At 47.0% G+C, this 288,358-nt stretch overlaps 3 protein-coding genes and 1 pseudogene across 8 annotated transcripts; 2 read left to right on the forward strand and 2 right to left on the reverse strand.

Moving 5' to 3' along the window:
* Positions 1 to 3,219: 3,219 nt before the first annotated feature.
* LOC142587370 (inactive pancreatic lipase-related protein 1-like) lies at positions 3,220 to 105,887 on the forward strand. 4 transcript variants are annotated; one of them, XM_075698322.1, is made up of 5 exons: positions 3,220 to 3,317; positions 23,571 to 23,861; positions 83,821 to 84,006; positions 84,678 to 84,901; positions 104,148 to 105,886. In XM_075698322.1, exons 1-4 carry the CDS (start codon positions 3,282 to 3,284, stop codon positions 84,753 to 84,755), a joined length of 591 nt encoding a protein of 196 aa, XP_075554437.1. In that variant the 5' UTR covers positions 3,220 to 3,281; the 3' UTR covers positions 84,756 to 84,901; positions 104,148 to 105,886. The 4 variants fall into 4 exon arrangements, 3 of the variants coding, with proteins under 3 accessions (XP_075554437.1, XP_075554435.1, XP_075554436.1); XM_075698320.1 differs by lacking the exon at positions 3,220 to 3,317 and adding an exon at positions 3,324 to 4,004 and having other exon boundaries at positions 23,466 to 23,861; positions 104,148 to 105,884; XM_075698321.1 differs by lacking the exons at positions 3,220 to 3,317; positions 104,148 to 105,886 and adding an exon at positions 3,324 to 4,004 and having other exon boundaries at positions 23,466 to 23,861; positions 84,678 to 85,301.
* LOC142587371 (uncharacterized) lies at positions 33,593 to 47,406 on the reverse strand. The gene is made up of 4 exons (XM_075698324.1): positions 47,317 to 47,406; positions 42,874 to 42,956; positions 35,735 to 35,905; positions 33,593 to 35,635 (listed from the first exon to the last, which is right to left on the reverse strand). The coding sequence occupies exons 2-4, from the start codon at positions 42,919 to 42,921 to the stop codon at positions 35,369 to 35,371; spliced, it is 486 nt and encodes a 161-aa protein (XP_075554439.1). The 5' UTR covers positions 42,922 to 42,956; positions 47,317 to 47,406; the 3' UTR covers positions 33,593 to 35,368.
* Positions 64,201 to 66,560, forward strand: LOC142588984 (uncharacterized; annotated as a pseudogene).
* LOC142587369 (lipase member I-like) lies at positions 87,331 to 238,530 on the reverse strand. 3 transcript variants are annotated; one of them, XR_012829502.1, is made up of 9 exons: positions 238,394 to 238,530; positions 237,439 to 237,495; positions 225,136 to 225,212; positions 124,113 to 124,365; positions 121,258 to 121,449; positions 113,909 to 114,156; positions 89,902 to 89,932; positions 89,161 to 89,195; positions 87,331 to 87,593 (listed from the first exon to the last, which is right to left on the reverse strand). XR_012829502.1 is itself a non-coding variant. In XM_075698319.1 (7 exons), the coding sequence occupies exons 2-6, from the start codon at positions 237,461 to 237,463 to the stop codon at positions 113,921 to 113,923; spliced, it is 783 nt and encodes a 260-aa protein (XP_075554434.1). In that variant the 5' UTR covers positions 237,464 to 237,495; positions 238,394 to 238,530; the 3' UTR covers positions 87,332 to 87,593; positions 113,909 to 113,920. The 3 variants fall into 3 exon arrangements, 2 of the variants coding, with proteins under 2 accessions (XP_075554434.1, XP_075554433.1); XM_075698319.1 differs by lacking the exons at positions 89,161 to 89,195; positions 89,902 to 89,932 and having other exon boundaries at positions 87,332 to 87,593; XM_075698318.1 differs by lacking the exons at positions 87,331 to 87,593; positions 89,161 to 89,195; positions 89,902 to 89,932 and having other exon boundaries at positions 113,851 to 114,156.
* Between the last annotated feature and the right edge of the window lie 49,828 nt (positions 238,531 to 288,358).

Here is a 288,358-nt window from a genome sequence, read left to right on the forward strand (position 1 = left end):
CGTACCAATCGGGTACCGATTTCGCTTGAAGACGGAAGTGACGCGTGCTATTTCCGCCCGAATCCGCGCCTCGGCGGCGGAGCAAGTGAGAGATCATGCGCGGAGCGAGTTGATCCGAAACGACCAGTGGAACGCGCGAATCCGCTCCAGATCGACCAGTGAAATTCGGATTCGTTGCCGCGGAGCAAGAAACCCTGCTCCGAATCGACCAGTGAAAAACGCCATAAGAAAGCATTGAGGGAGGTGGTGAGCAAAATGCTAGTGGATGGTAAAGTACCTGACGAATGGAGGCTAAGTAGGATGAGAATGATATATAAGGGAAAGGGGGACAAAGCTGACATAAATAACTACCGGCCTATAACAGTGACGTCAGTGGTTTACAGGGTGGTTATGCAGATTATAAAGGACAGACTGCAGGCATAGGTAGAGAACGAGGGGGTACTTGGAGAACTACAAAATGGGTTCCGGAAGCATAGGAGGATAGAAGACAATCTGTTCTCGCTAACAGAGTGCATTGAAATAGCTGAAAAGGAACACAGACCCCTATGGCTGGCTTTTTTGGACATCAAGGGAGCCTATGACAGTGTACTTCAAGAGGGCTTGTGGCGTATTCTGGAAACTTTAGGAGTGCAAGATGGAGTAACCAATTTCTTAAAAGATATCTATAAAGGTAACCGGGTGATTATACAATGGGAAAAGCAGGTTTCGGAGCCTGTGATGATTCGGCGGGGGCTTAGGCAGGGGTGCCCATTGTCACCTCTGATGTTTATGCTGTACCTACAAGGTCTAGAGGCCAAAATACAGCAAAGCGGACTCGGCTTCAACCTATCATTCCTCAAGCAAGGAAAATTGATTGAACAGTCATTACCAGGACTGATGTACGCGGATGATATTGTATTAATGGCTGACAATGCAGAAGATCTGCAGGAATTAATGGACATATGTGGTACAGAAGGAGACAGGTTAGGCTTGAAGTTTAGCAAAGAAAAATCAGCAGTCATGATTTTTAATGATAACAGTTGCGCGGCGAGCATAAGATACAGGAGGCCACGCTGGAGATAGTCGATAAATACAAGTACCTTGGGGTGTGGATAAATAATGGCATTGAGTATCTGACAGAGTACGAAAAATATCTAACGACTAAAGGTAACAGAAGTGCAGCGATTATGAAGAGTAGGGCACTGTGGAACTACAATAGGTACGAGGTAGTACGAGGGATATGGAAGGGGGTAATGGTACCAGGCCTGACTTTTGCCAATGCAGTTCTATGTATTAGAACAGAGACCCGGCAACAGTTGGAAATTAGGCAACGTGGTGTGGGTAGGCTCGCTCTGGGAGCACATGGCAAGACACCAAATCTTGGAGTGCAGGGGGATCTGGGATGGTCTTCTTTCGAGGGCAGAGAGGCTAGTAGCAAGATAGCATTTGAGGAGCGATTGAGAAAAATGGGGGAAATTCGGTGGGCTAGGAAGGTTTTCAGTTACTTATACACGAGGAATGTTGACACGAGGTGGAGGAAGCGAACTAGAAAATTGACAAGCAAATACCTGGGCAGTAGCGGGGGAACAAGTAAGGAATCATCTGTCAAGAAAAAGGTTAAGGAGGCAGAGAGGGGTATGTGGAGTACAGAGATGCAAACCAAATCGGCATTGGAGACATACAGGACGTTTAAGCAAGAAATAGCCAAAGAAAATATTTACGATAACTCTAAGGGAAGCTCATTGTTGTTCGAAGCCAGGACAGGTGCACTGAGGACTAAAACGTACCGAGCCAGATACTAGGAGATAGATTTGGTGTGCGAGGCGTGTAGAGAGGAGGAGGAAACGGCGGAACACGTGATACTTGCTTGTAAACAACTTCGCCCTGCAGTTGAATCTAACGGGGAACTATTCAAAGCCTTGGGTTTTGAAGACAGTGAAAGTAGAATAGACTTTGAACAGGTAGAAATAACTAAACGGAGGCTATCTGATTGGTGGACAATATCAACGCAAAAGTAAAGGAGTAAATACATAGGTATGCATGCATACAGAACCATTAAAGGCTACGTGGCGCGCGCCGCCGCCGCCCGATTCAAAGGGTTGAGCCACAATCATCCATCCATTCATCCATCGTCTGGAGGTCCAAGAATGACCACTAAGAGGTCCAAGAAGAAAACTACAAAGAAATTTAACACCAGGATCAGGTACATAAACGTGCAAGGCGGTAGAAAGAGAGCGAGGTGGTTAGAAATAGAACAACAGTTAAAGGACGAAGAAATAGGTGTATACGCGCTAAGCGAAACACATCTCAGGGATCTAGAAGACCCACCGTCGAAGGCTACGTGTGGGAAGGGAGCAATAGAACAACAACGGAGAGGAAGGGAGGAGGAGTAGGTATGCTCATACACCAAGGAACAAACTGGCAAATAATAAAGTTAACTTGCAAAGAACATGTCTGGGTGTCAGGTACAATTGTCGGTAAAAAGGCATGGCTGGGAGTGGCTTATTTAGGGACAGGGGACAAATGCAGGCAAGAGAACACAGATCTAGTGAAGTGTCTCGATGACGATATAAAGCAGTTTGGAGAAGGTGCCGATATTTGTCTGCTGGGTGACATGAATGGCCACCATAAAGTTTCTCACTACAACACCTAGAGGGTAATCTGGCGCCACCGTCTATGGGAGTTTCTTAACGGGGCACCGTGCCGTCATGGGCATATGGTCATGGGAATGACGGTATATGTGTCTGCGAGGCTCGTGGTGGCTGGTGTTGTAAGAGGCTTCGTCTAAAACGTGGATATGGCTACGCAAATAACGCGTTCTCAAAGTAAAATCTTCATAAAATGTTTCCGTTCACGCATATTACATCTTTACTCACCCACAATGCATGACCAAGCGAAGAAAACCAAGAACAGATGACCAATTGTTCCAAAGCGAGCACGAACCTTGTCGTCTGTCCTCCAACTTTAGCGGCCCGCTGATACTTTTTACGTAACATGTAGTCGTACAGACAATAACAAGTTCTCATAGTTAAACAAAACATGTTTACGCGTAATAATAAAGCTAAAACAGCTTCTCACGTGCTGTTCTAGTAGAAAATGAATCATTGTGACAGACGGAACAATACTGGCCAAGCGCGTCTTCAAGGTGTGAAAACTGCGCTCACCCGGTCGTACAAAAATCCCTCACGTGACCTGATCCTAGGTGCCTAGGGACAGAATTATTTAGAGATTTTTGAGAAAGCGCGATGGTGGCGCCGTGGCGTGTTCGTTCTTGCCGCGATCGCTAATTCTATGGCTCTGACATGAGCCCAGTGGCATTTGCCAGTGGTAAACGCAAGGTGGGTAAACGCGCGCTCTTCAACGTTGCTTGCGTTGTTTGTCGACGCCGTGGCCTGTTCGTTCTCGGCGTGATCGTTCTGCCATGGAGAAATTCGACCGCGCGTCGTTCAGCGTCGCTGGTGTGATTGTGCTTGCGTTGCTTGTGTGTAGAGTGTACTAGATAATGGTCGTACTCTAGTACGCTCTACTTCTGTGTTGGTTGTAGGTTCTGTCTTACTTGGTGGAAATCCGCGAGTAGTAGTGGCGGTGCGGCAGTGCGGCTTTGGCCTCGGGGAGCTCTGGCAGTACAGAATCTGCGTTGTGTGACCGTACTTCCTTGAGAACTCGACGGTGATGACAATTGTAATGTCGAAATGTCACCGAACTGCAATGTGGCGTCTCCGTACCCGCCTTTCTTTAACGGATGTCGAGGGATGTGCTACTCACTGCAAGTCACTTAAATGTGTCTGCGTCGACTACCCACTGTTCAGCACTCATGAAATCCGTGCTGTGTGGTCTGTATTACTGGAGGATCCGGCGGTACAGACGCTCTAAATATCCAAGTGGCGTCGGCGTCTCAGCAACGGCCAGTTCGCGGACCGGAGCCCTGCAGCGGCGCCTTTGTGTCCATAATATTCGCTAGCGTCGACTAATGCTTGACAGACGGCGGTGACGGAGGTGCTGCGATGCGCTGCTGACCATAACACGTAAGTGATATAATTCATATGCCGACACATCGCGCCAGTTTGTGCGTCAGTAGTTCTTATTTACCTGGCGAGAGGAAGCTTTGGCCTGTTTCTATTCAAGAGGGCCCGGAGCGTTATATACATCTGCGCTGTTATTTATTCGACTACTACGAATAGTTTCCTCTGGGGTGGGGTAAAAGGCAACTGTTCTCGAGTTGCAGTAGTGGTGCCACAATAAGTACGGCTTAATCTGTTCTCGTTCACGACTTAAAAGAAAAAAAAAAAAAGAAACTGTTTCCTTGGAACGGCTTCACAACGCAATAAGAACTCTCCAGTTCTGCACATGGGCAACACTTCTTTTTTTATTATTTCCAAGTGCGCCTGCGCTACAATTAATGCTGGCACGATAATGTAGATGTAAGTAATGTGCAGAAAATAGCCGAACAGGAATGAGACAGGAACAACTCCAGTGCATGGCAATATTATTTTCTGATTGCCTGTGCTTGCAATGTTTACACCTAAAGGGCTCCTGTCATACTCGCAACTCTCTTGTGCCTGTTCCTGCAGCAATCGCCTACGAAGCCTCGCATATGTCGAGGCTCTTTGTATATAAAAAAATTTGACAAATGTTGCAGGACGTTATAAGGGCCTATATACTATTGTTGTTCTCACAGAATCCCTTGATCGGTTCACAAACTCCCTTTGCAACTGTGATGTCGTTGCGGCGTGTTGCTTTAGTCAACCGAAGTCAACTTGGTTGGCACCATAGCACACAGGGGGTGGGTACCTTCTTGAACAACTTCTGGGTAAAGTGTGTGTTGCAGGTATATTAATGGATCTTTCAAATTTGTTTGATTTAGGAGCTGCTTACTGCATCCTGTTCACTGTAGGGAATAATGAATTTGTTACTATTGCAGCGCCAGCTGTATCTACTGGCAACATGGAGTGAGTCAGCAAGGCATTTAGAAATGTTCACGTCTTCCCTGTCATTTCTTACATCTGTTGGGTGCAATGCACAGTCTTGTTTAAAACAACATGCTAAGATACAGTTTTGATATAAGACAGCCATTTAAAACTGATTGTAGAAATTTAGGAATTTTAACAAGAAAAAACTGCCCGCTGATTGTCAAAACCAGTAATCAGTAACACCACCACCCTATTTCGTAGATGAAAGAAGTGCCGAGGTGCCACTAAGCTGTACTGTAGGACAGCTTAAATGGCTTTTATACCATAACTTACAAAGCTTATCAGACTGCACATCTAGTGTTTAGTGTGCTCTTAATCAGTATTTGTATTGAGCAGAGTTTTGTTAACACCTGTGTTGGCACATACAAAAAAAAAGAACTATGCTTGACAAGCATGCTTCTTTTTTATTACTTGCATGACTAAGCATGGGCCTGTTAACTCTTTACTATTAACATAATTAAGCAAAAGTTCAGCTTGCGCTAGAGTTGGATTGCAAGAATAGCTGAAATTACATGTGGGCTACATTCATGTTAAAAGATTTTCGATGTCATTCTAAAAAGACAAAAGAAATGTGAGCAGGACACTACCTCACACTGGAGGGTCAACAATATCTAATGATGAACATTGCTAGCAGCAAGAATAGCTGTAGACTAGATCGTGCAGCAAACTTGGCCAAATGCCGATGAACATGCAGTCCAGAGGCCAAAGGCTTCCTCGATGAGCCCGGACAACACTGGTTTTCACTCATTACAGTCAAGCATGCTTATGGAATGAACATTTCACAGGCCAGAGACTGCCTTTTTTTTTTCCTTTTTCTACCACATGTTGCAATAACATGACAGACAGCAAACCTCTTTGCAAGCAAACATGCTTTCTGTGTTGCCCAGGTATAGGATCACAGCAACACATCAATGCACAGCTGCTGCTGTCTCATCAGTTATGTTGCAACAGGGATCAAGGGTGCATGCAGATGGCGTGCATGGCACAGTGAACAAGCACACGCAAAGGTCCGTTAGCAAAGTAACTCAACTGTACCAGCAGAATTTGCACACAAATTATTCTGCATCCTGAAATCTATTTTCTTTGGGAAGCTACACACTACTGTGCATCTGTTTGCCTCTAGTCTTGGCAGCGCCATATTAAATGGTCCCATGTGCTTGCTCAAGTTGAATGTCACGGCTCGTTGTGTGCTGTGTATTATTTACGACTTTTTATCTTCAGTTTCAGGAAAGTGAGCTGAACTAATGAATGACGAGTAGAGCATTGTACAAAGACAGGAATGTCCTTTTTCTATCAAAACAACTGAAAAAATTGTGACAATGTGCATTGTTATGCTGCAGTGGACAGGCAGGTTGATCCATTTTGCAGAGTGCCCAGCGGATCACCATAAAAACACTGTGAAGATTCCGTTTCTGTCAAAAAGAAAGAACGTACACCAATATCAGGCTGCATAACTTGTCTAACAGACTCTGTATGTTTGCACTTTGACCTCTTTGTGTTAAGCTGATATTACAGGATTTTAATGGAATAAGGCCATTTCTGGCATTACCACGCAGACTATGCACAGACTTCTGTTCTTAGGGATAAAATATTTGTTTCAACCATGAAACGCAGTGCAGCACACCCTGTGCACTGCATTGAGGAAAAATTGCTTTTTCCCGCAGGCTTCACGGCAACGCTCGTGTAGTGCTGTGAAACTCGACTAAGGTCGAATGTCGTCGCACGGCTTGCCCTAATTTTGCACCTTCAGATGCGTGCTTTTGTGCGAAGCAGCAGCGCATGCTGTCACTCACGTTAAGTCTTAAGAGCGCCGTCTGCGCAGTCGTGCAATGTCTTGAAACCGTATTGGCTTCCCCAGCGGGCTTCACGGCAACGCTCGTGTACTGCTGTAAAGCGCGACTAAGTTGGAGTGACGTCGCACAGCGTGTCCCAATTTAGCGCATTCAGGCGCGTGCTTTCGTGCGAAGCAGCAGCGCATGCTTTCACTCACGTTAAGTCTTAAGAGCGCCGTCTGCGCACTCGTGCAATGTCTTGAAACCGTATTGACTTCCCCCGCGGGCTTCACGGCAACGCTCGTGTACTGCTGTAAAGCGCGACTAAGTTGGAATGGCGTCGCACAGCGTGTCCCAATTTCGCGCATTCAGGCGCGTGCTTTCGCGCGAAGCAGCAGCGCATGCTTTCACTCACGACGTTATTTATTGCTGTGTTGCCCACCCTACAGGCCGCATACTTGCTGGTAAACTTCCTAGTTCTTTTCCTCCACTGTGAATCAATGTTTTTCCCATACAGATGCCTCAACACTCTCCCAGGCCATTTACTTTCTCCTGTATTCCTCAGTCGTTCTTCATAATCGATTTTACTGTGAGCTGTCTTCACTTCAAAACTAGTCCAGTGCATATGACCCTGCACAGCTTCATTTGTAGTCTTCCTGTGAGCGCCCAATGCGAAGCGTTCCACTGACATTTGGTTCCCATTGAGTCCTGATTGTATCCCTGATTTATAGCAAACAACTGCATTTCCAAAAGTAAATCCTAGAACCATTACACCTTTCCACATACCCCAGAGCACTGCATACTTATTGTATCCCCATAGTGCTCTGTGCTTCATTATGGCTGCATTTCTCTTCCCCTTCACTGTTATTGTTTTTTCCTGTGTTTCCATATATCTATTGCCTTTGTTTATCCATATACCAAGGTATTTATATTCTCTTATCCGATGTATTTCCTGGCCCTGTATTGCCACAGTCTGTTCACTGTTTTCAATGAATACCATCACACCTGATTTTCTGTTACTAAATTTCAAAACTAACTTCTTGCCTTCCTGTCCACAGTTATTAGCCTGACGTTGCAAAACACTTTATTTGTTAGCTAGCAACATGTTGTTAGCATAAAATAAACCTGAAAGCTGCTGCTCTATTACTGTACCCGCCTGTTTGTATGAGAGATTAAACCCGATATTACTTCCTTTTAGCGCCCTCACCATGTACACCCGGGATCAAAATAAGCCAGGGGATGCAAGCAACGGCCGAAATCTGATAAAACTGCATCGCCGCGCCATCTGACGTTGAGCGTCTGGTGTTGAGACGTCACAATATGCGTGCGCATCCTTTTTCGCTCGCAGCCATGCCCTTTTACTCACCCGCCGACTACTAGCTGATCACATGTAGTGCTTGGCAGTAGGGTTCACTCTTTATATTCAAACCGTGACGTGCTCAGCCAGACGGGGCCTCTGTGAGGGTGAAGAGTATGCTGCTGGAGTTGCCCTGATTAAAGAGATAACATGTCTTGGCGACAAACTGTGCCACATACACCGTTAGTTTGCCTGTTTGTATTTTGTTTGTTTGAAACGCCCTGTGTGATCATGAAATACGAACGAGGGCACAAAAAACAGAGGCATTGAGCCAAGGAAATCAGTTTATTTAATTCAAATGAAACGAGATAGGCAGGTCACCAAAAAAATAGGCAAGTAGACGAGTCAAAAGTAACGCAAGCGGATATAGGCGCAGTCATAGGTTGGCCAAAATGAAAACTACTTAGCCTGAGGGCACGCAAAATATAGCATCGGGAAAATGTATTATCTGTGCCCCCGACATTGCTACACAAATTTAGTAGTGGGTGAAGTGACCGCCCGCGAAAATTATTTGACATCCGCCTTGGCATCGAACTGTAAAGCGAGACGACATATTCGCTGTCAGATCGAAGCAGGTATTCACGAATGGTGTTCCAGAGTGCGTCTGCCCTGGACAAGTTGCGTTTGGACAGAACCGACTTCGTGCGTGCCCACACATTTTCGATGGGGTTTAATCCGCGCCATTCAGAGGCCACAGCAACAAGCTCACGCCAAGGTTCTCTAGCACGTCAGTCACCTTACGAGCCATGTGCACAGGGCTTTTGTTGTGCTGGAAAAGAAAACAGCCGTCGGGGAAGGGTCCATCCAGCACATATGGGATCATGGTGTCTTGAAGCAGAAAACTGTAAGATGATGCCATGAATTTCCCATCAATGCAGACAAGAGGTCCTGGCCCATCTTGGCTCATGGCACCCCACACGGAGACTGCACACCGGCCACTTGAAAGAACGCTCTGAGTATAGCCAGGGTGATACCTGCAATTTTAAAAGAGCCAGAATAAAAGAAAATGTGCAGAAAAGTGATTTTGCAGTCGGTAAATGAAAGCTTACAATACAGGTTGTGCTACATACACCTTGAAACCACAGCATTGTACAAATAACTTGAAACACGTGTATTCGAGGTGCTGCTAACAGAAGTTATTTATGAGTATTTACGTTACTTGCCATGTATTTATTTCTCAATTGAGATTACCAGATAATTTCATTCATAGGGATAAATTGACGACTCCTCAGTATTATTACAGCCAAGGGAAATTTCTGCATGTGCGAAGGAGCAAAATATGTTAACACGGCGATAAAGTGAAGGCATTGGTTACCTAGAATTAAGGGCCGCCACACCCTCCTTTTTTTATCCCGAGTGCAGAAAATGAACTCGTCAGAAAAAACTACATTGTGCCACTCTTCCGCACTCCAGTGCTGGTGGTCCAGGCATTGTCGGCGTTGTCGCTCAGTCAGGATGGTTTTTGCGCCGCAGCACAATTTCAAATTCCAGCGGCTTTTAAACGACGGCGAACTGTCGAAGGAGAAATATCCAGTGACAGCTCATCGCCGATTTCTTTAGCACTGAGGAAAGGGTCCACGACAGATGCGGCCACAATCAGTATGTCATCCTCATGTGTTGTGGATCTTGGCCGGCCGGACCGCTTGGCATCCGCAAGTGTTCCTTCATCTCGAAAGGCACGGATAATTCTCCTCACCGATGTCTTCGACCTGCGAGTTCCTCGGCAAATCACTCTTTGCGGTGCACGCTCAACGAAAAATCTGGCGACGAGCTTCCGTTCTTCAACTGGTACAAATGGTGCCGTTACAGCAGACGCCGCACCTTTGATTGGTGCTCCGCATTTCTAAACCATTAAAAAGTATTGCTGGCCGGTGAGAAGCCAGAACACATCACGAGCGGGTAAAGATAAAGAAATGGCATGACAGCCGATTTCTAGTCAAACCACTGAACATCAGGTCATTCACTGTATAGATAAATCTTTATGCTCGCACGGTGCCCCTCTGGCTGGCTTTTTATATTTTTTATCAGCGCCATAAAACAGCCGGGCAGACTGACGTCACCTTCAGATTTTTAGTGCGACACATGTGCCAAATATTAGAAAACTAATGACTGCTGGGGTTTTACGTGCCAAAACCACGATATGATTATGAGGGACGCCGCAGTGCAGGGCTCTGGAAAGTTTTAACCCCTGGGGTTCTTTGTCGTGCACTGATAACGCGCAGTACACAGGCCTCTAGTAGTTTTGCCTACATCGAAAATGCGACCGCCGTGGTCAGAATCGAACCTGCGTCTTTCGAGTCAGCAGCCAAGCACCATAACCACTAGGCCGCCGCCACGGACACTAATAGACCACTCGTCCCATTTAATACTTGACGCTGCATTGAGTTGTCATTGAAAGCAGACAAACTGTTGCTTTGCGTGGTGAAACTAAAAAACTGATCTCCAAGCTTTCAGACAGGTCTAACGATGCAACTCTTCTTACTATGTTGTGTGATGGCATTCCTTCAGACAGTGATCATCATAGCAAGCATGGAAATCACGATGCATTCTGCGTGGTTACATAGATTAACAAAAACTCGTGCCAGCAGTGGTGAACAATAGCACGTTAAAAAAAAAAAGTCTGGCTGCTATGCATTATCTGTCTGGTCGGGGCAAAGCGAGCAGTGTAGGCTTCACACCCAGCGCTACGCCCCCAACGTGCCCCTGTTGAACTGAGTGTGCGACGAATTAAATAAAGACAGCAACCCCTACCGCCAAACGTTACGTGTAGTCAGCTAGTACGCGACGAACGAGTAAAAGGACATGGCTGCGAGCCTGAAAGGACGCGCACCGTGATGTCTCGACCCCAGGCACTGACTGTCAGATGGTGTGCTGATGCAGTTTTATCAGAAAATTTGGGTGTGGTAGTTCATAGTTTTTTTTTGTTTAACCTAGATAGGATGTTAGGCAGTATAATAGCAAGAGCTTGATGGCGCAACCTACCGCCCCGTTCCAAAAGGAACGCTCATAACATCCATCCGATTTCGACCGCCGCTCGTGTGCCACGGCTTATTTTGCTGCCGGGTGTACATCATAAACAGCAGTGGGAATAAAGGGCACCCCTGCCTCAGTCCCTTGCTGATATCAACTTTATCCTCGCACCTCATCCCTTCCCATTCAACGCAAACGGTATTTTCTTGGTAAATCTCTCTCAAAAGCTGTAGACAAGCGCCACCTAAGCCTTCCCTTTCCAGAATATCCCACAATATGTTGCGGTCTACGTTGTCGTAGGCTCCCGTAATATCTAAAAATGCCACATATAACGGTCTGCTTCCTACTCTTGATATTTCAATACACTGAGTAAGAACAAATAAGTTATCATCCAAACGCCTACCTATTCTGAAAAACACGGGGAATGCGGGAGATGGAAATTCAAGACTATGAGCAAAACGTGAACAAGGTGAATGCATAAGCCAACGTTTCGACAAGTGGACTTGTCTTCTTTAAGGCAACGTATGCTTTTCTCACCACAGTATATGTAGGTGGGGTTCTTCTAAAGGACAGAGGGTGTAAGGCGGGAGGGTTCGGCAACGAGGGAACGTGTGTTACCGTGTCGAATTGAGAGTAAGGGAACACTGTGCACAAGGCCAGGGCCACCCCACCCCCACCCCGGTCTGTCAACGCACGCATGTTAGCCGGCGTGTCAAGGGCGTCTGACACCCCATCTGAAAAAAATAAGAGAAAAGAAAAAAAGGGGAGGATACGCCAAGAAATCAAACGGTGTTGTGGCCTATAGCTTGAAATTTAGCATAGCGAATAGATTCTAAAGCTCCCTTTGAAACGTTTATGCCTATTGGTTGCAATGTCTTGAACTTATGGATAAGTTATGTTTCTCTGTATTTTCTTTCTCGTTCAGAACGGAAATTTGACTGTAAGATGTAGAGATTAAAGTCATTAAAGTTATGACCTGGTTGGTTGAAATGCTCGACGAAGGCTTTGGGAAGCTTTTTAGCTATGTCCGCGCGATGTCCGTTTAATCTGACATTCATTGATTGTGCTGTTTCACCGATATATTGCTTCTTACAGAAGGAACATTCAAGCATATTAATCACACTAATTGGAGACAGTGACTACAAGTACATGCATGAACACTTCCCACCAGGCCAACACTCACCACACATTAGCTTTGAGAGCGGCGCCACAACACACACCATCCGAGACCTCATTGCTGCAGCACCACAGCACATCACACATTTCGTCATTCACTGCGGGACTAATGACCTTAACCATGACACCGACGACAACACAGTTGAGGCCACGAAAACGCTCATAAACGACTTGCACACCAACAGACCAAACGCAGAAATCACCCTGACAACGGTACTTCCCAGGATCGCAAACAAACACAGGCCACTTATTCAACAATCAGGGACACTCCTAACTCACGCACTAGGGACACGTAAGCTCAATGATTTTCTTCTTGACATTGGAAACCAACACGAGAACGTCGATGTCATCCACCACGCTGAAATACACCAGGACCCTAACATTCTGCTCACCTGGGACGGACTACACCCCAATTTTTTTGGCGTCAAGGTAATGGCTAACAACATCAAGTACAGGCTCAGGAACTCTTTTAAATCGACGCAACCTACAACACCAATAAATTCTGCATCCCAGTTAGCTTCAACACAGAAACACACGCCTGAAATTTTCAACACCAGCTCGCACGCACGTTCCACCGAAGCAAGAACCCAAGAAGCATCTACACAAACGGTAGACGCGGAACCAACACCACCTTCACAACATCCGCTCATACGGAAGCCCACAACCAACCGCGAAGCCTTCACGCAAACGGCAACATACACTAATAAGCAAACCGATACGCAGACAGATACACATACAGACATCGGTGCAGGCCTTGACAGGAAAATTAAGCGTGAAAAGACACCACCTGAAGATTTTTCGCCCCGGAGGTCTGCCCGAACCAAACAGAAATGACTACCACGCACTAGGGATAGCACACGCAACAACAAATCTCGCCCTTTCCTCCAATCCCGCAAACTCGTCGCCAAACAAACAAATTACAGATTTCACCTAAACACTTACACTAGCTGCATTAAAAAGAGGAAAATCCCAAAAGGTCTCAGTATTAAGCTTAGATGCGCCCTTGGTTCTTTACCCTCCAGGCTATTATTGTTGCGACATTCTCGAAGAACACTGCAAGGAACAACTTATGATAATTGCTGATCAACTCGACAGCATAAAGTTATCTGAACCAGAAATAAGAGAACTTAAACAATTCGGCCAAGCTAAGGAGGAAAAATTACTAGATAAGTACCGGCGCAAAGATATTAGAGCTGCAGATCCACCCAAAGAAACTAATGTAACCCCTGCAGCACGTAGCTCCACCGACAGTCCTACAAGTGAGTATCCAGAGCACTGCAGCAATGTAGTAGACATATCCCAGAGTCTAAGCCCCGAAGAAGTTGCTCTCCTGAAACGTGGTCTAACGTTTTGTCCGACGAACAACGCAGTAAACGAATACGAACTCCACAAAGATATAACAGAGTTTTCACGAGGCATGCGCATCAAGGAGTTCTTTTTCGATAGACCAGATGTAGGAAAAGAAGATAGGGACTCTCTTAGACCACCTAGCACGTGGACACCGGAAACCGAACAGTGCCCAGACCTCGATTTATGCATAAAACTGATATCAAAGGAAATTCTAGAGTCAGCGCAGCATTGTCGGAAACACAAAAATTTGACCGCCGCTCAACACCAAATCCTTAAAGAACTTGCGGAAAGGAATGATATTGTAATAAAACCAGCAGACAAAGGCGGCAGTATCATAGTCTGGCCTATAGAAAAGTACAAGAATGAGGCCTCTCAACAACTGAGCAACCACACCCATTACAGAAAATTCGACTCTAACCCAACTTCAGATTACAGCAATAGTGTGATAAACACAATAGCGGAGCTCCTGTCCAGGGAACTAATCACGCAATCTATCGCTTCATGATGCCCAAGAACAAAAAAGCAGGCCGCTTTTACCTTCTTCCTAAAATACATAAAGTTCCGGTCGAAGAAATATTTACAGCAGAAATCCCAGGTCGGCCTATTGTGTCTAATAACACACCTACTGAGTCGCTATCTAAATTCTTAAATCACCACCTGTCAGACATACCCACCACCCTCCCATCTTTCGTTCAAGACGCGCCGCACTTCCTTCGAATTATCGACGGCATCAACACCAACCAAATCCTTTCCGACCGGGCTATTCCAGTCACTTTGGATGTTACTGCCCTTTACACCAACATTCCTATGAGTGAAGGAATGGAAGCTGTTTCTAGATCCTGCGCAATCAATCCCCAAGCGCACGCTCCTGAAGTTTACTTATCGCTCCTTAGGTTAGTTCTCACGTTCAAATATTTCGAATTCGATTCTATTCACTACCTGCAAACTTTCGGCTCTAGCATGGGTACGCCATTCGTTCCCACGTATGTGAACATTTTCATGGGACAGCTTGAAGCAGACCTGCTGAAATCCTACCCTTTAAAACCCCACACCTATCTTTGCTACATTGACGACATATTTATAATATGGGAACACGGCACAAGCGCCTTAACCGACCTAATTAGCCATTTCAATCGCGTTCACCCGAGTATTAAATTTACTGCTCACCACTCTCCTAGTCAGATCAACTTCCTGGACACGACGGTCTACATAGAAAACTGAGAACGACACTTTACCGGAAGCCTACAGATAGCCAGCAATATTTAGACTACAACAGTCATCACCTGCGATATTGCAAGCAAGGAATTTTTGTCAAACAAGCGAAACGTATAAGAAGAATCTGCAGCGAAGACCACGACTATATCCACCACCTAAATGACCTTAAAACAACGCTAGCAGAAAGGAACTATCCCCAAGTTGCTCTCGATAGAGCTTATGATGCCGCATCAAGATTGGAGAGACAGTCGGAATTGGTGAAGAAACAGCCCACACTAGAATCTGACAGACCGCCGGCCTTTATAACAAAATATTCTAATTCACTCCCAAACATAAACAACATCCTAAGAAAATACCACCAAATATTATCAAGTAACGAGCGTCTGCAAAAAGCGTTCCCGGATGTACCGAGGGTTACCTATCGCCGAAACAAGAACTTTAAAGACATATTAGTGCACGCAAAAGTCAGCCAACAGCATTCCCCTGTAATAAAAGCATGTTGTCGCCCTAGGTGCAAAACCTGCAGGCACCTTCAAAGTGACATTAAAATTAAAAGCACCATAAATAGTTATACACATGAAATAAAATCTAGCTTCACTTGTACAAATTCGGATGTGATTTATATGCTTGAATGTACCTTCTGTAAGAAACAATATATTGGTGAAACAGGACAATGAACGTCAGATTAAATGGACATCGCATGGACACAGCTAAAAAAAGCTTCCCAAAGCCGTCGCAGAGCATTTCAACCAACCAGGTCATAACTTTGATGAACTTAAACTCTACATCTTACAGTCAAATTTCCATTCTGAATGAGAAAGAAAATACACAGAATCATGCCTTATCCATAAGTTCAAGACATTGCAACCAATAGGCATAAACATTTCAAAGGGAGCTTTAGAATCTATTCACTATGCTAAATTTCAAGCTATAGGCAACAACACAGTTTGATTTCTTGGCGTATCCCCCCCCCCCTTTTCTCTTTCCTTTCCATTCCTTTTTTTTTCTTTTCTCTTTTTTTGTCAGCCAGCGTGTCAGACGCCCTTGACACGCCGGCTAACACACATGCGTTGACAGACCAGGGTGGGGGGGTGGCCTTGGCCTTGTGCACAGTGTTCCCTTACTCTCAATTCGACACGCTAACACACCTTCCCTCCTTGCCGCACCCTCCTGGCTTACACCCTCTCTCCTTTAGAAGAACCCCACCTATGTATACTGTGGCAAGGAAAGCATACGTCGCCTTGAAGAAGACAAGTCCGCTTGTCGGAAGGTTGGCTCCTGCATTCACCTTGTTCACGTTTTGCTCATTACCTATTCTGAAGCCATTCTGAAGTTCTCCCGAAATGCCATTATTCTCTGCCCATGCTTGCAGCTTTAATTTGATTGCCTGCATTGCTAGCCTGTATATTACTGATGTAATGGTCAACAGTCTATACGAGTGAATTCTATCTTTCTCCCCCTTACCTTTATAAATTAAATTAATTCTACTTTGTCACTAACTGTCTGGTATTCGTCTATCTTTTAAAGTTTTTTCCACTGTTTTCACCAGAGCTTCCTTACTTTTTTTGTCCTAGTTCATTAATCAGCCTAACAGGAACCTCGTCTAGCCCAGTGGCTGTGCCCTTAGGAATTTTCTCTTTGGCTTTCTTCCAGTTGAAATTTGTCAGTACCAGCTCCTTTTGCACCAGGTTCTCTTTCTTGCTCTTTCGTTTTCTTCAAATACAACCTCTTCATTGCCCTGGAAAAATTCAGCTGTTATTTTTCTGATGTAATTTATTGCCGCTTCCCCTTCCAGTTTGTTTCCATCTTTGTCTAGGATATGTTGTTGTATTGTTGACTTCTGGCCTAATAATTTTATGTGGTTCGAAAATATTCAAAGTGCAACCTTCTCTTTATCACGCGTTTCTGACAACCAACATTCAGTTTCACCTTTTATCTTTGCTTACACCAGTATTTGAACCATAAACTTTAAAGAAACGATATATTTCCCATTTACTGGCCACCTCATACTGCGGCAACTGCGCCTTCCTTGCCTGCATGTGCTCTCGGGATGCTTTCTGTTGTTCGGCGATCGCTTCTCGTATTTCCCTGTTCCACCAGCTTTTTGCTTTCCTTTTTTCCTTTCCAACGAACATGTTTCTCTTTCTGTATTTCTGTCGTTATTACACTTAGAAGCTCACTATATTGCCGCTCTATCCTTGGCCATTTGCCAAGTTCTTCCTCAACTCTAGTGACTAGGTTTGTTATTTGTTCAGCATTCAAATTTGAACTGGCCATCTTGCACTCCTTGCTCTCTTTCCCCAACTACATATCCCATCTTCAAAAATGATGCATTTATGCCCAGGTAGCACAAAAGAGATACATAACGTTTTCGTAGCGTTTATCCAAGACGATAAAAACGGGTTAAAGAAGACACGAATGAGAGAACTTCGGCGGGAAAACGTCGGATATCTCTGCTAATGTCCGGCTTAATTACTTTCTTGAGACGATCTAGAACAGGTCTGCAAGACGTATTCGAAAAGCTGGTCTAGAAATAGGATTGGGAAAGACACAAGTAATCCCTTTGCCAAAACTATTCGTAACCAATTTCTAAACGTTTTTAGGACGTTATCAAAAAGCTGGTCTAGAAGCGGTCTTGAAAGGTTTACGATCATCTGAAGCTAATTTTCGCGGGTGACGGGCGCGATGAGACATCGTTGTTCAAAACACGCGTTTAGTTTCGCCTCACGCGACTGGCCTATGCCACGCAGACGTCGTCAGCCGCACCCGTTGGCACGGCCTAGGCCAATCGCGTGAGGTGAAACTGATCGGGCGTTTCGAACAACGATCTCCAATCGCGCCCCAGATGAGTAGAAGCGTTGGTGTTGACTGTAAGAGCCATGGCGCAGTGCCAAGCACTGTTCCCCGCATGGCCGGCGCATCGTCTACCAAGTCGCACGAAAATGAGCCTGTTAGGAATAATAAATCCTTAATACCGCCTTTAGTAAGCTACGATGCTTACAACCACAATGGGAATGACATCCTGCAAAGAACAAATGGCCACGTCTTGGCAGGTGGCCAGACCAAGCCCTTCATGCCAAGAGTGCATGAAATGAGAACATTGTGACAAAGCAAGAACACTTTATTAAAATGTAATGCTTATGCAAGGTTCGAACAAACTGTGTGAGAAATGCAAATAGAAATAAAAGTACATCAACAATGACAAAAGTCGCAGAAAGGATTCGTAATGAACTCGAAAGTGAACATTCACTAGCACATAAACAAAATTCCAAGTACACATACAAAAATGAACAGAAAAACCTGGAGTGTACTAAAGTGTCTAATTTATCATAGTAAAGTGCGCGTGCTATTAGATGGACTAGAGTTATGCAGAAGTGACATCGGAGCGAATGGAAGAAGTAGACTGAAAAATGCAAGAGTATGAATTGGATGGTAACTGCCTCCAAGCAATGTTCCCAATCATCTAGAAGCTTGAAAACTGCACAAAAAGAAATACCACCGCATACCATCATAAAACAATCCTGTGACAGAAATAAAAAAAAATGGGAACAATGCAAAATTGGAAATATTGCCTTTAGGATATATCAAAGAAGGTAATGGCGAGAAAAAATAACCATACAACAAAAAAGCAATAAAGTGAAATTAGTACAGAATACTTAAACGGGGGATTCAGTGTAACAAGTGAACACTACTGTAGTACAGCGAACGATGAGACAGTAATGCTGCATCTTGCCACTCCAGAACGTGAGAAATGAATATGCAAGCCTCATATCAGAAACTTACATAAACATGGAAATAAACTGGAATGCACTGGAAGCTGCATTTGTGTAACAAAGGAAGCAATGGTCATAATAAATAGTAAGTGTTTTATCTAAAAAGCCCTTTACAAGAGGCAAAGTTGTACCTCTCTGGCAAAAATAAAGTTGCAACGAATAATTTGCAAACCAGCAAATACATTAATTAGCACACTGACATGTCACACTTTGCGCACATCTCCAGTCTCCTAAAGTAAAAAAAAAGCACTCTGAATGAGAAAAACGTTTAACACATGTAGCCCAGAGCAAATTCTTTGCCAGTTCACTCACACTTTCACATCCAAAAACATTTGCCACAAAGTCCAGGCACAGTTCCACTGATGTTTACCAATTCACCCCCACTTTCACGTCCAAAAATATTTGGCACACAGTCCAGGCAGAGCTTCATAGATAAACAGCTTGAGAGCACCCTACTGATTATTGTGCATACCCGCTGCTGGAAATAGAACTGCCGCACATGCTGGTAGTGGTTTCAGTGTAGACACACTTGCTGCCCTGGACATGTATGTTCAGATATCTGCACTGGTGCTCTATTTTGTCGAAGTAGACACATTGATGCACTACGCTGGTAAGTGAAATGTTTTGAATGCACAAGTATTGGCTTCACCAGAAAGACTTGCCCACATACCACCACTGGAATATATATGCACTTGCTCTTCACTCAGTAGCATTGAACGTAAAGTGTTCCCTATGTGGGAGCCATGTGTAAAACCGGTGTCACACGACCACTCTCGATCGCGATCAAGCCCGATCCGGATCGAAATTATCGATGCGACTGGCTCACTCTCGTAGCTTGCGCAGAGGAGCCATCACGACCGAGAAATTCGATTTGTAACGGACTGGATAGCGGCTAAAAGAGCCCCGTGTGAAACCGGTATCAAATAATGCACAGACGTACGCTAGGAAAATGTGTTGCACAAGGACAAAGAACTGCGGCATGCCCTGTTGTGCGAAGCGCGCGAACAGAACACATGTATATACATATAAAAAAAAAACTGCGAGAGCGCTTCGCGAACTCCATGCGCACACATGGCACCCGCACGAACTCGGCAGGCCGCCGTAAAGCGCGAAGGGCGCACAGCGTACATTCCGACACATGTCCCAAACTGCAAACAATCGTACTACCTAAAGCATACAAGTTATTTTATACCAAGGGCATACTCGACTCACGTATGCAGTATGCACAAGCGAGTTATGCAGCGTACATGCTGTATCCATTCGCCAAATAGTAAAATTGATAACAAGCACAAAGCTACAAGGGACTCAATACATTACTACCATTTGAGGCGTCAAATAAAATCGAATTTGGCCGTTTCATATATTGGACACAATATATGGACACATGTGGTACACGGTAATACCATGAAATACCCATCACGTGGGTAAAGGGGGCGAAAACACAATCGAGAACCTGAAGCGCAAACGATAAAAGCACGGTATGGTGCACGCAAAATTCTGTCAGTGCGCTGTAGCGCGAGGGAAGAAAATAGGGTGAGCACTTGACCTCACCTTTTGGGATACCGCACTAGTAGTGAATCATTAAAAAAAAAGCCTGTTTGAACCAGTTCCCTTGTCTGCAACACTCTTGCTAAACGGGAGACTAAAATACCACGATGATGGCTCTACTGCGGAGATCGGCAAGGTGCGCACAGACAGAAATTTTGCCGCCTTTCTTCGCATTCTGCAAAATGCTTTCTTGTTAGGATCACGCATAGCGGCCGACCCCGACGCTAGGGACACACAGGCACGATTTCGTCCCTCTAACTTTCGTCCTTATACTGCCCTTAACGCCTTAATTACAGCGTCAGTGAAAAGGAGCCTCACATAACATGACAATGAACTTGAAGAGGTGATTAGTGCCCTCCACTCCGCGCCCTCCAATTGAAAACACTACTGATTTCCAAATTAAACTACACAAACAGATCGCATAACCCAAACTAATCACAGAACGTCGTTTTCTTGACGGCAAAACCCTGCAACACTTGCATGACAAAGGGCAGCGGCAGCACATTCAGAACAGCCGCTATCATACCACAGCGCAATGCGAGTGCGATAACGTTTTTATGCCCGGCTCAAACAGATCGCACAACCCAAACTAATCACAGAATGTCGTTTTCTTGACAGCAAAGCACTGCAACACTTACATGACAAAGGGCAGCGGCAGCACATTCAGAACAGTCGCAAACAGACCATAGTGCCATGCGAGTGCGATAACGTAACTATGCCCGGCTTCACGAATAACGTGGCCGCCTTGATCACATAACAATTGAAAACACTACTGATTTCCAAATTAAAACCACACAAACATATCGCACAACCCAAACTGATCACAGAATATCGTTTTCTTGACAGCAAAACACTGCAACACTTACATAGCAAAGGGCAGCGGCAGCACGTTCAGAACAACCGCAAACACACCACAGCGCAATGCGAGTGCGGTGACGTGACGACGCCATGACGACGCGACTATGCCCCGGCTCGCCCGGCTGCCCGGCATCACGAATCACGTGGCCACCTTGGTCACATGATTTGACGACGGTATCGCCACCTTGCGCAAGGTTGGATCGCGTTGATGGGTTGTTGAATATTGTAGAAGCCGCTAAAGAGGCTGACGCGCCATGGCGTGGCGGTGGCGTTTCGAGTCGTTTGCAAAACGTATTCACACCTCGTTCTTAAGCTGTCTGGCTTCCAACGTTATCAAAACGTATTCACCCCTCGTTTTTAAGCTATCTTGTTTGGAACGTCTTTGATGCGTCGATTTTGGTCAAAAATCCGTTTCAGACGTTGAATCCCTTAATACGACGTTTTCAAGACTTTGTGTGCTACCTGGGTGGTCACTCCCTATGCTGCAATACCTTTCTTCATCAATGACCATTTCTCTCCACTTATCATGAATTCCTTCTGTCATCAGACGGTAATCAATTGTTGATTGCCAGTTTCCCACTTCCCACGTAATCTGCCCTTCACACTTAGGCACTGTAGTCACGATAGAGAGGTTATGTTGCTCGCAAAGGTCTAACATTGACTTCCCTTTGTCGGTATAGCCATCTAAATCCTGTATGTGGGCATTAATGTCACCTAATAGGATAATTTCAGCCTTATTCCCGAAACCCTTAATATCAGCACATGCATTCGACTAGCTCTTTATTCATCTCTGTGCTGTTATTTCCAGTCCACAAATACATAACGCCGAGCCAAGTTTTTTTCCCACTCATTGTACCTGATAACCAAAGATGCTCTTGATATTTTGAATTTACTCTTTTCCATTTGGCTACCTGATGGATGAGCATTCTGACTCCCCTAACCTTTCTTTCCGACTTAGTTCTCTTGCACCCGTTAAGTCTTAAGAGCGCTGTCTGCCCACTCGTGCAATTTCTTGAAACCGTATTGGCTTCCCCGGTGGGTTTCACAGCAGCGCTCGTGTACTGCTGTGAAGCTCGACTACGCAGCTATTAGCTGAAGATGGATTTTATTGAACTAAAGAAACAACTCGAAAAAATACATGGAGTAGGAGAATTACAGACAAATCGTCTAGAAACAGACATTTATTACGAGAAAATGCAAATGTGTGTACACCGCATGATGCCAAAAACAAAAAGGTTAGAAAATGTGTTAGATATATGAACAGTCCACTTCTGCACACCACCTGATTTTAACAGGGTGCACTTAGGCTTGTCGGCTTTGTGTTGCTATGAGAAAGGTAGTCGATAGTTGGCTGAGAAGCAAATGATTGCGCATTGTACTTTGCAGTGAAATATATACTCAAACAAATGGAAAACTATATTTACAGTAGGCTTCACTGAACTTGAAAGCCCATATTATTTGTCAGTTGTGTAGGCTCCCTTTGATAGAGAACTGTAAAGTAGGATTATGCAATAAAATGTATGACATGCATAGATGAAGACACTGTGAACCAAATTTCACTGTTGTACTTTCACGAAACTGTTCCTTTAAATCATGATCTGAAATTAATTATAGCTTCACTATGTTTAACATGTCAATGTTTGCTTGAGTTTAGTTTATAAACTCAAGCCACTGGCTTATTTGTTAACCACTTCATAGTAAGGATAACAATGAGCAAATTAAGATTGTGTAGACCTATTAAGTATAAGAGCATAATGGCGCGTTGGGGTAAGTGTAAATATGCAACATGCTTTTTATGTTTTTTACCATGTGGCAGAAGGGGGTATGTCTTGAATCTGTACATGAACTGATGGCAAAAATTTTACAGGTATATGTCTACTCCTGCAAGGAAGTAAAATAGTTCTGAGGCATATGAACCAGGATGCTGCAGTATGCAAGTGTTACCAGCTATAGACAGTTTTATCGGTGAGGAGGAACGTAGCCTCAAACTAACGTGCCGCGCTCCTCCTCGTACTGGTATATGTGGATCACCATTTCTTCCATTGGGAGCCTGGAACAGTAGCAAATTAGTGCGATTCTAAAGTGTTCTGTCTGTGCTTGCTGCGATGTCAGATGACTCAACGAATGTGAGCGAGCTACCATGGCGCTGTATTCAGCTGTAAAAATAACTTTCGGAAGTGAATGTGAAGTGCTTCTTCAGTTGCAGCGACTCTATAGACTCTGCCGGTGCAGTTGCAGACAAGCGTCCCCTTTGGATTGCCAGCATAAACAGAAAGGCCTTGACACCATCAGCTTCGTAACGTGTATATTTAAAAGATGTTTTCAGTGAGCATATGGCAACGAACTCGGTGCCCATGATCAAAAGGTGTGCAGTCGAGTCAGCCAACTATTGCGAATGGCCGAAGTCAACTATTTCTTTGTGCATGCACATTAAAGTCTACCTGTTTGAATGTCTTCTGAGATAAGGATGCCACACTTACCACCGTTGTTGTTACAGGCAGTGGTTACCCTGGCGATGTGCTATGGGTCGCTCAGTTCCAGCCAACTGTTTTTGGGTGACGCCTCTCCAGAATGGCCTTCCTCGGCGCGCCCATTGACGCAGGGTTCCTCCCGGATCCACTCCTGCGGCAACTTTCCGTCTTCGCCTGGTCCGCCTCATGTGGAGCCGTTTGGCTCATGCTGGCAGTTTTCCAGCGCCGCCTCTTGGGCTAAGTCAGCTACGGATTGCCTGGAGCCATTTCTTGAAGAAACTGTCTTTTTGGGCTGGCAACCTGAGCATGGCTTTGCCTCGCCTGGAACCGCCGGAGCATTACAAAAGCGCCAATCCGCAACGATCCACTTGGGGCTCGACACTTCAGCAAGGATGCCGCACTTACCACCATTGTTGCTACAGGTTAGTTACCTGGAAGCAGCACCTTGTATTAGGTCTAGTAATTACTGTTTTATTGCAGTGTTTTGTCCACCACCATTATTTGATTCATTAAATCGCTTATGCTCTTTCTTGTCTAATCTGCTGCTTATGCTTTCTGGCGATGTGGAAAGTAATCCAGGTCCTATGAGCAAGGCGGAAGCAGATGCCTTTTCCTCAGCCATGGAAAAAATTTGTAAACTTGAGGAGGGGCAGGCTATAATTTACTTGCCGAATTGACACTAAGCAAGGAGAGGTGTGCAGCCGCTGAGAATAAAATTAAGCTCCTAAATGCCAAAATTGCAGCTTTGGAAACATGCAGCATATCCGAACAGGCAACATCCGATGCTGTCATAACTACAACTAACTTGCGTAGTGTTACTGACCAGCTGTCTAACATTTCATCTAGGTGTGATAGTGCTGAAAATCGGATGCGACGCTCTAACCTTCTGTTGGAATTGATGACACCCCTAACGAAGATTGGGCTGCATCCGAACAAAAAATAATAAAGTTCTGCTCAGAGAAGCTTCAAGTTACTGCAAGAAATAACCAATTTGAAAGCGTTCATAGAATAGGCAGGCACAGTGACAATAAACGCAGGCCAATAATAGCAAAATTAGCCTTTTTCATGGACAAAGAAAACATTCTGATGTTAGCATGTAAACTAAAAGATCGTCATTCGCTATCAGTGAAGACTTTTCCCCAGCTACACGGCAGGCGAGATGACAGCTCATTGCATTCACGAAGACACAGAAAAAACAATTCAAACTAACAGTTGACAGGCTGCCCATAGACAATAAGACATACATATTTGATATCGCTACTAACTCTGTTATTCCTTTTACTAGATAGCTCAGGGGCAGCACGTGTCCAAAACACCATAATCAGTCTAACTCCTATCATGCCTTTCCTACTGTATCATTATCTTTCACTAACATTCCAAGCCTTGTGTGTAAATGCAAACAGCTTTCTTCCTTCCTTGAAGATAGCAAATCTGACATACTAGTATTAACTGAAACTTGGCTGTGTCAGGATATATCTGATAAAGAAATGTTTGAATGTGTTCACAACTACATTCACAGATATGACCAAAAAGATGGAAGAGGTGGCGGCGTCCTTCTAGGAATAAGAAAAACACTTCCATCTTATGTAATTAACTCATACTCTAACCTTTTAAATTATTTGGGCTGCATGCATGTTCTCGTCGTCGCAAGTACTTATAGGTGTATGTTACCGACCTTCAAATTCTACTAATTCATTTATTAGTGACTTGCGCAGCAACATAAAATCAGTGACGAAGCTTCACCCGTTTGATGCCATCTATCTACTAGGAGACTTCAATTTTCCTTTGATCGACTGGGTTAACTTATCTTCATCCTGTAATACTTTGACTGAACTCATCCATTTAACCTTCGATTTTAACCTGTTTCAGGTTGTTATGCAGCCTACATGGGGTAATAATATCTTAGATTTAATCCTCACAGCAGCACCTGAGACAGTTCATCACACTGTCTCGATAAATGGTTTTAGCGATCATTCCTTACTGCAAGTAACTCTCAACGTACCCTCATCTTTTACAGGTTTTGCTACTAAAAAATTATGCGATTAAACAAAGCCAATTACAACGTTATAAATTCGGAATTAGATATATTCTTTTCCCACATACTCTTACCTTCATTTCACTGTCGATCGGTGGAGAAGAATTGGATACTCTTCAGGAATAAGATTTCTGCCTTGGTTAACCAGTATGTCCCTCTCGTTAAGATAAGCAATGATGAATCTAACCCATGGTTCACCAGATCCCTACGCTGACTGAGAAACAGGAAGAAGCGTCATTACAAAAGTGCAAAGCGCTTGCGCACGCAAGCAGCTTGGGACACATACAAGGAAAGCTTGAAAATTTACTGTTCTGCCCTGTCTTCAATTAAAAATAAGTACTTCACTCATGACCTACCATCTCTTTTAAAATCTAATCCCAGAAAGTTCTGACACATTATAAGCCCAGATCAGGACCACACTAACATTTCTTTACATAACAATAACACTCCCATTCCAGATAATCAGTGTACCTCCACTTTAAATACTTGTTTTTCTTCTGTATTCACCACAGAAGGCTGATCTGCCTGATGCATTGGAGCTGAAGTACCAATACATATCACCAATAGAAATAACAATTGAAGGTGTCGCATGCCTGATAAATAACCTCAAGCTAATCACATCCTGTAGCATTGACGACATTAATTCTAAAATTCTGAAAAACACCACTGTCATCGCATCTAGTAAAATTCTGTCTCATATCTTCAGGCAGTCTTTAGAGACTGGACTGCAGCCTTCAGATTGGAAGATAGCAAAGGTCATACCCATATTTAAGTCATGTAATAAACGCACCGGAAAACTACCGTCCAATATCATTAACATCTATATGCTGTAAAATGCTAGAACATGTAATTGCATCAAACGTCTACAGTCACCTGGAAGCAAACAAATTTTTCTTTTCTAACCAACACGGATTTTGGAGGAACTTGTGAACCGCAATTACTAGAATTAACAACTGATTTGCATGCTAACATGGAAGAGGATCTCCAAACTGATTGTGCTTTTCTAGACTTCTCAAAAGCGTTTGATCTTGTAGCACATTGCCATTTGATTTTGAAATTATCTGTTCTTAAATTAGATTCTCTTACACTAACATGCATTCACAATTTCCTTTCCAATCGTCAGCAATTCACAGTAGCTAATAATTTTTCCTCTCCTCTCTCGCATGTTACATCAGGTGTACCACAAGGCAGCGTTCTTGGGCCATTACTATTTCTAATATACATTAATGACTTACCCAGTAACATTTCCTCACATGCGCGCATTTTTGCAGACTGCATTCTTTATCGTTCCATCAAATGTGCCGATGATCATGCAATCCTCCAAAAAGATCTTGAACTTATTTCTCTTTGGTGTAAGACTTGGCTAATGAAGCTTAACACTTCTAAATGTAAAATTATCTCTTTTAGCCGCAAGCATACTAATCTGTTTCCTTATCGCATAAATAACATCACTATTTTGCATGATACTCAATATAAATATCTTGGTGTTAACCTAACTTCGACTCTTTTGTGGTCAACGCACATTACATACATATGTGCCAATGCTTCAAGATCATTAGGGTACATCAGACGCAAGTTGCATAATTCTACTAAAGACATTCGTAAACTAGCTTATCTAACATTTGTTTGACCTCGGCTTGAATACGCTGCATCCGTCTGGTCTCCCCATCAGAAATACTTGATCGAAAAACTCAAATCTATCCAGAATAGGGCTGCGCGTTTTATTTCACGTTATGACTATAACAAAAGCATAACACAAATTAAACTCGACCTCTCACTAGAGCCCTTGCATGATCGTCATGATATAGACCTGCTATCATTATTTCATAAGTATCTCCCTAATACAGCACAATCAGTTCAATTTCATGTGCATCTACGGAAATTAATTTAACTACTCTGCTCTTCCAAGAGCCATTCCCCTTTGGAACAATCTTCCTAATGGCATCGCTTATGAGAGTGACCAGGAAAAATTCCGGCATTTTCTAGCAACACATTTTTTCAAATTCTACATAACCTAACGTGTTATTTTTTCTTGAGTGTCGATGCGCGAGGTCGCCTTGTTGAACAGTTCCTTTTTTCGTCCGGTGCGTGTCTGCTGAATAAGAAGACACCCACATATTATTCTCTCGCAAACAGAACATTTTCTTCAGTTGACCTCAGCCTAGTTTCCCCTTGTGTACTGTCTGAACTCGAATGGGAAGTTACCAAGAATCCTTACGGAAGCGACCACTTCCCCATACCGCTAAAAGCACATAAAGAAAAAGAATGTCTACCACAGGCTCCTAGGTGGAAGATCGATACAGCTGACTGGGAGAAGTTCCGAAACTTAACTAATATCTCACGGAATGACATGTCTTATTTAGGAATTGATGCTGCTGTGCAGTATCTCACAGCCTTCATTATAGATATTGCATCTAAATGCATATCAGAAGTAAATGGCTTGGCATGTAAACGGCGGGTCCCGTGGTGGAACGAAGATTGCAGGATCGCTCGTAAGAAACAAAACAAAGCGTGGGGGTTGCTACGCGCTTCTCCCACTGCAGAGAATCTAGTCAACTTTAAGCAAGTAAAATCCCAAGGCAGGAGAACCCGCCGACTGGCCAGAAGAGAAAGCTGGCAGAAGTATTTATCGAGCATTAACTCGTTTACAGACGAGGCCAAAGTCTGGAACAGGGTAAATAGAATTAGAGGGCGACAAACATATTCACTCCCCCTGGTAAATACACAGGGCGATACACTGCAAGATCAGGCAGACTCACTTGCGGAGCACTTTCAGAGCGTGTCAAGTTCAAACAATTATTCGCAATCTTTTCTCATATATAAACAAATAGAAGAACGTAAGCCATTAACAAGAAAAAGTCGAGAGAATGAGCCTTACAACCGTCCTTTCAGTATAGCCGAATTGAGAGCTGCCTTGAGCGCATGCAAGAGCTCCGCACCAGGATCTGATAGAATCATGTACGAAATGCTGAAAAACTTACACAATGACACGCAAGTGTCACTACTTACACTTTTCAACACTATCTGGGACGCAGGGTACCTTCCGACCGCATGGAAAGAAGCCAATGTGGTCCCTGTTTTAAAACAAGGCAAAGATCTTTCCTCAGTGGCAAGCTACCGCCCGATAGCCCTCACAAGTTGCATGTGTAAGGTATTTGAAAAAATGATAAATCGGCGACTGATCCATTTCCTTGAACAGAACAAAATGCTTGATCCCTATCAGTGTGGCTTCCGAGAAGGGCGCTCCACAACCGACCATCTTGTACGTATTGAAGGAAATATCCGGGACGCATTTATACATAAACAGTTCTTCCTCTCGATATTTCTCGATATGGAAAAGGCGTATGACACAACGTGGCGATACGGGATCTTGCGAGACTTATCGGAAATGGGCATTCGTGGTAATATGCTCAACCTAATAAAAAGCTACTTGTCCAATCATACCTTCCGGGTGAAAGTCGGGAATGTGCTGTCATGTCCTTTTACACAAGAAACTGGTGTACCCCAGGGAGGCGTGCTCAGTTGCACACTTTTTATTGTTAAGATGACAACGCTTCGTGCTTCCTTACCACCGGCCATTTCGTATTCCGTCTATGTGGACGACATTCAAATAGACTTCAAATCCTGTAACCTCGCAGTATGCGAGAGACAAGTACAGCATGGTTTGAACAAGGTGTCAGGGTGGGCAGAGAAAAATGGTTTCAAAATCAATCCTCAAAAGAGTTCTTGTGTGCTGTTTACAAGGAAGAGAGGTCTGGTTCCGGATCCTTGCTTGGAAATGTGTGGACATCAGATACGTGTAAACAAAGAGCACAAATTTCTAGGTGTTATACTCAACAATAAACTTACTTTCGTCCCACACATTAAACATCTTAAAGAAAAGTGTCTGAAAACAATGAACCTAATGAAACTTCTATCCCAGACTACGTGGGGTAGTGACAGGAAGTGCCTAATGGATCTCTATAAGAGCCTCGTCCGGTCACGATTAGATTATGGTGCCGTGGTATATAACTGCCGCCCCGAGCGCGCTAAAGATGCTAGACCCTGTTCACCATCTAGGCATCTGCTTAGCCACGGGCGCTTTCAGAACAAGCCCGATTGAAAGCTTATATGCCGAATCGAATGAATGGTCTCTCCACCTACAGAGATCATACATTAGCTTTACATATTTCCTTAAAGTACACTCCAATCCTGAACATCCATGTTTTCATACCGTTACCGATATGACGTGCGCTACACTTTTCAGCAATCACCCCTCCATAAGACAGCCTTTCTCGCTGCGTGTGAGGGAGCTTAGCGATGAAATGCATGTCCGACTCCTCGAGCATCGCTTAATGCACTTAACCAAGCTCTTACCTCTTTGGGAGTGGCAGGTGATACAATGTGACATATCCTTTATAAAAGTTACAAAGCGCGCTCCTGAGGCCGAAATCAGAATGCATTTCCTAGAACTGCAGTACAAACACTCCTGCACAGAGTTCTACACAGACGCTTCGAAGTCAAATGCCGGGGTATCCTATGCAGCCGTCGGCCCATCCTTCTCGGAATCCGATGTACTGCATCCGGAAACAAGCATCTTTACGGCCGAGGCCTACGCATTACTCTCTGCTGTGAAGCATATAAGAAGATCAAAACTTCCAAAAGCAGCGATCTATACAGACTCTCTAAGCGTCGTGAATGCCCTAATGTCACTCTACAAACATAAAAATCCCGTATTCAATGAACTGTATTCGGTATTGTGTAAAGCGTACTCATCTAACCAGAACATCATAATATGCTGGGTCCCTGGCCATAGGGGAATCGAAGGGAACATTCTCGTGGACGAGATGGCCACGTCAATCACATCGCAAGCTGTTAACCTTACCGCTGATGTGCCTGTCACAGATCTGAGGCCTTTCTTACGAAATAAACTGCGACATCACTGGCAGTGCACGTGGGACGCGCAAACAAATAACAAACTGCACGTTATAAAGCCCCAGATAGGTTTTTCGCCCTCCCCAACAAAATCTCGGCGAACAGATGTCCTATTCTGTCGCCTCAGAATAGGACACACGTTTGGCACCCATAGTTATCTGCTTACTGAAAGTGAACCTCCAACCTGTGGTAGATGCGGTGAGAGGCTTAGCGTCCTCCACGTGCTCCTGGAGTGCCGGGAAGCCGAAACGGAGAGAAAGAAACATTTTCCGCTTGCTTACCATTATAACATCCCTCTACACCCGGCTATGTTTCTCGGTAAGGAACCGCTTTTTGACACCAAGACAGTCCTCAACTTTTTAAATGATGTTGTGCTACATGTAATAAGACCATTAAACTTGTAGCGCATCCTCTTTCCAGAGGATGCCGCTGTGATAGTTGTTTTATATAGCACATGCCTACAGGCCCTTGTGTCGCAAGAGCTCTAACGAGGCCATGGTGCTCTAGTTAATTTTAGAAACTCATGCAATTTTTAATATCGTATCATTATTCTGAAATGCACCTCAATGCTCATAGTACGCGTCATTTGTCATCGCCATAATTTTATTACACATACATTTTACGCACTTTACAGCAACTATATTTTAGGCCCCTTTACAGCCACATCACATCAACTCCATAGAACCCATCACTCCACTGCGAAATCATTAACACTTGCATGGCGCTCTTTGGCCATACCTGGCCCTTGCGCCAAGAAAAACCACACATTCATTTCTTGAGTGTCATTATTGTGCTGCTACCCCTTAAATACTATTATTATAGCCAAATATTGTCCCGCTCACTCTGTAGTTCTATTAGTTATATTTTACTTTGTGAAAATTTCTTTTTCACTGACCTCTCGCATTCAAAAGCATTCGGTTTGTCTTTTGTACAATTTTTAACACCACATTACAGCATGTTAGCGCATTTCTTACACTGTATTTTTTGTATATGTATTCACATATGTATTCTACTTATTGTATAATCTTTGAGTGTACTCTTCCCCCCCCCCCCCCCTTACAAAATGCCTCTAGGGGCCTGTAACATATCTTTAAATAAATAAAAATAAATAAATAAGCATGCTTGCTGACTAACGTTCTGATGGAAGTTGACCTAGTATGTATCACGAAAACACTATGTGCCGACTAAGAAAATGAAGGTGTTCTTTTTCTTTCTCTAACATGTGCCGATTCTCGCCGGCAAGCTGTTTTGGAGACACCGCGCATCATGCGCTGTATTACTTCAGGAAATAAAGTTGCTGTTGCAAAGAGTAGCTGTTCGTTTTCAGCGCTCTCAAGTCGGCGAGGTGCCCTTGCCCAGGCACCACTTGACACCTACACCTAAGAGTGCACATATTCTTTCAACCCACTGTGTGCGTCTGGTTGATTCTGGCATATTCGCGGCCACTGTCATTAGGCTGTTTTATCCGTGTTGATGGCGCTTCTGGTCGAGTTGTTTTCCAGTTCCTTATTTTGTAAAGTCAGTCTAGGGTACCAGGTAAACAATGCTTACAAAATCATGCCGCGAAAATTTTCCGGGCACGAAGGCTAGCAAATCGTGTTTCCTGGGAGCTTCGCAGTTTCCAGGCTTGAGGTGCATGCTGGTGTGGCACACCGCATGGCATGCGGAGACAGCTGATTGTTGTGAGCTGAGTAATACCTTCATAGAGTTCAACGCTGCACATACAATAACAACACATTGCACGTACATTACGTATGGACAATGTTCACACTTGACTCGTCTTCTGACTTTGATCGCGGGCAGAGCTGTGATGTGTCCAGGCCTGTCGCCATTCGATACTGCGGCTATTTCTAAGCTAAAAGGCTTAGCAACGACACGCTAAGCAGTTTCCCAATCTCAAAAACTTGACACCTCTCAGGAAAATGTGAAACTTGGCACTCGTCGACAGCACTCTTGCGGTGGATTAGCGGTGGTGTTGGTGACGAACAGCGTTTAGTACAATGCGAGAGTGGTGAGTTGATGTTAAACATTACCTTGCGTGCACCACTGCTGTTTGTATGCTTAGTACACAGAACACACAGGGAGATGCCGTTCTGCGCCATATTTCATAACCTTTGAGAGGGTTGAGCATTGTCATTACTTCACACGGCACATTGCATCAGGGCAGAAGTATTAAACTTGGGTTATTAGGCACTCCATAGTGGCGGACTCCGGATTAATTTTGACACCGTGATGTTCTTTAACCTGTCCCAAAATCGAAGTGCACATGCGTTTTCTATTTCGCCCCCGTCAAAATGTGCCTGCTGCAGACAGGATCAAATCTGCAGCCTCTAGCAAAGCCTGCGCGGCAGTCACAGAAGTATTGATTTGACAGTCGATCACATACATAGTTTCGCCTGGACCCTGCAGTGTGCTTTAATGAGTGCGGTTCTGCTTCTGCACGCCCTGCGTAATTTGTCCGCTTGACATATCTGCTTGGTGTTTATTCTTCAGAAATAGCAGGAACGTGCTGTACCGTACCTTGGACCTCAAGCTTATCCAGTTTCCCCACAACCACTGTTGTATAGTATAGGCCTTCCTTGCCTTCTCACGTCACCTCCCCCCCTTGTATGGGAACTGCCTCTTCTCCTCCCTCCTTTCTACAGTTCTATCTACGTCCCCTTTGGACTTGCAGGTTAGTAGAAAGGGAAGCGCTGCAGTTCCCATGATATTTTTGAGGGGGGGTCCCGGATAATTGCAGCTATCAAGAGCAGGGCCTGATTAAGAAAAATGGGGGCCCTGGGCTAATGGGCATGCAGGCCCTCTTTCCCTATACTGACCCCGCCCCCTGTTGCCTGCTACACTACTGGAAATATGCTATGTTTCATTTTAATTCCAACAAATTAAAAAGAACGAGGTGCGATCAACGGGATTATTATTATTGTTATTATTATAAATAATACAACAAAACTTACTTGAAACACGTGCTGTTGTAAACACCAAACATATGTTCACTTTGTTATTAATCTGCATTCTGTTTTCAGCAAAAGCTAGGCTTTAAGGAAAAGTTTAGTGCAGTAAAGACGAACAAGAATGTAGAAAAGACAACACAGCTCAGATGTCGATCCTTCTGAAGCTAGGCTTTGTTTGCATCACTAAGTTTGATCCTGTGAGGAGAACGCATAGTTGTATACAAAACATTCTTTATTAAAATTCAAGCATCAGACTGCAGTAATTGTTATACTCATTACTCTATGAATATGCAATAGATATATACAATACTTAAGGCAATACAAACACCATAAAAATGCCCTAGAATACAGATGAAAATTACCAACTGTAATTGCAAAACATTATTTGAAAATATTTTCATTAAAGGTAAGACAAGCAAGGACAACACCAAATAAACGTGGCACTATCAAAAACAACAGAAATACAGTTCTTCATAAGCACGCTAAATATCAAGAACAAACAAGAGACGAACAACAAAGATTTGCATATCTTGAATTACACTGCTCAGAGTTTCATTGGCAACGTGTAGGCTGGGAGGCAACACAAGGAACTTGTTGGAACTATTCATGTATAGGGCAAACAGTCCTCTTTTAAAATGGCATCTTTCGCGCCTTCACTTTGGAAAGATCAGATATAGTCTGTTCGAAGGATAGATCGCGGAGAAGGTTGCTTTCAATGGACATGATAGCAAGTGAGTTCACCTTGTCAAGGAGGCTTGAATGAAGGCGATTTTTTGATCAGCGAGACAACTTGGAAAACGATCGTTCGGTCTCACGGTTTGCCACGGTTATGCTTAAGTACATTTGCAAAGCAATAGAAAGGCATACACTCCGAAAGCTGTCAGCAATAACGTCGGGCCACTTAGCAGGGTCACTTTGGAGAATCTCGAAACGTATCTCTTGCTCCGGGGGTGTCCGTACTTCTCTGTTGCCGCAACGAGAAGCCGTCTCATTCGTCCTCTCGAGGCACACTTTGTGGGTGGGAACATGATTATTTGAAGCCAAACTAACAGGAAGCAAGTGAGTCACTTCTTGGAGTGTTGTTTCCTGGTGCTCCTCAGAAGAAGGAGGCTCATTGGGGAGGTTTGGCACCTGTTGATCAGCAGTAGTAGAAATCGGGCGTGGCGGACCGGACACCTGAAGCTCTGTGGCAGGGGCCCGGCCGAGTAGCATAGACGTTGCTGACTCAGGAACAGGACAGGGATCAGTTAGTGTCGGTTGTTCACAAATATGGTCGACCCAGGTTGGCACGTTTTCACAGGATCCAGACAACCAAGATGAGTCAAACCTAGCTTCTTGCCAGGAAACCATGGTGATGGAGTTGGCAAGTCCTCCACAGAAGCGCAGTCAGTACTATTAGGAGTTTGACTCGAACTCTGGGTAGAGCAATCATACTGCTCCGTGGAAGCTGCATTCTTGGTAGCTTCTTTTCATGCTCTTCTCTTTCTAACTTCGCCTTTCATTTAGACAAACCACTTTGATGCTTCCGACCGAGCATTTTCGCATGAATGGATGCTAATTGTTCACCGGGCACTTTGTCAGTCCGACGCGACCACATGCGTCCAACGGTGGTCGTCCCGATGACTGGCACACGCTGCCTGGATGGTCTGTGGCTGGCCGAGAGTGGTGCGTCCCCCGGGAGCTCCTCAGCAGGAGGGCTTATGCAAGCTTAACCAGCGGCTCGGGGCTGAAGCGCAGCCCACGATCAACTTCCTTTTATAGACGCGTGCCGCATCTGTCTGTTACTAGTGCCAAAGCAGGCATTCACATACGCATAGAGTTCCTTGTACAAATTCCCTCCTTTTCCGTACAAACTCACTGTTTCTCCCGTTCCGGTCTCGTCTTCCTATTGGCTAGGAGCAATCATCTGTTCTAATACCAGTAAGGATGTTTTAAGAGGGCTACGGTCAGAGCGTGGCTGCTGTGACCCATCGGGAAACATTTTGGTTGCCCTAAAAAGGGCCGTTTTTGGCAGGTTGACGGCTACCTTTTACTGCCTCCTATTAGGACGAGGGCAGCAGTAGTGCTGACAGGCACCCGTGGTGTGGCCTTTTGCGAGGCAGGCCGAGCACTGGACCACTTTGTACTTGCCCTGGTGGTCATGGAAAGCAGAAAGCACACTTGGGCCATACTCCGCTTGAAGGGCCTTTCGGATAATTTTCGCCATTTGGTTTATGCCATGTGTTCTTGAAACGTGGTAGCCATCCAGCGCAAACAAGTGGCGTTTTGGCGACTTTGTGTAGTCCAAGAACAGGTGCTGAAAAAGATTAAAGAACAATGGCAGTTGTGGCAAACAAACTTTAAGGCTAGAACAATGGGAATAAAGACAGTAAAGCATGCCACACAGGCTCCTCACATCAGGATTGAGAATTCGCACACCAGGAATGCATTTCAATGCGGCCACCAGCTTCTTGTTCAGGCTGCGACGTCTCAGCACAGCATCCTTGTCCCCGTCACAGCATCTTGGGAGAAGCTTGAACACAAGCACAAGAGGTGCCACTTCTTCTTGAATTTTCTGCACAAGTTCCTGAATCACAAAAAGAAAATGTTTGGCTATATAGTCAAAGCACAGAAAGTGCTGGAGCTGTATGTTACCTTGATTAGAATTTTTTTAGAAGGGCAGTGCGACATATTTTGAATGCAGGAAATGCGGCCATGAACATGTGAACATGTCGCCCTTGCCTGTAGCTTTTGCAGCCCCCCCTCCCCCTGTATTGCCATCCCACGTAAGATATCCCCGACAGGCCATAGACATTAGCCATTGGGCAGTTGTATATGATCATAGGTTCGTACATACACCCCCATAAAATAATTTAGCAAACGGGGAAGCCATTGTCAGCACATTCTGCTTGTCTTGTCACCACCTTTTTGTTGCTCTATGACACCTTTGTTGAGCCGTGACCTTGAAGGTTTATCACAAGTGCACCACAGAAAGAAGAAAAAATAAGAAAGGAACAGGGCAGGACGCTGCTATTGGCACTTCTGCTGAGAAGAAAGTTGGCATTGTGGTTGAATGGGCAACGTAAACATTGCACTTCCTATATCTCTGCGATTGGTTGAAAAATTTCTGCGAGAATATACTCATTGAAAGGTATTGTACACATTTCTGTGTGTTCTCAGTTTTGAGGAAAAGGTGTTGTGGGAATAGTACCTTGATGTGGGCGAGTTGGTTCGTTTTGACAGTTTTCATAAAAAGATCCCTATAGATGAAGAAACACATACGACAGGAGAGCACCAGTCCTGTTGTATGTGTTCCTTTGTCTTCGTCTTTAGCGCTTTTGTATGAAAACTGTGTTCTGGGGCAACAGATTAACTTGAATATCTCATCGAGCTAAGAGTACAGCTATTCATATGTGTGCCAGCAGCAATGCAAGCTGAAGACATGTATTTCAAGAAACGATGGGAGGCAGCCATAAAGTGCTTCTGTAAATACTCAGTACGAGACAATAGTTCAAGAAACTGAAATGAGAGGGGCAGCACATTAAGTTAAAGAGCTGGAACGGCTTTTTAACAAATAGCTTGTGAAACATAGGTTGTCCACACTGCAGCGACAACACAGAGATTACCACCGAGCTACCTTTTTGTAGACAAACGTTGACACCTCTCTCATTGATTCAAGGGTGCACCAGCAATGGTTCGTTAATGGGTGCAAGAGCAATTTTATTGCAACAAGAGCACCAAACAGAACAGCACACATTTGACATCATAAAGGAAAGGATGTATGAAGGGCAAATGGTTGCAGGAACAAAAGCTGGCTTTAATTAATACCTGCATAACATTAAGAAGCACTTGCCTTTTTACAGTTGATTTCAAAAGAAGGTTCATTTCAGATAAACAATGCTACTGCAATACAGTAAGACCAGCTCCAGTGTAGCAGCAATCCATTCGCTGCCTTCAACTACTTTTGTCTCACTCTAAAAAGTAAAAGAAAAGATCTTATGCAATGAAGCTCGGTAAAGATGCTGAGTTTTCAAAGCATAGTTTATGTTCATGAGGTGCGTCACGGGCCAGCGTCGCACTGGCCACCGCTACTTGCCCAGCCCACTCACAGCAAGCCTTGGCAGTGGCTCTCCCCGCAGGGGCGTCTGCGTCAGCAGGCGTTTGGTGTGTTGCGACACCACGTACCCGATCACACGATGGTTGGACCCTCCCGCGTCTAACCGTGCACGGCTTAGCCGTGTCTGGGGAAAGGGGGATCCTGGGGGTTGAGCTGATGCTGGGTGTTTGGACCTTTAAGGCCGCCCGGCGGAGGCGACACACCCCTTTGGCCTCTGCTTCACATAGACGGCACTCCCGGACTGACCCACCCGGGGGAAATCGGCAGTCGCGCTTTCCTGTCCCCCTCTTCAATCTTTTTCTTTCCTATCTTCTTTCTTTTACTATCTTATCTTCTTCTCTCTTCCCTGACTTCCTCATTTTCTCAGGCGGCTAGGGTTAAACTTGTGTACGTGCCCCCCCTGGGGTATAATATATTAGGTTATAGTGGCAACGTACGGTTGACACCTGCAGCCTTACGCGTTAGGTGCTGCAGCGTCCCCAAGTTGGGCTCCGTGGTGGGAGGCCGCCATTGCCGCCGAAAAGAAACTGAAATACTATGGGAACACCCGCATTTCCCCGTCTACTTGATCGTCACCCTCAGAAGAGGGGACGCACAGAAGACTTGAGCACATGTTTCACCCGCACTAAAGAGGCCTACCCGAAATACCACGTTGTGTGCAGCGAGAACTCCGAAAAACAGGCCAGATTCATTTCCCCTTTCATAGTTGCAAAATCTTTAACCGTAGCCATAGGTTCAGGTTATAAAGTAACGAAAATGGCTAGCGGGGACCTTCTTCTTGAGATCCCTCAGAAACATCAGTACGAGAAGCTTGGCAGTCTTGTGACATTTGGTAGCATACCAATTTCTGTTACACAACACTGAACAATGAATAGCTCACGGGGAGTCGTGTCAGAGGCAGACCTCCAAGATTTGACAGAAGCTGAACTCCTGGAAGGGTGGAAAGACCAAAATGTCACTAATGTAAAACGTATTATACTTAGACGAGACAACAAGGAAATCGCCACTAAGCATCTTGTCCTAACTTTTGCATCCAGCGCACTGCCAGACACCATCGAAACAGGATACATCAGGTTAAATGTGAGACCATATATTTCAAACCCCAGACGTCGTTTCCAATGCCAAAGATTCGGCCATGGCTCGCAGAGCTGCCGTGGTTAAATAAATTGTGCAAAATGTGGAGTGCAGGGCCACCCCTCCGATAACTGCAGTGTCACGCCTCACTGCGTAAACTGCAGTGGTGAACATCCAGCCTACTCATGCTCCTGTCCGAACTGGAAGAAAGAAAAAGATAATGACACTTAAACTCAAGGAAAATATTTCGTTTAAGGAAACCCGTAAACGGTGCTCACCTTTCCACAGCACACCTTATGCTGATGCGGCGCGTCGGGGGCAGCGTCGCAGCGGCCATTGCCAAGTGCCCAGCCCGCGAGCAGCGAGCAGGTACCTTTGGCTCCTGCCCCCAGGGTGGAAGTAGGTAAGCCTACTCCATCCAACCAGCAAACAGGCCAGGCTACCCTTGGGTTGCTGGCCCCAAAAGAGTTATCTGCGGTAAACTGCGCTACACGCAGCGATGCCGCAGGACCGATAGCGGCCACGAAGGTAGGCGCAGCCGAGGACCTCAACCTCCCCGGCCTCTTCCAGCGCTAGAAACAGCCGGCGCAGCCAAATCCCACAGGGAGCCCCATCGACCTCCGGGCTGGTGGGCGCAGGGGTCTTGCCTTCTGAGGTGAGACTCTCTCGAAAAACTTCTCCCTCTCAAGAGCGAGTGTCCGGCCCCTCACAAGAGGCAATGGACACAACACCTATCCCCACGGCGCACCAAGCGCCTAAGGAGCGGCGAGGCTCCCTCGAACGGTCCAGAAAAGGCAAAACCCCGTTTACAGGGCCTCGCAAGAGCTCTGTAATCTAACGCATCACTTCTGTTTCCGTATACACAGCACCAACTTACTTTAAATATGGATACAGAAATCATACAATGGAACGTCAGAGGTCTTCTGAGAAAACTTGGTGATGTACAAGAACTCATCCACCAACACAGTCCAAAAGTGCTGTGTTTACAGGAAACACACCTAAAATCAAAACACACAAAATTTCTCTGACAGTATATAACTTTTCGCAAAGATCGCGATGATGGTGTCGCATCATCGGGCGGTGTTGCCATTGCTATCCATAAAAGCATTGCGTGTCGACTTTTACAGCTACAAACGCCTCTTGAAGCAGTGGCGGTTCAAGCTGTTCTCCTAAACAAACTCATCACTATTAGCTCTCTTTACATACCCCCACATTACAAATTAACGAAACATGAATTCCAATCCTTTATAGATCAATTGCCAGAACCTTCTGTTGTTCTGAGTGATTTCAATGCACACAGCAGCTTGTGGGGAGACTCTCGTATCGATGCGCAAGGTCGTCTCGTTGAACAATTCCTTTTTTCGTCCGGTGCATGTCTGCTGAATAAGAAGGAACCCACTTATTGCTGTCTCGCCAACAGAACCTTTTCTTCAATTGATCTTAGCCTAGTTTCCCCATCAATACTGTCTGAACTCGAATGGGAAGATAACAACAATCCTTACGGAAGCGACCACTTCCCTATACTGCTAAAAACACCTAAAGAAAAGGAATATCCACCACGGGCTCCTAGGTGGAAGATTGATACAGCCGACTGGGAGAAATTCCGAACTCTTACTAGTATTTCATAGTATGACTTGTTCTCGCTCGGAATTGATGCAGCTGTGGAGTATCTTACAGCCTTTATAATAAATGCCGCATCTATATGTATATCAGAAATAGATGGTTTGGCATGCAAACGGCGTGTCCCGTGGTGGAACGACGAATGTAGGATCGCTCGTAAAAAACAGGACAAAGCGTGGCGGTTGCTACACGCTTCTCCAACTGCGGAGAATCTTATTAACTTTAAGAAAGTAAAGTCTCAAGGAAGGAGAACGCGCCGACAGGCCAGACGAGACAGTTGGCAGAAGTTTTTATCGGGTATCAACTCATGTGCAGATGAGGCCAAAGTCTGGAATTAGGTTAATAGAATAAGAGGGCGACAAACATATTCACTCCCTTTGGTAAACACATGAGGCGATACCCTGCAAGACCAGGCAGACTCACTTGGGAAGCATCTTGTGAGCGTGTCAAGCTCAACAAATTCTTCACAATCCTCTCTCAAGTTCAAACAAATAGAAGAATCTAAGCCATTCATCAGAAAATCTCAACAGAAGGAACCATACAACCGCCCTTTTAGCATTGCCGAATTGAGAGCTGCCTTGAGTGCATGCAAAAGCTCTGCACCGGGATCTGACAGAATCATGTATGAAATGATCTAAAACTTGCACACTGACACCCACGTTACACTACTCGCTCTTTTCAACACCATTTGGGCTGTAGAGTACCTTCCAACTGCATGGAAAGAAGCCATTGTCGTCCCTGTTTTGACAAAAGGCAAAGACCCTTCTTCAGTGGAAAGTTACCGCCCGATAGCCCTCACAAGTTGCCTTTGTAAAGTATTTGAAAAAATGATTATTCGGCGACTCATTCATTTCCTTGAACAGAGAAAAATGCTTGATCCCTGTCAGTGTGGTTTCAAGGAAGGGCGCTCCACAACTGATCACCTTGTACATATTGAAGCAAACATCCGTGACGCGTTTTTACACAAACAGTTTTTCCTATCCATATTCCTCGATATGGAGAAGGCATACGACACAACGTGGCGCTACGGAATCTTGAGACACCTGTCAGAAATGGGATTCCATGGTAATACGCTAATCCTCATAGAAAACTATTTATCCACTCGTACCTTCCACGTAAAAGTCGGCAATGTACTCTCACGTCCTTTTACACAAGAAACTGGTGTACCTCAAGGAGGCGTGCTCAGCTGCACGCTCTTTATCGTGAAGATGAACACGCTTCGTGCTTCATTACCACCGGCCATTTTTTACTCTGTCTATGTGGACGACATTCAAATAGCTTTTAAATTCTGTAACCTCGCAGTGTGCGAGAGACAGGTACAGCATGGTTTGAACAAAGTGTCAAAATGGGCAGAGAAAAACGGATTTAAAATCAATCCCAAGAAAAGTTATTGTGTTCTTTTTACACGAAATAGAGGCCGGGTCCCGGATCCTTGGTTAGAACTGTGTGGACAACAAATTCCTGTCAACAAAGAGCACAAGTTCCTAGCTATTATACTTGACGACAGACTCACTTTCATTCCACACATCAAATATCTGAAAGAAAAATGTCTAAAAACAATGAACTTAATGAAACTTCTATCTAAGACTACGTGGGGCAGTGACAGAAAGTGTCTAATGAATCTCTACAAGAGCCTAATACGGTCACGATTGGATTATGGCGCAGTAGTGTATAACTCTGCCGCCCCGAGCGCGCTAAGGATGCTGGATCCTGTCCATCATCTAGGTATGCGCCTAGCCACTGGCGCTTTCAGAACAAGCCCGATCGAAAGCTTATATGCTGAATCGAATGAGTGGCCGCTCCATTTGCAGAGATCATACATCAGCTTTACATATTTCCTTAATGTGCACTCCAATCCTGAACACCCATGTTTTAATACCGTTACCGATATGACATGTGCTACAATTTTGCGCAATCGTCCATCTATAAGACAGCCTTTCTCGTTGCGTGTGAAGGAGCTTTGCGATGAAATGCATGTCCCACTCCTGGAGCATTGCTTAATCCACCTAACCAAGCTCTTACCTCCTTCGGAGTGGCAGGTGATACAATGGGATATATCCTTTACAAAAGTTACAAAGCACGCTCCTGAGGCCGAAATCCAAATGCATTTCCTTGAACTTCAGTACAAGCACTCCTGCGCAGAGTTCTACACAGACGCTTCGAAGTCAAATGCCGGGGTATCCTATTCAGCCGTCGGCCCATCTTTTTCGGAATCCGATGTACTGCAACCGAAAACATATCTTTACGGCCGAGGCCTACGCATTACTCTCTGCTGTGAAGCATATAATAATATCGAAACTTTTAAAAGCAGCTATCTATACAGACTCTCTAAGCGTAGTGAAGGCCTTAATGTCACTCAGCAAACATAAAAATCCCATATTTAATGAACTATATTCGGTCTTGTGTAAAGTGTACTCATCTAACCAGAATATCATAATATGCTGGGTCCCTGGCCATAGGGGAATCGAAGGTAACCTTCCGGCAGACCAGATGGCTACGTCAATTGCACCCCTTGCTGTTAATAATACTGCTTTGCTGCCTCTCACAGATCTGAAACCTTACATACGAAAAAAACTACGAAACCACTGGCAAAGCATGTGGGACGCAGAAATAAATAATAAACTGCACGTTATAAAGCCACAGTTAGGTTTCTGGCCCTCCCCAACAAAATCTCGGCGAACAGATGTCCTATTCTGTCGCCTCAGAATAGTACGCACATTTGGGACCCATCAACTTCTACTTACTGGAAGGGAACCTCCAACCTGTGGTAGATGCGGTGAGAGGCTGACCATCCTCCATGTCCTCTTGGAGTGTCGGAAAGCCGAACCTGAAAGAAACATTTTCCACTTGCATACTGTTATTGCATCCCTTTACACCCGGCTATGTTTCTTGGTAATGAACTGCTTTTTAACACCAAGGCAGTCCTCGACTTATTAAAGGATGTAGTTCTACACGTTATAAGCACATTAAATTCGTAGAGCATCCTCGCTCTAGGGGATGCCACTGCGATAAGTTTTGCGTAGCACATGCCTCCTGGCCCTTGTGTTTCAAGGGCTCTAAGGAGGCAGTAGTGCTCTAGCATATCTTATAACCTTATATATTTTTACATATCGTATCATTCTTTTTAAATGCATCTTAATGTTCATAGTACACGTCATAAGTCATCGCCATAATCTGATTATACAAATTTTACGCACTTTAGCGCGACCATTTTTAAGGCCCCTCTACAGCCACGTCACACCAACTTCATCGAACTCATGATTACACTGCGAAGTCATTACCACGGACATGGCGCTCTTTGGCCATACTTGGCCCTTGCGCCATAAAACATCAAACATTCATTCATTCATTGGCAGTGGCTCTGGCCTCTTGGTGGTAGTAACCAAGTCTACTCTACCTACTCAGCGACAGAGCTCTGTGACTCCTGGGCCATCGGGCGCCTCCCAGGAGGCGATGGACACAACTTTGGTGCCTTTGGTGCCGAAGGGCTGACGCGGTTCTCTTGACCACGGAAAATAAAAGAGGAACAAAATATCAAGGGCCGAGACAAGGATCACTGAACATGAACCTGGATTACTACCTGGGGCACAGAACACATTTCTATTATTAAGATGGCGAAACAGATAATGAATTGGAATGAAAGAGGATTCATTCACAACCTCGATGAAGTAGCTGAACTAGTAAAGAATCACTCACAGTAGGCCGACCTGGCACTGATTTCAGTGTGTCGACTGTTGGCGACAACGGTTTTTCACCTCTGTCACACTATACCGACACCGCGCTCTCACCGTACCGTCGGTATATTGTCGGCATCGGTACAGTGTAACAGAGGCGCTGAGACGAAAGAAACTCTAACCCTCGACAGCCTTATAACCCACGAAATGGGTGTACCAATTCTCTAACATTGCCTAAGGGCCTCAGCGAGGCTGCTACTACCATGACAATGGCAACTTGTAGAATGTGACACTTCCTTTGAAGAAGTCACAAAGCGCACCCATGAGTTACACATTTCCATGCATGTCCGGAAACTTCAGCCGGTGTACTCGTGTCCTGAATTTTATAATGATGAATAAAAATTGTACGCTGGCAATTCTCATGCTTCAGTCGGTGAAACCTTGTCGGAATGCGACGTTCTGCATCTGGAAACACGCATATTTACGTCTGAGGCCTATCCTACGTTGACAGCTGCAAAACAGATCAAGCATTTAAAACTACAAAATGCAGTTATGTTCACGGGTTCATCAAGCGTCGTTAAAGTTTTATTGTCTCGATAAAAAACTAAAGTCCCGTATTTACTGATCGCTATTCAATTTTGCGCGTTATGCATGCATCACATCAGCACACCATAATATGCTGGGTACCTGGCCACAGAGGCGTCGAGGGTAACATGCTAGCTGGCCAAATCACGCCTCAACACAGCAATACCTATTGATTATTCAATAGCTGCTCCTACCATAGATCTGAAGCATTGCATACGCAATAAAATGAGGGAATATTGGCAACGTGTGTGGACAATGAAACTCGTAATAGAGTGCACACATTTTGCCTGTCCACAACAAACACCCGACAAACCCATGTCCTATTCTGCCGATACAGAAAGGGCATAAATATGGTTCAGAGTATTTCGCTGACTGGTAGTGACCCTCCAACGTGTATTTGTGGTGAGATTCTCATGGTCCTTCATGTTTCGAGAGATTGCCAGCAAGCAGAACCTCAACGTAAAAAGAAATTTTCTTTAGCCTATAAACATCATACTCCCCTTCGCTCCGAAATGTGCCTTGGTAGTGACAGCCTTCTTCGACATTAAGTGAGCTTTCAGCACTTTACCTGATTTCAGCGCATAGTAGGTCATCAGCCCAGGAGATCGCAGCATGACCTTTCACTAGAGGCTGCTGCTGCGACAGTACTCCTTGATATAGCACGTGACTCCACGCCCTTGTGTATAAGGGTGGCCGTTAAACACTAGTGCTGTTGACGCTCACCTTTTGGGTTACCTTTCAAAGCTTACTTTTATTCTCATGGCACACCTGATATGTCATAGTTATATTTTTTATAAATGTAGCATATCTTACGCCATCTACAATGAATAGCTTTAGGACGTTATACAGTCCCGTCGCAAATACCGTTTTTGATTGATCGCAGCACCGACTACATCGCACTACTTCTTGCCGCTTTGGCCACCATTGGTCCTTGCGCCACAAAACTCCACACATCGTCAATGCGAAGGTTGCGGTTTCGTCTCCCACCGGCGGCAAGTTTTTGTCCTCCAAGTTCATTTCTTTTTATTTCTGACATTTTAATTAAAAAAGAGAAATATTTTTCCTGTGCGTTTCTTGGCTTCACTCTGTCGGTTTCCTATAGTTACACTTAACAAAAATCTGGCCTCTCCGTCCCACCCACCCCCTTCCTATAGTTTGCCTATGTCTTTTTGTGCCTGCAATGAGTGTTGTACTTGGAATTGTACATCCACCCTGCAAAGATACTTACGACGATATCTTAGTATTAATAAATAAATAAATAAATAAATAAATAAATATGCGCTATCTTCAACTAGGCTTTTTACACGGCCTAAAATTTTCTTGCCGTTGACTTTTAACATTTCCGAGTTATCGTAGTGTCTCCCGATTTTTTTAGCGCGAATAAGACTGAGCAAAAGACAACAACAGGACACACACGGTGCCGTGTGTTTCCTGTATGTCTTCTGTCCACATTTATTAGCCCTAAAAGAAATGCGGATCAAGATACGACATCAACAAGCCCACATTGCTGCTGTGGTCATAGTGCCGCGTTGCCAGTTTTCCTTCCAGTGCTGCGTTTTATTCAAGGATAAACTGACTGCAACACAAGGCAAACCATGGAGCTGCGTCCCTTTTCGGAGAGTAAGTACAGCTTCTCGAATCAGAAACTACATACCTATGATGTTGAGCTTCTAAGCCCGAGGTTGCGGTATCGTATCCTGGCCACAGCAACCGTGTTTCGATGTGGGCTAAATTCGAAAACACCCGTGTATCTAGATTTAAGTGGACGTTATAGAACTGCAAGTGGTCCAACTTATTCTGGAGTCCCCCACTGCGCTGTACCTCCTAATCAGATCGCGGTTTAGCATGTATAACTCCCTAATACTTCTAGGAACTACACACAAAAATAATACTAAATTACGAGTGACCATAGGAAGGATCATGGCAGACCCTTACCGCATCCGCGTTTCCTTAAATGCGCACTCCGCAGGGGCGTTTGTGCCAGCAGCCGTTTGGTCTGGCAGTGGAAGTTTGGTGCGCACACGAAAGTTGGACGTTCCCGCGTCTTTTTAGCCCTCTCCCTGTCCGCAGGAAACCGGGATCCTGGGCGTTAAGCCGATGCCGAGTTTTCGGACCTTTATGGCCCTTCGGTGGTGACAACACACCCCTTCGGCCTCCATTTCACGTGGACAGCAGCCTCAGACGAACGCATCCGGGGAAAATCAGTAGCTGCCTTTTCCTACTATTTTCTCCAGTCTTCGTCCTTATCCCTAACTTTCAACTTTTGCTGTCTTTTCTTTATTTCCTTTTACTTCCGTTTTCCTGGGCAGCAAGTATTAACCTTCTGTGGGTATAACAACTTGGGTGCCCCATATCTGGTTATACTGGTGTTGTGCAGCTGGCGTATGCAGGACCTGCTCTTTCATGATCTTGCAGGATCTCCTGGTACGGTTCCGCGGGGGATGACTGGCACCACTGCCGAAATATATTACGTGTATCTATGACAACTTCTTCCTCCCCCCTCCCTGATCGTCCTCATAAACGAAGACGCGCCTAAGAAATCTTTAAATTTTTTGGTGACCGAACGTAGAACTTTCTCCGCTTTCAAGTACTCGACTCTCATAAACCTAAAAAGACGGTGAGTGTGTTCTCACCCATCGTCATCCCAAAATTTCTAACTGAAGCGTTCGGTCCTGGTTATAAAGCATCGAAAATGGTAAGCGGCGGTCTGCTCCTCGAGCTTCGCAATCAGAAACATGAAAATTTGGATGATCTCGTGACCTTTGGAGATGTTACAGTAACAATCACCGCACACCCTACCATTAACCTTGTAGTTACTTCGGCTCAAGCGTTCTGCCTTAGTCCATTAATATTCAAAAAAGTATCGCACACAGCATGGGGTAGTCATCGGAAGTGTCTAACACGCGTTTACAAAAGTCTCATACTTACATGATTAGATTACGGCGCCATAGTGTTCCAGTCCACTACCTCAAGCGCGTTAGAGATTCTGGACATTGTTCACCACCCAGGCATCCAGCTGGCCACCGGCGCCTGCAGGAAAAGTCATGTGGCAAGTCTCTAAGTCGAGGCGAACGAATATTCGCTCCATTTGCAACGGTTGTACTTCAGTTTTACATATTTTCTGAAAGTGCGTGCGAATTCAGAACATCCGCCTTATTGAACCGTAAACTACATGACCCCTTTCGCACTATTTATTGCTCGACAGGCAGCGAGAGAATCCTTGTCACTGCGGGCAAGGAAAGTCAGCGAGGAAATGGTTGGCGCTTCACTCCTTGAACATCGCCTGATCTCAGCAACACCATTGTCGCCGTGGCAGTCGCAACCCTTAGAATGTGGTACATCGTTTGTAACGGTGACAAAATACAATCCAGTGGCACGTATTAGAATGTATATGCTAGAACTCCAGTCCACGTACTCGTGCACTGACTTTTACACTGACGGCTGTAAGTCACATGCCAGTGTGCATTATGCATCCGTCGGTCCATCCTTCTTGGAATCCTATGTACTGCCCCCGGAAACAAGTAGCTTTACGATTGAGGTCTGTGCATTTATTCTCGACTCTGAAGTATATAAACATATCAAACCTTCAAGAATCAATTATGTTTAGACTCCCTAAGCGTCACAAAAGCCTTGATGTCACTATGAGCTCTATTCTGCTCTATTGAGCTCTATTCCGTTCTGTGTGGAGCGTAGATATCTAACCAGCATGTAATTGTATGCCACAGGGACTTGAAGGGTGATGTGCTAGGTGACCAAGTGGCCACATCAATTGCATTGGAGGCTACTCCTACTACTGCTGTCTCTGCCACAGACCTGAAGCCTTTTTTTTAGGAAAGGAACTGCGAAGCCGCTGGCAACGCTTCTGGGACAATGAAACAAAGAATAAGTATCAGGTAATTAAGCCAAAGGTTCCTGGCTCTCCACAACGAAAATGCGACGAACTGATCTCCTATTCTATCGACTCGGGATAGAACACACATATTGCACCAATAACCTTCAGCTGACTCAATTACCTCAGGAAATTCTTATTACATGCTCTTGCCAGAGGATGCTACTGGGACAATGCTTATGAAGCACGTCCCATTTTTTTTTTTAGGGCAGTAGTGCTTCTTTGTCATAGTTAAGCAGACCATATCACCTTTCCGCAATGTCACTTTACGCACGTACATTTCATTAGTGATTGATACTGTTTAACAAGTGAACTTTATGCACTTTACGGCGACTGCTTTTTTAAAATCTCTTTGCAACCGCGTCCCATCTAACTCGCATAATTCATCTCCACCTTTTCAGCTCATTTACCATTATCACGGCACTGTTTGGCCATACATAACGATTGCACCAGGAAACATCACGTGTCATCAGGATCAAAACTAAATTTGATATTGATACTCGTACTTGTTTATCTTTCTCGGGTGACCGCTTTTTTACCAGCTAACAAAGTCTAAACGTTATTGTTCAATGCAGGATGCGCCTGCATGTATCGGAAGTTTCTCGAATGTTATCAACGGTTCTATTCGTTGTCTTGTCACAGCACCATGTGGTATCTGATCGTATTCACGACGAGAATTGTGTAGTACTTTCTGCAAGACACGCGGACAACAGCGATTATTCTAGAACCTTCGATGATTCAGGTATGAAAGCTGGCTTCTCCCGCAGGTAATTTTTCTATGATTGCCGACTGTGCTCGCCGTCATCGTTGTGCTTTGAGTGCAGCCTGTTCTCGTGGGCTTAGGTTCGCCCAATAAAGACACAGTTTCGTCATTCACAGTTATGCTACTCTGTTCTTCCCCGTCACTACTACGTGACACTACTACATGCTTGGTAAGCTCCTTTGAGTGCATTGGTGGTATTTCATGTGGGCATGCCTGACAACCTGTTGTAAGGTTTCTTTTTGACGTTCTCGAATCAACAAACATCAGTTGTAGGCGAGCGCTTGTCCTGCGTCCCCTATTGTCCCCGTCAAATTTTGTGCTCGTTCCTTAACTTTAAATTGCTTGTTGTTTGAACAGCGCAGGACCAGACGAAGGTCGGACACAAAAACGAAGACAAGCGCTGACTTAGAACTAACATTTACTTTCAAATAACACGAAATATATACACAATGGCACACGTGGACATACGTGCAACCCCGATAAGATGGGGGAAACACAAAAACTGATATTCAACGCCTTTAGAGACGTCATGACGTTAATTTTTACGGCGAATTACCCACAGGGAATCCCAGTTAGGACAGTTCTTTCTCGGACAGGGAAACTAAGGCGTTGCTTGCGCAATTGGCTTTTCGCGAAGGCGGCAGCTTCAATCTTCTATCATCACTACAACGCTTCACCAGAACCACGGTTCTTCTTTTTTATTTCAAGTTGCGGGGTAGGAAGTGTAGTTGTACACCCAACTTGTAAACATCATGGTTGGCACCAAGCGTCGAGATGATAAAACAAGAGTTATGATTGAAGCTGCTGCTATAGCGAAATTTAATGGCTGTAGCAAACGCTTAGTTAGTCTCAGTCCGAAACGAGCTGTCACATATGGAATGCGCTGTGGCTTATGCGCGGTGAAAATCAACGTAATCACGTCTCTAAAGGTGTTCATCACCCGCCGTGGTTGCTCAGTGGCTATGGTGTTGGGCTGCTGAGCACGAGGTCGCGGGATCGAATCCCGGCCACGGCGGCCGCATTTCGATGGGGGCGAAATTCGAAAACACCCGTGTGCTTAGATTTAGGTGCACGTTAAAGAACCCCGGGTGGTCAAAATTTCCGGAGTCCTCCACTACGGCGTGCCTCATAATCAGAAAGTGGTTTTGGCACGTAAAACCCCAAATATTATTATTATTAAGGTGTTCATTAGCAGTTTATATGTTTTTCCCGTCTTATCCGGGTTTCACGTATGTCCACGTGTGCCACTGTGTATGTACTTTGTGTTATTTGAAAATAAATTTTAGTTTTAACACGGCGCTTGTCTTCGCTTTGCTGTCCGTCCAGTGTCTGGCTCTGTGCTGTTCAAACATCACGGATCATCAAGTAGCCGTTCACACACTTTGTTTCTACATTGAAAACTAGATGAGCCGCAGAGTCTAGATTAAGTGAGTTTAAAATGTGACTCAAGAGAACATATTCCTTCTTTCTTGTCGCAGCTTCAGTACTGCTGGCAGCATCACTGTCACTAGTTATCATTTTGCCGCAACCTTTTCTGCAGATCGGGAGCGCTGGGGTAAGTTTTGTGCGCTTGTTTCTCTCACAGGAACTTACGTAAGCTAAATCGTTTATATATATGTGAACACATACTAACTGGGTTCTAGATTTTTGCACTTCACAACTGCTGATTCAATACCGTAGCAATACACTTGTTACGGTCGCTCACCTATTCTGCCATTCCATTCTTGACATTTTTGTACTTAAATATGTGCGCGTCCGCGAAGTGGGCTGTACATAGCCATCCTTTATATATCGGCTTTAAGGTGGAAAACCGCTAAAGACGCCCAACCCGATGTCGCTTTTCTCGGAGTAAGTGTTCAAGCGGCAAGCACGAGAGCACAGAGCGTTATCGCAGCACGGCAGTAAAATTGAGGGTAAACGGGTCGTGCAGAACTAATTAGACAAAGGCACTACAGAGCATACAGGCGATACGTATTTAGAAAAAAACACGTTGCATTACCCGAAGCGTCATTAAGACTGGAGGCGTTATGAACAAGCGATGTCCCTTCCTTATTTGTCAAAAAACTGATTAGGCAATGACAATTTCTTGGTTGTTTGGTTGTAATTTAGTTTTAAAGCGAAGCTTTCGTTGCAGCTTTATTGGACTTTCCCGCTGCTAATGTTGTCTTGACCACCGCGTCGGACGGTGGTTCAGAGCGTGTAAAATATCTACATTGGAAAAATACTGAAGGGTTGAGAGGGGAATGGAAATGCGATGGCATGCAGATAGTATGCATCGTTTGCGATTGCTCCAATAAAAGAATACAAATAAACAAAACAACGCTGGTTGTGCTAGCTTGTTGCAGCCTTACCTATACAGGTGCGCATACATAGAAACCGCGTGTATTCTTCGTGGCGCGCACAGGGTGACACAACATTTGGTGGCAGTTTCCTGAGCTCCAGCACAAATGCCACTACATGTTGTGGCACGATAAACGTAAATGTTTAGTGTTCTGCTTCACAATTATTCGTTTTCGCGCCCTCGCTCACCAGTCTACCTGCTCCGTAGTGTGAACATGAATCTATGCAAGTGGCTGTCTAGCCGTTTACCGGCTGCGCCGGTAAACGGCTGTTTTTTGAAGTGCATGTGTTTGTCTTTTGAAGTTTGTCTTTTGAAGTGCATCACCATGGTATATCTTAAATACCACTTTACCAATGTCTTCTTGCACCAAGCGCTGAACAACAATTTTTTACATTAATTTGCACAGTGAGTGTTTTTACAGCGGAGCTCTCTTTGCCTACACTTCCAAGTTTGGCACGGCTGCTTGCTTCTGCGCCTGTCAATATCTTGGCGGATACAGAAGTGCTACTTGCTGGACCAGTTGGTTTGTACTGACGCTTGAGAAAATCAGAGGAAAAATTGGCACGCAAACACGACAGAAAGATGCGTTGTAGTGTCTCTTCTTTCTGTTGTGTTTGCGTCTCAATTTATTCACTGGTTTTCTCAAGGGGCGGATACAGTTGTGGATACATGTGGATATACATACAGGACGTTTCAGCGAACAGTTTCGAAAACCTTTGAAGGTTGCCTGTCACATCACAATTTAGTCCATGCGCTGGTATACTCTAAGCGGAGGACGCTAATTGCGAAAAATATTTAAATGCAAAATTGAATAACTAAAGAAAATCACTAATTAGCGCTTAAACTAATTACCTTATGGCCCATATTGCAATTTACAAATTGCATCCGTGAAGTTAGCAAGGCGGATTCACCTTGAACGAATCTCAGGATGACGCCAGTTTCGAGATATTAATTCGCGCACTTAGCGCAGAAATGCATTGGTTATGTCGTCTGGCATAAGCTCATAATCCAATGTGCCAATACACTGGATGATCTTGTAGGGTCCAAAGAGCGTCGAAAAGCTGCTCACTAAGTCCTCATCAGCGTGTCGGAGTCCAAACCCAGGCACGGTAGCCGGGGTTGTATTCCACGTAGCGTCGTCGAATATTTCAGTGTCGGATGTGCATCCTCTCCAGGCGCTTAGCGCGCAAGTTGTGCTTTTTCGGTGCGCTGCAGATAGGCGGCGACATCGAGTTTTTCTTCGCTTGTAACATGTAGCGCCATGGCATTGGGAGTCATTGTTGGTTTCCTTGCCTAAGCCCCCGCAGGGGCGTCAGCGTCAGCAGGCGTTTGGTGTGTTGGGACACCACGTACCCGAGCCCACGATGTTTGGCCCCTCCCGTGTGTAGCCGTGCGCGGCTTAGCCGTGTCTGGCGAAAAGGGGATCCGGGGCTTTGAGCCGATGCTGGGTGTTTGGACCCTTTGGGCCCCCCGGCGGAAGCAACACACCCTCTGCTTCACACAGACGGGAACCCTGGACTTACCAACCAGGGGGAAATCGGCAGTCGCCTTTTTCTGTCCCCCTCTTCAATCTTTTTCTGTCTCTCTCACTTTCAATCTTTCCTGTCTTCTACACACTTATTCTTACTTCCGTGCTTCCGGGCGGCAAGCGTTAACCGTGTGTCATATATTAAACCTTGGGTATATACGTTAGGTTATAGTGACGGTGTATAGCTGGCGTCTGCAGGTTTCTTGGAACCTGCAGCGTCCCTTTGTTGGGCTCGGTGGTAGGTGGCTACCACCGCTGCCGAATTTTCACACTATCCAATGGCAGAAGCGTTCCCGCGACTTTTAGATCGGCCTCTAAAAAGAGCTCGTACCGAAGCAACTTTCCAGTTCTTTTTAAAACCAACCGAAAATTCATTTCCAAAATACCACGTTCTTCACAGTGAAGGCAACACAACTGTAAGAAAACTGTCACCATTCATAGTTTCGAAATGCCTAGCAAACACAATTGGAGCTGGTTACAAAGGCTAGAAGATGGCTAGCGGAGGCCTCCTCCTTGAACTGACCAAAAAAGATCAACTAGAACAACTCGCCGAACTCAGCACTATCGGTGACATCAAAGTGACAACCTCTCCACACCGCTCACTGAACACAAGCAGAGGTGTTACATCAGAAGAAGACTTCCTGAACCTCAGTGATGAAGAGCTCCTCGAAGGATTTCAAGAGCAAAACGTAATTAAGGCACAGAGAATAACACTAAGACGCAATGACCAACGGATTACGACGAAACATGTGATATTGGCATTTGGTAGCAGCACAGTCCCTAGTTCACTCGACGCAGGATATCTGAAAATCAACGTGAGGCCGTACATACTAAACCCGAGGCGGTGTTTCAAGTGCGAGAGGTTTGGGCATGGATCACAATCATGCAGAGGCAAAGAAACATGTGCGAAATGTGCCAATGACCATCCTTCTGATAACTGCAATGCTCCCTCACAATGTATAAATTGCAATGGCGATCATCCAGCTTACTCACGGAGTTGCCCTTGCTGGAAAAAAGAAAAAGAAGTGATTGCTCTAACAGTCAAATAAAAAATCTCGTTCTATGAAACCAGCAAGCGGCTATTGTACCTTCCGTGAAAAAGTTACGCTGATGTGACGCAGATGGGGGCAGCGTCACAGAGGTTTCAGGAGTCCTCCGAGCCCACGCGCAATGGTCCTGCAGTGACCCCTCCCGCTCCCGTAATGGAAGCAGCCGATGCTGCTCCATCCTCTTTGACCGCCCTGCAGACACCAGTCCCGCAGGGCCCTAAGATAAAGCGAACCCCAAGGCCCGAGACACGTGTCTGGGCGCCTAACTCTCGAGCCTCCAGCGCCTCAGAGAGAGCGATGGAGCTCGACGCAAAAATCTCGGTGTCATTGGCACCAGAGGACAAGCGCTCTCTCGAGCGCGGTAAGAGGGACAAGATCCCAATAACCACTCAGAATAAGAAAGCGATAACCTAAAGGTTATCGCTCATTTGTATAAGCCTGTTTAAATCCATGTCACCTAACATCCCAGCTCTTATTCTTTCCGTAGTGCCAATTCTTACCTTTTAATTTCAAGATGGCTTTTATTATCCATTGGAATTGTAGAGGTCTCATACAAAGCATAGGTGATATCAAAGACATCATCAACATCTCTTCAACAGTTGCTGTATGTCTTCAGGAAACAAATCTCGGTCCAAATAATAGTCAAATTCTCAAAGGTTTCACCGCTGTCCGAAGGGACCGCGAATGTTTCACCCGTTTGCCAGGCGGAGTGGCTATAGTCGTGCAGGGCGGCACTCCTATTCCAAATGTCCAATTGAATACATCTTTAGAAGCCGTAGCTGTCACCATTCTATCTTACAAAACCATCACCATTTGCTCACTGTATATTCCACCCCACACCCACTTCACTACTAAACAATTAGAACATTTAACAGATCCATTACCGGAACCATTTGTTTTAGTAGGGGATTTGAATGCTCATTGTACTCTTTGGGGCAGCATCAAAACTGACCAAAGAGGAAAGCTGGTTGAATATTTTATCTTATCCAATGATATCTGCCTTTTAAATTCAGGTGCCCCGACATACTTTTCACCAACTTCCCGCAGTTTTAGCTGTTTCGATTTAGCTTTTTGCTCACCGGCTTTTTTTAATGATCTTAAGGGGGCGGCCCTCGACACGTCATATGGTAGTGATCACTTGCCAGCAGTCATTAAACTCCTATCATCACCACCAACCTTAACCACTAGGCCACGACAATGGAAACTAAAGCTCGCTAACTGGCCGTTCTTTACGGAAATTTCGAAACTGGAAGATGTCTTTTCGCCTGACCTAAGCGTTCATGAACTTAACAAAAATTCACCGAGGTAATAATCTCAGCGGCAGAAAAGGCGATACCCCAGTCATCGGAAATTGTGAGCGAAAGGCTAAACCCCTGGTGGACGAAGGAGTGTACCAACGCTAAAAAAGAACAAAATAAGGCCTGGGGAATCCTACGGAGGCACCCCACCTATAGCAACCTCTTAAACATCAAACAAGCCAAAGCCAAAGCACGATTCAGTAGAAGACAGGCTAAAAATCATCGTGGCACAAATACATATCTTAAATCAACAGTACAGTAACATCAAAACGAATGTGGGACCAGGTCAGGAAATTTAGAGGAGAGTACTCATCGTACACAATTCCACTATTTACACGTCCAGGCACACATACAACAATACAAGAACAGGCAGATATACTTGGCGAACATTTCTGTGATGTATCTAATTCAGGGAATTAAACAAAGGAATTTTTACAATGCAAACAGTCTGCTGAAAAACAGAAGTTGCCGACTACTGACGCGTCAAATGAACCGTACAATTCCCCCCTAACACAAGAAGAAATTAAATTTTCCTTAAAATTTTCAACATAATCTAGGAGTCGGGTATAATGCCCGAAGAGTGGAAAAAAACAATAGTAGTTCAATTTCTAAAAGCCGGTAAATCCTCAACATCCGCAAGCAGCTACAGACCCGTTGCCCTCACAAGCTGTTTGGCAAAATCATATGAAGCATTATCAATATAAGACTCTCATTTATTTTAGATTCAAGAAACCTCATAGACCCGCACCAGTGTGGATATAAAAAGGGTTGTTCAACCACTGACTAAATCGTCCGTCTTGAACATGAAATTCGACAAGCATTTTTACACAAACAACACTGTGTTGCAGTTTTCTTCGATTTAGAAAAAGCCTATGATACCACATGAAGATATGGAATTGTAAGAGACCTGGCTGACCTCGGCATCTATGGTAAAATGGTGAATTGCCTAGCTGATTTTATGTCTAATAGAACATTTCAGGTACGTCTGGGTTCAGTATATTCTCATACATTCACGCAGGAAAATGGCGTTCCACAAGGCTGTGTTCTCCGCACGACACTGTATATTGTAGAAATGAACTCAGTTAATAAAATTATACCGTCGTCTCTTATGCACTCTGTTTACGTAAACGATCACCAAGTGGCTTGCCGCGCCTCAAATTAGCCAACCTGTGAAAGGCAGCTTCAAATGACAATAAATAAACTTAAACAATAGGCTAACAAAAATGGTTTCCGTTTCTCCACACAGAAGACAGTTGCTGTTTTGTTCTCACAGAAACGAGGGCTACACAGCAATCCATTCCTAATATTGAACGACACCATATTGCCGGTGAAACAAGATCATAAGTTTTTAGGAGTAACCTTTGACACCAAACATAACTTCCTTACTCACATAAAAGCACTAACGATTAAAGCAAATAAAGCTCTAAATATCCTTAATGTTTTGTCTCATAAGCACTGGGGTTCCAACCGAACGTGCCTGTTACGTGTTTACCGGTCTCTTGTACGTAGCCTTTTAGACTACGGCTCCGTGGTTTACGGCTCAGCCAGACAGTCCTACATCCAACGACTTGATCCAGTACATAACCTTGGGCTGCGACGATACGAAGCCACAGCGTTTGCCCCCGTGGTACGATTCTGAACCGCTATTTGACTGGACATTGACACATTTAAAGAAGACACCCCCCGCGAACACAGCACACAAGAATTCCGTACACTTCAGGACAAATATCAAAATAACATGCAATATGACACTGATGGCTCTAAAACGAAAGAGCACGTGGGTGTGGGGGTCGTAACGGAAAATTGGGAAAAAAGTATTCGATTGCCACAACACGCCTCTGTTTTCACGGCCGAAGTTTTTGCTATATGGGTAGTTGTAAAAAGATTATCGCTGATAAACACGAAAATGCAGTCATATACACAGATTCTTTAGGCACACTAAAGGCTCTACATCTTAAATATGATTGTGAACCCCTGATTGCAGACATTTTAAACATGGTGGCTTTTAACGAATACGAGAGGTCAATTCGTTTTTGCTAGGCCCCAAGCCATGTTGGGATACCGGGTAACGAAGCAGCTGATAGATATGCACTGGTGACAGCGCAAAGAAATCACAGACACAACACTCCCATATAATGATAGCATCTGTGCAATTAGAAAAGCCTTCACGGTAAAATGGCAGCACGAATGGGACCGTTGGGCCGACATTAAGCTACATCTCATGAAAGCCATAGTTGGCGAGCGGAAGTCATGCTATCATCAGGAGCGGTTCATCGAAGTAGTTTTATGGCGACTACGCATTGGGCACACACACCTCACACACAATTTCTTACGAAAGAAGACACACCAACATGCGAGAAATGTCAACAGCCAATAACAGTTATGCACATATTACTCACATATACGGAGACTGAAACACACAGACGAACACTTTTGCACAAATTATATCAACTACACATACCTTTACACCCTGCTCTAATTTTAGGTGATGGTCCACTAGTACCATTATGTGACGTCCGTAAATTTCTAGATGACACTGGCTTTTTGCATAAAATATAGATTAACAAAGCCTCTTCCTTCATAAACTGGATTTTAAAACACCTCGTGTTTGGCACAGCATAGCCTCAGCCGCTTTTGCGCCATTAAACCCCATTTAACGAACTGTTCAACCGATGATAATGCATGCAGAAACGCAGGGTTCTGTCCTTTTCTTTCAACAAGACTACAGGAGACGCCCGAGAGCTTTTTGAAAGCTAGATGATTTGTCGCATAGCATTTCATCGACTTTACTGGTAGACCGCACATCACAATTGTGTCCACCATGTCCAAGGTAGCAATACCGGCCGCTGGATCCTCGCTCGAATGGGCCTCAGAGCGTCCCCGACGGGGAGTGACCCCGCCATAATCCTACCACACATAAGGGCCATGTTCGTCATGAAACCGCTGCTCAAAAACACACTCGCTGGACACCACGACGGCAGAAGAAGGCCGACCGCCCAAGTCCTACTAAAGACGTATGGGACCAACAGCGAGGTGGCGTACATCGACGCAGCCCAGTACTCTGATCGACCCCATACCTACATCATTTGCGCCGTTGCAGGCGCAGTACTCAAGGCACAGACAGCTTCGAGCACTGCACGCGCTGCCACCCCCACTGAAGCAGAAGCCGCCCTTGTGTTGGCCTTGGCCTCAATAGACGCCTGTATAATTATGAGGGACTTCAAAACCACCATAGCAAACCACGCTCAGTAGAATTGGTATGTGTCCCGGCTCATGCGGGGAATCCAGGGAACGATGCGGCCCACCAAGGTGCTCGAGGATTCGTCCGCCGAGCGGAGTGCTTGCCGGAACCGGAAACTTCAAACGAAGTCCTGCACTTATATCACGACATACCTCAATATTACCTTCTTACACGACATGCTTGGCCCGCACCACACAATAAACTAAACAAGCGTCAGATCACCTGGCGCAGGTTACAAACACGCTCATACGCGAACTCCTACATATACTCGCACCTTTACCCGTACTATTACCTGTGCGGCGAGCTAGCTACGCTCAGTCACATCCTCTGGGACTGTGAGGAGGACTCCCGATCTCCTGGCCACTCCCTCACCTTTATCGCGAGAGGAAGTGCTCTTAGCTCCAGCCTGGACGTACAACTACGAGCCGTGGAGTGAGCCGACGAGGTCGCCGTCACGCATCGCCTGGCGGCCACCTGACCTTGCTGACGAGCTCATGAATGAGCTCCTCACTCTGACGAATAAAGTTGTCTCTCTCTGTCTTTTTATTGGTGGATTCTCGTTCCCGTGTCTAAACTCGGTCCGGGTACTGACAGGGGCCGTGCGCATTCTTCGGTTATTGTGCGATACTTAAAAACTGGTGTGGGACAAATACTTGTCACTGACGTCTGAAAGCACTCTTTCTATCGTCAGAGAAGATTTTTTAGCCGTTTCTGCTTATTCATGGGGAGACTTCCGTTGATGTCGTAGGCTGGTTCAGGAAGTACGGCCGTCGAAGTAAATGAGGAAATTGCTGAGAGCACAAAAGCTTGCTGCATTCTAGTGTCTTTGATGTATGCTATCATCGTGCACTTGCGCAGGTGTTTCTTTTCCTCGCTAAGATTTGTTAGCATTACATTCGCTTTTCCTCCATGCAGTCGATCGTTTCCTCTAGCGACGTGAATTTCGTGGTCCAGGAGTAGATGTCGGTCGCCCTCGACGACGCATTCTACGTCTCACCGTTTATTGTTGCCGACGGAAATGATGATACTGCGGAGAGACTCGACGCTCGCTTTCAAGCATACTGACGGCATGGTGACTTTGAGAGGTCTCCGGCGATATTATACAGCCTTCAGATAGGGTTATTGACTTGGTTTTCAGGTTGGTGATTGCGCCATACTGGCTTAGGAAGCCCATGCCGAGAGGTTGTTTTGGTCCGATAACGAAGAAAATCCTCGCCTAAATGCACTTGCAACAACGTCAGTGTTGCCTTCCAAATACTGGACGAGGCTTCTTAGCTCAGGGACCGCTCTTTGCTGCTCGGCAAAGTTGTTTGCCCTTATTGTTACTGAAAACGCATCCTTGTCGTGGTCTTCATTGGGCGGCGGGGACACGGGAGCGCGAGACAGGCATGCGGCATCAGAGTGTTTTCGCCCGGACTTGTAGGTTACAGTGATGTCATATTCTTGCAGTCTGAGGCTCCACCGTGCTAGGCGTCCTGAAGAGTCCTGTAATTTCGCTAGCCAAAACAATGCGTGATGGTCGCTGACGACATTGAACGGCCCGCCATACAGGTTAGGGCGGAATTTCGCTGTAGCCATTCCCAATGATGATTTGCCTGGCCTCATTAAGCCGGCAAACGAGGGCACGATTATTACGCAAGTGCGCCGTCTTGGGAATGCGCGCTGCGTATAAGTAAATTTCAAGGGGGATTGTATACCATCCCGCGGTAAAGTCGGACATTTTCGACATCCGGTTCGACCATCCATCCACAAGCCGCTTCAATGCCATCAGTGCTTCAGGATAGGACACGTCAAGGGCGTGTGTCCCAACTCGCTACTGTGTCTCCGTTGCGCTGAACCTCGTGCATAACAGACCTGTGGCGCCACAGTTCGGAAGTGCGCAAACTGTAGCGGCCCTCACGCAGCCTCGTCGAAAGACTGTCCGCACATCAAGAGGGGGCGCGCGGTTCTGAAGCAAATGGCCAGAGACAATTCGGCCCACAGGGAGGCAGCCGAAGTAGTCCGGCGTTGGCGTCTACGTCGGCACCATCGTACGTCTTCAAAGAAGGCGCATGCGCGAGGCGATAGTACCCGCTCCACTACGGCATCACTTAGTCGCGCCGCGAAAGGGCCCACCACTTCCACGGGGGAACCAGATAAGTCTCTTTCTTTAGAGGAATGGCCTACGCTACCGAGCCGCTCCCTTGCTAAGGAACCTCGGAAGGTCGCGGCCCCACTGGAGCCTTCTGCGGCCATAGATGATTTACCTAAAACAGATCGTCAAGTCATCTCGGTGCTACGTTCCCTCATGGAGGCCATACGAACAATATTAATGGACATGGGGACATCCTCTGCTCGAAGCGCACTTAAAGTGCTGGACGCCTTAAGCCTAGTGCTTGAATCCCTCTACTAGAATTATGGCTACCCATACCCCATCCTGCCGAAAAGAAGTCAAGGCAGCGTCCGTCATCCAGTGGAACGCCAGAGGGCTAAAATCACGAATTTCAAATTTCCGTCAGTATGTGTAGACCAATGTGTTTCCACTCATTGTCATTTGTGAGCCCAACTTGTCGAAACCAATCAGGCTGTCAGGGTACGAATGTATCATGTCATCAAGAAATGGTGCATGCAGCAAAATCATCGTTTTTGTTCGTCGTGAACTCACTTATGTTTTGCAACCAATTGCGCCCCACGATGACAATGTATATGCATCACAGTTAAAAAGAACAAACTCTTGTTTACTCTGATAGGCGTGTATATATCGCCTTCCAGCAATTCCGTTACTAAAGGATTAGCGGATATCTTGAGTGTTTGTCCCGCCCCATGGGTCATCATAGGATATTTCAATGCACACCATCCAGCATGGGGGAGTACAAAGACAAATGCAAGAGGACGAAGATTAGCAAGCACCGCCTACAACTATGGCCTAACTCTCTTGAACGATGGCAGCGCCACCTTTCTTCTAGGCGTTACATACGGCAGCTGCCTCGACCTTGCTTTCGTTTCCAACTCTCTCGCCAGATGTGTGAAGTGGTTTCCAGATATTGAGACACATGGGAGTGATCACATTCCCACCTATCTGAACATCAAAGGCTTGTCTATATCTGGCCCACGGAATACCATTCGGACGATTCAATGGGCCAACTTTAAATCTGATATGGAAGATGCCTGCCGCGAGGGCCTACCCTCTGGGTTAGAGCAAACATATAAAAATACGATGCAAAAAGCCACTCGCATGCGGACGATCTCACACGCGAAACGACTTCGACATAGAATTAGAGCGACTTCGATTACTTCGTCGCCGGGCGGAACGTCGATATCGGCGTACAAAATCAATCCATGACATTAGGGCAGCCAGGAGGATGCAAAAGAAAATTCAGCGTCTTATGGATAGATTAGCGTCGGAACGTTGGGCAACGTTTTGCCAGACACTCGACCCCCGCAAGCCACTGTCTCACATTTGGAAAACGGTGCAACGTCTGTGTTGCCTTCCGGAACAGCGTTTTTCATTCAAGGAGCTCGCGCTTTTCCAAGGGCGGCAGGACATCGGTGTTTCAGAAGATTTTTGTGCGCGGATGGCAGACCAAGCGACACGTCCAGATTCTCCAGCCCGAGATGACGTCTCCCATTCTCGTGACTGCGGCATGGACCTTCCTTTTACAATGGAGGAGCTCAAGGCGGCACTAGCCCTCTGCAGGCGCTCATCATCTCCGGGTGCAGATGGTATATCATACCGAGCCTTGTGCTATGTCGGAGAATCCGCACGGAGAGCATTCTTGAGTCCCTACAACACCTCATGTCAGGGGGGAAATGTTCCTGACGAATGGAAAGTGAGCCGCCTGGTGCCAATCTTGAAGTAGGGCAAATCCCCGCTAGAGCACACCTCTTACCGCCCAATAGCGTTGGCTGCCGTATCGCGTCATTGCAAGCCCGCCTATCGCATCACGAAGCGCTCATGCACCTACTGATTTGTAAAGAATGAAAGAAGCCGCGCTATCTTCAATAAACTATTCCACTGCTTGCGCCTACTGCGTCTGTTGTTACTCGCGCTACAGCAGTGGCGACGAGGGTGGGATTTCTTGTGAGCATGGTCAGCGACTGACAGGAACGAATGATGGCATCTCGCCCGCCGGTTTTCGACGAGACGTTGAGCATCTGGAGCAGGTACAGGATACGGCTCGAAGCTTATTTTCAGGGCGATGGAATTACCGACACGGCCAAACGCCGAGCTCTGCTGGTGTCTTCATTGAGCAATGATGTCGTGCGCATGTTGCAAGGACGCCTTCCAATCGTGCCGGTTAACATCCAGACTTACGATGAAGTCGTTGAATACCTTGAGGAACATTACAATCCCCAAGGTAATGAAATAGCGGCGAGTTTCTCGTTCTTCATGCGCAAGCAAAGGAACGGAGAGAGCGTTCGGGAATACATTGCCGACCTTCGGAGACTGGTGTAAAGTTGCAACTACGGCAACTCGCTGCACCGTATGCTGCGAGACCGCATAGTATGCGGAATCAGAGACGATGACGCACGACGCTGCCTATTAACGCGGAAGAAGCTAACTTTTGAGGAAGCAGAAGAACTTGCTATAGCTTTAGAGAAGGCGCTAGACGACGTTCGTGACATGCGAGAAGCAGACCCAGTGACTACGGGAACCAGCATCAGTGTTCTACAGTCGCAGCGAGGACGACGACCGTGGACGAAGGGGAACACTGCAAAGAACAACGATTCATGTGAGCGTTGCGGCGGCCCCCACGCAACACACATGTGCCGTCATCGAAAGAACAAGTGCCACCATTGCGGCAGGAAAGGTCATCTGGCGAAGGTTTGCAGCATGGCCGCCCTCGAGAACGCGGTGCCTTTGCCGTCGAGGAAATGGAAGATGAGAATGAAGAAGAAATGTTGCTTGCTCTTGCCGCTCACAGCTCCGCCGACAGAGCTACGTTGAAGCCTCTCGAGGAAGAGTTGACATGGCAGGGCCGGAAATTCCGAATGATTCTAGACACGGATTCTCCGGTCAGCGTCATACCGAAAAACATATTTAAGAAACATCGCAAATGGTGGGCGGCACTGGAAAAAAGTCGCTCCGCTTAACATGCTTCCTCGGGCCATTGCCAGTTGTCGGCGAGATAACCATGAGAGTTCAGTCTGGATCGACTGTTTTGAACAGCACGCCAATCGTGGTGGCATGTAACGGACCGCTGCTCTGCGGCCGGAACACGATAGAGGCCTTCTGTAAGGCGGCTGTGTCCTTCTGGGACACTAGAACCACCTCAAGTGTAAATTTTCTTCGTGATATCAAGATGACGCTTCTGCTCGATGAATTTTCGGATGTTTTCGACAACAAGCTTGGCTGTTTCAAGGGCCCCCCTTGCAACAGCCAAAGAAGGAGCCCGCCCACGTTTCTGTAAGGCACGTACAGTGCCTAATGCCATGCGCTCCAAGGTTTCGGCGGAGATCGACCGTCTTGTGCAAGACGGAGTGCTTTCGTCGATAAGCATTTCAGATTGGGCAACACCGGCGGTTCCGGTAGCAGAAAAGAACGGCGATATACGATTGTGCGGCGATTTCAAGTTAACAGTTAGCCCGGCGTCTCACTTGGAACAGTATCCCCTGCCCAAAGTTGAAGACATATTTGCGGCACTTTCGGGACTCGAAGTCTTCAGCACTCTGGACCTACGCAATGCGTACAATCAGCTGCCGCTGGACGACGAAGCTAGAAAGATGGCGGTACTCAACACACACCGGGGCCTTTACTGCTACAATCGCCTAGCATTTGGAATTGCTTCAGCCGCCGCCTTGTTCCAGCGACGCATGGGATCGATTTTGCAAGGTTTGCCGAATGTTCAAGTGTACCTCGACGACATCATTGTGGCGGAAAATGAAAACGACACATCGGTACTGCGGCAGGTGTACTGCGGTACTGCGGCAGGTGTGAACACTACCTGAAGTTGAACAAAGCCAAGTGCCGGTTTAGGGAAGCACAAGCGTCGTTTCTGGGGTACAGCATCGATGCCGAAGGTCTTCATCCTCTGCATGATAGCCTCGAGGCGGTACTGGCCGCGCCGAAGCCAACATCGGTAAGCCAGCTGAAATCGTTCTTGGGTTTGGTTACTTATTATGCTAAATTCTTGCCCAACTTGTCAACGACGCTGGCTCCCCTATATCGCTTGCTGGCAAAGGGGGTGTTGTGGCAATGGAGGCCGTCCCAGGACAGCGCATTTAGAGAAGCAAAGAGTGCCTTAGGCAAGGCTTGATTTCTGGTTCACTATGACCCGCGAAAACCCTTCCGACTGGAACGCGAAGCCTCATCGGTCGGCTTGGGCGCAGTCCTGTCCCACCGCATCAACGGCGAAGACTGTCCGATAGCTTTTCGCTCTAGAACCTTGACGCCGGCGGAGCGAAATTACTCGCAACTGGAAAAGGGAGCGCTCGCCCTAGTTTTCGGTGTGACAAGGTGCAGAGACTATCTTTTCGGTAATAAATTTTGTTTGATAACAGATCACAAGCCGTTGACAGGGCTGTTCCATCCCGAGAAACCGATTCCTCAGATGGCCGCCAGGATACAGCATTGGCGCTCCTTTTATCAGCGTATCAGTATGACATAGAATGCCGGAAAGGACCATTACACGCGAATGGCGATGCTTTGAGCCGTTTGCCGCTGCCGGAGCAAGGGCACCCTGGTGAATATGATCCCGTCGAATATGTGCTACATGCGCAAGCTTTGAGAGATTTTTCTCTTAGCGCAGAGCAGTTGGCAGACAGCACGAGCGAGGATATGCTTCTCCGACAGGTGAAGACGTGGATCCTTCGTGGTTGGCCAAACCAGCTGGGGCCGGAGCAACAGTGCCTTCAGCCGTACTTCACCCGAAGATACGAACTCACTGTGAGTAAAGGACTAATATACTGGGGTCATCGCGTAGTTTTGCTCGACACCTTGCGGGCACTTATTCCGAGAGAACTTCACGACACCCACCCAGGCATGACTGCAATGAAGCGCCCGGCCTGTACGATGTTTTGGTATCCCGGATTGGACCACGACATAGACAAGCTGGTACAAAGCTGCCAGCAATGCGTGCAATGTTGGCCCATGCCAGCGGTACAGGTCCCTTCAAGATGGCCGAAAGCCAACAAATGTTGGTCTCGCCTGCATATCGACTATGCAGTGCCAGTGGAAGATCACATGATCTTGGTGGTGGTAGATGCGGAAACGAAATGGATAGAGGCTGTACCCCTTGAAACAGCAAGTGCAGAAACTACAGTCGAAGTGCTGCGAGGGATCTTCGTGCTTTTGGTCTGCCCCATGCAGTCGTTTCCGACAATGGGCCACAATTTAGCCCTTCAGTGACTGATTTTTCAAAGATGAAAATGTGTATCATGTAACCTCCGCTCCATACTATCCGCAGTCAAATGGATTGGCGGAGCGTGCAGTGCGCACCATTAAGGAAGGTATCAAGAAAAATAATGATGGAAGTCTGCTCAGTCGTATTTCCAAGTTCTTGCTACGCTACAGGGCAACATAGACTCGAGATGGCAAGTCGCCCGCGGAGATGTTGCTGGGTTGTCAACCCAGGACCCGCCTAAACGCACATTTTCCAGAGGAAGAGGTGGCACGGGATTCCACGGTGAGCAGACCCCCGGCACCGTTGCCACAAGTATTTTCACCGGGAGCGCCTGTTTGGTCGCGGCAGTACAATCAGGCTTGCCAGAGATGGTTACCCGGCACGGTGACGTCAACAAAAGGTAGGCGTATGGTCACAGTGGAAACCACAGGAAGGGTGCAGCGCCGTCACGTGGACCAAGTACTGCCACGACTCGCAGCGGATGAAGTAAAGCAAAAATTCTACGCAACTCGACCCAGAGACAACCAAGTCACAGAGAGTAATAAACCCTCTGCAGTGGAAGACGCTGAACCATCGTCAGACGGACCACTTGGTACATCTCAGGCTGCCAGTGAAGCAACCTCAAGTGTACCGGCGGGCTTAGGACTTCCTGGGCGTTCTAGGCGTACAAGGACACCACCCGACAGGCTAGGCTTCTAAAGGGGAGGAAGTGCCGTATCGCGTCATTGCAAGCCCGTCTATCGCGCGCCATGCACCTACTGGTTTGTACAGAATAAAAGCAGCCACGCTATCTTCAATAAACCATTCCATTGCTTGCACCTACTGCGTCTGTTGTTGTTACTCGCGCTACAGCATTGGCAAGCTGTGTAGGAAAGATAATGGAACGGATGATCCTTGGCCGCCTGAAATGGTACCTTGAACACTAGAAGATTTATCCAAATTCCATGGCTGGTTTCCGACGTGACCGCTCTTCCATCGAAAATGTAGTTGATCTCGTTTAAAATGTCTAGCACGAAAGGTCCCGTAAACGTTTATCTGCAGCTTTATTCTTAGATGTGAAAGGGGCATACGATAACGTATTACATGAGGCTATTCTCGACGCATTTGTGATGGTTGGCCCAAGTGGTCGAGTATTTTAGTATTTTTGTGGATTCCAAGTTACCTATCTGCAAGATCATTCTATGTGTTAACTGACGATGGCCCAACTACGCGACGCTATACCAGCAGAGGCCTTCCTCAAGGCGGTGCTCTCAGCCCGACGCTATTCAACCTCGCTCTTATAGGGCTTGCTGACTACTTGTCAACTACAACCAAAATTTCGATATACGCAGACGACATCTGTATCTGGACTTCGGCAGTCACACGTCCTCAGATACGTGCACGGCTTCAAAGAGCGGCTACTTTGACAGCGAGCTAGCTACTTGTGTGAACAAGGTTTCAGCGTATCACCAGAAAAATGTGCACTAGTGGCATTTACTCGCAAACCAATGACGCCTTATGTCATCTCAATCAATGGGCGGACCATTTCCTATGTCAGCATCCACAGATTTCTTGGCGTAATTATCGACCAATACCTCTGTTGGAGCCCGCACGTGGCATAGATGAAACGGCGCCTGACAGCAACCTCCCAGTTGTTTAGATACTTGACAGGAATAACGTGGGGGATGTCAGTAGACGCAATACTGAAACTCTACAGAGCTCTCTTTCTCGGTTTTTAAGATATAGTCTACCTGTACTGAACAACACCTGCAAGGCAAATATTCGTGTTCTGCAGGCAGCACAATCTCAAGCACTCAGAGTTTGCCTTGGTTTGCCCAGATGCACGTTAACAGAGGCAACTATTGCGATTGCTCGGGACCATCCAATGCAAACTCGCATCACGGTAGAAGCCCTGAGAACGCACATCAGACATTTTGCACGTGCTCCCTATCACCACCTTGCAACACTACCTTCAGACAGGCACCAAGCATCCTTCTCTAAAACTCTCGTCAAGTACAATGATAAACTTCCCTCGGGCTTCACCGCGGCATCTAAACAATCGATACCCCCTTGGTGTCTTGTCAGCCCCACAGTCCATCTCAGCATACCAGGAATCGGGAAAAAGTCTCAGCTGTCGTCGCCTGTGCTGAAACAACTGTCTCTGCTTCTGCACGAGAGGTACGCGGACAGTGCACATAATTATACTGATGGTTCCACAAACATCCAGTGTTCGTCCGGTGCTGTGGTCGTCCCAGCAAGAGCTATTACCATCAGCTTTAGGACTGACCACCCAACGACATTGACATCTGCAGAACTAGCTGCTCTTCGCGCTGCACTTTGTTTCGTCAATCGGGAACCACTTCGACAATGGTCAATTTTGAGTGACTCAAAGGCAGCCCTACAATCTGTGCTATCAGCTCTGCATCGCGGGCCATTCGAACAGCTCGTGCTCTATATTGGATGCCTACTCCATACATCACATGAAAAAGGACATCACGTGACGTTTCAGTGGCTGCCATGTCACTGTGGCGTCATAGGAAAGGAAGACGCCGATAAAGCCGCTCGGGCAGCTCTTCAAAACACACAGGGCGAGGCCATACCACTTTCACGGTCCGACGCAGCCAGCAGACTTCGAGTACTTGCACGGGAGATCACGATCTCTCTCTATGGTGCACACCAAGCAGCCAGACCAACCGGAGCAATCGTCAATACGACCTGGCCGCTTTGATGCATCTCTGTGTGCCAACTGGGCTCCACCGAAGTGAGGCCACCCTGCTTTATCGCTTATGGCTAGGGGTGGCCTTCACGAAATCTTAATCGTTTCGCATTGGAATGGCCCACAACGCTCTCTGCAATCCCTGTCTTTGCGAGGAGACGCTGGAGCACATTCTATGCGACTGTCCTGAATGTAATGTTCAGAGACAGTCCCTATGCTCCGTTCTAGCGCACCTTGGCAATAGACCATTGTCAGTTGCAGCTATTTTCACATATCGCCGACAGAATACATCGCAGCTGAAGGCGACGAAGGGACTACTTCGGTTTATGAAGGAGACGGGCTTGGACAAGCGGCTGTGACAGTGATGTGACGTATCGCGCAAGAGTGACAGACTGTAACTAACGATGTGTGTGTCCTGTTATGTGCTCTCTATCTCTTCTCCCATCTTTCATCACCCCCCTCCCGCTCCCATGTGTAGGGTAGCAAGCCGGTTAAGCTAATCTGGTTAATCTCCGTGCCTTCCTTCTACAGTTTTTCGTTCCTTCCTTGCTGTAGCCCAAATGATGGCAAGGCATTCCTTTTCGGTCATACAATAATTAAATTTCGCTTTTGGCAACGACCAGCTAGCGTAAGCTACCACCCGTCCAAGTCCGTCATTCCTATGGACTAGGACGGCACCAAGGGCTACGCTACTGGCGTCAGTGTGAATTTCTGTATCGGCGTCCTCGTCGAAGTGAGCAAGTACCGGTGGCGTTTCGCACTTGAACACGACATCACATTTATATGTGTCAGCGGCTTCGCGATGCGTGAAAAGTCCTTGACAAAGCGCCTGGAGTAGGCACACATGACAAGGGATCTGCGCACTGCCTTCTTATCGATAGGCTGCTGGAACTTTGCGATGGCAGCTGTCTTCTGCAGGTCTGTGCATACTCCAGACTTGCTGATGACATGGCCCAGGAACAGCAACTCTTCGTGCGCAAAGTGACACTTTTCGTGTTTCAACGTCACTCCGGAAGATTTTCTTGTCTCGAATACTGTTTCAAGACGTCTCAAGTGCTCTTCTAAACTTGCTGAAATAGCGACAATGTATTCCGAGTAGATGAGGCAGGATTGTAGTGTCCCTTACGCACTGAAACATTGCGGGAGCCGAGCAAAGACCGAATGGCATGACCCTGAATTCATAGACGCGGTGCGGAGGGATAAAAGTGCTTTTCTCTTGATCTCTCTCGTCGACTTCAATTTGCCAGTAGCCCGCCTTGAGGTCCGACCGCACAAAAGTATTTGGCATTACACAGTCGGTTCAGTGTGCCGTCTATCCCTGGAAGGGGCTATACGTCTTTCTTCGTGAATTTGTTGTGGCGACGGTAATGGACGCAAGAATGCAGAGTTTCATCATTCTTTTTCGCCAAGAAAACATGAAATGCCCATGGGCTGTTCGATGATTGGATGATTTCTTCGTGCAGCATTTTGTCGACTTGTTTCTCCATGGCCTCTCGCTCTCTTGCAAAAACTCGGTACGTGCTTTGATAGCGTGGCCGGATGGATTGCCGGTTATGGGACGCTTAGCAAGGCTTTCTTGCCGTATCCTTGATGAGGACGAAAAGCAGTCCCTAAATTTCTGGATGAGACCCTCGAGATTTTCTTTGTTATGCCTGGTAAGATTCTGACTAATATCAAAAGCTGGTTCAGGAACACGTACCTTCGTTGTAGGTTCGGTAGAATCCGAGAGAACAAATGCATCGCTGGTGGCGGCAACTTCCTGTGTGTGTGTGTGTGTGTGTAGTGATTTTAGGATGAGAGGAAGAGAGAAGTGCAGTGCCGTAACTGTCTCTCAAAGGAGGACGCCTAAACAGCACTGCACAGGGTAAGGGCAGTGGGGAGAAAAAGATCGGAGAGAGAATGAAAGAGAGCTGGAAAAAAATGACAAGAAGGTTGAAGAAGAAGCAATGCGGGGCTTACAGCCGCGCTCTCAGCTGTGTTTCGCAACAAAAGTCAAGGAGGGCATCAAGCACTCTTTTGGCGATGGAGGCGTGGGCTGCGGGAAAGAGAAGAGCTCCCTCCGTGTCGCAAAGCAGTCCCACGCGACGATATGATGCACAAAGCGCAGTGCGCTCAACATCGAAGGATGGGGAACGCAGCAGGAGGTGCTCGAGTGTCTCTTCTTCGCCGCATTCCGCACATGTGGGGCTGCCTGTTCCGTGCAGTCTGTGCAATCTGGTGGCCGTGCTGTAGCAGCCGACGCGCAGCCGCAGGAGAAAGGAGCGGTCCCAGCGGGAGAGAAGGGCGCGGGAGAGGAGGCGAGGGGGCGTACCCAACACCTCCTAGAGAAGAAGGCCTGAGTGCTTGGCGAGTGACGTCATGGAGAAGAGGCCATCGGCACGCTCGGGGATACGGGTTGAATGAAGGGATCGCGGCTTGGTTCACCTAGCAGCCTTATGCTTTTACTGACCACTCCACACTTTTTCTTCAGTCTAAACTGCTGAATGAGCAGCAGGCACCTTACAAAGCATTTATTTAGAGGCACAGATACAAAACAGCTTTGTAAAGCATGTGCTGGTATTGATTCCAGCAGCTTTTTATAGCGTCGCGCTTTGTCGTCTTTGTAATGTACGTTGTTTGTGCATTATAATAATTATTAATATTTATTATACCCCACCCATTATACCTATTACTTCAAATAAATTGAATCCATAAAAAAATTTCTTTCCGTATTTCTGTATCTATGGTTTTTATGGCGCGGCAATGATGAACGTAACGCACTCCATTAGCTTCACAACTGCGTATGAACAATTTAATTGGGGACACATGTACTTATTGCAATCTAGATTATGCTTAAATGAATAATTTCGCTGTGGACGCACTAATTACCACAGTGCGCTAATTTACAACAACTCAAATAAGTATAGAAACGGAATATAAAACATTCGTGCAGCTATTTACAAGGAAACAGCTGCCTTATTGCGCAGAGTTCCAGCTTTTCTCTTCCTTGCATTAGCATTGCCATTCAATATTTTGTCATTCATCTTGCAGCAGTAGTTCTTCAATAAAATATTCGTGCTACACCGCAAAAGTTGCCTTAACACAAATTGACATTTATGTCCATCCTCGCAAGCGTTGAACTCTGAGGAATCATCACTGACGAGCAGTTCAAGCGTGAGGTCAGTGACTAAACGACGTTTGTTTGGCAGATTAGTAAATTCCTCTTCCTGAATGTAGACATTTTGCTTGTTATAAATTGCATCAGGTCTTCTAGGTTTGGAATATTATCTGCTTCCTTCTCCTCGCGGAAGGTTTCAGCAGACGCTTCACACGCTTTCTTTAAAGAAGCAGCTTCAAGACGCATGCGCTTGGAATCAGAATCCTCCCTCGAGGTGCTTGGCTTCGAAAGATAAGGTGGACATTGAGGAAACTCTGATGGGACTGCGCCTGGACGAAGACGCAGGCGTGAGAGTGGTGCAGTGACGGTGTGCCTTGTAAGGTCGTCGGCCTCAATGTCGTGAAGTTCAGAAACCTAGAAGGAAGTTAAAAGTTGTTCTAAATTTTATTCTAACATTCCTGATTTAAAGGAACCTTCTGTGATTGAGCAATTAGCCTTCCCGTATTTTTCAAAAGTAACTATTTAAAGAAGTGCTGAACTTCTTACGCTGGAGCGCGGCGATACAATGAAATCTGCACGTGGTATCGCCCTAATCCAGGCACTCTGGGCTTCTTCATCTTGCGGAAACTTGAAGACGTGATTTTTCTCCCCCGATTTGTAATTGCTCCGGCCATTGGGTACGCCGCACTTATTAGGCATATCTTGGCATGGCACTCCACATTCCGGGGCAACGAAGACTCGCGGTACACACAATCGCAAGCACAGCACAAGTGTTGAGACTGCATGCACTGGTCACGTCTAGAAAAAAAATGTGCGTTCGGAAGCATGCAGCTGCATGGCTGAGCATGCCGGGACTTGTTTATTCCCGAAGCTATTCCAGGAGCGGCAGGGCTCCTGGAACTAATCGAATTGCTGTCGCCGCCGTCGTCGCCTCGGTCTTCTTCGAATAGCCGGGGTTAACTATTGTATATCTTCCGCGCTTATTTTTAACACGTGCGCGCCGCTAGTAGCTTCGCAGTGCGCTGCACGGAACTTCTATGTTGGCCTCTTCTGCGTGACGTAGCTCAAGGGGAGAGGGTCAGCCAGAAGGCCTTAAGTTCTCTAGAGGGTGTTGGCGTACCTACCGCCACGAGCGGGTCCGCATGATGCGCGTGGAGGGTGCGCAGTATAGCCGTCTTGGCCACGTCGAAGCGGGTGACGAAGCTGGTGAGGGGGAAGCGAGCCGAGAGAGCTTGCTTTGCAAGGGCGTCGGCTGCTTCGTTTCCGTGCGCGGGGACCCACTGCAGTACCAAGTCGCAGCTCTGATTGACGAGATGGCGCAGTTTGGATCCCATGGGCTGCACAAGTGGAAGACCGGCATAGTCTTTCCGCAGCATGCACACAGCCGCGCGCGAGTCTGTCAGGATCGCAGCAGGCGAAACACCGGACTGGTGAAGAAAGTCAGCCGCAAGGTAGATGGCCGCGAGTTCGGCGACTGTCGATGAGGCAGGGAAACGGAGACGGCACTGTCGGGATGCAAAAATGTCCGATGCCGTGCACGCGGCAGCAGCGGAACCATCACTGGAAACGGAGCCGTCAGTGTAGACTAGGAGTCGGGCGCGTAGGTGTTCGTGGATCAATGCAGCCGTCTCCTGCTGCATGGCACATAGTGCTGTTCGGCGGTTGCTCTTGACGCCCGGGACGGTGATGTTAACGTCAAGCAGCGGGGAAGCGTGCGGCGATGGCGGCAGGGGGAGGAGTTGCGGCAGAGACGCGATGCGAGTGCTGAAATCGGTGGCATGCTGACCCATGCCCGAGCCCTCGAGGGTGTGGAGGCGGCACACGAGACGCTGACCCTGTGGCGACCGTTGCAGACGCTCGATGTGGTGAAGCGCCTGTTTCCTCGCACGAAGTGAGGTCGGACAGTTTCCCGCTTCGGCGAGAGTTGCCCCCACTTGCGAGAAGCGAGGAAGCGCGTACATCTGGCGAACTGCGGTGCGGTGTTAGACATTGACGGCCCTCCAGTTGGCTGCACTGGCGTTGGTGAGTGGGAGTGCGTAGAGCGCTCGCGAAGTTGCAATGGAGTTATAAACTCGGAGCGCAAGGTGCGGTGTGCAGCCACGGGCGAGCAGGGAGCGTGCGGCGCCTGGAAGTTTCCTCGAGTCCCTGCAGAGCTGTGTGGTGGCCGCATTAAAGTTCAGTCGGCAGTCTATGTGGAGGCCCAAGTAGCGAACTTTTCTCTGCCACGGGAGGGGGCTTCCGCGCAGCGAGAGAGTGGGCACTTCGAAGCGTGCACGGCCAGCACGGGGGTGGATCATTAGCGCCTCGGTTATTGACGCCGAGAGCTGAAGCCCCACGCAGGTGAGGTATTCGTCCACGGCGTTGATCGCCGACTGGAATGACGCACTTGGTAGCCGTAGTCCGTGGGCCCGCAAGCGAAAAGAGCGATATCGTCGGCGTAAATCGCCACACGGACTTCGACGGCTGTCAGCTTCGGGATGAAATCAGAGAGCCTTGCCAGCGCCAAGTTGAAGAGAAAGGACACTGCCTGAGGACTGAGGATGAGGACACTGCCCTGAGAAACACCAGAGGTCACGCTACGGGGGGGGGGGAGGGGCTGAGCGCGTCGCCAACACGCACTCTGAGTGTTCAGTCGCTAAGAAAGGCCGACACATAGTCCAGTAGGCGGCCGGTGATACGCAGATCGCGAAGGGCTTGGATGATGGTGCCGTGCGGGAGGCCGTCAAACGCGCGTTCCACATCGAGTAGCACCAGGTATGCGGCTTCGTGGCGGCTTGCAGCTTGCTCGAGAGTAGCGACAACGTCCGCGAGGGAATCAGCAGTCGGCGGAGGCAATCTATTCGGCGGAGTCGGCGGAGGCAATCCATTCAAGGCGGTACAACGCGATGGACTCCATTGTTTTGCCGGGTACTGAGGTTAACGATACAGGGCGGTAGGAGTTGATGTTCGAGGCTGGTTTCGAGGCTGAGAATGGGGACGACGATCGCATCTTTCCAGACGGCGGGAATGATGCCGCTGCGCCAGACGTAGTTGAAAACCTCGAGAAGTGAGGGAAGCTGAGCTGCGTCAATGTTCCTGAGCGCTTGATGAGTAACGCCGTCGTAACCGCGAGCGGAGCGGCGTTTGTGCCTATTCAAGACGATGCGCAACTCGCTGAGTGTGAACTCAGCAGAACACAGCACTTCTACATGCCCCAGAATTGCGCTCGTTGGGAAATAGCGCATAGGAGCGAGGCGTTCAAGAATGTTGTGCGGCGGAAGTTCGACGGCGGCTGTGACAGGGCACACAGACGGCGGAGCGAACGTATCCGCGAACAGCTCAGATAACTGCTCGGCACTCAAACCCTGAGCCACTGCGATGGAGAGTGCAGGGCGGCGGGGGATCTTGGGACTGAGAAGGGCGGAGAGGATGCGCCAGGGGCGAGCTTTGTCGTGAGTGTCCTCCAAGGAGAGGCAGAGACTCTGCCAGCTCTGGTTGCGGCGCTGCCTGGCATAACGACGGTACGCGGCGTCAAGGCGTTTGTAAAGAGTCCAGTGCTCCGCCTTGTCGCTTTTGATGGCGTGGCGTTCAGCGCGTCGACGTACCGCGCGTATCAACTTCCTCATTGCTTGCGATATTTGTGCCTTTGTTCAGGTGTTCATACTCCTGGCTGAAGTTTGTTGCCATGACCTCCGCTTGTGCTCTGCGCAACTGGACGATACCCCTCGCGGTGCCGACTTCATGGTCGAGTAGTAGGTGTTGGTCGTTCTCTATTTTGGCTTCCAAGACTTTGGCTATTTCTGCCCCGACGCAAATCGTAATGCTGGCGCGAGGCAGAATAACTTGGTCCTCAAGTACACTCAAGGCACTCTGATTGGAACTCGTCTCCAATGGCGTCACTTGGCCTAAGGACAGCGTTATTGACTTCGACCCTAAGTTGATTGCGTGTGCTTGGTTCAGGAAGTCCATGCCGAGATACCATGGTAGAGTATAGAAGTGCAACTGAACGAGGACGTAGAAAGAAACAGATACACAGACACAGCGCTTCACTTTCAACTATAGAAGTTATTTTCGCACGCATCGATAAATTTATGCCGTACCAGCGGAAACGAACGTGGTAGCAGAAAGAACATTCAGTGGTGCATTTCGATGAACCGTACACGTGTGCAAGGATTACGATGAACCCTTGCATGTGTGCAAGGGTTAATCAAGTCTACCACCGAACGTTCTTTATTGCTGTCACGTTTGTTTCCGCTCGTACGGCATATATTTATCGATGCGTGCGAAAATAAATTCTATTTATTTATTTATTTATTTATACAATACTGCAGGCCTCATTGAGGCCCAGGCAGGAGGGGCATACAAAATACAGAATAATTGCATTTGCAGACGTAAGAACAAAAGGACCAAATTAGTGTGCACAATAGCAATGGAGTCCACCAGCTGCGAGAACCAAATGGGTAAAAAGAACACTCGGTCTTGTAACCAAACAATTCCCAAAACAAAGTGAAGAGTAAATGTACAAATGAACCGTCAGTACAATTTTAAGCAATGAGAAGGAAAAAAAAAATGAAATCAGTAGTTCAAACGGTCAATGGAATCAGTACTGTTTAGTAGCGACTGAGGTAAATTATTCCAATCGGTTATAGTGCGTGGGAAAAAAGAATATTTAAAAATGTTAGTTCTGGCATTATAGGGAGTTAGAGAGTCAGCATGACGATGACGTGTTCGGCGTGCTGCCATTGGCGTTACATAAGGCTCAGGAGTGAGGGCGAGGAGATTATTTTTAAGAAGAAAAAGAAATTTCAGCCGTTGTATTTTTCTTCGTATTTCCAATGTCTGAATGCCATGTTGTCTCATTATTGCTGTCGGGGAATCAGTCATACGGTATTTCGAAAAAATAAATCTGATTGCTTTACGCTGTACTCTTTCTAGTGCACCAATGTTCGTTTTTGTGTAAGGGTCCCACACTATGCAGGCATACTCCAGTTTTGGCCTTATTATTGATGTGTAGGCTAAAAGTTTAGTTTCAGCGGGAGCTTGTTTTAGTTTATGACGTAGAAGACAGAGTTTACGAAAGGCTGAGTCACATACGTTAGAAATGTGAATGTTCCAGTGCAGGTTATGAGTTATTGTGACGCCAAGATATTTGTATTCCCTAAACTCGGTTAATGGTTCAGATCCGAGAGCGTAAGGAAAAGATAGGCTATTTATTTTTTTTTTATAGTTGAAAGTGAAGCGCTGCGTCTGTGTATCTGTTTCTAGATCCTCTTTCAGTCGCGCTTCTACGCTCTACCATGGATTCTAACCAATTAGCCCGCCAACGTGTTTCAACCATGACGAGAATTATGTCTCGGGAACATTGTTAGAGGACAACGAATGTCGCAAGGTAGGTCCAGTTATTCTTGCCGTGCAGATACCACTCAGCGTTACCAGGTGTCCGCCGGCTGACCAAATTTGAGGGCTGTCCCATACAGTCTTGACTTTCTGGAGCTTGGCGAATAGACGAATAGTAATCCACTGATGATGGTGTAGTTGGCTCCAGTGTCTACGAGAACGGTGCGTCCGTGGAGATTGAGAAGCAAGTCGAGGCCGGTGGTCCTTTTTCTTCCGTAACAATTACGTCGCGGCTTCGTATCACGGCTGCGTCCCATCGTACCGTTGTTGCGTCGTCAGGTCTTCTGCAGACGGCGTAGTCGCGGCTTCGTCTTGATGGCGGCTTGTCGTGGCTATGTTGTGGTGTAGGATGTTGAAGCGTCGTCGCCTGCGGCGAAGCCTCTTCGGCATTTCGGCCAACAGCAACCGGATCTCCGTTGGATCCTGCTTTTAGTTTCTCGGATATGGGCTTGTGGAATGCCGACATCCTGCTCCGGTCGGCCCTGCGGCGACAATTAGCGTCCTGGCGAAGGTGTCACGATCTCCACAGCGTTGCGGCGATGTCATGCGGTCGCTCGCCAAGCTGTTGACGCAGCTCGATAAAGGCGAACCTTCGCAGTCCCCATTTGCGGTGAAGGCATCGGGGATAGACAGCGGCCGCTTCTCCGTTGTGATAGCAGAGCGGGCGGGGGTCTGGAGCGCGCCATACGTCTATCTACCTTGGGTAGTTGCGCTGAGCGACAGGCGGGTGGGCGACTTGCCGGTGCCCTACGACGGAATTGCGGCGTTACGGGGCACTGCCATGGACACGGATGGAGACCTTGACGGCGCGCTACGCCGGCGTTAGTCATCGCTTGCGGCACTGGAGGTGGCGATTCGAGCTGCACTTCGGAAAGTCCCAGTGACCGTCGAAGTTCATCGTTGGCCATGTCAGTGACCGAGGTAATATCTTGCGCAGTTCTTCACGCATAATGGTCCTGGTGATCACTTAGAGAGCGCTGGAGCCCAGTGACGGATTTCACACTGCGGCGTGAGCACTTTGCGAGGATATGGCCTAGCGCGCAATTATATAATTTGCTGAATCGTCGTTGCCCCTGTGAAAAGCTTAGCAACGGTATTTGGCGGGTAGCTGATCAGTCCGGCGAAAAGTTATTGCTTTACGCCCCGCATCAGCAAGCGGACTTTTGTTTTTTCCGACATTTCAGGGTTGGCGTGACGGAAAAGACAGGTCACCTCTTACGGGAAAATGGCGATGGTCTCAGTGAGCAGTTGTCCTCGGGTTCCCAGTTGAGCTTGGGCTCGCGTTTTGCGCAGAACGATCGAGGTCTCTAGGAGGCCGCGCCGCAACAGGTTCTACGTTGTCAAGGTGGTTGCTTGATTCTCGAACCACGTCCTGGCTGCGTCTACTAATGAAAGGAATATATGGCGCGGCTTGTCGTCACTTTTCCAGTTAAATGTAGCAATCCTTTATACGTCTAGGGCCAGCTATCCGGGTCCTCAAATAATGATTCGCGGAATGCTGGTGAGTTCTGGGCTGCTGCAACACAATCGGCGAAAGTGGCACAGAGGCGGTAGTTGTTGATGCTGTCGTGGCCGTGCACTTCCCGGTCCTCTGGTGAAGATGTGCTTACCCTGGGACCTGGTTTCGTAGTCTGGGGCTAGCTCGGTGATCTGGAACGGCGTTGGTGTCTTCGCAGTTCGAACTTGTTTCACGGCTTTACAGGTGAGAGTCTGGTACATAAACGCGAGGGTACTTCCACAAACGTAGTAGTGGCGGTAAAGAACGCAGTAGCAAAACTGTGAATGACGAAACTGAGTCTTCATAGGGCGAACCTGCGCCCACTAGAACGGCGATAAACGGCGACAGCGGCGAACACAGTCGGTAATCGTCGAAAATCTGATCAACGGACTCAAGCACGTTAAGTTTTGTACATGAGTCATCAATGATACCATAATAATCGCTGGCCGCGTGTCTTCCAGAAATACTAGACAATTGGCGTCGCGCAAGAAGTCAGATTCCACAAAGTGCGGCGACAGCAGACAACAGATACCGATAAAAAATACCGATACATGCAGGAGAATCCTCCTTTGAACGAGAATGTAAAAAGAAATAATTGCAGGGCTTTACGTGCCAACACCATGACGTGATTATGAGGAGCACCGCAGTGGGAGGCTTAGGAAATCTGGACCACCTGCAGTCCTTTAACGTGAACCTAAATCTAAGTACACAGGTTTTTTCGCACTTCGCCCTCATTGAAATACGGCTGCCGTGGCCGGGATTCGATACCGCGACCTCGGGCTTAGCATCCCAACACTATAGCGACTAAGGAAGCACGGTGGGTCAGCGAAAGCGTTTCGCATTTGTTAACCGGTGAAAAGTGGTCTCCCGAAAAAGATAAACAAGTACACGTGCCTATATGGCCTCAAGGCAAAGTGTCTAGCACCCGTATGTTGACCGGTATGATGCGTGATCGCGCTGCACACGCTTGCAGGTGGGGTTCTAATGCGTGCATAGGCTCAATATCAGTTCTCTCAGCAGCCGGTACCGTCTAAGAGGCTGGTAGACAATGGCGTCGAGCGCCATCTCATGACGAAACTCACGCTTCCTTCGCATAGGATTTCTGTTGATGGCACGGGGAGCTAGGAAAGCAGCCCCTAAAAGAGAAATGCGAAAAGAAGCCGTGGCTACCGACACACCAAAATTATGACAGCAAACTTCACTGGGTAGCATCGGCAGGACCACGTTTCGCGACCTATCCCACTTTGACATCGTATTAGCGTTTAGCGCTTCTTGGCTTCTCCTCAGCTGGTCAAACATAATGACGCTTCGCACCAGGTCCAGAGTTTGATTTGCATGGTCAGGCGGTCGCATTCCGGCAGAGGCGAAATGCACAAAGTAGCATACACATCAATTTTGGCAACCTGTAATAAATCATAGCTTGGTAAATCCCTTCTGCGTAGCATCCACGGAGCACCGTAAGACTGTCGCCAGCGGAAGGGAAATTCCAGCGCTGAATTTAGAAACGCCGATGAAAGTTTGCTTAAGAGAGACGTGGAACAGATAGAACATTGCATTAGGCGACTGGAAGTTGTGAGTGACGTCATTTCGTCCAGGACTAGCGTTACTCAGGGGTTTAGAATAAGTATCTCCAGCTTCGAGGCTTCGAAAACTAATGTGCGAGCTCTGGCGGTCGCCAATCGTACAAAGTTGAATTGAGTGACGTAAACGCAGCTGCGCAAGCATTGCGGCTATAATTAACTGACAATTAGTGCAGTCACTAGTGTACTCTTTTTAGGGTTTGTCTCGAAAATTTCGAATAGCATATTCTTAAAGCCCCAGCAAACAAAGGTAAAATAATAATTCCGGCGCTCTTTCATTGACACTATCAGTGTGCGTGGGGAGGTTAGCATATTTTGAAGTAAACGCGACGGCTGCCACTTTTCAAGAACGTACGATGGCGCTAGGTTTGTAATGGGTTGATTCCAAAAGCTGGTACGCTAGATGGTGACAAAAGCTGGGGACGACCGTAGGTTTCGCTAGCGTTCTGCGTCACCGCGTAATATATTTTGCTCTTGAGCACAAATTTCTTTAATAAATAGCTTGTTTATTCAGAGTACGGCTACCACATCTTCATGCTTGATCTACATGCCGTTATTTGCACGTAAGAACGTGTGCGGGCAGGCGACGTCATATGCGTCCCACAGTTCATTGTCGACACAGGCCTACAAATATTCCAGCCATGTCATCAACCCCCACGCTCAACAAGTCGGGGCGTTTTCGTCCTGTTTTCCTGCTCGCGCATTCTCGTGTTATGCCTAGCGTGAGCCACAACTCCATGGATTTATCCTCGTATCGCGGCTCCCCTCAAACCTAAAAACGTAATAAACGTTGTCAATAAAGGTTTACCCGTTCGGTCCTGACTCGTTAAGCTGCGTCTTTATGAAGCGCTGATTCCTATTCCTGGTGCGATATTTTACGGATAGAAATTCCTCTGTATATTTCATTTTTTTTCAGTAAAGAAATCCAAACACCTAGCGTACTCGCGTACTCTGTTCATGCTTCTTGCAACTCATGTCCACAGAAAGAAGTGTTACCATTACGTGGGCTGCTTTAGGCACGAGCACAGCCTGCTGACACACTCCTCTTATTTCCAGGCTATAACTTTCAAGCTGTACTCACGCACCAATTGGCACAAACCAGTGGTTCTCGACCACCAAAAAAAGAACTACACGCTCAACATCATGCAGTTCGAACGTCGTAAGCCTTTAATATTTCTGGTGCATGGATGGGCGGACGACGGAGACGCTTTATGGGTCCTGGAACTTAAATACGCCCTCTTGAACGCGGTACGTAAACACGAATTGAGGAACCCATATTTTGTAATCTGGGTCACGTTCATTTGCTAAATACCACCGTTATCATGTGGCTTATCAGCGAGCAGGGTGCCTTATTTTAGAAAAAAGGAAGTGGATGACTAGTGGCGGTGCTTTTCATGGCCATTGGGCCAGGGCTCCTGATAACTGGTGTAGCGCAAATATGGAAAGAAATTGAGCCTTGAAGCAAATTCCTTCAAGTGCGCAATTCTCGTGAACTTGAAGGAATTTGCTTCAAAGTGACGGGCCCAATATACGTTCCGAAAGTCACTTATGGGGACGCTCTCGTGGAGGACTTCGGGCTCATTTCCACCACAAGGAGTTCTTTACTGTGCATCCACTGCATGTTAGACGAACGTTCTTGCACTCCCGCCCCATTTAAATGGGGCCGCTGCTGCCGTGTTTGAACCTGCGATGTTGTGCTGAGCAGCAAATGCCGTGACCACTGAGCTACCCTGGCGAGTGGCCTTTGTGGCATGGCTGCTGCAAATATCTTTTTGTGCTTGGCGGATCTAGTACGCAATAAGTACTTCAAAGAAGAACACTCCCCCCAAAGTAGTTATTTTCTGTGAGGTACACTGTGCTAAAGAACATGTATATCTGCTTGGGTTCGACCGTTTATATGAATGGACAACAAGATGAAGTGATATGGTAGGTTCACTGAGTTGTATTACCAGTACGAACCTCAAGAAAAGGTGCTTGCTGGCGAATTTTTCTTGTCGTTGTGTACACTGAACGAAATAATCAAATAGCGAGAAAGATGCATGTAACTGCTGTCATTGCAATGTGCGTTCAATACGCTTTCAACCGTATCCCGCTGGATACGGTTGAACGCTCGCAATGTTTTGAGGAAACTTCGCCATTCAAAGCTGCAATGGTATGCTTGCAGCGGGGTGAAGTGCAGGTAGTCCCTTGTCAGTGGCCGCGATCTCGAACTTGGAGTTAATCGAAATGCCACTGCGTATCCCTTCACTGTATTTCCTACAGCGTACTGTGTACTGATGTACTTGTCTTACAAAAGCGCCTGTGAAAGAGGATACTGCATTGCATTTAACCTTGGCCCCTGCTCAGGGCCATGACTTCAGTGTTCGATGAATGAAGACTATATCTACATGTAAAAGGAATCCCCACACTGAGTTTTTCAAACAAATGAAATTAGTCAGCAGTTCCCTTTTCTGTCGCCTCTCAAATCCAAGGTGTCTTCAAATGTAAAGACCCACTTTTTAATTTATTCTTGAAAACCGATAATTATGTCTTAGCACAGTAAGTGGTAAGAAGTGGCGTCGCCTTCAGCACGGAAACTGCGCATGTGCAGTCTCGTTCACATTAGGGTATTCGGCATCTAGAACTGTGCGGAATCCACTTCGGCGGCGTTGAATTCATACGTAAATACCCTCTCCGAGCCAATCGTTTCCAGGCCGACTTCCGCCGCTGCTGCCACTGGGACCTCTGGTTGCAGACAAATTAGAAAGAGAGCCGCCAAATGGGGCATTGCGGCACTCTGCAATGACGCTCGCTGCGTTCGAGGTCGCCATTTCGCAGTCGTCTCAAAAGCTTTTGTCGACCACGGCCAGAGGTCGCACATTAGCAGAGGCTGTGAGAAATTGGCTGTTTCTGTTCGGCAAGCGCCAAGTCGAGCATAATGAAACATCCCTTCTGTTAAACCCTCGTCTCTAACATCCTCGTCTGTTGCACCTGTGTCTGGCTGGAAAACTTTTAGCGCAAAGTTTTACCGTCAAAAGCTTAATTTTGTGAAAGACCAACTGACACAGGAAATGAAAGCGCGAACTCAAAGCGAGCCGAGAAATTTGAAGAAAACGGAAAGAAAGAAAAATGAAAATGAACAAAAGTGATGAAAAAAATGTATAGCAGAAAGAAAAACACTCGTGAGCACACACACACACACACACACACACACACACACACACACACACACACACACACACACACACACACACACACACACACACACACACACACACACACACACACACACACACACACACACACACACACACACACACACACACACACACACACACACACACACACACACACACACACACATACACGCACGCACGCACGTACCCCCCCCCCCCCACACACACACTGACACAAAAACGGGCATTCGCATACACAGGCAAGCATTGCGTGGGCGTTTAATAGGTGCATACTTGGCACATTGCACTAGTTGTAAAATACAACGCTATCTCCTTGTCTTCGCGGCTTATCGAGAGTTGGCACTTGGCAGCACCTCTGGCAGTGCGATGTGGTGAGCAATGTGAACGTAGGGTGCATTCCGCTACCGGCGATTCTGCGCCGTTCTGACGCTGTACGTCTCCGTCTTACCTAACCAGTAGTCTTGGCAAATGCAGCTGCTCCGCGCCAGTATGATGCTCTGCAACGGATAAAGTACGTGTTCTGCTATCGGAAACAAACGCTCGCTCAATCTAAAGCATACATGCTCGGCCTTAACACAGGAGGACTGCAATGTGATCATCGTGGATTGGCGTCGCGGAGCTCGAAGGATCTACCCAATTGCGGTAGTGAAGACGGCACTAGTCGGGTGCCAGGCATCTCGGCTGCTCCAACGGCTCGTGAAGCATTATCCCGACACCTTGGGGCCAGAGCTGGTGCACGTCGTGGGCTTCAGCCTCGGTGCTCAGGTCGCCGGTTTCTTCGCTCGCAACTACAGGCGGCGCACGAAACAAATAATATAGCGCATTACCGGCATGTACATGCATGCGACAGCATGCTCTGCAAAATGATTACTTACGACACACGTTGGACTGATTTCAGTGCAATTATAAATTATTGGGCATGTTACGAAGCATAACTTCCAGTGTCCGTTTCGCGCGCACCATGTCACTAGCGTGCTTTTTACCACAAATACGCAGTGCGTGTCATTTGTGCATCGCTGAATCATTTTAGCGCTATTCCTTCAAGTAACTCCTATGACGCGGGCACAGGATGGCAGGAAAATCATAAAGGTATTTGGAGGCCGAAACCATTGCATTTATTCAGCAGCGTCGCGCCCGCCTCCTGCTGCCCTTTTTGTCTTTCTCGAGGGTGCACGAAAGGAGGGCGAGGCCATTACGCTTTCGTGGCTCAAGTTTCTTCCGAATCCGTAGATCTTGGTTTTCTGTCGTTACATGAATGATAATCTAACCATATCTGCTTATAGTAAAATGGCTGTCATGATACCGCCATAACCGATTGCATCCTTGCATTTAAAGCCATTATAACGCGATGTGTCTGTGAATATGAAAACAGGTGCCCAAATGTTCATTTTGTATATGCATGCGTGTACTAAAATGGCTCCACTGACTGTACGCAGCACTGGACCCTGCGGCGCCTTCATTTGCTGGGAAGGCAGTATGTGTCCATCAGGGAGATGCCCGCTTTGTTGACGTGATTCATACAAGTGGTGGAGAAGAGACCATCAAGGGCCACTTGGGTGTCGACAGGCCCGTTGGCGATGTACCCTACCCTACCCTTCTACCCTAATGGTGGCAAGGACCAGCCAGGTTGCACTACTCTTAAAGAAAACCTTTGCGAAATGTTAGTAACTGCAATATTTCCTGATTTATTTTACGTTTTAGGTGATTTCGGCTGTTCATTGCTACGAGATACCGACAAGTAGTACTGACATCATGAACAGAGACGCGAGTTGTGACCTCTTAACTATAGGCTGGCTGTTTCACCGGCTCAGTATGACACTGTGACGAGGCTGTGTGGCTTCGGTTTAAAGTTATTTAGATAAATAAACATCATGATCAAAGTTATCGGTAATGCGGAAGCCTTCTGTAAGGCGCACAACAAAGAAGCTATACTTAAAATACACAGGGCAAGCAAACACAAAACACACACAAGAAAGCGAGCTGTTGTACAAGGGAGCGTCTCCTTCACCGTCTTTTCGCACGAAGTGCGCAATAGCTCCGTGCAAGGGGGGCCAACCTGTTCTCGCTCAAGTACATGCAATTTGCGCACTTGTTTCGTCGGCGCTGTCACACGCGTAACACAGCACCGAGTCTAAGCTAGCGTGGAATGTTCTATGTGTGATTGTTTGAAGTGCTCCTTCCTGTACTCAAAACAGCAGGGAACACCTAGGCACATTGTTCGATATGCGAAGTGGATCGATGGTGTTTTTCTGTGCGCGGTAAAGCTGGAAGCTGGCTCTACCCCTCGTCCCGCTATGCCACATTTCCTGCTCTTTCTAAGTCACACACCTTCACACCTCCTTCATGTACCGCACTACAGCCTCGGCCCACACGGGTTTCGTGAACGTTGGGAATTTCGGCTCCACGTGGTACACGCGATTTACCCAGCTTGTGAAAAGGCATATCGTTGCAATATAGTCATAAATTTGCCGTTTTCAGTGATCTTGCTGTACCATTTGCTGACGGCCCCGATACGTTAGCTCGCTGGACGCACCGCGGGCTTCGAAGCTGGACGAGGCCACGTCTCCTTCTTTTTCCTAATTCGCCACCCTTGTTGCGTACTCCGGGGTAGCGTATCGTACTGCTGCCGAGAAGTAGCGGCGCCTACCTATCGAAGCTCGACCGACGTTACTTATTGAGTAGCGTGGCGTTGTCGGTGGGCTGCAGGCATCCGGTAGACCATGGCGACCAAGCAAGGGCGAGAAGATTTTCTAGTGCGAAACTTCCACGGTTTATTCAAAGGGAGGTGAAAGAAAATGAGAAGAGCATGAAGTCTTTAAAAGTACAATTCCGATCCTCATAAATAGGCTCTGTACTATCGTGTCCGGGATCTTGCTTCCGTCAATGTCACGTGACCGGCACAGAAAGAGGGCCCCTCCTCCTCTGGTTATAGCGAGCCTGCTCAAAGGAAGAAGTCGTCCCGCCTCCTGGAACTGTAGACGCCTGTCCGCCTATTCTGCGCTATGCGGGTTCGTGGAAGTTCTCTTCTAGGTCCAATTCGAGGTAGGGGCCTCTCTAAACTCGCACACGCACACACACACACACACACACACACACACACACACACACACACACACACACACACACACACACACACACACACACACACACACACACACACACACACACACACACACACACACACACACACACACACACACACACACACACACACGCAAAAGCAAAAGAGGCCTGTACAATGCGGGGCTTTCGGCAGACAGGTAGACACTCGAAACGGTCATGGTGAATTAGGAAGAAACGCTTCATTTCGACGAGGCCTGGCGGAAGACGGTCGAGTGAGAGAAAGTTCTTTGTGCACGAGGTGCGGGACTCCAACCATTGCAGGAGAAGTCACGCCTCATTTCGACGAAGATGGTCGGATGAAATTCCTTTCGTCACGTGGTGTCAGACGCCAACCCTAACACCCTCCCGTGGCATGCAAGTGCCGGGCGGCCTACCTGTCACTGTCTCCTCCCCAACCAATCTCTAGTTACTGCTTGCATGCGGACGACGGCATCGTCGAGCGCCATCTATCAGCATTGCGGCAAGATTTTATCCACTACCTGAAGTATGGCTCGGCAAAGCGAAACCGCTCGCTGGGTTGCAAAGTAACATGCGTCCAAGGTAGGACACCGTCGTTGGACAAACCATGGCCCAGCACACCGGCCAAACATAACAGAAATATGGAATCTCTCTCGGAAGCGCTACGATGAGAGTACATTGGGCCTATATTGCCATTGTATGCCGGGCCATTCTTGGCCCGACGTTGGCTTCGCAAATGGGTTATAATAATTGGCAATGCCGTTGCAGCCATTGTCAGTTATCACGTGTATTCAGAATATTGGCGTGCCACCAATTAGAATGGCATACCATTATTTAGTTCCAACGTTTCCTTTCGCTGTGCCATTATTCCCAGCCTTTTCATTGGCAGTGCTGGAAATTACGTCCTAGTGTTTTTACACATGCATACAAAAGTCTTGCTTCCAAGTCCTGCGCCTCTAGCTAACATGCAATGATAGTCAGTAAAGAAAAGAAAATAGTAGCAGCAAAAGCTTTATTCCGCATATATAAGAATGCATACAAATACTATAACAGGACTTTTTTACAAGATGTTGTAAGGCCGCTAAAACAGTCGAAGCCCGAGAACGTCAGCCGATGTGTCGTGCACGCCGAGCTGGTATTGTCGAGCTGCTCGTTCCTTCTTCAGCGTCAACCGAATAATGTTTCTGATCCTCGTTACAGTCATACATAGCTTCCAGCTTCAAAAGGATTCTTGCACTTTGCTCTATTATCCGCTTGGTCGCAGATGACAACTGCATAGAAATGATATGACTGCAAATCAGAAAGTCCTTGCCTCTATTTTTATTATCCAAAATAAGGTACAATCAGGTAATTACAAATATACGTACTATTCTAAGTACCTTACTCTATTTTTTCCACACAGTCCCCGCACTGCTTCAGACATTGGTCCCATGGTAGCACAATCTTTAATATGCCCCTGTGGCAGAACTATCTGGCTAATTGTGGAACCACCATCATTGTCATACAAGTCTTCACGACTTTTTGCGAACTCACACTTCTCAATGCGAGACACCTTTCCCCACAAGTGGGCTGCATTTCTCTGTAGATTTCGATGGGCGTTCGTCCCTTACTCCATAGACAACGAATCGCACTCCGTTGCTCGTACGCCGTGAACGTATGAAGCACAACCCCCACCTTCAACAACTGACAGCAGCGACGTGCCGCGGAACCACAGGCAGATAAGGCCAGGCCGGTCGGTCCAAGAAAGGTCCACCACTGGAGATGGATATGTTGACTTCGCAGTTACAGCGGCAATTTGGCTAAAGAACACGGAAACGACTTTCTGATTCGCCCTAATACTAACGTTTTGACACCACACTTAAAGGTACGAAGCTCGAATAAGTCAGAAACCAGAAAAGGATGTCTCCTTATCGACAGTCATTTGAATTGTCACTTTACTGACATGCAGGGGGCATTGCCCAAATTATCGCTTGGCCGCCGCTAATTCCCAACTTTCGGTCCACAAGAATGATCAGCTCTTGCATTCGTGTTCAAAATGAAAATCGCAAGCAACTTCACAGGTAAAAGACACAATTCATCACATTCGATGCTTTTCTGATAATGTGAACTTTCATGTTAACAATGCCGTAGGACGCACTGTCAAAACACTATAGCATTCCGTTGAGTTGTTTCAACTATTCATGACATGATCACCCACTTATAAGTTATGCGTAGCTGATCGTCCTCTTTATATGAGTAGTAAACACAAACACGCCGAACGGAGGATCTAGTTTCCGAGAGCAACCTGATTGTTTAAAAGGGATGCTAACTGTTACTACGAGTACTGAACAGTCGCCTATTACGTCATCGGCAATACTATATATCTCTAGATTAGTGTATATTCAAGCACGTGAACAAGCCACTTACTGAAAAGTAAAATATGAAAGACAAACACTTAAGAACAAGAACAGAATGCGCATTAGAAAAAGTAGTCACGCTAGTGAGTTTTTGGCCGCTTCACAGGCCCTCTTAAATTCTTAGAGGCACCTCTGAATCAAGCTTTTGCAACCATGCATCTATTGTTGCAGAGAGACCTGCAACAAGTTCAGAATTATATCACATGTAGTGAAGAATATTGTCACTACTTGGAGAAGCAGAGTGCCCTGCTCATTTAAGAAGACGATGACGAGTGAGAAGCTCCAGGCTTGTACGCTGTTCTTAGCCAATGTCAGTTTGTTTACTACGACCGTGTCTGCTTATAAAAGAAGTACTGATTCCAAACGCCCCCATTACACACAATGTAGCAGTGCTATGTAGAGAACACTGCAAGTCAAATTGATGACGGTTGAGGTAACTTACCATCCTCGTAGCTTGAATACCATCCACACTCCAAACTAAAGAAATCCACAAGATAGCGATTATGTTTTGCAATAATGTGTTTTTATCTGTTCCCAATAGCAGAACCTACTAAAAACTTGATTTGCAGCTTTTAATGCCCTCACTGAGGATATAAGAATTCTGAAAGCGTCACGTTCATTTACTCGGCGTCCTCGCCTCCGGTGACTTTGAGTAAACGCACCCCGTTCCAATTACATGGTTCGCAATGGTTGCAAAGAGCAAACATTTCAGAGAATAAAGAAAACCACACAAGGAAGCACTGGTAATGGCTCCCTTTCAAATTTTGTTAGACTGATTTAAAATAACACATGCTATGCCACGATGATAGGTAAATATGCTTTGGCTGCTTTATGGCGATGCAGCGCATTAATTAATATCTGGGTGGCAGGATGTCTTAGCTGTGCCAACGTACTCGCAAGGTACCGTAAAAAGTTGCAAGCACTTGCACATAAAACAAACCAACTTGAAAACGAAATGCGGCAGGCATCACCCGCGCTCTAAAATTTCACGGAACGAAGAGAAGAGCTTGACGAGCTGAATATCTTTCAGAGCATTTGTGTCCCGAAATTTACTTCCGCGAAACACACTGGTGTGCAAAAATTATGTCGTTTATCTGCGGCTTTTTACTACACTAGATTTGTTCTCTATCAATGAACGAAAAGCGGAATCCGAGGATGAACAATACCAAACAAGTGTGCTTACCTCTATCATGTTCCACTCCTTTCAAGCGGACCTGTCAATGTAGTCGGTGGATGTCAGTGTGCGACGGTGACATATCTTGCGGCACTTTTCGACTTCCATAACGTTGTCTAACGCGGTAAAGGTGCCATGAATATCTCGCTGCAGCGTTTTTAATAGCACCGAGCACCGGCGAAAAGAAAGCGCTTCGTATCAAAGCCGCGCCCAGTGTGAAAACTTTCGACAACCCACAATGCCTGCCGGCGGTGGAGAAAGACACACCAGTCAACCCCTCTCCTCTGCAAACGGTTCTTTACATGCTCTTTGAAGAGAAATGAAAAGTGGCAGAGTGCGTAGCTTATCGGGCGCCCATCGTGTTCTGTGCTCGCCGTCGCGCCTGGTCTTGCTTTTCATTTTGCTTTTTCCTTCTTCTTTTCTTTTTCTCGGCACTGAGATCTGTTTTCACTCCTCCCCTCTCCAGTTGATACCGTAGATTGAAAAAAATATATGGCATTTTATGTGCCAAACCACGATCTCATTATGAGGCACGCCTTAGTGGAAGAGTCCAGAAATTAAGACCAACTGGCGCTCTTTAACGAGCACCTAAATCTAAGTACACGGGTATGTTCGCATTTCGTCCCAATCGAAAGGCGACCGCTATGGCCGGGATTCAATCCCGCGACCACGGTGTACCCGCGACCACGGTGTACCCGCGACCTCGTGCTTAGCAGGCCAACACTATAGCCACTAAGCAACCACGGCGGGTGACAGTGAATTAAAGACCACCCTCGTACCCATTCTCTGCTTACTGCCCGAACCGCGTGGACGCCTTCCTCTTGTGCATCGGCCACGCGCATGTGGCCGCAATTATTTCCCGTATGACCACTTATTTTTGCAAGCAAGACAAGTCAGCCATATTAAATTTCTCATATGTTCCGCTCATTCAATGCAGTAGGATTGTTGCAGCGCTGTAAATAAACGTATGCGTAGCACGCAGGGCCGGATTAAGAAAAATGGGGTCCCTGGGTTAATGCGAATGCAGGCCCCCTTTCCCCATACTGATCCCCCCCCTGCCGGCTGCTACGATACTGGAAATATGCCATGTTTCATTTTAATTTCACCAAATTAAAAAGAATGAAGTGCGATCAACGGGATTATTATTATTGTTTCTATTATAAGGAAAAGAACAAAACTTTCTTGAAACGCGTGCTGTTGTAAACACCAACACTTATGTTCACTTTGTGATTAATCTGCATTCTATTTTCAGCAAAAGCTAGGCTTTAAGGAAAAGTTCAGTGCACTCAAGACGAACAAGAACGTAGAAAAGACAACATAGCTCAGATGTCGATCCTTCTGAAGCTAGACTTTGTTTGCATCATTAAGTGTAATCCCGTGAGGAGACGCATAGTCTTATCCAAAACATTCTTTATTCAAGCATCAGACTGCAGTAATCCTTATACACGTTACTCTATAAATACGCAATAGATATATACAATACTTAAGGCAATACAAACACCATAAAAATGCACTGGAATGCAGATGAAAATTACCAACTGTAATTACAAAACATTATTTGAAAATAATTTCGTTAAAGGTAAGACAAGCAAGGAAGACACCAAATAAACGTGGCACTATCAAAAACAACAAAAATACACTTCTTCATAAGCACGCTAAATATCACAAGAAGAACAAACAAGAGACGAACAACGAAGATTTGCATATCTTGAATTACACTGCTTAGCGTTTCATTGGCAACGTGGAGGCTGGGAAGCGACACAACGAACTTATTGCAATTATTCATGTATAGCGCAAGCAGTCCTGTTTTAAAATGGCATCTTTCGCGCCTTCGCTTTGGCGAAATCAGATATAGTCTGTTCGAAGGATAGATAGCGGAGGTCACTTTCAATGGACATGATAGCAAGCGAGTTCACCTTGTCCTCAATTTTATTTATTGAGAACGAAGGTGATTTTTTATCAGCGACAACTTGGAAAACGGTCTTGCGGTCTCACAGTTTGCCACGGGTATGCTTAAGTACATTCGCAAAGCAATAGAAATGTTCGGAAACATATCAATAAGCTTTCTTTCGTGCAGCAACTTCAATATTCCCAGGGGACTCGTGTCCTGGCACACAGAGTTGCGCAGAAAGTTCGCAAACTGAACGATTTCAGCGGAAAATGCTGGCTTCAAATCATTTTTGTAGGTTTTCATCAACTTTTCAGCCTGCTGTGCCCAGCGAGGCCTCGCTCCCAACTTCTGTCAGCAATTTTAAGAATCCGAATCTTTCGCAAAGTTCAATGTAGGCAGCCTTTCGCACTCGCAAAGCAGAACCTAGATTGTCAAGTACAATATTATAGGTCTCTACAATAAACTTTTTTCTACCTTGTAGCGCACTATCGCTTTTTCCGTCCGGGTGCTTACTCAAAACGATGCGTTTGCCCTCATCCTGATAGCACTGATTGGTACTTAACGCGCGTGCTCTTTCTTCGAAGATATCGAATAGAGGTCGCACAGAATCAACAAAGGCTTCTAGAGAGCTCAGAAGGTCTACAGCAGTTGAAATGTCCAGGCATGGTTTCTGAAGTGCTGCGCTCATTTTGTCATAGCGCTCCACGATTTCGCTCCAGAAAATGGCCATGAATGCAGATTCTAGTTTTGTCATTTTCTTGAAGAGAGAGTGCGCTTCGTTCCTAGTGTTACTGTTTTCTTCCTCGTTCTTTGATATAGCTTCAAGGCAACACAAGACTGCACTGAAGTTTTTCAGAATGGCCTTACATGATACAGCGTGTCTTGACCACCGGGTCCCAGAGAGAGTTTTCAAAACAAGCTGTTGGCCAGTTCCGCCCATGCTGTCCAATAGATACCTCCATCGCTTAGGTGAGGCAGCAAAGAACACATACAGTCTCTGAATTACAGTGAAAATTTTGATTTCCTCAAGGCAACTGTCAACGCTACACGCGTCAACTAAGTTCATTGAATAACCAGCACACGGGACGTAGACTGCCAATTCGTTCAGGTGTTTGATTTGAGCTTGCAGTCCTTTGTATTTTCCTGACATATTACTCGCATTATCATAAGCTTGGCCCCTACAATCATTAATTGAGATGCCATTGGTCGTCAAGAGGGACATCACGGTATCTAAAATATACAAGCCGGTATGCGATTCAATTGGAACAAATCCAAGTAAGCGTTCGGACACTTCACCATTTAAATAGTACCGTAAAACAACTGACAGCTGATAAACGTGAATAAGGTCTGGAGTGGAATCAACAATTAAAGAGGAGTATTTGGCGCATTTCACTTCAACTAGACGTTCCTTGACAGCCTTTGCCATATGCTCGATAAATTCATCACAAATTGTTTTTGACAGATACAATGGGTGACCTTTTCCTTTGTTCCCGTAGCGTTTGATGTGCTCCTCTAGAAAGAGATCAAACATGGCAATGGCCTCAAGCACTCTGATATAATTGCCATTTCTCGGTGAACCAAAAATCTCTTCACTGCCCCTAAACGCTAGGTTGCGCTCAGCTAGAAGCCTAACTACAACATCTACGCCCTTCAACACCTCTGTCCAGTAAGCGCTCTCAGTGACAAGATGCTTAACCAGCTCCTTGTCAACTGTGCTGCTCTAGTTAGAGCGGGTGAGCCATGCTGCCACGTAGTTCTGGTGCTCTACGCTATTTTCATGTGCGCAAACCTTTTCTTCCGCTTTTTTCTGATCAGAAAAGCCGTGCGTGGTGAAATCACTTGGGGTGCTTGAAATCGAAAATAGTTTGCACATGAAACAGTGAAGGGAACCTTTGGCCTCCGACTACATTAACCAGTGTCGTTCGTACGCCTCCCCATTTACACCCTTTCGCACGAAAAGATGAGGTGAAATATAGCGTTTCTGAGTTTTGTATTGCATTTCGGAAAACGAAAAATTTTCTGCCCGAGTTTGAAAATACAATGGTCCTTTCTCAAGGCATACACTCCGAAAGCTGTCAGTGATATCGTACGGCCACTTAGCAGGCTCACTTTGGAGAATCTCGCAACGTACCTCATGCTGCGGGGGTGTCTATACTTCTGTGTTGCCGCAACGAGAAGCCGTCTCATTCGTCCTCTTGAGGCACACTTTATGGGTGGGAACATGATTATTTGAAGCCAAACTAACTGGAAACGGAAAAGTGAGTCGGTTCTTGGAGTGTTTTTTCCTGGCGCTCGTCAGTAGAAGGAGGCTCATGGGAAAGTTTGGCACCCGTTGATCAGCAGTAGTAGAAATCGGGCGCGGCGGACCGGAAAGCTAGAGCTCTGTGGCAGGGGCCCGGCAAAGTAGCATAGACATTGCTGACTCAGAAACAGGACAAGGCCCCGCAGGGGCGTCTGCGTCAGCAGGCGTTTGGTGTGTTGCGACACCACGTACCCGAGCACACGAGGGTTGGACCCTCCCGCGTGTAGCCGTGTGCGGCTTAGCCGTGTCTGGGGAAAAGGGGATCCTGGGGGTTGAGCTGATGCTGGGTGTTTGGACCTTTAAGGCCCCCGGCGGAGGCAACACACCTCTTCGGCCTCGGCTTCACATAGATGGCGCCTCCAGACTGACCCACCTGGAGGAAATCGGCAGTCGCCTCTTCCTGTCTCTTTCTCCTCGAATCTTCGTCTTTCTCTCTCACTTTCTGCCTTTCCTGTCTTCTTCTCCTTTCCTTTTACTTCCTTTCTCCAAGGCGGCAAGGGTTAACCTTGTGTGGCTATCCTACCTTGGGTACACCGTATTGGGTTATAGTGACGGCGTACGACTGGCGTCGTTCAGACTTGTACACAAGCTCTGCCGCGTCCCTTCGTTAAGCTCCGTGGTGGCCGGTCGGTGCTGTTGCCGAACATACACATTTTTCTCATGGCAGCGCAACCTCTATTCTCTATGATCGGCGTCTGAAAAGATGCCGCACCGAAGGAACGTTCCAGTTCTCTTTTCGGAGCAACGCTCCATCATTTCCCAAGTTCTATGTACTGCACAGCGAAAACAACGTACCAGTGAGAAAGCTCTCTCCATTCCTAGTGGCCAAGTGTCTAAAAGAAAAAATCGGACCTACATATAAAGCCTCAAAAATGCCTAACGGGGACCTCCTCCTAGAACTAAATGACAAAGATCAAACGCAAAAGCTCACAGAACTTACCAGTATTGGTAACGCAACAGTGACAATTTCACCGCTGAGAAAATTAAATACAAGCAGGGCGGTAATATCAGGGGAAGATTTTATTGGCTTAAGCGACGAAGAACTGCTGGAAGGTTTCCAGGAAAAAAATGTTACCAATGTCCAAAGAATTGTCATCCGCAGGAACGACCGATAAATCCCCACAAAACATGTAATACTCACCTTCGGAACAAGTGTAATGCCTACTTCCGTGGATGCAGGTTATGTAAAGCTAAGCGTTAGACCCTATTATCCGAACCCTAGACGATGTTTCAAATGCCAAAGGTTTGGACATACTTCGCATGCATGTCGAGGACGAACTACTTGTGCTAAATGCAGCTTGTGGGGATGCGTGACTCTCACGCCTCCCCTGAGATCTAGTTTTCCCGCATGGCGCGTCTCCTGTAATCCGGCTTCGGCGCGTGGCCTGCGTGATGCCCGCGGCGGTTGTGTGGTTGGGGCGCGGTGCGAGAGATGGCGCGAGCGTCGCGCCGCTGCGGGGTTACTCGGGCGTCGGGAGACAAGGCGCTCGGGCGGTTGGGTTCGGGACAGCATGCGGGACGGTCGTGCCGCACGTGCGGCGACCCTCTTCCCCGGCGGGTCGGCGCGCGGCGGGGACGTCTCCCGCGTGCGCGCCGACCCATGCTTCTGCGAGACCGCCTCGCGTGGCCGCCTTCGAACGCGCCACGATTCGCGTGACTGTACGCGCGAACGACCAGGCGTTGGGATCCAGCATGGGGCGAACATATTCGCTCGCTTCCGGTCGCGGTGAGTCAGACTTCTAGATTTGTCGCGCGCCCATCGGCATGTTTTGTGGATAGCAACTCGGCTAGCAGGCATTGACTATGAAAGGTGCAATAAATGCCCTTGTGATTGTTTGCGCTACTGTGTTGTCGTTCCTTTGTCCCAAGAGTACGGGTGTGAGAGACCCCACATCTGGCTGCCCAACGTGGGACTCTTGGGGCATCGGACGATAGTTTTAACAGTTTGCTTCGTTCGAGACCTTTGTTTGAACCGAAGCGTAGGCCTAGCGTGAATTTTGATCGCTAGCGTCGGCGGCGTGCTTTCTTGAGCGAGGTGATGGTGGCGGTAGTGTGTTTGAACATGTCAACATGCTAAGCCTTTTCGCAAGTGTTTTTTCTTAATGGCATTCGTCAGTACGAGAGCCACGTGGTCTGCATCCTGGGAGAGCGAGGCTGAGCGCCCGCAGAGCAGTGGCAAGCCTGAAGCGAGTGAGTACGGAAGCCTCGTGGGTGATCCGAATTTCTTATGTAAACAGCTTCTTCTATCTCTTTGACTCGGATGAAGTCGCGGCTCTGGGAGCCGGGTGGCCGCGGGCCACGGGTGCCACTACGGGCTGACTGGTATTGCGGCCTGGCACCGGGCGCTCCGACACCGTCTGGGACGGTGGGCGCCGTCAACTCGGATGCTTTGTGCACCGAGCGGAGTAGGACCACCTCACAGAGCTAACGTCTCCTCGCGGCTGCCTGTTTTGCGCCCATTTTGGGTGTTGTTTTTGGATGCCGGTTGTTGTCAGGGTAGCGACGATTTAGGCCTAAGGCTTTACGAAGCTGCCTGTCGCACGTGGAGGGACACAACCTGGTGGACCGTGGCGTTGAGGGGTTGCAATTCGCTTCCCTCATTCTATTTAGCCTCGCACGAATTGAAATTACTCGTTCGACTCAAGAAAGCGAGCTTCGTTCACGTGAACTTAGCATCTGAGTAGCTACCCGATCTTTTGCTAGCCGAGTTGAACATCGTACCACGTGGGCGATGCGCATGCATAATTCCTCTCCCTTGCACTACTTTAGTGTTTGCCGAGTGTGTTGAGTTTACGCAGCGTGATTGGAGTCACCCCTGGTTTGCTGTCACCTGCACATCGTCTGCGCTGCTGCCCCGGACTACGATCGAGCCACCCCGGGCGATGGTGATGCTGTGGCCAGTTCGGCGCAGCGACTTCGGCGGCCTCCTGCATCCAGTTCACAACCCTCGGCGGCGGACAAAAGAGCCGGCGGTCACCGACAGCTACGGCGGCTCTTCCCAGCAGGGCGCGTCGGCGCGAGCGACGCTTGCTCGTTCCGACTACTGCGTCGTCGTTTCCGGAGTCCTGGCCTGGAATCGTGCCGCCGAGTCTGCAAAGCTGCCGCTGTGACCGGCGGACGCCAGCGGTGCACCCAAGGACAATGTCGGCTCGCATGTTATGGACAGCGTGCGGACATTTCTTCGGCGCGACCACTGTTTAATGTTCTACCTTGTTTGCGAAGCACAGTTTGATGTTAGACCGTGTCACATGTCTCGCCGGAATATGTAGTGATTTAAGGTTGGGGGGATGTGGGGATGCGTGACTCTCACGCCTCCCCTGAGATATAGCTTTCCCGCATGGCGCGTCTCCTGTAATCCGGCTTCGGCGCGTGGCCTGCGTGATGCCCGCGGCGGTTGTGTGGTTGGGGCGCGGTGCGAGAGATGGCGCGAGCGTCGCGCCGCTGCGGGGTTACTCGGGCGTCGGGAGACAAGGCGCTCGGGCGGTTGGGTTCGGGACAGCATGCGGGACGGTCGTGCCGCACGTGCGGCGACCCTCTTCCCCGGCGGGTCGGCGCGCGGCGGGGACGTCTCCCGCGTGCGCGCCGACCCATGCTTCTGCGAGACCGCCTCGCGTGGCCGCCTTCGAACGCGCCACGATTCGCGTGACTGTACGCGCGAACGACCAGGCGTTGGGATCCAGCATGGGGCGAACATATTCGCTCGCTTCCGGTCGCGGTGAGTCAGACTTCTAGATTTGTCGCGCGCCCATCGGCATGTTTTGTGGATAGCAACTCGGCTAGCAGGCATTGACTATGAAAGGTGCAATAAATGCCCTTGTGATTGTTTGCGCTACTGTGTTGTCGTTCCTTTGTCCCAAGAGTACGGGTGTGAGAGACCCCACAAGCTCCAACGATCATTAAACTTACAACTTCACCTCTTCCCCACTTTGTGTTAACTGCAAGGGAGATCACCCAGATTACTCGCTGTCCTGCCCTTGCTGGTAAAAAGAAAAAGAAGTAATTGCTCTGTCAAAGAAAAAATCTCGTTCTATGAAGCCAGAAAGCGGCTATCGTACCTTCCGCGAAGAAGTTACGCCTATGTGACGCAGATGGGGGCAGCGTCACAGAGGTCTCAGGAGTCGTCCGAGACCACGCATAGTGGTCCCGGAGTGACCCCTCCCGCCCCCGTGGTGGAAGCAGCCGGCGCTGCCCCATCCTCTTCAAAGGCCCCGCAGACACCAGTCCCGCAGGGCCCTAAGATGAAGCGAACTCCAAGGCCCGAGACACGTGTCTCGGGGCCAAACTCTCGGCCCTCAAGCGCCTCAGAGGGAGCGATGGAGGTCGAAACAAAAACGCCGGTGTCCTCGACACCAAAGGACAAGCGCTCTCTCGAGCGCGGTAAGAGGGACACGATCCTAATAACCACGCAAAATAAGAAGGCTGTAACCTAAGGGTTATAGCTCCATTGTACCTGCCTTCCTCAGATCCATGTCACCTAACATATTTCTTATCTTCCATTCACTCGTTGATATCATTTCTTACCCTTCAATTTTATAATAGCTTTTATGATCCATTGGAATTGTAGAGGTGTCTTACATAACTTAGGTGACATAAAAGACCTGTTATTTAATTTCTCTCCCGTAGCATTATGCTTACAGGAAACAAACCTAGGTGAAAAGCACAAAAACATTTTAAAAGGCTTCACTGTTGTACGGCGCGACCGTACTCAGGCCAACCGGCTTTCAGGTAGTCTAGCTGTTGTTCTACAGAGAGGCATTGCAGCTAGAGAAGTTGTTATTAATACTCACTTAGAAGCAGTTGCTGTCACAGTTTAATCACACAAAACCATTACCATTTGTTCAATGTACATTCCACCACATGCATATTTTACTGTAAGAGATCTGGAGCTAAATATAAACCAGCTACCTAAACCTTTTTATTAGCGGGTGATTTTAACGCTCATGAAATATTATGGGGTAGTAAAACAACTGACACCTGGGGAGAAACACTTGAAAATTTTAACCTGACAAACGAAATACGCCTTTTAAACACTGCTGCGGCAACTTACTCCTCCCCAAGCACAGGAGTTATGAGCTGTCTTGATCTGGCGCTGTGCACTCCGTCTCTCTTGATCGATTTTAAATGGAGTGTTATTAACAATCCTTATGGCAGTGATTACATGCCCGGAAATATTAAAAGAACATCTCCTTTCCCTACATTACAATTAAGACCACCCCGTTGGAAACTTCATCTGGCAGACTGGCCTCTCTTCAGCGAGAAGGCCAGTCTTGATGACATATCAGATGAACAAATCATAGACGAAATGAATGAAAAGATTATTGCCTCCACACTTGCAGCAGAACAGACGATCCCGCAATCCTCCGGCTTCCTAAGGAAAAAAACTAAAACCCTGGTGGACGAGTGAATGTGAACAAAGCGTGGGGTGTCTTCGGCGTTACCCCCCCCCCCCCCCCAACACACGATAACTTCCTATATTTCAAAAAAGCAAAGGCGAAAACCAGGTACACGCGTAGGCAAGCCGAAAGACAGTCTTGGCAAACGTATGTATCCTCGATCAATAGCTCAACAACATACAAAAGAATGTGGGATCAGCTTCGTAAGTTTATAAGCGAGTACGCTCCTTATACGATCCCCATACTCTCACATCCAGGTACAGAAACGAATTTAAAAAAACAAGCAGATATATTAGGGCAGCATTTCCATAACATATCAAGCTCACTAAACTACTCCACTGAATTTCAAAAGTATAAACAATCAGTAGAAAAACAAAAACTTCCGACAACAGGAAGTTCCGAGAGACCATATAATGTCCCCTTAACGCTTCCGGAAATCAACAGAGTACTCACTACTGGAAAAAAAACAGCGCCAGGTCCGGACAGAGTACATTACACAATGCTCGCACACCTATCTCCAAGAGCAGTTACCACATTGCTCCGCTTTTTCAACGTATTCTGGGAAACAGGAAAATTGCCGATTGAGTGGAAAAAAGCCATTATAATTCCTTTCTTGAAAGCTGGAAAGCATCCTACGACACAGCTACCAGCTACCTTCCTATAGCACTCACAAGCTGTCTTGCCGAGTCCTATGAATCCATAATAAACATCACATTGGCATACGTCCTCGAAATTGAGAACCTGCTCGACAATCATCAGTGTGGGTACAAGAAAGGCTGCTCTACAACAGATCAGTTAGTTCGGCTAGAACACGAGATACGTGCGGCCTTTCTACACAAACAATACTGTCTCACTGTTTTCTTTGATCTAGAAAAGGCGTACGACACAATATGGAGGTATGGTATTTTAAGGGATTTAGCGGATTTGGGGATCCGCGGCAGAATGCTTATATGTCTAGCTGATTTCCTGTCCGATCGAACATTCCAAGTGCGTTTAAGAACGGTGCTGTCCGCGTATTTATTCAAGAAAATGGTGTGCCTCAGGGATGCGTAATAAGCACAACATTGTTTGTCCTAAAAATGAACTCGCTCAATAATGCAATTCCATCCTCCGTAATGCATTCCTTATATGTGGATGATCTACAAGTTGCGTGTCGTGCATCGAACATGGCAACCTGCGAACGACAAATTCAAATGACATTAAACAAACTAAAACAGTGGGCATCTGAAAACGGCTTTCGCTTCTCAAGTGAAAAAACTATTAGTGTTGTCTTTACACAAAAAACAGGCCTACAACCAGATCCCATCCTTAAACTACAGGATGCCACACTACCCGTGAAACAATAACACAAGTTTCTGGGTGTTCGGTTTGATAAAAAATTGAACTTTCGCGCACACATCAATAGTATTAAAATCAAAGCGAACAACGCACTTAACATTCTAAAAATCCTCTCCGGGAAATGGTGGGGCTCTGACCGTAAATGCCTGCTACACATCTATCGTACTTTGGTGCGTAGCATATTAGACTACCGTAGCACTACATATGGTTCAGCCAGACTATCTTAAGTCCGACGACTTGATCCAGTCCATAACCTAGGACTACGACTGGCATGCGGTGTTTACAGAACATCACCTATACAGAGCTTACATGTTGAATGTAATGAGCCTGCTTTACAGCATCGCAGAGCGCTACTAACTTTTTCCTACACACTCAGAATCCGATCCTCACCACAGCACATATGCTACAACATTGTCACACAGTGCCGCTCACGCTTAGATTATACAAGTAAACCAAACATGATTAGGCCGCTTATCTTGCCATAGGAGGAATACTGTCGGGATTATGACATCCCGCGCGAAGTCCTCCAGGTTGACAGAGAGCCAGAACGCTTGGCCCCGTGGTGTGATTTTATAGCGTTATGTGATTTAACACATTTAAAGAAAAGAGAAACACCACATCAACACATTATACAAGAATTCCGCGCTCTTCAAGACAAGTAAATAAACTGCATAGAATTTTATACTGATGGCTCTAAAACGGAAAAAAACACGTGTGTGTAGGGGCCGTAACAGAAGATTGGAAAACAAGTATGCGATTACATCAGCATGCCTCTGTCTACACAGCCGAAGTGTAGGCAATATGGACGGTAGTTCAAAAGATCATTGCTGACAAACTTGAAAATACTGTCATATCCACAGATTCATTAAGCGTACTGAAGGCTCTACACATGAAATCCTAAAGTGAACTCTTGTTAGGCGATATTTTGAATGCATTATCTTGAAACAAATATGGCAGATCAATTAAGTCTTGCTGGGTACCAAGCCATGTTGGAATATTGGGTAACGAAGCAGCGGATAGATGCGCATCAATGGCAGCGTACAAAAACATTCAAAATACAGCACTTCCATATAAAGAAAGTGTCAATGCGATTCGGAAGGCCTTGACGTCGAAATGGCAACGCGATTGGGACAATTGTTTAAGCAACAAGCTTCATCTAATTAAACCTGTAATTGGCGAGTGGAAATCATGCAGTCACTAGCAACGATTCTACGGGGTGATCTTGTGTCGAGTTCGAATTGGACACACACTTCTGACGCACAATTTCCTTCTCCGAAAAGAAAACCCGCCGACTTGCGAAAAATGCAATGAAGCTCTTACAGTCATGCACATCTTACTAACATGTCCACACATGGATACACTGAGACGGAGGTTTTTACACAGCCTGTATAATTTGCACATTCCATTACACCCTGCCCAATTACTAGCAGATGGCCCCCTAGTGCCATTTCCTAACCTCTTCGACATTTTAGAAAAAACTGGTTATTTACACCAACTATAATGTAATGCATGTTTACCTGCCCTAACGTTCCGTTTTACTTCGTCTTGTAACTGGCGCAGCATGGCTTTAGTTGCCTTTGTGCCATTAAACCCGAACTAAGTAAATAACAGGACAAGGCTCGATTAGCATCGGTTGCTATGAAATATGGACGACCAAGGTTGGCACCGTTCTCACAGGATCCAGACAACCATGATGAGTCAAACCTTGCTTCTTGCCAGGAAACCATGGTGATGGAGTTGGCAAGTCCTCCACAGAAGCACAGTTGGTACTATTGGTAGTTTGACACGAACTCTGGGTAAAGCGATCATACTGCTCCGCGGAAGCTGCATTCAGTAGGTACTTTGTCATCTTCGGTAGCTTCTTTTCATGCTCTTCTCTTTCTAACTTCGCTTTTCGTTTAGACGCACCACTTTGATACTTCCGACCGAGCAATTTCGCATGAATGGATGCTAATTGTTCACCGGGCACTTCGCCAGTCCGACGCGGCCGCAGGTGTCCAACGATGGCCGTCCCGGTGACTGGCGCACGCTGCCTGGATGGTCCGTGGCTGGCCGAGAGTGGTGCGTCCCCCGGGAGCTCCTCAGCGGGCGGGCTTATGCAAGCTTAACCGGTCGCTCGGGGCTGAATCGCAGCCCGCGATCAACTTCCTTTTACAGACGCGCACCGCGTCTTTCTGTTACTAGTGCCAAAGCAGGCGTTCACATACGCACAGAGTTCCTTGTACAAATTCCCTCCTTCTCCGTACAAACTCACTCCTTCTCCCGTTCCGGTCTCGTCTTCCTATTGGCTATGCATGCATGCATATGCATATGCATGTTCGTGTCCGTAGGGTCCGTTCACAGTCTTGAATACAGGTCCGTGTAAGAAGTAATCTGATGGCTTGGTTCGTCAACGGTATGTCCAGGTCCAGTTATGCGTCTTCGCTGAGCGGCCTCTTATTAAATGGCGCCAGCGAAGAAATCAGTGCTCGCTGTTCACGGTCATATTTGGCACAGGCAAAAAATATGTGTTCCAGTGTCTCAAGTACATCGCACGTATCGCTGTCTGGTGAGGCCGCGCGTCGGACTGGATGCAAATATTGTCGTGAGTTTGAGACGAGAACCTCTTGACTTGTTCGTAAATGCACCACTATCCGCTTTTGCTCCAATACAACATGCGTTCCTGCACCAGAGTTCATTATTTTAGCCCAGGACATTGAATTTCGCTGTGCGCGGCTTCTCTGACGGGCCGTGCACTCATTGGCTACAGTGCGGGCAACTGCTGGGATCAAGCATTTTTACCGCTGGGATTCACCTCTACCCGCGCGCTCCTCTGAGAGACGCCATAGTGGAGAGCAAACGGTTGATTCTGATAACGTGGTGTCCTTTACCGGCACTAAAGGCGTGGCACCCATCGTTTTTGTACCTTATTTGCGCATTAACAAAAAGGCGAAAGTCAGCCGCCTTAAGCACTCGGGAGCGTGCTCGTTAAGAACGAGCAAATAACTATCTGACGTCACACTACCAAAGAAAAATTTGGCTTTAATTTATTAGCAGGTCTGCAGCCTATAGATAGCGTTATTCCATGCAAGCATCCATGCTTCGAACTTTTAAGTCGTCTTTAAAGCACCTAGTTTTGCTAAACTTCGGGGGGAATCAGCACTTAGAGTATAGGCTGCTATTCGCGTCTTTTTTCTAGAAAATTCAATCCGTTGGTCGTGCTAGTGCTATGTGCATAGATCAATTTCGAACTCGCTGTATTTTTATTCTTGTTGCAATGCTTACCAACCATGGTCATTTGAAAGAAGTGTGGCTTACTAACCCAGACTTTCTCGTGACCGTCGTGTTGCAGTGTACCCGTGCCACCACATGCGAGCTCCACTACTCTTCCTGAAGTCCATCCACAATAAGATCTGTCGCTTCGTGTCCAAGCCTTGCGAGGGGGCTACCGGGCGCTGAGGGCAGGCTGGTGCAATTCTACCGGCGAGCCAGGACTCATGGGATTCTACAGCTACAGAGCCCATGGAAGAGACGTGCAAACACTCGACACGAACTCCAAGCCTGCCTACTGCAAAAAGCAGTCCCCTACGGTCATGCGGCTTCACCTTCCAAGCAGTTGGAGGACGGAGCCGAACCTTGCCATGAGAAAAGCGCCATAACCTATACGCTCGGGAGCGTAAGCAGGAGTTTCAATTGGCGCTTGCAGTTCTGACTAGATGCAATTCAGTGTGTACTGCATGAATGCTTCCGCGTCACACATAGGCAACCTCGCGAGTGCAGCTCCTTCCACATGCACCCTGGCGGTGGAGGACAAAGGCTGGAGTTGGGAGGTGCGAGCCGAGGAGGGGAGCGTGACGGCGGACATCGTTAAGTAGGGCTAAATCAGAAGTCACGATTCATGCGACGTAGCTATTTGCATTGTGTTTCTCGGCGAACGCTTTGCAGTTGCCTAAGCATTTTACTTGTCAACAGCTGCAGGTGAGCTGTGTCCTATTTAAAGGGCACCGATCGCGCTCCACCCGAGTACTCCTGACCGTTACAGGCTGCATGGTGAAGTTTCATAACTAATGAAGTGTTTACAGGAATCGTTACGTCATCAAAAAATTTTTTTTCCGTCACCATGCGGTCGACCCTCGCGCGATATTGTTTAAACATTGCCAGGGTGAACAGCCCAGAGCGATCAGCTTCAGAACTTCTGTTGCTATGTAATCGTCCTGACATACCCCTCTTCTCATTATATCATAAGTATGCCCACCAGACTAAGAAATGTTCCCTACACTTAGAAACGTCATCGCACACGTCGCACAGATTACACAATCATCTGAGATTCGCGTGCCTCTATGGTAAAACTGAAGCATTTAACTCGTCCGCATTTCCACGTACCATTCGTCTCTTGAACAGCCGGCCTCCCCGGTAACATAGTTAGGGAAACTGACCGCGAAAAATTCAGCCACTCACTCAATTCGCAACAGTTTTTAACCATTGCTATCATACTAACTGTAAGGTTATATTTTTGCTACTTTTTCTTTGCACTGTAATACGTTTTCTATAAACTTATCGAGTTGCTTTTTATTGCACTAATACACAGCTCTATGTTGCTATCACTCTCACATTTAGGCAGGGCACTTGGATGGTGCTGTTTATTTTCTCTACTTTCCTGCTGTCACGAGACTGTATGTGCTTACTTGATTATATGCGCCCTTTACTCAATACCCCATGTAGGGGACTTGCAAGATATTTTACAAATAAAATAAATAATTCATTATTTGCCTACCTGCTTTTGAATATTTGCGAATTTATAAACTCATTCGGTGCTAAACTTTTAATACAAATGCCGAAGTGAAAAATTATTTCTGAGTTGCGACATGTAATAAGAGAACCAATTTTGCTTACTGATCACATAACATATTTGTGCCGTTGCTATCCAAGGGCGTTATAACGTAAAGCTATTTTGAAGTTTTCTATTCTAATTCTGCAATCAGCCCTCCGCGATTGGTCGAAAACGTTTTTGCGCCACCCCCCCTTCGCCTGTCTGTCACACGACTTCACGAAAACCGTGATAGCCCCCCCACTGATATGACGTTAACACACTGATTATGCATGATTCAGCTGAATAAAAGGAAATAATTATTTCTGAGTCGACAGCTTTACGCCGTTAGCCTTCGGCTATTGGTCAAAAGTTTCCTGGCTGCACCCACTTCATCTTCCTGTCACGCGATGTCACAAAACCGCGAAAACTCACCGCGTCAAAGTGACGTGGGCGCGTTAAAGATGCATTAATATGCCAAACGAAACTGATATATTTCTGAATAGCCGTAGGCTGCCCCGTGTCGAAAGGAATAAAAGATGTTAGGATGGATAGTTGGGCGTGTTAGTTAAGCATGATCTGTAGTGAAGGCGCTAAAACGGTGGTGGACGATGAAAGAACACACACACACACTGCGCCTGTGTGTGTGTGTGTGTGTGTGTGTGTGTGTGTGTGTGTGTGTGTGTGTGTGTGTGTGTGTGTGTGTGTGTGTGTGTGTGTGTGTGTGTGTGTGTGTGTCTGTCTGTCTGTCTGTCTGTCTGTCTGTCTGTCTGTTCTTTCTTCGTCCACCTTCATTTTAGCACGTGCACTTCAGATCATGAATAAAAGATGGCTGCCGCCGATCGGTCAGGCACTGGCTACTCGCAGCTGCCGAAGAGCTTGGGTTTATTTGCGCATAATAGCACTTTTTTGCGCGACCGTGTAACGTTATAGAGCAGCTTCAGCGCGTTTACGACCTCACCCTGCCAAGTATTCTTTGCTAAGGATTCGTTTTAACCGCATTCTTAAACTTCCGTTGCACGCTGCGGCGGTTTCTGACCAGCCACCATAAGCTAAGTAAGGGAAAGCCGAACAATCGCAGAGGCCAACATCTTCATCCGGTCATCTATTTTCAGTGTGCTGGCTCGGCCCCATGAAATCCCTCTCTACTTGAGCGCGCTCCTCGCCTCCTGGCAGCCAATTACAAAACAAAAACAGCTCACCTTAGGCGATATTATTCCTTTTGAAAGCAAAGAAAAGTCACCTGCTGTAAACTAGGAGAGCGTTTGATTGCGCTGATCAGGATACGCTGCGGGTCACCGCGCGATGCTTGCATCAGCGGTTATGCGAATTTGACGTGAGGAGATTAGAATAAATGCATATTGCGATAGTTTTATGTTATACGGCGCCAAGTAGTATATTTTATTTTAATGTACTCCTGAGAGAACCTAATTAAAAGCTAATCTATTTTCAGTAACTTTCTTTCCGTCTCGCGGCAGGACACAATACCTGTGTTGCGCGTCTTTCTTCTACTGGTACGGCGCTGTTCAACCGTGCGAGCAGGTGCGTTGATAGGCTCTAAAGAACAGAAACGGACGGTAGGTGGGTCCACACTTGGGTCTTTCGCAACCGCTGAAATAAGTTCGCGAAGTTTTTAACTATTTAGCTCCCAATTACGGGTGACCCGGACTCGAACGAGACCTGCAACTGATCAACGGGGGGCATACAAGCCAGCAAATCTGCCCGTAGCACCTCTGAAACTGATTCTGAACCTTCCGCGAGTGCAATGGGAGCTGCAACTCACATCCTTAACCGCTTCTGACGTAGGAGGAGGGGGGCGGTGGGAACACGTGCCACTCTTCCCTCACTTTTGAAAGCGGGAACTTTCGGCTGCATGCTGGAAAGTCCAACAACACTACAGCTGAAGCTAAATCTTCTTTCCTAATAAAGTGGCCACGTAAGTGACGCTTTTCTTTTATACGTATCCCCTGTTTGGGCAATGAGGACTGGCTTTAGTGCTTTCTCGGGGCGCGCTGTATAGAACGACGCCCGGGATTCCCCATACATGTTCGCGTTGCTCAGAATACTTGGCGCTGGCCAGTTCCCACCCTAACAAATGTCAGCTTGCGCAACTGGCATTTTACCCAGTTTTTGGGAACTGCTATATCCGTATTTGAACATACGATCACATTGTTATATTTAACCTGCAGCCAAGTGGAAGGTCCGAATAAGGTATTATAATCAGCTGCGCCCACCGATTGCTGTTGTTTATGGCATGAAATCGTTGGATTATCAAACACTGGGTCTACTGAATCTCTGTCCAGAGATAGCATACGTAGCGTTGCAGTCTAACTATCTCATCCGTATCAAAAATTTAATCAAACCTGTTACACGTATACCTGTCGAATTTCATTGTGCAATCGTGACCTATCGTAGGTATCTTCGTGAAAGTGACCTTACTCGAACGTGTGGAGTCATTTCGATACCAATAGAACACTGACGAATTTTTTTCTAAAGGCATGTATCATGTCTGACTTTGTCGATTTCATATTGCCGCTGTTTCTACATAAGAGCTACACTGTTACTTGTTTCCCGGCAGGAGTGAACAACGTAGCTATTGCATATGTAGAAGAATTCAGGAGCATGTTATGGGGGGGGGGGGGAGACGTATCGAAAATTTGAACTTTGTAGGTAGTTTATGTGCTCTGAAAACCGCTACTAAATGCTCGCCTACTGCCAATTTTTATGCGTTGAACACGGCACTTAGTTATATTCCCCCGGCATCGTCGGAAAATTATGCGGGACATGGTATTTCGATTTATTCCATGTACGAAGTAATGTTCTGAGTGACGAACCGTAAATGTTTTTTCTGCGTAGGTTCGTTCTAGCCTCTGTACAAATGTACTGATTGAAGCGTTACAGGTTGTCATACTGCCGCTAATCGAAGTGTTTCTCAGACTCCTAAAACAACATGCTAATATGGACTTGAAATTCCGTGAAAATAGGGAGAACTTTAAGCGCAATCCCTAGCGAAACTTTCACTTGCCTGCTTTAAATGTAAGTGTTGTAGATGATTACTAACCCTTGTTTCTCCATGTGTTTTGTTCATCATGCGAGATTCGGAGTTTGTGCCTACGGTGTCATCGGCGAGCGAAACAAGGCTTCTTGCTTATATCTGGGAAAATTAGGGGCATGGTATGGGTAATGTCAATGCATTGTTCCAAATGAGTGCGGTAAAATACATTTTCTTGTAGAATAATTATACAAATGGTTCACAGGGTTATTAGTCTGTTTTACTATGGGTGTAAAACTCAGACGGCTGCGCTGGAATAATTACAACTACAACTGAGGTAAAACTTGGCGAACATACGGGGAAGAATGCGCCAAGCTTGTGTGCGAAGGGAAATAATTGTGCCGAAAACAGGAGTAAAAAATTGTAACCGAGCATTCGAAACTATGGCGCTGCTGTTCTTAGCTAGGTTTCCCAATGTACGAAGAGAGCTCTACGTTTCAGCTATTTTATACTTTGAAGGAATGGGCAGCCTATTAAGTGCAATGTGTTGCGTAGCTTTACCTTCTCTGGCTTATCTAGAAGCATTACGAACAATTATTGAACCCTCATTTTTAATTATTGAACCGTCCTACCTTTTCATGCGTTCAAGCTTAGCTTCGCCTGGTTTTCTCACTGAAGTAAAGGAGGCAGCTGCTTTAATATTATTGATCGTAAGGACCAGGTAATGGGTGATTCGTAGGTAAAGTTTAAAATAGATAGATAATGCATGATTTCGCTATATATATATATATATATATATATATATATATATATATATATATATATATATATATATATATATATATATATATATATATATATTACGGCGTCGTGAGCGTGCCTAACAAGTTGGGCAGAAGTGAGCCCTCTGCCCTGGCAGAACTATGAAAACCACCAATACCAAATTAAGCAAAACTTGGGGGTAGCCTATCAAACTTCCTGTGCGAAGTTAATTGTGGTGGGATCAAACAAAGCATTCGTCAAAAAACCCTATTCAAGTGTTAGAGCGTCTGATATGACTATATTCCCAGTGGGCGATCATAGCTGTAGGTTACAGCAGCTTTATATTTCGTGTAAGTGCGATCTGCGACAAAATATTTACGTTCTGATTTCAGTTAGAAGCGTTGCAAATAGTTACGAAATCCCATCTTATTCCCCCCTATCCTCACGCATCATACGGCGTTCGTACTTTGTTTGAGCGATGTCTTTGGTTTCTTTACATTAGGCCAAAATAAAGGGTGTGTCACGGGCAATATGTAGCGAAACATGAAGGACAGCGCACTAACTATCACATCTGCATTAAATTACGCATGCAAGGATGCGGGGGTTTATGAATGTGGGGGGGGGGGGGTTATGAACAAAGCAAAATTTAACCCGCTGCCCTGGGAGAACTGTGAACTGAACCGTTACCAAATGTAGCGAAAATTTCGGGAACGTAACATGTGTGTTCATGAATAACTAGCTGTCAAAATTCCGAACAACGACTGCTCCAAAGCAGCATATGCGGGCAAGGTTACAAACGGAACAGTTAATACAGGCAGCTTCTTATTGTATGCCGTTTAACTACAGGAAACTGAACTTTTACATGCACTGCACGAAAAATGCAGCTTCAGCGGAAATTGGTTTGTCAATTTTTTAAGTAGCACGCATCTCGTCATTTTCATGTGAATATTGCGAATCATTTATGTTGATTGTACTGCGTTGCGTATATCTCGATAATACTAATAACTAAACTAGAGATAACTGATACTGTAGATTTAAACATTGTACACCATGATCATCATCAACATCATCATCATCATCATCAGCCTGGTTACACCCACTGCAGGACAAAGGCCTCTCCCATACTTCTCCAACAACCCCGCTCATGTACTAATGGTGGCCATGTCGTCCCTGCAAGCTTCTTAATCTTATGCGCCCACCTAATTTTCTGCGGCCCCCTGCTACGCTTCCCTTGCCTTGGAATCCAGTCCGTAACTCCTAATGGCCATCGGTTATCTTCCCTCCTCATTTCATGTCCTGCGCATGCCCATTTCTTTTTCTTGATTTCAACTAAGATATCATTAACTCGCGTTTGTTCCCTCACTCAATCTGCCCTTTTCTTATGCCTTAACGTTACACCTATCATTCTTCGTTCCATAGCTCGTTGCGTCGTCCTCAATTTAAGTAGAACCCTTTTCGTAAGCCTCCAGGTTTCTGCCCCGTACGTGAGTACTGGTAAGACACAGCTGTTATAAACTTCTCTCTTGAGGGATAATGGCAATCTGCTGTTCATGATCTGAGAACGCCTGCCAAACGCACCCCAGCCCATTATGATTCTTCTGATTATTTCCGTCTCATGATCCGGATCCGCCGTCACTACCTGCCCTAAGTAGATGTATTCCCTTACCACTTCCAGTGCCTCGCTACCTATTGTGAATTGCTGTTCTCTTCCGAGACTGTTAAACATTACTTTAGTTTTCTGCAGACTAATTTTTAGACCCACTCTTCCGCTTTGCTTCTCCAGGCCAGTGAGCATGCATTGCAATTGGTCCCCTGAGTTACTAAGCAAGGCAATATCATCAGCAAATCGCAAGTTACTAAGGTATTCTCCATTAACTTTTACCCCCAATTCTTCCCAATCCAGGTCTCTGAATACCTCCTGTAAACACGCTGTGAATAGCATTGGAGAGATCGTATCTCCCTGCCTGACTCCTTTCTTTATTGGGATTTTGTTGCTTTCTTTATGGAGGCCCACGGTGGCTGTGGAACCGTTGTAGATATCTTCCAGTATTTTTACATACGGCTCGTCTACACCCTGATTCCGTAATGCCTGCATGACTGCTTAGGTTTCGACAGAATCAAACGCTTTCTCGTAATCAATGAAAGCTATATATAAGGGTTGGTTATATTCCGCACATTTCTCTATCACCTGATTGATAGTGTGAATATGGTCTATTGTTAAGTAGCCTTTACGGAATCCTGCCTGGTCCTTTGCTTGACAGAAGTCTAAGGTGTTCCTGATTCTACTTGCGATTACCTTAGTAAATAGTTTGTAGGCAACTGACAGTAAGCTGATCGGTCTTTAATTTTTCAAGTCTTTGTCGTCCCCTTTCTTATGAATTAGGATTATGTTAGCGTTCTTCCAAGATTCTGGTACGCCCGAGGTCATGAGACATTGCGTATACAGGGTGGCCAGTTTCTCTAGATCAATCTGCCCACCATCCTTCAACAAATCTGCTGTTACCTGATCCTCCCTAGCTGCCTTACCCCTTTGCATAGCTCCCAAGGCTCTCTTTGCTTCTTCCGGCGTTACTTGTGGGATTTCGAATTCCTCTAGACTATTTTCTCTTCCATTATCGTCGTGGGTGCCACTGGTACTGTATAATAGGGATTAGTAAGAGGCGATTGGAGGTTTGGCGGAAGAAAAGTAGGAAAACGACAAAAAACGGAGACGTACAAAACCACAGTTCACAATAGGGGGTTAGAAAATTTGGTTGTGGGTGTTCGTCGTGTTTTCTTTTTCTTTATTTCTTTTTTAACCTAGGTAGTACATTAGGCAGTATAATAGCAATAGCTTGATGGTGCAACCTACCACCCCGTTCCAAAGGATGCGCTCATATCATCCATCCATTCATAAGAGTAGGCTCATTACTTTTCAAAGCTAGATTATATTAGGATGCTTTACATCACGCAGGTATAAAGGCAGATATAACAAGGAAGGAAAAGCATGTGCTTGCTGCGATAAAGCTAGTGAGATGATTCAGCGCGTTTTATTAAAATGTGAAGGCATCTGCCCAGCGGTCGGTTTAGTCACCGCTGACCTCTTTAAAACTCTTGAATTCAGTGACAGAGGGGCAAGGTAAACCTCTCCGCAATAGAAATTAGTAAGAGGCGATTGTAAGATTGGTAAATCCAAAGTAGTGAAACGACAAACAACGGAGGCTTACAAAAGCAAAGTTCTCAATAGGGGTTCAGAAAGGTTAGTGATGAAAATTCTTCGTGGGTTTTTTTTTCTGTTCATATTTACCATAGGTAGGACATTATCCAATTTAATAACAAGCGCTAACAAGAAAGCACCAGGGGCAGCCACATTCCGCAGCTACGGTCAGCAAGAGCCGCGTGGAGGTGTCCGCAAAGAAAATTCGCCTCAAAATTACGAGCGCGACCAGTAAGGACGCCCTAACTATACCAACCAAACTCGCACTCCATGCCAATGGTGCTCGCTATTCCTGACGCCGCCGTAGCCCTAACAAAGATGACGGCAAAAACATAAGCTGCGTTCGCATATTACTGTTTCGTGCTCTGCCACATGGCTTCCCACGTTTCCCTTCTCAACTCACTATTCAGGTTGTGACCCGATTAGTGAGATTAGCGAGATTAGTGAGGAGATGTAACCACGGATTGAATCCTCGCCGTGGTCACATTTCTGTGACAGCGTCGATCCGTCATGCAGTTCATTTCTTTTTTTAGTCAGATTAAGATGGCGCAATTTGGGGGCTGTGTTTCTGCCACGGCTTGCGAATGAGGACGGTGTCGCATAATAAGCCATTAATTGCTCTCGTATTAAAATTTTCCTTACTCCCGGGAGGTAATCGAATATTGGACAAACACCTTTCCGAGACGTTGATAGCGACGTTCTTAGCTTAGATGGTTGAGTGAACGCAGCTGAATGGCGTTGTTTCCGGTTTGGATCACCGCAGCAGATTGATTATTTCTTCAACTGCGAAAAATTTTTTCTATAAAAGCTATGGGCTACTTTCGGGTGGATGAGAACTTTTTTGTTTCCAAAGTAAAAGACACAGTCTAGCGATAAAAAAGAAAGCAAATGCTAGGTTTTACGTGCTATAGATACGATATGAATATGAGGAAAGGGGGAATTTGATACATTTTGACTACATGTGCTTCTTAAAGGTGCACCTACTTCAAAGTATACTTACGCTTCTGCATTTCGCTGCCATAAAAATGCGGTCGCCGCAGTCGGAATCGAGCCCGCGACTTCGCTCTGCGTAGCAAAACGCTATAGCGACTCAGCTACCCTGGCGTGTCCACGCAGAAGAATGGACCCTTAGAGCGCAGGGACTGTTCTTGTTTTTTGTTCTGTTGAGCTGGCAAACTCTGGTAATGCAGACCCACCTAAACGATAGTGACCTTCGGTGGCAATTGCTGCCTGTAATGCTTTCAGGAAGTAACTTCCACGCAAGGGTAATAGAGTTGGCACATGAATGTCGGTTTGTTTCGAAGAATTTTATGTCACTTCAAGGAGGTCAGGAGAGCTAACTTTAACAAGGCATACCAGTCACGCGGTCTACTTGGCAGTCTTGCAGTAGTCTGGATGCGCATTGGTGGTGAGCGTCTGCACTCCTCTACCGGCTGCTGTGTAGCTGTAGTATCCCATGAGCCCCGATTCCGTGCCGCTCACGCACCGGCCTTTCGCCAGTGCCGGGAAGCCGTCCTTACATGCTGCAGACACGAATTGGCACTTCTTGTTACGAAGAGATTCGAGGAAATAAGCCGTCGCTCGCAGGTGATAGCAGGGGATGGCTGCAAAATGGTAACCAGGAGAAAGTCACTATTATTTCATTACATAATCAGTCATTTTAATCAGCAGAGAAATGTCCGCCCTATTCTGGAATTCAACAATGTGACGTGGACTTCTTAGCGTCGGAGCTGCGCTCAAATACACCTCTTTCGCACTTGGTGAGCCCATTAATAGACGATTTGTTGGTCATAAATACGGATGCCAGAAAAAAAAATTCGCGCATCGGTTACTATGTCAAACGTGTTGCATGATTTTGCAGGTGACTCTTTCCTCCCATCAAAGGCCATTATATCTTAAAGACTTATCGTTTAAACATCTCAGTAAGAAAATTAATGACAGTCACGAAATATTCTAGGCTGCTCATCCAATCAGCACTCGATGCTAGGCTCTTGCTATGTTCTTGCTACAATGCCCATATATAGCAATCGCACGTGGAATCAGCCTCACTTAATGACATAGAAGGAAGGTTTCTCGGTACACTTAGTCTGACACGCTTGCGGCTGTTTGCTGCATCAAACACGCAGTCTGTGCCATAATGAACTCTAAGCACGGTGCGTGCATGGAAAGGCGTAATGGTCTATGGATCATCCACTACCAATTCATTAATTTTTTGTAGGACTTCTTTCAATAAAACACACGCACATGAGAAATACGAAGCGATAAACTGAGCAATAACAAGGAAAACCTAGTACAACCAAGAATCGTAATTTATTTATTTGCTGAGTTACCCTAAACTCTGAGTTGGCCATTACATAAAGAGAGCGGGTAAAGCACAACAATAGCTGACAAGCAACAGTATCATGTTTACTTACAAATTTCCGGACACAGCAAAAGAGACTAAAAAGACAAATGCTAATACATACGTAAAATGTCAGCATCAACCACACAATGAATGCATTTTAAAAAATGAACCTTAACAATGTCAGAGATCATTCTCTCCGGGCTAAGAAACTTGAACAGTCAATAACTAACAAGTGGAAATATTTCGTTACGTTGCGTACATCGCGTAGAAATGTATTCAAAGCAATAACAACTCTGCAGATTCAAGAAAGACAAAACCACTCGTAAAATGAATCACGCAGCTTCCAAACTACGTTATCGTGAATATTTCGTTACGTTGCGTACATCGCGTAGAAATGTATTCAAAGCAATAACAACTCTGCAGATTCAAGAAAGACAAAACCACTCGTAAAATGAATCACGCAGCTTCCAAACTACGTTATCGTGACCAACTGCAGATATCGCATCTAAGGGCCAGGAATAGTTATAGCAAATTGCGTCCAGCAGTGAAGAGTATCAGAATAGTTAAGTATTAGGATATTATTCCTTAACATTGCTGGGTGGTTTTTCAACGGTTGGACATACCCTGGAATTTTAAACATCGCCCTTTCAAAAATTTGTTATCTGTCGCGACGACCCCTCTTGTCGCACCGTCGAATAGTGGCGAGGGAAATGACGACGGCGGCATCACTAAGACATCAGATGGCAACCGAACAGTGGAACGTCGACAGTTAGATGACTACGACGGCGTGACAAAGATGTAACGACGAGAAGTGGTGGAGATTGCATGAGAACGACGGGATCGCCCTAGTGTGGCGACCATGTCGAAGAACTGGTGACGGTGCCGTAACAGCTGTAGGAGAAAGGGAAGAATGTAAAATGGCAATAGACTTACGGAGGGGAGTCGACGATGACAGCGCGATGACAACAGTATGATGGCGGTGTGATGCGGCGTCACGACACCTTACCACCTGTCCGGTACGCTATGTAATGGCAAATATCAGCAAGGCCAGACACTTCCACCAAGAAAATTACGACACTTGTCGGAAAAAGGAATCGCTTTAATAAAGCTTTTTTAGAGCGTGATCATCATCATTATCAGTCTATTTTATGTCACCTCCAGGACGAAGGCCTCTCTAATTGCGATCTCCAATTACCCATGTCCTGCCCCAACCGATTCCGCTGAGCGCCTACGGACTTCCTAGTTTGATCGCCCCCTAGTCTTCTGCCGTTCTCGACTGAGCTTTCTTTCGCTTGGCACTCATTTTGTAATCCTAACGGTTCACTGGTTGTCTAACCCACACATTACATGACCTGCCCAGCTCCATTTTTTGTCTCTTAATGTCAATTAGAATATCTGATATCCCGGTGGCTCTCTGATCCATACCACTCTCTGCCTGTTCCCTAATATTCGCCGAATATTCTGCGTTACATCGCTCTTTGCGCGGTCCTTAACTTGTTCACTAGCTTCTTTATCATCTTCTAAGTTCCTGCCCCATGTGTTACCACCGGTAAAATGCACTGATTGTACACCTTCCTTTTCAAAGATAATGGTAAGCTTCCACTTTGGATCTAATAATGTTTGCCGTAGGCGCCCCCAACCCATTTTTATTCTTCTGTAAATTTCCTTCTCGTGATCAGGCTCCCCTGTGTGTAATTGACCTAGGTAAACGTGCTCCTTCACATACTTTAGAGGCTCACTGGCGATTCTGAACTCTTGTTCCCTTGCCCGGCTACTGGTCATTATCTTTGTCTTCTGCACATTAATCTTTAATCCCATTCTTATACTCTCTGTGTTAAGGTCATCAATCATTTGTTGTAACTCGTCCCCAGTCTTGCTGAAGAGGACAATTTCATCTGCAAACCGAAGGTTACTGATATATTCGCCACTGATCCTCACTCCTAAGCCTTCCCATTTTAATAGCTTGAATACTTCTTCCAAGCACGCAGTGAATAACATTAGAGAGATTGTGTCTCCTTGTTTGACCCCTTTCTTTATAGGTATCTTCCTACTTTTCTTGTGAAGAGTTAAGGTAGCTGTGGAATCTCGGTAGATATTTTCCAATATATTTACGTAAGCTTCCTGTACTCTTTGATTACGTAATGCCTCTATGGCTGCTGGTATCTCTACTGAATCAACTGCCTTTTCGCAATGTATGAAAGCCATATAGAGAAGCTTTTTTTTTCATTTATTGATACTGTCAGCTCAACTTTGGGCTATTACAGGAGTGGTAGGTCACAATACAAAAAAAAGTATTTACATGATAAAGAAAAATAAAGTACATTTTGGGGAATGCACTGATAGTAGCACCATGGCAAATACAGCACGTAATACAATACCCAGGTGTACAGTATAACCATTAGGCCAAGTTATGGTATGCGTACACATGGGCTTTTGACATTTTCAAGAAAATCGCGTAAAGATGACGTCCTTACTATTGAGTCTGATAAGAGATTCCATTGTTTTATTGCTCTCGGAAAGAAGCTGTATTTAAAACAATCATTGCGAATAATTGGAGGAGGGATATACATACTGTGGCGATGACGAAAATAGTTACTAGGAGAGAAGTGAAAATAGTCATCTTTATCAATTTTAACATGGCCATGAATAATAAGAAAAAGAAACTTCAAACCGTCATGCTCAGTTCTAGACTCTAGAGAAGGAAGTTCATCATGTTCACATTACTGGGTAGGAGAGTGGGAACGACGATATCTGTTAAAAATAAACCGTGCAGCAAGCCGCTGAATTTTATCCAGCTTAGACTGATTAAATGAAGTGTATGGGTCACACAATTTTTGCATACTCCATAACTGGTCGAATCAAAGTTTTGTATGCCAGGCATTTTACTTCAGGGGTAGCATTATACAGATTTCTTCTAAGCGACGACATGGCTTTCTGGGCCTTGGTAAAATACGTAATCAACGTATTCATTCCAACGCAAATCTGGGGTAAGTTTTAAACCTAAGTATTTAAATGTTGACACACTTTTTAACGCGACACCTTCAATGGAATAATTGTATTCAATAATACCTGGTTTTCTAGTGATAGACATGTAAACCGTTTTGTCAGAGTTCAGAACCATTTGCCAGCTGTCACACCAGTTTTTTATCTTTTGCAAATTTGAATTTAAATCCGTCTGATCGGCGGGTGATTCGATACGGTTATACAATACGCAATCATCTGCGAAGAGTCTGATGGGAACTGTAATATCGTGCGGCATGTCATTGATAAATAATAAAAATAACAGGGGGCCTAATACACTTCCTTGGGGTAATCCAGACTCTACAGGCTAAAAGGAAGACTGGTATCCCTCACATGCGACAAATTGGTCTCTATGGCTTAGGTAGGACGAAAACCATTCAGATAAGCGAGGGTTTTTGAATATAGCTTTAATTTTTAACAGCAACTTTGGGTGCGGCACCTTATCGAAAGCCTTGGCCAGATCTAAGAATATTATGTCTGTTTGGCCTCGGTTATTTATTGTATATGTGAGATCGTGAACACTCTCTATTAGTTGAGTCAGTGTAGAGAGTCTCTGACGGAACCCGTGTTGGCATTTGTTTAGGATATGGTAGTTGTCAAGGTAGACCAATAATTGCTTAGATATAATATGTTCAAGTAGTTTCGAACAAGTGCTAGTAAGGGTGATCGGCCCATAATTTTTAACGTCTGACTTGCTGCCACTTTTATGGATTGGGATAACTTTAGCACGCTTCCATGCCCTGGGAAAGGAACACTGGTTAATAGATGCCTGAAAAATTACAGTTGGAAATTTAGAAACCCACTCTGCATACATTTGTAAAAATTCATTAGGAATTCCGTCAGGCCCCGTACTTTTTTTAGTGTTCATGTGGAGTAAGAGGTTAAATACACCTTGTTCTCACTGTTAGAATTTGGTCCAAATTCTAACAATAAATTCTGATTCTGCTTCTGATTCTGATTGTACTCTGCGGATTTGTCGATTACCTGATTGATGACATGGATATGATCCATTTTGGAGTATCTCTTCCTTGACAGCCTGATCCCTTGATTGGCTAAAGTCCATTGTTGCCTTTATTCTATTGGAAATTATCTAGGTGAATATTTTGTATGATACTGGAAGTAAGCTAATGAGTCTCGGATCTTTCTATTCTTTAACGTCTCCCTTTTTGTGGATTAGTACGATGATGGTATTCTTCCAGGTCTCTGGGAGTATTGAAGTCGGCAGACAGCTCGTAGAATGGGCTGCCAGTTTTTCAAGCATTATCTCTGCTCCATCTTTCATTAGATCGACTGCTACTCCTTCTCTTGCGGCTTTTCTCCGTTTCATGTCTCGCAAGGCCTATCTAACTTCATCGCCAGTTATAGAAGGCACCGTTGTGAACTGCTCATTATTACTTCGAATTAAGATTTTGTGGCTGCTCTGGGTACTGTACAGGCCAGTATAGAATAATTAGACTGCTTTTACTATATCTTAGAGGTTGCTGATGACGTTGCCCTGCTTATCCTTCAATGCATAAATCTTGTTTTGTGGTATGCCAACGTCCGTTCTCACTGATTTCATGCTGCGTCCATTTTAACTGCTTCCTCAGTTTTTCTCACGTTATAGTTACTTACCAAATACCATACCAAGTTAATATTCCAGTTCATAATCTTCTACTAACGCCAATAAGCAGATTTCACTGAATCATGTGTTTCGTAATACCTGCATGCTAACTACTCACACTTACAAACCAGCGAATAGTGAACTAATAACTGAAAAAAGCTATGACTGACTTTATTACTACGCTTTTTTTTTTCGCCCAGTCCATTGAAAGCAAAAGGGATAAAAATTCAATGTTTTTTTCTGAATCTTCCCGAACAGATCAACTTCCTATATACTCTTAATTTCCTCAATGGTAAACACCTTGACTGTTTTTGCTGTTTTCTATAATCTTCAGTGCTGGCGAACTAACACAACAACACCGAGACAGACAAGTAGCGCGCTTGTCTTGTACGGAGCAAGGATGCGACATCCAGAAGCGAGCAGGGATCGCCCCTATACAGTTGACACCAATTAGTCAAAGCCCTCAGCTACCACGCAACATTGCATTTCCAAACACACCAAAAAATATGGCGTCACGCCTACATGACGGCCGACGTCAAGCGCAAGCAAAACATCACCAGATAGACAATATACACGGAAGCCACACGCTCTAACACGAAATCATACGCGTATGCAATGAATACACCTGGTCAGGCAGCACCAATCATTCAAATAGCTGGGCCATTTTCGAATCCTCCCAACATAGCCACTCTGGAAACTCACGCGATAATATATGCCATAAAAGAAGCCTCTCTGCTCACTAAGCACCAGTCCAGTAACATCAACCTTTATACCGACTGCAGCAAAGCCATTCGCAACATACAACTCACTGCTAGAAACTCACGACTGCTGGAAACACGCCTACATGACATCCTAGTAGAATCCTGTAAACGCAAACCGAACATTTCAGTCAGCCAGCGTTCGGTACCTGGTGATGCTGGGATTGAGGGAAATGAATTGGTTCACCAATGTGCCCGCGAAATTAACCTCCAGGCGCCCTCAATTCCCCGGCCAAATCCAACGACAGTGGAATACGCTGCCACATACAAAGAGCAAATAGCTGAACACTGCAAGAACATCAAGGAACACCGCCCAATTTTTCCCCAACCTCATCCTTCAATCAACAGGGAACAAGCATATCTACTTCGCAAAGTTCAAACCAACACTCTTCTGACCACACTAACGCTTTAAAACTTCGGTTGGTGTAGCACAGCTCACTGCGCCAACTGTCCGGAGATAAGGGCAGGTACAGAACACATTCTGTAGTCTTGTAACACTGCCATTAACTGTTCTTAATTTCCTTACCCTTAGCCCCCTTCCTGGAGTGCTTGGCTACACTCGGACTCAGCGGATCAACAACGGACCTCAGCGCAGCAAGCGCTCCTATACACCGGGCCTTAGTGTTTGCCTTAATGTTTTTTCCTCCTCCTCCTCAGTGCTGCTGCGCGTTTAGTCCTTTCGGCACAATTACTTGATGGGCTATAAGTCTTGAAGTTCAGGCCACTTATTTATCATTTGCACTGTTTTATACGTGGCAATGCTGAACAACTGGCCTATTGCACGGAGAGCTAGAAGAACCAACAAATGCGCTCGTTTTCTTTCGTCTAGCTCCCTCCTTGTGAATTGCGCTATTTTATACTTGATCTTCAGTGGCAGTGTCATTTGCTTCGTGTGCTTTGTCGCGTAGTTTTAGCGTTATTAATGTGTTCCATCATTCCAGCAACCAAATGGCCCAGCTGCCACCCTCACGGTACTCACGCGCTATGCATCCGGGTTGCTTCATGCCCCCATTTGGATAAAAGTCGACATCGCCAATGGGTGTGGCTACACCCATATGGCCCTTCAAGATGTCGTCACCGCCGCTGGTGTGGATGACGTCCACGAAACGGGCGTTCCCCTTGCTGACGCACATTCTCGTACCAGCAAACAGCGGGCCAGCAGGGTCCAATGCTGCGGGGAAAGAATCGCGTTGAAATGCAGCACTGGCACGGGGGCTGAAGTACTGCAACGTCATCGTATTGTCCCGTGAAACAATGCAAAGCAGAACCCACCCAGAGCTAGTCGTAGGCAGACCTTTCGTTAGAATAGACAGAGCTGATACTTCGTCCACCGTGGAGGGACTGCTGGCAGTGGACACCGCAGTCTTCCCGGTTCTCTAAAGCGCAGGCTGTAGCTCTAAGGTCACCGTCCACATGAAGCGCGAAATGTATATTCCTTTCATTGAACGCGGTATCAAAGCGGAAATCCTCAATCAAAAGTTAATGAATGTGAGTATCTATAGGATTCAAATAAATATCAGAAGAAACAAACGTGCTTTATGCGTGTTCATTACACCCAAACAAAATAAGACACTACTCGCTGCGGCACTGGCGACCGAACATGCGCATCTACAGCCGGGCTTGGCAGGGAGCAGTGCTCGTTAAACCCTGAGCGACTGCCTGAAAGGTTTGCTTGCCCAAGTTACGCACGCAATGCCGAAGTTCTGTGTTCAGGCAGTTGCCCAGTCGCACAAAGTCAGTGTCCCAATTTGTTTGCTAGGCCGGACAGCAGCTAGCATCAAGCTGGATATTGATTGGACTACTTACGCAGCGGCCAGTGTTGTCTGCTCATCAAGACAGCAGCCACTGAGCACAACTAGTGGCCCAAACTAGTAGACCACTTGGTTCACTGGGTGAAATAAGTTGCATCAGACAAACCGCCCCCACCCCCCCAAAGTGGGTATATTTCTCAAAGAATGCTAATCGCTGTAAAAGCCTTCGAGAGTGGCTTTGATTACTTCGGGGGAGCCATTGCGGGGGGGTGCGTTCACTTCGTCCCCAGTTGGTGTCTTCAGACGGCTGTACAGTTCAATGACGTTTAATAGCGCGAACTTAGACAAGGAATGGCTAAAGAGACAGACGTAGAGAAGCGATGATTTCCAACTAGTTTTTTATTAAAAAACAAGCATATATACGGGGTGCAGATGCGCTCATATCTATGATACAATAAATCGAAACATCAGTGCACGGAACGAGTCATTGTCGAAGAGCTGGCGCATCTCAAATGTGATAGGTCCTTGGTCGATTCGTTTGCTTACTGCCTTGCCATCTTCAATAGGCGCTGCTTCTATTATTAGTCTGGTTTGTTAATGTATGTGCTTAGCAATAACTGTAGTGTCATAGAAGAGAGGCTTACAACCAAATCCAGAACAATGTTGTGCCAAGAAGCCATCCGTGCCCGTCTGAGTTTTTTTTATAGTGCTCTTAAAGGCGCACGTTTAGACGTCTCCCGGTGTGCCCGACGTATGTCTACCAACATGAGAGAGGATTATTATACACCACGTTTCTTGTGCGTTTTTTTAACGAACGGGTTTCTATGCTTGATGTTACACTCTTGTTTTTCCTTACTTACAAGCACGTCAGTCTGCATAACTTGGACCATTTATTGGGAGCAGGAAGGACAACTGTGGCACCCGATCGCTGAGTAATCTGTAGTCTATGCGAAACGCTGTGAACGTACGGGATCACCGCGACTTTCCGTCTTTGTGATTCCTGTACTTGAGTGGTGGTTTCGCGAGTCCCCTGCACGAGCTCTATTTCCTTAAGCAAACTTTCCGCTACCGATATTAACAATTGTTTGGAGTACCCCGCGTCCTGAAGTCTGGACACTTTCGCATTAAAGCTGTGCTGAATTGTATGACTGCATGACTTGCTCAAGGTATTCCAAAAGCACGTATTCGCGATAGCCCTTTTGATCGCTTCACTATGGGATAATCAGGAAGGTAACAGCGGCTTTTCAGCTCGTGGTGCATAGCACCAGCGTACATGAGTGATTGAGAGAGTTAGCTTGAGATCTAGAAACTGAAAAGCACCTTCTTGTGGTAGCTCATGGGTAAAGGTGAAACGGCAGAGGCATTCGTTAAATATGGTTAAAGTCTCATGAATACGGGAATCAAGAATAATTCGTCAGTGTCTAAGAAAACTACGAAATCGTCGACATATCTAAAAACTCTCAATATTCGCGAACCAGGTAGCTTTGAAACAACAATCTTATCGAGTTGTGTCTGTCCCTTCCGCCGTCCTTTATCCAAATTCACGCTCTTAACCGTCATGTATCCGCACCAACTGGCCCGATCGCCTACCTTGTACAGTTCGAGTGTGACAAAAAAATAAAATGCGGATTTTATGCTACATGTAATTCGTTGAAATTTGCCACCTTCATGGGCGACGCGTACGGTTAAATTTTCTGTCATGGACCCTTTAATGGATACTTGCGTTCTTCTATAGCCTTGCCATGCCATGAATCCCTACTGTAATTATAACTCTCAAACTTATCCATGTAACGTAAAAAATTTCTGAAATTTGAGGGTCGTCAGTCCTTCCATGACCATGTTCACAGCTATATTCTACGTTTCCTCTTTAGCTGTGCAATTAATATGAATACTTTCGATAACATAATGGAAACACAAATTTTAAAGCTAGGAAATAGCAACTCTCGCTAAGGATATGGTATAAACTCCTCTAGGTTACATGTGAGTGCTGGTTTGAACACCTAAGCTGAAATGCTAGCGATTGTCCAAGTGGAACGTACACTGTAAAAAAAAATATGCGTCAGCGAACACAAAGCACATATACCAGTGATGCGCCAGATGGATTTCCCAGTCAACAGCTTGAACGTTCGAGCGAAGAAACCGGCAATTTGTGCTCCAAGACTGAATCCAACCACATGAACCTGATCAGGCCCGAGCGTGGAAGGGTGCCGCTCAATGAGCCGTTTCAGCAGCAGATACATCTCCCGACCAACTAGCGCCGTGTTGCCAACCGCCTTCAGGTACTGCAGCCCCATTGAGCCCCTGCCCCAGTCCACGATGATGACGTTGCAGTCCACCTGCGATGGCGTCAACACTGACATGAGCTTCGGTAAGGCTTAAACTGGGGCTAGTTGGCACATCATTCGGATTACTGCACTGGGTCAGTATAACATAACAATTCTATTGCAATGGCGAGTCCTGTTAACGCTTCGTCAGTAGTCTGAGCGGCGCTAAAACGACGTTATCACCGGGATTGACCTGTTGTGAATTATGGAGTTCACAAAATGGGGTGAAAAGGAATTTTTACGTTATACCCGCCCTGCCGCCCACACGAAAGACAAAAAGGACAACGACGAATAACTTTTCAATTGTGTCAGCTGTTTATTATTCGCAAGCGAGCATCAAATACATATGGCAAGCACTTATCTCTATAGGAATTAAAAAGGTGAATAAAAGGGGATATGAAGTATTATAAGCATTACTGCTTAGGTATTGAAAACGGCTGCTTCAGCTAGTTTTCTGTGTTCGAAGCTCTGCCTAACTCCACGGAATACAAACGATATTTGTTAATCACGTGTAAAGTTCAATTGCCTTAACTAGTTCAGCGAGAAAACTCGGAGTATTCGCGATGACGGGCTGCTGCAACGACAGGATACCCGAATAAATTCAGCGTGCTTCAGCATTACAACAGAAATGCAAGTGAAACAATGTTGTGCAAGTTAGAAGTGGTGCCTCGTAAAAGTTTCCCACGCCCTTGGTTCCTGTCAAAATTTTTCATGTTCGACTGCAGTCGGCGCTATGGCTTCGCGCAATGGCACCTCCTACGCCGAGGCCGTTATCGTTGAAAGCACGGACAGTTGCAGTTATGTCTCTGAGATGAACAGGTATACACTGAGAATATACTCTCAACAAATAATTCCAAGTCACGATGGTATGTGATAATTTGTTTGGCGAGTCCCCAGTAGTAAGAAATTTTCTCCCCAAATGTCACGCGTTACTTCTGTCACTGAGATTCGTTCGTCTGGACGTGACTATAGGCCTGATACAAATTTGCCTAGTGAGCTCGCAAACGAATGCACTGTCGCCGTCAGCGCATGAAAACCTGGAACTATATTGTCTAAAAGGCCCTGTTCCAACAAATGCATGCACATTCTCGAGGTAAATTCGGTTCCCACGACGGTAGTGAGAGACACTTTAAACCGCAGTAACTTGATGTGGAAGAGGCTAGCATCACGAAGAGATAGTCTACAAAGGGTCACATCTATGCTATCAATCAAGTAACTGAGAAGGCTGCGGAGTACGTCCAAGCTGTCTATATGGCTTTGATATGTTACGAAATGTCATTTGATTCTGTAGTAATGCCATTGGAAGCTTCAGAAAAAGCTAAGCACCATGCAGTGCACGACAAAAGGAAAACGTTAAGCGTAACGTTAAGATACAGGAAAAGAGCAGTATAGATCAGAGAGTCAATGGCGGTAGCCGATATTCTAGTTGATATCAAGAAGAAAAAGCTAGGCAGACCGCGCAACGCGTAGGTCAGATAACGGGTGTGTAGCGAAATCAACAGGCGCGTCACCAACGCCTCGCGCGATGGTAGAGATCCCACGCTTGGTGCCTAATGCTCGACCAACAGACCTGCCTGTTTATATATTTGGCTCTCTAATTAAACCAAGTTGAACATTTGGTGAAGCTTCCTAAGATTTCGTGGAGGGTTCCTAGGATTTTCTGAACCTTGGAACTCCGCAGTCAGAAGTTGTCACCCCTCGTGCCTGACGACGCAGCCAGACACCACCGCCCATCTCGCCCACCCTTACAGCTTCCGGCTCGCTGCCTCAACGGATCCAGCGTTTTTCAGCGGTTCCGACGAAAACTACTTTGAAGATTTGCTCTCAACCTAAGGACTCGCGAGTGCCCACAACAAATGGCACGGTACTCATAAACTGAACGACGTGGTCTTCTACACCACATACGTCGCGATAGTGCGATTCCGCAACTACCACGGTCACCTTCGCACCTGGTCCGACTTGAAGACGGCCTGCACGCAAGCGTTCCGACGCAGCGCAGTGCGAAAGTTTTATGCAGAAGAGCACTTGCTCAACCGTTCCCGAAATCCCGCTGGGAACTTCACCAGTTACAAGAAAAACATCGTAAAGCTTTGTAAGCACGTCAATGCAGCAATGGGCGAATCGGATAAGATCCGTCATATCTTGAAGGGTATCAAAGACGACACCTTTCGAATGCCCCGCAGGGGCGTCTGCGTCAGCAGGCGTTTGGTGTGTTGCGACACCACGTACCCGAGCACATGAGGGTTGGACCCTCCCGCGTGTAGCCATGTGCAGCTTAGCCATGTCTGGGGAAAAGGGGATCCGGGGGGTTGAGCCGATGCTGGGTGTTTGGACCGTTAAGGCCCCCCGGCGGAGGCAACACACCTCTTCGGCCTCAGCTTCACATAGACTGCAGCTCCAGACAGACCCACCTGGAGGACATCAGCAGTCACCGTCTCCTGTCTCTCCCTCTTCGAATCTTCGTCTTTATCTCTCACTTTTTGACCTTTTGTGTCTCCTTCTCTCTTCTATTTACTTCCTTTTTCCTGGCAGCAAGGGTTAACCATGTCTGGCCATCCAACCTTGGGTACACCTTATTCGGTTATAGTGACGGCGTACGACTGGCGTCGTGCAGACTTGTATGCAAGCTCTGCCGCGTCTCCTCGTTGGGCTCCGGGTGGGCGGTTGGCGCTGTTGCCGAATGTATACATGTTTTCATGGAAACTTCTTTCCCCGCCCTTGTTGATCGCCCTCAGAATCGAGGGCGCACCGAAGATGTCTTCAAGTTTTCGGACACAAAATCCAGAATTTTCCCCGCTTCCACGTTATTAATTCTGAAAAGCCAAACAAAGCAGTGCGAACCATTTCACCATTCCTTGTCTTAAAGTCCTTGACTGATGTTTTTCGTCCAGGTTACAGGGTGTCGAGGATGGCAAGCGGTGGCCTCCTCTTGGAGCTCCGCGATCTGGAAGAATGTGAGAAACTACCGAAACTAGTGTCATTTGGGGAGACCCACATAACAGTAACCCCGCACCGTACAATGAACACCGCCCGTGGTGTTGTGTCGGATCATGATTTGCTTGATCTTACTGAAGCGGAAGTCCTGGAGGGCTTCAGTGAGCAAAATTTTATCAATGTCAGAAGAATTAACATGAGGCGAGATGGTAAAGAGATCACCTTTGGTTCAAGTGTCCTGCCCGAGTCAATCGAGGCCGGTTACATCAAGCTCCGTGTTAGGCCGTACGTGCCCAATCCACTCCGATGTTTCAAATGCCAGCCCCTCGGCTACAGTTCGCAGAGCTGCCGAGGCTGCCAAACTTGTGCGAAATGCAGTGCAAACAAACACACCTCTGAAGCTTGTGAGAATGCTCTCCACTAACAGTGACGGGGATCATGCCGCGTACTCGCGGTCGTGCCCCTCCTGGAAGAAAGAAAAAGAAATTGTAACGATCAAAGTAAAAGAGAATATATCGTTCAATGAGGCACGCAGGCGGGTAGCATACCTGCCAAAGAAAAGCTTTGCCGAAGTGACGCGTCAGGGGCAGCGTCACAACGGCCTCCGGTGGCTGTCGGACCCACAAGCAGTGAGTCGGCAGCTACGCCATCTGCCCCCACAGTGGTTGCAGCTAGCGCTGCTCCGCCAACCGAGTCGAAGGAACCATCGACCCCGAAGGTGGGCGCAGCCGAGGCTGCCCCAACCTCCCAAGCCCATCTTATTTTGTTATAGCGCAAGCTTGACACGGTCAACAGAAAGCACATCTGACACAAACAGCTCTAAATAAGATATGCCGTACCAACTACCCTATTGCTATCCTCCCCGGCCCCTTCCAGCACTGGCAACAGCCGGCGCAGCCAAATCCCTCAGGGAGCCCCATCGACCTCCGGGCTGGTGGGCGCAGGGGTCTTGCCCTCCAAAGCGGGACTCTCTGGTAACTTCTCGCTCGCAAGAGCACGTGTGCGGAGCCTCACTAGTGGCAATGGACACTACACCTGTCCTCAAGGCGCACCAAACGCCTAAGGAGCGGCGAGGCTTCCTCGAATGCTTCAGAAAGGGCAAAAACCCGATTACAGGGCCTCGAAAGAGCTTTGTAATCTAAGGCATCACTCCCGTTTCCGTACACACAGCACCCATTTACTTCCAATATGGATACACAAATTATTCAATGAAACGTCCGAGGTCTCCTTAGAAACCTTGATGATGTGCAAGAACTCATCCACAAACACAATCCAAAAGTGCTGTGTTTAGAAAAAACAAACTTAAAACCAGAATACACAAACATTCTTGGTCAGTATGTTACTTTTCGCAAACATCGCGATGATGCAATCACATCATCGGGCAGTGTTGCAATTGTAATTCAAAAAAGCATAGCGTCTCAACGTTTACAGCTACGAACAGCCCTTGAAGCAGTGGCGGTTCCAGTTGTTCTGCTAAACAAACTTATCACTATTTGCTCGCTTTATATACCCCCACATTACAAACTAAGCAAACATGAATTTCAGTCCCTTATAGATGAATTGCCAGAACCCTATGTTGTTCTTGGGGATTTCAATGCACACAACTACCTGTGTGGTGACCCTCGTATAGATGCGCGAGGTCGTCTCGTTGAAGAGTTCCTTTATTCTTCCGGTGCGTGTCTGCTGAATAAGAAGGCAGCCACATATTTTTCTCTCGCAAACAGAACATTTTCTTCAATTGACCTCAGCCTAGTTTCCCCGTGTTTACTGCCTCAACTCGAATAGGAAATATCAACAATCCTTAAGGAAGTGACCACTTTCCCATACTGCTAAGAACACTTAAAGAAAACGAATATCCACCACAGGCTCGTAGGTGGAAGATTGGTACAGCTGACTGGGAGAAATTCCGAGCTCTCACTAGTATCTCATGAGCTGACATGTCTTCATTAGAAATTGATGCCGCTGTGGAGTATTTTGCAGCCTTCATAATAGATGCCGCTTCTAAATGCATATCGGAAGTAAATGGCTTGGCGTGTAAACGGCGTGTCCCGTGGTGGAACGACGAAGGTAGGATCGCTCGAAAGAAACAGAACAAAGCGTGGGGGTTGCTACGCGCCTCTCCCACTGCGGAGAATCTTGTTAACATTAAGAAACTGAAGTCCCAAGGCAGGAGAACGCGCCGGCAGGCCAGAAGAGAGAGTTGGCAAAAGTTTTTATCGGGCATCGACTCGTATACAGATGAGGCCAAAGTCTGGAACAGGGTTAATAGAATAAGAGGGCAGCAAACATATTCACTCGCTTTTGTAAACACACAAGGCGATACCCTGCAAGATCAGGCAGACTCACTTGGGGAGCACTTTGAGCGCGTGTCGAGCTGAATCCACTATTACCAATCCTTTTTTAAACTTAAAGAAATAGAAGAACGTAAGCCAATCATACGAAAATCCAGACAGAAAGAACGGTATAACCAGCCTTTCAGTATTGCCGAGTTGAGAGCTGCATTGAACACATGCAAAAGCACTGCATCGGGACCTGACTGAGTCATGTATGACATGATCAGAAACTTACATACTGACACATAAGTTGCACTTATCACACTTTTCAACACTATTTGGGCTGTGGGATACCTCCCAGCCACATGGAAAGACGCAATTTTGGTCCCTGTTCTGAAGCAGGATAAAGACCCTTCCATGGCGGCAACTTACCGCGCGATAACTCTTACAATTTGTCTCTGTAAGCTTTTCAAGAAAATGGTTAATCGCAGACTCATACATTTCCTTGAACTCACCAATATGCTCGATCCCAATCAGGGTGGCCTCAGAGAAGGACGATCGACAACCGATCATCTTGTGCGCATTGAAGGAAATATCCGCGATGTATTTGTTCATAAACAGTTTTTCCTATCAATATTCCTCGACATGGAGAAGGCGTATGACCAGCATGGTGTTACGGGATCATGCGAGACTTGTCGGGAATGGGAATCCGTGGAAATATGCTCAACACTACTGAAAGCTATTTGTCAAATCGTACCTTGCGTGTAAAAGTCGGTAATGCACTGTCACGTCCTTTTACGCCGGAAGCTGTTGTACCCGAGGGAGGCGTGCTCAGCTGCACTCTCTTTATCGTTAAGATGAACACACTACGTGCTTCACTACCACCTGCCATTTTTTATTCCGTATACGAAGACGATATACAAATAGGCTTCAAATCCTGCAACCTCACAGTATGCGAAAGACAGGTACAGCAGGGCTTAAACAAAGTGTCCAAATGGGCAGACCAAAATGGATTTAAAGTCTACCCCCACAAAAGTTCTTGTGTTTTCTTCACAAGAAAGAGAGGCCTGGTTCCAGGTACTTGTTAGAAATGTGTGGACAAGAAATTGCTGTAAAAAAGAACACAAATTTCGAGGTATAATACTTCACTCTAAGCTTACTTTTATCCCACACATAAAATATTTCAAAGCTAAATGTCTAAAAACAATGAACTTACTCAAAGTACTATCACACACAACATATGGTAGCGACAGGAAGTGTATAATGAATATCTACAAAAGCCTCATTCAAACACGGTTAGACTATGGCGCCATAGTATACAACTCTGCCGCCGGCACTGCATTAAAGTAACTGGATCCCGTCCACCACCTGGGTATCCATCTGGCCACAGGCGCATTGAGAACTAGCCCCATTCAAAGCTTATATGTAGAATCGAGCGAGTGGCCACTCAATCTGCAGAGATCTTACACGAGCTTCACATATTTCCCTAATGTGCACTCTAATCCTGAACATCCGTGTTGTGAAACTATTAACGATTCGACATGTACAGCACTCTTCCGTAATCGACTCTCTGTGAGACAGCCTTTCTCACTCCGCGTGAGGGAGCTTAGCGTGGAAATGGATGTTCCACTCTTCGAACACCACTTGATGCCTCCAGCGAAGCAGCTAACGCCTTGGGATTGGCAGGTGATAGAATATGATATATCCTTTCTAAGAGTTACGAAATACGCGCCAGAGCTTGAAATACGAATGCATTTCCACGAGCTCTAATTGAAGTACTGTTGTCCCGAATTTTACATTGACGCGTCAAAATCGCATGCTGGTGGGTCTTACGCGGCTGTTGGACCCTCTTTCTCTGAAACAGGTATACTGAACCCCTATACAGGCATTTTTACCGCAGAAGCCTACGCAGTACTGTCGGCGGCAAAACACATAAAGAAATTAAAACTAGAGAAAGCGATCATATTCACGGACTCGTTAAGTGTTGTAAAAGTACTAATGTCCTTAAGAAAACACAAAAATAATGTTTTCATTGAGCTTTACTGTCTCTTGTGAGATATTTATTCGTCTCGTAGACATGTGACAATATGCTGGGTCCTTGGTCATTGATGCATCGAAGGCAATGTGCTGGCCGACCAAATAGCCACATCTGTTCTACCTCAAGCTGGTAATACCACCACTGCTATGCCTGCCACAGACCTCAAGCCTTTTTTGCGAACGAAACTGCGAAGCTACTGGCAACGCATGTGGAACAATGAAACAACTAATAAGCTCCATTTGATTAAGCCAAGGATAGGTTTCTGGCCACCCGTTACAAAAACAAGACTGACTGATGTCCTATTCTGTAGACTCAGAATAGGACACACATATGGTACTCACAAATTTCTGCTTACTGGCAACGAACCTCCTAACTGTGGTAGATGTGCTGAAAGGCTGACCGCCCTCCACGTCCTCGTGGAGTGTCGAGAAGCCGAAAGAGAAAGAAGGAAACATTTTCCTCTAGCATACCGGTATTGTATCCATCTCCATCCCCTTATGTTTCTTGGTGAGGAACCCCTTTTTACCACCAAAGCTGTCCTAGGTTTCTTGAGTTATGTGGTACTGCATAATAATAGCCCAATAGTACCGTAGCACATCCTCTCTCTAGAGGATGCTGGTATGATAGTAGTTCTGGACAGCACACACCTTCAGGTCCTTGAGCTTCAAGGACTCTGTTAGGACAGTAGTGCTTCTTCAAAGTTTTTATCGAAATGGCCAATTTTAGCACATTGTCATTTTTTTACATTGCTTCTTTCGCGTCATTGGCACGCTTCATAGTCATTGTCATAGTTTTAATATGTGTAGCTCTTACACATGTTACAGTGACCGTCTTTAGGCCCCTTTACAGCCCTATTACAACCATTGCTCGTAATTTATCACTTCACTTTCATTTCATTACCATTGGCTTGGCGCTCTTTGGCCATACGTGGCCCTTGTGCCATAAAGCACAACGCATCATCATCCTTTCAAATGATCCTATCAAAGAAACCTCAAACCGTTGTCGAAGTCGCTGACCTTTGTCAGAGTTATTATCGACTCAAAAAACACTCAGGACGCCTCGATTTCGAGCTTAAGCGCAGTTCCTGACCATGGCTTCCTGCTCTGCGAGATCAGGGAGTTAATTCGGGCCCAAGTCGCTAAGCAGCTGTTTCTACTTACTGCCTTTCCAAGCCCTACGCAATCGCCGACTTAAAGTTTGCGACAGGTGACACAGGATCAAGTATCAGACGCTATTCCGTCCCCGCGTGCAGCGTCACTGGTGTCTGAACCTGTAATGTACGCCGACGTTGCGTCGCGGACACTGGCTCCGACGTTCCCGCCACTGCTGCCCCATGTACCATCAAGTCATCTTCCGTCCGCGTTTCTCACCAGGTTACCAGGCAACATCTGATCATGGACCGTGCCCGATAATAGCCTGTGCTTCTATCGTGACATCTCTGGTCACGTGGCACGATTCTGTAGACGTCGCTCATGGTTTCCCCAAGTTAACTAACCTGAAACCTCCTACGCCCCTCCATTAGCGTTCTTCTCGTCACCTCCTGAATCGCATCCGACTCTTCCACGCACCGCCGATCCTTCTGTCCATGATCACCGCTCGCCATCTTCACGATGCCGTTCGCTTCTCCCTAATCGTTGTCGTCCTCCTCCTTCCGAACAGCAGGAAAACTAGTCGCCACAGTTGCCGAGGCAGGAATTCCATCCGTGTCGAACAGCACAAGGCCTCCCTCTTTGCCGAAGAACGCTATCAAAGCATGTGTAAACTAAATTGTTGCACTTGCGCTAGTCGAAACTGGCGCAGCCGTTTCTGTAATTACCGAAAAACTGCCACTCGCTCAGAACAGTAATGACACCCTCGTCCGTACTGTCACTCCACACAAGAAGCGCACAGAAGATGATCCCTCGTGCTGCATGCACCGTTCGCATAACTATTCAAGGAGTCACGTACACAGTCGAATTTTTTAGTCTGCATGTTCTATGACATCGTCTTGAGGTGGGACTTCCTTTCCGAACACGAGGCCATTACTGACTGTTCTCGCACCAAAGTCGCATTTTCGCCTCTTCTTGATGCCCAATTATATGATCCTGATGATTCCGTCCAAAATCTGCTCGTTGCTGATTACACTACGATACATCCGTGCTCATCTGTGACTGCGATTACTTGTTCAAACTGTGCTGCAGATGTCATTGCCCTTTTAAACTTTCGCATATTTTTGGTGCTCTATGATCTTCTATTCCCTTCACTGTTAACACTGTCAATGGGGGCTTCACTCATATGCTCGTCTCTGACGATTCAATTCAATTTTATTCTATTTTTCTTGACATATACAAAAAACATGGAGGAGGCCCAAACAAAAAGGGAAGTTCTGTTCACTTAACGGGGATTCGGGCATTCGGGCATGGCATTTGATGTGGAACATCAAAGAAACACTGATTTTGCGTAATTACGGTAACAAAAAACTTAATATGCATACAACACAAAAAAAACAAAACACCACATGTTATATTTCTGAAGCAAAAGAGAAATGCATTAAATATTCTTTATTACAGTTTAATGATAATTATGGGGTTTTACGTGCCAAAACTACTTTCTGATTATGAGGCACGCCGTAGTGGAGGACTCCGGAAATTTCGACCACCTGGGGTTCTTTAACGTGCACCTAAATCTAAGTACACGGGTGTTTTTTTATTACAGTTTCAGGTCACTAGTTTCATTACACTAGTACAGTTTGATTACACTATAGAAACCTATGAAATATTAAGAGAAGAAACGACCATTTTTCCACAGATGTGCACTACTCAACGGATACAAAAATTTTCTTAGTGTTGTCTTACTGGTAGATTCAATGAATATTTGATGTTCTATCAAGTAGTTTAAAAGTTTTGGCAGCCTGTAAAAAAGCATCTGCTGACTCATATTTAATCGAGCGTGTGGAATAATGCAGTTTTCAGTATTACGAAAAAGGTAAGGAAGAGTTTTTTTTTCTTAAGTTCATCTAATGTACGCAATATTCCGACAGAAAATTGAAGGCATTGTTTCCATCTGAAACGAAATTGTATGCGTAAAAGTTGTGAGCAGGAACTACGCAAAACCGTGTAAATAGCGCTCCTGTGTGTGCTCTGTAGTGTTCTCCAGCTATATGACGGATAGCTTTCTTTTGCAGTACGTGTAATCAATTTGTGTTTGTTAGTGACGTAGTGTCCCAAACAAGAGTAGCTCATTTGAGCGCGAAATAATGCATGATACAGCTGTAGTTTGACACTACTCGGAAGTAAAAATTGGGATTTTACGAAGACATCTACGGTTTTGGAACTGGTGGCAATGAGATGGTTGATATGTGTATCCAACGACAAATTTTTATGAAAGTAAACACCAAGAATTTTGACAGTTGTTGTTTTGTTGTTCTTGTCACGTGGTCGTGACGTCAAAGAACACAGTAACAATACTGTAAAAGGCAAAACTGGCTTTTATTGGGCGAACCTGTGCACACAAAGGCTACATTTGAAGCACAACGAGAGCGGCGATCACAGTCGGCGATCGTCGAAAATGTGATCAGCGGGTCCAGCGCGCCTGCTTTTATACAGTAGCCATCAAATGTTCCAGACTAATCGTTGAGACCCGCGTGCCTTCCACAAAGTTCTTCACCATTCGCGTCACGCGATGAAATCAGATAACACAAGGTTCGGCGACAACAGACAGCGGATAGAAGCATCGATAACTTTCCAAAAACTTCGGATACATGCAGGCGCGTCCCGCGCTGTGTGATAACATTTGTTAGGCGGCGAAACGTGGTCGCCCGCGAAATATAAGCACACGTGTCATTATAAACAATCCCCATGGCGGAATTACCCAGAACTAGGGTGCCTGTTGTTGTAGAAGGTCGTAGAATTGTAGAAGGTCTTCTAGGAGGTCGGGTGGTCTATAGCATGCTCCAATAACCAGAGTTACAGCTGGAAAACAGCATGCAACCAAAATCGTTTCAAGAATGCTGTCAGTAGTAATAAGTTTGACCGCTATATGCTTTCTTACCGCTATTACGACACCACCTCCATTTCTATCTGCGCGGTCTTTACGAAAAACAGTAATCAAATTTGAAATTTCTAACTCGGAACCGTTAACTCCAGAAGGTTCTGTGTAGAGCATACACATATAACCAGCATGTCGTTATATGCTGGGCACCTGGCCATAGAGGCATCGAGGGTAATACGATAGCAGAACAAATGGCCACATCAATTACCTCGCAAGTTACTCCTACCACTGCGGTCCCTGCCGCATATCTGAGGCCTTTCTTGCGAAAAAACTTGCAAAAACAGTGGCAATGCTTGTGGGACGCTGAGACAAATACTAAGTCGGACGTGATTAAGTGACAGTTGGGTTTATGGCCCTCCAAAACAAAACATTACGAACTGATGTCCTATTATACCGACTTAGTATAGGACACACCTATAGCACAAATATTTTTTTCCTGAATGGAACGTTCGTTTCGAATGTAACCACAGCGCACTGGCAAAATAAGCAAGAAGATTTAGGAAGTGACCACATGCTTATCGAGATGACGATAGGCACGGTCCTGAGCGGTCGTGGGACTAACCCTGAAAGCAAAGGCCGTAAACTCAAACTTGTGAAGTGGGACACGTTCCGCAAGAAATAAGAATAAGCGAAGCAAGGCAACGAGCCGATTACGGACATAGACGAGTGGACCGAGACGCTCAGAAAGGACGTAGACGCGGCAACGAGCGAAGTTCCGCCCGAGGCGAACCTCGAAATAATTGAGGGCAGGCTGCTACACATGTGGGAAGCAAAGCGAGCACTTCTAAAGAGATAGAAATGTCAAAGACATAATAAGGTGTTGCGCAAACGCATAGCGAGAATTAGACAGAGACATCGAGGAACACGCACTCCAGGTATCCAGGGCACAGTGGGAAGACACGTGCAACGGCCTCGAGATGCAGATGACCGAGGCGAGCACTTGGCGCCTCTTTCGACACCTGCTAGATCTGGAGGAGACTAGGGCCGCTCAAAGCCACAAGTCTAGTAGACTAGTAAGAGATTACAAAGGCGATAACTTCCTCTAAGCAATACGTGACCATTACTTTAAGAAGGCGGAAAGCATCCAATACGACGGCGTAGCAAACGAAAAACTGGACGACGAATTTAGCGAAGCAGAAATTCGGGTAGTCCTGTTCGAACTAAACACCCGATCGGCGCCCGGCCCGCACCAGGTTACCAACAAGACTCTCCGTACCCTAGACGACGAGTCAATCTCCCGCCTCGCGACCTACGTCAACGAGTGCTGGCGAGGGGGCTCCCTTCCCGAAGCGTGGAAACGGGCCCACGTTATCATGATTCCAAAACGCGGCAAGCATGTCACGCTCGATAATCTAAGAGCGAGTTCGCTTACGTCTTGCGTCGGCAAAGTCATGGAACACGCAGTTCTCACCCGCGCGACCGACTTTCTCGAAGACCGTGACGCGTTCCCGCACACCATGCTAGGATTCCGCCGCAGCCTCTCCTCACAGGACATATTGCTTCAGCTTAAACACCCGATCGTAGGCGACACTACCTGCTCCACTAAGGCAATTCTCGGCCTAGATTTTAAAAAGGCCTTTGACAACGTTAAACACGAAGCAATCTTAAATACAATTAGTACTTTAGGACTAGGCCAAAGAACGTATAATTACGTTAGAGATTTCCTCGCTTACAGGCGCGCATGCATCGTCGTCGGCGACGACGAATCGCCGGAATTTCAGACGGGTCCGCCCGGCACGCCGCAAGGATCTGTCACATCACCATTCCTCTTTAATTTAGTTCTACTTGGTTTACCCGAGAAATTAACAGAAGTAGAAGGATTGCATCACAGTATATACGTGGATGACATCACCCTCTGGGTTCCTGGGGGAGGATGTGACGGACACGTCGAGCTAACGCTTCAGGCAAGAGTAGATTCGGTCCAGAATTACTTGCGTCCAGCGGGCCTCGAGTGCTCGGCTACAAAGTCCGAGCTATTAATCTACAAACCCACAAGGAGAGGTCGTAAAACCCTGCGTCACGAAGAAAAGGAATACTCCGAAATACGTATTATATTGGCCGATGGTACTCCCGTACCGCACGTAGACAAAATTAGAATCCTGGGGTTGCACTTGCAGGCAAATGGCCATAACAGAGAAACGGTGCGAAGACTTCGTCGTTCGGTAGATGATACGATCCGACTCTTCCCTCGCATCACCAATAGACGCAATGGTTTGCGTGAAGACTGCGCGATCCGTCTCGTGCAGGCGTACGCGATAAGCCGCATAAAGTATGTAGCCCCCTATATTAAGTGGATAGGGTGCAAAAAAACAAGGTCGAATGCATGATACAGAAGGCTTTCAAGAGGGCGGTCGTGGTTCCACTCAATGCAAGCACGGACAAGTTTCTAGAGCTCGGGCTTCACAATTTATTTGACGAGTTAATCGAGGCGCACGACATTGCGCAATACGAACGATTATCTAATTCAAAGACAGGTCGATGCATCCTCGAGTCACTCGGCATCGCGTACCACACTCAGCATGGAGAAAAGATGGCGGTTCCGGGCTCGGTCCGCGACCGCCTGATCATCCCGCCGCTTCCCAAAAACATGCACCCGACACACCACACCGCGAGACGCAACAAACGAGCAAGAGACCTTCAGAAGAACTTTGGCAACAGCAGCGAGGCGGTGTACGTAGACGCTGCGCGATATGGAGGAGAGAGAAGCGCACACGCGATCGCGGTTGCAGACCGCACGGGTAAGTGCCTCGCGAGCGCCACGGTGACCACGGGTCACACGGAGGCGGCCGAAGAAGCCGCAATAGCCCTAGCACTGGCCGCGGTGCCGAGCGCTGCGATCGTAATAAGCGACTTGCAGGCGGCAATCCGCGGCTTCGCGCACGTTTGCGTCTCGCGGGAAGCGGTCCGCATACTCCAAATTTGTGACGACGGCGACTCGTCATCGCCCTCGCAACCCCAAAATTCTGCGGTCTTCCTCCTCTGGACCCCAGCACACGCCGATGTCCCGCTCGCGGGCAACGAGGCAGCCCACGCCACGGCTCGAGGTCTCATACGCCGAGCCGCCGCAGATTATGTGGCCGCCGCCCCCGCCCCCGAGAGCGGGGCATCGGATCTGCCGGATCGGGACACTGCAACAGAAATGCGTCAACAAAAATCACAATTGGCGTGGGGCGATCGCCTGACCACGTTCAGAGACCTCACCCAACACCACAGACTCCAAAGAGGCACATTCCCGCCACCACACGATAAGTTAAACAGGAATCAGGCCGTAATTTACGCTTGCTCCAGACACACACCTACCCTAGCCCCGCGGTCCTACATCACTGCTACCCGGGTTTATATCCAACAGATGCTTGTAAAGCTTGCGGACAGAGGGCAACGCTGCGACACATGCTCTGGGAATGTGCCGGCAACCACGGTAATGAGACCACCTCCGTTCGCGACGCCTCCGTAATTGCGGCCGTTACCACAGTACGGGAAGCCACGAGCTCGCTTCTTCCCGACGCCGCCCCGGCTGCAGGGGCCGTCGGGGACCTTCTCCATCGGCGTCGCCGCCGCTGGGAGGCGGTTCTCAGAAGTTCAGAGTTGGCAGACCAGCTTTAGGCCGTCCGGCAAGCCGAAGATGCCGCCCGAGTCCAAGGACTTCGAGCCGCCACCTGAGGCCACCACAACGAAACTGTCGGACCATTCCCATTAATAAAGTTTCTTCTGTCTTCTCTACGTCCTCCTGGAGTGTCGGCAAGCAGAAGGTGAGAGAAAAAAAAAACATTTTCCTCTAGCACACCGCCAGCGCACCCCTCTCAATCCTGTAATTCTTTTTCGGCGCAAAATTCTTCTTTGACACCAAAGCAGCTATAGGATTGTTGAATGACGTCAAATTTCATGTTTTTAGGTCCATAAAGTCATTGCACATCTATGTTCAATAGAATGCCGCTGTGATAATAGTTTTGTATAGCAGATCCGTGTCAGATCCGGGCCAGAAGGGCGTTAGAGAGGGGATGGGTACAATAATAAAAATACGACACGTTCGAACAGTTATTAGTATTTAGAGTGATAAACTCAAAATATAATCAGTTATTGCAATCTTGAAAGATGATGCCTCCTCGATGCAGGCGATAGAGGGAGGGAAGGTGGTTCCACTCGGCACTGGTTTTTGGCAGAAATGAATCAGCTAAAACATTTGTGTGACAGAAAGGAATGAACACTTTAAACCGATGAACAAGATGCGACATGTACGAAGGCTCTGAAATGGAATCTTGTTTGAGCGAGTTATTTTGGTAAAAGATTTGTTTGAAAGAGGCAAAGACGGGAAATTTTTCTTCTAAGCTGCAAATTAATAAGGCCAGGGTTCGACTTCATTAAAGAAACGCTACCTGTGCGGGAATGATTTGAAAGCATGAAACGTACTGACCTGTTCGGAACTGACTCAATAGTTTCTGCTGTTTTTTGACCAGGGTCCCAGGCAGATGACGCATACTCTAGCTTCGGTCTAATTGGTGTTTTACAAAGCAGTAACTTCAAATAAGGTAGGGCTTTAGCGAAATTCCTGCGAATGTATCCAAGAAATCTGTGTGCTCTCTTCGTGATATGTTGGATGTGCGCATGCCACGAAAGGCTACTGTTTAGCTGGATTCCAAGATATTTATAGGAAATCACGTGTTGGTTGCATTCATTATATAGCCGGAAGGAGTTGGTCAGTTTCAGCGACGCGAGACAAACATAATTTTACATTTAGTTGGATTAAGGAACATTAGCCATTGTGAGCACCACATTGAGGAGGAGGAGGAAGTAAACTTAATTGCTCTAGAAAGAGTAATTCAGCGGTCAGGCCGGATTTCTATTAGTTGATGACGATCTCCGGCCTGTATGGTTGGCGCCCCTATTCCAGGGCACCACTGAGCGTGGCTGCTCGTCGGACATGATCCACCAGCCTCCGTTGGAGGCTAGGGTTGCCACTGGAGAGCACGCTCTCCCACTACTCCGCACTCGGATTTTCTATTTTGTGGCGCTGTTTTGTATGCTTTCCTTATGATGGCGTCGGCCTGGTCCCGTTCCCCCTGTTTGTGTTTTAATATGGGTGGGCGTAAGTGATCCGGCTGATTATGAGGCTCTTAACCAACTTGACCTTATCTTCCTCCTTCATGCCCCTTCTTTTTTGCGAGACGCGGGTGATCATACTTGCCACCTGTGCCCTCGCTTGCTTGAGTAGGTTTATGGTGTGATTGGGATAGCCCGGAAGCTGGAAGAGATCAACGGCATACATCACGCCATTTATGGCGACGATATCACCGTCTCGACTAACCAAGGCTCGCTCAGCCAAAAAGAAGAACGACTGCAAGCCGCAGCAACATGCGTCGAAGAATGCGTTAGGGAAAGAGGCATCGCCTGCTCGACGTAGAAGTCCGAGCTCCTGAGAATCAGAAGAGGAAAACGCTCCGAAGAACAAATCAGCGTCACCCTAGAAGGATAGAAGATACCAGAAAAAGAAGCCGTCAGGATTCTGGGAATGTTGGTGCCGAGCAATCAACGCTGCAGACACACCACCTTGAAATGTTATCTAGATCTGACTGAAGCATAAAGTTATCATGCTGGTTATTTATTTCACGGTATAGACCGCAATCGTGAGCAAAAAGTTTAATAGAACTATTGCCTACGGCAGATAAGTCGTTTATGTAAATTAGGTATAATAGCGGTCCCAAGAAGAAGCCTTGAGGAACACCTGACTTCACGGCGCAGTGCGGGGATGCAGAATCGTTAGCGATTACAAACTTGTGCGGTTGTTTAGAAAACATTCTATCCATTTCAGAATATTAGTGTCAATATTAAATGTACTAAGTTTAAGAAGCAGTAAGTGATAAGACACCTTGTCAAACGCTTTCGCAAAATCTAAAAAGATACAGTCAATGACTTAGTCTTTATCTAAAGAGAAAGAAATATTGTGTGTAAACGATATTAGTTGTGTTTCACAGTAGTAGGTTTTGCGAAACCCATGCTGAAATGAAGTGAAAGAGCTGGATTCCATAAATGAGACAAGATTGGAAAATATGACGTGTTCGAGGATTTTGCATGGCACGCTGGTAAGTGAAATGGGTCTATACTTTAGAGAAGATCGCGAGTTACCTAATTTAAACAGCGGGACCACCTTTCCCACTTTCCAGTCTGCGGGCAAAGTTCAGCACTCAATAGATTGGGTGAAAAGGTACATAAAAAATATAGAGGTGTAAACAGCAGTATTCTAAAAATTTTCTAATTAATTTCGTCGGCACCACAGGAAGACGATAGCTTTAAATATTGAATTAACTTCAAAATCTCCGCAAGATCGAGAACAAGCTGATCCATGGGAAAGAAATCTTTGCGCATGTGTGGCACTGTATCAACACAGCAAACAGAAAATGATTTTGCGAAAGTCTAATTAAGGACATTGCAACATTCTGCATTGCTCATGGTGTTACCATCCGTATCTGTAAGAGATGTGTTATTTTCTTTTCTATTTAAACAGTGCTCCAAAATTTTGATAGATTTGTAAAAGGAGGGAGGGTAGATGGGTGTTAAAAAAACGTCCTTCGCTTACTTTAATGCGGTATGATCAGCATGCACCGCATTAGAATAATCATTCGAACGAGTAGATGTTCGACTCTGTTTTGCAAGACGGAAAAGGAGTTTTTTTTTTTTCACAGTCATTTGAATGTCGTGGAAAACCAAGGAGAGCGTTTTTGACATTTTTTTATTGACAGTTGTCAATAAATACTGCAAATTCATTATTAATTGCAGTGTAATCACCCCTGGCATAATCTCTCATATAATTTCCATTGTTCTTCTCACATCTAATTAGGCCTGTTACAAAAAAATGAAAAAAAAAACAGTGATCACTTAGTCCGGGGAAACCAGTTAAAGAATACTAGGTTTGGTTCAGTGACAAGGATCAAGTCTATAGTGTCGGTGAAGTAGTGCCAGCTCTAATAGGCCTAGAAACAAGTTCCGTAAGAGTAAAATTTAGGCACAAGTTAACGAAAGATTGACTTTCGGCGGACGTACCGACAACGAAGGGCGACAGCGAAGTCCACCTTATTTTAGGAATATTAAAATCACCTGAAAGGAATAACGGTGAGTGTGGGAATTCTGAGACAAGAAAATTCAGTGTCATGCAGTTCATCGCAAAAGTAAGTGGTGCACTTGGCGGCCGATATACCGCGCAAAGCAATGTGTTTTGATGGTTCATAGCAATACGAATACAAACCAATTCTCAAGAAGACGCAAGTGAAACCCTATAAGAGGCTATATTCTCGGCGACGGCAATTGAAACAACACCGCCCGATTTTGGGTCGCGGTCAGAATGGTGACTAGCATAATTCTTGTCACAAGGGAACTGCCCTTCACTGAGAATTTTGCCGGTCAACCAAGTGTCTGTCAACACAACAACGTCATTGGCGCACGAATCAAAAATAGATGCCAGAGCTTCACCTTTATTAACTGCACTTTGCACATTCGACAACAACAAAAAAAAAAGAGAAATCACGACAAGGTTGGCTGCATAGCTGGTGCCTAATTTCTGTAATAGACGCGTCAGAATGGCGGTTAGTAGCAGTGGACGGTAATTCAGCAGAGCAGGGAACATTGCCCAATTGCAGTTCACAGACACTGTCGTTATCAGGGGAGTGGAACATTTTTTGCTGATATATAGCTGGTATTTGGCAGTGAAAAATTGACCGCTTTCTTTGAAAAATTCGTACAGTTTAGTACTGACAGGTCTAGTTGCCTTACAAAAACCTTCACTTACAGAAACACCAGTTGTCTTTGACTTATTTTTAGAAGGAAGAATCGTTTTCCTTAACTTAGGCGATAAAAATCCGACAATAATGGGCCTATACTTGTGAGGGACAAAAGGACCAAGTCTGTGTGCCCTGGAAATGCGGTGATCGCTATTTTTTAGCTTCATGCCTAATGCTGAATTTAAAACCGAGCAAATTTTCCCTTCTGACTGCGCCGAAGTTTCCGCAGCGCTATACCATGAAATATTGAGTTTTCGCACCGTGAACGGTCTTCAAATTCATTGACCGTTGGTTCAACACGGCTACTTGCGGCACGAGGCTTTCACCCTGTTGGCCTTCAGATGATCGAATGCATTGTTCAACTGCCGAGAGCCTGTTGTCGATATCGGCTATTTGTTGCTCCATTGAATATTGGGCCTCTTTGACTTCACTCAAGGCAGTCGTCACTTCGTGTTTATATTCAAATTTGTTGTGTAGCAATTGAACAAGCTGTAGCAACTTTTTTTGAACAGGTTAGGATCTTCTTTAGGGGGTCTATGGTTTAGCTCGCTTTACGTTGCCGGACATAAATAACAAATTGGAAACAAGAACACGTTCACATGCTACTTGGAACAATACTTGTGGGCCTGGAAGCACTAGCAGCCAAACATTGTTTGACTGTTTACAGAAAAGTTGAGGTGCTGTGCTCACCATCATCATCATCAGCCTGGTTACGCCCACTGCAGGGCAAAGGCCTCTCCCATACTTCTCCAACTACCCGGTCATGTACTACTTGTGGCCATGTTGTCCCTGCAAACTTCTTTATCTCATCCGCCCATCTAACTTTCTGCCGCCCCTTGCTACGCTTCCCTTCCCTTAGAATCCAGTCCGTAACCCTTAATGACCATCGGTTATCTTCCCTCCTCATTACATGTCCTGCCCATGCCCATTTCTTTTTCTTGATTTCAACAGAGATATCATTAACTCCCGTTTGTTCCCTCACCCAATTTGCTCTTTTCTTATCCCTTAACGTTACATCTGTCATTCTTCTTTCCATAGCTCGTTGCGTCGTCCTCAGTTTAAGTAGAACCCTTTTCGTAAGCCTCCAGGTTTCTGCCGTACGTGAGTACTGCTAAGTACTCACGTACTGATGTCTTACCAGTACGTGAGTAATGGTAAGACACAGCTGTTATACATTTTTCTCTTGAGCGATAATGGCAACCTGCGGTTCATGATCTGAGAATGCCTGCATAGATAGATAGCATAGATAGATCCCAAGGCTTTCTTTACTTCTTCCGGCGTTACCTGTGGGATGTTGAATTCCTCTAGACTATTCTCTTTTCCATTATCGCCGTGGGTGCCACTGGTACTGTATAAATCTTTATAGAACTCCTCAGCCACTTGAACTATCTCATCCATTTTAGTAATGATATTGCCGGCTTTGTCTCTTAACGCATACATCTGATTCTTGCCAATTCCTAGTTTCTTCTTCACTGCTTTTAGGCTTCCTCCATTCCTGAGAGCATGTTCAATTCTATCCATATTATACTTCCTTATGTCAGCTGTGTTGCGCTTGTTGATTAACTTCGAAAGTTCTGCCAGTTCTATTCTAGCTGTAGGGTTAGAGGCTTTCATACATTAGCGTTTCTTGATCAGATCTTTCGTCTCCTGCGATAGCTTACTGGCATCCTGTCTAACGGAGTTACCACCGACTTCTATTGCACACTCCTCAATGATGCCCATAAGATTGTCGTTCATATTTTCAACACTAAGGTCCTCTTCCTGAGTTAAGGCTGAATACCTGTTCTGTAACTTGATCTCGAATTCCTCTATCTTTCCTCTTACCGCTAACTCATTGATGGCTTCTTATGTAACAGTTTTTTTCGTTCCCTCCTCAAGTCTAGGCTAATTCGAGTTCTTACCATCCTATGGTCACTGCAGCGCACCTTGAGGAGCACGTCCACATAGTGTATGATGCCAGGGAAAGCACAAAGTATAAAGTCTATTTCATTTCCAGTCTCGCCATTCAGGCTCCTGCACGTCCACTTTCGGCTGTCCCGCTTGCGAAAGAAGGTATTCATTATCAGTATATTATTCTGTTCTGCAAACTCTACTAATAACTCTCCCCCGCTATTCCTAGAGCCTATGCCATATTCCCCCACTGACCTGTCTCCAGCCTGCTTTTTACCTACCTTTGCGTTAAAGTCGCGCATCAGTATAGTCTACTTTGCTTTGACTTTACCCTTCGCCGATTCCACGTCTTCATAGAAGCTTTCGACTTCCTGGTCATCATGACTGGATGTAGGGGCGTATAGCTGTACAACCTTCATTTTGTACCTCTTATTAAGTTTCATAACACAGCCTGCCACCCTCTCGTTAATGCTATAGAGTTCCTGTATGTTACCAGCTATATTCTTATTAATCAGGAATCCGACTCCTAGTTCTCGTTTTTCCGCTAAGCCCCGGTAGCACAGGACGTACCTGCTTTTCAGTACTGTATATGCTTCTTTCGTCCTCCTAACTTCACTGAGCCCCATTAAATCCCATTTACTGCCCTCTAATTCCTCCAATAGCACTGCTCGACTCACCTCACTAGACAACGTTCTAGCGTTAAATGTTGCCAGGGATTAGATTCCAGTGGCGGTCTGTCCGGAGCCAGGGATTCTTAGCACCCTCTGCTGCGTCGCAGGTCTGACCGCCGCCGGGGTCAGTTGCTTCGCAGCTGCTGGGGACTGAGGGTCGGGGGTTCGATTGTGTTCATATTGGAGGTTGCGGGCAAGTACAGGACCAGGGTGGCCAATCCTGCTCTGGTGAGGGAGTGTGTTACCGGTTCTGGTCAGCGGGGCTCAGGCCACACTCTACGCCTGTTTTTTGCAATTTGATCAACACGAGGATTTTTTTTAATCTGGTGGAAAATTGCGCGGCACCGGGATTCGAACCACGGTTCTCTTGCACGCGAGGCGGGTGTTCTACCTCTACGCTGTGCTCACCTCGATCCAAAAACGAAAATGTGTTTGAGGCATGTTGGCGGCGGCAGTGCTTCCTTTCCCACTGAACAGGCGCCAGTTATTCCAGCTACTTTTAAGGCGTGCCGGCGTTGATGCGTATGTCGATTAGACAGCCGGAAACGACAGCGCTTCGGAGAGGCATGGTTCGCTTGCATGAAAGAAGGCTTCGGTGGGCTCCCAGTGGAACCGGTCCTCGGTCTAGGACCGGTGGTCGTACGCATGCTTGCGCACGAACAGTATTCGAGGTGAAAAGTCTTCATCTATCCAAACCTTTAAGGATTTCAATTTTTTAGCTTGTAGTAATTAGCAGGAATACTCCACTTTGTCTTATAATTCAGGAACTTCCTCATCACTGAGCAGTGCTGCCCTTGCTTGCGAGACCCAATGCGATGTGCACGTTCAATATTCGTTACCTCGAGGCCAAGGTGATCTCTGGAGAAGTTTCCAATGACGACTTCAGAAGCCTCGTAGACCTCTTTTTCTGCCTTAGGCAAGTCTTTGAATATAAATAGTTTTTCTGCACACACGTTTGTAGATATGATCAACTAGTTCTACTATGTTCGATTGAGAAAGCCGCCTATCGGAAAACGACGGAAGATCGTTTTTGACGTCATCTATACATTTTTTGGCTTCGGATAAAGCTGTGGCATTACATATAGAATCGCGTAGCGAAGCGTCCGCTATTGAAAGGCGTTTATTGAAGTCAGTTATTGCGAACAAAATCTCTTTGATCTTATTACTGATTTCTTTTTGAGAATTTTCACGCGCACATTCCGCATCCTTCAGGGCATCGAACACCTCATCTATGTTGCCAGGGCCGGGATTAACTTCAGTGTCACTGCAACAGATTAGGGCATGATCTACAGAAGACATAAGAACAATCAGCCACCCTCTCGGGCACCACGTAGCAAAGAAATCAGCATCTGTATGAAAATGAAGCCTTTCACTACTACGCAGTAGTCATTGGCTGCGACTACTTATGCGCGCTCGACATGTAGCATTTTCAACACCCATACTGCACACATACAATAATTCTGGGTTTGGGATTTGCGGCATGTACTGAGCTACAATTTACAAGGCTATAAACCTGCAATCGCCTATAAAAGGCAAAAGAGCAATGCTTAGCGCTTTTCACGAACGCAGAGAATCCAAACGAAGCACAGTCCACAGGGCCTTTTGTAGCTATTCTCCGCCAGCCGATACCGAATCACGTGATAATAAGGCATCACGTGATCCATAAGTGCACACAAGCGCCGTTCGTAGCGTTCACACTCGATAGATGCGTCGATGCACCGTACTTTGCGATGCGCTGATCACAAACGCGGTACGAAGCACATGGCACGAGATTCCGTCAAGTGCTATAAAAGGCTGAAGAGCGATGTTTAGCGCTTTTAACAAATGCCGCAAATCCCAACGATGGAGCGATGAAATGACGAAACGACGACGATGTAACGATCGCGATGGCATCACGACGGTGTTATAAAAACGAATGAATGACGATGGCCTTATGACGGTGAGGTATTGACAACGATGGTGTGACAACTCTGGCATGACAACGCTATCAGGACAATGGGATGAAGACAAGTGCATGACGCCATTTGCAGGATGACGGCTGTATGACGAAGCCTGTATGATGACGACCGTGTGACTATGACCGCATCATGAGTGTCGGATGAAGAAGCTTGGAGTCGCAACGATGGAATGACCACGGCGGCATCCCGACGGCGGTGTCATAACAAATGCGTGACGACTGTAGGACGACGATGTGTGATGACAGCGGCATGACAATAGCCGGATGAGAATGCTAGAATGAACACGATGCAACGACGGCGACACGATTCCGAACACATCACTTGTGGACCAAGATATTCGGCAACTTGGGCCACTGGGTCGGCAAGAAGTGACGACGACCGGCATCAGGGCAGGCAGATCATGATGCTGGAATCACGACGATAGAAGGACCTCCACGGCATCATGATAATAATCACATACCAAGTCGCCCAGCTGGCGGACAGCTAAGACCATGCTATGGGTTACCGCATTTTCAGATTAAATAAAGCATGAAGGTAGATAGCCGGCTCAACGTACCTCATTCAAGAAGGCGTCTTTGATTGCTGTGATCCAGGGGTTTGCTCCGTTCTCCATGAATCCGTGCACGAGAAATATGAGCACCTTTTGAATTTGAAATTGGTCCTTGTCGCCCAACTTTGTATTTGGGTGGTAGTCTAGGTGCACGGACCGGTGGCGTTTGGAACGCGAGTACAATTTGAACACAGTCTTGGCCAAGGTAGGGTCGGCCGGGAAAGACGATGGGTGTGTGAGCGTGAAGTCCTGGCGGTTGAAGCAGCCTACGTATTTGTAGCACACCTTTCGAGTAGCGTTGTCGGGCTGCAAGAGACCATGAGAGTCCACAAATTCATTTTAACATCACGGTATGCTTATGCGTTGCATCAAGTACCTCATTTCATTTCTTCAAAATGGTCAAGAGCGACAGAAAGCAAACAGATGAAAGGGAGATAGTCGAAATCGTAAAAAATAAAAGACTGAAAGCAAAACACGGCAGCGGCCAGGATACTGTCTTGGCGTAACTTCGCAACAGCGCTCAAATCAATGGCGTGAACAGAATGTAGTTAGTGAAGCTATTGAGAATGTCAGTACTGTCAGTAGATCGTGTCACTAGTTCCCCTTATTTTTTTTCACCAGTTACTGTAACAAATTGTTCTCATGCACATCGACGCTCTTTATGGCAAGGACTCCTTTGAGGCGCAATAACTCTACCAAGAACGCCCACCCAGTTGAATCACGAGCCCTGCTTTAGGGCACAGCTCTTAGGCACTCCTACCTGCGTCGAGCGTCAGCGTCCTACGTCGTAACCACGCGAACGCGGAGCGCAGCGGGGAATGAAAAAAAGCTTCGAGGATCAAGAGAGCGCGAGGAGGAAAGTGCAGGAGGGAGGTATGGGGAAAGCGGGAGAATAAAAAATGTTGTGCCGCGCAAGGGCTTTGCGCTGACAATGGCTACGAGATGCCGCCAGAGTAGCTCGCGTCGTCTCTATGGATTTTGATTTTAGGAAGTTACCGCGAGAAACCACGAGACCTGAAGAAAGGCACAACAAATCTTCAAGTCTCGTGGTTTGTGGCGGTAATTTCCCAAAATCATGTATAACCAACAGGCCTACACCCACACTCTGCTATGTCTGTGCGGAGACAAAGTGCTGCATGAGTGGAGGTTGTCGGCGACGGCTGCAGTGAATCGCGCCCACGCATCACCCATACGCTGCCACTCGCAATCGCCCAATTAACGAGGCCACAATTCGCTCCGCTTGCAACGTGCCGTACAAGACAGATTTTCAGCGCCAGCCAATATATCGCGAAATGAAACCACATGTAAGCTGCGCTCAAACTTCGCATTACGGAGTACCGTAATCGTCGGCGATGTTTTCTTTCATTCTTTAATGTGAGAACATTTGATAGCTGACTTTATACACTTATGTAGTATGACAACCACCTGACAAAATATGTTATGCTTCTAAGCATGGCAAAGCATAGCGTGAATAAGTTGTGGCATGGTTTATTATTTCTGTGCAGTGCACCACCGGCGGCTGTAGTGTATTTTATCTGTTGCACGCGTCCTGATCTATGACGAAGCAATAGAGAACTATGACCAAATAGCGTTCTCCGATTTACAAGCCGACTGACGGCCGCATGACTTCTTGGTGACAGGACGCACTGTCACCACGATGATCAAAAGTCCCAATTGGTTCCCGGCAGTCCAAAGAGCGGGAAGATCGAGCACTTGCCTTGCTTGGTTGCATCTGCCGTTAGCTAGTTGTGTCGTGTGCTGCAATATAAGGAGGCTTTTGCACGCTTGTAGCACTTCCTGCCCCCTTTTTTTTCTGCCATGAAGACTGCGGCGCTCGCAAAGTGCAGTGCGAAGATGATGGTCAAACAATAGATTTGTTAACCACTGCATTGGTTCTCAAGAAACGTTCTGAAAAGGACCGGCATCGAGTGCCATTCTATGCAAAAAATGTGGTATCTCTTTACATGGACGAAGAGTACCGTAAGCTCAATCATTTGTAGAGGAACACTAGTTCAGACCGCACCAATGACTCTGAGTCTTGACAGTTCCAGCACAAGGGCTACATCGAAAGGTAAAATGTTTAAATTGAAGAAATAGAAATAATTGGACTAACATAGATGGGTGTATAAGCAGTGGGAAATTCATGCTATTGTCGCCCGTCACGAAAACGCGCGGCGAGCGAGAACGGTGTGGCGAGAAAACCAATGAAAGCGGAAAGCCATCCAGAGAATGGCTGCGTGCTTAGTCATTGCGTCACAATAAATCCTCTCTACGCAGACAGTAGCCCTTAACAGAGCTGAGGAGGTGCGGGGTACACGACGCCGCTGTGCTACGGAGCCGCAACCGCTTCAACTTCGCCAGAGGTGCCGTCTAACCGGTCTTTCGCCGACAACAGTCATCATGCCACAGAACGAAAGACCAAACCCGGAACCAGTTGCAATCGCAGAAAGGTCCACGCCAGCTGCTGCGCACACTATTACATGGAACCATGCTCGTGCGCGGGAAGAGCGGGAGAAGACGTGTATGAGTGGCTTACTCACTACAGTCGGGTGAACCGACGTAACCACTGGAACTAGATCACGAATTTTGACAACGTCGTCTTACTTTTGAAAGAAACCGCACTGATGTGGTTCGAGAAACAGGAAGAGTCCTTAACGGCATGGGAAGTCTTTGTTGAGGAAAGAGGAAAATGTTCAGGAAAGAGGAAACGTGCGGAGAGAAGAACACTTGCCCACAGAGCTCAAACTGCGACAGTGACATGCACTACCTATATGGAAGAAATACAAGTGGTGCAACATCGTAAACTCGCGGATGACTGAGGAAGACCGAGTCGAACATCTTCTGAGAGGCATCGCAGAATATGTCTACAATTTTCTGATAGGTGCAGAAGACCTCACGTCCATCTCAGATGTCTTACGTGACTGCCGTACATTTGAGACATTAAAGACACGTCGTATTGCGGCCAAATTTAGACTGCTAGCAAACGTGTTAGCCGTCGCCAGCGTAGATACGAGTCCGTCTACTGACCTTGCGTCTACTATTCGGTAAATAGTACGCGAAGAACTACGGCGACACAATGAACTAGTGCGCAACACAGTTCAGTGACCAGCTACGTACCCAGTATATCACTCAGCGCCCGCAGGACCATGCGCTACTTTGCCGCCCTCTGTGTGTCACAGACGCCGATGTGGCTTGGATGACGTGGCCACATCCGGAGACGTATCCGTCAGAACAGCGATTGGGCAACCCTTTCACTCCAGCCGTGATGCACAGAGGTGGACGGTTTCTGTTCAGGGTTCTGAGGTGATGTACCCAGTTCGATGACCTCTGCCGGCTCAGCGCTTTGAGTGGCATTTCGTCGAGCATCCTCTGCCCTTGTGCTACAACTGTGGCATCTAGTGCCACATCGCCAGGTACTGCAACGTAGCCCCACAACGCCGCCAGCCGCCGAAGTACGACCGATCAACAGTATCTGGATAGCAACGCGTTGACCGTGCGTACACATATCCAAGCGGTATGTCCAACGAGACTCTGTGAACGATGCGAATCCGTTCACTGGCCTCCGATTGAAGCTTGATACCACCGCCTACCCCTCGCGTAAGCCAGTCGCCATCTCCCCGGGGTCGCTACCCATCGTCTTTGCCGAAAAACTAGTAAGCGCGGCCGTCGGAGGTGAGGGCGATGAAGAGTCTTCGATTATGACAGAAATACCTCTGCTAATTTCCATGTTTAAAATAAGGTTTGTGTACGTGAAAACGGCGTCTCAACAATGGCCTTAGTGTACACTAGCGACCGTTTCCGTAATGAGCTACGCCTCCTAGGACGAAAAGTGCTGTTTTCATGGGACCGTGCCCGATGTGTTTCGTGGAGTGAGGGGAGAACTATTGTACCCTGTAGGAGTGTGCGGTGCAGCAGCAAGCTTCAGTTGTGAAGCGTTTAACGCGGAGTTCGTACTTTTACCTCATGCTGCGCATGACGTAATTCTGGGCCTCGATTTCCTGAGCTGTGTGGTGCCAGTGTCGATTACGGAACGAAAGAAATTACTGTAGATTCGAGCCTTCCGGACGTACTGGTGGAACATCCGCCGTGTTACGAAAGTGCCTTTGTGTGCCGCAGATAACATCGTACTGCCGTTCTCTGCCAAATGTGTCCCAATCGCATGCCCTCCTGCAACCGACAGAACATTCGACGCTACCGCAGAGCCCGTCCACCTTAGTTGCATTGAAAAGAATGTTCTAGTGCCCTATTTTACGCTGTCGGTCATCGACGGGCGCAGTGTCTTATGGACGATAAACTGCTCCAGTGAACCCACAATACTATCGGATTGTTTGAAACTTGCGGCTATTTTTGAACATCAAATACTGGCGCTCGCCATCCTTGCAGAAGCCCCCGATACCAAGGATGAGTCCCATTCGGACGCATGTGCCACGGACAGTTCCATGAAGGCTACGATAAACAAATCGCAGAGTACTTACCAGCCTCAGGAACTGGCAAATATTATACAAAAACATTTTTCAGTGTTTGACTATTCCCAGCAAGAGGCTCCGTCATCCTTTCTCCCTTCTGGTGTACAACATTGCATAGACACGGGACCTCACCAGCCTCTGCAAAAGCCATACCGGAGTGTAAGGTAATCAATGACCAAGTCCTTGTCATGCTAAAGAAAGAAGTTATCCAAGGGTCGAGTATTCCGAGAGCAGCTCCAGCAATTCTCGTCAGAAAGAGAGATGGCACATGGCGATTTTGCGTTGATTACCGCCGCCTCAACGCCGTTACGAAGAAAGACGGATACCCTTTGCTACGAATTGGTGATGCTATAGATTGCCTTTCTTCGGCCTCATACTTTTCGAGTGTAGACTTGCGGTCCGGATACTGGCAGATTCCGATGCACAAAGCAGACAAGGAAAAAACGCCATTCGTTACACCACACGAACTTTTCGAATTTAATGTGATGCCTTTCGGGCTGCGTAACGCGCCTGCAACTATAGAGCGCTTCATGGACAACATTCTTCGTCATTTCAAGTGAGAAGTCTGCATGTGTTATCAGGATGATGTCGCAATTTTTGGACACACGTTTAGTGAACACAACGCTCGCCTCAGTTTTGTACTAGAGCGCCTAGGCAAAGCACGCTTGGTACTAAACTCCAAGAAATGTTGCTTTTGAGACGGCCAAACAGTAGTTCAAGGTCACCTAGCGGACAAAGAGGGCATAAGACCTGATCCATCGAAAATGGCTACGGTCGAAGCCTTTCCGCAACCTCGCTCAGTAAAACAGCTACGAAGCTTCTTGGGCCTCATACTTCCGTCGGTTTATTCCCGGAATCGCTCACATCGCGCATCCGCTGACGTGTCTCCTTCAGAAAGGCGTTCACCTTGACTGCACCCCAAAATGTTCGTGTGCTTTTCGTGAACTGAACTTCCATTGGACGTCCCATCTTGTTCTGAAACACTTCGACCCCTTGGCTCCCACAGAAATGCACACAGATGCTGCCAGTACTGGTGTCGGCACTGCTCCTATTCAACGCTTCGACACCAAAGAACACGTCGTAGCGTACGTGAGTCGCTCCCTATACAAGCCCGAACGCAATTACACCGTCACAGAACAGGAATATCTCGCGCTGATTTTCCCAGTACAGTGCTTTCGGTCATACCTGGGCGGACGCCCTTTCATCATCGTCACGGACCATCACTCTTTGTGCTGGCTCGTCAATCTGCGTGATCCATCTGGTAGGGACTTGCACGTTGGACACTCTGTATACGGGAGTACGACTTTACCGTTTCCTATAAAAGCGCTCGACGGCACGCCGACGCTGACTGCCTGTCGCGGCTACCGCTTGTCATGGCGGAATATGAAGCGGACAACCTTGACCACTACATCGTATCCTTGGAGCCCACATTTCCTAATTTCAATACCTTTAAGAATGTGCAGCAAAGGGACGACACTTTTAAACAAATACTTGCTGCCAAACAGAAATCAACAGCCAATCGTTTTTGCACACGTAATGGGCTTCTATACAAGAAGAACTACTCTACCACAGGCTCACGATATCTCCTGGTGGTCTCGAAAATTCCGCACATTTCCATATTGCGGGTTATGCTTGACCAACCAATCTCCGCTCATTTGGGAGCAGGTAGAACGCTTTGGCCTCTTCAAGAAAGATTTTACTGGCCCAATATGCGTCAGACGACACGGCAGTACGTCTCTAGCTGCAACGAATATCAACGTCGCAAACGTCCCACAAGTACTCCTCCTGGTGGACTACACCCTGCGACAGCCCCAAGGGCTCCATTCGAGCAAGTCGGCTTCGACCATCTCGGCCCGTTTCCACGGTCTTCGAAAGGAAATCGTTGGATCGTAGTGTTCGCTGACCACATGACACCCTACTGTGACACGGCTGCAATACCATCGGCTACTGCAGCCGACGTGTGCCTTTTCTTGCTACGTTTAATCATTCTCCGACACGGGCCTCCTAAAGTCGTTATTAGCGATCGTAGGCGACACATTACTGCAGTTGTGATTGAAGAGATGCTTCGTCTATCTTCAAGTTTTCAACAGTCTACGCCATACCATCCACAAACAAACGGCCTTACGGAACGCACCAACATAACTCTCACGAATATGCTCTGCATGTATGTCTCGACGGACCCCAAGAACTGGGACAGCGTTCTGCCTTTCGTTACTTATGCATTTAACACCGCCCAGCACGAAACTACCGGCTACAGAGCCTTCTTTCTCCTTTACGCTGGGCCGCCACGTTATACCCTTGAATGATCTATTCCCATTTATGAACCAATATGATGCCTGCATATCTGAGACCATCTGTCATGCCGAAGAAGCCCGCTGTCTTGCTTATTTGCGCACTCTTGCTTCACAAGATCGCTCGAAGGCACGTTACGACCGCCGACACCGACGCGTCACATAGGATCCAGGTGATTTAGTGTGGTTGTGGACGCCTACCAGAAAATGTGGGTTGTGCGAAAAACTACTGGCGCACTGTTGGACCTTAGGTTAGACAGCATAAGGGAATCGACGTACTGCATAGTGCGTCTTCTTTCAAATGGTCGACGCTTTTCAAAGACTGAAGTGACTCATCTTGCCCGCTTGAAGACCTGCACCGCTCGAGATGCTCTTTGACTTGCCCGATGGGCTTCTTCTGCGCGGGAAGATATATTAGAGGCGTGACAGTTTTGTATGATTTGGCTATGTGCCGCCAGCAGTAGTGGGACACGGGGCACGAGAGGGGAGAAGACGTTCACCTAGCGATAACCGAACCTCGGAAGGCACTCAGGACCGTCGTTTGCGTCCCAATAATCGAAAACTGCCTCAATGCATTGGAAGCACTGATCATGCATTGCACGTGGTTACTTCACATAGATATTCAATTGAGTCATGCAGCATATAGAAATGCGCTTTATGCTCTTCTGCGGTACATGAAAACGACAGACTTGAGTGCCCGACCGTAGGTACCCTGCACTTGCTCAGTGTGTGTGAATGAGTCAGACTCACGTGTCCTGTTTCGATATTTATTTTACTTCCCTGTCCCCGTAACCACACGTAGGGTATATAAACTGGGCAAAGTCTAGTTCCATCCTAGCCTTCCTCCCTTCTTTCTCTCTGTTGGTTTTATATTTTGTCTAGCTATAATTATGAAAATATGATTACGACGACGACATAGATAAATGAAAATTATTTCTTTATTTTCACGGATTTATTTTGTTCTGCTGCCTGCGATTTCAGGGATCATCTACTATGGCTTGCTATGTTGTTAGTCAAAACAAATTAATTAGGTAGTTCAATGCGGCATTGAGGTCCAGGAAGGTTAATAAGGAAACATTAATAAGGAAGCCTTTACAGCCTAATCTATAGGTGGACTGGCGCGACTGTACAGACAGATCGCAGTCAGTGTTATAATAGCTTCTTGGAAAACTGTCAGCATTATCTAAAATTGCCGTCCCATTGACCCAACGTCTTAAACAAAAAAATTACGGCATAACTCATGTAACGGTGACTGTCAATAGTAATGCGTGCAGCAACTGAGCAATGTAGAAATGGATGATACACCCGAACTTTTTGTATCTTTAACGCGCTTTATGTTTATTCTGATACTTTCACTGCTTCGGCAATATGCAACATACTCCAATATCGTCACACATCGCTATAGCACTCGCTTGCCAAGGTACCCCATGATCATGGAGGCAAGACGACGATTCTATGACGCTGTCGCGACGATAATTCATTTCGGGGATTTTAATGAAAAGCAGTTTCTGTTCAAAACGTTTAGAAACTAAAAAAACATCAGAATATCGGTCCAGAATGAGCTCTCGCAGTACTCCGAAGAACCGAAGACTTCTACTGAATCGCGCAAAAGCTCAGAAGGAGCAGGGAAAGAAAGTCAGCTTGATTAATTACAAACTGCGAGTGGATATTAGGTTCTTAATTTGGGATGAACAAAAAAACTCGAAAAAGGAAACTCATGGTGATCAAGGTACTTTAAAGAACGACTGAACTAATGTTGCAGTTAAGGAATTATGGGCTGGAAACAATAATGCGCGTAGCCTTGTTAAGAACTCTGAGAAACTTGAATCGGTCATATTCAGATACATGCCACATTTAGTTGGGTTAACCGCAACATTGCTGCATGGCAGCATTGATGACACAGTCTTTCCCCCCGTCTTATCCGGCTTATCGTCGACATTGAGGGGTGGCGGGGTAGTAATTTTGGTTAAAAACATAACTGCTGTTCTTTTACACAAGCCAGCAACCTAGAAACTGTTACATTGAAACTTTCTTGCTGGGGTAAATCATTTTTATTGCTTGCGATTTATCGCGCCATTGACTCAACTGCGCAATTGTTTGTGACCTCTGTGGACAGATCTCATCGTTTACAAGTGATAATGTTCTGTTTATAGGGGATTTTAATCTTCACCGAGTCTAACTCGCACTTGAACTACCTACGCAATATTATGCTTTATCATAGCTTTCAGTAGGCTGTCAAACATTCGACACACATTCAAGGCACGTCGGCAACGTTTCATGACCTTGTGTTTTGTAAGTCGATTCGTTGAGAATTTTTCTGGCTCCGTTGATCTTGGCATTTCTGACCCTGAACTCCTATATTTCACATGCCCGTTAAATTCGTGCCAAGTTAGTAAAACAAGACAATTACTACTGAAGATTTCTCTCAAGTCTGTGACGAAAGCGTTCTAGATTACCTTGAAATAATGATAACACTTATAAAGAATTCCTTGTAACTATGTCATAACTATCACCTAATTGCCCTGGTAGGCGTACGCGACATACCTTAACATGGTCTGTTCCTCGCTACCGGACCACTGACAACTCACAGGCACTCCACTTCAATTTACCACCCATTCTAAACGAATTTCCTGAACTACTGCTAGACAACGGCAGCTATGCCAATTCTTCACATCAATGTTGTAAATAGCTGTCAAATAGTTATCCTTGCAAATGGCGTGCATGTGTCTTGTTTGCGTGGCTTTTGCCTATCCTGTACTTATTGCATTCTGTTTTGGTTTGTCATTGTTGCGCGATGTCTGTTATCAGTGCTATTTTTACTCTTTATTGTTTGTGAAACCTGTTAAATAAAGAGCACTTTATTTTTATTTATATTTATTCTATTTCTTGCAGTCAAAAGTCTTTATACGGTGTTTATGCTGTATTAAACGTTTGATGCGAATCCTACTGTAACTTTGTATGTTAACTTCAAGTGATCCTTACGTAAACTTTGTTACAGTATGCACACATGTTAAAATTATGATACGATATGCATATATGTGCTGTGAACGTCGTATACTGCCGACGTAAGGGTCTTCAGGGACTCAGTCAAGCTGCCTAGAGCAGCTTTTACCCCTGAAGACCATCGAGAATTATCTGGTGAAACAGACTGATTCATTGATTGAAATATGCCTTGACAATTTTTGAGGGCATGATATTGCTGTACTTCGGGACAGGTTTAAAAAGAATGCCAATCACTGCCTCAAGGATTTTATTCCGAGAAAAGATAAGCGAACATCGGAAATTACTCCCTGGATATCAAGAGAAATTTTACACCTTAAAAGAAGTGTTCAGCGCTCAAGAGGAAGCTTGAGCTCGGGTGCTCCTAGCTAAATACATGTAAAAGGAGGATTCGTTTTCCGCAACCACTGCACCAAATTTCGCAAGGTTTGTTGTATTTAAAAGAAAAACATAAAATCTATTTAAAGTTAGGTTTCAATTTTTGATTAAGTTGATCAGACTTTTAATAAAAAATTGGCAAAAATTTCTGAAAACGACACTAGCAAGTTTACAACTCTAACACAGCAATGAAAAATGATATCACAATTTTCTGAATTATATACTATAGTAAATCTAAAGCGGTCAAGAGAGATCATGTTTAATGGCAGAAAGGTGGAGAGGTCGGCCTGAGTGAAGTTCCTCTAGCCTGCTACTCCACGCTGGGGAAGGGGTTTGGGGAATAACAGAGGTGGGATGAGATGAGGAAAGAGGGTGGTGGTACGGCAAATACGATGAGGGCTGCACATCATACTGTATCTGTGCATTGTGTACACGTACACTTCACACCACAGCACAGTCATCATAGCGAGCAGAGTTAGAAGTTACTGCAATGTAGCCAGTAGAAGACTGTCTATAGCGTTCATAATTTTAACCGCTGTTAGCGCCAGTGGCGTAATTAAAGCGGACAGTAGCAGCTGCAGGGCGGCGATTATTTGTCGCAGCATGGTTTTGATAACAGAGTCCGATGGTGCCATCTGATTGCCCTGTCTTTGCTCGCGCTGACAGTCTAAGGCCCGTGTGCGCGGCGGCAAGCGTGGCCATACATTCGATTCCGCGCTTGCGCAGCTGGCTTGAAGCAATGGTTTAGAGACATTTATCCATGCCAATTCAACTACCTTCTCCTGGAGCTGCGGAATTGGAGCCAGGGAGCTCCAATATGTTACATAGGCATCTAAAAAATTTAATAATATGGAAAGACAGCTTTTGCAGAACGTAGCAACGTAACAAATTTACGTAAGATGTAAGAAAAGCTTGACAATATATATGTACACGATATACACAACGGGCAGAAGGCAGTCATACAATATGGAGGCCGTGCGCACGACTATCGGCGATCGTCGTCTTCGTTAGTTCTCTCATCATCGTTCGCTCCTGCAGCGCCTCGTGGCATGACCCCCGGCGCCGATGGCGCTGTTCCAGCGTTTGGCAGGTTTGAGTGATTCCACTCAGGGTCGAGCGACGTGAACGATATCAGAGGAGAATCGCGGCTTGGAGGTATCGAGAGGTTGTAACTCGTAGGTCACGTCTGTCACTTGACGCAAGACACGGTATGGGGCTGAGTAGGGTGAAATCAGCTTCTCACAAAGACCCACTCGCCATGCTGGTTTCCAAAGGAGCCCGATGTCACCAGGGTTAAAATGGACAGCGCGGTGGTGAGGGTCATATATGCGTCGTTGCTTTTCTTCGGAATTGGTCAGACGGAGGCGTGCAATCTGACGCGCCTCGGCCGCTCTACATATGACATCTCGGGCATATTCTGACGTTGTATCGAGAAAGGCTGGGAGGATTGTGTCAAACAGTAATATGGAGTCTCGTTCATACAAGAGCAAAAATGGCGAGAAACCAGCAGAAACATGATGGCATGTATTGTAGCCGAATGTTACGAACGCGAGAGCGGCATCCCAGTCACGGTGGTCGGTGGAGACAAATGGCGAGCATTTCAAAGATAATTCTATTGAGCCGCTCTGCGAGGCCGTTAGTCTAAGGCCGATACGTCGTTGTAAACTCGTGCTTTGTGGCGCAGGTGTGCAAGGTGTCCTGGACGACCTGTGAAAGAAAATGGCGCCACCGGTCGGTAAAGACTTGCCGAGGGCACCGTGGTGAAGTACCATTGCGTCGAGAAGGAAGTCAGTGACGTCTCTTGCACAACTGGTAGGGAGAGCTCGCGTGGCCGCATAGCGTTGGTGTAGTCCGTAGCAAGTGGTATCCACTTGTTCCCACTAAGCGACGAAAGAAAAGGACCAAGGAGATCAAGACCACCTCGAAAGAATGGCGACAATGGTATTTCGATGGGCTGAAGGCGACCAGCTATTAGGGCTGTAGGTTTCTTGCTGTGCTGACAAGATTTACAGGATGCGACGTAACGGCGAACGGAACGGTAAATACCGGGCGAGAAGAAACAACGCCAACATGGTCATATGTGTTTGAGACTCCAAGATGACCAGCCGTTGGGACATCATGCAACTCTGCGAGCACAGTCGCACGCATATGCTTGGGAACGACCAGTAGCAGTTCAGGGCCATCCGGGTGAATGTGATAACGGTACAATATGCCATCTTGCAGTACAAACATACGCGAAGAGGGTGAAGTTGGCAGGTCCGTCAGGTTGGCAATGACGTCTTTCTGGTAAGGGTCGCGTCGTTGCTCATCGTCGATGTCACCAAACGCGGTAAGCGCGAAGACGCAGGTTGGCTCGCCGGCCTCAGACTGGTCTGGTGGGTCTACTGGATGACGTGAAAAGCAATCAGAGTCCTCACGGAGTAGACCTGTAGTATACGTCACTCTGTAAGAGTACTTTTGGAGCCGTAGAGCGCACCGACCGAGACGTCCATCTGAATCTTTTAAAGACGAACGCCAGCACATGGCGTGGTTATCGGCGATAACCGTGAAAAGGCCGTCCGTTGAGGTACGGGCGAAATTTGCCTAGTGCCCAAACGAGGGTGCGGCATTCACGAACGGCGATCGAGTAATTCTGTTCGGCTTGTGACAGAAGACGTCTAGCGTAGCATATGACACCGTCGCAACCATGCTGTCGCTGTGCCAAAACAGCGCCGATACCGCGGCCGCTTGTGTCGGTGTTGGGGCGGACACGTCAAAGTGGCCGAGAATCGGCGGCGACGGGAGTCGCCTCGTCAGCTCAGCGAATGTACTAGCTTGGTCGGGACCCCAGACAAAAGTCGCCCCTTTCTTAAGCAGTTCCCTTAGAGGGCGTGCGATGTAAGCAAAATTTCGCGCGAATCTGCGGAAGTAGAAGCAGAGGCCTACAAAGCTTCGAACATTGGTTACGCAGGTGGGCACAGATGAATCCTTGACAGGGCGAACTTTCTCTAGATCGCGGCGAACATCGGAAAAGTCGACGAGGTGTCCGAGCACACACAGTAAGTGGCCGGCGGCCAAAGTGACATTTCGTCGAATTGAGCTGAAGTCTCGCCTTGCGGAACACTGAAAGAATTGTCGAGAGACTCTCGAGGTGTGTGTAAAAAGTCAGCGAAGACAATGACATCATCGAGGTAGCAATATAAATTCACATATAAAATTTGTCCGCTTTCAGTGTCCTAATGGATACGCTTTACAGAACTGCGACATATGTTTTTGCTGCAGAGCTATTTGTAAACTTCGTGCTTCTACTTCTTTCGAACTTTCGAATTCTTGAAGATTCTTTTAACAAAATTCAGGCCATAAATCGAAATGCCGCTTCCAACTGTGACTATAATTTACATTCTCTCTCAAATGAAGCAAATTTTATTAACATCGGTCCAGGGGTTACTTCAGAGAAGCGTTTTCGCATTTTACATATTTAAATAGGTTGCGTCGGAGTTGCGACTGAGCTCGAGCTTCCTCTTAAGACGACGACGTTGTTCACGTGGCGCAATCAGAGAAATCGAGAATAACTAAAATCAAAAGGTGGGGCATGCTACACCATGGTACTGCCAGCATAGGCTGATAGATTTTATTTGCTCCGTGCCGCAAAACTTTTGGGCCTTTCCTAGAAAAGAGAACAAGGCAGTTAGCCATATCGTACACGAGGGGAATATCGTCAATGAAAAGCACAATATTGCGGAATATTTTAATCAATACTGCCACAAAGTTTTTTTCTAACTGTGACACTGCTACACTGTATAACCGTGCGCCATGCAACTCTGCACATGATAGTGACTGTTTCAATGCTAGTCAACCTTAATACTGAATCCTCCCCAGGTCCAGATGATATACGTAACCTTTTTTAGGAGTTATGCCGAAGCATTAGCACTTAATATAGTTGTTATATTTCAAGTATCCTTGTCTTCAGCTATCCTGCCTAGAGATTGGCTCTTGGCACGTGTTGTGCGTGTACTGAAAGGAGGTGACGCCATACTAGTAACAAGTTATGTTCCTATATCACTTCATCATGTTACAAACTACTTGAACGTATCATAGCCAATGAAATTAATTAGTTTATAGGGGGGAACAACCTACTTTCTTCTTGGCAACACGGTTTTCGCAAGGGCTTTTCTATTGTAACACAATTACCAACAGTTTCTCAAATTTTGCTAGTGTTCTTGATAGGCCAGGTCAACTTGATGCAATATCTTTCAGTTTTAGAAAAGCGTTCGATCTTGTAGCACATAGCAAGCCTCTTATAAACTAAAATGAACCTTCCAACTTACTTAGTGAATTGGGTGGCTGCTTATCTGACTAACCGCATGCAGTTCGTTTCAATTAATGACCAATCCTGCAACGAACTTCCCGTATCATCTGGAGTGACCCAGGGCAGCGTACTGGGCCTTTTACTTTTCTTTATACACAATAATGACAATACAAATAAAATTAATTCCCCTGTTCTAATTAGATTATTTGGGCATGATGGTGTGCTGTATAATGAAATTAAATGTCATGAAGATTAATTAGTGCCAAACTCTAATCTCCAAAACATTCTTTCCTGGTGTCATCGGTGGAGCATGAAATTAAGTTTCAGTAAAACAGTCTACATGTCAATACATAAAAAAATTAAAAAACTTGTTTCTCTACAAACTAGGTTTCGAAATGCTTGAAGAAGTCATCGAGTATAAGTACTTGGCAGTCACAATAATCAACAACTTAGTCTGCAGTGTTCACATTTATAACATGTTTAGCTCTTCATTCAGGAAACATTGCTTTCTAAGACATAAGCTAGAACAAGCACCTCCTAGTACTTCTTCAACACCTTATACATCACTGATTCGAACTAAACTTCAATAGGCCAGCATTGCCTGCAATCACTATACGTAAACGTGAATACTCTTGAAATAATACAGCGTAAAGCTGTCAGATTCGTCAGTTCCAAATATCGTACAAGCGAATCTCGCTCTCTACTCCAATGACACAGCAGCATTGAGACTGTACAATTACGAAGGAAATACAAAGATTAAAATTTCTGTTTTCGCTCAAAAAGAATCTTTTGTTTGTCAACCCAGATCCTTATCTAAAACCACTTATAGAACGCAGTATCGTCACGCTGACTCATTAACATTGTATAACACCCTAATTAACCTTCTAAAATGTTCGTTCTTTTCACGCAGCATAAAAGATTGGAAAGGCCTATCCTTTTCGGAGTTATCTAATGCTGCTTTTAGAACATACCTGTCCTTGAGGTCACTGGCATTAATGTACTGTGAATTTATACCTACACTTATTAGTTCTCTTTTGTTCGGTTTTCCTGTGTCTTGTCAGCGGCAGTATCGGCTTCGTAAAATTTTGTTTTTCTTTTTTTTATCGGCATGTGCGACACGCTTCTGGCAGTTTGGTGCTGTCTCAAGTGCGTAAACAACTTTATATATTATTCTATTGATTGCTTAGCTTCATTTTCCTGAACTTGGTATTGCTATTTGCCAATTTTGTATGGTTAGTGTCTCTTTCCTTTGCATGTACTTAACCTTTATGCGGTTTTGTACCTCCTGCTTGGGCCGCCTTTTGGGCCTGCAGTGTACTGTAAATAAATTTTAAAAAATATCCAGCTTTCAGGATGCATAGATGAGTGAATGGATGCTATAAGCACGCCCTCTCAAACAGTGTGGTGGGTTGTACCACCAAGCTGTCGTTCTTATTTAGCCTAACGTCCTACGTAACTTTTTGAAAACAGACACAAAGAATAGCCAGCATACAACTTTCTGAAGTAACACTAGGAATTTTGTTTTTGTACACCACCATTGTTTGTGGTCTCCCTAGTTTTGTTCCACCAAAAATGGAATCGCTTTTTACTAATTTCTATTAGGAAAATCTGTTTTCCCTTGCTATCCCTGAACCCAAGAGCTTCAAGGGCGCCAGAAGTGCCTGACTCGACCTCTGGGCACATACGTTCACACTCGAATGAAACATCCTACATCGTTTCCTTAGTTTTACCACATGAAGCACACGTTTCAACATCAAGAGTTTTCGACCCATTTCACCATCAAGGATTCCGACTGGCGACGGTAGCTTTCCGAAGGTCTACTGTTCCAAGTCTGTGGGCGGAATCAAATAAACAGTCACTTGATAATTGCAGGTGTTTGTTTCGTGAACATTCCCTTCCAAGAATTCGAACCCTTCCTGAACACCCAAATCAACTCTTTACTCGAAACATCAACTATGGACTTACCTTAAGCTGTTAGGCAAGCTGTTAGGTAGCAAACCGAAGATTCTTCTTTTTCCGCTATGAATTCCGAGAATACATGCCAACCAGAGCAAATATAATAGAATTTGAACCCGCCGCCAGTTGGAATCGGACATACAGCGGGAAAAAAATCGAGTGCGTCATCGATATCTGGAATCAACGTCGCCATTGAAACTACAGATTCGACAGGCAACGGCTGCATATTCCGTCAAAGATGGACGCCACTGCTGCTGTGCTTGCTGAAAGTGTGCCAACGCTGTCGCTGGACGCGATCTGTAAGGTCGCCATGGGTAGCGCCTGACGTTTTCGCCGCGGCCGCCGGAGAAGGAAGAACATTTTCTTAAACTCGAAGGCCCGCGTGCCAGCGAAGCGCGTCCCAGAGCATGGTCCAAGCCCTCGTCTCCCTGCGACATTGACGATGGTGGTGGTGGTAGAAATGTTTATTGCCAATGATATTGACACGTGTCCTTGTCTTTATCGGGTGACATGTTTCACCACCTAACAAATGTTATCGCACAGCGCTGGACGCGCCTGCATGTATCTGAAGTTTCTCATATGTTATCGATGCTTCTATCCGCTGTCTGTTGGCGCCGAACCTTGTGTAATCTGATTGCATGTTGGCGGGACGCGAATGGCGTAGAACTTTGTGGAAGCCAGCGATTGCTCTGGAACATTTGATGGCTACTGTATAAAAGCGGACGCGCTTGACCCGCTGATCAGATTTTCGACGATCGCCGACAATGTTCGCCGCTATCGTTGTGCTATAAGTGTAGCCTGTTTTGTGGACACAGGTTCGCCCAATAAAAGTTAGTTTTGTCTTTCACAGTATTGCTACTGTGTTCTTCAACGTCACCACCACGTGACATCTGGTGGAGGTGCTTTTCGTTCATGTACCGGACAAGGTCGATTCAAATAGGTCGCGAAGCTTCGGGCGAAAAGCGGTTCAGTACAGATTGTCACCGAAATCAGCATGGGGGGTTATGGGAGCAGCGATTGAAGCGCGACTATGTTTGGAGGGAACAAACATTGGGAAAGAAAAACGCGTTTTTGAATTCAAACGAGACACAGTTAGATTCATTCAACGAAAATAAAATTCCTAGTCATGTTTATATATTCGTGACGAGTTAAGAAAATACAAGTTTAATTTTATTATTATTATTAAATGCATTTCTTTTCAGTGCCCATCGCTACAGGGGGCGTTGACGCTACTATCACTCGCAATGCAATGCACGTCTTGAAATGGGCAGAAAGGCGCACTCGTAAAGTTCGCCTGTTGAAATACGCCCCCCTCACAGTTTTTGTTTTCTTGCTTGTCGAAGTTTGTCTGAATTTGGTGACGCGGGTAGCTTCATCGCTTCTTAATCTGTTCAGTTAAACGGAGTGGGTTATGACCGCCATATAATTGTGTAGTTGTTTTCGTGAGACTGCGCTGGCCGACGGGCTTGGAATCCGACAATTGGATCAGCACTCTACACCTAAAGCTTTCGTCGGCCTCCAAAGAAAGTATGTTCTGTGCAGGGATGCGATTTCGACAACCGTACGGCTGGCGTCTTCCTGCATCGCTTTCCAAGCTGAAAGGTCGAAACGCCCATCAAGTCGAATGGCGGGGCATTTGAATATATAGCTCTGAAGGAAGGACAACAAAACAAATTTCGCGCCTTCGATAACAAAATGACGTCACTTCTGCTTTTAACGGACATGGCGTCACATTATTTTTTCTTCCGCCGGAAGTGTTCCCACCACATACAGATGGCACTTAGCCCCATGAACCGCCAATGGACCGCCATGTTTTGAAGGTATGGGCTCCTATGGAAGCTTCGCTACCAGGTATATTTACCTTGTACCGGACGCCCCCGACAAGCCGTGATCCAAGCCCGGACCGCAAAGAGAACACCAGCGTAGTCCCGGACCATCGAGTAAGCCGCCGTCTTCAACAACTGCCCCCGGAGCACGGACGTTTGCCTGAGACGACCAGGAAGATCGCCACCAAATCCACCCCAATGGCAGCCCCAGCGTCCCCCATCGTGCTCCAGCAGCCCAGGGAGCCTCCGAAGTTCCGCGGTTCAACGTTCGAGGACCGGGAAAGCTGGCTTCAGACATTCGAGAGGGTCGCTGCTCTTGACAACTGGAACAGCGACGACAGACTGCGACATGTCTTCTTCGCATTGGAAGACGCTGCCAGGACGTGGTTCGAGAACCGAGAAGCCACTTTAACGACCTGGGAGCTGTTCCGAAGCGGCTTCTTGCAGACATTCGTAAGCGTCGTAGGCCGAGAACGAGCCCAAGCGCTATTAGAAACCCGGGTGCAGCTACCTAATGAGAGAAACGTGATCATCACGGAGGAAATGAGCCGTCTATTCCGTAAGGCCGACCCTGAAATGCCCGAGGAGAAGAAAGTCCGCCTACTCATGCGTGGTGGGAAGGAGGAACTTTTTGCCGGAATGGTACGAAGCCCACCGAAGACCGTCGACGAGTTTCTTCGCGAGGCCACCAGCATCGAGAAGACACTCGACATGCGAAACCGGCAATTCCAACGCCACACGAACTCGACAAACTACGCCGGAGTTCAGTCACTGGCCACAGAAGACCTGCGCGAGACTTTTCGAACGGTCGTGCGGGCGGAGCTACAGAAGCTGTTCCCATCATCACAGCCTCAAATGGCTTCGATTAACGACGCCGTACGTGAGCAGCTCCAACAACTCGGAGTAGCCCGCCATCACGTTCTCCCTCCGCGCCCACGGCAGGGCCCAGTGACGGCACAGTTCCGTTGTCCACCACCGCCCCCGCCGCCAGCACGCCAAGCCGTAACCTCACGCAGCGTTCCAAGGAAGACTGACGGTTGGCGCGCCCCCGACCACCGTCCGCTTTGCAATCATTGCGGAGAAGCCGGGTACATCTATCGCCGATGCCCACACCGGCAGATGGGACTCCGAGGGTTCTCCGTTAAATGGGCGAACGACGTCGCGATATCGCCGACTACCTCGCCGCCACTCAGTGGAGCCCTCGACGACCGTCCCGTTAGCCGTCACTAGGCCGCTACTTGTCGCCGCAGCGCCGACAATATACCGGCCCAGCCCGGGGCCGCTCTGCGAGCCCATATCCGGAAAACTAAAAGCAGCAACCGATGGAGGTGCGGTTGCTGTTCGTCGAACAGACGAAGATCATCAGCCGCCGATGAAGACGACGAAAAGACCATCTCGACGACATAATAACGACACGCCGCCGTCCCGACGAAGTCAGGAAGCCAAGACTACACGGACGAAAGACGACTGGACGACGTGACGTTCCAACTACAGTTCAACACGACGCAGCCGTGATCCGATGCCAAGACCTAACTGCAACGCCAGAGAAAGAACCACCGACCTCGACGTGCTTCTCGACGGCCACGCAGTTGCCGCCTTTATGGACACAGTGGCTGATTACTCCGTCATGAGTGGACACATCGCCGCCCAGTTGAAGAAAGCTAAGACTATATGGGAAGGCCCTCAAATTCGGACCGCTGGAGGACACCTCATAACGCCGACTGGAATGTGCACGGCAAGAATTACCATTCACGACCATATTTACCCTGCCACCTTCGTTATTCTCCAACAGTGTTCACGAGACGTCATTCTCAGCATGGACTTCCTGAACCAACACGGCACAGTCTTCGACCTGAAGTTGAAGTCAATAACGCTCTCGGAAGATCAAGCGATACCGCCGGAGAGCCTTCCTAGTCACCGCGCCTTGAGTGTGCTCGAAGATCAAGTGAGCATCCCGCCTCGCTCCAGCATTCTTATTCCGCTCTGCACCAAAACATGTGCTGACGTTGGTCGCCTTCGATGACGCCTTCTACGTCTACTGCTCGATCGTGAAATTGGCGTCGCAAGAAGAATCGCTCGACTGTACGGAGGAAACACCGAAGTATTGCTGACAAACTTCAGCCACGAGTTCAAGCACATCAACAAGGGCACGACGATCGCAAACATCGGGGAAATTCTGGAAACCAGCAATGCGTTTGTCCTCTCGGATTCTGCCGCATCTACCCGGACGAACGTAGCTCCCGAACCAAGCTTCGACATAAATCCAAGTTTCCCTATGATTAAGCAACAACAGCTCAGAAGTTTACTTCGACGATACAAAGAGTGCTTTTCGACTTCATCTAGGATTCGACAAACGTCAGTCGCAAAGCACCGCATAATAATCGAAGAGTGCGCTCGACCACTCCGCCAGAGCCGTTATCGAGTTTCTACGCAAGAACGTGAGGCTATAAGGCACAAAGTTGACGAAATGCTGCGCGACGACATAATCCAGCCGTCAAAAAGCCCGTGGGCATCTCCTGTAGTTTTGGTGAAGAAAAAGGATGGAACCCTACGTTTCTGCGTCGATTATCGTCGTCTGAACAAGATCACGAGGAAGGACGTATACCCCCTCCCACGAATAGACAACGCATTGGATCGGCTCTGCAACGCTAAATACTTTCCGTAGATGGACCTCAAGTCTGGCTATTGGCAAATAGAAGTCGACGAAAGAGATCACGAAAAGACCGCCTTCATCACCCCAGACGGCCACTACGAGTTCAAGGTTACGCCACTCGGACTGTGTTCGGTGCCTGCAACGTTCCAGCGCGTGATGGACACGGTTTTAGCAGGATTCAAGTGGCATACCTGTCTAGTAAACTTGGATGACGTCGTCGTCTTCGCCGGAAAATTCGACGATCAGCTTAGGCGGCTTGCAACAGTACTAGAGGCCATCAGGTAATCAGGGCTTACTGTGAAGCCGCAAATGTGCCGCTTCGTTTACGGCGAGCTTCTCTTTCTAGGCCACGGTCATCAGCGAATCTGGAGCCCGCCCCAACCCGAAGAAGACAGCTGCCATCGCAAAGTTCCCGCAGCCCATCGACAAGAAGGCAGTGCGTAGATTCCTTGGAATGTGTGCCTACTACAGGCGCTTTGTCAAGGACTTTTCACGCATCACGCATCACGGAGCCGCTAACACATCTAACCAAATGTACTGTCGAGTTCAAGTGGGAAACGCCGCAGGCCGATGCATTTCAAGAAATTAAACAACGCATGCAGTCGCCGCCGGTACTTGCACACTTCGACGAGGACGCCGATACCGAAATCCACACTGACGCCAGTAGCCTAGGCCTCGGTGCCGTCCTAGTCCAGAGGAAAGACGGACTTGAACGGGTGATATATTATGCTAGCCGGTCGCTGTCTAAAGCGGAAGGTAATTATTCCACGACTGAAAAGAAATGCCTCGCCATCACATGGGCTACACCAAAATCCCGCCCTTATCTATATGGGAGGCCATTCAAAGTGGTCAGCGCCCATCACGCGTTGTGTTGGCTAGCAAACTTAAAAGACCCTTCACGACGGCTGGCGCGGTGGAGCCTCAGACTACAAGAATATGACATCACTGTAACCTACAAGTCCGGACGAAAACACTCAGATGCCGATTGCCTAACATGCGCCCCCATTGACCAACCGCCGCAAGATGACGAGGATGACGACGCCTTCCTTGGAATGATAAGCGCGGAAGACTTCGCGGAAAAGCAACGTGCAGACCCGGAGCTAAAAGGCCTCGTCGATTATTTGGCAGAAAACACCGACCTTCTCCATAGGGCATTTAAGCGCTGATTGTCTTCGTTAATGCTTCAAAACAACCTACTCGTGAAGAAAAACTTCTCACCAGTCCGCGCCAACTACCTTCTTATTGTTCTATCGGCGCTGCGTCCAGAAGTACTGCACGCCCTACATGATGATCCGACCACTGGAAACCTCGGTTTCTCCCGGACGCTATCGAGGATACAAAAAAGGTATTACTGGCCACGCCTAACCGCCGATGTCGCCCATTACGTCACGACATGTCGAGACTGCCAGCGAAGCAAGACACCACCGACAAGGCCAGCGGAATTAATACAGCCTATAAAGCCTCCTTACCGACCTTTTCAGCAGATAAGGGTGGACTTGCTGGGACTGTTTCTGACATCAACTTCCGGAAATAAGTGGATCGTTGTGGCGACGGACTATCTCACCCGTTTCGCTGAAACGAAAGCTCTACCGAAAGGCAGCGCAGCCGAAGTGGCGAAATTTTTCGTCGAGAACATCCTCCTGCGACATGGTGCTCCAGAAGTCCTCATCACCGACAGAGGAACGGTTTTTACAGCTGAGCTCACCCAATCCATTCTGCAATACCGCCAAGCAAGCCACAGGAGGACAACTGCCTACCAGCCGCAGATGAATGGTCTCACGGAGCGCCTGAACAAGACCCTCGTCGACATGCTAGCAACGTACGTCGACGTTGAACACAAGACTTGGGTTGCCGTCCTGCCGTACGTAACATTCGCTTACAGCACGGCGGTGCAAAAAACAACACAGATCACGCCGTTTAAGCTGGTTTACGGCAGGAACCCGACGACAACACTCGACGTCATGCTGACCCACCTCAATGACGAAGAGAATCTTGACGTCGCTACCTATCTCCAGCGCGCCGAAGAAGCACGACAGCTCGTCCGCCCACGGATCAAGAACCAACGGCGTACCGACAGCCAACGCTACAACTTCCTACGACGCTCCGTTCAGTACCAGCCCGACGACCGGGTTTGGGTATGGACCCCGGTACGCCGACGAGAACTGAGTGAGAAACTATTGCGACTCTATTTTGGACACTACAAGGCCATCCGACGTATTGGCGCGCTGGACTATGAGGTCGTGCCTGACGGCATTTCGCATTCGCAGCGGCGCCGCGCACGATCTGAAGTGGTCCACGTGGTGCGTCTTAAACCCTTTTTCGGACGCTGACGAACTTTCCTTATTTTGTAGTTTTCTTTGCTACGAGTGCTTCTTTACTTTCGTTTGATTGCAGCATCGGGTCCATGGTTTTCAAGAGGGGGTATTGACACATGTCCTTGTCTTTATCAGGCGACACGTTTCACCGCCTAACAAATGTTATCGCACAGCGCAGGACGCGCCTGCATGTATCGGAAGTTTCTGGAATGTTATCGATGCTTCTATCCGCTGTCTGTTGTCGCCGAACCTTGTGTAATCTGATTGCATGTTTGCGCGACGCAAATGGCGTAGAATTTTGTGGAAGGCATGCGGGTCCCAGCGATTGCTTTGGAACATTCGTCGACTCATCTATAAGAGCCGACGCACTTGACCCGCCGATCAGATTTTCGACGATCGCCGACCATGTTCGCCGCTATCGCTTTCCTATAAGTTTAGCCTGTTTTGTGGGCACAGGTTCGCCCAATAAAAGTTAGTTTCATCTTTCACAGTATTGCTACTGTATTCTTCAGCGTCACCACCACGTGACAATAAGAATCGTGGGGGCAAAGCCCCCTACATGGCATTTGGGTGCTCCCTTACTATGAGGAGGCACCCTTACAAAGCGAAGGAGAGCCCTTGAAGCGCAATCCCTCTTTTTGCTCTGAAGATGAACTAGCCTTGAGCGGAATTGCAGGTTAGACGAGTCTCCCAGTAAACTCCGCCACGGCAAGTGATTGGGGAATAGGGAAGGTGGGGCATGTGAGGAGGGTGTCTAGGAAGTCTCCTGGTTTACCGCAAAGTTTGCATGTTGAGGGGAATTGGTCTGGGTATCGGGCATGTGGCAGCATGGGGTATGGAGCAGTCCGAGTTCGTAGTCGTGGCCAGTGTGCGGCCTTCTCTATGGTGAGGGATGGGACTGGGGGTGTGTATTCCCTTCGTTTGTCTCGGTAGTACGAGATAATATCATGGAAGGAGAGAAGGCACTCCCCGGCCCGTAGAGGGGCCTCGGTTCCTACTGCCCGGAATGTGAGACCTCGGGCCAATGAGTGAGCCTCCTCGTTGCCAGGGGGCCCGGCATGTTCTGGCGTCCATATTAGGGTTATGTGGCGCCGGGGCTGCCAGAAGCGTATTAAGCGCGCAGCGGTGCGGGATATGTAGCCATTGGCATAGTTGAGAATGGTGAATTTAGAGTCGGTGGTAATTTTAGTGGCAGACGTAGGGAAAAGAGCAAGCGCGATGGTTGCCTCTTCTGCCTCTGTGGTGGAATTGGTGATGATTGAGCTGGAGATTAGAAGCTTTGCTTGATTGTCGGCTACCGCCAGGGCCCTACAAGAGCCTGACGTATACTACGCTGCCACGTAGACCACCTCATGGTCCTCACCATACTGTTTGTGGAGGGGCCGAGCCCTTGCTATGCTGCGGTTCCCGTCTCACTCAGGGTTCATTTTCTTGGGGACAGGGGATATGTTGAGGTGAGAGCGGTGGTTAGGAGAAAGGGGGACCCCCTCGGTAGGGTGCGAAATTGAGGTTAGGCTTAATTGGGATAACAGAGTGCGGCCAGCCCTGAGTTAGACAGACGGGATATTTGTGCCGTAAAGGTGGCTTCTCGGAGTTCCTCAAAGGTGTTGTGGACAACGAGTTTGAGGAGTCGGTCATTGGGTGTGATGGGAGGAAGGCGTAGAGCTACTTTCGTGCAACTCCATAAGAGAGCGTTTACCCGATCGCTCTCCTTTTTCCGAAGGGGTAGGTAAGGAAGAACATGTACGGTGCGGCTTATTATATAAGCCTGGGTGAGGCGAAGAGTGTTTCCCTCGCGAAAGCCAGCCCGGCGGTTCGCTATGCGGCGAATTAGTCGGTTAGTCTGTCGAGCGTGTATTTGGGGAGTTTTATGACTTCTCCGTGCGCACCATGACAGTGGATAACTAGCCCTAGCACTCAGATGTTGGATCCTAGTGGGATGGGGTGAGTACCTTGCATAAGGGTGATGGGAGGAACGACTGAATCATGTTGCTTGTGGCGGAAGAGAAAGAGCTCCGATTTTGAGGGGCAGCAGGTGAGGCCACGCTCTCGTACGTATGTGCCGATTGTGGTTAGTGCATATTATAGGTGTTCTCATTCGGCGTCACTGTCTCGGTTTCTCCAGACAGTGATGTCGTCGGCGTAAAGGCTGAAATGGATGTGGGGGATTTGAGCTAGTTGTTGGGGTAGGTGAAGGAGTGTTATATTGAATAGTATAGGGGAAAGGACGGCTCCCTGGGGCGTACCTCGTTCCCCGAGTGTGACACCTGAGAGGCGGTGGTCGCCAAAAGTAAATGTGGCTGTGCGGTGGCTGAGGAAGTCTGGGATGTAGTTGTACATCCTGGCGCCGACTCCCAAGGTTGTAATGTTTTGTAGGATAGCTGAGTCTGTAACGTTGTCAAATGCCTTAGTAAGATCCACACCTAGGATAGCTTTGGTGTCGTTGGTTTGTGAATCTAGAAGGTGATATTTTAGCGGTAGGGAGGCGTCCTGTACGGAAAACCCAGGACGAAATTCAAACGTGCCGGTGGGCATCAGATCATTCCTTTCGAGGTAACGACAGAGCCTGGTCTGGAGTACGTGTTCCATCACTTTGCGCGCAGAAGAGGTCAGAGAGAAGGGTCTGAGCTTAGAGGTGAGCCGAGATTTTCCAGGTTTAGGAATGAAAACGACTTTGGCCTCTTTCGATTGCGGTGGGAGGGTGCCCTTTTGCCAGCACGCGTTAAAGTATTTGGTAAGGGCCACAATGGATTCGGCGTCGAGATTCCAGAGTGCCTTGTTATGTACCCCGTCTGGAACGGGAGTTGAGGACGTGTTAAGTCTCTGGAGTTCAGCCTGAACTTCTGCTTCTCTAATAGGTTGGTCGAGGAAGTCGTTAGGGGGGCCTGCATAGTCGGGCTGTGTTAAAGGAGGGCGCGTGGGGACTACAGATTTCGAAGGTCTCGGAGGAGTTCCAATGGACGTTTATCGGAAGTATGTGTGAGTTTGGTGAGATTGTGTCATTGTGTAGTCTTAGACTGTGTGGAGTCTATTAAGTGTCTAGAGAGGTTCCAGGTCTGAGGTAAACTCATATTGCCGTCTAGCTTGTTGTACAGTTACTCCCAGTTTTGTTGTGAAAGAGTCGTTGTGTGCGTCTCTATGTAATATTATTAATAATAATAATAATAATAATAATAATAATAATAATAATAATAATAATAATAATAATAATAATAATAATGTATATATTTGTGTCCCATAAAAGTACACGACACGGGAGACCTGCAGTAAAAGCTGTCATGAATGACAGCTTGACAGAGCCTTAGGCTCCCCATACACGGGGCAGTTACACAACGACAAAAAAGGCACATAACACATGGCCACATTTGAAGTTACACATTCCGAACGTACAATGTAACGTACACAAAAGTAAGGCAAGATGGATATACAAATTGCAAGTTCACTCATATAAAACATCACAGTCAACGACGGAGTAGTCACAAAAGAAATAACATAACTGCAGTTTCACTTATCCGCAAGAAATAAGAGTAATACATACACAATGATGGTAAAGAGAAAGAAAAGAGATAAAGCACACATTGTATATTGAAAGAGGGTAAACGGAACCATTCTCTCACCATGTACGCTGTTAGGGATAACGCGGCAAAGAAAAACTTGGTTTGCAGAAACGAAAAGTTAAGAAAGTAACGGCCTAGAATTTGTTAAAATGCTTTCGAAGTTCTTCGAATGTTATACCTTCAAGTTTAACGTGTTCATTATTTAATCTATTAAGTAACCTGGGTAATTTGTTCTGTAGTGTCCTTAGACCATACGTTGCTTTATAAGTTCTCACTTTCCAGGGCATAGTATTACGTGTCAGGCGGGCAGAAGTGTTTTCTTGTAGGTTAGCTAAACATTGTAAAAAGGAGCTATTATTTATTTTTCGCTTTTAAATGCTTTGCCTAAGATGTAATCGAACAATTTGGCAACTGGGATTACGTTGTACTTGTCAAAAAGATGCTGTGTGTGCAAGTGATAGGGCAAGCCTGCAACAATGCTAAGGAACTTTTTCTGCAATCTATGAAGCCTGCTTAAGTTTCCCTGTGTTGTGTCAGACCATATTAGATGGCAGTAGTTTATTCTGCTGGAAAACAATAAATTGTAGATTAACATCATAGTTTGCGGTGGAAGTATCTGGCGAATTCTGTATGTTAAACCTATTACTTGCGCAAGATTATTTGCCACGCTATCCGCATGAGCATCCGATGGCATAAGTTTATGAAAAGCGACACCTAATGTAATAGTACTGGAAGTAATCTCAATAGAGGCTGCGTTTATTAAGATAAGTTTGCTGATTGATATAAGTTTGTTTTTAGCTCGAAATATTACAGCTTTTGTTTTATTCTGATTTATCAGGAGGCTATTCCTACGTGTCCATTCGTCTAATTTTGCTAACGTGAAATTAGCGTCGTCGACAAGGTCATCAATATCTTTACCACCTATCAATATGCTGGCGTCGTCAGTGTACATGATAAATTTCACACTTTCATTAATTTTAACAACGTCATTCACATACATATTCAATAAAAAAGCCCTAGAATGCTACCCTGTGGGACGCCTGAGGAGACAGGTAGTGGATCTCAGTGATAGCCATTTATGACAACTATTTGTTGGCGGTATTCTAGATAACAACGTATAAGAGGAGCGGCGTTGCCACGAAAGCCATAGTGTTCAAGTTTTTGAATTAGACGATTGGGATTAATGCAATGAAATGCCTTTGATAGGTCAATGAAGATGCCCAGAAGTAGTTTGCCTTCCTCCAACTGCTGTAGTAGGTGTTCTTTTTGTGCTAGCAAAGCGAGCTGAGTGCCCATCCCCTTACGGAAACCATACTGACTGTCAGTTAGCCGATTATGTTTTTGCTCAAATTCAGTTAGCCACCTTAAAATAACTTTTTCGATAACCTTTGAAAACACAGGAAGTATTGATAATGGCCGGTAATTTCCCAAATCGTTCTTATCACCTTTCTTAAGAAGTGCAATGACGCACGCTATCTGCATCCTATAAAGAAAGGTACCCTCGTTTAAACAGAGGTTATAGACATCAGTAATGCACAGAGATATAAGGTCAGCAACGTATTTGATAGGTTTAATTTAAAGGCCGTCAATATCCCTGGCTCTACTGTTTTTCTTTTAGGCTGAGAAATGTAGTAGTTATTTCCCCCTCGTCTACTGGATAAAGAAATATGGAACTGGAATTTTGAGAAATGTATTCAAGATCATTGATCGGTGCGCAGTGTGCTCCAATGTTAACAAAACGTCTGTTAAAAGCATCTGCAAGTGCTTTGTGCTTTACCTCAGTACCATTCATTTTCAAACTATGCATCTGTTCACCAGGAACATTGTAATTTAGCAGAGATTGCAGGTTTTTCCACGTAACATACGCAGATGAATTCGAAGAACTAAAGGCATTGAAACAAAGCTCACGCCTCGCCTTTTTTATGTCTTTATTTAGACGATTCCGAATTTTCTTAAAACGGCGGAAGAGTTCTAGATCTTTGGTCTTTATGAATTCGGCTTATAAAGCATTCTTTTTGCGTATTCGAACAGATAGCTCAGGGGTAATCCATGGCTTACGTGTCTTATTTTTATGTTTTACGCACTTCAACGGAAAACAAGCGTCGTATATTGGTTTTCAAAGGCAAAAAAGATTTATAAGCGTCATTTGCATCTTTAGATTCAAATACAGTATTCCAGGCTGTTGGAAGGATATTGGTAAGAAACATAAAAAGTTTTGTTCAGTTATTGGTTGAATAAGGTGCGTCGACTGTGATTCCTTATTCTGTAGATGACCCTTGTAACATAGTGACACGTGTACTTATCTTTATCGGGCGACCACGTTTCGCCGCTTAACAAATGTAATCGCACAGCGAGGGACGCGCCTGCATGTATCCGACGTTTCTGGAAAGTTATCGATGCTTCTACCCGGCTGTCTGTTGTCGCCGAACCTTGTGTTATCAGATTCCATCGCGTAACGCGAATGGTGTAGAACATTGTGGAAGGCACGCAGGTCCGAACGATTAGTCTGGAACATTCGACGACTGCTCTATAAAAGCCGACGCGCTTGACCCGCTGATCAGTATTCCGACGATCGCCGACCGTGTTCGCCGCTATCGTTGTGCTATAAGTGTAGCCTGTTTTTGTGGGCACAGGTTCGCCCAATAAAAGCTAGTTTTGTATTCCACCGTATTGCTTCTTTCTTCACTGTCACTACCACATGACATCTGGTGGAGGTGCTTTTCGTCCATGTACAGGACGCCCCCGACAAGCCGTGATCCCAGCCCAGACCGCAAACAGAACACCAACGTAGTCCCGGACCACCGAGCAAGCCGCCGTCTTCAACAGCTGCCCCCGGAGCACGGACTTTTACCTGAGAAGACCAAGAAGATTGTGGCCAAGGCAACCGCAATGGCAGCCCCAGCGTCCCCCATCGTGCTGCAGCAGCCGAGGGAACCACCGACTATCCGCGGTTCCACATTTGAGGACCCGGAAACCTGGCTGGAAACGTATGAGAGGGTCGCTACGTTTAACAACTGGGCAAGCGACGACAAGCTACGCCATGTCTATTTCGCAATGGAGGACGCCGCCAAGACGTGGTTCGAGAATCGAGAAGCCACCTTGACGACGTGGGACCTCTTCCGAAGCGGCTTCCTGCAAACATTTCAAAGCGTCCTGCGAAAAGAGCGAGCCCAAGCTCTACTGGAGACAAGAGCGCAGCTGCCGAATGAGACGATCGCTATTTTCACTGAGGAAATGAGCCGTCTGTTCCGCCACGCCGACCCAGAAATGTCCGAGGAGAAGAAAGTACGTCTACTGATGCGTGGTGTCAAGGAGGAACTTTTCGCCGGTATGGTAAGAAGCCCACCGATGACCGTCGACGAGTTTCTTCGTGAGGCGACGAGCATCGAGAAGACACTGGAATTGCGGAACCGGCAATTTGACCGACGCACCAAGCCAACAAGCTACTCCGGAATTCAATCACTGGCCACGGACGATTTATGCGAGACCATCAGGGCCATCGTGCACGAAGAACTGCGCAAGGTCTTTCCATCGTCGCAGCCTCAAGTGGCCTCGATCGCCGACATCGTGAAAGAAGAGGTGCACCGATCGCTAGGAGTTCCTGAGGTGCAACCACAATTACCGCAGCCCCAGCCAGAAGCGATGACTTACGCCGCCGTCGCACGCCGTCAAGCGCCCCCTCCGCGACAACGCCAGGGCCCTGTAACGCCGCAATTCCGTCGTCCACTGCCGCCGCCGCCAGCACGCCCACCCGTCGCCCAGCGCACCTACGCGAGGAAGACGGACATTTGGCGCGCACCCGACCACCGCCCGCTCTGCTACCACTGCGGCGAAGCCGGCCACGTGTACCGCCGATGCCCATACCGCGACCTGGGATTGCGAGGCTTCGCCGTGAACGCACAGCGCCCGAGGGAAGGTGAACGCCCCCGTGACATCGCCGACTACCTCGCCGCTACTCAGTGGAGCCCTCGACGACCGTCCCGTTCGCCGTCACCAGGCCGCAGCACCGACCATACACCGGCCCAGCCCGGGGCCGCTCTGCGAGCCCATATCCGGAAAACTAAAAGCAGCAACCGATGGAGGTGCGGTTGCTGTTCGTCGAACTGACGAAGATCCTCCGCCGCCGACGAAGACGACGAAGAAACCATCACGACGACCTAATGACGACACGCCGCCGTCCCGACGAAGTCAGGAAGCCAAGACTACACCGACGAAAGACGACTCGAAGAAGCGACGTTCCAGCTTCAATTCAACACGACGCAGCCGTGATCCGACGCCACGACCTAACTGCAACGCCAGACAAAGAACCACCGACCTTGACGTGCTTCTCGACGGCCACGCAGTCACTGCCTTAGTCGACACAGGGGCCGATTATTCCGTAATGAGTGGACACATCGCCGCCCAGTTGAAGAAGGTTAAGACTGCATGGGAGGGCCCCCAAATTCGGACCGCTGGAGGGCACCTCATTACGCCGACTGGAATCTGCACGGCAAGAATTACCATTCATCACCGGACTTACCCTGCCACTTTCGTTATCCTCCAACAGTGTTCGCGAGACGTCATTCTCGGCATGGACTTCCTGATCCAACACTGCGCAATCATTGACCTAAAGTCGAAGTCCATAACGCTGTCGGAAGATCGAGCGATACCATCGGAGAGCCCTTGTAGTCACCACGCCTTGAGTGTGCTCGAAGACCAAGTGAGCATCCCGCCTCGCTCCAGCATCGTTATTTCGGTCGGTACCGAAACACCCGCTGACGTAGAAGGCGTCATCGAAGGCGACCAACGTCTACTACTCGACCGTGAAATTTGCGTCGCAAGAGGGATCGCTCGACTGCACGGAGGAAACACGAGAGTGTTGCTGACAAACTTCAGCCAGGAGTTCAAGCACATCAACAAGGGCACGACGATCGCATTCATCGAGGAAATACAGGAAACCAGCGATGCCTTTGTCCTCTCGGATTCTGTTGCATCTACCCCGATGACCGTAGTTCCCGAGCCAGACTTCAACATAAATCCAAGTCTCCCAGTGATTAAGCAACAGCAGCTCAGAAGTCTGCTTCGACGATACAAAGACGTCATCAAGGATTCGACAAACACCAGTCGCAAAGCATCGCATAATCACCGAAGAGAGCGCTCGACCACTACGCCAGAGCCCTTACCGAGTTTCGACGCGAGAACGCGAAGCTATAAGACAACAAGTCGACGAAATGCTGCGCGACGACATCATCCAGCCGTCGAAAAGCCCGTGGGCGTCTCCAGTTGTTTTAGTGAAGAAAAAGGACGGAACCCTACGTTTCTGCGTCGATTATCGTCGACTGAACAAAATCACGAAGAAAGACGTATACCCCCTCCCACGGATAGACGACGCATTAGATCGGCTCTGCAATGCTAAATACTTCTCATCGATGGACCTCAAGTCTGGCTACTGGCAAATAGAAGTCGACGAAAGGGATCGCGAAAAGACCGCCTTCATCACGCCAGACGGCCTCTATGAATTCAAGGTTATGCCATTTGGACTGTGCTCGGCGCCTGCAACGTTCCAGCGCGTGATGGACACGGTTTTAGCAGGATTGAAGTGGCAGACCTGTCTTGTTTACTTGGATGACGTCGTCGTCTTCGCCGGAAATTTCGACGATCACCTTAAGCGGCTTGCGACAGTATTAGAGGCCATCAAGTCATCAGGGCTCACCCTGAAGCCGGAAAAGTGTCGCTTTGCTTACGATGAGCTTCTATTCCTAGGCCATGTCATCAGCAAATCTGGAGTGCGCCCCGACCCGCAGAAGACAGCTGCCATCGCAAAGTTCCCGCAGCCAATCGACAAGAAGGCAGTGCGCAGATTCCTTGGCATGTGTGCCTACTATAGGCGCTTTGTCAAGGACTTTTCGCGCATCGCGGAGCCGCTAATACATCTAACGAAATCTGATGTCGAGTTCAATTGGGAAACGCCGCAGGCCGACACATTTCAAGAACTCAAACGACGCATGCAGTCGCCGCCGGTACTTGCACACTTCGACGAGGACGCCGATACTGAAATCCACACTGACGCCAGTAGCCTAGGCCTCGGTGCCGTCCTAGTCCAGAGGAAAGGACTTGAAAGGGTGATATCGTATGCTAGCCGGTCGCTGTCAAAAGCGGAGAGCAACTATTCTACGACTGAAAAGGAATGCCTCGCCATCATTTGGGCTACAGCTAAATTCCGCCCTTACCTCTATGGCAGGCCATTCAAAGTCGTCAGTGACCATCACGCATTGTGTTGGCTAGCTAACTTAAAGGACCCTTCAGGACGGCTGCCGCGGTGGAGCCTCAGACTACAAGAATATGACGTCACGGTAGTATACAAGTCCGGAAGAAAACACTCCGACGCCGACTGCTTATCACGCGCCCCAATCGATCCCCCGCCGCAAGACGACGTGGACGACGACGCCTTCCTTGGGATAATAAGCGCGGAAGACTTCACTAAACAGCAACGAGTAGACCCGGAGCTAAAAGGCCTCGCCGAATATTTGAAAGGGAACACCGACGTTGTCCCTAGGGCATTTAAGCGCGTGTTGTCTTCGTTCACGCTACGAAACAACCTGCTCGTGAAGAAGAACTTCTCACCAGTCCACGCCAGCTACCTTCTTGTGGTGCCGTCAGCGCTCCGTCCAGAAATACTGCATGCCCTACACGACGATCCAACCGCTGGGCACCTCGGATTCTCCCGGACGCTGTCGAGGATACAGGAAAAGTATTACTGGCCGCGTCTGACCGCCGACGTCGCCCGTTACGTCAAGACATGCAGAGACTGTCAACGACGCAAGACACCACCGACAAGGCCAGCAGGATTACTACAGCCGATCGAACCTCCTCGTCGACCATTCCAGCAGATTGGGATGGATTTGTTGGGGCCGTTTCCGATGTCAACATCCAGGAATAAGTGGATCATCGTGGCGACGGACTATCTCACCCGCTTTGCTGAAACCAAAGCTCTACCAAAAGGCAGCGCAGCCGAAGTGGCGAAATTTTTCGTCGAGAACATCCTGCTGCGACATGGTGCCCCAGAAGTCCTCATCAACGACAGAGGAACGGCTTTTACAGCAGAGCTCACCCAAGCCATTCTGCAGTACAGCCAGACGAGCCACAGGAGGACAACTGCCTACCATCCGCAGACGAATGGTCTCACGGAGCGCCTGAACAAGACCCTCGCCGACATGCTAGCAATGTACGTCGACGTCGAGCACAAGACGTGGGACGTGGTCCTGCCGTATGTCACCTTCGCCTACAACACGGCGGTGCAAGAAACAACACAGATCACGCCATTCAAGTTGGTTTACGGCAGGAACCCGACGACGACGCTCGACGCCATGCTGCCGGACGTCACTGACGAGGAGAATCTTGACGTCGCTACCTATCTCCAGCGCGCCGAAGAAGCCCGACAGCTCGCCCGCCTACGGATCAAGACCCAGCAGCGTACCGACAGCCGACACTACAACCTCCGACGACGCTTCGTCGAGTACCAACCTGGCGACCGTGTTTGGGTCTGGACCCCGATACGCCGACGAGGACTCAGTGAGAAACTACTCCGACGCTATTTAGGACCCTACAAGGTCATCCGACGTATTGGCGCTCTGGACTATGAGGTCGTGCCAGACGACATTTCGCATTCACAGCGGCGCCGCGCACGATCTGAAGTGGTCCACGTGGTGCGCCTTAAACCATTTTACGGACGCTGATGAACTTCCTTTAGTTTGTTTTCTTTGCTACGAGTGCTTTTCTTTGTTACTTTCGTTTGTTTGCAGCATCGGGTCGATGCTTTTTAAGAGGGGGGGTATTGACACGTGTACTTATCTTTATCGGGCGACCACGTTTCGCCGCTTAACGAATGTGATCGCACAGCGAGGGACGCGGCTGCATGTATCCGACGTTTCTGGAAAGTTATCGATGCTTGTACCCGGCTGTCTGTTGTCGCCGAACCTTGTGTTATCAGATTCCATCGCGTAACGCGAATGGTGTAGAACATTGTGGAAGGCACGCGGGTCCGAACGATTAGTCTGGAACATTCGACGACTGCTCTATAAAAGCCGACGCGCTTGACCCGCTGATCAGTTTTCCGACGATCGCCGACCGTGTGCGCCGCTATCGTTGAGCTATAAGTGTAGCCTGTTTTTGTGGGCACAGGTTCGCCCAATAAAAGCTAGTTTTGTATTCCACCGTATTGCTTCTTTCTTCACCGTCACTACCACGTGACAATAGAAATATTGGCATATGGTCGCTCAAAACCGACACGAATATGCCAACTTTAACTGAATCTGGATTTATATTTGTAACGAATACGTCGATTAGAGATGACGTATTCTTGATCAATCTTAGGCAGTTTTATAGTATTCCAGCATGCATTGCATTTTAATAGCGTTTTAAGCCCGAGTTCCGGTGAATCACTTTTCATCATGTTAATGTTGATGTCCTCACCAAAAATTATGTCTAATTTCATGTTTTTAATGAACGCAAGAAAAGTATTAAGTATTTAAGAAAATGTGTAACACAACCACTTGGACGACGATATTAAACAGAAACCACGGTTTTATGAAGTTTTACAGTCAATAACTCGTAATCCTGAGGTACCATCGAAAACTCTTTCAATATTTCACGCTCTAAATGGATTTCTAGTTAACATGCACACCCCCCCCCCCTTCCGATCAGTTGGTAGATCCAGATAGAAAGTATTATATTGTTACGTAGGAGGAAGCAGACAAAAAGCTACACACAAGTATATTTACAAGGGAATACACCGCACTTGGCCAAAAGGCAACAGTCCGCGCTAGCCTCTAATCGTCGTCGTCGTCTTCTCACGGCTCGCCTCTTCGTCATTCTAAACACTGTTTCGTAGCACTACCCCCGGCGGCAAAAGCGCCGTCCCGGAGCGAATAAAGGTCGGACTTGGAAGCAGTGTAGTAGGCCCTTAGCTTACTGACGTGCACGACATCACTAGAGGCCCGAGTAGAGGACGAGGTTGAGCTCACAGGAGTCATTTCGTACGTCGCAGGCGTCACCTGGCGCAGCACGCCGTAGGGCCCTGTGTATCGCGACAGGAGCTTTTCTGAAAGTCACACGTGGCGAGAGGGTGACCACAGGAGCACGAGCGCACCAGGCAAAAACTGTACGTCACAGTGGCGGGCGTTGTACTCACGCTGCTGAGTGGTTTGCGAGGCCATCAGTCGAGCACGTGCAAGCAGGCGTGCATGGTCGGCGAGGGCGATGGCGTCGCGCACATGCTCGCTTGTTGATATCGCAGCAGGAGGAAGTGCCGTGTCAAGGGGCAACGTCGGTTCGCGACCGTACAGTAGGTAAACTGGAGAAGATCTGGCGGTGACGTGCCGGGAAGAATTGTACGCAAATGTGACGTAAGGAAGGGCAATGTCCAAGTCGTGGTGGTCCTTGGAAACGTACTTGGAAAGCATAACGGTAAGAGCACGGTTTAACCGCTCTGTCAGGCCATTCGTTTGAGGATGGTATGAGGTAGTCAGCTTGTGTTGAGTGGAGCAGGAACGCACAATGTAGGCGATAACTTTCGAGAGGAAGTTACGACTACGGTCAGTAAGCAGCTGTCGCGGGGCGCCATGAAATAAGATAATGTCACGCAAGAGAAAGTCCGCGACGTCAGTGGCGCAACATGTAGGGAGAGCCCGCGTGATAGCATATCTGGTGGAGGTGGACGTTCCTTGTACCTCGTCACGGAGCTTCGCAGTGGACGGTATGTGGAGCCTTGCTTCATGGCTCCTGGCGACGACAACTCGACTCCGCCGGCTCCGACAACTGCTGCCACTTCGACGACCTACATCACTCTCCGCGCTCCCAGTGACCCTGGCGTATTCTCGGGCAAAGATGGGAAAGACGTCGATGACTGGATCAGCTTCTAGGAACACGTCAGCAGCAATAACAAGTGGGACCCTACTATCATGCTCACCAACGTAGTCTTTTACCTCGGTGGCACACCTCGAGTTTGGTTTCGGACGCACGAAGATGAACTCACCAGTTGAGATTCGCTTAAGGAAAAGCTCCGAGACTTGTTCGGCAACCCATACGGTCACCAACTTGCCGCGCAGAAGGCGTTATCCGGCCGCGTGCAGACGTCAACGGAGCCCTACGTCACGTACATTCAGGACGTCTTGGCTCTTTGCCGCAAAGTTGACGCACACAAGACTGAGTCCGACAAGGTCTCCCACATCCTCAAAGGTATTGCAGATGACGCCTTCAACTTGCTCGTTTTTAACAACGTGGCGACGGTGGATGCAGTTATAAACGAGTGCCGCTGCCTGGAACTCGCTAAAAGCTGACGTATTGACCAGCAGTTTGCCCGTCTGCCCAACACGCCAGCGACATCTTCCTGTGCCGACGCTCCTCGTCCCTTCAACACTGGCGATGTTACGCGGATCGTCCGGCGTGAGATCGAGGCCGCCTATCCATCTGCCTTCGACCCCAGCCCTTCCAACGCACCTGCAGTCACGGTTTCCCTGATCCAGGCAGTTGTCCGCCAGGGATTCGCAAACATGGGTTTTCACACCATCTGCTCGGCCCATCGCCCTGATAACCACCCGGCTTCATCGATTCTTCCCCGTCCGGCATCTTATTACCCAGCACCTCCACCAGATATGTTACGTAGGCGGACGCACACGAAAAGCTATATACAAGATATTTACGAGGAAATACAGCGCACTTGGCCAACAGGCAACGGCCCGCGCTAGCCTCTAATCGTCGTCGTCGTCTTCTCACTGCTCGCCTCTTCGTCATTGTAAACACTGTTCCGAGCAATATAATGGAAGCCGGAAAATATTCACGCCATCATTACACCATGTTTCCGTCAGCATAATAACGTCAAATGATACTTTCGTTTGTTCAATGAAAAGTTAATTAATATAATTAATATATGGTGTTTCACGTGCCAAAACCACTTTCTGATTATGAGGCACGCTGTAGTGGAGGACTCCGGAAATTTAGACCACCCGGGGATCTTTAACGTGCACCTAAATCTAAGTACACTGGTGTTTTCGCATTTCGCCCCCATCGAAATGCGGCCGTCGTGGCCGGGATTCGATCCCGCGACCTCGTGCTCAGCAGCCCAACACCATAGCTACTGAGCAACCACGGCGGGCAATGAAAAGTTGTAGGTCATTTTCCTTGTTAGCAAAAGATCGGATGTTTAGGTGAAAATATTTGAAAGACTTGCGAAATTTTGGCTCTAAATGACTAGTAAAAGTGTGCGGTAATACATAAGGCGTACTGGGTACATTTGCCATAGCAGTGTTTCAGTTCAGCTGATTGACTTGCTCAGTTTTTCGCGGTCGCTAGAATTAGAAACGACTATCGCGTTTGTCCCTTCTGTTTTCAGCACGAGAAGTTTGTTGTTGCTCTGCCATAAATATTTGTAGTTGTTACTTTTGGCCCAGTGCTTAGTTTCGAACAACAAGGCGAGTGTCCTTTTAGTCAAGTTCTCCGACAAAAAAAACACTGTCATTTTCACTTGACAGTTTTTTTCCTGCTTTGTCGCCATTTATCCCTGATAGCCTGATTGGCAAAACGACAGATTATACCGGGTGTCTTATCTGCCTTGGAAGGCAGGGGATGGTCGGCCACTGTATCATTATCCAAAAGCTGCGGCAAGTTTAACAGAGTCAGCTTATTTATTTCAAGCCGCAACTTTTCATTCTCCACCGTCTTAATTCCATGAAATTCCAGGTTAAGCTTTCTACTTCTCCATTCCAAATCGTCCACTTGCGTTTTCAGCTGCCTTTCACTGTCTTTGGCCTCAACTCTCTCTATTCTGTGCTTTAGTTCCTTTACTTCACGTTCATTCTTTTCTATTCTCGTTAAGATCTCGCCGTATTGTTCACTCATGAACTGGCCCGTGTCTTCAACACTTTCAACCGTCTTTTTTTTAGCAGCAGAAGGTATTCCAATTTTTCGTTTATGGATACCAACATTGTTCGAACATCCTGCTCATCTGAGTCATTATCAGCTTTATCAGGTGGCGGAGCACGACCCTTTGTTGAGACGAGCGAGGCGGTGTCTGAGTGTCCGGTTCTAACCCTGCCTTTGCCAGCGTTGTTCTAGGCCTGCTTTAGCGTCCCATAAATGTAGGAGGCGGGAGTCAACTGTGTCGTTGGGGTAGTCCTCCCATAGGGGACGAGTTACGAATCGGACTTCACTTTGTAATTGTTTGGACCATTCGTTGATGTCCTTGATGGGGGCGGAGGTGCGGGCTGCTCTACGTGAACGGAAAGAATCCTATTTCGTGAAAGTGGAGCGTCTGGGAAGTCTGCGGGGTAGTTGAATGTTTAAAAGAATTTCGATGATGCTATGGTCACTATCCATATTCTCTTGTGTGGTGCATCATGCGGCGTGAGGGAGGCGATGTGCGAATGTAAGGTCTGGCGTAGTGTCTCTACAGCCGCTGGTTCCCGTGCGAGTAGGAGCGGTAAGGTTGGTGAGTAGGGAGAGACCGGCGTGTTGCGCTGCTAACCACACCCGACAGCCTTTTGGTGTGTCATGTGGGTAACCTCAGGCCGTATGCGGGGCATTAAAGTATCCTACAACGAGTAAGGGGCACTTTTTGCTATGCGCTTCGCAAGTGTAAAGAGGAGTTCGAAGTTGCTTTGTAGGCCTTTTGGGTGGCTATATACATCTAGGATGAAGAGACTGTTCGCTCGAGCGTGCTGCGGCACAAGCTCAATTAAAATGCGATCAGTGTATTGAATCGCTAGGGCATTGGAGATGGTGGTGTTTGAGCGACTAACTAGAAACGCTACCCGGGAGGGTAGGTGGATGTGGGCAGAATAGGAGTATAGCCATGAAGGGTAAGTGAGTTGGAGGGTTCCTTCAGGGCACATTTGTCGGGCCTAATTACACAGGACAGCAGTCGGTGGACCAGATGACGCTTCTAGCGAAAGCCTCGGCAGTTCCACTGCCAGAGTGTAAGATTACGGTTTGGAACTGCCATCATGAGAGTCGGTAAGAGGGGAAGGAATAATGGAAGGTGGGAGTTTGGTTGCTTAGCCTTCTTACGTCTATTTGGGGTCGAGTCCCGCTTGGGGGGGGGGACTGTTGCGTAAGAATTGAGCAGGGACTCAAGATCGCTACAACGGTCAGAGAATATTTGGGTCAGCACGTCTAAATGTGGGCTAAAAGCAGCATCGTCTGTGTTATATGGATCACCGCGTTTTTCAGGGTTGCACATTCCTGGTTAATGTGAGTAATAGCGGCCTTCAATTTTGCCTCAAAGTGAGCAGCGAAGGACTCAAGCAGGGTAGGAATGTCGTCTCGTGAGGTAGCGGTGGAGGGAGGGGGTGTTGTGCATGGAGTTGAATTTGTAAGGGGTTTCGGGTCAGCCTCCATTGCTGGCAAATCAGGAGGGGATGTAGGGTTCATAAAAATCACTTTGCTTGTTAGCTAGAAAAACAATGTCATCCGCATAAAATAAACCTGGGAGTTGCTGCTCTATTACTATACCCGCCTGTTTGTATGAGAGAATAAACCCGATATTACTTCCTTCTAGCGCCCTCTCCATCCTCACCATGTACATGATAAACAGCAGCGGGGATAAAAGGCACCCCTGCCTCAGTCCCTTGTTGATATGAACTTTCTCCTCGCTCCTCATCCCTCGCCATTCAACGCAAACGGTATTTTCTAGGTAAATATCTCTTAAAAGCTGTAGACAATCGTTACCTAAGCCTTCCCCTTCCAGAATATCCCACAAAATGTTGCGGTCTACGTTGTCGTAGGCTCCTGTAATGTCTAAAAAGGCCACATACAACGATCTGCTTTCTGCTTTTGATATTTAAATACACCGATTAAGAACTAACAAGTTATCATCCAAACGCCTACCTATTCTGAAGCCATTCTGAAGCTCTCCCAAAATGCCATTATTCTCTGCCCATGCTTGCAGCTTTAATTTGATTGCCTGCATTGCTAGCCTGTATATTACCGATGTAATGGTCAACGGTCTATACGAGTGAATTCTGTCTTTCTTCCCCTTATCTTTATAACTTTATTTCATTCTACTTTGCTGCCGACTGTCTGGTATTCGCCTATCTTTTCAAGTTTTTTCCACTTCTTTCACCAGAGCTTCCTTACTTTTTGGTCCTAGTTCATTTATCAGCCTAACGGGAACCTCGTGTAGCCCTCTGGCGGAATTTTCTCTTCCGCTTTCTTCCAGTTTAAATTTGTCAGCACCAGCTCCTTTTCCACTTGGGTCTCATTCATGCTCTTTTTTTCATCAAGTACAACCTCGTCATTGCCTTGGAAAGATTCGGCTGTTGCTTTTCCGATGTAATTTATTGCCGCTTCTCCTTCCAGTCTGTTTTCATCTTCGTCTAGGATATGTTGTATTGTTGTTGGCTTCCTGCCTAATAATTTTATGCGGTTCCAAAATATTCCAGGTGCGGCCTTCTTTTTCTCACGTATTTCTGACAACCAGCGTTCACTTTCACCTTTTAATTTTGCTTGCACTAATATTTGAACCATAGACTTTTTCTCCCGGTATATTTCTCATTTACTGGTTACTTCATCCTGTGGCAACTGCGCATTCTATGCCTGCCTGTGCTCTCGAGATGCTTTCTGTCGTTCGGCGATCGCTTCTCCTACCTCCTTGTTCCACCAGCTTCTCGGTTTCTTTTTTCCTTTCCAACGAACATGTAGTTTCTCTTTCCGTATTTCTGTCGTTATTACACTTAGAAGCTCACCATATTCACATTTCTTACTTGGCCATTTGCCAAGTTCTTCCTCAACTCTGGTGACTGTACTTGCTATTGGTTCAGCGTTCAAATTTGGACTGGCCATTTTGTTCTCCTTGCTCTCTTTCCCAACTACATATCTCATTTTCAAAATGATGCGTTTATGGTCACTCCCTATGCTGTTAAAGCCTTCCTCATCTATGACCATTTCTCTCAACTTATCATGAGTTCCTTCTGTCATCAGACAGTAATCAATGGTCGATTGCCGGTTTCCCACTTCCCACGTGATCTGTCCTTCACACTTAGGCCCTGTATTCACGATCACGAGGTTATGTTGCTCACAAAGGTCCAGCATTGACTTCCCGTTATTGTCGATATAGCAATCTAAATCCTGTATGTGGGCATTCATGTCACCTAATACGACAATTTCAGCACCGCTGCCGAAACCCTTAATATCAGCGCTTATGCATTCCCCTAACTCTTCATCCTTCTCTGTGGAATGTTTTCCGGTCCACAAATACGTAACGCCCAGCCAAGTTTCTTTCACACTCATTTACCTGATAACCAAAGATGCTCTTGACATAGTTAGTTTACTCTTTTCCATTTGGCTCCCTGATGGATGAGCGTTCCGACTCCCCCTCCCTTTCTTTCCGGCTTAGTTCTGTTGCACCCTTCCCAAACATAATTCTCAATAACTGGCGGCTCTTCTGAGTCTCTAAGGTGCGTTTTTGTAACCGCATACACCCCTATTTCTTCTCTGTGTAACTGCTCCTCAATCTCTGCCCACTTTTCCTTTCTTCTGCCGCCCTGCATGTTTGTGTAGCCTATTGCATGGCGAGCTCTTTTTCTTGTTTTCCTCCTTTTCTGTTATCGACGGCGATGCTCTTCTGATGTTCCCCTAGGGGGCCTTCTTCATTACTATCTACTGTGACCTCCTGGGCGCCCGCGGGCACCCTAAATAAGCAACAGCGCGACCACCAAGTCGTCAGCCCGCTTCTCGTGCTAGCCTGTAATTGAAGTGGATCCCGTCTCGTTTAAAACCACCACAACTTCTCACTTCCCTGTTTATTTGGACAACCTAGAAGCCTTTCTCTCGGCTCATTTTCCACATTGCCTCATTAGCAGTCACTACGGCTCTTTGTACATGACTGTCACACACAGGCACCTCCGGCACCGTGCACACCACGATCTGCACCTGAGGGGATAGCTCACGCAAGTCGTCCACCCACTTCGCCAAGCGCTGGGCTAGTCCTGGCCCTTTCCTGTTTAGGACATCATTTAGCCTACCTGCTACTATGGCGAGGTTGCGCACGTGGGCATTTTCCGCGAGCTTTTCTTTTGCTCGCTCCATGACGGAACCCAGTGTGCGCCCTGGAAATGTCTCTACCGCCACTATTTTCTCGCCTTTCACCCTCTCCACAATTCCTTTTGAGCAATCAGCCAGGTTTGAATCGCAAGCGATAATCACCCTTTCACTCTCTCCTACCTCTCCCTGCTTCCCTTTGTCATTTTCCGCGTGATTCGGACTCGACAAGGGGCATTGGCCCCTGGGCTCCTGCTTCTGCCGCGCAGCGGCCTCAAGGTAGGTGCTGCTCGTTGCAGCTAACCCTTTATCACCCTTCCTGCGTTCACGTATTTCTCTGACCCTCCCGCGCCTGTCGCGTCGGGGGTCTGCCTTCCATTGTCACGCACATTCTCGGTCACAATGGCGGCCCTGTTCAGCTTTTCCTCGGCAGCTTCAAGTCTCTTTTCAACTACCTTCCGCGCCTCACGCTCCCTGTTTAGCTCATTTTTGTTTAGCACCTGTTTGAGAAGCTCTTCCTGGAAAGCCTCCATTTTCTGCAGCCTAGTATCGACATCACATTGTGTGCCGGTTGGTTCGACGCCCTCTCCATTCTCACCCCTCTCCTCATCTGCCTTGAGGGACCGCCCCCGCCCCCCCCCCCACGTACTGCCTGCTTTACCGGCTTTCTCGCCATGTATTGCACGGCTTTTCGCAAATACTATAATACTATATCAATGCAGAGCACGTGCCTTTTAGAAAATACCGATACGCACAGGATCCAAATCCTCAAAATGCCGCAAAGCAACTCTCACCACTGTTTCAAAAACAATCAATGCCGCGGAGACCGAAGGTATGACACGCTCTCGCACGCACTCAAACAGGCGGCCACGCTCTCACTTTTCTACCAAAAACGCGCAGTAAAACCACTAAAACCACTCTAGGTGCAAGTAGGGTCTCGCCCGCCGCTCCGTTCGGAGCGGCGGGCGAGACCCTACCCGCACCTATAGTCACTGGTAAAAATTTCAGAGTACCGCAAAGGTCGGGATTTGACTGGCAACACTGAGCGGCCACCGCCATATACCTTCCAAGCCGACTGCGTTGCGGGAAAGCCGCCGTGTTGGAAGAGCTTGATATTCGGTGACACATCGGTTTGAGTGTTTACTGAAGTACAAATACTTTGTGCCCGGAGATAATGGCTGCTAAGAACGAGAAGAAAATGTTAGTTTGAGCGAAGTAATGCAGCCGGTGGTAGTTTTGCACGCCATTGTGTTTACTGCTGGAACTGTGTTACGATTGTGGGCAGCAGCTTAGCGCTGCTATCGGTAGCTTATGCACGCGTTCTTTCCCCTTCCGCGGAGCGAGCTACGAATGAAACATTTCGTCCCTTCGAGCCGCAATGAGGCAAGCTTGTGCTTTTGGGCATGAACATGGCGGACCACCGCCGGCTTCTATTGAATGTTTCGAAGCGGGACAAAACTAACACCTGACAGTGTCACGTGTACGTACGTTCATTGTATAATTTCACAAGCTAAATAGGATACATTTATTTAGTTTGTAATCAGATACCACGCGTTCTCGACTCTTCCGGGCGACTTCGTCCGCCGTATACGCACGACACACTGCGACTGCCGTGTGCGCACCGGTGTTTGGCCGTGATCGTAAGACGATCTGTGCACAGCAGGTGTAAAAACCAACTTCGATAAGCATTTTGCGCTCTAAATCTTGTGGAAGGCCAATATGAGCCACTTGCGTGGTTACAGCAACGTATATGTACTTCTGTACACTGATAATGAGCGAGAGTTTGCTACATTGCGATTTATGAACGCGGCTGTCTAGTGCGTTCATGAGCGGCTACTCTTCTCAACTTATTTATGACTGTTTTCTTAGACTGCCAAGATTTGCTGCCTGTGTAAAAAAAGGAGGAACGCCCGCTGGTGACGCAGCACATTTTTTTCCATAGGTACATGGGTGATGTATAAAATTCTTGTGCTTTTAGAGCGGTTTATGTAACATGCATAGTGATAGAGCGAAACTAAAGCTAATGGGTGCTCTGTTGCTTTGTATTATGCATCAAGCACAACATTATTTGGGTATGCACCGTAGCATTTCAACATAAAACATAATATGTATGCTGACTTCAGTTCATTGCATGTGCTCGGCTTACAAGCTCAAAATTTGAAGCATGTGTTGTGAATATCAGCTGGCCGTTGGTTTCAACCTCAAAATGCGTATGTATACATGAGCAAAGGATAAGTGGAATGCCCATCCACTCTAGGCTTCTCAATGTCTTCAGCACAAAAGTGGTCCGGCAAATGTTTTTTGTGTGGTTAGAAGTGTGATGCTGTCATCCTAACGCTGGGCTGCCCAAGGAGGCTTCCAGGGCTTGTTTAAATGAAGCCCTGTTTCAGACATGTGAAATATGAAAAACGTGAAAGGTAGCTGTAATAACAAGTTGAAAGACCCAACTAAAGAGACGAAGAGTACGTTATAAAGGTTTAGAAGTTTACGCAGTGAGACAATTAAAATAGCTCAATAGAGATGTAAACGTGCATGTGGCCGCAAACACGCAGCTTCAAGGATTGCTAACATTTAACCCATTTCTATTTTTCTACCAGTGCCAGCACAACTGCACAGAAAGCGGCCGTTATGTGGACGCACAACATGCATTGACCATGTTTTTATTGAATGCGATCGTCACGGTCTGCGTAAAACAAGTGCCATATGGGTCGAGTGACTCGAGGCGACAGCACGCTCACGTGCGCGGAGAAATAATGCGAGTACCAGCTGGTGCACGTAAGGACGCGGAATTCTCGCGCGACAAGTGTGCCTTCGCGTGCCACGACCACGGAATAACCGCATATGTTGAGCAACAAACGCCTACACCCGCGTCAGGCGTGCAAGACGCGAACGATCCCTGCAATGAACTCCTATTTTCGTAACATCGCTAACACGGCGTGCACTTCGCTTAAATATCTTCTAAAACAGTGCCGAAAAGCACAAGCAAGGTGTACTTATACCTCGCAGACGCGGGTGTTTTTTGTAGGCTTGAAGCTCTCCCGGCCGATTCGGTGTAACCACGCAGAACGACGCTCTCGGTCATTTTTCCCGGTCGGAATCGAACAAAAATTGGAGGACGCTTATGCTTCGCCTTCAAGAGTGAAACGCGACAGCGTTCCCGTCGACCCGCCAAGGGGTGAAAGACAATGGGCTACGGCGCAGCGATCACTTACGAGGCGCCCCACATCGGACGCGGTGAGCGTCGAGCAACGCAGCGTTCGGCGCGGCAACGAAACGTGCGCCTGAGCAAGCGGAACGAACCAAAGAACTCGGTGTCTCGGAGGGGGAAACAATGCACGCCAGCCAAACGTCGTGATCGGCACGGGCAGAGAGATAGACAGATAGTGATCTAAAGAAAGGAAGGACGCTTGATTCTGCAACCCGTGAGGGAACAAGGCGAAGCGTCGTCAGGGGAGAGGGAGTACGGGCCACGACGCGCCTCGCACCGGTCCCCGCACAGCCCCAATGCACGCGTGGCGCGCCATAGCATAGCGTGACATAGCATTCATATTTGCGTCTTTCGCGCGTAACACAATGCGTGATTATTGATAATTATTGGCGCGGTTCATATATTGTGGTCAAATTTCGGGTGCCAAAAGCGTATTTATTTACCAATTCTGTATACTGATCCTTGGCCCGTTAACAGCGTTCAATTTTTTTTCGGGTTCACACGACAGCATAGAAAAAGACAACACCCGCACAGTAGCATAAAAAGCTGCTAAGGTGGCTATGGCGTTGCGCTACTAAAGGAATTCCGTGGGTGTGAATTAGAAAAACTTTAGCGCACTTATACACGTTAAAAAACCCCAGGTATCGAAAACTAAACCGGGTGGCTCAGAATAACATCCTGTTTTGCCACGTTAAACTCCAAGTTAACAAAAAAGCTTTAAAAATGTTGAAAAGTTTCAGTGAAAGAAAGAAAGATTGCTTTGTCTTCCGGCTTTTTTTAGACGTGTAAATGAAGTGACAATATTCTTGAGTGCGAATTCCCAGAAAAACAGGACATGCTTATTTTAGATTTCATACGTGCATATTGTCACGTGGTGGTGACGTTGAATAACACAGTAGCAATACTGTGATCGACAAAGCTAACTTTTATTGGGCGAAGCTGTGCCCACAAAACAGGCTACACTAATAGCACAACGATAGCGGCGAACACGCTCGGCGATCGTCGAAAATCTGATCAGCGGGTCAAGCGCGTCGGCTTTTATAGAGAAGTCGTCGAATGTTCCAGACTAATCGTTCGGACCCGCGTGCCTTCCACAATGTTCTACCCCATTCGCGTCAGGCGATCAAATCAGATAACATAAGGTTCGGCGACGACAGACAGCGGATAGAAGCATCGATAACTTTCCAGAAACTTCGGATAGATGCAGGCGCGTCCCGCGCTGTGCGATAACAGTTGTTAAGCGGCGAAACGTGGTCGCCTGATAAGGATAAGTACACGTGTCAATACCCCCCTCTTAAACAGCATCGACCCGATGCTGCAAACAAACGAAGGTAATAAACAAAAGCACTCGTAGCAAAGAAAAGAACAAAAGTGGCGAAGTTCGTCAGCGTCCGTAAAATGGTTTAAGGCGCACCACGTGGACCACTTCAGATCGTGCGCGGCGCCGCTGTGAATGCGAAATGTCGTCTGGCACGACCTCATAGTCCAGAGCGCCAATACGTCGGATGACCTTGTAGGGTCCTAAATAGCGTCGGAGTAGTTTCTCACTGAGTCCTCGTCGGCGTATCGGGGTCCAGACCCAAACACGGTCGCCAGGTTGGTACTCGACGAAGCGTCGTCGGAGGTTGTTGTGTCGGCTGTCGGTCCTCTGCTGGCTCTTGATTCGCAGGCGGGCGAGCTGTCGGGCTTCTTCGGCGCGCTGGAGATATCTAGCGACGTCAACATTCTCTTCGTCAGTGATGTGGGGCAGCATGGCGTCGAGCGTCGTCGTCGGGTTCCTGCCGTAAACCAGCTTAAACGGCGTGATCTGTGTTGTTTCTTGCACCGCCGTGTTGTACGCAAAGGTTACGTACGGCAGGACGGCGTCCCACGTCTTGTGTTCGACGTCGACGTACATTGCTAGCATGTCGGAGAGGGTCTTGTTCAGGCGCTCCGTGAGACCATTCGTCTGCGGATGGTAGGCAGTTGTCCTCCTGTGGCTCGTCTGGCTGTACTGCAGAATGGCTTGGGTGAGCTCTGCTGTAAAAGCCGTTCCTCTGTCGTTGATGAGGACTTCTGGGGCACCATGTCGCAGCAGGATGTTCTCCACGAAAAATTTCGCCACTTCGGCTGCGCTGCCTTTTGGTAGAGCTTTAGTTTCAGCAATACGGGTGAGATAGTTCGTCGCCATGACGATCCACTTATTCCCGGATGTTGATATCGGAAACGGCCCCAACAAATCCATGCCAATCTGCTGGAATGGGCGGCGAGCAGGTTCGATCGGCTGTAGCAATCCTGCTGGCCTTGTCGGTGGTGTCTTGCGTCGTTGACAGTCTCGGCATGTCTTGACGTAACGGGCGACGTCGGCGGTCAGACGCGGCCAGTAATACCTTTCCTGTATTCTCAACAGCGTCCGGGAGAAACCGAGGTGCCCAGCGGTTGGATCGTCGTGTAGGGCGTGCATTATTTCTGGACGCAGCGCTGATGGTACAACAAGAAGGTAGCTGGCGCGGACTGGTGAGAAGTTCTTCTTCACGAGCAGGTTGTTTTGTAGCGTGAACGAAGACAACGCGCGCTTAAATGCCCTAGGGACAACGTCGGTGTTCCCTTCCAAATACTCGACGAGGCCTTTTAGCTCCGGGTCGGCTCGTTGCTGTTTAGTGAAGTCTTCCGCGCTTATTATCCCAAGGAAGGCGTCGTCGTCCGCGTCGTCTTGCGGCGGGGGATCGATGGGGGCGCGCGATAAGCAGTCGGCGTCGGAGTGTTTTCTTCCGGACTTGTATACTACCGTGACGTCATATTCTTGTAGTCTGAGGCTCCACCGCGGCAGCCGTCCTGAAGGGTCCTTTAAGTTAGCTAGCCAACACAATGCGTGATGGTCACTGACGACTTTGAATGGCCTGCCATAGAGGTAAGGGCGGAATTTAGCTGTAGCCCAAATGATGGCGAGGCATTCCTTTTCAGTCGTAGAATAGTTGCTCTCCGCTTTTGACAGCGACCGGCTAGCATACGATATCACCCTTTCAAGTCCTTCTTTCCTCTGGACTAGGACGGCACCGAGGCCTAGGCTACTGGCGTCAGTGTGGATTTCGGTATCGGCGTCCTCGTCGAAGTGTGCATGTACCGGCGGCGACTGCATGCGTCGTTTGAGTTCTTGAAATGCCTTGGCCTGCGGCGTTTCCCACTTGAACGCGACATCACATTTGGTTAGATGTGTTAGCGGCTCCGCGATGCGAGAAAAGTCCTTGACAAAGCGCCTATAGTAGGCACAAATGCCAAGGAATCTGCGCACTGCCTTCTTGTCGGTTGGCTGCGGGAACTTTGCGATGGCAGCTGTCTTCTGTGGGTCGGGGCGTACTCCTGATTTGCTGATCACGTGGCCTAGGAACAAAAGCTCACCGTAAGCGAAACGGCACTTTTCCGGCTTCAGAGTGAGCCCTGATGACTTGATGGCTTCTAACACTGTCGCAAGCCGCCTAAGGTGATCGTCGAAATTTCCGGCGAAGACAACGACGTCATCCAGGTAAACAAGGCACGTCTGCCACTTCAGTCGAGCTAACACCGTGTCCATGACGCGCTGAAATGTTGCAGGCGCCGAGCACAGTCCGAATGGCATGACCTTGAACTCGTAGAGGCCGTTTGGCGTGATGAAGACAGTCTTTTCGCGATCTCTCTCGTCGACTTCTATTTGCCAGTAGCCAGACTTGAGGTCCATCGATGAGAAGTATTTAGCATTGCAGAGCCGATCCAATGCGTCGTCTATCCGTGGGAGGGGGTACACATCCTTCTTCGTGATCTTGTTCAGTCGACGATAATCGACGCAGAAGCGTAGGGTTCCGTCCTTTTTCTTTACCAGGACTACAGGAGAGGCCCACGGGCTTTTCGAGGGCTGGATGATGTCGTCGCGCAGCATTTCGTCGACTTGTTGCCTAATAGCTTCACGTTCTCGCGTCGAAACTCGGTAAGGGCTCTGGCGGAGTGGTCGAGCACTCTCCTCGGTTATTATGCGATGCTTTGCGACTGGTGTTTGTCGAATCCTTGATGACGTCTTTGTATCGTCGAAGCAGACTTCTGAGCTGCTGTTGCTTAATCACTGGGAGACTTGGATTTATGTTGAAGTCTGGCTCGGGAACTACGGTCATCGGGGTAGATGCAACAGAATCCGAGAGGACAAACGCATTACCGGTTTCCAGAATTTCCTCGATGTACGCGATCGTCGTGCCCTTGTTGATGTGCTTGAACTCCTGGCTGAAGTTTGTCAGCAACACTTCAGTTTTCCCTCCATGCAGTCGAGCGATCCCTCTCGCGACGCAAATTTCACTCTGTAGCAGTAGACGTTGGTCACCCTCGATGACGCCTTCTACGTCGGCAGGCGTTTTGGTGCCTACGGATATGACAATGCTGGAGCGAGGCGGGATGCTGACTTAACTTTCGAGCACACTTAAGGCATGGTGACTACTAGAGCTCTCCGGCGGTATCGCTCGTTCTTCCGACAGCGTTATGGACTTCGACTTTAGGTCAATGATTGCGCCGTGTTGGATCAGGAAGTCCATGCCGAGAATGACGTCTCGCGAACACTGTTGGAGGATAACGAAGGTGGCAGGGTAAGTCCGGTCATGAACGGTAATTCTTGCCGTTCAGATTCCAGTCGGCGTAATGAGGTGTCCACCAGCGGTCCGAATTTCGGGGCCCTCCCATGCAGTCCTAACCTTCTTCAACTGGGCGGCGATGTGTCGACTCATTACGGAGTAATCGGCCCCTGTGTCGACTAAGGCAGTGACTGCGTGGCCGTCGAGAAGTACGTCGAGGTCGGTGGTTCTTTGTATGGCGTTGCAGTTGGGTCTTGGCGTCGGATCACGGCTGCGTCGCGTTGAACTGAAGCTGGAATGTAGCGTCGTCAAGTCGTCTTTCATCGGTGTAGTCTTGGCTTCCTGATTTCGTCGGGACGGCGGCGTGTCGTTATGTCGTCGAGGTAGTTTCTTCGTTGTCTTCGTCGGCGGCGGAGGATCTTCGTGAGTTCGACGAACAGCAACCGCACCTCCATCGGTTGCTGCTTTTAGTTTTCCGAATATGGGCTCGCTGACCGGCCCCGGGCTGGGCCAGTGTATGGTCGGCGCTGCGGCGACAGGTAGCGGCCTGGTGATGGCGAACGCGACGGTCGTCGAGAGCTCCACTGAGTAGCGGCGAGGTAGTCGGCTATATCGCGGGGGCGTTCACCTTGCTGCGGGCGCGGAGCGTTCACGGCGAAACCTCGCAGTCCCATCTCCCGGTATGGACATCGTCGGTAAACGTGACCCGCTTCTCCGCAGTGGTAGCAGAGCGGGCGGTGGTCAGGAGCGCGCCAAATGTCCGTCTTCCTCGCCTAGGTGCGCTGGGCGACGGGTGGTCGTGCTGGCGGTGACGGCGGCGGACGACGGAACTGCGGCGTGACAGGGCCCTGGCGCGGTCGACGGCGGTGTAGGTCATCGCTTGCGGCTCAGGCTGGGGCGATTCAGGGGCTACTCCATGTTGTTGTTGGAGCTCCTCACGCACGGCGTCGGCAATCGAACCCACTTGAGGCTGTGATGGTGGGAACAGCTTTTGTAGCTCCTCCCGCACGACCGCTCGGATAGTCTCGCGCAGGTCGTCGGTGGCCAGTGATCGAACTCCGGCGTAGTTTGTCGACTTCGTGCGGCGGTCGAATTGCCGGTTTCGCATCCCGAGTGTCTTGTCGATGCTGGTGGCCTCGCGAAGAAACTCGTCGACGGTCTTCGGTGGGCTTCGTACCATTCCTGCAAAAAGTTCTTCCTTCACACCACGCATCAGCAGGCGGACTTTCTTCTCTTCGGGCATTTCAGGGTCGGCGTGGCGGAAGAGACGGCTCATTTCTTCCGTGTAGATCGCGGTCGTCTCATTAGGTAGCTGCACCCGGGTTTCTAATAGCGCTTGGGCTCGTTCTCGGCGTACGACGCTTGCGAATGTCTGCAGGAAGCCGCTTCGTGAAAGTTCCCAGGTCGTTAAGGTGGCTTCTCGGTTCTCGAACCACGTCCTGGCCGCGTCTTCCAAAGCGAAGAAGACATATCGCAGTTTGTCGTCGCTGTTCCATTTGTTAAAGGTAGCGACTCTCTCGTACGTCTCAAGCCAGCTTTCCGGGTCCTCGAAAGTTGAACCGCGGAACGTCGGAGGCTCCCTGGGCTGCTGCAGCACGACGGGTGACGCTGGGGCTGCCATTGGGGTGGACTTGGTGGCCATCTGCCTGGTCGTCTCAGGCAAAAGTCCGTGCTCCGGGGGCAGTTGTTGAAGACGGCGGCTTGCTCGTTGGTCCGGGGCTACGTAGGTGTTGTCTTTGCGTTCCGGGCTTGGATCACGGCTTGTCGGGGGCGTCCGGTACATGAACCAAAAGCACCTCCACCAGATGTCACGTGGTGGTGACGTTGAATAACACAGTAGCAATACTGTGAACGACAAAGCTAACTTTTATTGGGCGAAGCTGTGCCCACAAAACAGGCTACACTAATAGCACAACGATAGCGGCGAACACGCTCGGCGATCGTCGAAAAACTGATCAGCGGGTCAAGCGCGTCGGGTTTTATAGAGCAGTCGTCGAATGTTCCAGACTAATCGTTCGGACCCGCGTGCCTTCCACAATGTTCTACACCATTCGCGTCAGGCGATCAAATCAGATGACATAAGGTTCGGCGACGACAGACAGCGGATAGAAGCATCGATAACTTTCCAGAAACTTCGGATAGATGCAGGCGCGTCCCGCGCTGTGCGATAACAGTTGTTAAGCGGCGAAACGTGGTCGCCTGATAAAGATAAGTACACGTGCCAATATAATGCCGCTGCAAATACGTATGTCCAATCAATTGAGCAGCTTGTAAATTATAGACGGCTGCGTTCATTTATCCGCTGCCCTGTCATAACGACAGTAATCAAGCAATTAAAGGAACGACATACCTCACGCGTATGCAGGGAAAAGTGGCGTAGCCAGAAATTTCCTTCGGGGAGGGGGCTCACGTTCCAGCTCAGCCTCCACCTCATAAAATTTGTCGCGGCACCAAGTACATGAATAATAACTGCATTGTCATTGCCAAAGACGCTGCAAACGAATTCTTAAACGCTACGCACTTTCCAGACATGTAAAACATGTATTTTTTGTCACAAAAGAATATACTTGTATGTCTAAAAAATTTTGCCCGAAATAACTGATACCAACGCTTCCATGTTTTCTCTCTGTTTAATAAGCGAAGAACATATCACACGAACTTTCGAAGTATATCAGTTTGAAACCAGGAACGCAGTGCATGCCGCTGGTATGAATAACTTAAAGGCCATGAAATGAACAAGTTGAGGACAAATATTTTAACGAATTTTTGTCATTCGGGAACCTTGTTTACATTTTTGTACATATTCAATGGCTAGGGAAAAATCTCAGTGACGCTGTCCTTTGTTCAAATGTATTGTGACCAATGCTGTCACCAGTCGTGTATTTAATTGCACCGAACTTATACATATAGTCACAACAGAGAGCACATATAAAAAGCCGTTCTGCAAAATACACGAGGGCGAATATATTCGAATATATGGCAAACGGGGTACTTTATTTAAATGTAGTCTTCATGATCATTTACACATTTGTCCCACTGATTAACGACTCGCGTGATTCCCGTCTCACAAGACTCCTTGGGTTGCTGCTTCGAAAAGTCTGTAACTGACTCTTTCATGTCATCGTCCCTCACGAATCTTGTTCCCTTGACCTGTTTTTTCAGTTGCCCCAAAATGTGGAAGTCGCAAGGCGACAGGTGTGGGCTGTCTGACGGATGTTGCAGCATTTACCAGTTTGCCAGTTTTGTATTAACCATATCAGCGACGTGGGGCCGGGCATTGTTGTCGAGCGAGATGACCCCATTCCTCAATTTTCCACGTCGTTTGTTTTTTATTTCGACGAGCAGCCAATCTGGCGTTTAACAATATTGGAAATGATTGATAGTCTCTCCAGGCTTAGCAAATTCGATCAATAATGGCCTCTGATGATCGAAAAAAAAGTCAGCAACACTTTTTCGGCAGAAATGACATCGTTTTCTTTCTTTGGGGCAGGTGAATTCAAATGTTTCACTGTAAGCTTTGCCGTCGCGTTTCAGGCTCGTAGTAGTGGCACCATGATTCTTCCCCGGTCACAATTCCAGAGGTGGAGGAGGATGAGGACGAGGAGGGACTTTATTATTGCAGAAACCGTTGCGCGGTTTATTCCTGGGTGGTTCCCTCTGACAGGGCTCCACTGGCGATCGCGGCTCGCCGGGCCTGGTCGAGGGTCGCCATTTGGCTTCCCAGGTATAGTTCAGAGAGTCTCGCCTCCCAAGACCACGTAGTGAGTATGTGTTGTGACTCGTGGCGAAATACAGCGACACTCGCGCACAGTGCACCGACCGTCCCGGCGACGCAATTTCGCCACAATTCCAGAAAAAAGTCGTCACCCTCGTTGTGATACCGGATTAGATGAGCCTCTCCGTCTCCTGGCGGTGGTTCGAAATCTTGGACATCCATTGCCCGCACAAGAGCCGACAACCGAGATGTCCATGAATTATGAAGTGACCCGAACCATGACCGATCTTCACACTCACTGCCAATTCATCGATGCTTATCCTCTGTTCTTGTCTAATCAGCTCATCAGCCTTTGCAATTGTGTTGGGGGTTACTTACGGTGGCTTTGGCCGGGTCTTGCATCATCTTTGCAAGTTTAATGTCATTATTTGAACCGTATGCTCCAACGCTTCACAGTGGCCAATGAAATGAAACGTTCAAGGTACACGGCAGCCATGCGGCGACTAATCTTTTTTGGGAAACATCTTCAGCTGTCAAAAACCTGATGACACCACGCTGTTCAACTTTTGGAACGTCCAATATTTCACGCAACCGCGTTCGATCCAATGTATGCGAGCATTAAAGAACATTTATCCTTACACCCGCGTGTCACTTGTAAATGAGAGATTCCTGAGATGCCTCACAGATAACGAACAGAACCATTATCGCGCGGGATCGGTAGGCTCACTTGCATTTGGCTCGCCCTCGTACATTAGAAATGCAAAGATACAATTTAGTATACAAATGCGAAGACACAGCCTGATAAAGGCCAAGAGAGTGTCACTGGATACAAAGCTCACAGCACGTATACACAAATCCTCGCAACAAGATATTTAAATATACGTGTAAGTTTCCAATAAATCTACGTATCCAAAAAAGGTCACCGTATATAATGCGCCAAACAAGGCATGTAAACGTGTTGCGCAGCCACAGATTCGCAGATCATAGCCCCCCTTCCCTCTATTCCCCCTTATGTAACGTGCGCGACAAGAGGCGGTGCACTTCCTCCCCACTTTTCTCCCTTGCGCGCACAATGCTGAGCCACCATCGTCGTCTCACCCATTCCACCCCCACCCGCTAGCGCTTTCACTCGCACATACAGCACGCGGCGCGCGGTCACGATGTTATCACCCTAGGACTCTATACGAAACATGAGGGCCACGGCGATGGCAGTAATGCGCCTGGACTGTCCTTATAATTGCTACCGCAATAATATAATAAGAGTATCCGGCAACTGAAGCGTCCCGTGGCCCATAACTTACCACAAAGGAAACAGTAGTACCAAAATGGATCTTTCACCGTGAAACAATTTGCTGTCCCGGGACAAAGTCTTTCTTTTTAATGTGGGGCGGGGTCACAGAAATGAGAAAACTCAAAGGAAAGCATGCTGGCCACAATCGAATGCCTAATTTGGCCACCTAATGTGGCTACCAAAGGAATAACGAAGAAAACGTGGGACGCTTTGTCCACAAAGAACCATACGCATACTGCTTGGTATCGTACACCGGCGAGACAAAATTTTCCGGAGAGGTTGCGCTCAGGCCAACGCGTTGCATTCCGTCGAGTCCCCGCAGCAAGGTTGACAGGTCTTCGGAAGAAAAAGTGGCCGAAAAATTCGGAGAAGCAACCAAAGAGTCACCAACTACGGCAAAAGCTTTCAGTGTTAGCCAAAAGTCTAGCCATGGTGCGACAAACAAACATTTGCTCAATTAACGTGAAAATGAAGGAAAACACACAATAAAGACCTGGAGTTTTGTGCTTCGCTGATGAAAAACAAAAATAACAGAAGAAAACAGCAGTTATAACATAATATTGTATCGTAATTTACCATTATGTATGGCTGACTGATATTCTTTGATAATTTCTGTCACACACTTGCATGCTTTCTCCTAGCCGAGTAGTATCACCAGTGTCAGTAGAATAAACTTGCTGAATGCGGTCCTTGCACAGACGGCTATATTAGCTCAATGCCATTACGACTTCACCTTAAACGTTCCCGTGCGAACTCTATGACGTCGCACATGTTCTCCGCTCCCTAGTACGCAGTCGCATATAGTCACGTAGATACTGACACCTGTAATGTCATGGCTGCCATGACGTGTCTTTGGTTTTGCAGTTGTTTCTGACGCGAAGAACCATGGTCTTAGAGATTCTCTGTAGAGGTAACAATCGCTGGGGTGATATTAGGACATCACCTACTGCATCCGTTCTTCGAAGGACGCAAAAGCATTGCCTATAAGATTGGCCCTGATTATTCTAAGATTGGTCCTCTTGTTACTCGGAGGGAGCTGCTTGGCCCTGTTCAACTATCCGTCAATGACAGTCCTGAAGTGCCCGGGGCGTTGATTTCAGCCAATGAGCGTTGCATGTGAAGCATCTCGGGCAATCCTGGACAGCCCACGGTGACCAGTCGAAGAGGCCTACTGAGCATGTGGTGGCTATGATGTATTTTCAGCTCCTGAATTTGCTTCCGGAGCTTGCAAAACACAAAATCGTGACCTAGAAGATCGGATATTTGGGGTTATTGCTTCGAGAGGGCCGTCGGGGGGAGTGTGATTCGGCCACTACCTATACCAATTACCACCTCCGAAAATAGCTATCAAGTAGGAAAGTCCTCAAACACAATTTTCGGTCGCCAGGAGCTTATATAAGTAGCCAATTTCGCGAGAAATTGCCAAATCTATCAATCCTGCCCTGCAGTGATGACGGCGAGCGACCATGCATAGTTTCTTTTTCCAGTCTGCTCGCCAGAAAGCATCCAAAACATTGCCAGGCGAAAATTCACTCGAACAGAGAAAAACGAACGCACATCGAAGCGCGCCGCGCGATGGTCGGAGCAACACGAGGAAAAAGCACGCGCTCTGCGAGCTCCGGCAGCCCGCGGGTAGCCAGAGCAAAAAAAAAAAAAATTCAAGAGGCTCAATGTGTCCTTGCGAATGGAAGTCAAAGTAGAAAAATAAATAAGGATATAGTTACCTTTGCTGGCTTTAGTGCTTTGATATGGTTGCTTTGACGCAGGTGAGAAATGAAATGTTGATATTATTTTCAGTGGCATGGCGGCAAAAACGAATTACCACAACACTTTTTCTCATCGGACCTCGCTGTATGCTTTGTCAACTTGTCTCATAGTGCGTTGATTTGACTTGTCTCGTTGTATGGTCCGATGTACGACTTTAGGAAAGTCAATGTACCTTTGACATCAAACGTTTCTAATAACATTAAACCCACAATGTTCCTGAGTTGAAGATCTAAAGCACGACTTTGGAAATATCAATGCACCTTTCGCATTAAAAGTTTATTACAAATTTACACCCATAAAGTTTCAGAATTAAAATCTATGCGCTCCGTAGATCCTGCGGCCTCCGCGAGATGACGTGACGAGCTCGCTCGCCATCAAAACGCCCTTGAAACATTGCTCTCGGATGAGGCTCCTTGCGTTATATGACTCCCGGTGCATGGGCGTTGCCATGAAATCCAGCCTGATTTCGCAATGTTCGTGCTGGAACGTCTTTTCGAGTGGGAAAAGGACATTCTAGACAAAATCCAGAATGATTTCCAGCGTCGGTGGTTGTTTTGATCGACGGTGTATGACAGCACGAAAAAATTTCGGAAGGGGCTCACGCCCCATAAGCCCCCTCCCCCACCCCCGGCTACGCCCCTGGAAGCGATATATGTAAATCTGCTGTGTTCAGTGAAGGAGACAAGTGTGATACCACATTGACCACACAGTTTTACTGAGTCAGACATAGGGAGACTGTCTAAAGAAATAAATATCGTATATGTTAAATCGACCACGAGCGCTAAAGCAGAACAGATAGCCGTAGCCATCGCCATGGCAGACCCCACATGGCAGACCCCCACTCACGGACTCGGGTGCTGCAATTCGGACTTACGAAAGCGGCAACGTACTAAAGAGGTAGCGCATAGACTACTAGCGAGCTCAAAAGAGAGCAAACGACGGCTCTCTTGTATCCCCGTTCACACGGGGAAAAACATTAACCCGCAAAAACCAAACCTCAATAAAAAACCGCCCATGACCGTGTGCGAGAACTTGCCCGCCGCGACGGTCCCACGGTCTTCGAGGGCCTGAACATTCAGTTTAATGACCCGCTTCTCACTTACTAAGAAATCACTTCACACTAAGAAAAGGGCAAAATGAAATACCCACTCCCGCACGCCAAACTCGAACGCGCGCAGGCGGCCGCGTTTCGAAGGCTACAAACAGACTCGTATCCGTCACAAGGCCTACTAAGTCACTCCAACTCAGAAATCCCGGCAAATTGCCCAGACTGCCTAAAAATTTATTGCTCACTCTCGCACATGCATTATGTTACCAAAGGGCCCTCTCTCCAGTGAGCCCGAATGGGAAAAAAGCCCTCAAAAGCCCGGACCTCAAATTCCAAAGCAAGGCGGTCCAGAGGGCCCAAGAACTGGCGGAGCGTCACCACGTTTCCATCCCGACTTGGGCGTCACCTACGGTTTCGGCCCGAGGAGTTCCCCGCGTGGGACCTCCAACGGCGCAAACGTCCTCAGTACCTCAATGAAGTTCTTAAGTGACTGACTGCGTGAATCAAGTGAGCAGATTTACACGCTGCCCCGAAACGGGCCACTTATATTGAATCGCAGCTCGAAACTTGTTAAGCAGAAGTTACCAATGCCCGTGGATTCATTCGCTCGGGAACTGGTCCACCTCTGTGCAGCAGTCGCGACTGTCGAGCAGCAGAATCATTTGGGAGAGTCGTCACTTGTATCCGTCACTCGTCCTCGACCCTTGAAAGTGCTGTAATGCGTTACATTCAAATAGAAATAACTTTTCTATAATTTTCAGTAATCAATTCTGGAATGAAATGCGATCTCAATAGCTAATACCATTCGATGAAAGTTATATGTTTCTACTTGATTTCACCTGCTGGCGCGTTGAAGGAGATCGCCAGGCCATCCATGGAGATTACATTCGTCTTTGCTCCCTAGTCTCCCCGATTCACTCTTAGTAAATAGGTAACATCCTTTCCATAACACTGTTTATTTATACACATACCTCACATGCTACAACTGGAGTATTCCGTGGGGGAGAGGGGTGTAAGATATATACAATATATGTACACATAAAATATTGTCGCGAGCTCTGTCATGAACCACGGCTGCCACGCAGACAACCAGGTGAAAAGAAGAGAACGACGTTAGCCAAGCTGCCACGGGACCGCCCGAAACGCGTCCATCAACTTCATCTGGTTCTGCATTAAACACCTCGTGTGTAACATTTGGTGGGGCTCGGCGGGGCAACTCCCACGACCTACAACGGAGCCATCAGCACAAGAACTACGCCGAAGCCGTCGCCTCGCCGGACTTTCGCCGTCGCGCTTAGTCATGGCCACAGGGCAAAATACCCTCACTAGCAGTGCCTTGGCGAGCCCAGTCCCTATGCAGCACTACCGAGAGCCACGCACGTTCTCGGCGAAGGCAGATGAAGATGTGGATGAGTGGCTAACCCATTACGAAAGGGTAAGCCAATACAATAACTGGAACGCTGCCACTCGGCTTAGAAACGTTGTTTTCTTCTTGGTCGGCACAGCGTTGGTATGGTATGACAACCTCGCGGGCATGCTAACTACATGGACACGCTTCGTTGAGGAGACTAAGAAGTGTTTCGGTGACACGGAAGCACATGCACATTAGCCCAGAGAGCTCAGGTTCCCGGCGAGACTTGCACTACCTATATCGAAGAAGTTGCGAAGCTGTGCTGAACCGTCAACCCTCAAATGACCGAGGAAGATAAGGTGGGGCATGTCGTAAAAGGAATAGCGAAAGACGTGTACAACTTCCTCATTGGTAAAGAGAACTTGAACACTGTATCAGAACTGATACGGCACTGCCGTATGTTCGAGGTGCTGAAGATTTCACGAATTATACTAAAGTTTGGATGGCTGGCCAATGTAGCGACAGTATCAAGTGTTGACACGAGTCCTCCGCACCCCGACCTTTCGTCCGCCATCCGCCAGATAGTCCGCGAGGAGCTCCTGCGGCATGACGAACAGGCACGTTATGCAGCGCCACGTTGCAGCTCCTCCGTTTTCCGAGACAGTCTTCGGGAACCACCTTCGGCTACTTGGAACCACTCGGTGAACGTCACGGATCTTAACGGCTCCAGGGACGAACCGCATTACGGTACCACCGAACCACCACGCAATGATTCGCCCCCTCAACGTTTTGATCCCCGCCCACGCAATTTTCGTCCACGAAGACTTGCCACGACCTACGACTTTCTAGGGGAAGAGCCTCGTTACCCTCAACCGATGTCTTCGGCAAATTACTTCAATCCGCATTTTGAAGTTCACCCTTGGCTAGGGTGTATACTTCTGCGGCATGCCTGGCCATATAGCTAGGCACTGTAGCTGGCGCCGAGCATCGAACTACGGACTGTCAGCACCGACTATGCGGTCTAGCGGTCGTACACTGCACACTCAATGGCCAGGAGATTCCACTTCAGGAAACCACTTCCGAGAGGACCGACGCACTGCCCAGGAGACCTACTTTGGAGAAGAAAGAACCCAGAACCGCTACCGCTCTCCTGCCTCCGACCGTACTCTGACGCCACCACCAGCCTTCCGAGTCTCCCGATCACCATCTCCTCGGCCGCGATTCACGTCGCCATCGCCTCGGCGCCGTTTTGTGCCACCCCGCCGTGAAACTAGCCAGCGCGGCCGATGGAGGTGAGGTCGCTGGAAAATGTGCGCTGCCGACTCAACTGCCTCCAACTATTTCCATGCTGAAGAATATGGTTCATGTACTAATTGATGGGGTCCTTACAATGGCTTTAGTCGGCACGGGTGTTACTGTCTTGGTCATGAGTGTGGGGTTTAAAGGCCTTCTGGGATGCAAGGTTATGTTTCGTTGGCACCAGTGCACAAGTTTCCATGGAGTCAGTGGTGAATCATTATCAGCGGTTGGTGTGTGTAACGTGGATGTGTCTTTAAGTGGGAAAATATTTAATGCAAAGTTTACTGTTCTTCCTCGCTCCTCGCATGACGTGATTCTGGGGATTGACTTTTTGCAATTGTGCGGTGCCAATGTTGACTGCCGAACGGGAGAACTCGGTGTCGACACCAGTGGGGGTTTCGCCTGTGCTCTTTGAACGTGCAGCTTGCCCGGCGAGTGTGTTGTGCGTGTCTGATGATGCAGTTGTACCCGCCTTATCCACGATGCGTGTTGCCGTCGCCTGCTCATCTCCGACTCCTATCTTGTTCGATGCTGCAGTGGAACCTATACATCGGAACTGCCGCAAGAAAAACTTGTTCCGCACTGTGTGGTCTCAGTGACCAATGGATGTGCGGGGCTGTGGGCGCTAAACTGTTCCACTGAAGCGGCAGTGCTACCTCAAGCCTAAAGATTGCCACGTTTCAGGAAGACTCGCCCGTATCGGTCGCAGTACTTAGAGAGCTACCCGATGGAGGAGCAACCAGTGTCTCTCGAACCCCGGGAGCTCCAAGATATTTCCCATGATTGAGAAATCACTCAGTGATCACGAGCGTCGAGTGTTGATGGTCCTCCTAACGGAACACTCCCTCGGTACTAGACGTTGCGAAGCACGATAGCCCGCCATCGATTTCTGCATCCAGAACTCGTCACCGCATCAACACAGGGGCCGCCCACCGAACCCGACAAAAACAATATCGTGTGTCCCCGACAGAACGCAAGATAATCAGCGGTCAAGTGCAAGAAATGCTATGCAAAGACGTCATTCGAGAATCATCTAGTCCTTGGGCAGCCCCCGTGATATTGGTGAAGAAGAAAGACGGTGCGTGGCGGTTCTGTGTTGATTATCGTCGCCTAAACGCCGTTACTAAGAAAGATGTATATCCGCTTCCCCGAATTGATGGCGCCATTGACTGTCTCTACGCGGCATCTTACTATTCCTGTATTTATTTACGCTCAGGTTACTGGCAAATTCCTATACACAAGGACGACAGAGAAAAGGCAGCATTTGTAACGCCCGACGGATTATTTGAGGTTAAGGTGATGCCTTTCGGGTTGTGTAACGCGCCCGCAACGTTCGAAAGGTTCATAGACGCGATATTACGCGGCTTATAATGGGAAGGTTGTATGTGCTACTTAGACGACGTTGTGACCTTCGGGCGAACGTTTAGTGAGCGCAACAAGCGTTTAGACGTGGTCTTGAACTGTTTGGAGAAAGCGGGTCTTCTGCTCAATTAAAAAAATGCCGTTTTGGCGAATGACAAACCCTTGTGCTAGGACATCTGGTTGCTAAAGAAGGCATCCGACCAGATCTACAAAAGACAGCGGCCGTAGAAGCATTTAAGGTACCCAACTCTGTCAATCAGTTACTAAGTTACTTGGGCTTGTGCTCCTACTTTCGCTTATTCATTCCCCGGTTTGCTGACATGGCTCGTCCCCTTACACGCCTTCTCCAAAAAGGCGTTCCCTTTGAGTGGACTGCAGATTGCGACTCATGGTTTCGCCAGCTCAAGTTCCTGTTCACGTCCCCACCAATCCTTCGCCACTTTGATCCTTCATCACCAGCTGAGATTCACATCGATGCCAGTGGCGTAGGGATTATTATGCAAAAAAAGAGGTGAGCCATGCAGACAGGACACAAGAGTAGGGAAGTGGACAACACGAACGCCGACTATCAACTGAAGGGAGCACTGAGGCGAAAAAAAAGAAAGAAGATACAAAACTCATCTGCAGAAGCTCAGGGATGGTACCACCACGTATTAGTCGGGTACATATGCCGGTCTATGTGAGAGATAACTGTTAAGGCACTTAATTTCTTCCTTATGTAAAGTAATCGAAGGCTGACTCACGCACGCACTTCCACTATTATAGATATGCCATGCCTGTACAATTTCGCGCATTCACCTAACTCAGGCGTGCAGTTACAATCTTGGCAATGTAGGGAAAGATTAGAAGGCGATCCACCGGTTGACGAGCTTTTATGTTCCATTAGCCTCTGATTGATACACCGTCCCGTTTCCCCTACGTAGAACTGGCCACAGCTGAGGGGAATTTTATAAACCACACCCATACGACAGTCAGTAAAACTGTTGTTCTTATTGCACTTCACTGGACAAATATCTGTTCTTTTTTTGCCTTTTACCTGCTCCTGGGAAGGTGTGTCAGCGTCAAAGCTAACACACCTGCTTCCCTCGTTGCCTTCCCTCGTTGCCGCACTCACCCGCCTTACACCCTCCCCCTTTAGAAGAACCCCACCAGTATATACTGTGGCGAGGAAAGCATACGTCGCCATGAAGAAGACAAGTCCACTTGTCGAAACGTTCGCTCCTGCTATCACCTTGTTCTCGTTTTTGCTCATTGTCTTGAATTTCCATCTCCCGCATTCCCCGTGTTTTCCCTGAACTTTAAAAAACGTAATCTAAACGCGGGGAAATGCGATGGGCAGGCTTTATGTAAGAGGCCACAAATGGCGAATGATTATGGTAAAGCTTGTGAAAATGAGATAGTAGTGCCAGTAGTCTTCTTTTCTCTAGTGATGCAAGGTTTAGTGATGTTTTGATATTAGTGATCGTGCGAAGACGTAAGTAATTTTTTGGTATGAATCTGGCAGCTTTATTCTGGACGGAGTCTAGTTATTTAATTAAGTATATTTGATCTGGGTTGGAAATTAATGACGCATATTTTATTTTAGCGCGAACCAGAGAGATTTATGTCATAATTTTTGTCAACGGGTTAGCCTGATATAAGCGACGTCTGATACATCCCAGTATTTCGGATTCTTTAGAAGTTATCGCATCAATATGGGTATTCCATTCTAGGTCGGCAGACAGGTGACACCTATATACTTTAATGAAGAAACCTGTTATATAGGCATTGCGTTAATCACGTAGCATTGATGTGGGGGTTAGTGGCAGCGTTAAAGTTATCTTTGGTTTTAGAAGCAATAATTTTCATTTTCTATTTATCCCACCAAGTATAAATGCTGTCAAAAGAGCGAGCAAGGACAGGAAAGGCAGGGAGGTCAACCAGACGAGCACCCGTCTTGCCATCCTACACTCGGAGTGGAGGAAAGGGGAATAGAAAGAAGAAAAAAGAGGGAGAATATGCGCTGAGTGCGTGCGGGAGAGACACTATTCACAGGGGCACTATAAACAGTCTCTTCAGCTGGTGCACTTCAAGTATTTTACCTGTGCGCGAATCGCTCTTCGTGCCAGTGATGGGTATGGCCATGGTCCGAGTATCGTTGACTCGGTGAACGGTCTTGAGTCCAGTCGGTGTAAAGTTGCCCACAGAGAGAGGCGTTGTACATCGTAGTGAGGGCAGGTACACAGTAGGTGCGCGATGGTTTCCTCGCACCCATAGGAGTCGCACACCGGGCTCTCGACCATTCCCAAACAATAGGAGTAGGTGGTCGTGAACACCACTCCCAGCCACAAGCGGCACAGCAAGGTCGTTTCGCCGCGGGAAAGGCTTGATGGCAGTTATAGCCGTAGCGTGGGGTCCAGTTTATGTAACTGGCAATTGAAGGCACTTGAACTCCCGAGATCGTGTGACTTTTTGCGTGCAAGTAGGCGAAGTTCCCTCGCAGCGTCCCAACTCGCCAAAGGTGCTGGACGCGTCTGGATATCTTCGTGTGTAGACCGGGCAGCATTGTCAGCAAAGGTGTTGCCTACGATGCCACAGCAACCACCAATCCACTAAAAGATAATGCTGTGCCCTTTTTCCAGAGCGTGATGGTGCACTTCGCTGATGTCAGTCATCATCTGCTCGTAAGTTCTGTGTCTTGTAACGCAGACTTGATACTGTGAACAGCTGCCATAGGATCAAAAAACACGACCCATCTCTCAGTTGGCGCTTCGGTGACGTACGTAATAGTGACATGGATATAGCTGCCAGTTCTGCAGACGTAGGTGTAGTCACGTTTGACAATTTGAATCTAACTGTAACCTGCTTAGTTGGAGCGACGAATGCGGAAGTTGAGCTAGTAGGCGAGGTCGAAACATCGGTATATATATGTACGCGGTCATGATATGTCTGGTGCAGTAATAGAAGCGTAAGTTGCTTCAGAGCCAGCGATGAACGATTGGCCTTCTTTGTATTTCTAGGGATAGGAAAATTCACTTGAGGCTATCGCAGGCACTACACAGGAGATGAAGGCTTCGCCGCCGATGTGAAAGATGACGGTAAGCACTCTTGTTGAGCGCTAATCACTCTTGAAAAGGTCGCTTGAGGTCTCTTGGCTGGTATGGAGGCTAAATGATGGTCGGGGATCCTTGAGAGATGGGGAATGTGCGCTCTGAGAGATTGGACAGCTGCATGTGTCTGGATCATATGGTCTCCGGCGATGGCAGTTCTTGCTGCTCTGATGTGCGCCTAAGTAGCCCTAAACACGTGCGTAGGGCCAAGATTTTTTTAAAGCAGTATTCTCGTCGCGGTTACTAGTATGTCTCTAAAGCACGCAGTCGTCTGTAAACAAGCGTGTAGTAGATGCCAGGTTGTTAGTAATGTCCTTACTGCCGATGTGGAAGAGCGTCGGTCCAAGTACTGAGCCTTGTGGTACCCTAAATTTAACTTGAATCAATAAACAAGACCAACAATTCGCAGTGACGAATTCATAATGGTTATATGAAAAACTAGTTGTTTAGTTGGTGATCTTTCTGCTTGGGTGAAGGCAGTCAAGTTTTATTATGAAATGACTGTAAGGGACCCTATGAAATGTTAAGCAAAATCAATAAATATAGCATCAGTTAGTATGGAGGCTTGATGTTGGAGGTCGTTAACTAATTCGAATAATTGTGCTTCACATGAATGACCGCGCTGGAAAACATGTTGGTTAGAAACAAAAATAATTGCTCTCGGGTAAATACTCCATCATTGTGGATGATATGATGGGTTTGTAAGGAATACTGGTAAGAGAAATTAGACCGTATTTTGATGACACGGAGGAATCGCCTTATTTCAATATCAGGGAAACACGATCAATTTTCAAGGCTTCGTGCATACATCCTTTGTGAATAGTGTTGAAATATAACTGCCAATATGAGTGGAATACCCGGCTTAGTAAGTAATTAAAGTAATTTAGGCCATACACCGTCTAGACCAGGTGTTGAGGTATTTTTTAGATGTTCAACAGCTAATTCGATTCATTCGTGAGTGATCACGATGGGACCCATAGTGGCGTTAATGGAGGTAAATTTTAGATCAGCAGAAATGGGCTCTTCTTCAGGGACAACGGAACCAAAGAATAAGTTTAACTCTACTGCAGCCTCTAAAGGAGACAAAATCTCATCGTTCTTTGTTAAATGAATTGAATTTACAAGGAAATGAGTGGATCCACAACTTTCCAAAATATTTTTGTACTGTTGGTTAGCAAAGCATGTAAATCGTCATTAAAAGGTTGTCGCTAGCTATTACTTGTAATAATACACAGTAGGGCTGGGATATGGTGTCCGCCATCTTCCTTATTCTCCACCCTCACCCCTGCGTCGTCTTCTTTAAGAAACTCTGTAACTTCTTCTTCACAACGTCCACGTACCCTCCCCTCTTTGAGGATTCATCCCTCCTGAGATGATGCCTAAATACGTTCCCAATGGTTGCAAACTCGAGCACGCCGCCATCTTTGACGTAACCAAGTCTCTTGAAAACACCTTTTTTCGCTGCAGTTTGCACCACGAGATACGGTCCCATGTACACCTGCTTCGTACCCGGAAGACCTTTTCTAACGAGCACTAAATCTTTCAGCTGCATATGAGATATCCGCGTGTTGTGGCGGCGGTCGAACTGCCTCTTCATATCTTCGCGGTATCGCTGGTAGGCTTCCGAGGTTTTCCGCTGCTCGCACAATTGCAGGCGGTCACCAATACCAAGCTTTTGATCAGAAGGGAGCACCTGTGCCTTTCCAAATGCTGCGAAATAGGAAATACAGCCAATATTCGCAGTGTGCGACCGATTGTGATGAACTACAGCAGCCTCCAAGCAGCACTTCTATCTGCCTTTGAAACTGGGATACATGCAAATAAAATGTTTCAAGTCTCGTATGATTCTTTCAGCCAAGACATTTCCTGCAGGATGGTAGGGCGCGCAGCGTAGCAAAACAGCTCCTCGTTCCTTCGCCCATTCTTGCAGACGCTTGCTTACAATTGCTGGTCCATTGTCTGATATTACTACTTTGGCATTCTTAAACATCTCTCGGCTCAAAAGGGCAATCACTCTATTTGCGTCTTCCCTACCCGGTCGTGCGGCCACTGTTCTAGTGAACTGGTCCGTTGCCACTAGCAAAGACTGTCTTTCTTATTCATATCGCCTTTTTCTTAAACTCAGCAAAACACACCTGGATGACTTCAAACGGTATGTCGGAATGTCGAGGTAGGACCATCTCGTCTGTTCTCGGAAGGTACTTTATGCACTTGACATTGATGGCAAGACTAGACGTACCGCTGGACGTCGCCTTTCAAGTGTTTCCACTGGGAACGCTAAGAATCTTGCGATAAGTTTGCCAGAACCCGCCCTCGCCGCCAGAGTCCGGGGAGTCATGATAAAGTTCGAAGATTGGAGGCACCATTGTTTCCGGGACTACGAACTTTCCATCGTGCAACTCCAGTTCTTCAGTTCCCTCCTACAGCAGAGTTGCGCTGTCAGTTTCCTGATCTGGGGTTACCACAAGCCTGGAGAGTGCGTCTGCATCCTTCAGGCGCTCTCCAGGTCTGTTATGGACCACCAATACAAACTGCTGGAGTTCACTCACTCACCGCGCAACTTTTCCTCTAGGCTCTGCGAGGTTAAGGATATACGTTAAGGCTTGGTGATCGGTAAAGATCGTGAAGCTCCTGCCATCCAGGTAAGGTCTAAAATAACGTACGGCCATTAGGACTGCCAAAGCTTCTTTCTCCGTATTCGTGTAATTCAGCTGCGCTTTCGAGAATGTATACGAATAATATCCCACGGCATTTTGTTGCCGGCTTTGTAGAGCTTCTGAATCTATCTGGTAAAGCACTGCGCTTGTGCCGTAATGAGAAGCGGTGGTGCGCATCTCGAAGGCCAACTTCAACTCGGAAAGCGTCAGAATTGGGTAAGACGAAATGATGCTCACAAGGCTTTGATAAACGAAATCACACTCTGCTGTCCATCGAAATGGCACATTCTTCTTGGTCATTCTTGTGAGGCACTTTGTTTTCGTGGCATAATCTCGAATGAAAGCCCGAAAATGCCCTGCGAAGCCGAGAAACATCCGCAAGAGTGTAGGTCATACGGTTTCTGCATTTTTGAGATTAGACTGATTCGTGCTTTGTTGTCTTGATTTGGCCATCAAATACTCTACTTAGAAACACAACTTTTCTTTGGGAAAACTCACTTGTCATTATTCTTGAGCTCCGCATCACTCACTGCTTGAAGTACACTAGCAAGATGCTCTGCGTGCTCCGCCTTATTGCAAGAGTAAATTATTATATCGTCGACGTACATGTTACAAAATTTCCCAGGAAACTGTCGCAAGACGTCATTCATCCTCTTCTGAAACCAAGCGGGTGAGTTCTTCCATCCAAACGGGAGTCGATTATACTGATAATGTCAAAAGGCGCTATGAAGGCAGAGTATTTCTAGTATTCTTCAGAAAGTGTAACTTGCCAAAATCCTTTACATAAATCAATAAGCGAAAACACTCTGCAGCCCCCCGTCTCGTGTGTGATAGAGTCCATTCGTGGAATAGGAAAAGGAAAAAGCTCTGTCTGCTAAACAATTTGCCTGTAATTTGTGCAGAGTCGGAGGCTTCCATCTTCCTTAGGTGCAATAGTGATGGGCGACGCGAATGTAGACGTGGATAGACTAATTATCTGTGCATTCAACTTCTTTCCAAGCTCGTTCTTCAGCCACATCCTGTTCTCCCGTGACATATTATATGGCTCTTTTCTCAACACTAGTATCGCCTAACTTAAATGGTACCTCAAACTTTGTAGTTGCCTTGGGATATCCCTTCAAGTATAGCAGTTCCGGGTAAAGCCTCTTAATATCTTGACATAACGATGGCTGCGCAGGCGCCTCGAAGAAGTTGAAGAAACGCTGAGATTGCGCCATCCGTAGTTATTTCTCCAGTCCAGTAGATGTTAACGCCAAGTGCACTGATGGCTGGACGTGATAGGAGTAATTCATAGGTTACTCCGTCGAGTACTAGCGCCTGCGTAGCGACACTGTTGCAGAGACAGGCAGTGGCGTAGCCAGAAATTTCGTTCGGCGGGGGGGGGGGGGGGGGGGCTCACCTTGCAGGTGGACCTCCTCCTTAAGAGGAAACATTAGGTCAGATGCTCCTATCTAAATACATGTAGAAGGAGAAATCGTTTTTGTCGGCAACCACTGCACCAAATTTGACTAGGTTTGTTGCATTTAAAAGAAAAACTTAAATTCTAGTGACTGTTTAGAATTTGCGATTTAGGCCGTCAATACTTTATTGAAAAGTGGCAAAAACTGAAAATTTTCAGAAAATAAAACAATTAAGTTTACAACTCTGTAAATAAGGAATGAGAATTGATATGACAATTCTGTGAATTACACATAATAGTACATCTACAGCGGACAAAATTGATATGTTACACATGAGTCCCAAAAAATTAAGTATTATGGAAATACGGCTTTTGCAGAACCCTTGTACATAACATAACCAATTCACGTAAGATGCAAATTGACATATCGAATTTGTCCGCTTTGAATGGCGTAATGGATGCCGTTTACAGAACCGCGATATCTGTTCTTTATGCAGAGCTATTAATATTTACACTTCGTGCTTCTATTTTTTTCGAACTTTCAAATTTTTCAAACTATTTCAAACAAAGTTCAGGCCCTAAATCGAAATTCCCCTTCCAACAGACACTAGAATTTAACATACTCTCCCAAATGCAACAAATTTCATTAAAAGCGATTCAGGAGTTATCTCAGAAAACAGTTTCTTCGTTTTACATGTATCTGAATAGGCCGCGTCGGAGTTGGGCCCGAGCTAAAGCTTCCTCCTAAACAATTTGCCTAGGGATCAAATACACAAATAATAACTGCATTTTCATTGCCAAAGATGCTGCAAACGATTTGTTGAACGCTATGCACTGTTAATAAAAGTAAAATATGTATTCTTTTCATAAAGGAATATACTCGAATGTGCCAAAAATTGTGCCGAACATAACTGATGTCAACGCTTCCATGTATTTTGTCTATTTAATAAGTAAGAAAAATATCACACCAACTTTAGAACTACATCAGTTCGAAGCCAGCAAAGCAGTGCATGCCGCTGATATGAAAAATGTTAAGGCCATGAAATGAACAAGTTGAGGACAAATATGTCAATGACACTTTGTCATTCAAGATCCTTGTTTACATTCTTGTACATATGCAACGGCCAGTGAAAAATCTCAATGACGCTGCCATTTGTTCCAATGTATTACGCAGCAGTAGCTGTCACCGGTCGTGTATCGTGAGTAATTGCACCGAAATTATAGTCGCAACAGAGACTACGTATAAAAAGCAGGAGTTCTGCAGAATATACGAGGGCGAGTTTAATGAAAGTGAGCCAATGCGAATATATAACAAACGGGGTACTTTAATTAAAAGTAGCCCCCATGAGCATTTAGACATTTGTCCCATTGACTAAAGAGTCACGCAATTCCCGTCTCATAAAGCTCCTAAAGAAAGAAAATCCATAAAGAAAGAAAGAAAGAAAGAAAGAAGGAAAGAAAGAAAGAAAGAAAGAAAGAAAGAAAGAAAGAAAGAAAGAAAGAAAGAAAGAAAGAAAACGTCTGCTACTGACTTTCACGACATCGTCCGAGTCGAATCTGGTTCCCTTGAGCTGTTTTTTCGATTGCCCCAAGATGTCGAAGTCGCAAGGCGACAGGTTTGAGCTGTATGGCGGATCTTGCAGCGTTTCCCGCTTGAACTTTGCCAGTTTTGTATTTACCACATCAGCGACGTGGGAACGGGCATTGTCGTAGAGCAAGGTGACCCCATTCGTCAATTTTCCACGTAGTTTGTTCTTGATTGCGACACGCAGCCGATCCGGCGTTTCGCAATATCGGAAACAATGGATAGACTCTCAAGATTTAACATATTCTATCAGTAATGGCCCCTGACGATCGAAAAATCAAAGACAACAACACCTTTCTGGCGGAAATAACGGCCTTTGCTTTCTTCGGGGAAAGTGAATTTGAATGTTTCCATTGTAAGCTTTGCCGTCGTGTTTCACGCTCTTAGTAGCGGCATGATGGTTCGTCTCCGATCACAATTGCAGATAAGAAAGCATCACCTTTATTGGTATACCGGATCAGATGAGTAAATGCAGCGCTGATCTTCTCCGTATTCTGGCGGTGGTTCAAAATCTTGCGCATCCATTGCGCACACAACAGCCGGTAACCGAGATGTTCATGAATTATGCCATGAACGAAACCGTGACTGATGTTCACATGTTCTGCCAGTTCATCGATGCTTATCCTCCATTCTTGTCTGATCAGCTCATCAACCTTTGCAATTTTGTTAGGGGTGATTGCACGATGGCTTTGGCCTGGTCTGGGATCGTCTTTGCAAATTTCACGTCCTTCTTTGAACCGTTTATTCCAACGCTTCACAGTGGCCAATGAAATGCAATGTTCCATGTACATGGCAACTATACGGCAACTAATTTCTTTTGGAAACACCTCCAGCTGTCAAAAACCTGACGGCACCACACTGCTCCACTTCTGGAGAGTCCATTACGGCACGCAACCATGTTAAACCCAGTGTATGAAAACATTAAAGAACATTTATTCTCACACCTGCGTGTCACTTTTGTAAATGCGGGATGCGTGTGTGCTACGCGCAGCCCTTGCAGATAATGAACAGAACCATAATTGCGCGGGGTGGTTAGGCTGCCTTTCATTTGACACGCCCTCGTACATTCGAAATGCGAAGATGCAATGGAATATACAAATGCGAAGATACAGCTTGATAAAGGGCAAAAAAGTGCCACTGGAAACGAAGTTCACTACACGTATACACAGAACCTCGCGACAAGATATTTAAACATACGTATAAGTAAGTCTCCAATAAATCTACGTATCTAAGAAAAAGTCACGTTATATAATGCGTCAAACAAGGCAAATAAACATGTGGCGCAATCACAGATTCACAGAATCCTAGATCCTGCTCCCATTCCATCCACTCGCCCCGATGTATCGCGCGCGACGGAAGGCGGCGCGCTTGCTCCTCACTTTTCTCCCTTGCGCACATAAGACTGAGCCACTATCGTCGGCTCCCCCATCCCCCCCACCCCCATACGCTTCCACTCGCACATACAGCATGCGGCGCGGGGTCACGATGTTATCGCACTTCGACTTTATGCGGAACATGAGGGCGACGGCGACGGCAGGAATGTGCCTAGAGTGTGCATATAGTTGCTATCGCAATAATATAACAAGAGTATCCGGCAGATGAAGCGTGCCATGGCCCATTACTTTCCGCAAAAGAAGTAACAAAATAGCACTTTCACCATGCGACAATTCGCTGCACCGCAACAACGCTTCTTCTTTCCTTTTATGGGGCGGGGGCACCGTAACGAAAAAGAAACGCAAAGTTTGTTGGTCACAATAGAATGCGAAGAAAACACGAGACACTTGGTCCACCAAGAACCATGCGCATACTGCTCGGTATCCTACACCAGCGAGACAAGACTTTCTGGAGAGGTTGCGCTCAAGCCAACGCGTTGCAATCCGTCGAGTCCCCACAGTGATGGCGGCTAGCGATCATTGTTTCTTTTTCTCGTCTGCTAGCTAGAAAGCGTCCAAAGCCCTGCCAGGCGAAAATGTACTCGGCCAGAGAAAACCGAACGCGCACCGACGTGCGCCGCGTGGTGGTCGGGGCAACACGAGAAAAACGCATGCGCTCTGGCTGGCTCTGGCAGCGCGCGGGTAGGGGAGCGAGAACAAAAGAATTGAAGTCTCAATGTGTCCTCGCGATTAAAAGTCAAAGTAGAAAAAATAAATAAGAACGTAGTTCTTGGCTGGCTTGAGTGTCTTCACTGGATGCTTTGGCGCAGGTGAAAAAAAAATTTTTATGTGACATGACGGCACGAATGAACCACCACAACGCTTCGTCTCATCGGGCCTCGCTGCGGGCTTTGTCAACTTGTCTGAAAGTGTGTTGATTTGGCTTGTGTCGTTGTATGGCCTGATGTGCGACTTTGGAAAAGTCAATGCACCTTTGGCGTCAAATATTTATGGGAGCATTAAACTTACAAAGTTCCGCAATTGAAAATCTAAAGCACACGTTTGGAAATGTCAGTGCACCTTGCACATCAAAAGTTTATGAGAACTTTATACCCATAAAGTTTCGGAATTGATATCCACGCGCTCCGTAAATTCCTTGATAGAGTGTAGATTCCGCGGCCTCCGCGAAATGTCGCGGCGAGCCCGTTCGCCATGAAAACATCCTTGAAACTTTGTGCTCGGATGGGGCTGCTTGCGTAATGTTACTCCCAGTGCATGGGCGTTGCCGCGAAATTCAGCCCGAGTTCACAAGCTTCGCGGTGAAATGGCTTTTCGAGCGTGAAAAAGACGCTCTAGATAAAATCCAGAATGGTTTCCGGCGCCGGGGGTTGCTTTTGTCGGCGGTGCATGGACAGCACGAATAAAATTTCGGGGAGGGGGGCTGAAGCCCCATAAGCCACCCCCCCCCCCGGCTACGCCCCTGGAGACAGGATATGGTTAAACATGTCCATTTATCATGAATATCTCGCCTACCGTCGTATCAATGTGCTTCCACAGCCCGTCCCTGTTGTACTTTCTCAGTCTCAACAATACGGGCATATATAATTGTGATGCTTGCTTTACTGTCAACTAACGCGCTCCTTTCCTTTCCAATAACAAAACAGATGCATACAAAAGGTTTGCATGCGACAAATAAACAGCTTCTCTTGGTGCCTTCAGGCGTAAGCGGAAGCTGTCTTCATTTAGTTTTTTATCCCAGCATCTGACTCTTCGTGTTGGCTTGAGCCTCCTTGGTCAGTCAAAAAGGACACAGGTGAAGCGGTAGACTTCCAGCTTGCAAGCGGGCGTGTTTCATCAGCTCGTGTGGCACTTGGGCACCTAGCAACAGGCATCATGGGCTGCCGCTGGGGTCCCGAGTCTTGTAGGTAAAAGTTTCGCATTCCCTGCAGAAGTTCTTCAATCGTTTTTGGCCCTCTCACTTCTATTTGCTTCTGAAGTTCCGGACTCAAACCATGAATGATAAGCGGAACCACAGACTTCTCGGGCAAGGCTGAGTCAGCCAGCTGAAGTAGCCTTTTCTCATAAAAATAGCTGAGTGCAGACCCGGACCTGTACTTGAATGCGATAGCTTGATCCCAAAATAATACCTTGTTTTCTTCAAAAGAACCGAGAAAATTCCGCTTCCACTCCCTCCATGGCTTGTTGCTGTGAGCGTTGACACGCAATTCGTACCAACTCTTGGGAGTTCCTGACAGGAACAGTGGCATGTTTTCCACTTTAACTTCATCACTGTGCCAGTAGTTTTCATTGCATGCATATTCATAGAACGTTAGCCAGGACTCGGGATTACTGGGATCTCCATCAAACATGTCTAGCTTCACGTATTCGAGACTCGACCTATTTATCCCTCTTTCAGTCACGTTTACAAGCAAGCGCCTTAATTCATTTTGCTGCCTGTTCTGTTCCTGTTGAAATTCAAGAAACTTAGTGAGCAGGTTGACGCCACTGTCAGACGAAGCAACGGTAGCAGGCTTCGTGCAATTGGAGTCAGCACAAACTTCTCATAATCTTGAAGTTTCATACTCAGCTCCACTTTTTCTTTCTGAATTAAATCATCGTAAGTGAGCTTCGTTCTAGCGCTTATATAGGAGACAAATGCGTCAGTGCTCACTGCTTCCGGAAGAGCTTGTTCCTCTTCATCTTGAGGCGTCGCAGCGAAGATGCGGGTGCCACCGGATTGATTTGATCCAATGATGAAGTCCACGCACATCTCGACTTGAATGTCCACACAGAAAAAATGTGGCTGCGCCAATTTGTAATAACACACAGTAGGGCTAGGCTATGGTGTCAGCCATCTTCTTTATTCTCTACCCTCGTCCCTTCATCGACTTCGTTATGAAACCCTGTAACTTCTTCACAACGTCCACGTACATTACTATTTCTGTGTTGCATAAACTTGCTTGCTTTATACAATTTTCCCAATCGCCATAAGAATCTGAGAATCTTGCTTTTTAATACAAGCGATTTTTTATGTTCGTGCATGGTTTTGCATGCGAGGTCAACCATGGGCTGTGACTGGAAGAAGTGATTGTAACTTTAAGAATGTACTGACGTTTTAGTTGTAAGAGTGTCTCGTCAGCTATTCGCCAGTTAGCCCTGCTGGATAGCTCACGGCATGTTATCTATAGCGATTCAAGGTCTGCAGTTAGAGCATTTGAAAAAGGCACCGTTTCCAAATAGGACCTCAGATTTCATGGGGCAAGGAAATCGCGCAGTACATCATTTATTTGGTGCCCGCACGTCAGGGTGAGATAGAGGGTGCTCCTCCCTACTTCAACGAGTCGGCTCGCGAGAGCTGCGCGCGAACTCACCCTTCGCGGCACCCCCGATGAATCGGAAGGCGGCTCCCCAGAGAATAGGGACAAGCCCTCCACCTAGAACGAGATTACTAAACACTGCTATCTCAACTGTAGAACCTACTTCGTTCCTCATCTAAAGACTAGTATCATACTTGCGCAGGGCTCATACCACCATGCTCAATGACGTTGGAGATGTTGCGTTCTTTTTTTTTTTACGCAGAGGCATTTCTGCATGTGACCTTGACTGTGACTGGAACGGGGCTCCACCGAGAGGAACGGCGCACTGGCTTGCGTTTGAAATTTCAGCTGAATTCGCGGCCCTGTTTTGCTTTCATACTTTGCAGGCGGAATTCTGAGTGGGTGGTCCACGCACCCTGCTTGTCTTTAAGCATGTCGGAAAAACTTGCGAATGGAACTGTTTCCCTGACGACCTTAAAAATTGATCGTTTCGTTCATGCAATGTTTACGTGAAACAAACTGCTCCAGTGAGTTGTTGCATGTCTTGGAAGAAATTTCACATTTACTTGCTGGATCCATGACATCTACAATTCTAACTTGTCGCAAATACATGTAATTCCTTTCTTTTTATTGTTATTTCTGCTCTTATTTCTTAAGTGTAGTTTTGTCTATTTTTCTATTGCTCCCGCTGTTCTAATGCCATAATTTCACGGCAGATATGGTAAATAAACAGAAATTAATAAATATAATTTATTATTTTGAGTTCTTTAGATTATGCTATGCGATACAGAGACACCTAAACACTGAACGTTGCCTATATTGCCACATTGTCTGGCGGGTGGTTCGTCTGCCTGGAAGCGTTAATTGTGTCACGATGCATAAAGCCTGCAATCCACTTACCTTGTCATTGAGGTAAGGAGGGGCAGCATTCACCGGAATGGTACGAATATACCACGCAGCCACCAGCATCAATGGTACTGCGCAGAAGAAAAAGGATTGTACTTTCATTCGGTTTAAATTACTAACTCTTCCCACCCGCGTCTTCTCTTCATTGATCGCTATCAGTCTGTGGAAGAAGCATGCATAGAGCGCACTTCACGAGAAGTCTCCTGAGTCTCGGATGATTTGGCCCATCGTATACAAAAGTTGTTGCAAGGTTTACGTAAACTATGACAAGTTGGCTCAAGCGATCTCATGTCGTTCCGTACCCAGTGAAATGCAGCTAGTGGTTCGATAACCTAAGGTTCCTAAGTCAACTGAGTGAAAAGGCGTGCGGGGCTCCACCCAAGTGTAAATCCACGTGACTGCGTCCTATTGAAAAGGAAGTACAAAAAATCAGAGCAGGTAATGTGTGACCCTGTAGAATGAACGCCCAATTTCTAGCAAACTTGTCTCGCCCGAGCAGTTGCACAATAAGTTGCAATAGCTTTTGATTAAGCAACACAGTCTGAGGCGTTGGCCGCGTATTACTGACATATATATATATATATATATATATATATATATATATATATATATATATATATATATATATATATATATATATATATATATATATATATGAAGTCCATGCCACTCTGAGTTTTATACAAACAGTAACTGAACACTAAGTGCTTCGCAAAATGCCTCAAAATACGGAGAAAATGGGTTTTCAGTAATTACACGCAAATCACTTATTTAGCCCACAATTTTTTCATCGTGCATTACACTTCACACGCACCTTATTCTCGCGAAATCGGTGTAACGTACAGTTCTCCAAAAACAACAGGAATCTTCGCGCATAACGGAAGTGTAACGCTTTCTACCACACCAGTAATTTATTGCTGGCTGCAATTCACCCACATACAGAAAAATTTGCAAACGCACCAGCCATCGCATTCTAATGATATAGCACATCGTAAGCACAGGGAAGACATCTAAAGTATTTCGTTGAGAATCATTTCTTCTTTGTGTTCCCCGAAACCATCCCTTTTCTTTTCAATCTTCTTCAGATCACTTCACTCCCCTCAACACTGCTTTAGTCCCTGCTGCTAGGATACTTGGGATGAAAATGTTGATACTCCTCGGATGGAGACGTTGGCTATTCAGGCTGACTCTACAATGTCATTCAAGTCAATATACTAAGCAGTTTCTAACTGTCCCTGTTGGGTAGCGGTTTTCACAGCCCGATGTGGTCCCTTATGTGTCGAGTTTGGCCTTGAGAGTTCAGGTAACACCAGAGGTGCAGGTTCATCACGAGTCGAGGTAACACAGCGTTTTGACTTTTGTCCAATTTGCTCTTCATTCTTGCGCAGTACTTCATTGGGCTTTCGTTATTTCTTGTGATTTCCGTAACGATACAGTCTTGTCAACTCCCAATGCCGTGACAGCTGGAAGATACGTTGGCTTCGCAGAAGCGATGAACATATTCGTATGTTCTGGGCCCGTTGTAGGGGATCCGTTATAATGGGATGCCACAGGGAATATCAGCACAGTTCCTCGCAGTACTGCCCACTCCTGCAGTCGACAACTCCTGTTTGCTGGCTCATCGTCGCATACTAACCTGTAATACTCTGAAACAGTTTTCGGCTCACGAACGAAATAACACTGTTAGCGTCCTATCTTCCCGGTTTTGCAACCACCATCCTGGTGGACTCGCCGATACATACCAAGGATGATTGTGTTTTCTTGACCCCTTCAGACTCTTTTCTGAGCTCAGCGAAGTGTGCAGAACTTCAAATGATGTTTTCGAGTGGTTGTACAAGAATATCCGCTGAGTAGCTTCTTTAAATCCCGTATCATCTATTTGAAATTGATGACATGATTCCACTGATCTTTTATTGCCTTTTGAATACGATTAGCATTTTTTGCCTACTGCAGGCGTTTTTAGTCTGTCTATATAGTGCCTTACGCCGACCCAGTGTCCCTAGTTGATGACGTGTGGTGTTATATGGTGCAAGGCACAGGTGTTGTCAAAGAGCACCACGACTAATTGTAATGTTATCGATGAATTGTGGATCGCGTGGACAATTAATTGCTCACGATAGGTATGACATTGATGTAAAAAGGCTTAAAGAGTGCCGCTGTAAATAGCGTAAAACATAGAGTAATAAATTAATGACACTTTCTAGATAGTGATGTGGGTTGTATCAGTTGCGTTTCGTTAAACACATATGACATAAGGAAACATAACAGTGACATTAGAGGTTGAAGAGAGCGCTGGAATACAAGGGCTGTTAATCACGTGCTAAAAATTACCTGGCAGAATGATTTTCAGTGTGTGTTTCACCTAAAACCTATAGGACTATCTTAGATTAAAAAACGGTTCTTTGTTAAGGAAAAATGCCGGGTGAAGGGCTGGGTGTCTATTGCACGCTATTCAATAAGAGCATGTGGCACTGTTAGGTTATTGCCGCACTTACTAGAAGTTGAAGGATCCCTCCCAGTCAAGAGGTAGGAATGAGTACAGTAAGTGTGTCCTATTAATAATTGACAAACAAGTATTCCCTTATATGTGCGGTTATTGGAGTTATCCAGTTCCCAAGCATTGGATTTATCATGTGTGCAAGCACTCGAAGTCTGCTGGGTAACCCGTATACATCTTACAAAGGCTATGCATCTGCAGTCAAAATAAACAACCTGCCATAACAACCTACGCGAAGCCATCATCACTTTACTATTTTAGCACAATATTGGTCTGGAGTTGACGTTATTAAGGAGTCATACGTTATACCTCGCGTCCCAGTTAACTTGGGCCAAGATCTTTTAAAAAACCAAGAGCTATAAAGAAATCGTACCGACTGCATAGTAGTCGTAGTCTTGTGCATTTAAAGCCAGTATTTTTTCATCACGAAGTATTATTTCATTTCTCTTAGTTACCGAACGATTTAAGTATTGCTTGAATCGCAAGCATGTCAATTGAAATGTTGTAGGGCACCTCAAATAACCTCCTAATAAAGAATTTATTTGTTGCTGAAGTGTGGCTGTTTGTGTTTTCCAAGAAAACACAAGAACCCCCAAAATAGGCAAAATTTCAAACAGATGCATGCTCACGCGCCGCTTCTCTAGCGCTCCCAAGCGAATAGCCATGGATACACGGCTGTAGTAGCGGCGGCAGCCCGATACAGAGCTTCACGCCATGTGATTGTCGCGGCATCATGAGAACACGTCGCTGACACATTGATAAGCGTAGCGGAGCGTAGAGGGGGAAGGCGGACTTCGAAGGCGGGAAACCGTGACGGAGCACTTCAGAGTGTTATTTTTCGCACGCATCTTGTTCTGTAGATGGGCGCGCCCGGAACGTATATTCTGTTTGTTCCCTTGGGAATAGAAACAAACGTTGCGGAGGCTATGTCCATCCAATGCGTTTTTCCGGATCTAAAGGGCCAGCATGTTCTGTTGTCGATTACGTAAATCATTTTTGCTTCACGTGTCAGTGCGTAGATAACAACGGAAGATTTCAACGGCACCACGCCAGTGACCACGCCACCCCCAGAGCCACGAGGCTCTGGGGGTGGCGCACGGCGACAAGAGCAAGGCAGCCGTGTTTTCCGGATGTCGCCTTGTGGAGGACGCCTTAGTTTGTCAACAATACTTAGAACGTACGAAGTCTTTTGCGACATGGGTAGCTTCACAAGAAAATGACACAGAACTGCGACGGTAGTCCAAGAGGCGGAAACGGATGTTTTGGCATTTTTTGCGTCGAACCCTCACGGTAGTGTGCGCGACGACAGTGCGCAGGACGGACCCTCAAGGTCACCAGTGTGGAGGATGTTAAAAAAAGATCATGTTCACCCGCACCATGTACATCTTTATCAAAAACCTCAAGACCGAGATTTTGAAAATAGACTTGACGTTGCCAATGGATTTATGCAAAAGATGAAGAACTGAAATTTCTCACTCGCGTGCTTTCGACGGATGAGGCCAATTTCTCCAGACCGCACAAGTTAATCTTCACAACGCGCACTTCTGGATGATAGGAATCACCCCTGGATGGCACCAACACACTACCAATTCGTGTGCGATGCGGTATTCTTAATGGCAACCCCCCAGGGGCGTCTGCGTCAGCAGGCGTTTGGTGTGCTGCGACACCACGTACCCGAGCACACGAGGGTTGCACCATCCGGCGTGAAGCCGTGCGCGGTTTAGCCGTGCCTGGGGAAAATGTGATCATGGAGGTTGAGCCGATGCTGGGTGTTTGGACCTTTAAGGCCCCCTGGCGGAGGCAACGCACGTCTTCGGCCTTGGCTTCACATAGACGGCACCTCCAGACTGACCCACCCTGGGGAAACTGGCAGTCGCCTTTTCCTGTCCCCCTCTCCAATCTTCTTTCTTTGTCGCCTTTTTCATCTTTCCTGTCTTCACTTCTCCTCACTTCCTAGTTTCCCGGCGGCAAGGGTTAACCTTGTGTGGCTAGCCAGCCTTCGTTATGCTGTATTTGGTTATAGCAGCGATGTACGGCTGGCGTTGGCAGGGTTTCTCTAGCAGGAACTTCTGTCACGTCCCCCTGTTGGGCTCCATGGTGGGTGGGTGGCATCGCGGCCGAAAACCCAACATTACTTATGGAACGTGCTTTTCCTAAACTACCTGATCGCCCTCAGAAACTAGGGCACACCGAAGAAGTTTTTCAGTTTTTCAGACGACAAGTCCATAACTTTCCTCGATTCCACGTAATTCACTCAGCAAAACCAGACAAACTAGTGCGATCCATTTCACCGTTCCTTGTTTCCAAGTTTTTGACCGAAGTTTTCGGTGCAGGATATAAGGTGTCGAGAATGTCAAGCGCCGATCTCCTTTTGGAGCTCCAAGATCAGAAGCAGTATGAGAAGCTGCCGAAACTTGTGTCATTTGGGGAGACCCAAGTAACAGTCACCCCGCACCACCCTATGAACACTACCCGCGGCGTTGTCTCGGACGATGACTTGCTAGAGCTCACTGAAGCTGAACTCTTGGAGGGTTTCAGTGAACAGAATGTCATAAATGTTAAAGGAATTAAGATGAGGCGAGATGGTAAAGAGATAAAGACGAAACACCTGATACTCACTTTTGGTTCAAGTGTCCTTCCCGAGTCCATCGAGGCCAGTTATATCAAACTTCGTGCCAGGGCATACGTGCCCGATCCCCTTAGATACATTAAGTGCCAAAGGTTTGGCCACAGTTCACGGAACTGTCGAGGCCGGCTGACATGTGACAAGTGCAGTAACAATGAACATTCCTCTGAAACGTGCCAGAACACTCTACATTGCGTAAACTGTGATGTCTATCATACCGCATACTCGCGCCTGCCCGTCTTGGAAAAGAGAAAAAGAAATTGTGACAATCAAAGTCAAAGAAAACATATCTTTCAAGGAGGCACGTAGGCGGGTGTCATACCTGCCTAAGTGCAGCTTTGCCGAATTGGCGCGTCAGGGGGCAGCGTCACAACGGCCTCCGGCGGCTGTCCGACCCACAAGCAGTGAGTCGGCAGTTACGCCGTCTGCCCCCGCGGTGGTTGCAGCTAGCGCTGTTCCGCCAACCGAACAGAAGCGACCATCTACCCCGAAGGTGGGCGCAGCCGAGGCTGCCCCAACCTCCCCACCCCCTTCCAGCGCTGGCAACAGCCGGTGCAGCCAAATCCCCCAGGGAGCCCCATCGACCTCCGGGCTGGTGGGCGCAGGGGCCTTGCCCTCCAAGGCGGGACCTTCCTTGGTAACTTCTCGCTCGCAAGAGCACGTGTCCGGAGGCTCACTAGAGGCAATGGACACTACACCTGCCCTCAAGGCGCACCAAACGCCTAAGGAGCGGCAAGGTTCCCTCGAACGCTTCAGAAAGGGCAAAACCCCGATTATAGGGCCTCGAAAAAGCTCTGTAATCTAAGCCATCGCTTCCGTTTCCGTACACACAGCACCTACTTACTTCCAATATGGATACACAAATACTTCAATGGAACGTCAGAAGTCTTCTTAGGAACCTTGATGATGTGCAAGAGCTTATCCACAAACACAATCCAAAAGTGATGTGTCTACAGGAAACACACCTAAAACCACAACACACAAACTTCCTCCGACAGTACATCATTTTCCGCAAGGACCGTGTTGAGGCTAACACCTCGGCCGGCGGTGTAGCAATCCTTGCAGACAAGTCCGTAGCTTGTTGCCAGGTAGCCTTACAGACGCCCCTCGAGGCAGTGTCAATTAGAGGGATTCTTTTCAATAAGTTGGTAACTGTCTGTACTATATATATATCCCCAAGCTATCACCTCCAAAAAGGTGATTTCTATAACCTCATAAAACAGCTCCTGGAACCCTACATACTTGTGGGCGATTTTAACGCCCACAACACGTTGTGGGGAGACGCGCGTTGCGACGCACGAGGCCGACTTACTGAAAACTTTATTCTGACCTCTAGTGCCTGCCTGTTTATTAAGAAGGAACCAACATATTACAGCATTCAACGCAATTCATATTCATCCATTGACCTAGAAATAGGCTCCGCTTCCCTTCTCCCTCATCTGGAAGGGAATGTGATGAATAATCCATTTGGAAGTTACCATTTCCCTATAACTTTAAACTTAATAACGCAGCATGACAACCCTCCCTGTCTTCCCATATGGAAATTAGCATCGGCTGACTGGGAGCATTTTAAGGAATCAACTCAATTATCACCCGATTTTATAAACAATCTTAGTATAGACGATGCTGTCGCATACTTTACCGCTTTTATTTGTGATGCTGCTGAAAAGTTCATCCCGCAGTCGAATGGTGCTTCATCTAAAAGACATGTTCCCTGGTGGAATGACGATTGTAGAAATGCACAAAAAAGGCAGAATAAGGCATGTGGAATATTGCGCAGATCACAGAATACAGAAAATCTAATTGAATTTAAGCACATGAAATCGCAGGGAAGGCGGATACGACGTCAGCCGAGGAGAGAAAGCTGGGCAAGATTCCTTTCAGGTATAACTTCGTACACACAGGAGGCGAAAGCTTGGAATGGCGTAAGGAAGGTAAAAGGGCAGCAAATAAATCCATTGCCTCTGGTGAACGATTAAGCGAATACCTTAGAAGAACAGGCAGGCACCCTAGGGGAGCACTTTGAGCATGTGTCAAGCTCAATACACTACTCAAAATCCTTCAACAAATACAGACAAATAGAAGAACGTAAGGTATTTGAGCGGAAATTCCCACAAAACGCACCGTACAACCGTCCTTTCTGCATTGCCGAGCTGAGAGCTGCCTTGATCGTATGCAACAGCTCTGCACCGGGACCCGATAAAATAATGTACGACATGATTAAGAACGTACACACTGACGCACAACTGTCAAAACTTGCACTTTTTGATACTGTTTGGGCTGCTGGATATCTTCCACCTGCATGGAAAGAAGCGATCGTGGTCCTCGTTTTGAAGCAAGGTAAAGATCCTTCGTCAGCGGCAAGCTACCGCCCGATAGCTCTCACTAGTTGCCTTTGTAAGCTGTTTAAAAAAATGATTAACCGGCGACTCATACATGTCCTTGAAATGAACAAAATACTTGATCCCTACCAGTGTGGCTTCAGAAAGGATCGGTCCACAAACGACCATCTCGTGCGCATTGAGGGGAATATTCGTGACGCGTTTCTACACAAACAGTTTTTCTTATCGATATTCCTCGATATGGAGAAGGCGTACGACACAACGTGGCGATACGGGATCTTGCGAGACTTGTCGGAAATGCGCATCCGTGGCAATATGCTAAACCTGATAGAAAGTTAACTGTCGAATCGTACCTTCCACATGAAAGTCTGGAATGCATTCTCACGTGCATTTATACAGGAAACAGGTGTACCCCAGGGAGGTGTGCTCAGCTGCACACTCCTTATAGTTAAGATGAATACACTCCGCACTTCATTACCACCAGCTATATTTTATTCCGTCTACGTAGATGACATACAAAAAGGTTTTAAATCCTTTAACCTAGCAGTGTGCGAAAGACAAGTACAGCAGGGATTGAACAAGATATCTAAATGGGCAGACGAAAATGGATTTAAAATCTACCCCCACAAAAGTTCATGTGTTCTCTTTACAAGAAAGAGAGGCCTGGCTCCAGAACCGTGCATGGAACTGGGTGGACAACAAATATCTCTCAACAAAGAACAGAAATTTCTAGTTGTAATACTTGACTCTAAGCTTACTTTCATCTCGCACATAAAATATCTCAAAGCTAAATGTCTAACAACAATGAACTTACTCAATATACTATGACACACAACATGGGGTAGCGACAGGAAGTGTATAATGAATATTTATAAGAGCCTCATTCAATCACGGTTATACTATGGCGCCATGGTATACAGCTCTGCCGCCTCGAGTGCACTAAAGATGCTGGATCCCGTCCACCACCTGGGTATCCGTCTGGCCACAGGCGCATTCAGAGCTAGCCCCATTGAAAGCTTATATGTAGAATCGAATGAGTGGTCACCCAATCTGCAGAGATCTTACGCCAGCTTCACATAGTTCCTTAAAGTGCACTCTAATCCTGAACATCCATGTTGTGAAACTATTAACGATTCGACATGTACTGCACTTTTCCATAATCGACCCTCTGTGAGACAGCCTTTCTCACTCCGTGTGAGGGAGCTTAGCGTGGAAATGGATGTTCCACTGTAAGAACACCACTTCATGCCTCCAGCGAAGCAGCTAACGCCTTGGGATTGGCAGGTGATAGAATATGATATATCCTTTCTAAGAGTTACGAAATACGCGCAAGAGCTTGAAATACGAATGCATTCCCATCAGCTCTAATTGAAGTACTGTTGTCCCGAATTTTACACCGACGCGTCAAAATCGCATGCTGCTGTGTCTTACGCGGCTGTTGGACCCTCTTTCTCTGAAGCAGGTGTACTGAACCCCTATACAAGCATTTTTACCGAAGAAACCTACGCAGTACTTTCTGCGGCAAAACACATAAAGAAATTAAAACTAGAGAAAGCGATCACATTCACGGACTCGTTAAGTCTTGTAAAAGCACTAATTTCCTTAAGAAAACCAAAAATAATGTTTTCATTGAGCTTTACTGTCTCTTGTGCAATATTTATTTGCCTCGTAGATATGTGACAGTATGCTGGGTCCCTGGTCATAGATACATCGAAGGCAGTGTGCTGGCTGACCAAATGGCCACATCAATTACACCTCCAAGCTGGTAACTCCACCACTGCTATTCCTGCCACAGACCTCAAGCCTTTCTTGCGAACGAAACTGTGAAGCTACTGGCAACACATGTAGGACAAAGAAACAAATAATAAGCTGCACTTGATTAAGCCAAGGATAGGTTTCTTGCACCCCGTTACAATAACAAGACGGTATGATGTTCTATTCTGTAGACTCAGAATAGGACACACATATGGTACTCACAATTTTCTGCTTACTGGCAACGAACCTCCTACCTGTGGTAGATGTGGTGAAAGGCTCACCGTCCTCCACGTCCTCGCGGAGTGTCGGGAAGCCGAAAGAGAAAGAAGGAAACATTTTCCTCTAGCATACCGTTATTGTCTCCCTCTCCATCCTGGTATGTTTATTGGCAAAGAACCCCTTTTTACCACCAAAGCTGTCCTAGGTTTCTTGAATGATGTGGTACTGCATAATAATAGCCCAATAGTACCGTAGCACATCCTCTCTCTAGAGGATGCTGGTATGATAGTAGTTCTGGACAGCACACACCTTCAGGTCCTTGAGCTTCAAGGACTCTGTTAGGACAGTAGTGCTTTCCCAATTTTTAACCAGATGACCAATCGTACATCGTAAGTCTTTTACAATGCAGCTTTCGCGTCCTTGGCGCACTTCATAGTCATTGTCATAGTTTTATTACATGTAGCTCTTACACACTTTAAAGTGGCCACCTATTAGGCCCCTTTACAGCCCCATAACATTCATTGCTCGTAATATATTGCTTCACTTTGGTATAATTACCATTGGCTTGGCGCTCTTTGGCCAAACCTGGCCCTTGCGCCATAAAACTCCACACATAATCATGTTTGTGGCAACATCATCGAGCCCATCTTTTTTGGCAACACGCCAACGACGCAACGTTACGTCTACGACATCCTCGAAGGCATCGTGAACGACGTCTGTTGCAACGTTGCACTTGCGCACCTTCGGAAAATCTGGTTTCAACACGATGGTGCTGCTGCACGTAGTTGTCAGTATCGTGCGTGGCTCTACAAGCATGTCCCTGAAGAGTGGATTTGCCGGCACGTACCTGTACCCCGGCCTGTAATAACACCGGACATAACACCGCTGAACTTCTTCTTGTAGGGCTACGTGAAAGATCACGTGTGTAGCAGTAAAATACCATACCAGACGCTCTAAAGGCTAAAAGAAGCAGAGCCTGCCGCGAGATTCCAATGTGGTCAAAGCTGCAACAGCACAAGTGTTAGAAAGAAGCAAGTACTGTATTGCTTCAGATGGTGACTTGTTTCAACCCGTGCTATAAGTGGCAGTGGAAAATAGCCACTGAAAACTGGTGTAAAACGTGGCTGTTTAACGCATCTTCATGATGTCACCCTATCCTTACATGAAGAAAGCTTGCGACAGAGAAAGAAATAGGTAAAAAGCTGCTTTGTTTTGCCTCTTTTCCGGATTTCAAGAGACAGAAAGGGTGAATAGCTAAACCAGTTGGACCTTTGGATGTTTCGTTGTGGGCGGCTTAGACGCCTTGCGTGCTTTTGGTTTATAGTTTATTGAAATGAACTGAGTAGTTCTTTTGGCTTCTTCCGAGAGCTGCCTTTTTCCTTTTTTCGTGCTTATTTGCGCTCTGTTTTTTTAAACATTGGTTCAACTTCTTTTGTAGCTTTGTTTTATGGCACGCGAAGGTTAAAGCTAACCCGAGTGCCTCAGGATGGAGCCCAACGTTCTTGCGTCCGCAGATACACTCTAAAACAATATTACACCAGTTGGGTTGTATCTTGCCACACAACGATAAACGCCATCTGTTTTGTCCGTGTTTCCTTTCTTTAACGCTGCGAGCCCGCTACTTCCCAGTGGCGAACGGCACGCGCGTTATCAGCATGATATAGCATTTCCGACAGGAAAGTAGCGGACGCGGCATTTTCAAGAAAAGAAACGCAAGCAAGGCAGATGACGATTAGCGTTGTGTGGCATACACCCCAAAGCGTGTACCGTTTTCAACACTCTTAAGCAAAATTACAGCCTTTTGCCACGACAATAAACGTCATCTGTCGTGTCCGCATTTCCTTTCTTTAACGCTGCGAGCCCGCTACTTCACAGTGACGAACGGCACGCGCGTTATCAGCATGACATAGCGATCCCGACAGGAAAGTAGCGGGCGCGGCATTTTCAAGAATATAAACGCAAGCAAGGCAGATGACGATTATCGCTGTGTGGCAGATATACACCCCAAAGGGTGTACCTTTGTCTACACTCTTAAGCAAAATTGCAACAGCCTTTTGTCACAACAATAAACGTCATCTGTCTTGTCCGCATTTCCTTTCTTTAACGCTGCGAGACCGCTACTTCACAGTGACGAACGGCATGCGTGTTATCAGCAGGACATAGCATTCCTGACAGGAAAGAAGTGGGCGCGGCGTTTTCAAGAAAGGAAACGCAAGAAAGGCAGGTGATCATTGTTGTGTGGCAAATATACACCCCAGAGGGTGTACCTTTGTCTAAAAGTGTACGCTTATCGGACCACGTGAGTTAGGTGGCGCAACCTCTCGAGCCATCCTACATGACAAAGCCTTGTACGATGCGGCGATAAACGAGTGCAGCCGTACAATATTTAAAGGTTGCTTGGAGGCGCTTGTAGCGGCGCGCATCTATTGCATATTTCGCCGGCTTTTCTTGTTTCTTTGAAAGAACAACCAAGCACATTGCAGCACGAAATAAATGCTTGATTTATAGGTTATTTTACGTGCCCTACAACTTCGGAATTTGCATTTTTGCGATTCAAGCACTAATATCAAGGTTCTCTAATTAAAGGTAATTCATTAAAACTACATGATGAAACACAGGACTACGGCTACTATTCAGTCGGTACGATTTCTCTAGAGCTCTTCGGTTTTTTTTAAAATATTGGTCAAAGTTAACTGGGACATCTGGTATATGCAAGGCCTCAACACAAATACTTGCACTTCGAAAGTTACAAACTGGGACGGTACCGCATAGCTGCACGCAGCAGGAAGCCTTACAGAACTTAAAATCAGAAAGTAGAATTTTGACGTCGACAGGCGGCGCAAGAAAGCTTCACTTACCACACGTGCAGAGTCGCTGTGTCATGGCAATATTTTGTCTGTAAGGGCTAGCCTAACCTGAAAAATGGAACAAAAACGCCAACAGGTCACCCATATTGGCGTGTTAGTGACAATAATGCCCAAAAAGCAACCAGAAAGTAATAAAAAACCGACTAATGACCAGTAAATCATATAGCCGGCATGACCTAATCAGATTTTATAATAGCTATTGCAGTGAAGTATTTTGCCGATCTCTAGTGCTGCAGTGCCGTCTGCATTGATCGCCAATCAAAAGATTGAACTTCGGAGCCACCAACGACTCCCTTGCAAGCCGCATAATTTACGGCCAGCGTATTCAGAAGAAATTAGTGCTATGCAGCACCCACAACAATCACAGTTACGTGCGCCATAATCAAATTTTGGTTTTGGGACATAAAGCCTCAGAATTTAATGTAATATTCACAGGTTTCCTAAAGCTCAGTAAGTTTGGCGTTGCTCTCGTGATTAAATGTCACGTGTTCGCTTCATAGCTTCAGTGGCCGAATTACAGTGGCAGGGCGAGCGTTGCCGTCCGTACACAGATACTTCAGGGAAGACTGAGAAAATGCGAGACAGCTTAACATTCTTCCGCAATATTTTGCTAGGGTGTCCCTAGTGGCCCAACATAGGTGTAAAATCACGTTACTTCAACATTTTCCTGTGTTGGACGGTTCTGAAGGAGTAAATTACCGATTGCTTCTTGTATCGGTAGCCTTTGCTGGCAGATGGCAGCAGAGGTCGGCAGTAGTTGCAGTCAAGATAAGCAAGATACGTTTAGAGTGTTGGTGGAAAAAAAAAGCAGGGAAGAGATTGATACGACCGTATCCGTTACAAGCGCCGATAGCGGTGCAAGGTAGATAGGGAAATTTTGAGGAAGTGAAAGATCACCAAAGAGGAGTTTACAAAAATGCTCGAATGCAAACCATGTACATCATACCTGCGGAACTCAAACAGGCTAGTATACTGTCACCGTCCTGTTTCAAAGGGGATGCCATTAAATCATCGTCATCACATCTAATCACTGGTATAGCGTGTCCACCGCAACACAGTCAACTACTGCTGCGGCGTAGTGTTCCCGGCCTACTTTTAGATATCACAGTAAAATATATAATGAGAAGACAATGACGGCTTCTGAGGACCTTGCGCCACACCGTAGCATTGCAGGCGAAGAGCCGACAGCTGTGCTTCCGAACACACCGCTCAATTGTGTTCTCTCGAGCGCCGCTCTTTTTGGCCATATCGTTTTCGACAAGAAAGCTGTACGCAGCTGGGTTCATATATGCAGCTTCGCTTTGCACGTTTGCTATCGCAATTTGCAATCGTACGTTCTCTAGAAGACCACCATGAGTAGAGCAATAAGAATAGGCATTGTTTCTGCTTGACGTGTGCAACGCACACGTCAGTGGCACATTTTGGTCCAAAATCCGAAGCAGAACCTATTAGCCCACCCACTGATACACAATGCTCTGAGAATTTAAAAATTTTGAACCTGAATCATATCCTCCTACTATGCAGATTGCTGTGGGGCATGACATCACTCACTAAAAGAAGAAAAAGAAGGCAGTTGGCGAGGGCCATTCATGGGAGGTTTGGCAATGGTTAAAAAAAGCACTTTAAGTTGGATAGATGCCGATAATCGCAGTACATGTCAATAGCAACCATTATGACAAGGCGATTTTGTCACTTATATTTCCTTGTCAAGTGATTGATTACACCACTTGCATATACGCGCATTTTGTGCTTCCCCGAAGTGGTACAGTGAACTTATAGACGGCATCACAACTTTAAAAGCAACTTCCCTTTATACTCGTCGCAATATATGCAGTCTCATTATGTGATAAGTAGTTTCCCCAGAGGGTGTTTTCTTCACGAACGCACGAGAATTTATGGGGAAAAAAGACGAACTGTATCGGAGCTACACTTGTAGTAACCTTTTTAGTGAACTAAATAAAATAAATATTGTGCAGAAACCATCTACGATGACTATCAATATAAGCTAATAGCGTGAAAGATCGAACGGACGACCGAACGAACAAAGAAAAGAAGGAGTGAGCGAAAGAACAAAATAGCCAGAGAGAAAAAGCAAGCCAGATAGCCAGAAGCAAACCAGAAGCAAGCCAGAAAGCAAACCAGTAACCAACGTTTCTTTTGCCAAGTCCAACCACCGAGCAAGCGCCAAAATGGCCAGAAGAGCGAAAAAAAAACTATTTCCTTTAAAACATTTTATTCTGCACTGGAGGCAATGTGCCATGCATCAACCTAATCATATGCACACACCTGGTATGTACCATCGGCCAAAAAAGTAAGCGGACCACGGCACCGCTGGCCGGAGCGGCTGCGGGGCCGCACCGGGGCGCTGCTATCTCGCTCCGCGCGCTGACGGCGAGAGTGCCCCGAGTGACGCCAAACTTCGCCCTCTCTCTCTTACGGATCCTTGTCACGCTTGATAAATTTCTAGTGCGCCGTTCGGTTGCTCTGCTGCTGACGGTCGCGACGAAGGGGACTGTGCATCGCCGATAGTTTAGCACATGGCGCTGTCGAACAGTAGTGGACGGCCGCGGGGCGTCAAACCGCGCCACTGAGAAGGAACGAAGACTCGTTCTTAATGTTGTTTGCTTATATTCACCATACCTCTCATATGAGTGCATTTCGCTGGCGTCCACCGCTGCTCGATTTTAGACAACACAACGAAAGAAGCCGCAGCGGCGGCTACGGTGACGCGCGCTTGCAGGTGCCAAGCTTTACTGCCGGCGCGCGTTCTCTGTCGATATTACTTTTCCGGCATTGTCTCCAGCAGTGGGTTTATTAACTATAGCAGTGCGCCTCTTCACACTGCTTTAATTCGCTACTACAATACACAGTCCGTTATGAAACTTTCCTTATAAAAGTACCGTCAGAAAGAGATGATTGGAAAGACTAATCGGAAAGACAAGTCGCTCGTGAAAGTTTATTCACCGAAGAAAATAAAAATTGGGGTTCCATGCGTTGAAGAGGTCCTCAATGGGATAAAAATTCGCCGTCGACTGCGATGACTTGGCCTACTCGCCTTGGCATCGAGTCATAGAGCGCGGCCACTAGCTCCGGACGTCCGCGTAGTGCTTCCCACCCTTCTTTCGCGGTATGATGCAGCTGATCCGCGGTGCCACAGCAAAGGGGCCAATAGGACACCGGCGTTCAATATTTCCTTTTTATTCTCTGGAACGGTGTCGGCGACGCGCTTTGTAGTGCGCGCTGCTATCCAGATATGGTTGTGTCCAGCCATTGGACACTGGGAGACTAGGAAATGTTTAAAAACGAGAACGGTCGCATTCGTTTCACCGCAAAAATGCCATCCCGGGTGCTGATCGAGGAGAGAAGGCGCATCGTGCGGCTTAGCATAGAACGTGTCCCTCAGCGTGAAATCTGCCGCCGCACTAGGAGGAGCCGAACATCGGTGAACCGCATTATTCAAGCCTATAGGGATGAATACGGCAGAATTGCTGATGCTCAGCGCAGTGGGCGGCCAAGGCTTACAACGTTGGAAGAGGACCAACAGATAGTTGCTGCCGCTGTTGTTGACCCCTTTCTGAACGCCAGGGAAATTCGCGACGCACTGGACCTCAGTTGCTGCAGCGAGACTATCAGGAGCAGACTGCGAGAGGCAGGTCTCATGAACTGCGTTGCCGCTCAGAAGCCGCACCTGACGACGAAGCAGAGGGAAGAGCGACTGAATTTTGCCCGAGTGTTCGAGCAATGGACTGCAGAGGAGTGGCGGGAGGTCATCTTCACGGATGAGTCAACGTTCAGCACAAGCTGGGACCAACAGCAGCGTCTGTGGCGTCCGTTGAACAGCAGGTACGACCTGTCATCCTTGCAGCTGAGGGAAGTTGCGGGTAAAGTTTGCATAGCTAGTCAGTGCTAAAATATAGGGATTGTTTGCAACGCATACTAGCCTTAAGAATGCTGTACAGTCTCATTTCTCGTCTTACTGCATGACTACACGTAGGCGCAGTATTGACTACGAAGTGTTTCTTTTGCGTCATTGCATATCAGCGAGCTGAATGTTAGACAGGGTATGATTTAAGCCTTCATTATTTTCTTTTCTACAGCAGAGTGAGGTGGCTGCGCGTTAAGTTTGGTACCCGACATATATTAATGACTGCTCTCTCATATGCCCAGATATGACCCCGGCCACATCCACAGCGTGCTCAGCAGCGGCCGCTGCTCGGTTAGTGTTTGGGGCGCCATCAGTAAGGACGGCCTTGGCCCACTCGTGCGGATTGAGGGCGCGTTCACTGGGTCGAAGTACTGCGAACTCCTCGTCAAGCACTTGATTTCATACGTTCTGGACGGGCCATTCCGGGACGGGTGCTACATGTTCCAGCACGACCGCAGCCCTGTGCACAAAGCCCGCGCTGTGAGTGCACTTCTGGAGAGCTACGCCGTGCGTCAGCTTCCGTGGCCGCCTAACGGGGCTGATCTTAACCCCATCGAGAACATTTGGGCAATGTTGAAGAAGACTCTTGCCTCACGGCGCCTGTGTGGTGGCACAGCGGATCAGCTTTGGCATGCCGTGAAGGAAGAGTGGGAAGCACTACGCGGACGTCCGGAGCTAGTGGCCGCGCTCTATGACTCGATGCCAAGGCGAGTAGGCCAAGTCATTGCAGTCGACGGCGAATTTTCATCCCATTGAGGACCTCTTCAACGCATGGAACCCCAATTTTTATTTTCTTCCGTGAATAAACTTTCACGAGCGACTTGTCTTTCCGATTAGTCTTTCCAATCATCTCTTTCTGACGGTACTTTTATAAGGAAAGTTTCATAACGGACTGTGTATTGTAGTAGCGAATTAAAGCAGTGTGAAGAGGCGCACTGCTATAGTTAATAAACCCACTGCTGGAGACAATGCCGGAAAAGTAATATCGACAGAGAACGCGCGCCGGCAGTAAAGCTTGGCACCTGCAAGCGCGCGTCACCGTAGCCGCCGCTGCGGCTTCTTTCGTTGTGTTGTCTAAAATCGAGCAGCGGTGGACGCCAGCGAAATGCACTCATATGAGAGGTATGGTGAATATAAGCAAACAACATTAAGAACGAGTCTTCGTTCCTTCTCAGTGGCGCGGTTTGACGCCCCGCGGCCGTCCACTACTGTTCGACAGCGCCATGTGCTAAACTATCGGCGATGCACAGTCCCCTTCGTCGCGACCGTCAGCAGCAGAGCAACCGAACGGCGCACTAGAAATTTATCAAGCGTGACAAGGATCCGTAAGAGAGAGAGGGCGAAGTTTGGCGTCACTCGGGGCACTCTCGCCGTCAGCGCGCGGAGCGAGATAGCAGCGCCCCGGTGCGGCCCCGCAGCCGCTCCGGCCAGCGGTGCCGTGGTCCGTTTACTTTTTTGGCCGATAGTACAATCTTACTTCATTTTTCTTTGCCTTGTATAAGTTCTACACTTCTTTCTATACGTTCATTATATATATATATATATATATATATATATATATATATATATATATATATATATATATATATATATATATATATATATATATATATATATATTATTTCTTCGCCCAAGTAAACGGATATTGATGCATTACAACTCACCCATGGCTAGTGTTATCTCGGCTATGCATCCACCGACTGGGGCGCCCATAGCGGCAGTGACCAAGCACCCTTGGGGTCACCTGGTATCACGCCTGTTTAAGTATGTGTCACCATAATTAAAGGGGGTTTGCACAAAGCGTTCTTCAACTGTTGACTTGTCCTTCCTTCCATGTCAATGGCCGACGGCTTGTGGCGCGATACCCTTTGTTCTACGTCGGCACATGCACCGCGGCCCGCGCCGCCACCGGCCACATAACCGATAGGAATCGATGTGCAGAAATAAGTCTGTTCTGTAATAAAATTTATTAAAAGAAATATGATAATGAAGATGATGAATTCTAAGACAACATAAACGACAGTTACTGCCGCGATGGGACTGCCATGTTAATAGTGTCACGAAGTCGTGGTAGTGAAGAAGGCAGCAAAAGTGTCAGTGCCGAAACTTTATTAAACGAACCTGCGCCCTCAGACGGAGGCAACGCTCGGAAAACTACGTTGCCAGTGAATACAGTCGCTTCCTTCTCTTGCGGTTTGTTCTTGGTGGCGGATCACAGCTGTGTCACGTTGACCTGCGACTGGTACGTGGCTTCGTCAGGTTGTGTTTTGTTGGCGTATTCTTTGCTTGCAGACTTCGTCGTGATGACAGGGTCTCGTTTTAACCCCACCTCCATTTGTTGCTGCTTTTAGTTTTTCGTAGATGGGCTTGCAGACCGACCCCGGGCTGGGCGAGTCTATGATCGGCATTGAAGGGCTTGGTAGCCGCCGGGTGACGGCAAACGGGATGGTTGTCGTGGGCTCCACTTTGTGCCGGCTAGGTGGACAGCGATATCGCGAGGCTGTACACCTTTCTGCAGGCACAACGCGCTGTCGGCGAATCATCACAGTTCCTTGTCACGGTATGGGCATCGGCGGTAGAAGTTGCCCGCTTCTCCGCACTGATAGCACAGCGGACTGTGGTCAGGGGCGCGCCATACATGTCTTGTTTGGGTAGTGGTGCATGGCGGCAGACGGGTGAGCTGGCGGTGGCAGAATTGCAGCGTTACAGGGCTCTGACGCGGGCGCGGAAAGCGACCTTGACGGGGGACGACGGCGGCGTAGGTCAACGCTAGTGGTATGGGAGGCAGCGATTCGGGCTGCACTTCGGATACGGCCAGTCACCGTCGAATTTTGTCCTTGACCATGTCAGGGACCGAGGACACTTGAGGTTGCGACGAAGGTAAGATCTCGCGCAGTTCTTCATGCACAATGGCCTTGATGGTCTCTTAGAGGTCACCGGAGCCCAGTGCTTCGAATGTATGCTGCGGTGTTAGCACTTGGTGGTCATACTGTAGTACGCACTTTGAGAGTTTTTTAGAGCGCAGCTCTTTGGCGTCCGTTCCTGGGTTTCGCGTCGTCGTCGGCGTTGTCGTCGGCGTCGGCCTCGTAACCAGCTCCGCCCCCCTTTCATCCCCCCAGCGCTAGCAGCGACCGACTGATACCGCTGGATGCCGCTGACGCCGCTAGAGAGTCAAGATAACGTGACTGCATAGAACACCGTCGCCGCCATGCAGAAAGAGTATCAGTCAAAGGCATCAGTCAGTCGCTGCTATCTCTTCCCTCCTCCCTTTATCGTGTTGTCCGCTTGCTGCGCGCGCTTCTGCCCCCATCGTTTGCCGCTGGGTGTACACGCCGCCCCCCTCCGCTTCCGCTTACTGCTGGTTGCTCTCGACGGCGGCGATGAGCCTCCGCTTCGGCGGCGCGAACTGCAGGGTCTTCTCGGCGGCGGCGATGAGCTTCTGCTTCAGCCTCGCTTACTGCTGGTTGCTCTCGACGGCGGCAATGAGCCTCGGCTTCGGCGGCGCGAACGGCAGGGTCTTCTCGGCGGCGGCGCTTAGCCTCTGCTTCCCCCACGGCTGTGACAACCTCGCGAGGCACTTGTATAGATCTCGTCTTTGAGAATCAAGCATTGGTGTACCAAGTCGAACATATATCAGTCTATTTCTCCGACCACAAAGCTTCCTTCATGACTGTCAAGAACTGTTAGTGGAGTCTTTGTTAAAGGAATACGTGTGAAAAATATAAAAAAAATTCTGTGATAGCGCATACATGTGTTGCTCGATTTCTTTGCCTCAATCTATCCAAAAGGTGAAACAGCTTATTTGCTGCGCTCAAATTTCGCATTAGGAAGTAACGTAATCGTCGGTAATTTTTTCAATGGTTGTTGCATCCCTGAAGAACTCAGCTACGGTCTTCGATGGTTTGCGGATCAGGCTGGCGAAAAGTTATTGTTTCACGCCACGCATCAAGGAGCAGACTTTCTTCTGCTCAGACATTTCCGGGTCGGTGTGGAGGAAGAGACGGATAATCTTTTTAGTGAAGATGGTGATGGTATCATTGGGTAGGTTCCCTCGGGCTTCGAGCAGAATTCCGGCGATTTCTTTTCGGACAACGCTCTTGAAGGTCCTGAGGAAGTTACTGAGGAACAGGTTCCACATTGTAAGGGTGGACTCCCAGTTCTCGAACGAAGTCCTCACGACATCTTCCAAGAAGTATGAAACATACATGGCGTAGCTTATCCTTAGAAGTGCAATTGTTGAAGGTTCAGATCCTTTCGAAGGTTTCGAGCCAGGTTCCGGATCCTCCAACGAAGCTCCACGGTAGGAAGGGGGTTCCCTATGTTGTTGAAGCGCAATGGGGGACGCTGGGGCTGCCATTGTGGTTGTTGAGCTGGCCACGGCCTCCCTGGTCGTATCAGGCAAAATGCTGGGCTCTAGAGGCAGTGCTGGCACTCTGCAGCTAAGTCACTAGCCTTGAGCGACGTTTGCATTGTTGTCGGGGTTCGGGCTTCGTTCGGGGTTTTGCGGGGGCGTTCGCTACATGAACGCACTGGCACCTCCAGCAGATTTTACGTAGTAGTCACGGTGAAGAAGGCAGCAAAACTGTGATTGACGAAGCTAGCGTTTTACTGGGTGTATCTGTGCCCTAAAATCCTGGCTGCACTCAACTAATAACGATAGCGGCGAACACAGTCGGCGATCTTCGAAAATCTGACCTTCTGGTCAAGCGCGTCGGCTTTTATACATGAGTAATCAAAGGTTCAACATAATCCTAATCCATAAGAAAGGGGACGCCAAAGACTTGAAAAATTATAGACCGATCAGCTTACTGTCCGTTGCCTACAAAGTATTTACTAAGGTAATTGCAAATAGAATCAGGAACACCTTAGACTTCTGTCAACCAAAGGACCAGGCAGGATTCCGTAAAGGCTACTCAACAATAGACAATATTCACACTATCAATCAAGTGATAGAGAAATGTGCAGAATATAATCAACCGTTGTATATAGCTTTCATTGATTACGAGAAAGCGTTTGATTCAGTCGAAACCTCAGCAGTCATGGAGGCATTACGGAATCAGGGTGTAGATGAGCCATATGTAAAAATACTGGAAGATATCTATAGCGGCTCCACAGCCACCGTAGTCCTCCATAAAGCAAGCAACAAAATCCCAATAAAGAAAGGCGTCAGGCAGGGAGATACGATATCTCCAATGCTGTTCACAGCGTGTTTACAGGAGGTATTCAGAGACCTGGATTGGGAAGAATTGGGGATAAAAGTTAATGGAGAATACCTTAGTAACTTGCGATTCGCTGATGATATTGCCTTGCTTAGTAACTCAGGGGACCAATTGCAATGCATGCTCACTGACCTGGAGAGGCAAAGCAGAAGAGTGGGTCTAAAAATTAATATGCAGAAAACTAAAGTAATGCTTAACCGTCTCGGGAGAGAACAGCAATTTACAATAGGCAGCGAGGCACTGGAAGTCGTAAGGGAATACATCTACTTAGGGCAGGTAGTGACGGCGGATCCGGATCATGAGACGGAAATATTCAGAAGAATAAGAATGGGCTGGAGTGCGTTTGGCAGGCATTCCCAAATCATGAACAGCAGGTTGCCGTTATCCCTCAAGAGAAAAGTATATAATAGCTGTGTCTTACCAGTACTCACCTACGGGGCAGAAACCTGGAGGCTTACGAAAAGGGTTCTACTCAAATTGAGGACGACACAACGAGCTATGGAAAGAAGAATGATAGGTGTAACGTTAAGGGATAAGAAAAGAGCAGATTGGGTGAGGGAACAAACGCGAGTTAATGACATCTTAGTTGAAATCAAGAAAAAGAAATGGGCATGGGCAGGACATGTAATGAGGAGGGAAGATAACCGATGGTCATTAAGGGTTACGGACTGGATCCCAAGGGAAGGGAAGCGTAGCAGGGGGCGGCAGAAAGTCAGGTGGGCGGATGAGATTAAGAAGTTTGCAGGGACGGCATGGCCACAATTAGTACATGACCGGGGTTGTTGGAGAAGTATGGGAGAGGCCTTTGCGCTGCAGTGGGCGGAACCAGGCTGATGATGATGATGATGATTCAAAGGTTCCAGAGTAATCGCTGGTGCCCGCGTGTCTTCAAGAAAGTTCTACATAATTCGCGTCGCACAGTCTTCCAGGAAGTTCGACATAAGTCGTGTCGCATATGCACTCAGATTGCACAAGCTTCGGTGACGACAGACAGCAGATGGAACCATCAATAACATTGGACAAACTTCCGATACAAACGGGCATCTCCCACGTTGAGCGATAACATTGGATAGACGGCGAAAAGCGGTCACGCGAATAGGTTAAACAAGTCCACATGTCAATTGAGAAGTGAGGTTTTTTATCCTTTTCTCTGGGACTGCATTTCACGCGCTTAGAACTTAAGCTGATCGCAACGTGTAAATGTGCCCGCATGATTTGGAATTCACTCAAAGGTTATCATGGATTCTATCTGCTCTGCCTGTGGCTACAGAACCTTGTGTAATATGATTGATTGCGTGACGTGAATTCTGTAGTAGTTTCTGGAAAGCACGCGGGTAGGAGTGATTACGCTGAAACTTTCGACAAATCATGTATAAAAGCCAATGCTCTTCACCCGCCGGTGAGATTTGGACGACCGCCGACTGTTCTCGCTGCTGTCATTGTGCCTGAGTGTTACTTTTTTCCTGAGCACATGTATGCCCTATAAAGAGTTAGTTACCTAATTCACAGTTGTCGCTGCTGTGTCCTTCATCAGTGCTGCACCTGTATATCTAGTGGAGGTGTTTTTGTGTCCGTGTACAGGACGCCCCGTCCAACCGAAGGCCCAATCTAAAGCGCGAAGAGGATGCCAACGCTGCGCCCGACCATGGAACTAGCCGCAGGCTATAAATGTGGCCGCAGAGCACGTACATCTACCCGAGACGACGAGGAAGACAGAAGCTAAGTATTACAATGAGTGACCAAGCATCAGCTGCAGCCGTCGTACGGCAAAAAACCAGAAAAGAACCTATCTTCCACGGAGATTTTTCGGCGATGCAGAAAGCTGGCTCGAGACATTGGAAAAGGTTTCAAACTTCAACAACTGGAACTCTCAGGGCAGGCTGCACCATCTGTACTTCTCTTAGGTGGACGCCTCGAAAACTTGGTGTGAGAACCGGTAGACCCGTCTAACAACGTCGGACGTGGTTGTAAGCAACTATTTGAAGACCTTTATGAGCGTCGTCCCAAAACAGAGGGCTGAAGTACTACTGGTAGCCCGAGTGCAACTGCCCCATGAGAATATTGCCATCGTCGCGGAAGACATCATCCGCCTTTTCCGGTTACGTAAACCTGGAAATATCCGAAGATAAAAAGGAACGCTTCCTTATGCGCGGTTAAAAGAAAAAAAAACTGGTCGCCTGGCTTGTCTGAATAGCGCCAAATACCGTAGCAGAATTATTGGCAGAGGCGATGACGATTGAAAAGACTACAAATGCGCGCTAGGCAATATAACAGGCAACTACCCACGCCGCAGTGCGAAGTCCAAGACGGGGCTCCGATGACCTGCGAAAGACCACCGTGCGCGAAGAACTGCGCAATTTGCTCCCTTCGTCGTATCCTCATGTGGCCTCGATACCTGACATGACCAAGGGCGAACTTGAACGGTCACTGGGAGTTTCTGAAGTGCAGGCCAAATCGCCACATCCCATGTCGGAAGCGATCACCTGTGCCGCCGCCACCCGCCGTCAAAGTACTCTACGCCCGTGCCAGGGCCCAGAACACCGCAGTTCCGCCATCCGCCGCCACCGCCGCAGCCCACACACCCATAGCCCAATGCTACTACGCTATGAAGACCGACGTCTGGCGCGCTCCCGACCAGCGCCCGTGCTGATACCACTGCGGAAAAGCGGGCCACATTCACCGCCAGTGCCCATACCGCGAAAACTGACTCCGAGGGTTCGGCGTTAACGCGCCACGACCACAGCGTCGCGAACGACCTCCTGAACTCGCATACTACCTGCGACCTCGCCACAACGCAGTAGACAGCCCGACGACCTTCCCGGTCACCGTCGCCAGGTTGCAACATCTCGCTGCAGCGCCGCCGGTTCACTGACCAAATCTGGGACTGCTCAAACAGTCCTCTTCCGGAAAACTGAAAGCAGCAACCATTCGAGGTGCGGTTGCTGTCTCGTAGAACAGCCGTACATGCTCCGCCGCCGAGGACGACGCTGCAACGAAAAGTCACCTAAACAACACTTGACGACACGACGATATGCATGTGGGACAACGTGATACAGCCGTCATCTGATGCCCGACCAAACTGCAAGCAAGACGAAGGGTCACTGACCTCGATGTGCTTTTCGACGACCACACCGTCACCGCTCTAGCAGACACAGGAGCCGACTACTCCGACAGCAGTGAATCCTTCACCGCCAAGTTGAAGAAATCAAGACTACGCAACACGGCCCTCCTATCCGGACAGCGGGAAGACAGCTTATAACATCGACGGAAATCTGCACGGAAAGAGTTAAAGTGCCTGACCGGACTGACGTTATATCTTCGTTATCTTGCAAGAGCGCTTGCGTAGCGTAATTCTCGCCATAGACTGCCTGAATAAACATGGCGCAATGATTGATCTAAAATCGAAGTTCATAACGCTGTCCACAAACAAAGCGATACACTCGCACGGGAATTCCAGTAAGCACGCCTTGAGTGTCCTCGAAGATCAAGTCAGCATTCTACTTTGCGCCAGCGTCATGATTTCCGTCGGGACAGAAGTAGCCGAAGACATGCAAGCCATCGTCGATAATGACCAACACCTGCTACTCGACCATGAAATCGGTGTCACCAGGGGTACCGTTCAGCTATCGGAGGAAAAGCGCAGGTAATGGTGGAAGTATTTCAACCATGAAAAGAAACACAGGAACAAGGGCACGAAGGTCACATACATGAAAGAAGTTGCAGCTGTCTGCGGTGCATTTGTCCTTTCGGATTCTAAGTAAGCTACAGCTACGGTGCCTCTTCCTGAACCAATTTGCGGTAAGAACAGCATAGGGGTCTCCTCCAGCAATACAAGCACTGCTTGCCGTCCTCACAAAAGAAGGTCGAGAAGGGGGATGCCTTGCCGCAGAATGTTTATTAAAGATATGTGCCGCTTACATATACAAGATAAAAAACAAGCAAGAAAAGACCTAAAAGTGGGGTGAAAGGATTAGATATTGCAAGGGCAAGGTGAAGTAAGTGTTACCTACAAAAACAAACTCCTGATTACTTAGAGGGATGGATAGCTGGCTGACACACGAATGCGCATGCTTTCCGATATTAAAAAAGTACTGCTTCTTAATGTATAAATAACATCTTCTCATTATGAGAAAGCGCTGGGGAAGGCGGCACATGGAAATTCTAAACGCTGAGCAAAACGAGAGCAAGGTGAAAACCGGACCGAACGTTTCGACAAGTCGACTTGTCTTTTACAAGGCAAGACAAGTGAAAAAGACAAGTCTACTTGTCGAAACGTTGGCTCCGGCTTTCAACTTGTTCTCATTTTGCCAATCATCTTCTCATTAAAAGCTTTGGTTAGAAGTTAGTAATTATGTTTGTCTTATCCAATTTACAAGAAGTTACAACGCCCTTTAGTCACTCGGTGCGAGAACTCAGTACAGATGACGTACCAGACTTTATGGCACCTAGCCTGGCACATTGGATTGAAAAAAGAAACCGTTCGGTCAGCTAAGAATAGTCCCATGGTTTTGAAGTACATACCAGCGTGCGCCACGTACACTTATCTCCCACCACCTGGCACCCTTAAATGTGCCATGCCTAAATGGGCCAACACAACCTACCCTACCCCACTTAGGAGATTTTGAAGTGATTATTTACAGACCAATTTGTAAAGCCGTGATACCGGTCGGCGACGTTTCGGTTTTATTCACCACATGGCCAGATCGAACCAGAGAATGAGGTGGTGTACTTTTGATGACAGCTCTATAATGACGGCGTAATGGAAAGAACGGATAAAAACGGTGAACCCCAATTGCTGGCTTGTAGCTGTTGCCAGAGTAATATTTTGCTAGTGTCGGATCTGTCTCCGTCCTTCAAACACCATTTAGTCCTCTCGTCGCGATTATTTTCTTAAGTTTAACATATTGGTTTTGGCACATAAAACCCCAAATATTAAGTGTAGCATACGTCACAGCAACGCAAAACCTTTGGCAAAATATTTCATAGAAACTGGACATGACTGAAGGAGCTGTTTTGTTTCTTTTCTGTACCAAAATAACGAACGCTGGTCTTTCTAAGCAAGCCATCTTAGTACTGGAAATATTTGTCTAAGCTTTGTTTCCTGTTTCGACGTCTTTTGTTCATGCAGCGCTCTCTTTACTTCTCTCAAGTTCTTTCCGAAGATTAAAGGATAACGAAATTTGTTCAAAATTTTTCTGTAATGTATTTCCTAAAATGCATTGTCCCGTCATTATAAAATGTATTTGCATTTATATGCTGCGTGCCAGAAATATACGCAAACTCAATAACTATCACAGTCACTGATACGCCCATTTTTTCACTAGAATTATTTTCTCGTAAGGGTATCTATAAAAAAAGTTGAAGGATCAGCGCTGAGCAAATAACAATTCAAACACGCAATATAAAACACCTTTATTGCTCGCAGGGTAAGAGAGAGGTGAGAGCGATGCAGTTTTATGCCACCACTCTGGGTATGGTCTCCTGCAATTGACACACGCAATATAAAACACCTTTATTGCTCGCAGGGTAAGAGAGAGGTGGGAGCGATGAAGTTTTATGCCACCACTCTGGGTATGGTCTCCTGCAATTGACACACGCAATATAAAACACCTTTATTGCTCGCAGGGTAAGAGAGAGGTGGGAGCGATGAAGTTTGATGCCACCACTCTGGGTATGGTCTCCTGCCGTATCCGATGACCTGTTGCGCGCTTCATTCAGCATGCAGGCACTCATGGGAGCTTCCCGGTATCCTTCAAGAAGCGGAGCCCAGGGTTGTGTGCTTACGCTGGATTTTCGGACCTGGGATTCAGAGCAGTGAAATTACGCCGGATGGCTAAATCTATTCCAGCGTCAATGAAAAAATAACACAAAACCGCCGTGGTTGCTTAGTGGCTATGGTGTTGGGCTGCTAAGCACGAGGTCGCTGGATCGAATCCCGGCTATGGCGGCCGCATTTCGATGGGGTTGAACGAGAAAATACCCATCTACTTAAATTTAGGTGCACGTTAAAGACCTCCAGGTGGTTCAAATTTCCGGAGTCGCCAACTACGGCGTGCCTCGTAATCAGATCGTGGTTTGGGCATGCAAAACCCCATAATTTAATTGTTTTAAACAAAGGGCACAAAGCCGGATGCCATGAACACTGAACTTCTGTATGCATGCGAAATTTACTGCATGTTTGTTCTGTATATGGTGTTCTAAGGAACTGCGATAAATCAATTGCAAGTGCAGCGCTCACAGTGTCCAGTCTTCTGTTCTTTGTGTTTGTTTTATTTGCGCTACAATGGCTTCACCAAGCATAAAATAACTTCCCCATGAACAAGTTATATTCAGTCATGCGCCTTCATTTCTGGCTTATACCATTTTGTCTATCATTCGCCGTGACTGCGTCAATGTAGGCTAAAACATAGAATGTGGCGCCTTATCTCATAACCGCAATAACTACTACAAGACTCGTCGAGATAGTTCACGCTAAACACTAAGAGAAAACACCACACGCACCAAAAAAGGGGGTGGGGAAGCTGAATCAAAAGAGCGGACGTAGAGCTGACAACAAAAAGTAGGTGTAGTCCCCCCCCCCCACAAAAAAACAGCAACAACACAATTACCAAAAAATTCCCACACCTGCATCACCATTGTCTCTTTTATATAGTACATAACAATATTTCTTACGCTATTGTTCTTCGTATTTCTTGTGAATTCTGTTCAGCTTTTCAATTTTCTTGAGAGTACGTATCACAATGACTCATTAAATGTTGGTAATTAGCTCTGTGTCCCATTCGTGCCTTCATATTCTTCTCGTTGCTTTTGCTCCGTCTTTGATCATACAGCCACACCAACAACCTCATAAGTTCAACCGCTGCTGTCCTTCAGTAATTGCGGTGCTCTGCTGCCGATGTCAAGGCCATGGCTTTTGGGACTGTGGTGTGGTGGCCATATGCTGATAAAAAAAGGGTGCAAAACACAGTCTGTGCGCTGGTATTTTTCTAGAAGTTCCCGAAGCTTTACAAATTTATCCCGATTTCTACATTCAAATGCCCTTTTAGGCTAAATGTGACTCTCATTGGCGTAGTGCCAGACTATGAACCTTTCTAAAGTTGAAGTTCACCTCCCTTTTCATTCTCGGCTCTTTTATTTGTGAACGATAGATAAAGTTTTTCAAAAATGCACAACCACGTTGGGCGCGACCAGTGTGTATTTTCCCATTTCTATAGTACGAGCAGTCACACAACTTTCCTCGAGTTATCACCAACAGTGCAGAAGCATTGTAATGTAGCGATAAATTATAGTAAAAGGCTGGTACGCACGAGTGCACATTCCGCAATAGTGTGTTATCTATATAATATTCTACTCTCGTGAGCTGCACGTTTTTTTAAAGAACGAAAGCCACTAGACGATGTTTTATCCCACCTCCGGGAAACAGGCCTTCGGCCTGGCCGCCCACCCGACCTTGAACGTTGGATTCATGGACCACACCATCGTTCACTCCTTGATTTTTTGCACGAGTCGAATCAGTTCGTGTATTTTTAACATCTTTTGTATTATGCCTAAGGGCATGCTTTCGAATTAAAAAAAAAGATGTTTTATCTGAGGGAACAAACTCGCTTCAAACCCTCAGAAAACTTCTTTTTCGAGTAATCTAGTGTAACATTTGTCTATTTTTCCCCGACTTCCTTTGATTTCTTTGTATTTTACGAGACCACTTCGTATCCTGATTGCGCTCATTCCTAGCCGCCAAATGTTACGCTCTTCTGTGCTAAATAATTTAATTATACGCGACGTGCAAGCGGCATTATTTGGGCATAATTTTACTTAATAAAACTTTGATGCGACTGAGCCTTTTTATTTGGTTCATATTTTTTTCCTAATTCAAATACCAACGCTATGCTTTATTGACTGCTTTCTTATTTCCTTGTTTCACGGATCTTGCTTGCCACAACGTGTGGGAAACACAATCTGTTGCAAATCAGTTCTGCGGAAATTTATAATATAATGGAAGTTCCACCCAAGGGAAAACTGTAACCCAACCAAATGCAGTATGCTGTTTCGAAGTACACCCTGACAGCTCTCTCAGAATAAAAGCTTCTCCATTGAAGTAAACTTCGTTCTGATCCTGGGACCTGGACTAAAAACCACCATCTTTCCTGGGAGGTCAACCTGCCTTCAGAACTAATCCGGAGGCTGCCAGATAAAAGGGCGAGGCTGATTCAATCAACTCGAAGACCGAGTACGGCATCCAGTTCTTATCTTTAGTTCTAGTGCGAGCCGTAAAACAGAGTGCTTTCAGATCTGCTTTAAATCCTAGTGTTGACACTGGGGCCTTAGTGTTAGCGAGAAAAAGTATTCTTGACTGATTGTTGCTGACTAAATAAGAACACGAAAAGTACATGAGGCTTCTTGGGATAGCTGCGAAGAAAATACATTTAGCTTTCATACAGAAGTCCTCGCTTTGTATTCCATTGCTGCATATTTGCTGGCAGTTTATGTAGAATTCTAGGGGTAGCGCAGAAAAATAAGTGCACCATTTTACCAATCGTCGCAAATTATATGTAAAGATGAGCGCGCTGATTGCGTGGTAAGAAGAAACATGCTCAGTAGGAAGGTTTTAGCGCGAAATGACGAATGGAAAGTGCCACGAAAGTAAATGTTTTGCGCAACCAAACATTACGTTACGTTAACTTCTGTCTAAAATTTTCATGCAAAAAAGTAAAATGGTAAGAAAGGGCGAAGCACTGCCACCTACTTTCAGCGGGCTTCCAAAACGGCAAATCCACTTTTTCAACGTTCTCCATAGCCTTCAGTCCTGTAAGTTAAGAGAGAGTGTTAGCATGGCTCGTACAGATATGCTGTTCACACTACCATGAAGGCAGGCCTCTAGTGCCGTACAATCCACTCAAATACACGTGCTGCAGCTTTCGTAAACAAACACATCAAGTGTAGGTTTAAGATACATGACAGGGAAAATTGACTTAACATATAAGCATTGACGTGTCTACCACGGGGGGGGGGGGGGGGTGTGCAGGCAGTGCACTTGCCCCCCTACACTTACAAGTAGGGGGGGGGGGCAAAGTAGGCCATTTCCCGTCCCCACTTGTGAGAGCCGGGAACCCGGCGCTTGGAGTCCCCGTGAAGATCGCTCGTGTCTACAGAAAGCCGCTAGAGGCAGTGATAATGAGGGTCTGGCCTCTGCACCAGCTGCACACAGAGTCTCGGTCACATTGCTTCTTCTGGGCACTCATCACCAGTATGTGTATAGCGCATACATTCTATTCGGTTCCAGATGGTAAATTTCCCCACCTCTACATGTCTGCAGTAGTCTCTGAAACTGGATGTAGGCATTGCTTCGGGCTACTTTCATTCTAGGAACCTCAACCGTGCCATTTTGGTTCACATCACTTTTCAGACTGCCTTCATTTATTTGGTTGTGAAAGGTGTTCTCGCTTTGAAGCTAGTGGCAGCACGAAGCGTTCACTTCTTTTTTTTCTGTTGGCGCTCTTCATCACGGCAGCGTTGCGACAGCGAGTGCTTGTGGTAATAGAGTGAGATTTGTTTGCATTTGCTTGCCCGTGTGTGGCACCATGCTTGTCACAGGCGTGCGTATATATAGGGGGGGGGGGAGGGAGGCGGCATGCACCTTTGCCCCTACACGTACACTCGCTTGTGAAAGCAGACACTGAACGGCTGAAGCAAAGTTTTTTATCGGAATGGCGCCTACATAGCTACGATTTCTTTACTACGCACCCCCTGCTTGGGAAGCTGAGATTGTCTTTCTGGCGTTGCCGCAACGTAGTGCAGCAGACGACGATCGACCGGCCGCACTACGCAGTTAAGGACCGATTTATGCTCGAGCCGCCCATGGCCGCACGCCGCAGCGCAAGCGAGCGGTCCGCCAGTAATGGCCGACGTGATGTCACGAGAGGCGGTCGTGAACTTTTGCCTCCGTGCGCCGACAGCACAAACATGGCGCTGGTTCGAAGCGAAGCGGAGCGCGAGGCCTAGGCCCCTAGCCTGCAGCGGCAGTTTGTTTTTGTGTGGTTTATTGTGATCATTGCAAGAGCTATTCAGCACCTGCAAAGCTATTTGTCGAACGCAGCAAGCAGCTATACTCTTCCTGGCCTCTTCAGTACGTGCGATCGCCAAAGGAAGCAGACGGATGTGTGTTGTGTTTACACGAGGGTCGGAAGGAATGAAGCAGCCGATTTCGTGTGTTTTAGGCCGTTTTTTGTGTGTAAATTACCAACGCGAAGGTCACCACATACACCGGCATTCTAAGCATGACACTAGTTCAGTACGCGCCAAAATGAAAAGCTCGCGATCGCCCACCTCAGCGCATGGTGTTCGTAGGTGTTGTCTGTGCGCGCTTCATCGATACGAAGATTGAAGTTTGTGCACTGTTCAGAAGTGATGACACGATGTGCACCGATGAGCTTCATTGTCGTGTCGCCGCAGTCATTCGTAATGTGCTGTTTGTGTCTTGCTTCGTGTGAGCTGTTTTGCGGGCTGCGATGCGCATTGGTGACGGTGAACACGTACAGAACGTTCGAGCGCTAGGGTTCTTCCTTTTACGGAGCGTAAGTGCATTGTGATGTGTAGGTGCAATGTGTAACAGTGGTGATCGGTGTATAAGTGCTCGTTTTATGCAATATGCATATGTTCTGAAGTGAACCGTACCTAAGCGCTGCGGGCAAATTTTAGCTCCGGCACTTTCTGCCTCCTTCATGTATCTTGTGTGTTTTTCAGAAGGTATTTCTGTGCTATGAAGATGTTTATAATCGGTGAGGGCAATATAAGGGATAGCCTAAAAGTTACATGAGTATATTGCGCGCTGTCGTGAAATGTGGACCGCTTCTGCACTGTTCTCATGAACACAAATTTCGGGCGCACTTTGTTTTTGTCATGTTGACATTGGTGTGAACAGCAGAAATCCTGAGGCGTATTGCTAGATTAAGCAAAGTATACAGTCTAATACTGAGGGATGTGAGCGCCTTGGATGTGCAAGAAATTCAGCTGCTTGTTCTTAGTGTCCGAGTACACACTGTTTGTGCAAACACCAGTGCCACGGCATGATGAGCACGTATTTCTGTGAAAACTATACACTTCCTTTTGATTCCTGACAAACTAGCATTTTTTGATAAATATCCATATGCACGTAACAAAGTATGACGACGACAAAACAACTGGTATGGTCAATATATGATTCGAGCATTGTAGCAGCAGAACTGAAGGAACACGGACACAAAATGGGCAACTAGACGAGGACGCAGGTGCACTGTTAACTGATTTCTTAATTGAAGTTCCCACTATTTAATATTTCGTCGCCATATCTCTTGTCTTATCTGTCTGAGGCGGTCTCAAAAATGGTGACTTCCTCTCTTGTCAAGGCGACTAACGGTGTGCTTACACATTGCGCTCCTGTTTTATTATTTCAAATACCTCTAGAATATCCAGAGTTAGCCTATTGTTGTTCCTTTTCAGGACTTGCGCTTCATTATATTTGGGGCTGCACGCCCTTGCTTAGCTATCTTGTCCCTTCTTGTTCATTTCGCATTGTTTACAGTGCAAGGCCAGATTGCTGCCAGGGGTCCCTGAAAGTGATGACGCGTGCTCTCTTGTTCGATCATTAAGGGGACAGGGTAAGTCCTATTCTTGTCATGCATTTTAGCCTATGTTCGTGACCCTTTTTCTCATGATCTGCTGGGGTCAGAACATTAACCTTGGTGGTATTGTAACCAGCAATGTTAGGTAGTGTTACTGAACTAGGATTATATTTTTAAAGGTTAGTGTTTTGTTTTCTTTTTTTTACTGGGCCCACCAAATTTTAGAGCCAAAATCGGCAGTAAATATCCTGTAAATAAAAATCCCCCATAATAATATTTATAATCCTAGTTCAGTAGACTGTCTGTAACGTTTGCTCAATGTCTGGAAAGTATTATCTCCCTAGCGCTTGTAGTTTATGAAAAAAATGGTCAAATGCAGCAAAATTTGTTGTTTTGAGATCATTGGTTTTGAAGTGGAAGAAAGAGCTTTATTGCAATATAGGACTATAAACTAAATTCTGACGCATTTTTTCAATAGCCACCAGCCTGGTAGTCCCCTCCATCATCAACACTTCTTTCTGTGCTTTCCGGGCCTCCTTAGTGACCAGTCGTGTAGCCCTCTCTGCAAAGTACAGTCGCCGCCGGTCAGCTTCGCGCAACCACTGGACTGTGAACCGTCCTGGAGAAGCTCCAAATGACCTCAAAATGTCGGCTCGAGCAATGCTGCCGTCATTAAAAATTAGCACAGCAACCATTGTCGCTATTTTCAGCGTCTTGAGGCCAAGAAAGACATTCCTTGGAGCGCGCTCCCATACAATGCTGTTGAACGCCTCATTCGCGTTCTGAGTTTTTCCATGGAGACATTTCTGGAGAAGCTCAGGCTTTGAGAGCTACTGAAACACCGGCTTCACTGCCTCAAGGACCGCTGCCAGGAGGGAATCGTTGTGGATATAAGGTTCGCCATTCATCTCTCTCTTATTGAATCGGCACCACGTGTCGGGACCCTTTGGACAGAGGCCATAGCAAGAATGGGCATTAGTGGACGCGATATGAAAATAAGTGGCCCATACGGCCTTCCGCATGTCGTCCAAGCTCCCAACATGTCTCCTAATGGCCAAGCCATAATATGTCTGAAGTTTGTTGATCACTGTATCAGTCAGGCGTCCCCGGCCAAAAATAACCTTTCCGTCGGGCAGCCTGTTTCCTTTGTTTTCTTTTTTGAGTCTTCGCAACCGGGTCCCCACCCTTTCTTGGACGTGGCCAATACACTCTAGCTTTGAAACGTCAACATGATCTCCATATGGCTTTGCTGCTTGCACAGCAAGGAAGCCTTTTCTGTCCCCATCTCCTAAATACTTAGCGTATCGAACACTGTATAGTTGTTTGCTCCTTTGAAATATACGCAAAGCTCCTTCGGTCTTCATTCCTCCGCTTGAACCTTCATAGTTCCGTTGGCAATGATGCTTGTCTAGGTCGGCACGAGAAATGGCTTTCGACACGCACATTGCGCAATGTATCATCATTACTTCCACATCAATGTCCTTGCCAGAGTCAACACTGGTTGTGGACATTATGCCATTATTTGAGGTGTGCCCTCGCTTCTGCCAGCTTCCGCCAGGAGCAATAGCGATATCTCCGTCGTCGAGGTCCGTTGTTTCTTCAGCTGCGATATCTCCGTCGTCGAGGTCCGTTGCTTCTTTAGCTGCGCATTCCATTGATCTGTCAGCGGCGGTGGTAACATGATTAAGTAGTTCATCATTGCACTGCGAAACTTTTGTGGGTGGTTTTGGCAAGCTGAGCATCGCACACAACGTAGTTCAGGTAGCTGCTCCTTTTCCTATGCATCGCAATGCATAAACACTCCTCACATTGACTTCGTAAAGGCCTGATGTTGTCCATCTCGATGTCTCGAACCGCTGCGCTGAAAAGCACTTTACACACTGCAGGGAAAACCCGCAAGGAACTCCTTTTCGTGCAGCGTCTTCAACAAGCTGAATGTCACCACCGCACGCTTTACACGCACAGCTTTCGGAAACGGGACTCTAGAGAAGGTCAATGTCAATCAGGCCATGACCGCGGTCACTATCACTTGCCTTAAGGTTCTTGAAGCCTTCCGCCGAGTGTGAAAGCTTCGATGCTGACGCGCACGTGGTGGCCGCAGCGCCCACTCCTCGATTGTGTTGCGGAGAATTGGCGTCATTGGAGGTGGAAATATGCCGGTTTCCCTGGAAGAGACGTTGTTTAAAGCACTTCTTTGGCTTCGTCATTGCATTACCGCTAAATAACCAGCACCAAAGTATAAACAAATTCGATTGTCCGCGATAACACGCCGAAGCATGAGCAAAACGCCGCGCGCTGCGAGTAATCCAGCTGCGTCTTAGAATTAGTTTGGCGAAGTGAAATATGCTAGCTAGGTTTTCACTGTTGCCAGATGAGTGACAGCCATTCCGCGAAACGTGACAAAAAATAGGCGCTGAAAAAAAAATTTTTTTCAGTGTAGAAGAGGCACAGGTCCCAAGCATGTGTCAAAGGGGGCGTGGCTGGATGCTGCCTAGGTTTCGAAAAATATTGATATTGAGGTAAATATATCGCATGTGCACAAATGAAACACTGGGCCATGTTAAGGAAATAATAGGGATTTTAAATTACACAAAAACAAAAAAATCGATTTTTTCGGAAATTTGTCTACCCTGTTTCCTTAAGGCATCTTCCTGTTCGCCCTATGTATTGTTTTCCACAGTACAAGGGTATGGCGTACACTACTCCTTTGATGAAATTGCAGTATCTGCTCTTGTGTGTGATCTGGCATTGTGGTTCTTTTCTTTCCTGGTTCACTCGTGCGCGCATACTTGTTCCCTTGTTTGGTGCTGAGCACACTACTAGGACGCCGTGTCTTTTACCAATCTTGATGAGATTGTGGGTCAGTCCATGCGCATATGGAATTTCGCAGAATTATTTTTGACATCCGCAACTTTAGGTCCGCTTTTGCTTTCTTGTTTTCTTTTAATCTTCTATACGAGGCCTTCAGCTATGCTGCATAGCATTGACACGGGGTACCCTGCATTTGTCAGCCTACTTAACTGTCGCTGAAAACTTTGTTCAGTTTCATGCTGGCATGCTTTCTTTAGTGCTGAACTAAACACTGCATTCGTTATTGCCCTTTTTTACAGTCTTGGAATGGCTTGACGTGAAGGGCAGAAATTGTTTCTGTGCTCTGGCCTCGTGCCCCCAGCACAGATGTCCCTGTTGGAATTCTAGTAAAATGTCGAGGAACTGCAGGGAACTGTGGTTTGGACACTCATAAGTTAAGTTCAGCTCTGGGCACGTTGATCGAAAGGACTCGAGTACGGTGTCGTTAAGTTGTTGGTAATCGGCTGCATTCTCTGTTTGGCAGAGTATCAAGAAATCGTCCACATATCGATAGATCTGTGTGACACGCCTTTCCTTGATGGATCCTGGAATTTTCTTGTGGCATGCTGCCAAGTAGAAGTCACTCTAGCTTGGTGTTATTCTTGATCCAATGCAGACCCCTCTTTTTTGGATAGACAAGGTGTCATCATGTACAGCTATTGTGGCAGCGAGATAGGCACTCAACAGCTACAAGAAGGTTTCCACAGACATTCCTGCCAAATTTTGGAATGAAATGGCTCCTTGCGCCTTGATGGTCTCTCCCACTACATTCTTCAACTCCGCTTGCAGTATTGAATAATACATGTCTTCGATGTCAATCGAGAACCCGTACCAATCATTCATTTCGTACATTCTTATTTCGGAGGTTAGTTTTTCAGAGTTCCTAATCATGAATGGATCTTCTACCCTAACTTAGGAAAGTTGCCTAAAAAGGTGTGGAGCCATTGCCACGTGTCTGCTTCCCATAAAATGGCGTGGAAGGAAATACCAATTTTATGGCTTTTTCCACTGAAGAACACCGACAGCGTAGTAGTCGATTTCGATTTGACTGCGATTGCGTCAAATGAGTAGTGTATGCCATCCCCTGTTCTGTGGAAAACAATACATAGGACAAACAGGAAGATGCCTTAATGATCGAACAAGAGAGCACACATCATTGCTTTTAGAGACCCCTGGCATCAATCTGGCCTTGCATTGCAAATGTTGCAAAATGAACAAGAAGGGACAAAATAGCCAAGTAAGCACGTGCACCCCCAAATGTCATGAGGTGCAAGTCTTGAAAAGCAACAACGATAGGCTAACTCGGGAGATTCTTGAGACATTTGAGATAAGTAAAACAGGAGTGCAATGTGTAAACACACCGTCATTCGCCTTGACAAGAAAGGAAGTCACCTTTTTGAGACAGCCTCGTATAGATAGGAGAAGAGACATGGCGACGAAATAAATGCTTGTGGGAATTGCAATAAATATATCAGTTGACAGCGCAGCTGCGTACCCGTATAGTCGTTCCTTCTGTGTCGATTTTCCTTAAGTTCTGCTGCTACAATCCTCTAGAATGAACCAACTAGCCCAGGTAAACACCCTTTTGTCAATATGTGATATTCTGTTGGCTGTAGCATGTAGTGTGTATGTAAGTGTCAAAACTATTATTTTAAGCTGTTGATATTGCATAGGGATATGCGAATGTTTGCAACTTTGTAATTATGCATCGAATAGTGCCTTCTCGAATCGGTGGTCACTTTTAGTGCCAGCGACATGACAACGCGTGTAGAGCTGCACTAAAATTTAGTATTAGGAAATATCGTAATTGCCTGTGATTTTTTTTCTGTCAGTTACATTTGCTCTGAAGTAATAAACATTGCAGAAGCATCACTGGTCGATTATGCTCTTATGCATCACAGTATGGGTATTGTATCAAAGCAGATTCATTGCTTTGTATATGTTTGTTTCCAGATCTGTCTCTGCAGATTTTACACCTTATGAAGAGGGAGGCTAGGGAACAGATTAGAAGTTATATTCCTCCTCCACGTATTGCAATTATTCATTTTGTGCTAGGTGTCATGTGCTGTAACGTAAGCTATGCAAATGCTCCTTATGCAATTTTTTGCACATGTGACGACACAGCAAAACACCTTCTCTGCCACTGCCCAACTGTCGCATATCTGTACACGTGTACATGTGTGATAGCGTTTCCCTTTCTGTCACGCAGGCCATATTGCGATCACATCACTCTCGCCCACTATGTGTATATAATCGCTGGCCGCCAAGCTGTGTTGTGCTTTTTGTCCTTATATTCCTTGGCTGTCATTCTGCCACTTTAAGTTGCTGCTATGCAACAAAACATGTTTCAAGTTCAGTCTGCCTCTTCGTTCACGGAAGCCCTGGAACACGACGCCAACCTTTCACGCTAACAATGTGTTCTGTGAGCTGTACTTCATCTCAGTAGTTCCTTGCCCCACTGGGGAAGCTGCAAGGCTCCTTAGTTACTAGGAAGGCTGAACGCCCCTCAAGGTGTGTTCATCGCGCCGCACCGTCTCCTCGGTGTCTGCTTTCCATCCTGTCAGTACATGATCTATGATTGGAGGATTGACGCAAAAATGTTTTGATGCCACAGCCAAAAGCTTTGTTTACGTGCGTGCGACAGCCAGGCTTCGCTTCACCTGTACACTTTCCCTTCATTTACCTTGCAGCCACCTTAATAAACAGCAACGATGAACGCCCTCATAAATGTTCGCTTGCGGTACAGCGTCTGCTCGGCGTCTACTTGCTGGAATGAAAGCAGTTTAGTAAATAATCTAAAGCTCTATTTTACTGACCGCAGCATTTATCATGGGTGCAAAGAGGGTGTTCCAACAAGAAGCCTGTGCGAAAATGCAATGAAATGTACTAGGATGCTGATCAAAATTTTTGTAGGTGTATTGTGTAAAACCACAATTACACACAGGAATGACATGACACTGGTCATAACTTAAAGCAACGGTTCATGGGGTACACATATATGGGCACATAAACGTGATGCTCAAAGCAAGTTTGACTTGAAATGACAGTCACTTTTCAGATAGAAGTGACATGATGACATAGTGGTAATCAATGCCTGTTATTTCTTTATTCCCAGAATGATCAGTTGTAGAATACTTGCACCCAGATACAATAACGCATCTCCGAATCAGAGATGTCACATCCCATCTGCCCTATGCAACTTTGCCCCACGAAATGGGAAACTCATTGACATAATCAGTTGCGGATAATGCCAAAGTGTTATGCTGTTTCTTGCAGTTTTGTCCTTCACGAGTATTTATGTAATGTGAAAAATATTGCCCTGATGTTCTAAATGTTATGTATACTATGTGACAATTCTATTCTTTTTCCGTGATCGGAGGAGGCTTTTGTGTCATTATAAAAATTGGAAGTTTTTTAACAACGAATATGTGAGAAGCCTCCCAAAGGCTAGCAGGCTAGCACGGTGACGAAATATCTTTTAGCCATAATGGCACAAAACTTTCTCATAGGCTTCTTTTTCAATAAAGCCAACCACACACCTCTTGGTCTAGCAGATTTATCTTTTATGCGACAAGTCTGTGCTGTTTTCCTTGCAACAAGTCCTTTCACATGTCTGCAAAACATTGGTCCTTCATTAGGTTTATTTCTTCTACAACTTTCACGTTTTTGGTAACAATTTACTGTGCATTTTTGCAAGCGCTTCATACAACAGCCATTATTTCTTTGAAAGCTTCTTTGTAACGAGGCTCTAAAGTTGTTGATAAACTATTCAAGTAGTCTTTTTAATGTAACAATCAGTATCCTTGCATTTAAAACTTATCCTTTGTCCCCAATAGTTAGCTCTCTTTTGCACTAGTTGATAAAAAGGTAGTACCTAAATATATGGAAATAAATATTGCTAATACAAGTACTTACGTGTTCGTGTCACTAATTAATATTTGGATACTTACTATCTTTGTTCGATTTGTGTTTGACAACAATTAACATTCGCCCACCTCTATTTCTTACACAATGCTCAAAGATGCGCCCAAGCCATATTCGTGCTTTCTGAAATCTTACTTTGCTGCATATAATAGTGTCAGAAAGCAGCTTTTCAGAGAGAAATTGATTTTGTTGTTTTTTGTATTCTGTTCAGCCATAATTGTAGTGAGTTGGTAACTATATCGCACACAAATCCACAGCCTCTGAATGGAACAGACATTTATTTGATGCACATGAATTTGCACCCTGTTCGTCTAGATTTCAAAATTATGCAGATTGTGGCCAGCCTCTAGTACCTATATAAGCATGTCTACGATGGGGTCTAAGGGTACATGTGCAGTGCTACTATGAAGCTAGTTGTAGTTCACACTGCAATGCACCAAGTAAGGTTGTATCTTAATTGTTATAAAGAAAGACAGCATCAGCTAGGCTGTAAGAGCGACAAAAGTGATTAGTGCGATTCACCAAACATACAAACAGAATATAATGACTGCATGCCATGTGCTAGTTAGTATTTCAAGTGATTAAGAGAATGATATAAGGGCTGTTTGGTTAATTTGGCTTATATGTCGTGCTAAAACATACTCTGTGTAGTTAACTTCAACGTGTATAAGTTGTCAACAAGTCTAAGTATTTACAAAATTGGGGAGGTGGCAGTGAGACTCCCTGAGGAAGCAATACCTCAGTTGTACTAATGGCATGGCTTGGCTTTATAATTTCATCATTGCTTGTTTGGAAATATGACGGTGGGTTAGAACCTATGAAATGTCACAACATCAAGGCTGAACATTATCCTTACTTCTCAGATGCTTAAAGAATGATAAACAGTTAGGCTTCAGAGAATGGTTTGGTAAGAAATATGTGCCATGTTCATTTCAGTGAAATGAAAAAAGGCGATTGGGCACAGCCATGCTATTGTAGCATGCATGAAGGAATGCAGGAGAGCCTGGGGGCTAATATATATGTTGATAGAAAAAGTAGCTGTGACTTGCAAGATTATTTTACCCCACAGAGGATGCTGCAGTAACGTTCCTGCAACTGTAAGCTATACGAGAATGGGTGAAAGATTGCTTGTGATATATAGATTTGTATGACACAGAAGAACGTGCACCCAATTTGCCACTACGCATTTTTTCTATATTAGGTTCCCCATAGAGTGTGAGTCACTATGGCTTCGTAACTGCAAATTTCTGCATTTCCTTTCACAGTTGTTAAGGGGCTATCTGCATTCATTTGACTACTTAAGTGATTCGATAATAGAACATGTCCGCATTTGCAGATTTACGCAGAACAAATTATGAATTCGTCACAAACCTCCACCCAAGAAACTCTCTGTTGTTTATGAAAATAAAAAGATGGCAATAAACATTACCTTACTTTCTTGTGCTGCCCCGCACATGGTGCTAATGAACTAATGACTGCAATGCAGACATTCTGTGCTTTCTTTAGAAGTAGGTGCAAGTTGCACTGACATAATGAACATGCATTCATTGCCTGCAAGCTACTGCTTGATGGAATAGGTGTTATAGCAGGCATGGCCAATGTTCTCCCCTACATGTGTCTTGTGCACCTTATGAGCCAGCATTTCATTTCGTTGTCGTGTACCTGTTTAAGCAGTTACTGATTAAAAAGGCAAATATAAAACGACTTACTACGTCAACAATTTCACATGCAAGATCACTGCACTCATTGCAAAGCTTATTAGAGAGTTTTACAACAGGGGGATGCAATCGTTGAAGCCCCAAGTACAAGGCAGCCTCAACGCTTGCGTTCCCTTAATCTAGATCTCTATAGTCGCTTGATAATCTTGGTTTGCTTTCAGATGAAGTACAGGTACTGTGCACCTGTTTGTTAGCCTATGCACTTCCCTTTCTTTTTAATGTGGCTGTGCATTAGCTAGCCAAGTTGTCACTACAAGAATGGGACATTTGGGCCATTCCAAACGCAATCAAATAACATTACTTTGCTAAGCTCACTGAGTGTACAAGCGTCTTCTTTATCTAGGGAAAAGAATGAAAAGAGAACGCATGCATAAATGATGTTGAAAGCAGCAAACGCTCTCAAGGCAATCATCCTTGGTTGTCGCCATTGCTGAGAGAGCATGCATGCCTGTATTCACTTTGACCACAGGCTGTATATTGTTTAAGTGCTGATAGAGGTATGAATAAATAGCGAAGGGGCAGCAGACCGGCCAGCCAGGTCTTTATGCATGGGCATTGCTGCTTTGTGAGCCCCCATAAACCATGATCATCTCTTAAGGCATGAACGACATAACGCTACTTCTATTTGCAGGGACATTTTTAGCACCAACAAGACATGAAAACATTACGTGAATTCACGCCTTTTGGGGTGTCCTTTCAGCAGTATGAATTATTATTTCTTTTCATGCAAACATTCTTCTCTTGGAAACATATCTGACAAGCACCTCTGCCTGAAGAAGTAACTGTGTTATGTACATATTACTTTCATGTCTGTCATAATTCTAATCAATTGCTTAAGACTTACTTGTAGGCTAGTTGGTTAGTCATGACTTAATATGGTAGTGCACTTTGAAACAATGACGTCACATAGAATGAACAAATACTAGCTATGTGTGTGTCGCACAGCGCTCCTGTACATTCGTTCGGTGTTACATCATTGTTCCAAAGTACGATGCCATATTACATCATTTAATCAACAGTAGGCTCACTATTGACAGCTACTAAAGAGACCTCAGCAACAAAGTGCAACTAAATCAACAAGCCATTGTTGATGATTCACACGCGGGCTCGGTGATGAAGTGACTTGTCAATCAAGACAGCTGTATTCCATGATAATAGAACCATCTGTATAGGAGTATGTTAATAGATAACGCTGCGGCACTTCAGCGTGCTACGCTGTTGCTACGACAGATCCCTTGCTCATTGGCTTAGATACAGCAGCGTGTTCGTGTATGCGCGTTCTTGCAAGCTGTTACCTACAGGGTCTGGCTCCATCCGTGAAAGGAATGCGTATTGGTTGGTGGCAGAAAACAGACCGAGTTTATTTTCTACAAGAGACGCAGACGAGAGCCGCATGTGTTCGAGGGGGCAAACTCTCGGTCCCTGTCCAGTGGCCGAGACGTTGGAGTTGATGGAGAATTCTTGGAACTCGACTCGGGGTGGGGTCGCTTCCTGTTTCGTGCGCACTGGTGCTTTGTCCAGCCGAGGAGTGGTGGTGCGTCGCTTGTACACAACACTTTCCTCCCTCCTCAGATGAAGTCGCCGTAGTGATCCGCAGTGCGTCGTTCCCGCTGCAGGCATGACTCTGCAGTTGTGTTTTGCACGGTCTCAGGGGCAGTGCCAATCTCTGGTTTGGTCATCAATGATTTCTAAGGCTCCAGCGTTCCTGAGCGAGTGGCCTCTGACAACGTGGAGTTATCTGCTTTTATCTCAAGCATAAATGGGAATGGGACACTGCTCGCGGTTAGCATACAGCCCTTATCCTGTGTCGCCGAATCTTCTGTGGGGTGCTTCAAAGCATCGAGCTTGGTCTGGTCACATTGTCATCGCACTAACCTGTTAGGGCCTTTAATGAGCCACGATCTGTGACCTAGCTTTTCCAAAACCATTCCCTCCGTCCAGATCGGATTCCCTTCGAAGTTTCGAAAGAAAACTGCTTGTCCGACAGCGAGAACTGTCGACTTTGCGTCCCTGTTGCAGTTGGTATGGATTTGTTCGCTTTTGATTGGGGCTTATGCACGTGAGAGCAGTATCCAGCTCACGCCCGAACACAAGTGCAGCTGGCATTTCACCCGTTAATGTGCAGATGACGGTGTGTTGCTTTAGCAAAAGCTGGGCTACCCACATGCGAATGTTCCGTCCTTGTTTTCGGCTAATGCTTCTTTTGTTTTAAAATTCATCCTTTCTGGTTGGCCATTCGTTGTAGGATGATAAGTTGCGCTTGTTACATAAGTCACCCCATTCTTCTTTAGGAAGCTCTCAACTTCTACTGAAACGAAGGATGGTCCGTTATCAGACACAAGCTTTTTGGGGTGCCCAAAAGCATCGAAAAGCTTGCGGAGTTTCTCAATCAATGTGGCAGACTGTGTATTGCACATGGAGCACACTTCCAACCCTTTGCTGTATGCGTCCACAACAATTAGCCAGCATTCTGCCTTCCACGGAACCAACAATGTTCGCGTGAACTGTGCCCCAAGGCATTCTTGTGCGTTACCATTTGGGCACTGGTGCCCTGGCTGGTGCCCATTGGTGTTGACAAGTTGCACAGTTTCTAGCGAGCCGTTCGAAACCTGCGTAAATGCCTGGCCACCAAAGGTACCTCCGTGTGCATGCCTTCATGGTCACAATTATGTGGTGCTTTGCAGGTGCGTATTGAAAAAGGTAATACCCGCCTTTGTTGAAGTTACCATACGAGAGCCTCCAGCAAGGCACCCTTCCTGCGCTGAAATCTCAGTCTCCAGTTCCTGGCACAGTGAAAACGGTTCTTTTGGCAGTTTATGAACTTCACCGTTTGAGACATTAGACAGCCTCCAGCACTTGGGACAAAACTGAGACCTCTCGAGTCATTCGTGCCAGTTGACGCGGTAAAAGCTCGAAGCTGGGCATGGTAGCCAACATGAGCACGTCTCCTGGGGGATAAGCCTCGTCAACTTGTGCCGGTGATGAAGTCAGCTTAGACTGTCCGCATTTTGGTGCAGCAGGCCAGGCCTGTACAGCAACTCGTAATCGTTCGTTGCTGGTTTAAGACACCATCGCATCATCCTTGATGAAAAGACCCAGGGTACTAGCTTTTTTTCACTCACAATTTCAATCAATGCTTGGCGATCTGTTATTATGGTCAGATGTCGGCCAGCTATGTACTTATGAAAACGACTGACGGTGTAGATTACTGCTGCACTTTCTTTGTTAAGCTGGATGTAGCTCTTTTCGGCACTTCCCAGCATTCATGAACCGAATGCAATGGTCGCCTCTCGGCAAATAGCATCTTCCCGAGCGAGGACGGCGTCAACGCCGTACGGCGATGCCTCCACGGACACAAGATGGGACTTCGTCTCGTCGTAATGAGCGAGCACTGTAGATGCACGGATCATCACCTTAAGCGCCTCAAAATTGGCTTGATGCTTTGCTCTCCCACTTCCAGGGCGTGTTTTTCTCTAGGAGCCTATACAATTCCACTACGACCATTGCTCTGTTCTCCAAAACGCAGTCGTCAAATAATATAAGGCCCAGAAAGGCCTTTAGGGATGTTTTGTCAGCTAGTTTGGGTGCTTGACGTATAGCCTCCACCTTTTTCTCGGTGTTGTGAACACCATTGCCGTCAATTCGATATCCCAGAAACTCACTGATGTAATTCTGAACCTGCACTTTTCTGTCTTGAGGCGTAAGCCTTTCTCCGTTAGCCTCGACAGAACCTGATTCAGACGCTGTGCGTGCTGATTTGTACTGTTCCCCTTGACAATGATGTCGTCAAGGTGAACACTCACACCTGGAATTCCAGGTATCTTTTTCTCCCTCAGGCACTGGAAGATAGCTGCTGCAGCGGAAATTGAGAACGGGAGGCATTCCAACCTGAATAGTCGTTTTGTGGTGTTCACTGTGAGCAGAGCTGCTGTTTCTTCATCAGCTTTCAGTTTTTGGAAAGATTAGGTGCGCTTTGTAGACGATCACAAGGAAGAAGACAGGACAGGCGCAAACTAACAACTGAGGTTTGTTCGAGGGAAACACTTAAATATCAGACCATGCCTGCGCAGGCACATCAGGGTGTCAGCAGCAGAAAAGAAGAGAAAAAACACAAAACCAGAAAAAACCAATGGCGTAGCTCAGCTAATCATATTATCTAGGAAACGTGCCTCCCTATTGTAAAGCATGACCGGCGTGCCACTGATGCATGCTTGTCCCTTCTTTTTTATATAATATGCCTCTAGAAGTTCCCGTGCTTTTTCGTTACTGCACTTGCGCAGGATCTTAACCTGGTTGAGCAGAGGCCTGCATTTATGATCTAGACAATGCATGGGTAAATGACGTTGCCCCGGTTTTTAATTGACCTTTCGTGTTATCGGATTGTCACGTTCAAACAACAGCCCGTCTGGCCTATGTAAGCTTTGCCGCATGTCAGGGGAATCTGACAAATCTGTCAGGACAATCTGATAAATAACGCCAAGTTGGCGTTATTTATCAGATTCCCCTGACATGCGGCAAAGCTTACATAGGCCAGACGGGCCTATGTAAGCTTTGCCCAATAAGCCTTGCCCAATAAGCCTTCAGTTGTTGATATGCTTGATAAAGATCCAACATTGAGAAGAGGGTTCCACCATGTAGGTTTGCGAACAAATCATCGGTAGTTGGTAGCAGTCAAGATGCCTTCTTCACTGCTGCATTAACAGTACTCGTGTAGTCACCAAAGACATAAAGTGTATCGTCGGTATTCCGAACAAGTACCAATGGGGTTGCCCATTTGGCATGCTGCGTTGGTTTTAGGATGCCATGGCGCTGTAGATGGTGAAGTGTGTGTTCCATAAGCTCCTGCAGCGCCACTGAAATCGGACGAGTCTTGCGAAACTTTGCTGTCGCATCGTCTTCGAGTTCCAGGTGAACTAAAGGACCTGTATAGTTTCCAATGTCTTCCTTGAAGACATCTGGGTGTCATCCCACGACCTCTGTAATTTCTAGTGCTGGCTCTCCAACGTGGTTAATCGCGTTCACCTGAATGTGAAATGCCAAAAACCAATCTCTTCCTAGGAGGTTGCATCCAGTGCCCTTTAATAGCAGCTTAACAGCAGATTTTTCTTTAATCTCAACATTACACGAACTTGTACGGAGCCCAGGACGTGTAATTCTTTACCTGACCATGTGCGCAAATCGAGCGGCTCGCATGAAAGCCACGGAGTGTTTTTCTTCCACATTCTGTTGTCCGTGTCCTCGCTTAATAGGGAGCATGCCGGACATGTGTCCACCTCAAACTGGACTGGCTTTCCCTCCACTCTCAAGTCCACGAGGAACTTGGGGCAGTGTTTACGTACACTCACTGGGTGCAGCTTGCAGCAGGATTTGCTGACAGGTGGTGGGTTGACACTGTGTGCCCGTAGCTGCTAGTTGTCGGAGCGTGGTTCCGTGTTTTTCTTTTTCTTTGAGATGCAGCCACGCTCGACGTGACCTTCTTTGGAGCAGAAGCGGCACTTGGCTGTCCCGAATTAGCATGTTTCAGGGTCGTGCAAGCCGCCACATCGATAGCAATGTCATGCGGACGTATGCTTACCTCCGGGCTTCATTTGCAACGACTTGTTAATTTCCCCCCGGTGCGACACTCCCTTTATATCTCGGTGATGCCTTGACGCACTTTCCGCTAACAGGGCTGAATACAAAGCGCGTTGAAATGTCAGGCTTTTTCTGTGAACAGTCTCTGCGGAAGATGTTCGTCCCAGACGCCGCGGACTAACCTGTCCCGGAGCATCACATCTTGGGGTGGCAAAGTAGGGTTCGCTGCAGAAGCGTTCGTTTGGGTGTCAGGTGACGCTGTCAATATTGTTGCCGAAGGCAGCGCTCCGAAGTTGCAGTCGGCTGTCAAGGTTCTGAGGGCCGCAGCGTAGCTGCTGATCGGATCGTCTGGCCGTTGGTCGGGTCTTTGAAGCACGTACCGGCTGTAAAGCTCGGATGTCCTGCTATCGAAGTGGCGCCTCAGAACTGTCACTAAATCATTTAAGTTGACTTCTCCCGGGTTCTTCGGCGCTATCAGCGCGCACACAGTGTTTGAAAGTGTCGGCTCCACAAAGCTTGAGGAGAAGTGCCCGCTTCTTCGCTTCGTCGCTGACGTCGCTCGCCACGAAGTAAAAGTTGAGGCGCTGGATCCACGATTCCCATGATTTGGCCGAGAAAGGCTCGACAGCGCCGTGCATTCGTCCGGTAGCCATGTCCTTAACTTCGAAAACTCATAGATCCGCTTCGCAATTCCTGCCTCATCGCCAGTGTTACGTACGCGGTCTGGCCGCATCCGTGAAAAGAGTGCGCATCGGTTGGTGGCAGAAAACAGACTGCGCTTATTTTCTACAAAATACGCAGGCGAGAGCTGCATATGTTCGAGGGGGCAAACTCTCGATCCCTGTCCGGTAGCCGAGACGCTGACGGCGACGGAGGATTATCAGAACTGCACTCGGGAAGGGGTCGCTTCCAGTTTCTCCGCGCTGGTGCTTCGTCCAGCCGAGGAGCGATGGTGCGTCGCTTCTCCACAACACAAGCTTTCGCTAGCACAGCTACAAAAGGTGCGCCATCGCGCCGTACACAACCGAGCACATAGTGACGTATGTTGTCGCAATATTATGCGGTAGCAATAAATAAATAATAAAAAAGTGGAACAGGTAAGACGACATGAATACTTTGTTTAGCGCAAAAAGACAGACACAAGAAAGACGACAGGACAAGGCGCCTTGTCCTGTCGTCTTTCTTGTGTCTGTCTTTTTGCGCTAAACAAATTATTCATGGATTCGCACCAACTAGCCCATTAACGCATTGTGCTGAGCTGAGGTAAGACGACTACACAGTGTTCCAAAGGTGGGTCACCACGTCAACGCCACACATGCACCACAGAATGTGACAGTGCAAGAGTGGCGTTTTCACCATGACGCGGAAGCTTCAACCTACATCGACAAAAATATGCCAGTGTCATATGTTGTTGGCGACAGTTGCCGACTTCGAACAACGTCGCTCTGCGCACTGCCGAATGTTTGCCAGCTTTCAACAGACGTCGCGTCCCCAAACCGAAGTGCGGATGCCGGCGCATGCGACCCACTCGAGCTAACTAACAAAAAATAACTAATAAGAAATCAAACGTAATAACAAAATCCTGGCACGGCGCGAAATATTGCTGGTCGCCAGCACACGAGGCTGCCAACTCGCTGATGCATGTTGCCAGTTGCTGGTTACCCATTTGGACAACCACAGGGCGCACGCGAACCGCACCGCATCGTGCGGCGTCAGCGTAAATGCAATTTTGTGACCGATCGAGACGACCGCCCGCTTTTCACGAACCGCCTGTGTGTGGTGCGGAGTGCGGCGATGGGTGGTTCATGCGTAAATCCGACCTAAGGGTTACCGTCCCTTGCGGTGGGAGACACCTGCGAGATGTGCCTTGCAAGCTTGCATTGCTGAAAAAGCAGTCGCTGGGTAGTCCAAAACAAGTCTAATATCCCATCACTTGCATCATCCCGTGTTTGTTGGAGCCGTCTAACCTAACCATCTTCGAAAACACAACACCAGATTTGCCTTCTATAATTTCCCGGTATTTAATAGGTGTTGCCATTGTAGCAATGTTGTCGCTAGATTTAGTGACGTTTTTGTCTGTTTACGGCAAAGTTCTTTATTTAGATATCAGCTAGTTTTTTTACTAATTGGAATGAACAAGTGTAGATATTTTAAATAACTATAAGTTACAATGGTTGCTTGAAGAATGGCTTTCTAAAACGCAGTTCAATATTCAAAGGGCACCGGTAAGAGGCCGAAGCTCCCTGTACAATGCATAGGCGCCGTGAGCCTGATGTACCAATGGTTGCCTTTACATTGGTAGCCTTCACATTGTGATTGTGCATCACAGCGTAGTGATTATCGAACCCTCTAAGGGCGTTCACAAATTCGAAGTTTCTTTGTTATTTGCAAAACGTATTTGAATGCGTTTCAACGCTGTGGGTTCAGTGGTGTCACTAAATCTATTCAATTGGTAGACGTGCGCAAGCGTGTCAGTGAGCTTGTTTACCAAAACTAAAGGGCATAAATTTTGTGCTCAGGTTTAGAACAGCGCAGGTGAATAAGACATATCGACTGCGTAAAAAAGGCATAAATAACGCAACTGTTGAAATAGTTCACGCGCGGCTGACCAAATTATTTCCGTTTGTCACGGCTTTCTAACCAATCCGCACTTCCCGGCCCCTTCAGGCAGATCAGGGGCGAAAAGTTGGTATTCTATCTGCACAAAGCTTGGGCCATCGGCATCGCACGTTAACGACACGTGGTCAAGCGCGTTCCGCATGACCTAGTTCTGCTACCACGAAACGTCAAGATGCGCAAGAAGTTTAGGAATAATATGCAGGCTAAGTGGGCTAAGTGCATTTCGTGCCAGGAAAACCACGTTGCTTGTGTTTTCTGAATTGTGCTGTATTTGTACCTTCCACTCCGAAGGTTTTGAAGAACTTATACTGTAATACTTCGTTATGTAAATATCTTTTCCGACCACGAATCGAATACAAATAATAAATATCGAATATGGCATAGGTTAACGCAGAAGCAGATATTTGCAGCAGGAATATTTATTTCAGTATAATTACGAACGCCCTTGTACTAAATAGAGAGTTAACTATCACGGACAGTTAGGATCACTTTAAACACAAGATCACTACAAGCGTTGTGATAAGAACTGCACGAATAGCGTGGCAAACAAACTTTCTAAAAATGGCAGGCTGCTGTATGACCAACTTTCCAGAAAACGAAAATAAATAGCTGTTGAAAATATCAAAAGCTATGCAAAAGAAAAGAAAAAGATGTCCGACGATTACGATACTCCCTAATGCGAATTTTGAGCGCAGCTTTATACGTGTTCTTTCGTTTTATGTTGACGCAAATCATTTGAAACCGAAATCGCCGCACCGACTGCCAGTGGGCCAGTGTAAAGCCACCAAGAGGCCAGTGCCGTCAGCGCCTCCGCAGAGGGAGGGGCAGTATGGGAACGCTGGCGTGATGAGCGGCATCGGAGCCAGCTGTGGACGAAGACGACGGTGAACGCGCGATTTAGTGGTACATGCGCGTTCGTGCGGTTACGCAGACGCTGACGCTTAACCCAGGAACTGGCACCTAAAAAAGCTGCGCTCTAAAGGCGATTATTGAGCTATTTGGTGGCCCTAGACACGATAAAGAGCCTGTTACAAGGAAAGCATCACAAGTTGTGACATAAAAAATAAAACCACTACCAGACTATACTGCAAGCAAGACTAATTAGCAGGCCAGAAGCAACACTAGGCAGTTGCCTGGGTTCTGTAAGGGGTTCTGTAAGGACACCGTTTTTTTAAGAGCGCTCACACATATTTGCTAGTCGGAACAATATGAAACCAACTGATAATGAAGAAAATGAAAACATACGGGGAATTAGTTGTAGTTTTTAATTCAATTGTCTAAATGATAAACTAAAGGGAAATAGGGGGGAAAACAACATGCTCAAGGGGAAAACCAAACCCACAATCTCTGCATTACGCACGCGTTGCACTACGAATTGGGTTACGGCGAAGGCAGTTCCCACGTCTATGGTTTCTTGGGTATTTATGTATGTGTACAAGATCTAACCCAAGGTGTGTTATCCAGCGCCACAGCTCCACTGCAAAACCGAAAGCAGAGCTTGTATTACCGATTTTGTTTATACATTGTTTCAAAAACATTGTCGCCGTTTTACTTCTGATAATCATAATTTGCGATGCTTTCCTCAGCAGCTGGAGAACAGTAACTGGATTTTAACTGTTGGTTGTTGTGAAATATTTCGTTGGCTTGGTATTAGAAAATACAGGATACTTCGATATCAAATACGAATGAAATATTGCGCACCAACTGTTCGTATTCGGAACTACAAATATTCGCCCACCCTATAGTAAATACATTAGCAAAGCAAAAGCCCGCTGCACCCTGCTGGTAAATTCACCATTTTCCTTCAGCTGCACGGAGATTGAACCACCACGAAAGGTCCGGGTGAATGATTTACGCTGCTTCACGTTAGCTTATTGACTGCCTCAAAACACCTAAGTCATAGCCAAAATTTTAGTGACTTTCTGTCACGCTTCAGAAAATATAGGCAGCACTGGACTTTCACGGTTCATAATGTTCGATTGTAAACCACATGTGTAGATGACAAAAATAACTTTCGTTGACACATTGTCAGCCTTATTTATTGCAATGGCAATCGGGTAACCCGAAAGGGATGCGATCTTTACAGTACCTGCCACCTGGGCTCGCTCTGAATATGCTCCGCCCAGTTATGAACATGAACGTATCTATAACTTCCAGTGAATACTCTGCAATAAATCAACTTGTTATTAACACATTAAACAAAAGAACGTATGATTGGCCTGCGGCGGCCAATTAAAGCGGCATCTGCCCAGCTCCTCTCCCGTCCGCGCTGCGCGCCGGCTCATTCCGCTCTCCTTGGCAGGGGCGCTCCGTTTTACACTTTGCGGTAAAGCTTGCGAAAAACAAACACGCGCTGCAGAAGTCAAAGGGGAAACTATATGCAGGTTTACAGTAGTGCGGATTCCGGAGTTGGCGTGACGTCAGTGCCTACATGGTATCGGCGGCAGAGCGGTTCCAGGCGGCTCGTACTGCTTCCAATGAGCAAACGCTCTCTCTCTCTCTCTCTCTCTCTCTCTTTATATATATATATATATATATATATATATATATATGTGTGTGTGTGTGTGTGTGTGTGTGGAGAGAGAGAGAGATGGTCTGCCCCCCCCCCTCCCCACCACTCACAAAATTTCCTACGCCACTGCATATAAGTTCACAGATAGAAAGCTTGGCAGTTTATCTGTCATCCATTTTCAATGCTCCGTAGTAGATGTGCCTGCCACGTTCAGTTAATTCCTTCCTCTTTCAAAAATTACCTAAAGGATCATTAAAGTTCGAGTAAACATTGGCTGTATATTTTGTGAGAATACCGCTCGAAGAAACCTTCGCACTGCACTCAACAAAATAGTGGCTGATGCTGATTATAGCACAGATCACAACGCTAGCGTTCTGCCCTACTCGACAATCCAGACCTCTAATTAGTTAAGAAAATGCTGACTGCATCAAATGACCCCTGCCTTTTCAAACGCCCGTGCAAAAAATGAAACTGTCCATTGTACTTCCGGTAAACAGCCAGAATAGCCAACTGAAATACAGGATGCAGACCTACAGTCCTTGCTATGGGCCATGGTCTGCAACCGGCTTGTCGACGTCGCCTGAGCCGTGTGGGTCTTCACCGTAATCGGCCGCTATACTTACACAAGTGGATCATTCACCCTCATCACCGCTCCTTCTTAGACTTTATGCAAGAGACAGAGCTTCACAATTATGTGTAACACTTCCTTTTGATGCCGTAAGACATCAAAAGGAACGGAACATCAAAAGGAATTAACGCAATAAAAAACTGATCGACATGCTCTAAACGTGTACAAAGTAAGCATAATTTTGCACACATGATGATTCATAGACTGTGCATCAAGTAATGTTATTTTGTATATGCCATCGCATAGGATCCAGGAGTTTTTAGCACCACTTCATGCGCATGTGAGGGCCAACAAGCCATTGAGCAAAAATTATCTTCTGCAGTGTCATATTTTCCATAAAATGTATTTTTACCCCAAAAACACAAGTGTAAAAATTTATATCGGAACATACGAGGTCAACCCCAGAAGTTCGTGAAGTCCATTTAAGAAAGTAAATTTCAAGAACTTGTATATACATCAATGTGGTCACCTCAAAAATGCTCCCCATTAGATGTAATACACTGGCTCGACGTCTCTTTCCATTCCTGGAAGCAGCCTTGGGAAGTCTTTTTGCGTTAAGCGGTTCTGAAACGATGTCGTTTCCATTTTAATTGTCGTCACATCCCAATAAAGTGGCTGCCAGAGCAACAGTTTGCATTTGGAAAGAAAAGACGAGCCGCATGGGCCTAAATCCGGCTAATAGGCGCAGTGTTGTGGCACACTAGCGGAAATGGATGCCGAAACCTCACCCACTTCATGGCACAGTGCAAAAGCGGATTACCTTGCTGCGGGAGCCAGCGCCCCTACTTCGACAAATTTGGTCACTCATGACGCATACCATCTTCCAGACGCTTTAGGGCCTCCGCGTAGAAAACTGCGTTGACAGTCTGGCTTTCAGGTGCAATGTCGTTGTACAGAATTCGATGGAAGTAAAAAAAATCACCGACGGTTACGTTACTCCGTAGGGCGAAATTTGAGCGCCGCTGTATACGTGTTTTCGTTTCGCCATTTATTGGTTGGCGCGGACAATCTGTCTCGTGCGGCACGTTGCAAAGGGAGCGAAATGTGGGGCGACTGCTGCATTAACCGCGAGAGGCGGCGCGTGGATGACGCGTGTTCGCGATTCGCCGCAACCGCCTCAGACAGACCTCCACTCACGCAGAGCTTTGTTCCCATACAGACGACGCGCGCTGCTTCGGCGCCATCTCGTAGCCGCAAAGCCCGCCTTGGGCGGCACTACGCTTTTCTTCTCACGCCCTTTCGCTGCACCCTCTTCATCCGCTTTCCGCCTCATGGTTCCGCTGCGCCGTCCTCCTCGGCTTTCGTCCTCGCGAACTATTCGCTATCGCTGTCTTACAACTCCTGCTGTGCTCCGAATTCGCTGTGTTCGTTCGCTCGGTTACGAGGGACAACGCCGACGTCATCGCTCAAAGCAGGAACAGGTGCCTGAGAGCTGCGCACTACAAAATACAGACAGCATGACCTCATTGTTTCTATTTCTTCTCCGATGCTTTTTGACCTTGGTTCATCGTTCTTTTTTCACTGTTTCTTGTGCGTTTTCAGCTCGATTTCATTATCGTAAATCCAATTTTCATAGCCGGTGATGACAACCCTTTGCAAAAGTTCATTTCTAAGGGCTGAAATCTTGCTATTGTTGCAGCATTCTCTTTATTTTACTTTACTTGAAGTGTCAAGTTTCGACATAATCCTGGCGCAGAGCGCTTTCATTTCCAAATGTCCATTCAAAGTCCGGTGAACGGACCACTTGCCCAAATCCAATGCTTCTGCTATCATTATTGCGTAAGCGTATGAGTGTATAGGAGAATTACACACACACACACACACACACACACACAAACACACACACACACACACACACACACACACACACACACACACACACACACACACACACACACACACACACACACACACACACACACACACACACACACACACACACACACACACACACACACACACACACACACACACACACACACACACACACACACACACACTTCCGTACTGGCTGCGAGTAACGACATGTCTCTGCGTGAAGTTGTCCGCGAAGTGGTGCGAGAAGAGCTTCGGCAGCTCGGCTTTGTGGTTGCGCCTACGGAACCGACGCCAGCGTTATCTTTTGTTGCTGATGTCGTCCGGGAGGAAGTCCGGCAAGCTTTTTCAGCGCCAGACCGTGGCAACGTTCCGCGGCGCCTCACTTATGCGAAAGCTGTTCGCCGTCCACTCAACGCAACTTCAACGCCGTTGACACCCATAACTACAACACCACCTACGCCACAAATAGAGCGGACATCGTCACCCTCGTCGACTCTACCGACCCCGCCGATCATGCCCGCACAAACAACGCCGTATTTTCGGCATGCGCACGCCACCCCTTGGCTCCATGGAGAGTTACCGCCGAACTACCAGCGTCGGAAAACCGATTTGTGGCACACCGTCGACCAGTGTGCTACCATTGTGGTGAAGCTGGACACGTCTATAGAGTTTGCCGCAAATGGAACAACTACCGCGCCGCTCAACAACCAAGCTTTCCTGCCAACTATGCTTATTCTCCGTACGACGGACGACGCGCTTACAACGACGCTCCTGTGAACAGTCAGCCACCAAATACGACGACGCCCCGACCACGTTCTCCTTCTCCATCTCTGGCGCGCTACAATTCGCCGACTCGTCGCAGCTTTGCCGACGTCACTAGGGGCAGATCGCCTAGCCCTCGACGGGGAAACTAGCCGCAGCGACCTCCGGGGGTGAGGTTGCCAATACTCTAACTGCTCCACATCCCCCGTTATCGATGAACGACGACGTGAAGACTACATTGACGAAAAAGACGCCCAGCACAACGACGAATACGACGAATAGAAGTACGAAAGACGTAACTGACATCGTCAGCGCCGAGCTCATCGTCTGCATTGACGGCCACGAAATAGCCGCTCTGGTTGACACTGGCTCCCATTTTTCAATATTTAGCTTACAGGTCGCTGACAAACTGAGGAAGGAGAAGACACCATGGCACGGGCCCATCATAAGAACCGCCGGAGGTCAGTTGATGACATCTGTCGGGAAATGCACGGCCCGACTCTTCATCGCCGGTTCAACCTTCGTCGTCACCGTCGTCATCCTGACTGAGTGTTGTAAAGAACTTATACTGGGCATGGATTTCCTACGGGAGTACGGCGCCGTGATTAACATCCGTGACGGAAGCGTCACATTTGCCACGAGTTCGCATAATGTCACCCATGAGAAGCCACAACCTGGCTTACGTATTGCCGCGGACGACGTCATACTTTTGCCGCGGAGTTGCTCCCTCGTACAGGTGCGCTGTGAAAGCCCGCAAAGTGGGACTGGAGTAGCTGAACACATCTGTGCGCTAGCACTGAATTGCGGTGTGTCCATTGCCAGAGCACTTATCAATGTAATCGACGGAAGCGCCGAACTCTTGCTGACAAATTTTAGTAGGGAGCGCCGACACATCGTTAGAGGCACTGCTGTCGCCTATTTCGACGAAGTGACAGAAATACAAGACTGCCACTTAGCGCAGGAGTCGGCCTCTACAATCCACACAGCTGCACCTATTGTAGACGTTAATCCGACGTTAACGGCCGTTGAGCGGAACCGTCTGCTTGAGCTCATCAAGCAGTACAAGGGCTGTTTCTCCTCTGCGTCAAGCGTTGGTCAAACGCCACTTACGAAACACCGCATCATTACTGATGTCGACGCCCGACCCATCCGACAAAACACTTATCGTGTGGCCCCAAAGGAACGCGAAGCAATACAAAAACAAGTAGGAACAAAAACAAGTAGGCACACCGTAGGAAAGGCCTGTTGCCTTTTCAGTCCGCTCATTCTAAGACGGTAAAACGCGCCATTGTTATGCTGTGCCTGAAGGAAGCCCTGCAGAAATCATGTGTTCACCTGGTAAAGGACAGCCTGAACAATCAGATTGGCAGGTTACAGAAGGCTGGTTTTCCCGTTTCCGTCGTGGCTGCTGAGGCAGACAAGCTTCTGCAAAGCTTGAAACCTAGAACACCTCAAGAAGATGGCGGTCAACCGAAGACCACACCGGCGGTTCTCCCCTATATTCATAGGGTCTCCCACAATCTAAATAATGTGGCCAATCGCTAAGGTGTGCCGGTGGTATTTTCTGCCCATCGCAAGTTGGCCTCTTTGTGCCCCCGGATTGTCTCCGGCGAGGAATGCGTGCGAGACTGCACGAAACGTCACGCCACCCAGTTTGTCAGGTGTTCGGTCGGGGCTGTGTATGAAATTCCCCTGACACGTGGAAAAGTTTACATTGGCCAGACGGGCCGTTGTATAAATGAACGACTAAGGGAACATAAGCTTTCTATGGTTAACGAAAAAAGGGTCAAATTTGCCCTTACATTGGGGCGCATGCCCTTTGGCTACGCCTGATAAAGCATGCCAGCCTTTGCTGGCTACAACCAAAATCTTAAGGCGCAGTCGTAACCAGGTAGCACGTGAACTCGCAGAGGCTTTTTACATTGAAAAGTCAGGTGATAAATGCGTAAGCGATTCTAGTATCAATTTGTCTAAGAAAGAGAAAACGTTCTTGGCATGTGCGCTTAGGCAACGATTGAATAAGAATTTAGGTATATATATATATATATATATATTTATGTTCTTTCTGAATAAAATCAGTCGCGAGTTTGCGCCCGTCCATGTCCTTACTCGTCCATGTCTTTTTTAGCGCAATTCCCTTCTTTAAGTATGTACGACCGACTCGCCGAACAACGTGCTCTCCTGAATTACGTTTCTTCTGCAGTGGGCCCTTTCTTTTGTGTTTCCCCGTCAAACTGTAATATACCTACTTTGATAAGCTCCATTGTGTCTGCGACCTGCCGTGCCCGTTTTTTCGGCTATTGCCTCAAAAAGAATTTAGTGCCGATAGAATTCACAGCTCTTTTTCGCCACGTGTTACCGTCTGTTGGTCATTTAAAGCGCCTCTGCAAAATTTAGAGATCAGAGCTATGGCGCCAAATCAGACTTTTAAATCACTGGCTGCGTTTGCTCGCCTTTAGCACAGACTCCGCGTGGATAGGTGAAGCCAGGTTACAGTCCTATCGGCGACAGACTTCCCAAGCGGTCGAATTTTGGTGGGGGTGCCTTTTACTGCGGCTTCCAAAAGGCAGGCCTAGGGAAAAAAGTCTTGGCTGTGCGATTTCTCTGCTGGCAGACACGGTACTACCACCCAAGATAACCGATGTGCTAAAGAAAGGACCTAAGTTCAGCATGGAGCCTAATGTGCCAGCGCACGAGTTGCTGTCGTTGAATCGACAAGTGGCGCGCAAAACTGGTGAAGAGGACCGTGAAAGGTGTCTTCTTGATGGGGTCGAGTGCCTGCTGCGTACGGCCACCAAGCCTCAAGTGTCTGCGTGCCTAAGACAGTCAACTGTGGAAAGGGACGCCGAAGAAGTCGCCTCTTCAAAGAACATCAGCTGATGCTTCTACAGGCGGACAAGGAGGGAGGATTTGCCGTGCTAATAAAGGGGATGATTCACGACAAAACCGTTGAGGCCGTCGGAAGGAACTTTGTCACCAAAAACGTGAAGACTTCCAAGGTAAAGGCTCAAGCCATAGAACTGTGCAAGGACTTGGCTTTAGATAGACTTTCAAGAGCTGTTAACAACTGTAAGCGCAATAGCCTAGAACTGTTTTTTACCGTGAAGACGCACAAAGATGACAAGCCGTTCCGGTGTATTGTGAGTGAAAGGGATACGTGGCAACGAGAGATTAGCTCTTTCCTCCAAAAATGTTTAAGGAAATTAGTTATACAAGACCCTTTTGTTGTGAAGAATTCAGGTGATGTGGTTTCTTTCCCACAGGGTTCCTCATCTTTAGGTTATGCTGTCTCTTTTGACATAGAAAACCTGTTCTTTTCTATACCGCATGATGACCTATTTTGTACAGTTAGGTCTTGCATCGACAAAAATGGTGAAGTAGATTTTCAGAATACTAGCGGCCTAACCGTGGACAATTTCATGAAGCTACTAGAATTTTATCTTGAGTCCACTTTTGTAACTTTTGACAACCATTTTCATGTTCAACGTCAGGGCATTTGCATCGGGTCTTGTGTGGCACCGGTACTGGCTAAAATGTTCCTGGCCAGCATTGATCGTGATCTGGTGTGTTATTTGGACGACAAGATAGTTCTGAGAGTTTTTAGATACGTGGACGATTATTTGGTAATTTTAAGAAGAAACCCGGTTTGACGCACACGGTTACCATGCAAGAGACCTTATCTGTCTTTAAACGACACGGGAGGCGGTCTAACCTTCACCTACGAATTACCTGAACAAGATAGATTGCAGTTTTTAGATATTAACATCACTTTAACGCCAGATCACACGTGTTCGATGTACTCACCACGAGCCCGGAAAGACCTGTTACCTTTTGAGTCCGCTCATTCTAAGACGGTAAAACGAGCCATTGTTATGCTGTGCCTGAAGGAAGCCCTGCAGAAATCATGTGTTCACCTGGTAAAGGACAGCCTCAACAATCAGATTGGCAGGTTACAGAAGGCTGGTTTTCCCGTTTCCGTCGTGGCTGCTATGGCAGAGAAGCTTCTGCAAAGCTTGAAACCTAGAACACCTCAAGAAGGTGGCGGTAAACCGAAGACCACACCGGCGGTTCTCCCTATATTCATAGGGTCTCCCACAATCTAAAGAATGTGGGCAATCGCTACGGTGTGCCGGTGGTATTTTCTGCCCCGCGCAAGTTGGCCTCTTTGTGCCCCCGGATTGTCTCCGGCGAGGAATGCGTGCGAGACTGCACGAAACGTCACGCCACCCAGTTTGTCAGGTGTTCGGTCGGGGCTGTGTATGAAATTCCCCTGACACGTGGAAAAGTTTACATTGGCCAGACGGGCCGTTGCATAAATGAACGACTAAGGGAACATAAGCTTTCTATGGTTAACGAAAAAGGGTCAAATTTGCCCTTACATTGCGGCGCATGCCCTTTGGCTACGCCTGATAAAGCATGCCAGCCTTTGCTGGCTAGAACCAAAATCGTAAGGCGCAGTCGTAACCAGGTAGCACGTGAACTCGCAGAGGCTTTTTACATTGAAAAGTCAGGTGATAAATGCGTAAGCGATTCTAGTATCAATTTGTCTAAGAAAGAGAAAACGTTCTTGGCATGTGCGCTTAGGCAACGATTGAATAAGAATTTAGGTGTATATATATATATATATATATATATATATATATATATATATATATGTGTGTTCTTTCTGAATAAAATTAGTCGCGAGTTTGCGCCCGTCCATGTCCTTACTCGTCCGTGCCTTTTTTAGCGCAATTCCCTTCTTTAAAACAATCTGAACCTGGCAATGTTTAACACTAAAACGTTATCTAGTGAGGCGAGTCTAGCAGCGGTACTAGAGGAATTAGAGGGCAGTAAATGGGATGTAATACGGCTCAGTGAAGTTAGGAGGACAAATAAAGCATATACAGTGCTCAAAAGCGGGCACGTCCAGTGCTACCATGGCTTAGCGGAGAGACGAGAACTAAGAGTCGGATTCCTGGTTAATTAGACTATAGCTGGTAACATACAGGAATTCTATAGCATTAACGAAAGGGTGCCAAGTCTTGTGAAATTTGACAAGAGGTACAAATCGAAGGTCGTACAGGTCTACGCCCCTACATCCTGTCATGATGACCACGAAGTCGACAGCTTCTATGACGACGTGGAATCGGCGATGGGTAAAGTCAAAACAAAATACACTATACTGATGGGCGACTTCAATGCCAAGGTAGGCAAGAAGCAGGCTCTAGATAGGTCAGTAGAGGAATATGGCATAGGCACTAGGAATAGCAGGGGAGAGTTAAGAGTAGACTTTGCAGAACAGAATGATATGCGGATAATGAATACATTCTTCAGCAAGCGGGATAGCTGAAAGTGGACTTGGAGGAGCTCGAATGACGAGACTAGAAAGAAGTGAAATAGACTTTATACTCTGCGCTAACCCTGGCATCATACAAGATATGGACGTTCTCGGCAAGGTGCGCTACAGTGGCCATAGGATGTTAAGAACTCGAATTAGCCTAGACTTGAGGAGGGAACGGAAGAAACTGGTACATAAGAAGTCGATCAATGAGTTAGCGGTAAGAGGGAAAATAGAGCAATTCCGAACCAAGCTGCAGAACAGGTATTCGGCTTTAACTCAGGAAGAGGACCTTAATGTTGAAACAGTGAACGCCAATCTTACGGGCATCATTAAGAAGTGTGCAATAGAAGTCGGTGGTAACTCCGTAAGACAGGATACCAGTAAGCTATCGCAGGAGACGAAAGATCTCATCAAGAAACGCCAATGTATGAAAGCCTCTAACCATACAGCTAGGATAGAACTGGCAGAACTTTCAAAGTTAATCAACAAGCGTAAGACAGCTCACACAAGGAAGTATAATATGGAAAGAATTGAACATGCTCTCAGGAACGGAGGAAGCCTAAAAGCAGTGAAGAAGAAACTAGGAATTGACAGGAATCAGGTGTACGCATTAAGAGACAAATCCGGCAATATCATTACTAATATGGATGAAATAGTTCAAGTGGCAGAGGAGTTCTATAGAGATTTATACATTACCAATGGCGCCCAAGATGATAATGGACTAGAGAATAGTCTAGACGAATTTGAAATCCTACAAGTAACGCCTGAAGAAGTAAAGAAAGCCTTGGGAGCTATGCAAATGGGGAAGGCAGCTGGGGAAGATCAGGTAACAGCAGATTTGTTAAACGATGGCGGGCAGATTGTTCTTGAAAAACTGGCCACCCTGTATACGCAATGCCTCATGACCTCGAGCGTACCGGAATCTTGGAGGAACCCTAACATAATCCGTAAAAAAGGGGACGCGAAAGACTTGAAAAATTATAGACCGATCAGCTTACTGTCCGTTGCCTGCAAAGTATTTACTACGGTAATCACAAATAGAATCAGGAACACCTTAGACTTCTGTCAACGAAAGGATCAGGCAGGATTCCGGAAAGGCTACTCAACAAGAGACCATATCCACACTATCAATCAGGTGATAGAGAAATGGGCGGAATATAACCAACCGTTATATATAGCTTTCATTGATTACGAGAAAGCGTTCGATTCAGTCGAAACCTTAGCAGTCACGGACGCATTATGCAATCAGGGTGTAGACGAGCCGTACGTAAATACACTAAATAATATCAGAGCGGCTCCACAGACACCGTAATCCTCCATAAAGAAAGCAACAAAATCCCAATAAAGAAAAGAGTCAGGCAGGGAGATAAGATCTCTCCAATGCTTTTGACAGCGTGTTTGCAGGAGGTATTCAGAGATCTGGACTGGGAAGAATTGGGGATAAGAGTTAATGGAGAATGCCTCAGTAACTTGCGATTCGCTGATGATATTGCCTTGCTTAGTGACTCAGGGGACCAATTGCAATGCATGCTAATTGATGTGGAAAGGCTAAGCAGAACGGTGGGTCTAAAAATTACCCTGCAGAAAACTAAAGTAATGTTTAACAGTCTCGGAAGAGAACACCAGATTACGATAGGTAGCGAAGCAATAGAAATGGTAAGGAATACATCTACTTAGGACAGGTAGTGACCGCGGATCTGGATCACGAGACTGAAATAATCAGAAGAATAAGAATGGGTTGGGGTTTGTTTGGCAGGCATTCTGAGATTATGAACAGCCGGTTGCCATTATCCTTCAAGAAAAAAGTGTATAACAGCTGTGTATTACCAGTACTCACGTACGGGGCAGAAACCAGGAGGCTCACGAAAAGGGTTCTACTTAAATTTAGGACGACGCAACGAGCTATGGAAAGAAGAATGATGTGTGTAAGGTTAAGGGATAAGAAAAGAGCTGATTGGGTGAGGGAACAAACGCGAGTTAATGACATCTTAGTTGAAATCAAGAAAAAGAAATGGGCATGGGCAGGACATGTAATGAGGAGGGAAGATAAGCGATGGTCTTTAAGGGTTACGGACTGGATTCCAAGGGAAGGAAAGCCTAGCAGGGCGCGGCAGAAAGTTAGGTGGGCGGATGAGATTAAGAAGTTCGCAGGGACGACATGGCCACAATTAGTACATGGCCGGGGTAGTTGGAGAAGTATGGGAGAGGCCTTTGCCCTGGAGTGGGCGTAACCAAGCTGATGATGATGATGATGATGAGGATGAAGAAGCCAAGGGGCATACTTACGAAAATTGCATGTTTATTGGTTTAACGTTTCGGCAGTGGCTTGGCCTTCATCATAATAAGAGCAGATACAAGCTCGCATGTGCACGTGGGTACAGTCAGCAGTAGATGCACTTGTACAATTGCAAATAATAATATAAGTGCAGCAGCAAGTATAAA

Source organism: Dermacentor variabilis, chromosome 7 (assembly GCF_050947875.1).
Source record: "Dermacentor variabilis isolate Ectoservices chromosome 7, ASM5094787v1, whole genome shotgun sequence".
Classification (NCBI taxonomy): Eukaryota; Metazoa; Arthropoda; class Arachnida; order Ixodida; family Ixodidae; genus Dermacentor; species Dermacentor variabilis.

What these genes read in the sequence shown, in the direction of transcription:
- LOC142587370 (XM_075698320.1), top strand. Translation starts at nt 23,484, where the DNA reads ATGTGCTATGGGTCGCTCAGTTCCAGCCAACTGTTTTTGGGTGACGCC. An exon ending in TACCACCATTGTTGCTACAG is followed by an intron (nt 23,862 to 83,820) that starts GTTAGTTACCTG and finishes GCCTTAACACAG; the next exon opens with GAGGACTGCAATGTGATCAT. An exon ending in GCTTCAGCCTCGGTGCTCAG is followed by an intron (nt 84,007 to 84,677) that starts GTCGCCGGTTTC and finishes GACTGTACGCAG; the next exon opens with CACTGGACCCTGCGGCGCCT.
- LOC142587371 (XM_075698324.1), bottom strand. Translation starts at nt 42,921, where the DNA reads ATGGTCAGCCTCTCACCGCATCTACCACAGGTTGGAGGTTCCCTTCCA. An exon ending in AGGTTGGAGGTTCCCTTCCA is followed by an intron (nt 35,906 to 42,873) that starts GTAAGTAGAAGT and finishes TTTGTGATTCAG; the next exon opens with GAACTTGTGCAGAAAATTCA. An exon ending in TGCGAATTCTCAATCCTGAT is followed by an intron (nt 35,636 to 35,734) that starts GTGAGGAGCCTG and finishes AATCTTTTTCAG; the next exon opens with CACCTGTTCTTGGACTACAC.
- LOC142587369 (XM_075698319.1), bottom strand. Translation starts at nt 237,463, where the DNA reads ATGACACAGCGACTCTGCACGTGTG. An exon ending in ACAGCGACTCTGCACGTGTG is followed by an intron (nt 225,213 to 237,438) that starts GTAAGTGAAGCT and finishes TCTTCTGCGCAG; the next exon opens with TACCATTGATGCTGGTGGCT. An exon ending in ATCCATCTGGCGCATCACTG is followed by an intron (nt 121,450 to 124,112) that starts GTATATGTGCTT and finishes CTTTCCCCGCAG; the next exon opens with CATTGGACCCTGCTGGCCCG.